General features: G+C 41.8%; 3 protein-coding genes across 7 annotated transcripts in view; 2 read left to right on the top strand and 1 right to left on the bottom strand.

The window, feature by feature from the left end:
• The first annotated feature begins 11269 nt into the window (after positions 1-11269).
• Positions 11270-16335, top strand: UCHL1 (ubiquitin C-terminal hydrolase L1). Its single transcript, XM_086746810.1, has 9 exons — positions 11270-11392; positions 11514-11525; positions 11847-11975; positions 13076-13226; positions 14576-14661; positions 14737-14784; positions 15109-15178; positions 15556-15614; positions 15912-16335. The coding sequence occupies exons 1-9, from the start codon at positions 11360-11362 to the stop codon at positions 15996-15998; spliced, it is 675 nt and encodes a 224-aa protein (XP_086602936.1). The 5' UTR covers positions 11270-11359; the 3' UTR covers positions 15999-16335.
• Positions 16336-42092: 25757 nt separating this feature from the next.
• On the top strand, positions 42093-221632 carry LIMCH1 (LIM and calponin homology domains 1). Of its 5 annotated transcripts, none has more exons than XM_086746345.1 (34): positions 42093-42399; positions 106790-106860; positions 119039-119108; positions 145054-145160; positions 148459-148489; positions 151386-151496; positions 156009-156204; positions 160583-160832; positions 161515-161787; positions 167904-168194; positions 169425-169679; positions 171000-171344; positions 172056-172379; positions 172946-173179; positions 174101-174349; positions 175303-175338; positions 179982-180108; positions 182941-183095; positions 183290-183692; positions 187512-187733; positions 197086-197164; positions 199573-199745; positions 200404-200509; positions 202834-202862; positions 203878-203961; positions 205566-205658; positions 206620-206724; positions 208105-208241; positions 209025-209146; positions 210978-211101; positions 212397-212474; positions 214848-214956; positions 215826-215928; positions 218505-221632. In XM_086746345.1, the coding sequence occupies exons 1-34, from the start codon at positions 42304-42306 to the stop codon at positions 218528-218530; spliced, it is 5214 nt and encodes a 1737-aa protein (XP_086602471.1). In that variant the 5' UTR covers positions 42093-42303; the 3' UTR covers positions 218531-221632. The 5 variants fall into 5 exon arrangements, with proteins under 5 accessions (XP_086602471.1, XP_086602470.1, XP_086602472.1 ...); XM_086746344.1 differs by having other exon boundaries at positions 212397-212483; XM_086746346.1 differs by lacking the exon at positions 172056-172379 and having other exon boundaries at positions 212397-212483.
• Positions 221633-241209: 19577 nt separating this feature from the next.
• PHOX2B (paired like homeobox 2B) overlaps positions 241210-241329 on the bottom strand; it is a 2168-nt gene continuing 2048 nt past the window's right edge. Inside the window, exon 3 of the mRNA XM_086747224.1 lies at positions 241210-241329. This exon is cut by the window's right edge and continues 460 nt beyond it. Within this exon, the coding sequence (XP_086603350.1) occupies positions 241328-241329 (2 nt within the window). The 3' untranslated portion in view covers positions 241210-241327.

Raw genomic sequence — 241329 nt, 5'->3', positions numbered from 1 at the left:
ATTAAACTTGTAGCATATAATTTTTCATTACAGGCCTGAACATGCGCAGAGGGTTTAGTCCCCCAAACGCATTGCTTCCCAGGACCTGTGCGGAAGCGTGGATTGCTCCTGTTACTTTGAGTTCCTGTCTCATTAGTGGTCCCTGGGCAAGCATATAGTGAAAGACTAATTCTGAAATGGAGGAACTTCCCTGTGTTATTTATGGAGAAGCAAAGACCATGAGACATCAGTCTCAGATAAGATTACTCCAGTAGTTTAATCAAGCCAGGAACTAAATCAAGGCCTCCTATTATCCTCATGGAACTCTCTCCCATCCACTGCATTAGCTACCTCGGGCACATTACCACTACATTAACGAAGGCTGTATGGGTACAAGTTCAATCTGGAGCAATTTGCAGGCCAGCAGTTTGCTGATTTCTTGACATGCCAAGCAAGGCGGGATGATAATTTGGAAGTTTCTTTCTGGCTCTTCAGGAATGCAAAGCCTTGCATCCAGGAATAGTTGTAAATTATCTCCAAGACACCTGACTAGATGTAATTCTCTGATCTCTCCTTTCCCTGCCTGTTATACAGCAGTACAGTGGGATTTCCTATGGGTGAGGTGAAGGAAAGGTGGCCTGCCCTGGTCCCCAGGCATATAAACTCCCCGATGACATGACGCGCTTACCGAGCCCACCTACTTATCCAGACAGAGGCAACTCCACTTTTTTATCATAGGCAAGCAGGGTGACTATGTTAACCTGCAAACAATTGCAATATTTGAAATAGGAGAACACACCAAGTGACCACTGCAAGAAAACAGTCCATTTTGGAGTTCCTTCTAGCTGGAAGGGCCAGGCGAGGGAATGCTGCTGCTTGTAAGAAAATGTTGCTATTAATGCAGAGTTTCTAAATCCTACAGCAGCTGCTTAGGCAGTCTGCTAGAAGGCAGTAGGTGCTTTCAGAGCTGGCTTTTCAGCAAACCACGTTTGCTGTTTTATGTGGCTGTGGCAGACGAACATACTGAAAAGTTGCCACAGAGCAAAGCCAGTAATTATAGGTAGTCAAAGAAAGAGAATAGCTCACAATTGCAAAGTTAAGGTGTAGCTAGATCTTCTTGCCTTGGGTGCTTACAAAGGGAAGTATAACCCTGCTTTCTGATGGCTACTGAAACGTGTGATCTCCAATATTTTTCTACCTCTGAGAAATAGGAATATGAAACAGATTTTGGAATGCCACTTGCCTTTTTCCATACTTTGGGAAGGCAGTGGTTAAAACAGCATGAAATAAAGCACTTAGAAGTTTTAAGGCCAACACCTCTCCACTGCTGGCAGTTGCTGTGTTTCAGCCCTGGTGCTCTTGCACCTTGGAGCTTTCCCTGGGAGTGCTGTGCTGCCAGTTCTGCTTCCTGACGGGCAGCCGAGGCGGTGCAGCAGTACAGCTCCTGGTGAGGCAGTCAGGAAACCCATGTCTTGGGCCAGAATGGCTAGCCCACTCATATGCTATATATGCCTATACACGCATTCAAATCCACTAACACACACTAATTAAGAAGTGTTGAAAGCTAAGATAAAGTTGGAAACGCTAGGTTTACTAACCGCAGAAGGCCAGTGCTTTGTCTCTGAAACAAGAGAGACAAAAGTTCAGTGTCTAATGTCCTAAATACAGCTAGAAAAGCCCAGGCTGGAAATGCACTCAATGGGAATTTTGCCCTACGTGTATAAACGTACACTGGAAAGAGCGGCATGTTTTGCTTCTATATTTGCAGCTGCAGAATGTGATACAGTCCCATTGTTTTTCTGATCTACAGTGTAGTTCCCCTTGCCATCTAAATATTTTTCTCCACTGAGACAGGGATTTTTTTCAACATGCACATTCATAAGCTAAACACCTCCACTAAAACAATAGGGCTCAAGGGCCAAACAGTGGTGTTCTTCATACCCACATGTGCTTTGGGTAAACACTTCAAAACAGTCCTTGTTAAACTGATCTTCAGAAAAACAGTTTCTCCATCAGTGACACTGTTGAAATATTTCTCTGAAGGTGGGAGGTCGGAAATACTCTCCTCCTTGAACAGCGTGGAAAAATTCCTGGAGCAAAGAGGGAGGAAAGCCTCCCTTTCTTGCTCCTCCTGATGCTCTGAGACCAGCCTCTGAAGACGCACAGGAGGCACTACAGAGTGGGGCTCTGAGAGTGGCTCAGGGCAAAGGCAAGCCCAGAAGGGACGATATTCACCACTGAGCTTGTTTCACTGTGTTTTTATGTTAATGGCTTGCAGTTGAGCCAAGACTAATAACCTTCCACCAGTGACATCCACAGCAGTGTCAGGGTGGCTGGGCCCCTGCACGGCTGCATACCCCAGCTCCAGCACGTACAACACAACTGCTTTGCATTAGTGAGACACTGGGTGGTCACCATGTGTAAAACGCTTTGTGACAGAATTAAACTTTACTAAGGGTTATGTTCTGCCAGATGTACTTCTGGGAAGTGGTTATTAATGTGAGGTTAAGTCTCTCATTCTTACACATTTTGAAATCAAAGCCTTGTCTTATAAGTACAAGTGAATAGCTACTGTTAATTTGTAATTAACATGGGAATTGGTAAGGCAAGACTTTGGAGATCTCAGGGGCACAGCATGACTAAGGGATCCATTTAATGCTCCTACTCGCTGTTACAGAGTGGAGAAGCAAAAGCAGCTCAGATCTAGGTTTATGAGGCATTCTATCTACTGTGGTCACACTGAGAAAGTGACAGAGCTGTGCTGCTCTGAGTCACTTCTGAATCACCAGCCTGCCAGAGCTGCACACCAAACACACATACATATAGTGGCTAGAAACTCTAAGATACGCCATAGACCTTAGAAGTGATGAAGAGGAGGTAGTTTGGGACTGGCTCAGATGCAGAAAATGTCATTCCCATACAGTCGCTCACAGCCAGCCCACTTCAGGACAGGAGTAGAGAGGGTAGCAGGTCCAGGGCAATCCAGGGACCTCAGGCTCTCAGCCTCCCTTACTGGACTGGCAGCACCTCTGTGCCAAAATCAGTCCTCAGGTGAAGAAGCTCTAACAGAAGAACAATGCTTGAACTTCTCACAAACTGTCTGTGGCTGAGGCTTTACTTCAGGGCACTTCTCTAAATAAAAACAAAATTTTCTCAAGAGTGTGCACCTGTAGGTGAGGAAATAAATTATTTAGCACAAGTTGGTGCAAACATTGTGGTACGCATGTCCCTGTGGATATATAGACGTTCAGAGTAGCTTGTACCACCTAAGACATTTTTGTTAAAGAAGCAGAGTTTTCAGAGAACATATTGAGCTGAGAACACCTTATTTCAGAATGTATATAGGTGGAAATGAATATGTATATAAAAATCAGATGGAAACATTTCACCAGAAGACTATTTATAAGATACTGCAAGAGTACAGGACCACGTTCAGTGTCTGGAACAAAGCAAGCATCCTTCAGGATTCTGTGACTGAGTTAGCTAAACAGTTGGTAGTTTGGTTTTTTGTTTTGGTTTTGGTTTTTTTTTAATGATGTGGTTTTGTTGTTCACTGATTTCAAGTGTCAACTACTTTAAATTTGGCTACAGGTCGCCATTTGCATAAAAAAGACAGGATGAAGAAATGACTTTTACATCTGGGTTAATCCCCATCACCATCCATCCCCTCTTCCCTCCCCCTAAAAGAAGATAAGCTGACCTCCAGGACATCGTGTAAGATGGTTTGTGCTGCTGGAGTGGAGGAGTGAGACACTTCACAATAAACCCCCTTCACACGAGAGTCCTTGTCTACAGTTGCCTCTGTTGTCATGCAAGCAAGAAGAGCTCCTTTTTTTTGCAAAAGACACAAAAGTTCTTGCTACTCCCCCCTGGCAGAGCCCTACCTCTCACTTCTTCATCTAATAGCAGGCAAGCCAACTTCTTCATTTGCTCCTCACATTCCCCTGAGAAACGCCAAAGTCACGCTAGCATGTAAAGAGACCACAGGTGACAACAGACTTGTTCCAGAAATTAGGTCCCTTCTCAGCAGCTCCCTAAGACATCTATTCTGTCCTTTCCCAAAAATGGATTAATTCTCGAGGATGGAGACCACTGATGTAAAGAGGTTTCTGGGAGGTGGCCCATGCCTTTCCCGCAGCACTCCATACACCTGAGGGAGTGCATCTCTACCACCTTAAAAGTACTAGTGAGTCACTCTCTTCATATCCTTTCAACTGACTGAAAACATTCCTCGGCTCACTTCTCTTTTTCCTCTACTCTCCTCTGGCTTAAGAGTGGATGATAGTGCTGAGGAGATGATCTGGAGCAGCCTTTTATTTTGTTTCACAAGAAACCGCCTACCTAAGATAAACTTTTCCAGCAGTCCCAGAGAGGCTATGAATGCTTGCTGGGTGCTATGTATGGCTAAGGACTATTCAAAAGCAAGTCTAAGGATAGGGTTTGCTAATTAAATTGTGACTGAAGCAACTGAAGGGGAGAAGCGGACTGGAGCCACCCCAGGATGGCCTGGCACAGCACAGCACTTGGGAAGAGGCACAGTGTTGTACAAGAGAGTGTATTGCAAGGGTCAAGTGCTGCTATTCAATTCTCTTTTGCAACCATTACTTTAATTTACATGGCTCATCTTGTTTTCTTGTGTGCCTGTTAATCTGAGGAAAGCATAGACTGGATGAAAATGTAAGCAAAGGAGTAAGTTCTTATCACAGATCATCCAAGTGCTACATCAGAATTATAATTCATTATCATAGATAATCATAGAATAGTTTGGGTTGGAAGGGACCTTTAAAGGTCATCTAGTTCAAACTCCCTGCAAGGAGCAGGGACATTTACAACCAGATCAGGTTGCTCAGAGCCTCATCCAGCCTAACCTTGAACGTCGCCAGGGATGGGGCATCCGCCACCTCTCTGGGCAACCTGTGCCAGTGTTTCACCACTCTCACTGGAAAATTTTTTTCCTTATATCAAGTCTGAATCTGCTTCCTTCTATTTTAAAACCATTACCCCTTGTCCTATCACAACAGGCCCTGCTAAAAAGTTTCTCCCCTTCTTTCTTATAAGCCCCCTTTAGGTACTGGAAGGCCACTATAAGGTCTCCCCAGAGCCTTCTCTTCTCCAGGCTCAACAACTCAAACCCTCTCAGCGTTTCTTCATAGGAAAAGTGCTCCAGCTCTCTGATCATCTTCATGGCCCTCCTCTGGACCCGTTCCAACAGGTCCATGTCCTTCTTATGTTGGGGGCTCCAGAGCTGGATGCAGTACTCCAGGTGGGGTCTCATGAGAGCAGAGTAGAGGGGGAGAATCACCTCCTTCGACCTGCTGGCCACGCTTCTTTTGATGCAGCCCAGGATGTGGTTGGTTTTCTGGGCTGCAAGCGCACATTGCCAACTCATGTTAAGCTTCTCATCCACCTGCACTCCCAAGTCCTTCTCCTCAGGATTGCAGCTAATTATGATTAGCTATTACATGTATTGCACTAAAGCATTGCACAAAATGAGGTACTCTTACTTGAGCTGTATATTTCACCTCTCTAGATAAAAGCACTAATCCCAAGAATGTATAAATTAACAAAACAAAGACAGAGGAAGGAAGGAGGGATTGTTCTCCTTTAGTAGACTAGACGGAAAGATTAATTGTTCCTGCCTATAGAGGAAAAAGTGTGGCTTGCAAACATCACCAAAGAAAGCATTTGAGGGAAAGGAGACATGCTGATTGCCCAGGTGCCAATACACTGTCTTCCTTATCCATTGAGGCAAGCCTTGCAAGCTTTCATATCAAGTAAAAGGAGATAGTATATAACTTCCTTGGAAACTAAGACACCCTTGTCAACAATGATGTCCCTCCTGCCTTTCTTTGTGGAAAGAGAAAGGAGTCACTCTCTGTCCTACTTCTGTCATGAAACAAAGCATACTATCTCTGTGCCTCTGATAGATACCATCACCATATGGTGAACACCATTTTGCAGAGGAACAAGGTGAAAAATCTTAAGCATTGTGCCAGACAGATCTGAAGTCAGGAAAGCCATGGCCATGCTCTTCAGAATTGAGAATCTCCAGGCAAGCCTTCAAAGCTACATGTTAGCACTTTAACAGTTCCACCTACAGACTTCCAGGAGAGCTGTTGCATTCAGTAGAGTTTGTTTTTTACATGCTGGAAGACTTGGCTGTAGTTCAGAGCAATTGCAGAGTCATTGCTGGCAGTCAATACAAAAGGCCTGACCTTTTTATCTGAATAGCTTCAGTGTTACCCCTTCTCCAGCTGAGCTTCATCACAGGTCAGGCCCAGAGTTCGCATCCTTCAGCATGTCTCCACCTCAGCAGTCCTTAGTCATTACCTCTCCTAGCCAAAACATCCCCTCCTTGTGGAGAAAGGGATAGGAGAACACAACTTTTCCAACTTCTACATTAAGTAAAGAAAGATTTGGGGGGTTTTCCCCAGTCCCAACTCAGTTCTGAGCTGCTTTGAACTTCTTTCACTTCCCAGTCTTAATCCTGGTCGACATTTGAGACATTTTAGCCCAGAGCTTCTAGCCCAGGAGCTCTCCTAGGACCTGGAGAGCAGCTGCCGACAGCCAGGTGTTGAGCAGTAACTGGACTCGCATTGCCCCATAGCACTGGGCTGCAGTCACCGAGACTCCTCACAGAGGTGTTTAAATTAACCCTTCTGCAATTCAGAAACAAACACACGCTTCTCTTCCTGCTCAAAGCTTTCCTGGACCCGGGCCCTCTATAAAAGCAGTCATTTGTGCTTGCCCTCCCGATCCCTCTGATCTTCTAATTAAAGGCTGGGGCACTCACACGCAGGAATTACTGCTGTGCTCCAGACAATTTACCAGAAGAGAAGGGGGATGTTCCTGACTTACACAGATCCCTGACGCCACTGTCCCTGCAGTGGCCTCAGATATGTTTGTCATATTTTACGTTTGGTGACACTGGTTCTAGCTGGGATGGAGTTAACTTTTTCCGTAGCAGCTGACATGGGGCTGTGTTTTGGATCCCTGACCAAAACGGTGCTGATAACACACCGATGTTTAGCTATTGCTGAGCAGTGCTTGCACAGCATCAAGGCCGCTTCTGTTTCTCACGCTGTCCCTGCAGCCAGAAGGCTGGGGGTGCACAAGAAGTTGGGAGGGGACACAGCCAGGACAGCTGACCCCAACTGACCCAGGGGATATCGCATACCATATGGCATTGTGCTCAGCCATAAAAGTTGGGGTGGGGGGTAGTTTTCCAGGGGGACGTAGCTTGGGAACTGACTGGGCATCAGTTGGCTGGAGGTGAATGACTGCTTTTTGCATCACTTGTTTGGGTTTTTTTATTATTATTTTTTTCCTTCATTGCTCATTAAACTGTCTTTATCTCAACCCACAGGTTTTCTTACTCTTGCCCTTCCGATTCTCTCCCCATCCTGCTGGGGAGGAGTGAGCGAGCAGCTGTGTGGGTCTTAGCTGCCTACTTTGGTTAACTCACAACACGTAAGACTTTCTCCAGCATCTAATCTGGGAGAAAGGCTTTCTTCAGCTAATACTCATTTTTCATTTTAGAAAAGCCATATACATTTGGTGGTATAGCTGGATAGCAGTGACAGTGGTATAGCAGCGATAGAGAGAGTATTACATATACATCTGTATCTCCACTTGGTGGAACCTATGTGCAAATGCAGTTGGGGATAATTCCCTTACATCTGTCCTTTACAGTGACACAGACATAGACATGCATTAACAATGTATCTATGCATTAACATAGATACATTAACATGGAAAATGTTAGTGGTGGAAAATAAGGATGGTGGTTTTTATTAGCTTTCCAGTTACCGACTGCACACTAGCTGCCAAGTGACAGGAACTTGTGGCTCTTTCACATATCTACCAGGCTAAAAGCCTATCATGCAGAAACAAAGTCTGTCCTTGCTATATACCATAATGCATACTCAATCATACATTATCATAACATTAATTATGGTGACCTGCAAGGTAAAAGTATGTATCCTTCTCACATCACCAGGCAGTTAAGGTTGGATTCATCCATCTGAAAGTCGGTCTCACCACTGTAGACCTCTACACCTGAACTGGGTCCCATAGGCTTCCTTTATAGTCAAGGGAGAGAAGCTGGTGTTTCTAATGCAGTTTGCCTCAGCCCAAAGCTAACATCTGTTTTGTCCACTGACTCATGCTCTCAAATTTCTTCTTCTCACTGCTGATTATGAAGGCGTCTTAAATGTCCCTTTAATAGATGGATGGACACCACCTTAGTTACAGTATGACATGTCAGAACTGGCCGTAGGCAAAAGTACTCCTAGCAACTCTTCAAGGATGCTGCATTTCTGTTTAAGTCAACCTCTCTCAAGCACACTACCATGGTATAGCTGAGCTGTCCTAACTGCCCTCAGGCAGGATTTAGCCCCAACCCAGCAGATGTACTTACAGTAATCTCAGATACCTTCAACTCACTGCAGGGTAAGTGCAAACGGGCACCAGGACAATGGTGACATGCAGTAACGGGTTCCTGTAGCTCCAGCACCTGCACCACCATGTACATGCATCCCACTGCCATGGGCATCACCAGCCAGCTATGGACACTCATGGTTTGTCTGGGAAGTAGGGAGTAGAAATTAAGAAGATTTCCAGGAATGGAATGCTTCTTTTAGGAAGCAACTTCTATTATAAGAAAATGAAGACTAACACAGATCTGAGGTGTTTGCTAGGCAGGTGAGGATAGTGCAGCTGAAGATGGAGACTTGGAATGCCTCAGGGCTTAGATTTTGGCAGGAGAATAGGAAAACTATTTTCTAAAGAATAGTTTACAACCTCAGCTTCCATTTCAGGAGCTTTGCATTGTCAAAGGCCAGCTTTGTTTCCTCCACCACTCTGCTTGTCATAGCTACTTTTGTTAGGAGATCTTCTGAACTCAGAAACAGCCCTTCATAATAGGTCTAGTTCTCCCTAATGTAAACCTTCAACTGAAACATGGGGAGATGGGAATGTATTGGGTTAAATGTCCTAGGTACTTCCAGCTGCACTGAAGAAAGATGTCCAGAGACTTCCTCTTTGCAAGAAGGTAGATAGGGGCTGGATATGACACAGCACTACTCACTTTTTACATGACTTTCCAGAGGCAGGCATCTTTATGCAACTACAGCAGATTTTTAGCAGTTTTGTCTTGTTATACTTACTCTTTATTTCAAATTAATATATTGATAGATTTGGCAGATTCTCCCTTAGAAATGATCACTCCTGCTATGGTCCCTGTGTGGGGCTCGTGGCACACAGAGACTAAAACAACGCTTGCACAGCCGTTTGCAGTCTCTCTCGACAGCCTAGACATAGGAGCCATCCCAGGGCTGAATGTAACCTAGGGATCTGAGCACTGCCATTGCTCTCAGGCAGGCTGAAGTTATAACCACCATTCAGAAATAGGATTTTTCTTGCCATTTTAGCCTTCTCTTTTGTAGGCTGCAAGATGTATGCTTTGCCATCTCAGAGGAGCTGCATGCAGTCTCTCCCACACACGTATCAGGGACCATTAGCATCGTACTTGTTCATTCAAGTTGTTTTGCTACACTTGCATCTTACAGTGCATGAAGAATTGATCATAAAAGGAAAGATAGTCAAAGATACTATATAAAGAATAAATATTTTGTGTCATTTTTAGCTTGCTTATAGGTATCAGTAAGGGGAAAAAACAGAGATAAATGATACTGTCATTTACTGTGAACCTTCCCCACCCCCTCCCTGAAAATCTTTGGTTTTGAACAGTATGTACTGCTCTTCCCTTTACTGTGATAGACTGAATCACAGGATCACAGGATACTTCAGGTTGGAAGGGCTCTCAGGATGTCTCTACATCAACCTCCTGCTCAAAGCACAATCAGCTACGAGATCTGCCCAGGTTGCTCAAGGCTTTATCCTGTCTGGAAACATCCCAGCTCAGCACGTAAAATACAAAACTCTCCTTGCTATCCTGTCTTTTCTGCACTAAGTGAAGAATGTGACACCGTATCTTGAACCTTTTGTAGCCCTATTTCACAGATTAAACTGTAAGCTTCTTCCCCTAGGAGTTCATTGTAAACTGAATAAGGTTGATAATTAGGTCTCAATTCAAAAACATATGTATGTGTTCAACCACCTGATGTGGATCATTCCCCACTAACTTACAGCGCAGCAGATCTAAAGATAATGTAAATGTGCTTGACATTGGGCAGGTCCTTAGAAATCTTGCTGCACCGGGGTCTGAAGCATTCTGAAACAGGGTGGAAAACCAAAGGAAGCAAGCCATCAAACCCAAACAGACTGCAGACATTCGGCTATTTTGTACAGTATTTGCATTGTTTGAAAGGTAACTGTGAAGCATCCCTCGGTTATACACAAGGCTTCCATCTGTCTGTTTACCAGGGAAACGTGAAAGGCTGTTTGGACTCCACGTTCATTTCTAGTATTTCAAGTAGGTTGGTTTTGTTTCCTTGTTCAGAGACGTTCTAGTCCAAAGAAATTGCGTGGAAAAACTGCCAGGTCATGAATAAAAGATAAAAAGCCCAATATTTCATAACCAGCTTCATTGGACTGGTTCAGGAATGGGTTCAAGCTGCAGAGATGCCATCAGCAGACAGGTGACTTTTGTCACAGTTTTATAATCGTACTGAAATTTTTTAAATGAGCATCTAGTGCTTATGTTGAGTATCAAAACCACGGTATACTTTATGCAACGCGCATATGCAGCAGGGTCCAACGCTTAGGGCGCGCTGGGGCTCATCAGTGCGGACACACACGGACACACAGACACACACGGACACACAGACACACACGGACACACAGACAGACGCTTTCAGGATAAAAAGAGCTCTGGGGCTGGGCTGACGGTGGCGGAGAAGCGCATTGCCCTCGGTCATGCCCGCCGCTTGCCCCCGCCGGCAGTGCTGCCCGGCCCCCAGGGGCAGGACCGGGCCGGGGGGCCGCTCCCGCCACCCCGGGCGCCGCCGCTTCTAGCACTTTCTCCACACCCACGTAAGGCGGCCGGGGGTCCTACCCGCCGCCGGCCGCGCCCCACTCCCGTGGGGGAAGCGGGACTAGGGGCTGGGCTCTCCCCCGCCCCATCGCTCCCCGATACGGACACCCCACCATCCCGGGGGGGTGCTTTTTGCTAGCGGCGCAACCGCCCGCCCCGACTGGCACCGGCGCGCCCCGCGCCCCTCCCGCTTTGGTCGTGCCCTGCTCCTCCCTCTCCCCTCGCCGCGGCGCGGAGTGGGCCAGCCCGCCCCTATATAAGAGCCGGGTGGGAGGCTCCCCACTGCAGCGTCGACGGTAGCAGGGGGTGTGTGAGGCTTGTGGAGACGTTGTGGTGTTTGGGGCGCATCCTGCTTTCTTCTGGGCTCCCCGCCGCCCTGCAGCCATGGCCTGGCAGCCTATGGAGATCAACCCCGAGGTTTGCGAGGGGCTGCGGGATGGGGATGGGGCTGTGGCTGTGAGGGCGGGCTAGGGCTGGGGGCGGGCGGGCGCCGTCTCTCCCCGTGACTCACCCCTCTTCCCCCCGTATTGTCTTCCAGATGCTGAACAAAGTGAGTCCCCGCCGGAGGAGTGCCACAGACGGGTGCCGTCCCTTTCTCCCTCCATCCATCCCTCGGCATCACGCCCCACCGGGGCAGCGCCGGCTGGAGCGGAGCGGTTACCGCGGCCGCACCTGCGGAGCAGCGGCTGAGGCCGCGCCCTCCCGTCGCCGGCGGCGGGTGGTGCAGGCGGTGGCGCCTGGGCGCGGCCGGCAGGTGGCGCCGCGGTGCCGCGCGTTGTGCTGTGTCACGGAGGGGCGGCCGGGCCTCGCCGGGGTGGGGTTGGGGGGGTGATGTGGCGGCTGTGCCACCCCCTCGCTGTGCCCCGTGCAGGTGCTGTCCCGTCTGGGAGTGGGTCCCGGCTGGCGCTTCGTGGACGTGCTGGGCTTCGAGGAGGAGGCGCTGGGCGCCGTGCCGGCCCCGGCCTGTGCTCTGCTCCTGCTGTTTCCCCTCACCGAACAGGTAGGCGGTGGGTGGCGCCCCCCTGGGCGGGGGGAGGCGGCTGTTGCGTCCCTCCTGGACCGCTCTCCTTCACAGGCCCTCTGGGCTGCAGTGGCTGGATGGGCTGGGTTCAGGCACCGAGCTTCTGGCTGCCCCAGTGACAGCTGGTGCCATAGGGAATTTCTGCTGTCGCCCTGAGTAGGCCAGCTAGACCCAAATGCCCCTGCAGGAAAAAAAGCAGCCTGTTGTCAGCAGCAGTGTCTGTACCAGCTGGCTGCTGTCAGGAGCATGCCTGTGTCATCTCCAAGCATGGGATGGTTGGCAGTGAGATTGGCTTGTCCCTGGGGCTGTAGGTGGGTGGTGGGTAGTATGTGCTGGGTGCTTGGCCTCAGCCTTCAAAAAACCTGAACTAAAATGAACTAAGCAACAAAACAAGGCCTCTTATTTCAGTCCTTCTCTTACACTTCGCTTTATCAGACTGAGGACAAAACATGAGCAGTCTTGAGTGTGAGGAATAGCAATTCTGTTACTGTGCTGAATCATTGCGTCTGGAGAGGCCTGAATTATTTCTGTATGGTTAATACATCTAGTCCAATCGATGCTAAGGAAGTAGATAAGGAGAGACTTTTAAAAAAATATATTTAACAGGTTCTTTAAAGGAAGGATTTTAGTCTTTAGGTAGTGAGGGGTTTTATACTTGTCTATACGTTGTTCTGATAGGGATTTATGAAGGGAAGTAACCTAAGGGTATGAAGGCAAACTATTGTAGAGACATGCTGAGTCTCATTAAATGGCCCAAAACAATTGAGAGAGCATATAAAAGAGCCCATCCATTATATGATTTCCCACCCCAAGCTATTTCCAGTGTACAGAACAGATGGAGAGGCTAAGAACAGTGTCTTTGGTTATGACTGAGTCATGCAGGTAGTCCATTAAGTCTTGGCCTGCATCCAGTATAGACATACGATACTTTCCTGGACCTATGCCACAAAGATGACGTCCTAGGTAAATCTTTGTCCAGTCCTGGTATTGATTCTCCCGCACAACTAATTTGTCTAGTAGTTTGCACAATAAAAAGATGCCACTGTGGTTAAATGCTTAAAATAGTTACATGTTTACAGCATGAGAACTTCAGGAAACAACAGACTGAGAAAATAAAGGACCAAGAAATCAGTTCCAAGGTGTATTTCCTGAAGCAGACAGTCAGTAACTCGTGTGGGACAATTGGTCTGATACATGCAGTTGCAAATAATAAAGACAAACTGAAGCTTGGTGAGTATGAATATTCTGAAGTCTTGAATTTCCTTTTTTTTAATGACAGGAAGATTGAGTGGGTATGGGCTGTAGGAGACACCTGGGGCTTTTCATGAAAGCCAAGTTAAGGCATGCTGTACTGCTTTAGTTGGTAAGTGGGCCTTTCAGCTCTTGGAGAGGGGCATGTGGTCTCATCTACTGCCTGAACTGCAGAAGGGAACGTATTTGGACTCCTCTCTGGTAGCTGCAGAGGTATCATCCTAATGAGCAATGCAAGAGAAAAAGGGCTGGCCGAAGTCTGTAGTTGGGAAGTATAGTGTTCCGAAGTAGTTATTGACATTGGTGTTGATTGTGTCAACTGAAGAGATTACGTCCTTCATGCCACTTACGTCTAATGTAAACAGACTTGCTCAGTGTTAACTGTAAATCAGTCTAAAACATGTTTGTGGTTTTGTTTGGGTTTTTTTTTTTGCTGTGCAAGTACTATAGGATAATGGTCTGTAAGTAGACTTCCTCCAGAGGTCATAGTTTTGACAGTTCTTTTCCTATAGGAAAGGATATAAAACTGGCTTAGGCAACTGGTGGCTAGAAACTCCTAGGAAATAAGATTGCGCGTTCTTGTCAAAAAAGGATTGTCACAGAGTCCAGGAAAACTTTAACACTAGAGATCTGTGGAAGACAACTTCCATTATTCCAGGAGAACTTGAATCCTTTAGTTGGTGTGGGATTCATTATACAAAGGAAAATACATATGGAAGGCTAAATGAGAGTAGCTTTGCTTCTCTGTTCTTGAAAAGGACTCTCTGAAATAACACACTCTGGATGAGTGAAATGAATGATGCGGCACATCTTACATGAAAGACAAGAAGTTGGCACATCTTGGTACACGCTACTAATTTATGTTCTGGGAAACCAAAGTAAGCATAGCATGAGCAAGTGCTGTGTTTATTTGAAGGCAGAGAGACAACTTGATTTCACCTACCCATATTCTGTTAGTTGATATTTAAGTGTCCTTACACGTGGCACCTTTCTTGAATTTTTTCGAAACAGGATTGAATACTTCTGCCAAATCCGCAAGGGGGGAAATCAGAAAAGCTAAATCCCATTTGAAAGTGAGTTCCAAGGCAAACATTCAGAGTACCCTGAAGCACTTGAGCTCTGGCTGTTTGTGTAGATTGTTATTAATAGCTTCTGGATAAATAGCGTACTTCAAGTGGTACTTACAATATGCTTATGCTGGAGATGGTTCCAGGCTGAATGCAATGACTCCTAGTTAGTGCAACAACTATTGATTACTGTGGGCTGTGTCTAAACTGTAACTGATGCTCTACCTATACTGAATAAAGATCTTTGATCATCTTGTGCAGATGAGGGGTCTGCCCTGAAGAAATTTCTTGAAGAAACAGCTGATCTGTCTCCTGAAGAGAGAGCTAAGCATTTCGCAAATAATAAGGTATGTGAAATACACAAACTGCTGACAGCTATCAGCACTTAAGGATGTAGTAACCTGTGTCTGCTTTCTCTTAAGGCTATACAAGAAGTCCACAATTCGGTTGCACAAGAAGGACAATGTCAGGTAAGATATGAATGTGTAAAATCTTGGGAGGTAGTAGAGCAGTACAGTTTCTATCTGGCAGATAGCTGTTACAGCTCATGAGGAAAGATAATTGAGTGACTCATGGGTGAGTGCTTGTGCAGGGTTTCTTCTTCAAACATGGATTGAAAATGTGACTGTACATCAGGATTCCTGGTGCTTGGTCTTGTAGAGACCTCTTCAGCTGAATTTAAGTTTTTAGTCCTTTGCTTTGTCATTGACATCTACTGTCCTGTAGTCACCAGCAGGGTTTGCAGTACTAGGCTTTGTTCAGTCTAACAGATTTATCTAATGGTCTCTCCTAAGGTTGAGGACAACAGTGTGAACTTCCACTTCATCCTGTTTGTCAATGTGGATGGGCATCTGTACGAATTGGGTAAGGTCCTGAAAGCTCTGAAGTTTGACTGGGCCTACTTAACACTGTACAGCAGTGTTGTGAGCTTGGACTGGATACTTGGTGTTAGTGAGGCTGTTCATTGAGGCTCCCAAAGCTAATATATAATTTATATCTTCACTTGAAGATTTTTAACTGAAGGTGGCTTGTGCTGTAGGCCTAGGCCCTACTGTAAAGGACGTTGTCTCCTGTAGAGCTGGGAAACTTAGTCCCCTTCTCACTCAAGCTACGCATTGACAATTTATTCTGACCTCCCAAGTATCTTCATGCGTGTACTTGTTTCTTGAGCCCACTATGCTCTGTTCTGACAATTCAGAACTAACATTAAGTACACTGGGTGATCAGACTTTCTTTCACAGATGGGCGTATGCCATTTCCTGTAAACCATGGCACAAGCTCAGATGACTTGCTATTGAAGGTAAGACCTCTCTCTTGCTGCTTGTTTCCTTGAAAACAAGGCTTATAAAAAGGTCAGGCATGCATTCAGTGTATGGTGGCTGTACCCACACACTGTACAAGTTGGTGCTTCTTATACCATGGTAACAAGATTATGCCACAGAGCTAGATGTCTGTTAAGCATATGTACTGGCTGGTGGTATAAGACCTTGCAACTTAGTGGGTGGGACCCAGAGAGGAGCTGCAAAGACTTGATCTCTACAGCAAATACATTCTGATAGTCTAAACAGCTTTTGTTTTGTTTTGTTTTTCTCCCAAGGATTCTGCTAAGATCTGCAGACAATTTACAGAACGTGAGAAAGGAGAAGTTCGTTTTTCTGCTGTGGCTTTCTGCAAGTCTGCCTGAGACTCTGAAGAGATGCAAGGAAAACAGTCTAATAGCACACCAGTAAATGCAGTTTAAACTCCAGTGCTTCAGTACTTGTTAAACACAGCTGTTCTGGTAACTTAAATTGTTTCCACCTTTTGCTATACACAAGAGCAACATCAGCTGAGCTTATGTTAAAGGATGAGCTCAAGTTTTAATGTGAACAGTTTGGACACATCAGATGTCTTTAGACTCTTTTTTCACATGTTAAGTAGAAAATGCTTAACAGGGCTTGTTTAATCTGTGTTATGTTAACTGAGCTGTTGGTTATTTCCTTGTCCTTAATGAGAATAAAATATTCTGCTGGAAGACTTAAGTGGACTAAAGTGATCACTGTAACTTTCTCCAAAAGCAATTGTGTGGCATCCTCTATAAACCTTTTTTTCAAAGGACCCTCAAACTTTTCCTCTGAGCAAGAAGTTAGAGTCAGCCTCAGGTTAGCAGGACAACTGCTTTTTCTAGTGTCCTGAAGGCTTCTGAGGATGGAGAAGAGAGGCACTGCTGTCTGCGTAACATGTTCCAGTACACTACCCTTCTGGTAAAGCTCTTCATATGTCCAGTCTGAAACTCAAGCTGCAGTTTGCCACCCTGGATACATTTATCTTAGAGGAGTAAGGTGTAATAATGAACACTCACATGTCGACTGGAAGCTGTCTGCTCTCAACCAGAGGCTGTTTGTATTAATGCTGCAGGCAGCAGAATGCCCGCTGAATGTGTTGGTGTCATGTTTCCTTATAGGACTCAGTACTAGAACAGGGTTTTTTTTTCCTACCTATGATTAAAAGAAATCTGCTGGCTAATGGTGAACACAAGCACACACTGGCTAGCCAAGGATTAATAACTTGTGATTGTGTTAGGCAGGCTTTGAAAGAAGCTGTACTACCTCTCCCATCCACAATAACCTAAAAAAGATGAAACCTACACTACAGGAATTCTTAATAGCTAGAGAAAATTTTGAGTTCAAGGGGAAGACAGATATTTGGTCTCAACTCTGACCATCTGTGGAAGCTATTTTTACATGAGGCTAGCTGCTATTTACCTGCAGCTCCTTGGTGGTACCTCAGGTAGCTGTAAGAAGTGAGACAACACCCTTTGACTCAGGCCTTCTAATGCATAGCATCCTGCCAGCCATGTTGTATGGTGCTGGGTAACTTATGTTCTTAGGTGGTCGCTGGTGCTCTGTGTATGCTGCAAACTGTTCCTGGCTTCCAGGCTTTTTGAAGGGCAATTTGAAATACAAGCTCTGATTAAAGTCATGCGTAGTCTGAAGGTAAACACCAAGGTATTAGCCCTTGTTACTGCTCATGTAGTTACCTGGTAGCTGAAGCTAGCAGAGAGGTGCATCACGTTTTAATTCAAATTTTGAAGATCAGTGAAAGCTCAGAATACTTCAGTTCTGAAAATCAATCTCTTTCTGTTAGCAGAGAGGGGAAACCTACTGGCTGAGAAAAGGTCTGTTACGTGTCACTCGCTGTTCTCTACAACAGCATCTTATCCTGCCTATTAGTGGAAGTTGTCGCAGGGTGGAGGGGGCCTCCTGAGGCATCTCTGCTGCAGCCTGCTGCGCCAGCGCAGGCTCGGAGCCATGCCTGCGGCTCAGGCTGCTTAGCAACGAAGCCGGCAGGAGAGGAAATGCATTTGGCGTGAGCATAGAAGGAGCACTGAAAATCAGATACATCAGAGGAGAGAGCAGAGCCCAGTTAGCTGTACGCCATACCTGGGGCAGCGTGCTCTAATTCTGCAGAGGACTGGGTTTTTACCTTTAAGGCCATTGTCAAGGGTGCCTGCCATAACTGTGCCTGTGTACAGTTACACATACAGCTAGTCAATGCTGAAGCAACCTGAAAGGGCATTTGAGGTACCACTTATTCTAGCAATGTGCATGTCTAGTGCTACTGAAGTTATTTTAGTATTTCATAACATTTTTTTCACTCTTTTGCTCAAGATTCTGAGTTAAGAATCTACTGAAAGGCAAGATTTGAATAATTTTGGCCTCATGGTAAAATAGGGAACGGGTTGTGACAGGCCAACCTTATTTTCTCACTTTCTGGTCCCAGGTACAGCTTCAAAGGATGGAAATAAAGAGAACAACTAAGGAATGAATGTTACCCGTCCACTCACATATAACCTCACTCGCAAGGCTGTTTTGCCCCACTAAAATTATCACAGGGGGCTGGCAAACAGCTGGGCTATACTCTGAAACAGCCTGGGTAGAAAGAGGAAGATGAGTTGCTGGGCATTGTGAAGGTCTCAGGAGTTGGGATAGAGTTGCCTTGGATGAAGGAGATGTCAAAAAATGAGTGAGGATCTGTAAGCTGAATAGTGGAAGCTTTTACAGTACTAACAGTGCAGCTGTTCCAGATGTGTTACTGCATTCAAAAGAAAAGTCAAAATACATGAAAGCCTGTATGTGCCAAGTCAAAACCATATAGAATAAGCTATAAACAGAAAAGATGGAAGATGTTTTAAAGTCGTATCAGATGCGTATAATCTCAAAGTAAATGCTTTTTATTCATATTTTCCAGCTAGTTTTACCTACTTGCAAATTTTTGAATTTTAATCTTTGCCCTTTGTTTCACACTTCAGCAGAAGTGTTTGGACCAAAAGGTGTAGATGTATGCAGGCTTTTTTTTAGAGTGCTGTGAATCAAACTCCATTGTTTTCATGAGAAGATGCTCTCTGATAATTTAATATTTTCTGTTGCTCACATCCTATCTGAAGTGAGGCTCATTTTGTTTCTTCTCTCTGCTTGTTTTCTCCTCTTTATGTTTTTATCTTAATTCTGTAGTTTCATATGGAACTATTGCCTACGTGTTTTTCCTGAATTTTCACTGTGACAATTACTGAGAAGGAAAGCTTGTGAAGCCTGTTTTGTGTTTTATGCCTGCTCTGAGAGAAACCTTTGACTGGCTATTGCTACTGCTGCCCTTCCAGATATGTGAGGAGTCTATTGAGCAAATTATTTAATTTGAATTAACAAGTTCCTGCCATTTTTTTGCAGCCTCCCAGAGGTAGACTTTTAACAGTTAATATATAGAACTATCCTTGGAAATATTTGAGAAATATTTAAGAACCTATTTGTTTAGACCTGCACGTTGCTAACTTAGAACAATATCCAGGGTTGATTGTGCCCAATCTATCATTTTCTTTGCTGAGCTTTTTTTTCCTCTGCTGTTTTGAAAGCTGTAGTTAAACTATTCTGTAGGTGGCAGCATTGGGAAACTTTCAGCAACAAGTCTGATTTTAGGCACTACCAATGGCAGAACAGATCCAGGTGTAATTATATTAAACCGCATATGTAATATTAAATCCACAGGTAGACCTACCACTTTCAGCGGGACCACTCACGCTGAAGCACACTTCTGATTTCAGAGCCAAATACCCAGTCCTTACTTCAGTCAAATGTTAACTTAGGCGTGATGTAACACCCAAAGCCTCTTACACATTTACAATAGCCTTTGGCTTAGGTCCAGAGCTTATTTGCAGCTGATTCAGCACCACGCCACCTCTTTGTCCGGTACATACCGCTATACAATATCTGCAGTACTATTTCCATGCTAAACAGGATTCTTTGGGGGAGGATTAAGGAAAGAAAGAGTGGGGATAACTCCAGCAGCATCCAGCTTTTAATGCCCAGACCTATTTATCAATCTATAAAATATTTAAGAAGGAGAAGCAGTTACCTGAAAAAGGGAACTAGACATACTAGTTTGCTCTGCCTTTGATGCAAAGGCGCCGGGGAGCTCTAGGGGCCAGTCCCACCAGCCTGTGTGCTGGGCATAGGGAGAAAACGAGGCTGGCAATAAACCTCAGGATGCGTTTCCCAGTGCTGCCGACAGCCAGGAAGAGACTGATGACAGGACTGCAGCTCAGTGAGACTGTGGACCAAATGGGAGCAAACAAGAACTAGGAAAACTGCAGCCAGAAGCTGCAGTTTTAATAGCATTAAAATTCCTTTGTGACCAAAGGAATTAAAATATCACTCTCGTTTTGTCATTTTTCAATTCTTGCACTGGCTGATACTAAGTCACAGGGAGTGGCTGACGTTCCAAATGCTTCAAACCCGAGGGACCTCAATAGATGAGAGGATGGGGTGAGAGGAAACCTCACAGAGTTGAACACCGTGAGGTGCAGAGCTCGGCACCTGTCTGGAGCCACTGCATGTCTCCGTACAGGCTGGGAGGCAATGGGCTGAGTTGCAGCCCCCTGCTCGGCAGGCCGTGGGGGGTTACAGCAGGTGCCAAACTAAATACAAGCCTGTGTCCTGTGTGCTCTCCTCACAAGACAAATGGCATAGTGTGTTGGGAGCTGTACTGGGAGGAATGAGGCTAGCAGGTGGAGGGAAATTATTATCCATCTCTACTAGGCACTGGTGAGGCTGCACCTGGACTAGCGTGTCCAGTTCTGGGTCCTCCTGCAAATCCAAGACGGACATGGAGGAATCTGGAGAGGGTCCAGCAGAAGCCTACTGAGGCAGCCAGAGGCATGGAGCATATGGCCTGCAAGGAGAAGCTGGTGGAGTTAGGCATGTATGGTCTGGCACAAAGGAGATGAAAGGAGGATCTAATTGTAGCCTACAACTACTTCAAGGGCAGTTGCAAAGATGACAAAGACAATTTTGTTTCTTGGCCATGGGAGATGGTATATCAAAGGGCAGTAACCGCAAATTACAGCTTAGAGGGTTCAGTTTGGGACATTCGGAAACTGGAAGAGAACTTTTTCACTGGGAAGGTAGTACAGTACTGGAACAAGTTATTGGAGAAATGGAGGCATCTCCATCCTTGGAAGTTTGCAAGGGACCAGGATTTAACAACCAGCTTTTGTTAAACTGCCTCAGGCTACCTGGTACAGAGTGAGAAACTGGAAGAGCGATCAGTGTGCTCCAGCCTTGGGAATGAAGTGCTGTCTCCTCGACAAGGAGCTAATTGTGAGCCTCCTCTCTGTGCCATGCGTGGGGGAGCCAGTCCCTGCAGGAAGAGCTGGAGGCTGATGCTGCTGCTGACTGCTGCTTTTCTGCCCTGGCTGGGGTGGAAGGACAAGAACGGCTGCAGGAACAGCACCTGATGCATCTAGGAGGGTGCGCGGGTTTTGTCACTGATGGGAGGATTGTCTTTTCACAAATTGTTGGGGAAAACAGAGGCCAGGGGCAGATCTGAGGGAGCTCTTCCATGGCTGATGAATCAGAAACAGGAGTATGGGGAATCCTCCCTGAGGATGTGTGTGACATTCCTAGGCATGACAGGGAACCCCACTGGGAATGAGGTGCAGGCAAAACAGCAGGGAATGCCTAATAGGGAAAATGGGAAAAGGAGATAATTCCTGCTTGTTTTTCAAAGGGCATCTTTCCAGCAGTACCATAAACAACATGAGACAGTTTAACAAAGTTTCCCATAAAGAATTGCTGTGCATCAGAAATGTGGCTCTAGGTTAAGCCCAATGCACAAGTAACAAGTTATGTAGAACTGATCTGAAAATTTCTTACGTACTTTTTGCTTAGATGAGTTTCAGATGTGGTTAGCTGATATTGGAAGGCCTGCAGTGAGATGTAAAAGGTGAGGGGATCTGCATGACATCGGAGGAACAAGACTGGGCAAAGCTATGCCAGTGGGTGTAGCATCTCAAGCAGAGTACCATAAAAAACAAGAGTCAATTCCGTTGCTTAAGAACACTCACTACCATCCTGAGAGGTATTACTACTTACAGCACCGTAGCCAGACAGAATTGCATTTTCTTTTCAAGTCTTTATACATGTGCATGTTAACATCTTACCAGAACAGCTTCCCCTCTTAAAGTATGGAGAGTGGGATAAATGCAGTTTTACTATCCCCACTTTACAAGCAAGGAACTGAGACACAGATTCAGTGATTTGCCTAAGTGATTCTGCCATCTGAAATTGATGGCAGAGCTGGAATTAAAACTAACTTTATAACTACATGTGGGGTGGTTTTTTTTGCAGGCAAGTTTTATAGTTACACTCGTTTGGCTTTGGGCCTGAGTTAACACACCCTGCCTCTTAGCACGGGTCATTAGCTAAAGCTCAGTATTAGGCTAACCACAACTTGATTGACTTGGAGAACAGTCAGGTGAACTCATGTCTGTCTGCAGAAGAGGTCTGTATTGACATATCGTCCCTTCAGTCTCCTTCTAACGCCTGAAGATATTTCTCCAGTAAAATTTTATTGCATGATGATTCAATAAATATTACTTTCTCCCTCCTTTTCCTGCTCCCATTCCACAAAAATGTTTACCAACACTGGGAAGTTGAGTATGCATAAACCTAAATTGCAGATAATTACAGAAAAGAGGCTGGTTGCAGTGTTCAGGCTTTCTGACACACAGAAGAGACAGGTGGCAAAGTTGTGGCCACATTGCCGGTGGTTTTATGGAATGGTTTGAAGAATTGTTGAAGAAGGAACAAGGTTATTCAGAAAAAAAACATCATCATTTGGCTGCCTTGATACTTTCTCCTGCTTTACCAACCATTCTTTCTCCTTTTACCGAGCAATGGACCTGAAGTTCCAAGTCGTGCCAATAAACAACGTTTTTGACAGGATCAATTCTTACTGAACAATGCAAGAGAAGGGGTTAGGTACTGGCTGGTTATTTTGTCCCTATTTCCGAAAGCAGCTATTAGAGGAGTCTGATGCAGCCAAATGCTCTATGTGGAGGCAGATGTGAACTCCCTGAAATGTAAGACACAGTTTGGGACTTGGCTTTCAATTTTCTGTATCCCAGTAAGATCCTCTGGCAACAAGTCGTAAAGTAACCCCTGCTGCATTTTGAGAAATGATTGGCACAGGCAGCAGTGACAACAAACTTTCCTGTAAAACATCATGCAAATCTTTTCTAAGCGGTGGCAAAAGGTGGCAAAATCTAAATCAGCCTGATGCATGTTCATCACCCTGGATCAGGCTGTGAGGGTTTAGGAAAGCGTTTCTGCAGGCACACGGTTGCTCTTTGGGTAAGTGCAGTGTTTCAGGGCAAGGAGAAACTGCTGGTTAAGCAGCTGGGGATCTTGCACAACATGTTTTGCAAAAGTTGCTTCATCTCTGCCACCCCGTATGCCACGGCTGCTGCAGGGATACATGTCACTCAGCTCCCTGACTTTAATCCTTTGCTTAGCTGCAGTCTGGATGTAGATAACTCACGACTGCCACTCCTGAGGTTTGTAACAGGAGAGAGACCCAGGAGAGCCTGAGACCGCTGCCCGGGTTTCCTGCAGGGAATATCCTTGCTGTATCATGAGCAGAGAAGCACACACTCATCGACAGACTGAAAAAACATGGGAAGAAAATAGCTTAAAATCTCTTTGGCTTTCAAAGCTTGAGATATTTCTTCCACTAGCAGCTAACAATATGCACGTCTTGGGGTTTGGGGTTTTTTTATCCTTTAGGTTTGGCTGGCACATTTGAAAGGAGAATCCACAAGCACACATGGGCCCTTGTGAGGTGCAATCAAGAGAAGACAAATAATGCTTCTCAAGAACCTGAAATCTTAGCTCCACTGTAGCATTAGTGTTGTTACTGACATTCATTTGATACATGCATGTCAGGAAACATCATTTCATCACTTTGGCAGTAGACTCCATTAGATGTGGTGGGGCAGGAAAAAGTTCTGTGTTTAAACACACTAGCTAAATTCAGCTCTTGGGCTGCAACTTATTTTTAATTACTGTGTAGCACTTGGGCTCTGATTTTACAAAGCACCTCAGCTCACATTTAGCCCATGATTTCAAGTGAAATCAAGCTTTCAGTTAGGCTCGAGCATATGGCTGAATTTATGTATAGGCTGAGGTGATTTCCTTGGTCAGACACTTGATGATATTTCCACATCTGCTTAGATTCAGAGCCTGATCCCATCATCTTAAGAGGGCAAAAATCCATTTGCTTTCAAGCGGAAGTCCCTCACTTGGTACTTTTCACTCTGGATTGGACAGGGAATTAGCAAACTGCCAATCCTTCTTACTAAATTATCCCATTTCTACTACAGCAAGCGGGACAGCGGGACAGCTTTCCTATAATGATTAAACTTTTCCAAGATTTCATATCCTCACTCATCAGACTCCATTTACCGCAGGAAATTACAGTTAAGCTGTATGAAGACTTTCCCTGACTAAATCCAATGTTTATAAATTACAACCAGGCAGAAAATTTAAATCTCAACAATGTCACCATAGTCTGAAGTGTAAGCGTTCACAAGTTCAACTGCTCTCCCAAATATTTTTTACCACAGCAGTAACATGAGTTTGTATAAATAAAGTATACATTTTTAGCATATTTGCACACTGCAATATAATAGATGACGTTTGTGTCTGTGTAGAAGAGTGCAGACCTGTGTGGGCTATCTCTGCCTTCATTCTCAGACAGGAGATTTTTGGACTTTTCACCAGCGGTGACCACCAACAGAGCAACTTCCCTCTGTTTGGGTTTTTTTTTTTTTCCCTAAGAATGCTACTGGAAAGCTTCTTAAGAAATAAGCTCTATAAAGCTTCTTAAGAAATAAAACAATAACAAGTTGGATATAGTTTATCCAGTCCCACATAATCCTTCATGCTTATGGCAAGACCTCAATATTCTCCCTTCCAGTACTTCAGCAGTCAGGCCAAGGTATGCTTCTTGTTACAGCCGTGCAATAACCTCATACCTACAATATGTGCCAACAGGTGAAGAAAGGGCTCTCTCCAGAGAAAAAGAGCAGAACCAGCGACAATGAGGGACAGAACTGGTCACACAGTTTATCTTTAGGATTTCTTGCACTGTCCTGAACTGGACCCGTCTTTGTTATTTTCTTTCCTGTATGTAACAGATTTAATACCTTACCCACATTGTGTAAAATATGCGGCATACATATAGATCATCATCAGATAGAGAATAATTTAAAAACTTTATGTCTGAACAAGAAATCATAACGCCTAAACACAGTCAATACATCCTGCATGGTTCTTTAAAATGCTTGAGATAGAGCTACTGCTCATGAGCATATTCACATGTAAAAGGAAAAGGATTAGGAACAAAAAGAAGATCGGTTACTGCATTGAATTTAGGGAAAGTTTTTCATACACTGACTACTGGAATAGGCTAGGGTTTAAATTTTAGGTTTTCAATTTCTAGGCTTTAAATTAGGTTCTTTGTACCGAAACGTAGGTGCAGAGACTGGGCTCAACCGTATTTTGTTGAGCTACTGTTCCTTATGGACGATTGCAAGCGACCCCTTCAGATATCCCCCAGAACACTGCCAAAATCACTTAATAAAATCAACAACAGTGAATACCTGGGATGGGGAGCGTAAATTAGGGAACTTCAACGCTGGGTTAATGCTTGGCTACGCCAGACTGAGCGGCCAGCCCCTGGGCGAGAGGACTTCACCCCTTGACTCTACACAAAACCAAAAACAGTTAAACCAGGCGTGACACTCAGCATTCCCATTTAGGACCAGCTTTAAAAAAGAAAATAGTTCCACTGTGCACCGACAAATTCAGCTTAATTGAAAATGTGAGCACCCAGGAGAATTCTGGCCCGTGACCTAGATAATACAGAGGCAAACTATTGTGTGGCTGCATCTCTTTAGTAAATGTAGTACCGCAGTCAGCAGTCTGCAAAAATGCTCATTTTCAAAGCAAGCTTTCAGAATGACTTCTGTTTCAGGAGGGAAAAACAGACGCAGGAACTAGAAAGGGCTTTCAATGCCTGCTTGTTTATTTATTTATATTCATCTTAGCCGCAAAATAATCGCTTGTGTCTATTTGCAAATAAAGCATGAAGAGTTAAATCCATAGCAAAGCAGAAGGGTACACAGTGATGCCCTTAAAAATGTGTCCCATATATGTAAGATAACTAGCTGGAGGAATATGCTATTTTTATTTATGCTATAAAACGTGCATATACTTTGTAAGCTGTAAAAAGAAAGAAATCACTCACAACGTAGGAAAGCGCTCTGAAACTCATGTCATTTCTTGTAGGGGTTGCAAAAGGAAAGGACACCAGAAATTATTGGAAGGGACTACTGGAAAAGCTTCCCAAACTACAGCCAGTGCATGCTTATAGATTCAGATGCACAACTGCTGCCCGCTGTACAGATGGACAGGTCTCTCATTTCATGGTTCATTTAAAAGTATAGCTGATCTGAAAAATGTTCACATTCTGGAATGGTCTTTTTCTGTAGAAATGTACGGTATTCTGAAAAACTGATTTTGTTCTTGAATTGGTAGTGAGTTTCACTGATGTCTTGTGGCCCAGATGTGCTCGCTTTAGTACATCTCCAAGCCTGCCAGTCCGGGAAGCCTTCAGGATGAGACACAACAGAAGGACAGAAGCAACCCAAGTCTGCATTCCTTCACAGCAGCCACACAACATGGGCTATGCTGGAGTTTGGCTGGTGTGCAATGATGCAGAGACTGTTTTCCAGAACAGTCTTTGTCTTAAGATATCCCTTCAATTCCCACCATATCCTGAAGCTTCCCTCAATCATGCAAAGGACACCTCTGCCCAAGCGACTCCATGGAGATCTCATCTCAGTGAGAGCTAATGGTTCTCCTTGTCATGCCCTTATTCTTGTGGCGTATCATCTTACCCTGTGCTACTTTCTACAGGCTAGCAGGCACTTAGAAAAAAAGAAGTATTCACTTAGATGGCAGGCAAAGGAAGGTGTCAGTGGTGAAAGAACTACAGGCCTGTATTTCTGGAATGGCAGCATCTAGCCTCTCATCTCAGCTAGTCAGACTTCTGTGATTTAACAATAATTTAGTTACCTCTCTGGAACGAAGATCATAAGCATTAGTCCTGCTGGAAGGCAAATTCTAATTCTCCCTGCTCATTCAAAATATTTTCCCCAAATCTAAGCTATATAAGGCTTTTGAAGAGATAACATAGTATTGTCTGTGTATACCAAATACATTTAAAGAGTAGTTCTTAGTAGTGAAAGACTTTAAACTGTTTGTTTTAAAAACATCTGTGCATTTTTTTTTCTTTTTTCATGAGTCGTTTTGCAAGTAGGAATTTTCCAGTGTTGAAAATCGAAGCACATTGTTGTAAGTGGACACAAGAAATTCAGCTCCACAGTGAAGCTGGTTTTTTCAATCTTATGTCCTCCAGAATCAGGGTCTAAAATGAAGCAAGTTCAGGCAAGAAGACATAAAAGTGACTGGAGTTAATAATTCCTTTCATTTAGCTTGAGAACAGTTAATCCAGTTTCTTCAGGGTCATAAAGCCAACTCCTAAGCCAGCTGAAGTTGGTGGCAAAACGCCCAGGGGTGGTAAATGGTACCACATTAGATCCTGCATCCTCTTTCACTCACCTGCCCAAAATCTATAGACTTAGAAAAGGCAAAGAGAGGGAGTTTTCAAACCAAAGCCATTATTGCCCAAAGCAATGAGGATGCTTAGTGATAAGACAGTATGCTGCGGCCAACTGGTAGAAAAAAAGCAGGAAGGCTGAGTGGTCAGGCTGCGTCACCAGAGCCTTACATTAAACGCCCTCCTCTGCCACCAGCTTTCTCAAGCAAACTAGATGGGGGAAAGCCGCACTCCCACAGAATGTCACTCAGGGAAAACTCAGCCTTCAGTTAGGCAGTGTGATCCCCTACAAAACCAATGGGAGGAACAAGGGGCTGATGGCTGAGGGGCACAGAAACCAACAAGCTAAGTGGGGCCTTGCTTAAACTAGCTGGTAGGAAATACCGAGTCTGGGCACAAGTTTACTCCAAAGGGAGTTAAAGACGTTGTGATGGCAAGAGGGAGGTGTTTAGCTCTGCTTAATACTCTCCTTATTTTAGGTGCCCTTTTGGATGAGAGAAAAAGAGACATGACAGACAGCCCTAGGCTGTGCCCCTTCTCAGGCTAGGCTTTTTCTCCTGCTCTGCAGCCAAAACACATGCTGAAGCACCCTGTGTTTAACTAAGTTTACCTACTAAGTTATTTGGTACTTCATGGTGAGTGGTTCTCTCTTTTTCTTCCTGCAGTGGTCCTCCACTTTGTAAGCCACAAAATAGTCACCAGAATAGGGGCTTGAATCTGACTCTTCCACACCAGTTTCTAACTGCTCATTGAGAAGCCAATATCTCACCACCTCTCCTTGGCTTAATCTATATTAAGTTTCTTTACGCAAACTGCAATTCAGAGAGCTGTACATCTCACTGTACACTGTTACAGCCTGCTGGTGGTCGCTGGCTCTGAAAATACAGAAGCACCCTCTGCAGGTACAATAGGGAGCTGAAGGTAGACCCCTGACATCACAGCCTTTGCCACCGGATGATAACTAAATGTGCACATTAACAATTCTAAGACTTTGCTCAATTCTGCCTTGTGCAAAGTACCTCTGCTAGCCCACCCCCTTGGCAAGGGGAAGGCCAAGCTTAAGGGTCCCCTGGCCCTTAACTGAGACCACCAAGCAGCTCTGTGTTACCAGGAGATGGAGGCTTACTAGAAAAAAAAACCCAAAAATTATGGTCAGACGGCTGGAGCACCTCTCATATGAGGACAGGCTGAGAGAGTTGGGGCTGTTCAGCCTGGAGAAGAGAAGGCTCCGGGGAGACCTTATAGTGGCCTTCCAGTACCTAAAGGGGACTTACAGGAAAGATAGGGAGAAACTTTTTTTAGCAGAGCCTGTTGTGATAGGACAAGAAGTAATGGTTTTAAAACAGAAGGAGGTAGATTCAGACCAGACACTAGGAAAAAAATTTTAACAATGAGGGTGGTGGAACACTGGAACAGGTTGCCCAGAGAAGTGGTGGATGCCCCATCCCTGGAAACATTCAAGGCCAGGTTGGATGGGACTCTGAGCAACTTGATCTGGTTAAAGGTGTCCCTGCTCCTTGCAGGGGGGTTGGACTAGATGACCTTCTAAGGGTCCCTTCCAACCCTAACGATTCTATGATTCTATGAAATTCAAGACTGGACAACACTGGCAGAAAAAAATACACTCTGAGCGAACTAGGGGGTAAAGCTGAACAAGTTTTCTGAGAATTTTGGTAATGCCTAAAGATTCAGTGCAGTGCTCAGAATTTTCTATTGGATGTAATGTTTAGTTCCAGCTGATGGTTAAAACAGTGACCAGGTAGTTGAAGGTACAAAATAAGGTTTTTGAAGGCAATGAGACCTCGGTTTGCAGGCTGGTGCTGTGTTGCTTCTATAGATGGCACTGTAACTTACCAAATGCTTTGCTTCCCTGCCCATTATTTTTTTTCTGATGCTATCAGCATTATGCCAGCTCAAAAAAGCACATTAAAGGTGAAAAAAACCTCAAAACCATCAGTAACAAGATGCACCTCAAATCACAAATGTGATTTCTGGTCTCAAGAACATTATAGCATTATACAGCATCTGCTAAAAAAGCACCCCAGTTCAATATCCGGCCTCTGCGAATAGCCAGTAGCATGACCTCAGGGCAGAATATAAGAGGAGACTAGGCATATAGTGGTGTGCCCTTAAATGTTGTACCAGTTAAAGGAGCTGGAGGCACACCATACAGGCAGATGCGGTATCTTTACATTTAATATCCCTTGACAGATCTTTATTTGGTGAACGTCTTCAATTGCTTTTGCACCCATATAACCTTTAAACACCCACAGCAAACCAGATGGTCCTGGTTGAAACATAACTTCTGACTTTCTTCCCTACATGAACATAAATTCAAATGCACTGTAAGACATTTGAAGCAATTAATGTGCAAATGATTATCATTACGAGCAGGAGTTAACGAAAAACAACTGCTTACACATGACAAATCATACATGGTTTCCTCCATTATCTTCCTGTTTGCACATAACTTCTTTACGATAAGGACTCTTGCATCTTAACAGTGCCATGTACAAATGGCACTGTCAGCATCCTTAGCGCTCATCGCTAGTTTCGCAAACATCATTCTCAGTAAGACCAGGGCCAATACACTGGTGCACTCAACTCTGTAATCACAAAAAGACTTGTTAGTTCATCAAATTTACAGGAGTACCAGCAAATTACCTTGATTGACAAAGTCAAAACCTTTTGTGAAATCCACAGGGACAGCCCAACGGCCTGGCTTCTCCTACAGGCGCAGTGCTCACGTTACAGCAAAGTGGGCTTTGTAAGTATTACAGCTGGAGAGCTACCACACCACCACCAACCACCACGTGCCTGAAAGCCAAGTAACAAGTAGTTGCACACATCCTAGATCCTACACATCCAACACACCAAGAAAAACAGACCGTTCCTTTTTATACTTTAATGAAAGGCATATTGCTATTTATCACAACTGTTTCAATCGTGCTCCCCTCAATTTATGTTCTTTCTTCAATAATTTCAAAATATCTACATTAAAAAGTTTTAAAAGAAATACCAATATTCTGTTTTCAATCCCAGATGCAACTTCAGTTGCACATATAATTTCAAGATAAATTGTCATTATATTCCTTCCCATCTGACAATACTCCTGCTGCTATCACCCAGAACTAGTAACTTGTAAATATCTATGAAAAAACTTAATCCCTTTATCTTTCATAAATTTACAGCAGTATTCTTCAAAAGTAAATACACAGACAGTAGAATGTATACAATAACTGAGCAAGATTTATGATTACGATTATGAAGAAACAGGCCACCGTTTATACCTGATAAGCACAGTGTATTTATTCTGTGGACAGTGAAAGATTTATGATGTGTTTAAGCATTCATTTCCTTATTTTCGTGCATGTTTTATGTAAAGGATATGTTAACTGTATTATGTTCACTTGAGAACTTTAACGGGTTTGGAAAGTCAGTCCTAAGTTTTGCAATCACTCACCATGTTATAAACTAGGGATATCTGCTGGTGTAAACATCTCCCTCTGTAGTTCTGAGTGGTGTTTCTGTAAGAAGAAATCAGTCAGAGGATGGCTTTTGTATTATCACAGGCTTTCAAATGCAGAATGTTCCAAGAAAATAATTTCCATTCAGGCATCGGGGGCCAGAAGTTTGAGAGATAGGAAATGGATCCTGGAAGTGAGGATGTGTTCTCCGCAGTGTGGAGCCTCCTCTCTGGGACATGCTGCAGAAACCCTGTCTCTCTCTCTCCTCCGTGGGTTTCACAGTCTTGAGCACTGAAAAATACAAATGTATTCAGAAAGTCTGTGTGCTTTTGCCCAGTTCACGAGGGGGATGCAGCAGAATTACTAAAAAACCAACAAAGGTCTATAGGTATTGAAAAGCAGACTCTCTCCCTCCCTCACCTGCCTGAGAGCTGAGCGGTTTCTTGACATCTTACTCTTTCCCCAGCATTGCTCCTGGAGGCCCCAGCACTTTCAAGCCCTCAGAAAGCAATAGCCATACAGTCTTTCCAGTGAAGCAGCCCTAAGAACTGGCACGCTTAATGGAGCACACGTGCAGCTCTTGCACTTCTCCAGAGCACAGCACCTCCAGCATGTGCATACATGCACCAGGATGGTTTCCAGCTGGGCTGTCCTACGCTGTGAGTGCTTTCTGCTGCTGTTGGTGTTCCGTACTCAACTCTTCCACAGTGTTTCAGCAGCTCGAGAAATTAACTGCTATAGAAAGTGAAAGGGAAGACTGTAGCAAGCTGGTGATGCTGGGACATGCCCACAGATTGCCATAGCACCTGCCTTGAAGAGCCACTGCTTCTCTAGAAGGAGATGTCACGCTCTCCACACATGAGCCTCCATTTTCCTAGAGGTGCCCCCCTCCTCTAGCTTTAGACCGTGAACACCTGAGCACTGTGTTGACATCAGCTACCCCAAAGTACAAAGACAGCACTAGCTCCTAGCAAGACAGCAGAGAAGGACAGAGTTTCATGTTACAAGAGCTCCCGCAGATGATAGCCTAGTCACCCTGCACTGCTGGAAAATCTTCCACTCAGTAGAACCACTTGCATGTCTTTCCACACTCACTGGGATGAAGATCCCACAGGTCTTGATAGCAAAAAAGGTTTAAGAGTCTTTATTCCCAGTGGGCTTATGATTTCCCAGTTTCACTGAGGCATGTAACGTGCTGAGCAATCTCCCGAGGTGCTCCAGAGCTTGATCATCTCTTCCTTCACAATAATCTTTGCTACATTCTGGTTGCAAAGTGGTCTATAAAGAGAAGGATTTGCAATGAAGCTTGATTGAAAAGTCTGGAAGTAGTGCACAGACACAAATTTGGCATATACACTGGTCTAATTCAGCACAGAAAACTGATTAGAATACTCATTTTCAGAGAAACATAATTCCACAAACTGTCTGAACTTAACTAAGGGCCTCTTGTCTTTTAGAAAAGGTTGACGCTGAACTGAAGTTGGCACCCTAGCGTTCCTTTTGCTGTCTGACTTGAACTTAGAGCTATAACTGCTACAAGGTTTCCTTCATGCTAGCGCTGCAATCTCTTAGAGACATGCCATCATTTCGATCTTTTGCTGCCCTACTAGCATGCTAAGCAAACATGGTGTCACTGATGTCTTAGGACTGGAATTTTTTAAGGCCTGAATGGGACTTAGGTGCTTGATCCCATTTATTTTGATGAGATTTGAGCATGTAACTCCTTTAAAGTCTTATGAAAATCCCTATCCAGTTTCCTGGGCATGGGTCACCAATAGACTGAGGGACACATTCAGTGACTACTATATTTCAAGAAGAAAAAACACTCAGTAAATATGGTCCTTTTGAAAAACAATGACTAATGAAGAAAGGTGGATACACTCCAAACTGCTATTTTGGGTCTGCTACAGTTCTGCAACCTCTGGACTGCCTGTCCTTTCCTCCAGCTAGATCAGGAGATCTTGTGATATGTAGTCCCACTAGCAACCAAAAAGTGCCAGAGAACAAGAATCAACAGGTATTGGCAATCATTTCAGTAACATGGATTATCAACTCCCAGAAAGTATCTTCCATTCTCTTGAATGATCAGCTTAATTTTTCTTGACCTTTGAGCTTCTTTTGGAGCCTCACAGATGAGCACTGGGGCGTCTAAACTGGGAAAAACTCCAGACACTTCTGCTGGCCAGACTGAAAGACATAATTAAAAAAGTAATAATAGGAGAAACTTATGAAAATAACTTTAAAGGTTTTTTTTTTTTCCTCCAATTTTGCTATTTTAAGGGTAGCCCTCCTGAACTTTTTTGGCAGTGATCAGAAATCACAGCAGTGATTTCTTGGCAATCTCATTAGCTCCACTTTCGTATGGGTGGGCAGCTCTCATATAGTAAATCATTTAGCAGTTTAGACAGTGATTCAACAAAGTGTAATACCCTTCTCTTCCCTGACAGTTTGTCAACATGGACTACAGTCCAACAGACACACCTACGTCACCACATCCACTCCTAAAGCAGTCTGGAAGAGAGGCAGCTCTGCTCCAAAACATGCTCCATGGTATTTGGGCTTAACCAAATAAGACCAGCTAGTTAGGCCAGGGTCAGTGGTACAGTAACGGCATTATTGGTTTGGAGTTGGCTCACATCTGACCAGTTGGGAGCAGAATGAATTTATGTCTGGGTTTGAAAGAGCAATGTGGAAAGCTTACATGAAATCTTCCAACACCGAGAGGCGTGCAAGACCCTGCTGGCCCCACACTCTCGCAGGACAGGGCCTTCTGCCTTCAGAAAAGTTCCTGGGGATTTCTGTGAAGTGAGGTTTGATGTCCAAGAGGTCCAGAAGAGAGAAGAGGAAGTAATTCTCTAGGAGTGCTGAAAGGCTATAGGAAGGTCCAACAAATATTCGTAGTACTGCTTGTTTCTTTAACACCTAAATGCCACACATATATTAAGAAGTATTCTGTATCTGTGGTCACACTTAGACTTAGACTTGATTTATATGAATGAGTTTTCAGCTGGTATGTTTGTGTGTAAGTGGTGAAATAACATTGTGAAGACATATCATCCTGTTGGTACTTGCAGTTTAGGGAATTACAAGAAAGGTTGCCATCTGGAGAGATGTCCATAGCTCCTTCTAACTTGCAGCAGTAATTTAGGCAGGGTTGCAAATAATACTCTATCCTTTGAAATGGTGGGTGGAACAAAATAAAGAAAACATAAGAGACTTCATTCTGAGTTTGGACTGATGGCTGATTTTGACACCCTGACTCTTATGAATATGTGACCATCCCTGTCTGTGATGGCACGATGGATGCTGTCTGTCCCAGAAATAGCACCTGCTGCACGAAAGCACCTCCACAGCCTTTGATGAGTGTCCTCTTCTGCAGGGACTGTCAGGCCACAGGAGATCACTGAGCAAGAGAGCCTGCCTTCAGGGAATAAACTCACCTAGGTCTTACACTACACTGCTCTCTCTTGCTCCCAGTTGAACACAATCCTCTGCTAAACACTGTCCTTCAGAAACTCAATACATAGGAGAAAAAAACCAACAACCCTAATAGTCCTGTGTCATGGAACTAAATTACAATGTTGGTAAATAAGATCTACTGTTTTCCTACTGTATGAAGTCAGCCTTTTTTCTTCTTCTTTTTCTTGTTTTCTGCCCCCGCTTCTCTTTTCTTTTCCATTTTCCACTTTTGGCTGCCTATTTCCTTATCTTGAGTAAATGAACATTCCAGTTCATTTACCCCAGACGAATTTGGATAAAGCCCAGTGTTAATTCCAGATCCAGGTTTGGCCTTTTGATCTGCTCCACAGGGAAAGTTACTAAGAAAGGAAAAGGGAAGATATCATTCACCAGTTCTTTCTGGATGATGCAAGTCGCTGCTAAAATTAAAGGCTGAATGTGATGTGGCTTTTCCCAGATTTCTCAAACTTTCATGAGCAGCTACCCAGCAAATAGCTGTTCTAACATCAGTGAGAGAGTTTTTTGCTATTCCTTTTGCATGTTTAATAAAAACAACATTGTTTGGTGAATTGCGTGGTTATGCCACTACACAAAATCTGTTTTACACCAAGAAAATTAATATCAGAACCCACATTTTGAAAGCTAGGACTTGGTTTCCAAATCACCTTTTTTTACACATATAGATTTTGATTTTCATCCCATTTGACACCAGTTTGGCAAAAGTTTCTAACTGCCTTCATTGCATGATGCCTCATACACGACAGCCACTCTCTTCCTGCAAACACCACAACCCTGTAGCACTCGTTTGAAGCTACGGCTTGCTGCAAAGGTTTGCAGACCCCTGCACAACCTGCTCTGGCTACTTACCTTTTCACGTACCGAACCCAGACAGGCTCAGCTGCACTTACTGAACTTGCAGTTGGTATGGGCTCTCTGAGCATGTTAGCTGGCTTAAAAGAGCCCCTTCCTAGGTGATGGCACTATGAAAGAGGTGTTGAGGAACATCTCCCTGAGGGTACTAAATTCCCTCTACTATTGCTTCTCATTGAGAAAGATTTGAGTAACTGCTCGAAAATTTACTCAGGATGGTGAAACAGGGTAAGATGTATACTGGGTGGGTGGCAGCAAGGCAAGATGCTGCACTTAAATGAGCAGATGAGTGCAAAATCAGCTAGAAGATTATTGCAGATGCATACTAGAAGTGGAGATTCCTGCTTCGGATCAGACTATGTTTGGAAGAACATCTTGCTTCCACTTCCAGTCTTTAATTAAGTAGATTGTAAAAAAGTAGCTGAAAAGTAGTCAAACTCTGAAGAAAACTGGAAGGGAAATACTCTTTCACCCTTCTGTGCCGCATCCAGCTCAGCAGAGAAGCAAAGGCTGTTTGTTGTTTTTGCATTAAAGAAACCAGATGTCATATTGGCAGGTATGCAAACTTACGAGCATCAGCTCCCCACCGATGTGCTTTCTTTTTAATGGGCTAAAAAGATCCTTGCTAACAGCTGGTGAAAGGCCCATGGTCCTGCAACATCTTTTTCTTGACTTGACATGTCAAGAGAGCAGAACTAGGCAGCTCTGGGCGTACAGAGCAGGGTGGGAGAGTCACGCTTTCCTTCAGAGTCATCTTTCAGTTGCTGTTTTGCACATGTGGCCATTTTCCTTTTGTAACATGTTACGTATTTTATGGCAGGCCCTAGAAAGAACATGTACAGACCAGCACCTTGCTGCGCTTGGTAGCTACAAACACAGAACGAAAGGATGCTCCCTGGCCTGACAGGTTCACTGGTCTTGTGCTCAGGTTTATTCTTTCTTTTACCTGGGTACCTCTATTCTGGGTTGCTTCACATCCCTTTCACCACTCCTCCACTTCTTTTTTAAGTAATTGCTCTTCAGTCAACCCAATTTATGTATTTTTAGCCTTGTGTAATTTGGTATCACTTACTTGTGATATTTCTCCTTTCCCTATCCTTCTTTCTGCTCTTCTTTCCCAGTGTTTTTCATGGTTTATATTTGTTGTGCTGTCCCTCGGCCTACTACATGCAAACAAGAGGAAGGGAGAAGTACCTGGAACCGGAGAGACAGAAAATTGGGTTGAAAGTAGTTACAGAACTGATAGACAGGAGACCATGGCAGGCTGGGACGAAGAAAAACAGGCTGGTGGAGAAAAAAGGATGCTTGTTAAAAAGGAAGCTGGCTATAGGAATTTCCTATACCAGAGGAAAGGCAGGTCTTGATGAGAACAATATAAAGAAGGAAGGAAGCGGTTGTCTGAGTGAGTGGGACAATTGGCTGTGGCTGCGGATGAAAGGAGAAGCTGAGGCAGGCTCTGTGCAATCAGCAGAGCTATCAGCCTGGAGGCCTCTGGGAGAGGCAGAACCAAGCGTCAAAGCCAGAAAGGAGGGCTAGGCAGGGAAAAATCCACACCTAAAAGCACAGCAGCACTCAAAACACGGAGGTACTGACCAGGGATTTGTTACACAGGGAAGAGAGAATGGTGAAGACCCTCAAAATTATGCTTTGTAAATGACGTTGAATATTTACAGGCATTTATGCACATGATCTCTCATTTTGAATCGCCTGCATTCTGATTAATTGAGCTGATAGCTAGCTAAACAGTAACATGTGTAGTAGTATATCAGATCCTGGATAGTCAACAGCTTTTAAAATCTAAAAATTTAATTAAATGCAAAGACAGGCAAATAGGAAAATGTTAAATGGTGTTCGGCTAGCAGGTGACAATTGGATTTCAAAAACCAGTATAAAATTCCAAAATAGAGAAAACCTGCTCCAAAAAAGGGCTTCACACTCTCCCAGAAAATGGATGGGAAGGGATAATAGAACCATAGAATGGTTTGAGTTAGAAGGGACCCAAACCTTGAAGATCATCTAGTTTCAACCCCCATGCCATGGGCAGGGACACCTTCCACTAGACCAGGTCGCTCAGAGCCCCATCCAACCTGGCCTTGAACATTTCCAGGGATGGGGCATCCACAACTTCACTGGGCAGCCTATTCCAGTGCCTCACCACGCTCATAGTAAATAATTTCTTCCTTAGATTTAATCTAAACCCACTGTCTTTCAGTTTAAAGCCATTACCCCTTGTCTACCACAACAGGCCCTGCTAAAGAGTTTCTCTCTATCTTTCTTGTAGGCCCCCTTCAGGTACTGGAAGGCCTCTATTAGGTCTCCCCGAAGCCTTCTCTTCTCCAGGCTGAACAGCCCCAGCTCTCTCAGCCTGTCCTCATAGGAGAGGTGCTCCAGCCCTCTGATCATCTTTGTGGCCTCCTCTGGACTCCCTCCAACATGTCCTTCTCATGGTGGGGGCTCCAGAGCTGGATGCAATACTCTAGGTAGGGTCTCATGTTTTTCTCTAAGGAAAGAGAAAACTAGGATGATCCATCCACTCCTGTAATTCCCAGAACAACACAGAACATCGATGCCAAGCCTGACAATATGTTGCTGAGTGAGTGGTAGCAGAGAGAAAGTGACTGTGATAGAAGACAGCATGGCAGGGATAAACAAACAGGTGCTGTCAGCCAAATGCTGAATACTGCAAATAAAGCACAGCAGATGCCCTGATTAAATAAAATGTGAAGTCACAACATTTGTTAGAGTGATTGAAAAAAACCAACATGCTCTCATGATCTCAGACTGATTGATTTTCATTAGAATGAAAAACAACTAAAGCTCTGGTGTTACTTTTCTTTTAGCTTGTAAGTTAAAAACCAAAAAATTAAAAAACCTCTTGAATGGGAACACCCTTTGAGTAATTTGTCAAAATTAGGGGTTTTTTTCTATCATCTCTTGCTTCTGAGTAGATATCTTTACCAGCCTGCTCTCAAAGATAGGCTGCATGTCATGGAGATTTGAACTGTCTTTGAATCTAGTTTTATCAGGGAAGAAAATGCTAAACTTCTGGTAAAGATCTCTTCCGCCATCCTCCTCTGCCTTGATAGATGCTGCTGTAAGGACTCCTCTCATCTGCTCATTCAGCTTACCTCTCAGTTCACCCTTTCACACATGGCAAGCTGTGAAAGTGCACAACCTGCCTTCAGTAGTCAGTAAAAAAATCTCCAATAGCATTAATATCTGTTGACAGGTATTAATACCAAGGATGCTTTCTGCCAGGGCTGTCCAACTCCTGCACCATCACCAGGCAGCCACATCGCTCTTTGCAACCCTGGGAGTCCCGTGACAGCTCAACGGCTGCACCTCTGAGCAGCTCTGAAATAATCTGGAGGTTATACACAGCTGGATGTGCCTACCCCTGGTTTATACTCTAGAGAACAAAGGAATTCCAAGCAGAATTTTTACAATAAATACCATACGGCCTCAAGTTCTCTGCACGACATTCAATGGTTTGGTAAAGGGATGAAAACGACAAGTAAATCAATGAAATGTATAGAAGACCTCAAGCAAACAACCAAGAAGATATTTAGCCAGAGCAGTTTGCTTACAGCTCAGCTCAGATTTTTCTGAAATATGGCCCAGGGTTCTGCAACATCCCCAACCACGACCATTATGGTCTGGGGGGGAAAGCAGCTCTGCTCAGGGAATATCGGCCAGGACCGACAGATTGCGGAGGATAAGGAGGCAGAAAAGCACTGGTGCCAGGAGGATAACTTCCCTTCTTAACCAGCCCAGCCTTGCTGGTTTAAGATGCATTTGTAAAAGCTCACAGAAAAAAGATCAATAACCCAGGTAAAATAGAATAGAAATAGAGGATATTTTGATGTTTCACCCAGTTGCTCTTTGTGCAATGTTCTTTGGGTAAAAGTATTTTTTTTCCAAATGGAGTGCACCCGTGTTACTGGAAGCATGTTGTGTCAAATCTGCTTTGAAGAAAAAGGTTTATTTTCAGGTTAATACAACCAGAAAAAGGAGTGAGAGCACAAGATGTCAGCTAGGAGTAGTTTTGGACAGAGTTTGGTCTTGAATACCAGACCTTTCTGCTTCAGGGAGACACATTATGGCAGGAGAAGCTGTCGAGGGCACGGCTTCCTCCAGGCAAGCTGTTCATTGCTGCCATGGGATAAGATCAGGCCTCCCATGACACCAGTCAGGCCTTATTAACTCCCTGCTTCTGCTGTCCAAGAGGCTTAAAGATTTTAGATGTCCTGTTGAAGACAAAAAGGATTGGGAGAATTTCTCTTTGCAGTGGAGAAAACTAAATTGGGCAGAAGACCAAACGGGGTAATAGAACACAAGCTGAACCCTCCCTCTACCTGAAACGGTCTCTTCCTAAAAGCCTCTATTTCTCCCCCTGTGCACAGCAGAGAGATCCCTGATAATCACAGAAGACCCCCTTCCTCTGCTTATATCTTCTATAACCACCATAATATACATTTTTCCACAATTACTTTTCTTGCGCATAGGCACAGTCTCCTTTTGGGAAGGGTGAACGCACCTGGACAAAGATGCGCAGCTCAGCCCTGATGTCTGCTCCACCACAGCTCTTCCCCTGGCAATGAACACAGCTGCAAGCTTGTTGCAGGTGATAAGGACTGCTAAGACACCAGCTTGAGTTTTACTGGACAGAAAAACAGAGAAGCTAAACCAAAGCAGAGAGTTTTGCAAACAGCTACAAGAAAAATTCTCCTGTTTTCTCGCTGTTACAAATTCTGTCGCTATGTTTCTGGTCAGGAGCAGCAGAGCGACCTCAGGAAAACCTTGCTGGAGTTTCTAAGGTGCTTGTTTTCATATTTTGCCTCCTGTACCAGTTGCAGGGCAGCTGTAACAGGGAAAGGAAATCGTTGAAAAACCTGTGACTGGTATTCAAGGGGCTTAGAGCAAGCCCTGCAACTCTCCAGACAGATGGTGGTTTTAAAAAAAAAAAAAAAAAAAAAAAGCAAGCCGGGCTGATGCTTGAAGTGTGTTTCCATGGGAATAGCGAGGTGGGGATGCTGCCTTGTACTTGACCAAACGGGAAGCAAGTTCAGGATTAGGATTAGGAAAGAAGTGGCCAGATTCCTGCTGCCATTCAGTGTCTTTTAAACTCCTAAATACAAGACAGGGGTCTTTAAAGGACTGCACTAGCTCTATGTCCACACGTCTTCATGTGGATTTAATCAATTTCAAAAGATGTGTATGCTTGAATGTAAGCGTGTGTACAAGAGTGTGTATAAAAGTATGTATAAAAGCACATCATTGTTAGTGATCCATGAAAACTGAGTGTATAAATGAGAAATGAATGTTCCTCTCAGTTTAAGACAAGGTATGTGCTGGTGGTCTCCGTATCAAATGGTTGCTCTGTGTAGTATGATGCGTACCCCAGCCCATTACAGCTCTTCTGGTTCTCTGAGAGGTGATGTTGAGATTATTAGACAGCAAAATCATATGTTTGATGTCACATGATAATAAAAAAAAAAGAGGTACGATAATTATTTTCAATTGATAGCCTTCCACTGCCCCAGGAGAATAAATCTAATTGATGTCTATTGATATACACCGGTGTTATTTAAATATTAAAAGAATCAGAAAATAGTTTGTGTTAGCGTATTTCAAAATGCACTTATTATTTCTCTTTAAATGTTTGAGATTAGACTGCCATTCATCTAGTTCTCATCTAGTTGCAGCCCTCAGGAAAATCCCTACAAACTCAACTCCTGTTTTTAGGCCCTTTGTTATTCCAGCAAATTTCAAACAACAAACAAAGACCAAAACAAAAGGTAGAGAACAATAAAGACAAAATCCCAGGATGGAAATAGAGTTAAACATATGCATTTACGTGATATATTTATATTTGAAGAGTTAGTGGAGGGTTTTTTTCTTTCATTAACTTGTAACAATAAACAAGATTCAAAATTCAAAGTTTTGAAATGAGGCTAATTCATACGCAAAATAAGGGCATATTGAAAAGTAGATCCCACAGTTTGCTTCTTGACAAAATTTGTTGAAAAGTATCACAAGCTGAAAATATGACCTGTTACGACCCCTCTCAAAAAGCCCCCTCAGTAGTAGGGGTTCATGTCCCCATATGTGTGTTTCCAGCATGCAGATATCTTCCTATGCTTGAATAAAGAAGTAATTTTGGCTCATCTGTCAAAAACTTAGGAGCAGGGATTTTTAGGATTTAGCTTTAAAAAGGGCTTGGGAAAATTTTTTCTTCCCTGTTTCTAGAAACTTCTATGCCTAACCTTAGGCTAAAGAGCATCTGTTTGAGCTAGGACTACTCTCACATGACACAAGTTAGGTGTGCAAGTCTCTGCAGGACGGTTTGTTTTCCTCCCCTGTGTAAAGAGGAAAAAAAAAAACAACCCAGAACCAGCATTCACGCACGGTGTTTTTCAAGCACACCCTGGTGCCTGCTTGGCTTTTGGAAGGAGAGGATGCTGTCAGGTTCGGCGCTGTCCTCCACACCTTTCCTCTCTGCCCCTCGCACCCCTCAGCCGCAGGAGGCACCTGCCGGGGCTCCGCTCCGGGGCCGGGACCCCCACGGTCCCCAGGCCAGCGGGCGAGGGTCCGGGCGGGGGAGCAGAGCCTTCCCCCGCCGCGGGGGCTGGCGGCTCAGGGGTGCTCCCTACGAGAACGTTAATTAATCAGGTGTTCGCTCGACGCCACAGCAGCTCGCCGGGCGGCTCGGTGCCCTCCAGGAGCCGCGGGGCCGGGGGTACTGGCTTCTCCCCCGCCAAAGCCGGGGGCGCCCGCCCCCACACCCCCGGCCGCAGCGCCGCCCGCCATGCGATGCTGGCGGGGGGGAGGCGGCGGCGCGGGCATTTGCATGGGCTGAAAGCAAAGCGGCTTCGCCCGTCTGCTTTTATTTTTAGCTGGCAGCTCAGGGCAGCGCTGCTCCGCCGGCGGGGCGGGCGGGGCGGCAGGCGAGGGAGGGAGGGAGGAGAGGGGAGGGCCGGGCGGACGGGGCAGCCGCGGAGAGCGGTTACCGCAGCCGGGCTGCAGCCAGGCGGGCTGCGGAGCGCCGCCACCGCCGCCACCGGCTCCTGCCCCTGCCCCTGCCCCGGCGGCTGCCAGGCAGGGAGAAGACAGGAGCGGAGAGGCCCCCGTCGCAGCCGCGGCTCGCCCCGGGCTGGCGGCTCGGTGGCCGGCGGCTCCTCCGCCGCAGCCCTGCAGATGGCCAGCCCCGGGCTGGAGCTGGGAGAGGTTCAGGCTCCCCCCGAGCCCCCCCAGCCTGAGCTGGCCTTCACCGAGGCTCAGAAGTGGATCGAGGTAAGACCGCCTGACCCCCACGGGGGACACCCTGCCGCACGGCCCCGTGTCCTTCCCCCGCCCGCGTCGCGGTGACTGCGGGTGTTTTATTCCACGCTGAGCTTCGTCCCGAGCCCTCCCGCTTCGCTCGCTGCGGGGAAAGAGGCCGCGGCTCAGTCCCCCGCGCAACCTGCGCGCCTTTGGATGCCCCCCCACCCCGCGCATCTTTTCCAAACTTAATCTCTTAATCGCATTTCCCCTCCCCGCCCCCGGGGCTGGGATGAAGGAGGCGGCTGTCAAAGGAGCCGCGCAGGTAGCGCTCCGCAGTGCGCGGGGTGGGGGGGTGAACAGCCAGGGACACCCGGTCTCGCTCTTCAGGCAGGGCAGAAAAATAGATCTGCTGGCTGCTCGCTCGTGCGGTAAAATGCGAAGACAGGCAGGTGGCTGGTGAAATTTAATAGTTAAATATTTTGGCATGTCACAATAGAGACGCTTTAAATAGCTCTTCGCCGGTACAGAAGACGGGTGAAGGTGGTATAAACTCAGATGCCGGGGTAGCAGCTCCCTGCAGCTGCGGGCTTTGAATTTAATCTGCAGCTTTTAGTAAGCCTGAGTGGATTCTGTTTTCCGACAGTGATTAGACAAATCATTGTTAAAATTGTTGTGACTTTTAAGATTCCCTGAAGGCCTGGGAATTTCTGACTGTCATGGTTCACTCTAGTATCAGCTGGAAAGGTAATGCTGTGTCAGACTTCAGGGAATTGGCACTGCCACAGTAAACTGGCTGTTGTAGGATCAGACGCAGAAGAACAATGAGGAATGTGAAAAGAAGGGGTTTTGTGCCAAGGAAAGGTGAGTATGCAGCCTGGAAGAGGAAAAGTGGATGCGTATAAACACTGTTTGTCTTGGGAAGATGAATACAGAGGTTTCTATAGAGCCTTCTTTATAATACAGGACCAAGAGAGAGGCACATGACTCCGTCATACATACGGTACATGAAATACCTTGTGACCGTGGGTGCTGCTGACTGCTAACCAAGCCAAGAACTCCATGGCAAAGCAATTCTCTGTAGGTAATGAAGCTGCCAGCAATCACTCCAGGTGTCATAATTATTAAGGGAGTGTAAGTCTTCCTGTGTAAGAGCAGAAACTTGTGGGTCAGGAGGAAACTTCCCTCTTGGGCAGTTTATTCCGCGCTTTGCCGTGACAGGAGGTCTCGCACCTGTACTTGTGTGACCCAGGACCTGATGAGCAGAGCAGAAGGGCGCTTAACTCCTTCTGCCCTCCCTGCAGGCCCGAGAGGTCCGTGTGTAAGAAGGAATCTGTCTATAACTTCTTGTGCTTCCTCCTTCATGCTGAAAATCTCCTTGATGCATGGGTAATGAAGCTGTAATGTGCACCACGACACTTACTGTCGCCACTGTTCTCCTGCCTTAGGGAGAGTGTGAGGAGCCTGGAGCATCGCCATAGCTGTGGTGCGAGAGGGAAGCATCTGCCTTTCCAGCAATTCCCCGAATGGCTGCCTCTTCTAAGAGAAAGGAGGAAGAAGCTGTCAATGAAGCAAATGTGGCTTAATTTGCCTAACATGTTATATTTCCTTTTAATCCCAGTTTGGCTTAAGCTCTGGAGCATGAGGGTTGTTATCTCTTCCAAAAATCTGCTCAGCATTCACCATTTTAAGTCTGGGTGATTTGGACTGAATGAATTATGTGGAACTTGACGCATTAGTCCAAAGTTACTGAAAAGCAATGTCAGTCTTAAAATAAAAAATCAAGGAATGTTATAGATATCAACATTCAGTGTGCCAAGCCCTATTGATTTGGGTGAAAACCAGAAATAGGGGTCATGCTGTGTCTGGTTGCTAGTCCCATCTGCTTCAGCTGGCTCTGTAATTGTCTCTCACCAATTTATTCTTTGGCCTAGAGACTTCAGCAAATGTCCAGTGTCTTGTGTCTTCCAGCTCGCTTCTGACTGCTCAAAATGACATCTCTCTCAAGCGAGGATGAAAGAAACCATTATGGTTGCAGGCAGGGCTGGTGGACCTCCCTACTATGGAGAAGACAGGCTAGTGAGGATGTTAGCGGTGTGAGACAACTTAAAACCTGTCTTAGGCTGTAAAATAGTGCCACACAAGGAAATTAAAGCAGAAATGGACAGATCTAAAAATCTGAGCTTGCTGTGCATTTTTATTTCTAATGATTAAGTTGTGTGACTCGCTAGTTGGATTCTCATCTGGTTTAAATCCTTGTGTGAGTGCTATCACCATCGTGTGGCACTGACAGGAATCCACCCTGTGGTCTGCCCTGCATTTCTCCTATGGTGGGGCTGGAAAGGAAGGCTATCCTCTTTTTACAGATGAGAAGCTAAGACCTGAAGTGCTGAATGTCTAGATCTGCAAGACACCTCCCCCTCCGGTCCAGAGGGCTTAGGGGTCTTTTTTTCACTCCTTGGGTCTGTGACCTTTCACCAGAGCAGTTCTTCTGAGTGCCAAAAGTCTTCTTTTTCCTCAGCTGGCGTTACTCTCATCTGGACACTGCAGGATGGGGGAGTCTAAGTGGCACTGAAATTTGGATGGATCCTCATAATAATCCTCCTGTCTCTCCCTGGAGCTTTGAATCAGTAGCCCTAAGGTGTTCCCCCTGAGTAGGGAAAAGGACCAGAGCTCTGACTCTTACTGACAAGGCTGCTTATACATTTAACAGTTTGTGTTTTGTCAGAGAGTATTTCGAGTAGTGATAGATTTGGTGTCATCTGTATGTTGCAAAAGGGGAGATTTTGGAATTCTGTGGGCTTTCTGTTTTGATTGCAAGTCACTTTGGGTAGGAAACCTGAGATCACTCTTGCTTAATTTTGCATAAATATCAAGCGTGCCATCCCTCTGTGTAACAGTAAACCACTCCTATTATTTTAGTTTAGCTTGTCATGTGCTACTCAAGTGAAGAGTGCCCTCTTAATGATAAAATGAACCATATTAGTAGCACTCAGAGGAATTAAGATAAAGGTTCCAAATGAAAAACCCTGTGAGAGAGCTACATCAATCTGCATTATTAAAGGTGTAGTATCTCGTTTCAATTAAGGCATCTTAGTTTCACTGAAAGAGTATATCAGCCTTGTAAAGCCTAGTGGGTTACTACAGCAAAATAACAAATCTAATTTAATCTAATGGCCTGTTATTTTAAAATGTCAAGGTTCCCCGCATGTGTGTTTGAACTAGAGTAACTGATGATGGAAAGAACATGAGTATAAACAGAGTTATTCTTGCTGTAAAGATTCATAAGAGAGTAATAGAGTAATAAAGTCGCATTTAATACCAGTGTAACTCCTAAGGGTATTGTTATCTCCTCATCGCACCTCCTAGCCTTGCCTCATTAATATGCACTCTCCTCGTTGTTGAGACTTGGTTCAATTAGGGATGGCTTTTCCGTAGACTTATATTCCTTAGAAACTTTGCCAGCTGATAAGAAAGCTTCCTGTATAGTAGTATGGTAGTAATAAACAAGGGCTGCTTTTCTGTCCCCTGTGGTCAGTGCTTGACTCTGCCATTCCCTCTAGATATGTACAGGCTAAAACCCATCAGTTTCTAGTAAGTCTGCTACCTTTCTCCTATATACATTCTCTTTGAGGAGAAATTTGCCAGGCAGAGGGGCTTGTTGGGTGTGGGTGGGTTATTTTATTTTTCCATTCTAGCAAAGCGCTTACTTGTGTTAGATTTCCGCATTGAAGGTGGCAGTTTGAAGTTGGTAGCAGTGGCGCTGCTTCCAGAAGTGGTGGGATCATATGTATTCCGTAGTGCTTCTGGCTTTGCTGTGTCATACAGCAGAAGAGACATACCAGTTCTGCACCACCATCTCTATGAAAGAGTATGAGAGGCATAAAACCAGAGATGTGACTTGGACAAAAAAACTTCACATGATTGTCTTGAGCCAGGAGTCTGGAAACAAGGTTTCTTCAGGGTGTCTCTCTCTCATGCAGATGAAATGCAAGAGAGCTGAGGCTTATGGCTCCCATTGCAAAAACATAACAAAGGAGACGAAGGTAGTTCATTGACAAAATCTTTTCTAATTGGTGAAGGGACTTGATTGGAATATCTGCTGTAGGGGGCTGGAACTTGAGGAATACTCCAGTTTGTTTCTATGACCTTGAAAATGTGGTATGACATTTGAGGAACATCAGAGATAAAGCTCTTTTGATGAAAAGTATTGGTTAAGCTAAGTCATTCATTCAATATACATGTAACCTATGTTCTGCAGGAGTGTTTCTGTTTCCAAATACGTGTAGACGTCTACCTTCCTTTGCTGTGAAGTTGATTTTAAGGTCCTTGAATAGGACTCTAGTTCCTCCAAACATTGATATAGTTCCTACAATGGTGGTGTCTCTCGCCAGACTGGGACCTTCAGGTGCCACTGTAGACTTGCTCTTATTTGGGTAGGAATGGATCAAATTGAACAAAGGTTTTCTGCACGTGCAGTTCCAGAGAAGTCAGTCTGACTTATTTGAGTACAACCATTTAAGTGTAAAATTATGTACTAAGCTTTAAGATTGCATGGTTTTATTAATCAAACATTGTAGGAAAGTTGTTGAATTGGCCTCCTAGCAGTGCCTTCACTTCAAATTTCTTAGCGCTTAGCCTTTCTTTCTTTTTTTTTTCTCTTTTTCTTCTGCTGGGAGAGTGTCTTACCTATATACTGTAAATAATGTATTGAGAATGAATTTATTAAAGTGAGCAAGTGTATTCTCAGACTAGAAGAAACCTGTGCAAATGGATTAGACATGTTGCCTGATTGGTGGACTAGAGTTAGGCCAGATGAATCCTTCCCACAGTGTCTATAAGGCAACTATGAAGAGTCAAAAGATGTGTGGCTGGCTGCTTGTCCTGGATGGATGCAAATGCAGAATGATTTTACTGTGGTTGTGGTGACTGAACCTGAAGAGGAATTCTTCCCTGCTGCCTCTACATCTCCTCCAGGGCAGCGTTTAGGGACTGCAGGTAGGGCAGATCGGATGCTCTTCATTCTGGTTGAGTTAGTCATTCAGTGGAATGGAAACTAAATTGATTTAAAGGCGGTAGAAGAACCCGCCCAAACTCTCTGACCTTGTCAGACTACCACCTTGTAGAAATTTTTTCCTCTCCCAGTTGCCTGGCAGCTGACCTCCTGTCCTGTATGCATGGACCCGGTCCCCTTGTCATGAGATCCATTTAAGCCATGTTACAAGTAGAGCTTGGCACGAGGGTGAGAAGAATCAGAACAACAATACTGTTGATAAAGGAATAACATCAGGAAATGCAGGACTGAGCTGTTAATTGTCTTAAAACTGAATTAATTTCTCCTTTCAGTACTAAAATTTTAAAATAGGTGAAAGATCTGCCCTTAACACCAGAGTCTGGAATGCCATTATGCAATGGGTGGTGAAGGTCAGTTAACACAGCTGTGTAACTTCATTGCACTTGTTCTGCTAGTGTTAACTACGTTTTAAAATATTTTTTAAAGGAAAACATTAGTCCTCTAGAAAGGAAGGTGGAATATTTCCCAAGTATGGAGAATAAATAGCAGATTGATACAGCAGAATTGTTTTCTAGCTTCTAAAATGTGTTGGCCAATTTGGAAAGTGTTGTTTCCCTACAGGTTATAAAAACTACGTTGTATTTGTTTGAAAAATCTACCAGTCTAGAAGCTTTTTATCCACGGATGAATACTTCTGTGCATTGGTTCTCTACATGCATCCTAACAAGAGCAGTTTTGGAACAATGTTATAGAAAAAGCAAGATTTATAGGGGTGAAAGTGTCATTTAAAAGGGCAGCTCCATGGGGGGAAGGTATGAACGTTTTGGCATGCAGATCCTGAAGATCTAAGCTTTCCCTCCTCCTCCTTCCAATATGTAATTTAAAGAGGAAAGTCCTGTCTTTCCTTGCCCCACTTAGTCCCTTAGATCACAATGCCTACAACAGCTACTATGGCATCAATAACATAACACCAAAATTGATACCTGAAGCTTCTCCTAGCTGTGTTAATCGCTGTCTCAGGTGAAAGGGCTGTGTGTCCTCCAGACAGCCTTGTAAGAATGCGAAGAACTGTAATTTGCCCCAGCTTAAGATGAAAAAAAAAAAAACAACCTCTGCCTATTACTGCCTCTTATTTTATAAACAAAGTAAATGTACTCCCTGTGCCTGGGACAGGGCAGCGAGTGGCTGCTGGGGTAGCAGCTCTGCTGGAAGGGACCTGGGGGGGCCTGCGGGACACCAGGCTCAGCACGGGTCTGCCATGTCTTGGCAGCAGGAGAGGTTTAGCCCTTCGTGGTTATTCTGGGGTTGGTAGATTGATGGCAGTGGTTGTTTGCTTCTGCTTGGCACTTGCTAGGTCACTCCTGAAATACTGCACCCAGTTTTGGGGCCCAGAGTATGGGAAGGACATTGACAAGATGGAGGAAGCTGAGCAGAGAGCGCCCAGGCCGGTTGGGGCTGGAGGACTTGCTGTGAGTTGGACTTGTTCAGCCTGTAGCAGTTTTGGGGGGACATAGTGGTAGTCCCCCAGTACCTATGGGAAGTTTTTTGAGAAGACAGAGCCAGGCACTTCACAGAGATACGTGGCAGGAGGGCAAGACGCTTGTCGTAAACTAAAATAGGGAAGGTTATGACTTGGTATAAGGCCACCACAAGGCCAGTTGAGCATTGATGTATGTTGCCTTGAGAGGCTGGGAGACGGCTGTCCCTGGAAGGTTTCGTGCCTGACTTTGTTTGGACAGAGTTTGGAACAGCCTGGTTGGGCCTGGGAGCTGCGCTTGCATGGGGCAGGAGGTTCGACGTTAGGCCCCCTGAGGTCCCCACCGTCCTGAATTGTTCTGTGCACCTGTGACTTCCTGATGGGGGAAGTGAACAGGGGATGAGTGAACATCGCTTAGTTTTATTTTTAATGCTATTTTATCGGTTGCTTGCATTATTGTCGTGCTTAAGAGCCTGTTTACATGAACAGGATCCTTCTCTATACAAAAGCAAAACTCCTGTGGCTTATGGCAGACATTTTCAGGGTATGCTACTGAGTTTCCTTTGCAGAAACTCCTCAAGGCAGTGTAAAATGTGTTTGGATTCCAATATAATTATTTTTGCTAAACCTTTTTTTATTTTAAATGACTGTAAATAAAACTGATTTCCTTGGCTTGGTGGGATTTTTTTTTTTGTTGTTATTTAATTCATTGTGTGCTGCTATAATTGACCAATAAGGAACTGAAATTATTTTCCTTGCTTCTCAGATCTTGAGAAGATGATGTGCAGGCTTAATTTTTGAGAATTTAGATTTTAAATCCTTAACAAGTTTTTTTTTGTTTGTGGTATTAGTTGGTTATATGTATCCTCTACCTTGATAGCCACTCTGCTCCGTTCTAGTATAACTTGCTACTGTTAACTAGTTTCTTTATTGTATGTTTGTATATATAATGATTATTGGTAGTAATCCTTACTTTAGCAGAATGGCTAGCTTAACAATAGAGTGAACAATAGAACTTGCATCTTATGTTAAAATTGACTTGAAATAATCTAGTGGCTTCTTGGTTGGTGAGGAAAGGAGAAAATCCACTTGATTTGCCCATTTGAAGAGAAGCCCTATTTTTTTGGTTTCTGCTATTTTGAGGTCTCATGCCTAGTATTAAAGACAGCTTGATTTTTAAATCAACTTTGACAAGCCAAGATTTTGAAAAATAATATTGCTGGGGCTTGTTGGCTCTAGCATCATTGTCAGTGATTCACAGAGCACTTCACAGGCTAAGGAGCAGCGTGGTGGAGGCAGGGGAAGCAATTCTTTAACACTGCTTTGCACGGCTGAATGAGTAAGGTAAGAGGGAAATGCTCTCCATTAATCTCTCCTCCACAGACTTTTCTCCATGATCCTGGTTAGTACTGGAAATAAGACAGGGATTTTTGCACTGTGTGATCCCACAGTGAGTTTTAGGAACAGCACAAAAGGAAAAAATTCTCTGTGCTGTCTTTTCCCTATACTATTCTAGCCTCCAAAATCTCCCTACCTCCATCTGACCTCTCCATGGGTTTCAGGAGAATCCCAGCCCTCTAGTTATCTACAAGCTGTAGGGAAAGTGGCTGCACATACTCAACATAGTGCAAAAACAAGAAGTCCTCATCCTGAGACTGGAAATAACTTCCCTATTGGCTCCCTTCCTGTAGGTGTTGGTAGATCTCAGTGCAGTATTGCAATGGTGAGCAATCAAGTCTTTGGCTGGATTAAGGAATAATTTAGAAGATAAATTAGGCTGTTACCTGCCTTCTGTTCCTCAGGTCATACATTGCTGGGATTCAGGTTTTTCTCACCAACAGTGAGGAGCTGAAATCTGTAGAAAGATTAATGCACAATAGTTCCCAAAATTTCGTTTAGATCTGATAAATCCAGCAAAAGTGCAGGGCAAGGACTTTGACATACAGTATTGATAATGATTGGTAACACTGCATCATGTGAAATCCCTTACACAGGATAGGACTCTTGGAAGGAGAAGCTGTGAACTGAAGATGAAGAAAAGTGTATCTTCCAGGATTGGAACTTTCCACTTCCAAAGTGACAGAAAAAAAGCTCCAACTGACCTTTCCACTAAAACCAGAAGGCCAAGAAACTCAGATGAATTTGTACTTCAGTGGCAGGCCACAGGCTGGCACAAGTAGTTGTAACCTTTGCTCCGACTTGAGAAGCACAGTCTTGCTGTTGCGTAAGCGGAGGCTGATGCCCATAAATAACTGATTTCAAGTGAGAGCAGAATGGTTGCATGGCTACAGAGGGCAGGAGTCTGAGGTTAAAACCTCTTTGTGGTGCTTTGATTTGCAAGCATTGTTTTCCATGAAATGCAGAGGGCTACGTTATGCTGTTGTATCACAGCAGAAGATTGTGGCTCTGGTGGAATTCAGAAGTCTTTCTGCAAGGTCTTAAAACAAATGTAACCCCCGAATCCAAACCTATCACATCAGTCTTCAATAGCATATAAATATTCTAGGAAATTGTGGAACTCATAATGATTGAACATCAGTGATGCATGTTTTATACCTGACATGGGTGTATTGGGTAGTCGCCTCCATCTCCCCCCAAACAAACTCTGGAAACTCTTCATGCAAATGCCTACTTTATTAATCTAGAAAATTATTGAATAAGAGATTTTTCTTCAGCCTGCTGTCAGAGAAAGGAAGCCTCAGTGTCTGAGGAAAAGCACAGAAGTCTCTCTCCCTCCCCCTCCTTTTTTTTTGCATAATTCTTTGTTTTAATTATTATTGTCTGCTTGCCTTTGTTAACAATTTTTCTTGTGTATTTTCCACTCTTTTTTTTCCAATTTAAAAAGGAGCCATGATGTGTTAGCTAAAGTCTGCTATTTAGCAGTGGGCATTTTCTGACTGGGTTTGGGGAAGGGGAGGAAGGAATGAGGAGAGGCAGAAGTGACCGCCTTGCCTCTGTCAGACCGGCGTGGGCAGGGATGCCCAGTGTGCCAGGGCGTTCAGCACTGAATCCCTTGGCTCTGTGTGTATGCGACTGTTGTGACTCATTTCAGTGGGCTAACTCGCATGTATTGTTGCAACAAAAAACTCTGGAAATTTTCTTTCAGTCCAGCAGCATAACTGTAAATATGTAATCTGAACAGGAAAAAAAAAAACAGCAACTGTTTAAGTGTTTTTTCTGTTTATAATTTTCCTGATTCTGATGAGTTGCTTTTTAAAGTTGTGGTCTGGGAAAAGGAAAGTCCTGATTTGGGAGTATGCATGTGCAGTGTCTGTCTTCTGCCAGTGTTTGAATCAATTAAAGATAGCCAAGAAAATAAACTGTTTTCCACACAAAATTATGCTGGCAAGCAAAAGGAGGTGTCAGAGTCGGTGAGTCATAAAGGTGACTGTCTCCTGAGTTGAAAGAAATTGTATAAAAGCTTAACCTAACATCCTACCCCTCCCAAAACCAATTTTTGTTTTGACAAGGAGGCCTTCAGTTTTGGAATAACATGAAAAAACTCATAAATCAACAAAGTTCAAGCGACTCAAATGATCCTTTATTAGAAACAGCTTGCCTTTTCTAAAGAGAAGCAAAAATACCCTCAAAATATTTTAATTATGAACATGCAGATCTTCAGTCTTGCTGGGGCCTTATTTTTCTCCTTCCTTCAGATCTGTGTTGCTGCTCTGCTGAGGGTGCTGGGCTGATGGGTGCTTTCTGACGAGGTGGGTGCTTCTGCCCGCCAGAGATACGGGCTGTACTGAACGTTGCCCTGTTCTCTCAGGATGGCCTATGCACATGGCCACTTCTGAAAGCTGAGGTGGTGGCAGTTTTGTGGTGGTTCCAGCATAGGCAGCTGTTGCGTTGCAGTTCCTGGCATCCAGAGCCTCTTAGATTGGCACAGCACAGCTGAGGGTTAAGTTATTCCCTGTGAGGAGATGAGTGTAAAGGGAGCAGGGTGTTAAAAATAAAGCTGGTGAAGCTGCAGAGTAATTTCACCTCCCTCACTTATCTTTCAATGATTATTTTCTCCTGGGAAGCAGTCCCCAGTTAGATTTGCAGAGGTTGCCTTGGTATGGGTGCTTTTCAAAGACAGACATGAAATTGGATTTGTTCCAGCCTCACATATGAAGGATGCACTGCCGTCGGTACTAGAACCTTCTCCGAGTGTCTTAAACAAAAAGATCCGTATTTTCATTTAAAATGCATCTCAGTAATAAATGCTTTGCTACTTCATTCCTTTCCCTCATTTTGGTCTTGTGAGTAGCTTCAGGGGAGAAAGTAAGCAAAGCTGTTGTAGATAGCTGTGGGATAACTTAATGAAAATTCACAGGGGTATCTCCGAGGTGACATTCCAGTGAGATTTAATAGAAAACTTGTCTATCACTGCTTGTGGGATTTTACCCATTAATTTCCATTCACTGTAGTTTGCTAGTGTCTCTGGTGTAGCACTGCTGAATAATAGTTTTAGTTCTTTACTTTTTATTTTCGGATTTCAACCAAGACTCTTGAGAGCATATTCTGGTTATAGGCAGAGCTGGTATTTGTGGTTTTTCTGCCCCCCTCAATATTTGTTAGTTTTTCTGTGCAGTACTTAATTCTCCCAGTGCCATACTGGGTTTTCTTTTTCATTTTAGAATTATGTGGAGAAAACTTCAATTTCAGCTTCCCACATTAAAGGCGATCGATAGATCAAAGCCCAAGTGGGCTTCTTGGAAGTGGTGCAATCTCAAACTGTGTTAAAAGCTTTTGTTTTCTGCCTTTCCCTGTCTTTTGGTATCTCCCAAGAGAAGGAAAAGCGTAAGAGGGATCTCTGTGTAGGGAAAGGGGAACATCCCATCACTGTGTGCTTGGGGTACAGGGCTACGTGACTAGGAAGAGCTGACTTTAAGAAGTAGCAGTGGTGGCAGCCTTTGCACAGGATGGGAAGCTCCAACAGGAAGCATCGAAGTGACGTTTTCCCACAGCTTGATCTGGGCTCCAGTACTCCCAGGAAACAGGTACTGGGGGGGAAGGGGCTGTCAGTGATAGCTGTGGGCAGTGAACATTTTCTAGTGTGCACAACCTCAACCAGGCTGAGGTTTTCTTTTAGGACAGAGAGGGAGAAGGTAGGCATCTCATACACCAAAATGTACGGAAAGAGCAAAACATATGCTCCTATTTTTGTATGTGATGGGGAGGGAGAGGGCTTTTGAATTAGAAATGCAGTTGCATGCAAGACGTAAGTGGTTGGTGAAGAAAACATGATAGAGCCAAGAAAGTTGAGATGCCTATGCATGTCAAAAACTCTTGCTGGTACTCTGTGTTTGAGTATGAGGAAAAGCTTTAATTTCTTCAACAAAAAGCATGTAAAAAAAAATAGCTCTTCTACGACATAGAAAGCATCTGGTAAGGGGAGAAGGTCACCCCAACTGTGTACACTCGTGTCCTGTGTTGTCCAGTGGTATATCATAGCAGTTTTCCTTAGGACAGTGGCATGAGGCAAAAGGAGCTGCTGTTTGACAATTTATCCGCAGCCAGTTGCATTTATGGATTGCCATGGAAGTGTCTTATAAATGACTGAGCTCGAAGCAGTGTGTGCTGGCCTGTGCACTTGTCCTGCTCCTCTCTCCCTGCCAGAAGTCTAATGAGGCTCTTGGAGGGAAAGAGCACACTTGGGAATTTCTAGAGTGTGGTAACTATAGCTTTTTTCACTGCCAGTGCAGTGACAGATTATTTGGACTAATACAATTAGGAAAATTACAACTTTGTTCTTGCTAATAAAGCAGAACGCCTCTTTCTTGCTCATCAACAGCCCATCTGACTTCAGATCTGAGCTTTAGCTGGTGAAGTCTGGACCATTTTACTTGCTCTTTGTGTGGGCAAGGTTGGGGGATTTTGTTGTCTGTAAATGACTGCCCAGCAAACTGTCTTAATGTGGAGCAGTAGAGGTAGCAAAAGGCACTGGCTTGATGTAGCTGTCACATGGATGCTGCCAGCTATCTGCATCCTATGTGCCCTAAGTGCTTTAAATATCTTTATGTAGGAGAATGGTTATCACAAGCTCACTTGAATAATTTGTGTGTAGTTGGTCCTCCATCCTCCTTGTATCTTCATATTCCTCTGGTGCGTATAGCTTCAAGGTTTTTCTTCCAAACTTGTTCCTGGGTTTCTGAATGGACCCTTCTTTTTAGTTATATTTTGAAGGACTGATAAAGCTGCATTGCCACTTCAAGCACCATGGTAGGAACTAGAGTATATTTCACAGGTAAGAAATGCAGTATCTCTTATTTCCTGTGCTGTAAGTTGGAACTTAACCAAGTAGGTGAGATCTTGGCTCAGAGCAACTGCTATGCCCTGAGCTTCTGGTGAATGATCTTATCCCAGCTCACTGTTTGGACAAGCCAGTCCAAATATAGTGCAGAAAAAAATATTAAGAAATTTAGTTGAGAGAAGGGAAGATACGAGGAGGAGCGGAGTCTGGACAAAGAGCATCAAGGGAACACAACCTGTAACAGGTAGGCACTTCAGAGGATATAAGATGGATCAGGCATTTCTAATCCTCTGTAAAATCCCTTTATTTTTCTTGGGAGGTCTGGTTGGGGTCAGGATCATGATGCAGGGGAGGTGTGACTCTTTCTGCTGAAAGTATAGAATAGCAATTCTGCCTTCAGTAAGCTACTCAGCAGAGCCTCATAAAGTTTCTCTGGTACAGAATTTCTGTGAAGTTGTTTCTTTTCTTAACAGTTACTCTGTGCCAGCAGTTAGTATCCCTTTCCACCTTGGTGGAAAGTGGGAAGCATTGAGTACAGATAGGTACTGACTTGCCTCATCTACTCTTTAGAAGAGACTTGGATAACTCTCAAATTCATTCCAGAGTTACACTGCTGTGTTTCTGCAGAGAACAGTTGCTTCTTTCCTTTGTTGCTTCTGTCTTCCTACTTCATACTCCCATTTTTAAGGTAGAAGGTCATGGTGGTAGCAGATGTTAGTTAAACTGTGGTGTCTGCTCCTGCTGTTTGCTTTGAGGTTGGGCTGAACATATCGCTTTCCAGCTCTAGGCAGTTGTTCCTCTAGTCAACTTGAACAGCATTTCACCCTGACAGCTGTTTTGCTGACATTATTCCCAGTTAGTTATTCATTGGGATTAAGGGCTTTCTGCAGCCAGAACTCTTTGCCGGGAGTGTGCCGTCATTTGTCAGACCCATTAAACCAGTAATTCTATAGTGCTTAAAATTTTTAATTTGCCCTGCATCCTTCATATTTAGAGTTCCAGCTTAATTGCCCCGTGAGCAAAGAGTGAAGACTTACCATAAATACTCTCCTTTTTCTACCTTTTCCCCTCTCCTGCAATATTTTTCAAGCAAAAACTTTAAAAGCCAGACTTTGTTCAGCTTTGCTTGTTCTTGGGGCACCACAGGTACTATGTGTGTGCTTGGGACTCTGTATACAGCTGTTCCCTGAACACATATGTGAAGTCTGTAAGCAACAGGAAGGTCTCTCAGCATGTGTTTCTGTTGTTCACTCCCTGAAGATGGCTATAGCAGTTTCCACATTTGGTCACATGGGTAGCACAGTCCTGGGAAGATAGTTCTTGTCATGATGGCACCACTGCCAGTGCCATCTGCCAGTGCTGAAGGTGCAGATGGTGTCCCTCCAACCTGGCATCCTCCTCTCTCATGGAGGTGGCAGCTGGGGTTCTTGTTGGCACAGCTGTAGTTAGAGGACAGTACTTTCTGTTTAGGTGTTTGAATGGCCGTTCTTCTTGCTTCTCTGCTGCTTGGCAGTCACCTGGAAATAACTTGTGTCTTATGGTTTGGTAGCTCCAGTTTTAAGCTAATCTGTGAGCATTCCTCCTGTAAATCTCTTTTGGATCCGTAGCTTAGTTTATCCCAGCATCTGTCCAGGCTGGATGGCGAAGCTTTGTTTCCTTTTGCTGGTTGTTTTGCTGCTGATAAGCAGGTAAAGGAAAAACTCTGGGGTGCGTGCTCTCTCCACATCTGTTTCTTTTTGAATACGTTTTTTGCTGGCCTTGGGTCTCATGTATGATGAAGAGAATGTTAACCATATGTATTGATCTCTCATGGTCTGCATCTGATGACACCTATTCACACATTGTGTCTATAATGTTCGGAGCAATTCTAGAAAGAATTGTGATAACCCCTTAATTTTTATCATACTCATGCCCTTTCCCTAGGCTCATCAATTTGTCCTAATTTATCCTGCTGACAGAGTGCACTGAATGAATTTGATATGCTTCTGGTGAGCAGTTCTCCTGTGGGCTAACCATGGAGGTGAAAGGAGAAAAACAAAGGTGTTTTTCATTATTGCAAAGAACAAAGCTGTGAATAGAAGAGCAAAAGAGCTGATGTCCCTTTCAACAGGAGATGAATTTCTAATACTCTGTTCAGCTGGTGTGTGTTTTATTTTTAGACTTAACTGACTTAGGTTTAAGACATTACCGATTTCAGATACCAGCCCATTTTATATTTGGAAAATATTTGGAAATGCAGGTATGTGTTTGTGAGCATGATCTGACACAATAGAATTCTGCCTCTAGAATGAGAGAATAATATTAAATCCTATTGAAAAAAACCAACAAACCAAAACTCCTGTTACTGTGTCTGTAATCAGAAGGTTCATCTTCTTGAAGACTATAAAAACTGACTTGCTTTCTTAAATTTCAGCAGCAGAAAGATTTACTAGTAAGTACTGAGAATTGATTATTTTTTTTCTTAAATGAGAGACTCAATTTACATGTCCAGCTTTCTCTCAAAGACAAAGGAATTAAAATTCCATGCCTTTTGTTTGTGCTGTCTTGTACTTGGCTATCCCAAGGATAGGTTTAGGGCCACATTGCAGACCAAGCAGATGATCCAGCTAAGCTTGGTGGAACTGGGAGTGGAACATAGCTTTCTAGGCCTTTGGTTTTTGCAATTAAAGTTAAAACTGCCAGCCCTGCTCTACAAACCCAAAGCCTATCAGTGCCCCAAAGCCCACCAGCTTGCTTCTGTTTCCATTTTCATAAAGTAGCCCATAGAGATTCCTATGTAATATGCCTGTTACCAATATTGCCTGATAGTGATCCGGGCTGGAGTAAAGATTCTAGCTCGAGTTGACCTCTTTAATTATTTAGTCCCTGATTGGGAGATTTCATGGGTGTGTGTCCTGAAAGACTACATTTTTTACATTTCCACCATTGGTAATGGCTGCTTATTTCCTTACTGAGTCCAGACGTTCACTAGCTTTGTTCTCTAGCATTCTGTTTTTAGGGTAAACTTTGTAACTTGATAGAGTGACTCCTGTTTTCTTGGTGGTTGTTGTTGTTACCATAAGATTATATACTTAAATTTTTACAGGAGACTTATAATTTTGCAGTAGAAATTTAGCATGATAAATTGGCCGTAGTAACTTGGCCTTAGTCAGTTTGCTCTCTTTTGTTGTGGCTTTAAATTAAACTAACAGAAGTAAATTCCATAACTCAAATGGGAAAAGAAATTATTTGCATTTTTTAAGTACATTGATGATTTTTTTAATCTGTTGTGGTGGCTTCTCTGCTATAATATTGCAAAGAGCTGAGGAAGGCTCAGTGTATTCCTCTGAGAATTCCTGACTTTCTACACCAGTAGAGCTTTCATGTATACAGCACCAGAAAATCCAGCTTCATGCCCTCGTGAGCAGCAGAGCTTGTGAGGAGACGAGTGAATACTAATGCAGATGATAGTTTCCTGTATACACAGAATATCTCTGCTATGCATGGGCTGCTGCCGGAGTGTTAGCCTCCAGTGAAGCCCGACCAAGCTATTTGACTTCAGAACGGCATGAGAAAGCTTCTTCCATCAGACTTCTTAATTTCTTTTCTTACTGTTTTTCATTTGAGCGTATACTTTGACCATTTGCTCTTTTGATACTTCATCTCCTGTCCTGTGCTTACAGCATTTGTTAGACTGAATTGCATGTACAAACTTAAAAACATTAAATTACCAAGAGGTGTGCTGTATTCTTTCTGGGAAAATACATAGGTTTTACTTTACTCATCCACTACCCAGCATCTTAGAACCTGATCTCTCTGAAGACTGTTAAATGCAAGTGAAATAAGAATTATCTGAATAATTACATGTGTTAGTTTCTATCTTCTGTCGTGGGGAACGTGATGAAATTTGCAAGGTCAGGCCTGCTAAAACAATACAATAGCGTTGTCTCTGCAAGCTCAGTTCTCCTCCTTGGCATGCATATTAAATACGTGGTCACTGCTGTGTTTCTTCTGAGTATCTCTTTAGTGCACAGAATGAATAGCATGGCTCTTAATGAACAGCTATTCAGTGTTTCACTTTCTCCTTACTGTTCAGCACGCAGTCCTATGCCATGGTTATTATGTGCTGTTCTAACCAAATCCTGAGGACAGAATTACTTTCTCAGCCTTCTGTGGTGCTCATCACTAAAGTATCTTTGCAAAAAAACAATCTTATTTCATGCCATCACTGTAAGTACCAGGACTGTGGTACGGAGAAAATACATTCAAGACTGTATGCTAATGTGAGACTCTTAAGACCTTGTATTCTTTGCTGTGTACTTAGCATTCTGTAGCATTATAGAGGCACAGCTATGGCTCTCTTCCATGCGCTGGGATGCCAGGCACTCATAGCAAATGAGCAATGTGTGACTAGTAATCAGCTATCAAAAGCTTGGTATAAATGACTTGCCTAGTAACACAACAGAGCACAGTGGCACAAGCCAGGAGAGTCTTGAAATCTCAGAGCAAGCCATGTAGCTAGCTGAAATATAAGATCATCTCTTCAACTCTGCAATTCTTTCCTGCTTTTGCTGCCTACATGCAAATTGTACAGGCAAAGAAATATCATTGTCCTTGCCTGAACTGTTTCTCTCTAAGGCTTTCAGTCTCAGTCTCCTGTGATATGAGTGACCTAATGAATTTTTCTTGTTTTAATACCAGTTCTTTGCTCTTTAGCATCCTCAGGCAGTTTCCTTTTCTCCTGTCTCCTGATTTCCGTCGCTCTCATACCTCACTGGACTGTGGGCTTTAAAGTTGGCACCAGTCTAAATGAGAGAGCAGTGTGGGTGCTGTTGAGTCACAAGATTTGGGACTGTGTGCCACCCGTACCTGTTCTAACAGGAAAGAAGCAGGGCTGAAATGCCCTTAGCTGGGGAACATTTTTTTTTAATCCTACCAGGATACAGTCCTAGTGATTTATTTCCCTTGCTAACCGATAATAAGTTGCTGTAATTATTAGTACTCTTCTGACTAGCATTGCAGACCTTCTATCTTCACCTCCCTGGATAAAGTCGATCAAAGACCTTGTCCAGCATGAATTTTCTGGCTTACTATACATTTTTCCTGCTTATGATCATTTTTTAGAAATAAGAAGTCATGATGAATTAGAAGTCTGTACATTAGGAGTTTTGAAATGACCTGTGGTGGGAGAGAGGGCTGGGCAGGCTAGTCAGTAACATCTGTCCTGTTGTGTGGAGTCGTCTTTTCCTTGGTATTCAGGTCGCCTGAATTCTTTGCCTGAAATTCAGCATGTGAAGGTTAACAGATCAAAATTTATCTGTCATAAAGGCTGTGGAAGCTTACTCTGTCAGTTTGTGTTGGTAGAGGATCTGCTTGCTATCAGTATGCTGTTCTAAATCTGCTTTATCTCAGTAACATCTTCACTAACTTCAGTAATTAGAATGAAAAGTCTAACTGAAATGATTCATTTAATACCCACTATGGTCTCTTCTTTTTTTTTTTTTTTGTATACTGTATAATAGTATTCATTTGGAACTCTCTAAAATGTCTTGTGCCGGATTTGAAGTAGGGATCAATTTTTTAATTTAAAAACTCCAATTTTCACTTTCCTTTTTTGACCAAACTACAAGGTGTAAAACCTGCCTAAAGCTGTTAGGTACATTTAACAAGAATAGATGCGTGTAATTTTTTTGTAATGGTGGAAGAAGAAATTATTTAATTTTCTGTAATAAAGGATCCATAATAAATTTTACTGGCAACCATAATAAATTTGACTTAATCTTGATAATCAATAAATCAATTCAGTATTATGGTAGGAGGATGACTTGGAGTCCAAGTGGTATGTCTGGTGTGACCCATGATACGACAACGTTTTGAACTTAGTGTGCTAAATGTTCATGGATAGTGGACATTCAACAAAATAAAGGATTCATAAGGGAATATTGTGCAGGACCTGGGGTCAACCTAAACCAGTACAGTTGGCTTTTTTTACTCTTTTGTCCCCATAGTCCCTCTTTGGGCATGTACAAGTCAGTGTGGTTGTAGGGACAGCGCTGTCTCAATATATAACATTCAGTTGTAAAATATGCCAAGTATTTCTGAGGCAACATGTTGATAAACTGAGGTCCTACTAGCTGGTCATTTTTGCTGGTACCAGGAGGTCTAAAGAGAAGGTGCCTGTCAAGTGTGCGCACAAACACACCAACCATGAGTTTAAAGTGATGTCACATTTCCCTGCAGCTAATTCTTGGAAGGCTGTGGGGACAGCAAAGCGATACTATCATGTTCAGGTAGGAGGTAAATTACTGTCTCATCTCAGAGAATCACTCTTGCCTTGGACACCCTTCAATTTTTAAAAAATTTTGGCTATTTCCAAAGTACAGGATGACCCACCCTTTAAATGTTACAATAGAAGCTTGGGTTTTGTATCTGCTTTTGTGCTGCGACTGTAACATGAGCTGGCTTATCTCAAATAAAAGCTTCAGGGAATTGGAAAACTATATATTTAAGTTGAGTTAAGTTTTAGAATGCCATTGTAAGACTTCTATTACCGTTTTTGTAAGATAAGTGTTGATCAGAAAGGAAACCTTATCTGTCTGGCTTTGAAGCGCAGGGTCTATATCATACGAGTCTCCTTTGGTGCGTTGGCATGAAATCATCTCTCGGAACAATAGTTGCACTATGACAGTGGGCAGAAGTAGAGGACAGCCTCCCAAATGGGTACACAGGTGAGCAGAATAAAAGTTTTGGCTGGAACCCTGGGAAAATGCTTGCAGCTACTGTCTCTTGTGGAAATGAGGAGAAACTTGAGACTTTAGCACAAGGTAGCTTTGTGCAGGTTTCTGCTGATGGCAAAGAGAATGTGGAAAGTTGCGTGGCAGACACTTGATAACCAGGCACCAAGAAAAATGCCTTTTTGATCTTAAATCCTGTAGGTCCAGGTGATTTCTGAAAAACTGAGAATAGATCTTTTTTTTCCCAAAGTAGCTGACCTTGAAGTAAAGGGAGGAGCTGTCAGAATGAAGCTACTTGAAAGAGGATTTTGGAAGCTGGAGTGTGCCTGCTGGACTAACTTGATCCAGCTATTATCTTCTGCGGGGTCTAGAAAAAACCCCAGATACAGTAAAGAAGGTAGTTGTATCCTGCTGGCAAGAGTGTGGTCATCGTATCTGGGGCTTGTTTATTTTCCCTGTTCCTTCATATGTGTGAGCACCATCAGTATCTGTTCTCTGAAAATCAGACTTTCTGTTCTGCAAAGGGTGGAAGAAGGCAGCTGGCTGACTCCCTCTGTGCTTTCTTGGGTGCTCTTGCAGAAGGCCTTACAGAAGCCAGGCATAATTGATCAATCTTTATCTAGTTACCTTAAAATTTGAGGGTTGAAGTTATGGACAGTAGGATATGTTTTTGGGGGATCATTAGTAGCTTTTTTCCTGCGATTTCTCTGACTAGAGTCTCACAGTATTTGCCTGAAAGCGTTACGACTCTGGTAAGTCCTCTTGTGGTTTTGTTTAATGTTGTGTTAGAACAACATCAAGCATTCTAAGTAAAAGTCTGTGCTTTGTTGGTATCTTATAGTGTATGGCCATTCAGTTCACCCCTTCGATGTTACTGAGGACCCAATTTCTAAATATAAATATAAATTGGGGGGGAAATAAACAAGTAGACAAATACACAGGAAGAAAAGATTTGCAAAGTAACTCTTGGTCACAAATTTGAATAAACAAAGTTGATTCAAGACTTAGTCACGTCTCACCACCTCTTAAAGAGCTTGATGGTTTTTCTTCCAGTGCTTAAGTAAATGTGGTGAATAAAAATTCTAAAGCTAGGTTTTTTCTTAATTGGTTTTGTCAAAAAGTAGATTATTGGCTCATATGAACTAAGTATCTGAGCTTTCTGTAAACTATTTGCTTGGCATATTAATTTTGACTGAGGAAAGATGGTATTGAAGCTTAAATTTATGCTGCAAATTCAGTTCCTATGGAGATTTTTGTGACTGCCAGCATGAGGAGCATCACCATTTTTATTTCAGGGGAAAATGAGTTTCAGCGTAACAATGTTATGACATATTCAGTTGAAGTTCCTTTTACAAATGTTCACGTGTGTTTATAAGCCAAAGCAGGATGGCACACAGAGAGTGAAGCAGGATTTTGATTGTCAGTCTTCAGCTGGCTTTTATTCCATCTAGCCATATATATAATGTTGGATATATGTAGGTAGAGGACACCTGACCTTTTCATCCCTCCCTCTTAGATTCAGTTAAGGGATCGAGGTCAGAGGAATGAAAACAGTGACCAGCTTCACACACCTGGAGGCAGCTCGTGCCGCCTGCTCTAGGCTGGCCCTTAGCTCTAGCCAAAAGACCACCCGTCTCTGAGGGCTGACCTCCGAGATGGACTTTGCTGCGAGGCGAGGCTGTCTGAGCACAGCATCCTTTTCCATCGTGCTTGGCTGGCATGCTGGGAAACAGCTTGTTTGTGGATTTTCTTTTTCTAATTGTGAGGGTTTTACTCACTGTAGCAGTGAGCAGATCTCATCATTGCTGAACCTGAGAATATGCTTAGCTATTGATGTGGGCATCTGCCAGATTTCTGACCTAACTTTTAGCTTTCAAAACGGCTTTTCATGCTGTTAGTTTCTTGGCCTTGCTGCTGTGACCCCTAAGAATGCTATTAGGCAGGTTCCCCTGGGAGGTAATTCTCCCTGGTGTGAGAGTCACCCCTCTTTTCCCCCGTTTCCTTATTTCTTGCTTTGTAAATTTTATCTCATATTAGAGGAAAAACAAGACCTAGTGCACAGCAAAGTAGATGAATCATTTGAATACTTGATAACTATTATCCCATGGTATATATACACAGGATCTTAACAGCTAATCAGTACGAAACACTTGTACCTAATTGACATTCTCCAATCAGCACTAATAACATTAGATATGGGAACAACCATACTCCTCCAACATTCAGGTGCAAAATCTGCCTCTGGTTGGGCAGCTGTGCAGGTGAATGGGCATTATCTCCAGCTGGACCTAGGGATGGCCCTTTTGAACTTGGAGGTCTGGAACGAGACAGAGTATCGTTAGCCAGCTCTGCTGCCCAAAAAGTGTTCTGTAATAAATGGTGACATATGAGTGCCTTCTCTGAAGTGCCCTGCCTGTCAGTTTGGTGCGCCGTAGCATGTTCCTCATGTAAGATGGTCTGCCAGCCTGTCAGCGGACTCAGCCAGCTCTATCACTGAAGCAGCTCAACAGGAAATACTCCAGAAGGGGAAGGCTGTATCAAGAGCACAGTTTGACTGACGCCTGTGGCCATCTTTAAGCATGCCATTCCTTTTCTAAAACATACACTGAAATCGAATATCCCTGACATGTCCAGCTGCTCCTGGAATTCTCTCCTCCTCCCTCTCCCCTCAGATCTTGATGCCCTCCCTCTTCTTCTATCTCACCCTAGTGGTTTGCTGGCCTCAAGAAAGGCTGCTTCTAACCTGCTGTCAGCCACCCTTCCCAGCTGTGAGACTTGCAGTGTTTCCCCTCTGTTTTTAAGTGCTGTTCCTGCTCTGCCAGCAGAAGGGATGCCATGGAGATGGCTTGCTGTCTTGGGTACCTTTTTAGCCCAACCAAGACCTATTCTAGTGATAGGCTGACCCACTCAAATGCTGAGCAGTCACTGCAACAGCCTTTAGGCAGGGCTTTATCAGGGGAAAAAAGTGTCAACTGGAAATGTAATAGATCAAAATACACCAGAATGTGGATTTAATGTCTGGTGTCATTGCAGGTGATATAGGGGTAGATTGTTACCACTGCCATAACTCCATCCGTCAAGGAGGGAATATGATGGACATGATGATTGACCAAGCCTCTGGCTTTCTCAGGGGCAATGGCCTCAAAGAAAGGGACGCTATTTTTTAAGTGTCATTGTATTTAAGTTAAGCCAGAACAATGGCATGTCCTTGCTGTTCTCAGAGCTAGGAGGGGAAGGCCGTGCTGCGATGGCTGTCTGATTAAAAGCAGGGTGGCTCCTCTTAAACGTGCTGTCAGGCGATGCTTCACCCCGGCTTCCCAGCGCCTGAGGTTAACCTCAGACCGCAGCTGTGGTGCTCAGCTCCAGTACAGGACTGCCCAGCTGCTCCCGGGACCAGAACTGGGCTCTCATGGATTTTCTGTTTAGTTCAAAGATGAGAAAAAATTAGCTAGCTGGGGAAAAAAAAAGAGCCACACTCAGAACTGAAAGGACTGCAGGATGATGATTGATATACACAGATTTTAAGGAAAATTGGGTTTGTAAACTACAGCTTGTCTTCATAAATACGTTCTTTCAGAGAAGCTAAAGACAGCTCCATCCTTTTCTTCTGTACATCAAGCACTTAGAGGTCATGTATGTTCAGAGAATGAAATTTTGCAACAAAGTGAGCTGCTGTAATGGGCTCGACAGATGCTCTGCAGGGTCGGAGCATTTTGGAATTCTTGGATTTGGAGGCTTTTTTCCCATTTTCTTAATTTTTCCCCCTTTCTAGAAGTTGTGTTTGCGTGTGGTTTTTTCAAGTTGTCTTTGCATGTTGCTTTTTCTTTCTTTCTTTTTTTTCCATTCCTGTCTTTCATTTTTCCCACTTTGAGGCACAGTGGTTCATTTTCATCACTGAATGGGAAAGAAGAGGGATAAGTTAAGACTTCTGTAGCAGTCTGCCTAAACTTATTGCAGAAAAAAACCCCAGCTTTGCTTGTCTTTGAATCTGTAAGGGCAAAATAAAAGTATCTCAGGTTTCTTTTGATTGCCCATTGCTTGCTGGCCTGTATATATATTCATTAAACTATCTCAGCAGTCCCGGGGAGGGCAGCTGAGGTAGTTCTGCCTTGTGCCAAGTTCAGCGGCATGCTCTTCTTGTGACATTGCTTACAGCTGTTGGGCTGAACTGTCTCAATTAGTTGTGGAATTAATCTGGTAGCAAAGGGCATTGTTTGTTTTTTGCAGGGAGGTCTTCAAAATAGTTCAGGTCTGGAGCTTCTGACTGTTGGGTTTTTTCTGTTCTCTATCTTTTGTAGCTTTTGCAACAAGTCCAAATGGCTTCTTCCTTTTGGACAAATTTAGGAACTGCTATCATGTTGCTTGTAGCTTGTGGCATGCAGTAGAACTGGGAACAAATGCCTGTACAATGATATATTTGATACCATTTGATCTATGGAATGCCACACTCCACCCCCATCACCCAATTTTTTTCTCCATTTCCCAGCCCCCTCACTCCGGTGGAGCTGCCTAGTGGCTTAAAATTCTGCCAGCTCTTAAGAACAACAAAATTGTGCACATGTACCAAAAGACTGAGATAATGAAAGTTTTCTGTTTGCGGAACGTGACACTAAAGCCTTTACTGCAAAGAAATCAACTCCTTCAAAAAATCAAAAAGTCTGGTTATAAATCAGGCTTTTGAAGCAAAGTGGCATGTGTCTTGAGTCTGTGATGCAAAAAACCACGATGAAACTGCAGTTACTTAAACCTTCCTGCACTATGCTGGCTTGCTTTCTTGTGGCATGTTGAAAGCTTTCATTGCTATGCAGTTTCTCCCTCCGTGGCTGATGCTGTGATCTTTCTGCTTTCTAACTCTTGTAACTTAAGCAAGGGGGAAATGAAAGCTCTTGTTCACAGATTTACTGTCCCCAAAAAAATGTATTTTAGCAAGAGGTCTCTCTGGTTTTTTGTTTTGTTTGTTCCTTCCCCTTTTTCCCGGCAGTTCAGTATTAGCAATGTATTGGAATAGTGTTTCTAACTTATGCCGTAGGAAATAGAGATGTCAGCTGTCTCACACAAGAGTTGTCACTGACAATTTAGTAATTAGTAGCAGACTGATTTCAAAAGTGTGGTTTTCCCACTCAGCTTCACATGACTTATCAATAAAGGGGTATCCCTAGCATCCAAATAGTACTGTATTTTTTCAAACTGTGACGTTAATGCATTTGCATTAAAAATGAAAGTTGGATGGGCTTTGGGACAGCCTTGTTGCTGCTGAATTTTCTCTTTTTCTAAAGCTGAAGGTTGTTGGATTTATTAAACAGATTCTACCTGGCAACCTTGCTCTTGCCATTGACTCCTGTTGCGCGGGTCAGCATTGCTGCAGCATTCGCAGCAGTGAGGAGGTGATACAGCTCACGCATGGCATCTGTAGGCAGTGCCGAGTCCCTGTCACTGCCAGTTCCCTCATGCCAATCATGATGCCTTCTGCTCTGTATTACGATGACTGAAAACGTAGCCATAAGCCAGCAGCAGGTAGAGGGTGGTTGTACTTGAAAAGCAGGTGTGTGCTAACTCAAAGGAAGGTTTGACTCAGAGCAAAGACTGCTCACTAGTCTCCAAGGAAGGAGACCCCGGAAACTCAGTGGACAGTAACCATTACTCCTCAGAGACATCTGCTCTGTGAAGTGCGGCCGGAGGACATGATTTGAGAATGGATGTTCTGCAAGTGGTTCCTGCGAATCCTTCTGGATTATTTATTTTTTTAATACTTAGCTGCTCTTCATGTTTCAGTCTGGTCCTACCATGGTCACTTGCAGTGCACTGTGCAATCCCTTACTGGGGAAAGGGCAGCCAAACAATAAACAGTAGATTTATGATTGGTCTCTGACTGTAAATTAAAACAATTCTTTTAAGCTGGAGTAGTGCTGGGATTTGATTTCCCATAAGTCAAATCTCATCAGAATTTTGCCAGCATTTCTGGCCAGATGTAATACAATGGTTTAATTCCTCTGGAACAGAATTTGGAGGCCTTATGTGCTTGGACACTTCATTTATAAGTGGCTGCTATGAGATGCCGTCATCAAATGTGTGCTGGTGTATTAGCTTCGCTCAGCCCTACAGGTCAGAGCACACATTGGCAGGAAGGGTCCCAGGTTTAGGGGACAGGAAATTACACCAGCAGGAAAAATGGCACTGCTGATAAAGGCGTGATTTCAGTGTAGGTCATGGTTGTCAAGCGTCAGGACTGGAAAGGTAGCTTTTGGTTTGTGTTAAATGATGTTACGATAAAGAACTTGGACAAGGATATCCCATTTAGACCAGTCAAGTGAAATGGCTTCTGTGCAGAGCTGATTGGAGTGTTTTGTGTGAGAGCTTTTCAAGTGGTAGGTTAAAATTGCGCACTTCTTTTTCTTACTATAAAATCACCCTTATTTACACACTTCAGAAATATATGTGATACGGTAGGTACATACAAATGTATAGATTCTTTGCTCCTGTTCCCTGTTTGTAATATCAATTAGCATCTTCAAAGAATAAATGGAAAGAAAGGTCAAAGAATTTTTTTTTTATTGTGCTAAAGAAAACACCATTATATGGAAAAAAGTAACAGCTGCTTATCAGCAAGATAACATTTCTGTCTTAGATGATGTTACCATCTCTGTCTGAAGATAAACTACTGACAGTGTGTAAAGAGTTCAATATTAGGAATTATTATTCTGTTTTCAGCAGCTTTACAATGTTTCTCCTTCAGTGTTTTAAGTGTTCTGTATGAAATTGTATCTGTGTATGACATTGCAAAATGTTTGGGAAAATACAAAAGAAAACAACAGTGGCAAATAACTGGAATAATCACTTGAGTCTCAGAATTTCATATACACTGATGATTTGTGGTTGTTGTAGTTATTGTCCTAAAAGACTTATATGGGACATGAAAAGATCTAAAGGAGGAGTGTTGTTCTGCCAGGAAAATTTTAATAATTAAAGCTATTTCACAAGAGCAAATGACTGAGGAAATGTTTGTATGAAGATTGTTTTGTGCCTGTAGAATTCTAGTAGCTTTGAAAATGTCTACTATTCTTTCCTTGGTTTCATTTATAAATTCCCTCCCAAGTAGTTTATGGTGTTCATTAAAATTAATATTGGGTTTGACCTAGCATAGAGGAACTGCAAATGTGGAAATATTTGGCTATGCTAAATACACAGTTAATGTAAGTAACAACTAGCTAAGATATGCATAGATACCCATGGATACAGGGTACTAGTTTTGTAGAATCTCATTATTTGTCTTTTAAAACTTCTTTTCCAACAAAATTATTTAAAACACCACTTTGATAGATTGTTTAAACCCTCCTTCAGACCCATAGGTGCTGCTTCAAAACCAGAACTGGGGCAGAAATGCAAAAGTCTGTTAAGTGTTTATAAAGCTAGGAGAGCTTTCTGACCCTTTACTTACTAAAAAATTACATTGTGTAGAGACTCATAATTAATAAGTCATCCTCCCTTTTATATGGCTTATAAAGGAATGAAACTGTCTATGTCTTCCAGTTAGTTTACCCAAATTCTTGTCACAATTGTAGATAGGGTGCTCTCACCACCAGAGTTCTTATGGGACAGAAGTTAAAGGCAGTCTCCAACTTGCAAGTTGCTTGTGATCAAAATAGTTATTTCTTTTGCAGTCTGGTTTTAAAGGTAACATTTATAGGCACTGTTTTGGCCTTGTTTGACTTAATAACTCCTTGAATCATCATGACTTAGTGTCTCGGGTTGAGCTTCGTGCAGAGCACAGAGTCCTGCCTGGTGGACTGGAGCTGGGAACTGCTGTCTTTATTAGGTCCTTGGGGTACCTAGCACTTGAACTTGAATTGGCCCGATACATGACGCAGGATTCAGTGAATAGGGAATGCAGAGAGTACTTTGGAGCTTTTCTTGGGGCTTTGCTAGGCCTTAACATTTCAAGTTACATAGTTGGCTTCCCTCATTCCCCACATCTTCCGTGTGCGTATTACAGTCACACCTGTATGTACATAGAAAATAAAATCTTGCTTATTGGAGCTCTGCAACATCAAATCCAACATAGTGTCACACTTGTCTTCGCTGGAGACTTGGATAATAGGCCTGAGCTTCCTTTGAGTTGTTTCTCAAGAAGCTGGTATGATACCAGTCAGTAATTCCTACTAAAGCCACCTGTCTTTTGTGTACTTCATACTAACTCACCAGTTTCAGTCCCTAAACCAACCTTTTACCGACACTTTAGTGCAAGTGCAAAACAATCTTGGTATGTAGTGACTCATTTTTGCAGCTCAGTCCCCCTTTTGAGAGGAAAAAAATCTCCCTCTCTTAAATTCTTTCTGTCTCTTTCACACTTTGGTACAGGTTGTAGTTAAAGACATTTCATGTGTCTACTGTGTAGGATTTCCTCAGTGATTGTAAGCAGATGTGTGAATACGCACACGCACACTCTCCCATGCTTGCGTACAGGCATATGGAGCTAATGAATTTTGACTGAGCCACAGATGATGGCAGTAAATTTATATGGCAGGTTTGGGAGTGTTGCCACTTGTAGATATAGGCATATGGTACGTCCACTTTGCTTTCTGCTCTATCCTTCTCCAGTATTACTTGTATCTAAACAAAAGGCATGTCAGAATGACCATTGGGAATGCTAGTATGAACATATTTTTAAATTTTTGTGACTTTTAAAAGTTTAGAGCAATTCTGGATGGATTTTTAAAAATTTTTTTTTTCTCCAAAATTATGAAAGATGCCAGCTGATTTTCTTCCCATGAACACTGCCTTTCCATAGCATTTTGTTACAATATAGAATAAGACCAATTTATAAGTTTTGGTGTTTGGCATTGTTTTGTTTCTGACATGGAGGATTTCAGGAGAGAAATACTTGGAATTAATGCTGTGATTAGAGTTCTCTATGGAAACAAAATCAGCCTCTCTAGCAGTAAAGCTTAAAAATGACATAATCTTCTGTATCATTAATTTCCATCAGGTTCACCCTTTATGTAATGCTTTTGCTATGGACAAAATAATTGGTGGCTCTGCCAGGATACCAAATTAGGCTCTCCTGTTGAGCAAGGAGAGGAAAACTAAGCTTCTTTCTTTACTTTTAAGGCATTTGCTTTCTAAGTTGTTTCTACAGTTCTTTCCGAGTTTTATAGTGAAGGCTCCATTACAAACACACACCCACATCTCCTAAGGGACCTTTATCCTTTAGAAAGCGAGTCGGTTTTACCCTTCATTCCCGCCCCAGGGCCCCTGCCATGTTTAAGTAGCATGATATCTGTGCTACTCCCACGCTGTGCAGGTTGTGCGCTTCTTCACCATTAGCACTGCCTCTGTGAAGCGGAGGAAGGAAACAGCAAGCCAAGAAAATTCTGATTGAAAATTGATTTGGGACTTCGTTGTGGGTGATGACCATGATTAATGCTTTGGCTATTTGGATATCTTTTAAATTAATTATTCATACCATGTAGGATCCCCTCTCTGGCTCCCACCCACAAGCTGACAGGAGAAACCCACTCAATTATGTATGACAGATTTGGCAATATTCATCGCAAAGCTGCTGTCCATTGCCAGTCAGCGCTGACTGGGGGATAGCAAGGGACAAATGTATCAGTAAATGCATTTACTGATGCTGCTGCTGTAGCAATCCATGAACCCCGAGATTTTGCTTTAATACATTAGCTCTAGAGAGTTTAGGACTTGGTTTCTTTTGACTTTTAGTCATTCTGAGTACAGTTTGGTATGCAGTTCAACTTGCACCTTAAGGGAGACAAAATGCAATTAAAAAAAGCTTTTCATAGGTTTTACTTGAGTTTTTGTTGATCCTTAGGAAAGTTGTCTCCTTGGAGGTTACTGAAGTCCTGTAACAGGTAAAGAATAGGTGAGGAATTTAAAGTAGGTGTTTGAGCATCAGAGACCACTTTAAGTTCTGCACCTGCACCTTACAAGCTGCAAAACTCTAGCAATTGCTTCTCCTACTGTGAAGACTGCCCTGATGTAATACCGGCGTTTGGTGCTACCTGGAAGTTCAAAACAATTTGCATGTAGGAATGAATGATCTGTAGCTGTTGGAATATGAGTTAGAGAGTATTTTTAATGACTTTGCTGATCGATTAGAGTTTTTTCATCCTGTACCCCAAATCTGAGTCTACATTAAGATTTGAATAAACAGTTTTTCAGAGGGTGTTTTTTTATGTTGATTTCAAACTAAGACTTTGTGTTACTTATGGTTTATTGGACTTGAGTCATATTGCATGAAATAGAGTGTCTTTTTAGCCTCTGATAAAATACAGTTGGTGATGTTTTGTGTAATGGAGGTGGTTGAAAGGCTATACAGGCAATATAATAAGACTGTATAGATCACCCTCTATTGCAAATTTGATCTTGAGCAAAACCTGTTAAATGAATGATTTAGCCACAAAGCAGATAATTTCAGAATGTGAACTTTTGTATTTAAAATTGTTTCACCTTTCCCACTTCCTGGATCATGACTGTTGATGTACATTTGTGATGACTTCTGGAGGAAGTGTTTGTAGCAGAGGATTCAAATAAGTAGCTAAATCTGTGGTTTTGAGTCTCCCAATAAATCAGGAAGGTAATATGAACAAATTAATATACTTTTCGTGAAATTAATATGAGCAAATTAAGAAGGATTTCCAGAACTCCATCCAGATTTGCTCTCAGTGGTAGATGGCAGGAAGAAAATGTCTGACTTGTTGAAAGGTTGACTAACAGCAAACTTTCTGTTGGAGAAGATGGAAGACAGGTATGCTGGAAAATGGTACAGAAAATGCTATGACTGTAGGTGAGAATGTATTTTTTTTTTTAAGCTAGGTTTTTTAACTGAGAAAACTAAGTAGATCTTAGAGATTTTCTTACTGTTAGTGTAGTGTCTGCATCACATCTAGTGCTAACTGGTAAAGCTTACAAAGAACAAAAACTTCAGCAGGAATTACTCTCGGGGCTGTTACAGCCAGTGTTTGCTGATTATAGTATGTGTAATACTGTAATCATGCTTTGAACAAATACCTTTTCTAGTGATATAGCAAGGTAGCCCTCTGCCCCCCCGACAACTCTGCCCACACACTGCATGGTGTAGTTTTTCTGGTTTCCCTACTGACCTACAATACTAAAACAAAGACATTCTAAGCTTAAGACAACAGGGCTAGTCAGTAGTGGGAACAGTGAAAAAAGTCTTGCTAAACTGTCTCAACCTTAAATCTCATTAATAGCGTTGGCTGCAATGTGAGCCGCAAATACATGTCCATTGCTGAAGCTTCATTATTGATCACTGTGCCTTCTGTGGTAGTTCTGTGGTTAGAGAAAGGAGGAAACCTGAATCCCATTGAATTTCAGGAAGACTTACATATGGATCCCTGGCTTGGAGCCTGCACCTGTGGTTTTGGAGCCTATCTGGACATTCAGATATGGCCAAGTTTTCTCCAGAACAGCTGTTCTTATAAGATTTAGAACAAGAAGAGGAAATCTCCCAAGAACTGCTGATTGTTCTGAAACTCCTTGCCATTTTGGCAGAAAACTTGCTTTAAAAATTAAGGACAGATCCTAAAGTGTTTAAGCACATAAGTAACTTTACACTCCCGAGTAGTTCTACTGCACTCAGAGGACTTCCATCCCTATGCGGAAAACTGCTGCTACACTTGAGTGCTTGCAGGTTCAGGCTTGAGCAGTATTTTGTTGATGAGCCTCATGTTCTTGAAACTTGAATTCACAGATGGAAGACATGTAGGCAGAACTTTTGAAGTCATGGGAAAGGCAGAGGCCAAAATACAAACAACATAAAATGAGATCTTGAGTGTACTCATGCATATAGGAATGTGGGCATCAGTAGTGTTCAGGCCTTAAAACTGGGAGGGAAGAATTAAAATTAATGTTAGATGCCTTAAATTATATAGGGCACCAAGAAAGGGAAGGGATTAGTTTTCTTAGGCACCTGTAAATCAATGGAGCTGGGCCCTCTAAGTTGAGCTCCTGGTGGAAAAACCTTTAAAATTAGGTGACAAAGTTGGTTCGTGGGAATAACTTTCCTTGCCAAATGTCAAAACACAGCCTGTGTAGTCAATGCTAACAGGATGCAACTCCTAGGGATGGCAAAACCCAAGTTCAGTCATTATTTTAAATGGCCATACTATAAAGTAACCAGCAATTGTCCATAAAAATGAGCAGAAGTGGGGAAGTGACTTCTTAGGCCAGATGGTCAGAGGGCTGGAGCACCTCTCCTATGAAGACGGGAGAGTTGGGATTGTTCAGCCTGGCGAAGAGAAGACTCTGGGGGACATTATAGTGGCCTTTCAGCACTTAAAGGGGGCTTGTAAGAAAGATAGGGAGAAACTTTTTAGCAGGGCCTGTTGTGATAGGACAAGAGGTAGTGGTTTTAAACCAAAAGATAGTAGGTTTAGATTAGATCTGAGAAAGAAATTCTTCACTGTGAGGGTGGTGAGGCACTGGAAGAGGTTACCCAGAGAAGTTGTCAATGCCCCTGGAAGTGTTCAAGGCCAGGTTGGATGGGGCTTTGAGCAACCTGGTCCAGTGGAAGGTTTCCATGTGCATGGCAGAGGGGTTGGAACTAGATGACCTTTAGGGTACCTTCCAACCCAAACCATTCGATGATTCTATGATCGTACTCAAAATTAAGTGTAAAAAGTAAACGTTTTTGAGGGGAGCTGAAGTGCAATGGGACAGGCAATTAGGATGAGGTATCTATGGTGGTGCTGAGAAAGGGCTTTCTTCTGTTTCTTCTGAAATTGGAAAAGCTAGCTTTTGTCTTTGTGATGTATGCATAACTGCATGCAGGGAGAGCTGTTGATACATGTGTCAGGCTAAATACAGATCCCAAGGGAAACCAAATCAAGTCAATGCTATGGTGAATGCATATAATATGTATTATTTGTTCAGGAGATGCACCACATATTATCAAGTTGTAATTACACTACTAGTTACTCCAATGCTTGAGGTCATCTATTGTGTGTAAAAGCTCGTAGGGGGAAGTTCTATGATAATTTTTACTGGTGCTGAGATACTAGGGTAGACCAGCTTGGGGGAATTCTTTTTTTTTTTTTTTCTCTCTTTTAAAAAAAAAAAAAAGAAAGATCCTTCTTCCTCTCCACACAATATATAGGCACATTTCCAAAACACTGTACTAATGAATGCACTAATTTAACAGCATGCCGTCTGTAGCGTCGGATTTGGGAACTTTCTATGCACAGATGGAATCTTTTTCCCCCTACAATGAACAGATGAAGTGAGAGACAAGACACGCTTCTTGGATTTCCCGAGGGTTTTCATTGGTAAGATGCTGAAGCCCTTCTTTTGTAGGGGTAGACTGTGCTTTTCTGTCAAACTTCCATGTTTCAGTTCAGAGTAGTCTCTGGTCAAGTCAAGTCTGTGACTTGCTTTCAGAGTTCACTTTCTGAATATGTGTGGCTTCCTAGTGCAGGCTTGCGTTAAAAAAACCCAACACTTCTTAAAATGCGGAATGCTTGCAGCTAAAGCCAGCTTGTGGAATTGCTTTGAAATGAGACAGCTTAAGTGCTCAGAGCTGGGAGGTGGAGTCAGTACTTTCGTGCAACTCCTTGAAGTCATTGCAGGACTACTTTAGTCCAAGATATTCAACTTTCCAAGCCAGTGAAATTTACTGCAGGAGTTACAGGTTATTGCTTCGTTTGGCTGCCCCAGTCACATCTGAGTTACTAAATTTTGTAGAGGTGTCAGCAGAGAGTCTCATGGGATGAGGACACTCCATTGATGGATGGAGTGGGAATGCTCAATCAGTTTTAATAGGGTGGGGGCTAACATAATTAGATGGTAGCCAACACAGGAAGAGCCTTTTTCAGAGACAGTGCTGTGTGAAAACAAAGGGATAAACTTTTACATTAGTCACAGGAACTAGGAACCGGTGGGAATCACTTTATATCATTGCTGCAGTTACTCTGCAGATGTGGTTCATTGGGATTTTGCAAGCTTCTTTCCAAAATGAATCTGGCTGCTTTGGCTTTTAAAGAATTTTTTTTCTTTTGTCTGTGAAAACATGTGGTATCAACTCATAAGAAAAAAAAAAAGAAGAAGAAAAACCCAACAAAAAACCCTTTACTGCATATTGCCTTTAGCAGTAAATGGTTACCAACTGTATAAACAATGAAAGACTTTATGAAAGTCTCGGTTTGCCTGTGTCTTGGTGTGTAGCATGTCAAGTCTCTGAACTCTGAGTTAGCCTGAGACTGTTACATGGGTATCAGACAGTCTTGGTCAAATTGAAACGTTTTCATTTTGTTACCCAAGTTAATTTTATAAAGGTTACAACATAACTAATGCAAACCTGTTTTCTCTGACACTTGTTCAGTGCTTTTGCACTGTGGTGGAGGGAAAACTTTGTCCACACTTGTATACTGTGTTTTGGTCTCAGATGTTTTTTGAAAGGCATGATTTGTTATTCCTAAATAAAGTTTTAAGGTTGACATGGCAGATGTGCAGTGTACTGATTTTGAATTCAGTAGGACATCCCAGTTTTTGGGTTATTTGGAAGTTCATTAGAACCCCTCTCTTGAGCTTTTTTTGTCAGCAATGCACACTTGCTGATTCTTGGGTATGTTTTACCTGCAACAAAGTGGAAGAAAACAAAGTCTGGGTGCAGCTTGGGTTGCTCGGCCAGTGAGACTGATTGTAGTGTTGGGTCTGCTGGATGGAGCAAAGAGAACAGGTATTCTCTGGAGTTGTGGGCCAAACAAGTTTTTGTTGGATACAGAGAGCTCATCACTAGCCTGCCAAAACCCCTTTCTGGAAAAACTTTATGAAGAGGTTAGTTTTTTGGGTTCTACTATATTGCATGCATGTTTTTGGGAAATATTTGTGTCTTGACCATAGCAGGAGCACAAAGGACACAGGAACAAAGACTTCATTGACAGCATTCTTGGTTTGGGTTTTTTTTTTTTGACTCACCTTACGTAGAATCATAGAATGCTTAGGGTTGGAAAGGACCTTCAAAGGTCATCTAGTCCAACCCCCCTGCAAGGAGCAGGGACATCCCTGCCATTTCACAGGGAGCGAAAATAAAGAACTGTGTTTTACTGTAAAGCGGATGTTTTAGTCTTGTCCTGTTAAGTCCAAATTAATGTGTTCTATTTTGACTTTCCATTGATTTGAGCTTAGGCTGTTTGAAGTTGGGCAGATGTTGGCATGACTTGTTTCTGCCATTTTATAGAAGCCATTGTGCCTATGAGACAGATATGTTGTTTGCATTGCTAGCTAGCCATAAAAATATTTTAAACATTTTCTTTAAACATTTTTTTAATTTCATGAGTAGAGCTCAGATGGTCCTTAAGTGCTGTATTCAGTGACTTAATGTATTTGAGCTTCAGTGTTTTATTTTTGTCCTTTAAACTGATGCCGTAGTGACTAGGAGATTATTAATCTTGTTTTCTTCTGAGACTGATTTAGATTTGTCATTTCTGAATGGTATTGTATGAATTTCTTTATTATTAATTATGTTAATTTTCTTGCAGTCTTAATGCATGCACATGAAGCCTTGTCTTGTGCCATATGTGCATTTTGGTAATGTAACAAAATCAAGACTTTTTCGTTAGTTTTCACTAAATGAAAATAAACAGGCAGCTGGCTATGTAATGACTTCAGAAAGCCCACATAAGCCAGGAAAATGTTATGGTTGTAGCTAAATTGAAAAGATGCTCTCAGAAAATTCTGCTCTGATGGAAGAAGCAATCCTTCCACTCAGGAAAGGAAACTGCAAAATACCTGTTTACTTTTTTTATCTCAAGTACTAGTAGACTTAAACAATAGTGGAAAGAGTTTTCAATATCATATAGCTTAAACAGAAGTGGTTCTCTTTCTCTGAGTTGTGAACACTTACTTTGGTTCAAAGGTACAACTGGTTTAATACTATAGACTAAATGCAGATGAAGTTGAGTAGATAAAATATCATTCGTAAGATGAAATATAATTAAATGTTATTTATCGGTCAGCAATTATTGATAATAGCTGTTGATTATCTGTTGCAAAAATCCTCCTTGTGTTTGCACAAGGGAAAACTTTATTCTTGAGGTTTTTTTTTTTGGTAGCTGTTCTACCCCTTTTGATGTCTTTGCATCAATCCCTTCATACCATATTCTGTGGGAGTTTTATGATTGCACATTTATGACTCTTTATTATAACTATTTGTGCTTGTAAATGACTCTGGAAAGTTCCACAAACTGTTTGCTAATGCTACATGCTAGATATAGATGAAGAACCATCACTAGGGAAAAGTAAGCCATGTCTTTCTATCCCTCTTTGTGCAGAGATGCTATTGAGGAAAAATGTGTGTGAGGGGTCTTACATGTCTTTTGAATAGAATCTTGTCCTCATCAATATATATGGACCTTCACAGATGTACAGAACAATCTCTTATAATCTATGACCTTAATGTCCAACTGTTCCCACACTTGCAGTATTGGAACAGGAAAGGGAGTATAAATTGCAAACTTACTCTGTCCTTAAGTATTATTTGTTTCACAAAACAAAGAGTAAGGGCATGTGGATCTGTTTATCATGTGCTGAGGGGCGTGTAAGATATCTGTATTAAAAATATTGCCAGCTCTGCACAATAATTACGTTGATGCAGGGCTCTGCTGGAATCTAGCTGAATTACTGGGCATCTTACTGATGAGGAGCTTTCCAATCTTTCCTTCTGTTCTTTCAGAGTTGTTTTTTCCCTGTTACACTTCTTTTCCTGAGCTGCACCCAACCTGTAGCGATTCTGTGGGCCTGGTACAACTCTTACAATGCCATAGTATGCATTGTGGGGATAGAAAACAGGGACAATCATGTTATTCTCACAGCAATTTTGCAAATGCACATCAGGTGACTGAAGTTCCTTATTTATTTATTTTTAAGCCTCTTTGGCAAGGATTTAGAGGTCTTAGCACTAACGACTACTTTGCCAGGTGTCAGTAAAGATTATGCGTTCTTTAAATTCTCAGTATTTTTCACTGCTATCTGTGCATTCTGCTTTGAACTTCCAATTGGACCTCAAGTGTGAAGTACCTTCTAGTAGCAGGAAGGTTGTTTAGGAAATAGTGAAACATTGCTTGCTACTAAAGAGTATTCCTATGCATAGCTGCTCCCGAAGTCCTCTTGGAGGAGTGCATGTGTGTACCGAGTCTACTTCTTCAAGTTGGAGGATTCAGTGTTTTCATACTGTGTTCCATATTGAGTATGGTATGAAGTTTCATTTCTCACCTTTGACTCTCAATACAGCTCTCTTGCTTGGGGAGTTGGCTGTGGGTACAGCAAGGGTTGGCAGCATGTAGCTGGGAAAGGTACTGATTGAAAAATAATGTTGGCCAACGTCTCTCTTCAGCTGAATGGTCTGTACTGTAGACTAGTGGAAGGGCAGACATGAAGCCACTTTGGAAAAGGGTGTAGTGTGCACGTCTTCTGAGAGTCTGCTCCTAGCTCAGAATAAGATGGCTTTGCAGGGAGCAGAAGCCTAAGAAGCTGAAAGGTGTTGTCCACAAAGGCCAAAACCAAAGCAAATCTACAGTTAACTACCTAAAATGCTGCAGCCTTCTGTGGGCTCTTTGAACCATGAATGTGTGACCCATGGCAGTATGAGTGTCCAGGCAGAGGCAGTGGCCTACTATGTGATTTCAAAACTCTGCCACCTGAAAAGCCTGAGGCAAGGATTCTTGATAAAAATCTTCTCACAGAAGATGACCTCCATACTTTATGCTTCCTTGACCCATGCTTGACCTTAAAAAAAAAAAAAGTAAAAAAAAAAAGTACTTGAACATTAGTCTAGGCCTAGTGCAGTTTATTAGCAGTCTCCAGTTTTTCAGAGACCTTCTTTCTGTTGTCAGAATCCAAACATTCATTGAACTTTCTCATCAGACAATCATATTTTAATACTCAAACAGAACATAAATATACCAGACTTCTTTCACTCTGGCTCCCCAACAACTGTACACAGGCTCTGTTATTTGAGTATTGGACATCTGGACTCTGTTTCTCTTCGTGACAGTCAAATCCTTCTGAAAATTCCATGTATGCCGGAGATAGAGATCCTCAAAATGATAAACAAAGACTATGTTGTCAAATTCCATGACTGCCTCTTTTATTTCTTCCTTTTCCATTTTCTTAAGAGTACTGAAAAGCTAGACTGACATCAGTGCATATTCCTGATGCACTTAAATTAAGCTCTGCAGCCTCCAAAGAGTTCAAATGGTCACTAAAAGTATGTTGGACCTCTGTGGAAGTCATGCCTGAGGTTGTGCCTGGGAAACACCCTATGTTAGATCCTCTGTATTCCAAACCACCAATTCTTCAGTGCATCATAAGAAAAGAGTAAAGCCAGAACACTGCTATTTGGCCGTTAGCTTTTTGACTGTTATCTCACCAAAGATTATGTAAAACAAATGTAATCATATGGTTTCCCATATGATGAAACTCTGCATTGCCTGGAAGCTGCAGCCCATACCCCTGGTAGTTGTTTCTGAGTCTTTTGACACAGGTGCTGAACAAGCTGACTAGCAGAGCAGTTCTGTCTTCTACTGCTCGTGAATAAGGAAGAATGGATTTGGGGTTGATGACAGATTTGGGAGCAGCAGCTATGAAATGGTGACATTTAAAATTGTCAGGGAAGAAAAAGCTGATAATGGAACCACCACCTTGGGCTTCAGGAGAGCAGTCTTCAGTTTGCTCAGGGAACTGGTAGGAGAGATCCTATAGAAGGCTGATCTGAAGGAGAGCAACCCAAGGGAGCTGGCTGGTCTTCAAGGACAATCTCCTCAACTCCATTCCTCAGTCTCTTCCACTATGGTGTGCAGGAAGTCAGGCAGATGCCAGTGAGCAGGGAATGCAAACATTGTGTGGAAGGTGAAAACGAGAACGAGCAGACTGTCTGGGAGGAATACAGAAACTTGACCTGAGCATGCAGGGAGTGAATTAGGGAGGCCAGAATTAATCTGGAGTTGAGATGTATGGGGGATGTAAATAGCAACAAAAGGGTCTTCCACAGTATGTTGGCAGTGAAAGAAGACTAAGGAAAATGTGGACCTTCTGCTGAATGGAGCAGCAGATGTCGTGATCAAGGACATGGAAACACTGAGGTGTTCGTTGCCTTCTTTGCTTCAGAAAAGGTCTTCTCTCAGGCCTGGACTCACAGTTCCCTGTGCATAGTGACAGTATTTGAGGCAGTGAAATACTGTCCATGATAGGAGAAGATCAAGTAAAGGATCACTTAAATAGAAGTGCACATGCACAAAGCCAAGGCATGTGGTGGGGTGCATCTGAGGTCCGAGAGAAATGGCTGATGTCACTGCAGTGCTGTTGTCTGTTACTGAAAGGTCATGGTGATTGGGAGAGTTCCACCGTGGCTGGAACTGGGCGAACATCAGGCTCATCTCCACAAAGGGCCCACAGGAGCCCTGGGAGGTCAGCCTTGCCTTAGTCCCCAGGAAGATTATGACACAAATAGATTCTCCTTGGAAGCCATTTGCAGGTATGTGAAGACCAAGGAGGTGATTTGGAATAATCAGCTTGCATTTTCTAAGGGCAAATTATGGCTGACCAACTTGATTGCCTTCTGTGGTGAGATAACTGTTTCAGTGGCTGAGAGGAGTGCAGTGGATGTCCTTTGCCTTTATTTTTGACATTGTCTCCCGTAGTATTCTTCAAGACAAATTGGAAAGCAGACAGGTGGAAAACAGGCTGCAGACAAGGACCGGTGATTAGTAGTTGTTAAGTCCAGCTGGTGGCCATTTACTACTGGTGTTCCCCTGGAGATCCATACTGTGACCAAGTCTGGTCCTTCCATTCTTTGTATCTTTCTATAGGCATCTGTGTAAGAAAACTCTGGCTATGTAGCTTTCTGTCAGAAAGCTTGCGGACTTTCAGGCTGATTCATCATTATCCACCTAGCCATATACAAGTGCACTTACACTGTTTCTGGGATCTCATGCCCGTTCTTCTTTCATTACTACTGTTAGCAGTCATCCAGCTTCCTCTACACGAGCCATGGAAGTGCTTTGGATTTTGCTTTCTACCATACCGTACATCATGCAAGTTGTCCCTTTGCTTAGTAGTGTCCTTACGTTGCATGTTAGTTCTTACACACAGCAAAAGGACCTCCTGTGTTTTGCTGAGCTCACTTTGGTTGGGTGGTATGATTTGATTGGGGTTTTTTTGGAGGGCGGGGTGGGTGGGTTTGGCTTTTTTAAATGCAGGAGTAGATATGCATATTGCATCTAGCAGATTGTGCATGCTATACAGAAAGCCAAAGGGAATTGCATCCTGACTCGCTTAAGTCATTGGCTTTATGCTCCGAGTATTGTTATTGTTAGCTCAGTTTCTATAGCTTCCCAGCTACTTTGCACATCTTGGTTCTGTTAGGGACACCTGTTTTCTGAGGCAGAAGGGAAAGATAGGAATGACCATAGAGACCAGAATATGGTTTCTCTGGCTTCTGTCCACAAGCAGCCTTTATGGGGAATTGAGAGTGAGCTGGCTGAAGATGTCAAGCGCCCATAATTGTTGGTTGGGTATTTAATACAACTCCAGAAAAAGGAAATGGGAAGAGAACACTTTCCTTTTAAGGAGGGTTATTGCTTCCTCATGAAAAAAAAAAAAAACCCTCTCCATTTAGGGCTAATATTATTTTTGGATCATGTTTTAGTCAGGTCTGCAACACAGGTATGAGAAGTCTTACATGTGGAAAAGTGTGAATTATTTCTGTGTTCAATATGTGTCTTAAGAGGCATAAATGCCAGAGCTCAGGCTGGGCTCTATGCTTAGACTCCTTTGATGCCTGACATTTAAAACTATTATTGGTTCCCTGACAGGTGAGCTATGATGGCCAGTGATGGTTTCCATTACAAATCAAAATAAATCTTTGTTTGGTGCAAACCTCTGTTTATCCAGGTGCGGCATGTGTTGGATGATGACTAGTGCATAAGCACGAACTAGCGAGAGATGTAAGATCTTCTTAGCAGTCTTCAAACACCAGAGCAAGGCATTTGGTCTGACAGCTCCAGCACCCAAGAGGTGAAGCCAAGAGTCCTTGTGTGAGCTGGATTGTGGAGCTTTGCAACAGAGACTTTGGATCGTCCAACTACATTGGCGTTTTTGCTCGGGAGCTTTTGGTCTATCTAATCACCTTCACGTAAAAGTTTTCTGGAGGCTGTGATACTCCGCTCTCCTCGGGTCTCTCTTGTGAATAAGGACCAATGCATATAAAAGCAGAGAGGGACTGTGGTGCCTAGTGTAACCTGATTCTGTAAAGCCTAAAAGTGATTTCGTGTGCCAAGTGGTCCACAAATTGGTTTATTTGTTACAAAATGGGACATAAAGTGTGTTGAAGATATGTACTTCCTCAGTTGTTCTTTCTTCTGCCACTTCCCTGAAGCACAGCTTTGTTCTTTCCAACTTGTAAAGCTGTGTCTTGAGGTTCATTGTTTGTGCACACCATTTCTGGTCCTTTTACATAAAGCCTAAAACCAACTTTTTAGAGTTGCCTGGAGCAGGATTTTTTTTTAACAACCTGTTCTATAAAACTTAGTTATCTAAGATCTGGCAATCTAGACTGTGTTTGCACATCCCCTTCCAAATAATACTTTTGTCCTTCATGGAGCAAAATAAATGTAAAATTGATGACTTCTCTGGTAGCTCATATACACTTGTCTAAATATCTAATCTGTCTGTTCTAGGCAAGGGCATTTCAGAGCAACCTTGGAAATGTGTGCTTATCTCTGAAGGTATTTCTTAGAATTAGGAGCACTTCATACTGAAATAATTTGGGTGGCTATGAGTTTAGGAGCTCAAAGGCACTGCAGAGAAAGAATAATTTTCTTAATTTAGCTTGCATTTTTTTAAGGCTTATCAAATTTCTTGCAGTTATTAAGGCTTATTGAATACTTTAGGTTTCTGTGGGCAAATTCTGCCATGGTTCAAACAAGATCTAGCAATATTCACTTGTGGACATTCTAATGAGATGTCACAGCTATTACATTCCTCAGAGGGTAATACATTCATATTCAGTATTTGTACCTGAATTGCACTACAGTAGTAAAAAAAGTAGAGTGAATTTGAAGGTAAGCACTCAAAAGTTGGCGTTAGTATTTAGGTTGCCTCTCTAGTCTTACTTCTAAGATGCAGCATAGGTTGTGATCTTTACTTACATGATCGTAGGTTCTCTTTGTCCAGTAGTCTTTGTTTCTTTCAGTGTATAAGATGCATAGAGCTAGGGCAGCTGTTCAGCATTGATCTTTTAAAACTACCTGAAATTAGGTTGTAGTGAGGTGGGTGTTGGTCTCTTCTCCCAAGTAACTAGGGATAGAATGAAAGGAAATGGCCTCAAGTTGCATCAGGGGGAGGTTTAGATTGGATATTAGGAAAAATTTCTTTACTGAAAGAGTGATGAAGCATTGGAACAGGCTGCCCAGGGAAGTGATGGAGTCACCATCTCTGGAGGCGTTCAGAAAATGTGTAGGTGTGGCACTTCGGGACATGGTTTAGTAGGCATGGTGATGTTGGGCTGATGGTTGGACTTTATGATCTTAGAGGTCTTTTCCAACCTTAATGATCTTCTCTTCTCTCTCTTCTCTTCTCTCTCTTCTCTCTCTCTTCTCTCTTCTCTCTCTTCTCTCTTCTCTCTTCTCTCTTCTCTCTTCTCTCTCTTCTCTCTTCTCTCTCTTCTCTCTTCTCTCTTCTCTCTTCTCTCTTCTCTCTTCTCTCTTCTCTCTTCTCTCTTCTCTCTTCTCTCTTCTCTCTTCTCTCTTCTCTCTTCTCTCTTCTCTCTTCTCTCTTCTCTCTTCTCTCTTCTCTCTTCTCTCTTCTCTCTTCTCTCTTCTCTCTTCTCTCTTCTCTTCTCTTCTTTTATTTGGTGTGTGGCATCACTCCAGGCTTACTGCACAGTATCTAAACACAGTGCTGAAAACAACTTTGTTAATTCATTGTTTTGAGTTTTCATCCTTGTCTTTTTAATGGTATTTCAGTGCCCCTAGGCAGTTATGTGAGTTCACAGATAAGAGAATAACTACTTGCTTGTCCTATTGGTCCCATTCTTAGCTTATCTAACCTGTTTGGCCTTCCTCTACGGTGGGGTTCACAACTTAATGCTGTTGCAGTTCAGAGATTGTTTGCATGTTTGTAGCAGAAAGAAGGTATTAAAAAACCTGAATTCAGCAGAAATAGGTGGACAGAAGAGTGCTTTACAAAGTTATGGGTCTACAGTAGTTGTGAGAGGAAACTTGGTACATATGAATGTGGCCAAAGTCTTTATTGCTGCCAGCACCAGGCTAGTTTTGGAAAGAGATCTCAGAATGCAGGACTAGAGAGGATGGCGTTGAGTGGAAATCTTTGCTATTGCAGGCAACTGAGACATATAATTCCATAAAGCTATAAGATGGTCAACTTCATGTTAAAAGTAGTAAGAAACAGCAAATGATGCACCTATGTAATTCTGGCTGACTAGCCCTTGAGTCTTTCCATGGCTAGAACCCTCTAATTTTCAACTTAGATAACAGTTGTGAGTGATGTATACCTGCTTATTCCTGTGCTAGTATTGTCCTTTGACTTAAAATAACTCTCCTGGTTCCAAATGTTCCTCACTCTTTATTATATGGCTCAGCAGTCTTAACAACAGGAATTTGAATGAGTGAAGAGTGGAAATAATTTCTCCGAGTGAGGTGGTAGTTTGAAAGCTAGCAATGCCTTGGGAATCTTTTGATAAGGAATGAAAAACAACTTGAACGCAAAACAGAACTCATGTATATATAGGTTATTACCGTGCAATGTATTCCGCGTAGGAAGGGGTGATGTCTCAGCCCCAGGCTCACTGGAGCATTATTAACAGAAGTTGTAATGGGAAACCAGAAATAGGCCAGCTCTGAAATGTAATTGAAAATAGACTGCTCTTATAAAGATTTTGTATGTATGTAAAAAATTTATTACACACCATTCCAATTCCAAATATACTTTTCCTTTCTAGTGAAACTACATTTCAAGAGAGTTTGCTTTTCAGTTGATTTTGCTTGTAGATAACAGTGCCAGCAAGACTTTTCAACAGACAGTGAACTGGCTTTTGAATTGTTGAGGGGTGAAATTATCTTTGCCTGTATTTTTACTTGTAACCAATGTAAATTATAAAAAAAAAACAACAAACCAAACCCCAAAAGACCCCACCGACAAAACCCAGCAGTATTTATTGCCTTGCGACTGTGCTTTTGTCTCTTAAGAGAGTGCGATGCTCGTGTGTGTGGTAGGCAACAGAGAACTTTCTTCCCTTGTGTTTCCGCAGTAGGCAGGCTGCTTCGTTGGATGATGAGCCAGTTTGCTTAGTGTGGATAAGACGGACCTGTCTGAAGCTACGTCTGAGGGAGCTGCGTGGAAGGCTTGCTTCTTAAGGGGTTAACGATCTGGAATTTCACATATAATGCAAAATGATTATGCTGTAGGCATTCGCTGCAAATTTTCTCACTGATCACAAAAGACTTTTGTTTAGTGTGCTAGAATGGTCCATAGACTAAACATACCCTGTTCTTTTAATTGGATGGAAAATAACTCTGCTAATTGGAGAAAACTGAATAAAGCAGTTGGTGCTACATACCAAATGACAAATCTTTTACAGGAAATATACCTTGTCCTTTGCATGCATCAACAGAGTTCTGGTATAAACATGTAATACAAAATGAAGGTGACTTACTCAGAATCAATCCTATCATTTTACAGAGTCTTTCAAGTTTTAGATGGCATCCTTACCTGAGATGTGTTAGTGTTTATTTCGCAAGCTAATACAGGTGTAGAAAATTGACTTTGCCTGAGAGAAGGATGTGACTGAGCACTTGACGAGAACGATGGTGCTTCTTTGGCATTCATCCAGCAGAACAGCCTCCAAGGCAGAAGAAAAGAGCAACACATTCCCCTCCACCCCCAGTCTGTGTGGCAAAGGGGAGAGCTAGATGCCCTTTTAATACTGACTGAGTACTTGGTGTGGAGGACCACAGATTTTTAAGATTGTGACCCTAGCTTGTCCCATGTTGACAAGATGCATTCACTAGTAACTTACTCTTAGGGAGGATTAATCTCATTAATAAATGAGGCTCAGAAGGATGAAAATGCCCCTTTAGCATTTTCCTTTTATACCTTTTGTGAGGTATTCCTTTTATCCTTCTGGTGAGGAAATAAGTATCACTGGTGATAGGTAAACACCTCAGCATCCTGGTAAAAATCCCCTAATCCTTTTAGCATTGCTCTCTGGTGTGAAAAGCATGTTGATGGTGACAATACATCTTGCAGTGCTGCATTGTAAATAAAAGAGCTTTGAGAAGACAGGGCGTGCCTAGCCAGGCTGAGACCGTTCAGGAGATCTGAAGTTCTAAAATCTTTTGTACTGCGTCCATCAAGTAACAGAACAAAAGGTGACATACAAATTGTGTGAAATTGTTAGCAAAATGTGCAATCTACTAGCTTTGTAATTTGAGAAGAGGATGCAAAGATATTTCTTTTTTGCTTGGCATGGTAAATTACTCCAACTTCCATGTTCTGCAGCTGAATGCTTGGTTTGTCTCTCTAAAGGAGCGCTGTCTGTCAGGCAGCCACCTTCATGAACTTAGGACAGCTAATGTTAAATGAGTGAGTGGAGTAAATGCTGGTTTATCTTCCAGCAATATTTATGGTGTTGTAACTAACTGAAATTATATTGGTGAGAAAAACTAAAATAAAAATTAAAAATACATTTTAAGATAGGGAGGCGAGGACTAGGAACACTTGAATGCATATTAATTACTTGATATTAAGGTAGTGGCATTAGTTCTTTTTTCAGGATTAACAAAATGAGCTTTCATTAATATAGGCCATAAAATTGTAGATATTTGCCTTTATGTGGTTGGATTTTGTCTGATACAGAATAAATAGAATGCGTTGGTATACATTTTGTGAAGGTTAAGTAAAGGGAAAGGCACGTAGGCTTGTTTGGGGTTTTTTATAAACTACTTTGGACCAAGGTTGTCACGTGAAAGACATTGATCTCTGATTAATTTGACTGTTGAACAGATATGCCGTCATTCTGGTTTGTACTGCATGGAGCACTTCCTGATACATTGCTTTTTTTTTTCCCCGGGACAAATAGTGAGTCATTCAAATATACATGCCCCCCGCCCCCCCAAAAAGCTTGTACCCATATTTTGAGCCCTTTGCTGTTATTCCATGCATATACTCCACGGTGTAACAAGCAACACCGGTAGCCAAGCATCAGCTCATCCAGCAAGTTCCCCTGATGTGTTGGTAACGAGCCCAGCAGGCCAGGACCGGGGAACTGCAAAGTCAGCGTGAGGCACAGTTAGCGTAAGGCATGTGGCCTCCTACAAGCAACGGCAATATTGATTTTTATGGGGCCACTGGGCAATTCAAGGATGCACTGATCTTCTAGACATTTAAAATGCTGTTGTATGTGTGTGTTTTTGTTTCCCTGCTAAGTTTCCATCACATAGTGTGTTTTTTTGGAAACCTGTGAAGTCCTGCAAGAGGATGGCCGTAGGTGGTGGATTCTGTTATGCGATCTATTAATTTGTGGAGTTTCAGAGCTCAAGGAATTTATCTTTTCTTAGAGCTGTAGTTGAAATGCATGGGTTTTGACGCTGTGTCTTAGTGGCGTTAGTGTTTTGCTGATAGCTGTCTTTGCATGTAATGTATTATTTTATAAAGGTTTTGGTGAAATGTGAATTACGGAATGGAGGCTTGCTACTCGTTTTTCATTCATACGTGTAGCAGACTAAATTCTTCATTGCATAATAGCACATTCTTATGAAAGAAACGCAGTTAATTAAGTCTGAGATTTTCAAAAGGAATAGAAGCCAGTTCTTAACAGAGTCAATAATAAACCCATATCTAATGTTCTTTCAGAAGGAGGCTGTTCATTGACTTCCATGTCACTAGACATGCAGGGAATCGTGGTGTTCAGTGGTCTGTGCTTGCTACACATCCTCCCTGTGATCTCTGTCAGAGACAGTGTAAAAAGCAATTTCAGACTGTTCTACATCAGTATAATAGCTTATGTGGGGCTTTTTTAGATTGATAAAACAATGCATCAATATGTTGTCAGAGCTAGTTCCCCGAGAGTACTGGAGCTTAAAGCAGAATTACAGAAAAATTTGCGTAACTAAAAATAATAATTTAAAAAATAAAGAAATAAGAGTACTTTCCTTTGGTTTTACTAAGGGAGGAAGAGTTGCTGCTGTAGAGGGGTTTTCTTGGTAGTCATTAATGTCAAAATATTTCTTCTTTATTGAGTTTGATTTAAACTAAACTTCAAATATTTTGAGTTTGAAATATTTGATTCAACTTTGAGACAGAGATGATTTGGCCTCTAAGGGCCTTTTTTTCCAAGCAGACCCTCTAAAAGAAGCAATTGGCCACTTGGGAATAATGCAAGATAAAGCAATATTCCTGTCATAGTGGAGGAGAAAATGCTTATATTTATGTTCTTACTTACTCCTTGGGAGGGCATTTACTTCAAAAGGTAACGTGCAGACTGCCATTACGTCTTTTTGCTCCGGCTTACTGCATTTTGAGTCGCAAGTTAACCACAATATTCTCTGTGTTCAGAGGCACTAGGAGAAGTAAGATGCTGTAGTCAGCTCTGACTTGGCCTAAGTATCTACTGAATTTAATTCTGTGTAGCTCCACGAGGGACCAAAAAGTGCTATGGCAGAAGGTGAGAACTGATCTGAGAAGGGAGAGGAAGAAGAATGTGAGAACATGAAGCTCATCGTTGGTGTCTCTTTGATTTGAGAAGTGGAGAAAAGCTCATCTCCAGAGAGAGTAGCTGCAATGGCAAATGCAAATTGGTACATAAAATGTATTTCATGCTGTTTACACGCCTTTTTTTTTAAGATGCATGACTAGTGGGAGCCTTAGGAGCTGAGAGTAGCTTGGCTTGAATCGTAGATTATTTCCTTACAACAGAATTATCGTAGTATTCTATATAGGGAAAGAAATATTGGCTGTTAACTGTGGAGAAAGCTTTTTATTTCTTTGTATATTTGTAGAGAGCTTATGGATAAATACTCAGTTTTCAGAAGTTACTTATTTTCAATGAAGAGTGCATTTGAGAAGGTTTTGCATCTGTTTTTACAGAACTATTAGTCCAAGATTCTTGCATTCCTTTCTCTGTGTGTCCTACTTAATCTAACAGTTGAGAGCAGTTTTTTATTGTAGAGAGTGCCTCCATCTCGAATATGAAAGTGTTTATACCTGCAAATTGGGTGGCCTGATTTGTGCAAAGTAACTGTACGATGTGAAAGACTGGTCCAGAAAAATACTTAGATTTTAAAGGCTACTGAGAAGTGTATTGTTTTGTAAACCAAGATATACTGTTTAAGTAGCTAAACTCAAAGATAACAGTTTAAAAAATGTCCCCATGCAAAGAGACTGAAAAACCTGGCTGAGCAGCTGGGTTTGTATAATGCAATTGATATGCTGTATTTTTTTCTTTGTCTAAGTCAAGCAGCTTGTGGCTGAGCTGCAAACTGGACCCAGATACCTGCGTCTGGGTAATGTTTGTCCTTCTCCTGCTGAGTTCCGGATTTCTCTAGGATTCACTGGTGACCCTCACAGTCAGCCTGGGAGTGGCTGCAAAGTTTTTTTCCAGCATCTGGTGGAAGGGGAGTACCAGCAGGAGCTGACAGTGGGAGGTGGCGTGACAGGACCCTGGGAGGTCTCTGACAAGGCTCGGGGCAGCAGTGGGCTGCTCCAGCCAAGGGAGCTGCTGGGATGCAGGTGCAGGCATCTGGTTTGGGCTTAAAGCATAACAGGGAATTCCCTGTTTCCCAACACTTGGATCAGATAGCTGCTTTTATCTCATGCCTTGGTCATATGAGTGATTAGGGTATGGGAGGGGGATAACCTCTCCAAAGCACGCATGTATTTGGTGTGGCTCTGTGTAGTTCAGAAGTTGGACAGCTGGATGTTTCTAAACTTTTAGTTTTAGAAGACAGTTCATTTTTGCCCTCTGTCCCAATAGCAAAAAGACTGAATTTTGAGCCCAGTGGGAAATGTAGAAAATGTTTTAATTGCAGGAAGCACTGTTTTAATCTGAATTTCATAGATACATGTGTTTGACAAGTCTGACCTTTGGCTGGGTTTTGTTTCTGGGCTTTTTCCTGAAGAAGAGCTAGATACTTAAAACCTATTAGCTCCTTTTCAAAAATAAATTAAACTCTTAAACAGAATTTTGAGATGAAGCTTTGGCATCTGTTCATTGAATCAAATGTATATTAAAAAATTCCTAGCTAAACCACAAATAGTTACATGAGAAATACTAAAAAGAAAAGCAGCTGAAATGTTTCCAAACACATTTTTTAAAATATAAATTTATTTTTGTTTTGTAGTTTCCTTCAAAAGTCTTCAGTACAGGTTATGCTCAATGTTCAAAACCAATTAAGTTATTCAGATTTTTTTTTTTTGTTTACTACTTGGTTTTTAGAGATTCAATGAATATAAAAATAGTATTGAGCATTTGTAAACTGTTACTTAACACAGCTTAGATGTGGCAGCCATTCATACTGATGAGACCAAAGTTTCTGATTCGAGTCAGCTGCCTGCCGTTGTGTGTCAGGACCCATTTAGTCACACACACTTCGCAGACATGGATGCAAGCTGCAAACAGTTTGCTAGCAGCGTAACCTCATGGTTTCACTTATGTGTACAGATACTTTGCAGACGACAGTTTTGGAAGGGGCTAGGGAGCCATCGCCCTTTCGCTCTCCGCTTCCTCTCCTCTCTCACACCCTCAGCCTTTACACGGGGAGGCTCTGCCAATATTTCTCAGCTCCCTCCTACTCTCTGGGGTTGCAGTCAGCCTCAGAGCTGGCAGGTTTATTGCTGATGTTTCTTTTTTCTGAGCTAATTACAAACAGCCTCATTAGTATCTTGCTCTGTGACTATGTCAAATTATTATTTTTTTTATTCGAAAAGGTACTGTTTCAGAGTCCTCTTTTAGGCAATGATCTCCCAGCATGAAGTTGACCTTGAGCAGAGACTCAGGTTGTGCTCTGTTCCTGAGAATCTGGAAATAGTTCTGACTTCTAAAGTATGGGAAGAAATTATTTTAGTGGTATTTGTGTATGCTAATACTGCAGTCAGCACACACCTTGTTTGTTTACTAAATATCCTCTGAGGACTGCAGATTTTGTTTGTTTTCATTGTGAGACATGTAAGTGTTGGTCCCTGGGAGGCTGCTCTGTGAATTTGCAAACTGATAAAACCTGTAAAATGTGTTAGCTGGAGAGATCATCTCATCTGGTAACTTGTTGGTTGCATTTAGCTGCTGAATGAATGCAAATCAACAATATGAAGATTTAAAAGCCTTCTAAGTAGATAGATATAAAAATGATAGATTGTAGATAGATCTAACAATGATTTTTGTGCAATAAGGCCATCAAGAAGTTGTGCAAGATCTAGGAATGACTTGGAGAAATCCAGCTGTTTGTAATAAAATGGATATAATCAGGAAAACCTTTGTTTGATTTTTCCCATCTGGTCACTCCTGTTACTACAAGGGGAAGGAACAAAGGGGTTTGTTTATTTTAGGGCACTTGAAAGCAGCAAATCTCAACCTTCTTGTCCTGTGTGGGAATCACTACCTGCAGACAGTAGCACCTTCTTTAATTCTCTTACAGAAGTGGTCTGCAAATAGCTGAACTGGTTAAGGCACAGTTAGCTCCCTGTTGAGAACTGAACGGCTTCGTTTTCACTAATCCTAATAGAAGTTGGGATGGTTGTTATTACCTTGGGATCCAACACCACACGCCTAACTGAAAATGAATGAGAAACCAAACTGGAAGTGCAAGGGATATTTAACTAGATATTAGTTTCCTCTCCTGAGTGGAAGTACTTATTTTCTATTCTGGATAAATTAGAGGAAATGTGCTACTGTGACTATAATAGCAAGAGTGAGACGATCGAAAATGAGAAGACAGGTCCTACATGGGCATTAATAGCAAACGAGAGGTTTGAAGAAGGTCACAGCAGTGTCAGTGAAGATAAAGGGATCATGAGCTAGTGTTAGGAACAGACTGAAATAAACTTCGCATTTTCACTTTTAGATTTATCTCCTCCACACAGTATTGTGACAGCTCATCTAAATGCATCAGCTTGGATTTCTATTGTTTCTATTTGTTGAGTTTTTCCTCATTATCCACATGTGGTTTATTTCATAAGGATAAATCACAACATTATGGATGCTGTGTGATTGTGTGTGTCACTGGCTCTCCCTGGACAAGTCTTCTTAAAGACCTTGCCTTTCATCTTAGTAAGCACCTCTGCTCAGCTTGCTCAGCTTTGCAAGGGTTGTCTTGCAAATTGTTGTAGAAGAAACAGGTGACAGATTTGGGCATCTAGATGTAGTGGCCTGCTTCTACTCACGAGGTCTGCAAAAGACATCACCGTCTGTTGGGCATGTAGCAAGGGACAGCATATTTGTTATTTAATTTGCCTGTTCGATACTACGTTTTAATTTTGGCTTTAGACAAGGCCATTCCATCTTCCCTTGCTGTCTGAAGCCAAAAAAATGCCACTAAAATGTGAAAATATGAGGTCATTTAATCTGCAGCTTTTCTCTACAGAATCCTGCTTCAGTTCCTCTAACAAGTGGCCAAAATCAGCCTCTCGTACAGAGTTGAGCCGGAGAGGAGAAGGGAGAAAACGGCACGACTGAATCCTGGAGAGGATGTGGTTTTGAGGAGCAGCTCAAGAGGCAGTTCAGACCTAGGTGGAGGGGATGCTAAACAGGATTCAAAACCCGGCTTCAGTTGTCTAAATGTTCATTTGCATTTGCTGTCTGGTTTAAATTGTAAACTCTGCTATGTAAAAACAAAGTTTTAAAGCAATGTATCTGGTTTTAACCTAGTAACCAAAGACCGCAAAGTAACTTAACTTTTATTAGTCTTGGAGAAAATTCTAGTGCTTGCTGGCTTGTGGTTTGGATGTTAAACATACAAAAATAGTATTTTTTTTTTCTGAAGTTGAATCTGTTTTTTTCATATTAATAGACATCCAGTTTTATTCCATTATATAATGATTCTTCAGACGGGCAGTAAGAAGATGCAATTAACTCTTGAGACATAGTTTATTTAACTTGATAGTTTAGTACTAATGCAAATGCCTTTGCATTACAGGGTGTCAGCTCATCAAGATAAAAATGAAATAACTAGAATGAGTGTTGTGAGGCCCCTTCTTGTGTTCCTAGAATTTAGACGAACAGGGGTTTTGTAATTTTTGGAGATAGCAGCTGTGCTTTTCTGTAGGAGTTAACCTGCATCAAAAGAACTTAACATGTAGCTCCTAATGGAGAAAGTACTTTCTGTCTGCAGCTTCTGTTTTATCCTCATGTGTCTTCTCTTATTTTTACCCAAGTCAGACTTTGAGAAAGCAGAATGAATTCATGCAGACTTCATCTGGAAAGTGATACGCACAAAATTTATGGGATGCAATGCTATGCAATCAAGGCACCTAGCACTGCTTGCCCTTCTCTTCCTCCTGCCCCCTTGCCTCCACCATCCACCACGTGTTGAGGCAGGAGGAAGATTAATTTTCTGTCTTTTAACATCCCTTTATTAAATTCCTTTGTTCCCACTGAAGTGTTTGTCCTACTAAACATTTGTACCTGCTGGTGGTGTGTGATTGAGGAAAAATATCTCCTTTTATTGCTGAGGGGTAAAAATCATTGATGTTTTGAAAGGTGGAGAGTGATGAGCATAAGCAAGTAACACTTCAAGCTAATTGGGAGAAAACTTTTAGCAGGTTTTTTTTTTTTTTTAATGTGGAGTCAGATTCCAGAGTATGCAAAACACTACAAAAGCAATGGACGTAAAACTATTTGGCCAACCTTTGCAGTGTATGGTAAAAACAGATGGTTGGAGAGTGTGCTGGTATTCCTGTTTGGGCTGAAAGGAGCCAGCTCATACTCAGATACCTGATGCCTCTCGTCATGTACAAAAACAGCAATGGTGGGATTGATACCAGAAGAAAAATTAGCTTTAAGACAGATTAACTGGCGTAACTAAATCAGGTGGTGGTTGCAAATGTACCAGCAGATCAGACTTGGCAAAATAACACTGGTTTTCCAGCAGCCTCTCCAGCTCCATATAAACCTTTTCATATTCTGCTGAGCCTTTTCATATTCTGCCCCAGTCATGGAGTGAAAAGTTAGGAAGTGTATTCAGAAACAGGATTGATGTTTAAGATGAAGCCGTCCAAATTTCAGTGAGGTGTCAAGTGATGCTTTTGTAGCAAATAAACCTATGTCGATTGCTTTTTTGATTTTTTTTTTTTTTTTCTTTTTCCCCTCTCATGGAAAGTCTTAAACACTTGCCTTAATTCCAGACGACAGGTTGTTATCAGACAGCTGTTCCTGGTAGCTTGCCGTAAGTGACTGCTTCTTCCAGCCTAAGCTGGGCAATATTTAGCACGAGAGGTTTAGAGTTTGCACCTATTAGAGTCAGCTGATTGCAAGAGACACTTTTAATTTTAGCCAGGGAGAAAGGAGCTTTGGGTTCTTTCTGAGCTTTCCCTTTTAAAACATCACAGAGCTTATCACCTTAGCTTTTAATACGGTTTTGGTGCACTTGCAGACAGTCAGGATTGAAAAACTATATGAACATGTGAACTCAGCCACAAAGCTTCTGCTGTCACACAGACACCTTCCACATTTAAAAAAAAAAGGGGAGAGAAATACAGTTTCCTATAAGTGAATGCCTTCTTAAAAGAACGTTATGCGGTGTTGCCCAAAAAATGTTGGCTGATATGCAGAATATATGTATTATTTAAATACATTGCAGTGGGATTTTGGTGTGGGAAGAGGTTGTTGTGGGGTATTTTTCCCTTACGGCCCTCCCCCACCATGTCGTCTACAATTATCCTTGTAGATTAGGCAGATATTCCTGTTCTGGCAGTTCTGGTTCTTCTAGAAAAGATCAGTGTTTGTTATTGTTGTAACATCATCAATCCTCCTCCCTTTCTCCCTCTGTTCTCAGTGTCCTCCAAACAAAGGCTCCCTGTATCTGCAGCAGCAGGGGAGAAAATAGCAACAACTCACCCCGTGTAACATTGCTGTTTTCTGTCTCAGGGGCAACCTTGTAAATAGGTCTTGATTTGATGCTCTGGATCTGTAAGCAGCGTATTTATCATTGCAGGGGACAAAAATACTGATTTATAAGTTCCATTTAGCAGAAAACTCCATCGATACCTATGTGCAACTGCCCTATTCCCGCTAAATCAGATGAATGAAAAATGGCTTTCAGTTCTAGTACTCATTATGCACTGCAAGATTGCTAGCTCCTATGGGAGCAATCTGCTGAAAAATAGGTCTAAACATTCTTTAGTTGGGGAAAAATGTGATTTTGGGAGGTTGGGAGGAGGAGACAAGTGAAGTAAATAGTGCAGAAAGTGTAAAAAGGAATAGTTCATCTTCTTAGTTTTGTTTAAGCTGGTGGCTGCTCTTGGAAATGCCTTTTCAAAAGCAGACTGTGATTTGAAAACTTAGAGGTGTACTCTCTGTTCTATTTAAAGACAGTCAAATTGACCACCACATGATGTCCACTTGCTGTAAACCATCAGTTGATTCTAGCTATTCTTAAGTGTTTCTCTTGTCTGGAGCATTAATGGCAGCCACTGTTTCCTTCCACAGGGCTATTGCCTCTCCTTCAGGATTTGGGACATGGGAGGCATGGAGCAGAGTAGAGGAGAACAGAAAACTAGTTTACCCCAGCAGAGGCTGCAGTTTGCTTTCTGTCTGCTAGTAATGTCATCATAATTTGGAGAGAAATAGTTGTTCTGTTTCACCATATCTTCCTATTTTTTTCTGGGTTTGTTTCTTCCCTTACGGCAGCATTTCTCTTTGTGGATGTGTTATCCTCTCCAGTCTTCATGCAAGATGCGAGGGAAGGGGAAAGGGTTTTTATCATTGCCATAAGATGGGTAAAGTGAATCAGTGTTGTTGAGAACCAGTCATGGTCGTGCATTGCAGGGGTGTTACCATTTCTGTTGGTATCTGGACGTCTGCAGTATCTGACAGCAGAGATGGCATTGGCAGAGCGAGCCTTCTGCTTGCTTGTTCTGTTTCTTCCTCCTTGGTCTGGTTTTTCATGGCTTCAGAGCCGGTGCTTCTGGAGCCGCTGCTGTTGGCATGCAGCATAATGCTGCAGGTACCTCATGTCCTGGATGGAACCCTTGTGCTTACGTTGTAGGTTGTGTCCATTCCTTGTCTTTAGTCTTGGCTCCTGGATGAACTTTGGATCCACACTGTAGCCTTGTTTCCAGTCCTGTCTCTGGCCCCGTCTCCTTTTGCTCCTGACTGAAATCTCTGGACAGACCCCAGTTCATCGTTTCGCCCTGTCTGATGCTGTGGATGGACCTTGTTACCAACACCTGGCTTTACCTGTCAGTTCATGCCCTGTGTGACTGTGTCCCATCAGTGAGGACACAGCCTGTGCTGGGGCCACCCTCATCTCCTGGCTCACCTGTCCTTAGGGAGCAGATGGCCCTTGCTGCTGCTCCCTGACAGCACTATGAATATAACTCCACCCTTGCTTGGTGGCCAAGTAGTGTTTAAAAACTGACTTAGCTGGAAAAGCATTCAGAGTGTGAATGCTTTTCCTTAACTCTGTCTCTATAGAGGCGGGAACAAAATAGATCAACTTTCAAGGAGTTATTAATGAAGGCCTCAAAAGCATGTGACTGAATTAAGGTTAGCCTTCTTTCTGCAGGAAAGTGGATTGTTTTTCTTTATTCTGTGATTTTTGAAATGCATATTTTTTTCCTGTTTAGAAGCTGGTAGTTCTGCGGTTTGTTTGCAAGTGACTGCAAAGCTGTGGCACGCAGCTCTGTTCCTGCTGGAGAACATGCCAAGTGACAATCCAGAGTTCAGAGAAAACATCCAAGGAGCTCAGATACCGCTCTCAGAAGTGTTGAGTTTTTTCCTTTTTCCCTTTTATTTGAAAGGAGCAAAGTTTTGCGGAGTTATATTGACAGTAGATAGAATTATGCTTTTCAGTGGTGTCTGTATGAGGTGACTTACTCCCCATAGACAGTTTCCTGCTTTGCTGGCTGCGGACTTCCAGGCTTTTTGTCTGGAGAACGAGGTCTTAAAATGCCTTGCTGAGCTATACTTTTATATATATATATATATATTTAAATTGTACAGACTGTAAGTGGGACATTTTACATATGGACTTGTCTTGATAGGACTTGATGACATTAAATTTAAAAGCTTCAAGGTAGACTGGTGCCTAGTGATGCTCATCATCAGCATTTCAGAGGCTTTTCTGAGACCTACAGACATTGTGTCACCTTTAAATGGCTGGTTAAATTCAGTAATGATTTGCTCGAGTGAACACCTGATTTCTTCACAAAGGGGAGCTGGTGTCTCCTAGCAGATGTTTTTCATCGCAAAAGCTCAGTAATAGTACTGAGCTTTGGTAGTCTCTCTGTTGACAGTGGTTAATGACAAGCTGAAGTGCTTCTAGTGTTGGGTGTCTCTAACTTGGACCTTCTCCTGTGTTTGTATTCCAGTCTTTGTCCAGCTTTAAATGTGTGCAGTTTTAAAGTTGTCTGCCAAGATGCATGTTCCTGGCAAAAAGCAACGCGCCGGTGTGAAAAATTTGCGCGTCCAAGAAGTAGTGGTGCAGTGATCTTGTAAAACAGAAATGCAGCGATAATGTAAAATAGGTTGGAACAGTGTAAAGTGGGGATTAACAAATCTAGATGCTGCAGTGATCCCGTCATCTCCTGTGGAGCTGTTGATCTCTTCATTGCTTTGAGGGTGAGACAAGACGTTGGGCTGAATGAGGAGTCAGCTGCCTGTGTTTTGCTCTGCCTCTGCAGCTGTAATTAGTTGATGGAGCTTTAAACACTTCTGTTCAGGACTGTCTAAACTTCCTAAAGCTGGAAGAGAAAAAATGGTAGGTTTCATTAGCAGATGCTTCAGTTTCAACATGTAGATGATGCAATGTAGCATATATTTAGGAGGAGCAGTTTTTCAAGACTGCGTGATGCTGCAGCTAGAAAAAAGGAGGTAAAGGATAAAACAATGTCTATTCTAATTCTTTGCTCTTTTAGAGATGGCCAGAAACCCAATTTCCTGTTTGGCTGGGTAGTTGCTAGTGTAATCAACCCGAGGCAAAGGAAAAAATTTCTCCTGGCCTTTGCTAAAAAATCTTTGGTTTGGTGGTAAAATGTGAGGCTGCTATGTGTTGGTCTGACAGCTGCTCAGAGTTCAGTAGACAGAGCCTGAGTTATCTCCCTCCATCAGCACTGGTTCCAGCTTCAAGAAGCGTCATGTTAGGGAAATAATAAGGGCTACCTCAGTAGTTACTGCTTTTGAGAGTAGTTCCCTGTATACACTTTTTGTCCCTGCATGCAACTGAAGAGGGACAGTAGAAGGCAGTGCAGGTGCTTGTCTGTCCATGGCAAGCTCTAGGGAATCACACTGAAGAGGTTGGAAAATTCATAACAACTTTAATCAGCCTTTCATTTTTCAGTAAGCAGACTGCTTGTTTAGCCTGGTTGGGCAAGAAAATAAGCTTGGGAAAAGGTGTTCATGATAGCTTGTAATTATTAGTCGTCTGCTCCTCTTCCCTTCAAAGGTGCAGGAACTGCCATTAAGTGCTGGTTCACCCAGAGCTGGGATAGGTTGTGCAGCAGTAAAAGGGGCAGCGAAACAGGGAGCTTTCTCCAGACGGTGTAGAGGAGCGAGGCCAGGCTCTCCAGAAGGCCAGGACTAGGTTCAACAAGGGCCTCGAGTTGAGGAGGTGCCTTCTGTGCTCTTGCCTTCTGGTGTGTTGTACCTGTTGGCTTCACATCGTACATGCTAGTCCTGATCTCTGCTCCTCTGACTGTCTGCATGGGCTCCTGTTTTTACAGAAAAGAGTACAGAGCTAAAGAACATATCATTGCGTTCAGCAAATACAAGGTATTTTCCTAAAATAATGCTTCATTCCTCCTTCTCCTTAGTCAAGAAGAAGGATGAACACTTAACTGATAAATCTATGGCAGGAGCCTACAATACCCCCCCTTTTTAATTCGCATTAAGACTGACAAAGAGATGATGCATCCCACAGTACAGGAAATAAGTTTTTCTCATAGAGACCATATCTTTTATTTTCTTTTTTTGTTTGTTTGTTTAGCAATAAAAAGAACCCTAAATTGAACCACTGATTAAAACCAGGTATCTTAGGCTGTTCTGTCATGTCTGTCATCTGGTATCTAATTTTGATAATACCACTTGAAGTAGAGATAAGAATCTAGTTACCCATAAAACAACGATGCAGTACCAATTTACTGACTGTCAAATAAAAATTTGATCTAACAGATGACCTGCTGCTAGGTGAAGCTTTCAGGGCTTGCACTGCAGCCAAGAGAAGTCTGATGGAAGTTGCTTTTAAGTTCTCTCTGCTCTCTTTCTCCACAAAGTGTTCAATCTTGAATGAAACGTTTTCTGCCCCACCCCACCCCAAAGGGAAGGCTGCAACATTTGGCGATGCACCTGGGAATGTATACAAACAGCATGAGGGAGGGGAGATGAAAAGGGAGGCTGATTTTACTCTATCATGAAATTTTAACACTCCTTAGCAGCTTGCCAGCCAAGCGGGATTATACTACCAGATGTCCTGGCAGAAGTGTGCGCGGCTCTGCGAGATCATAAATCCAAACAACGTATGGCAACCCTGCGTATGTAATACTACTGTTAGCAGTGCAGAATTTCAGTGCGGAAAGCTCTGGTGACGGGCAGCATTAGTGAGGACCAAACCTTCCCAGGCTTAGGTTTAAAGCCGTAGGTAGGTAATAGCTGCTGATGGCGATGGTATGTTAATGGGCAAAGGAGGAATATAGCGATGTCTGTGCTTCATCAGCAGCAATAAGCCTCATTTGCTTGCAGTTGTCTTCTCCCATCATGTCTTGGCCTTTCAGCAGGCAGAATTGTAGTGCAGCTGCTCAGAGGCTGATCTCTTATCTCCCTCGGTATATACGAAAACATTGAGGGGGTGTTGTCAAAGACCTGCTAAACTCAAAACCTAGTCAACGGAATAGTGTTGCTCTATAGCAGTTCATAGTTGGCTTGGGGTTTGTCTTGAGTATAAGAGCTCTGTTGCCTTCATCTTGGTAAATTCTTGTTTAATAGGAAGAACAGGGATGGTGGAGGCCTGGAGTGGAAATTTCTGTCTGGCAATGTATTTGTTTTACTCTTCTTTCTTTCTTTTGTCATGTTACCTAAATGGAGTACTAACTGAACCTGTTCTGTTAGTCTACACATTAAATATAAATGCATGTGACCTTTGATAGGGTCACATCCTCACTAAACTATGCAAAGAATCAGAAAAAAACCAAACAAACAGCTGTTTCATGGAAAAGAAAAAGCACTAACTAGCATCCTGTAGTAAAGAAATCATTCTTTTAGTGGGGACTTAGAATTAGGTCCACCAAAGGGGTTGGGAGTGTGTTTGTATCAGTGAGTATTGTTCTCCCATGCTGTATGTTGACACCAAACCATCAGCTAACCCAACTGACAGTGTGGCAGAAGGGAACTGAAAGCAAATGGAGAAGAATTTGCTGTCTCCTATTTTGTTCTGTTGTTGCTTGAAAAAATGGAGTTCCTATGAAGTGTGAGAAAGAGTGAGTCAGCTCCCTGGCTCTAGTAGGAAGGTGAATAGCCAAAGGAAAAGAACAAAGGGGACTTCAGCACAGCTAGTAAACTTTGTAAATTGCAGTTAAACTTAAGTGACCAGAAAGTGGAACATCTAAAAATAATGTTAAGTGCTTTCTTTGCCGATTAATCTTGCTACCAAAGTGTGAAATCTCTCCCCTTCCTCCTATGCATTCTTTAAGTTTTCAAGTTCCATACCACAGAATTTCAGGTGGTTCATTGATGGCCACGTTAGTCATTCTGAGCTCACACTGGTTTTGTCCTTGAGAGTAGAAATACACACTAAAGATATTGAAGTCTTTCACCCTTGTATTGATTTCACTATACACACTAAAGATATTGACGTCTATTCACCCTTTTATTGATTTCAATAGTAAAGTGTCTCAATACTGTAATTCATTGGAAAGCTTTGTGCAGAGTGTTTGTCATCATTCAGCTTCCCTGGAAGATAGGTACGCCTAGACCGGTGTTTGTTGCTCTTGGGAAGCTCCATTCCTGCAGTCTTTTAAGTTTGTCTGTACTAAATCAACTGCTTCCTAATATTGGTAATAAGGCTGTTCAGGACTGGCTTTTATTGCCATAATTTTAGCAATTTAAGTCCCTCTGCTGTGGAGTAGGAGAGAGGGAGCTCGTGTTGTGCCCATTTTTGCAGACAGAGCAAAGCATCACAGCAGAACCAGGAGCTGCTGAAGGGTCTCCAGGTACCGTTGTGCTGCCACAGCAATGTGGTACAATTCTGGTCTGCAAATGTAAAGCTGTCTTTAAGTTTGTCAGTGATGTTTAGTTCAGAAATCTCTTGTTTATGCTACACACACAAAAAAAAAAGGAATTTAATTTGCGTATTCACGTTACTAGCTCAAATGATATGTCAGAAATAGGGAAGTAGGAATTCTTTACTCTAGAGACATCAAATCCTGACGCCCTAAAAACTGTCATACTTCTTTTGGTGTTTTGTGTTCCCTGCTGCTTAAATGAGCCAATGCTTTCTATTTATATACCTGTGATTATTACAGGTTTAAGTTTAAGCCTTACTTTTACATTTCCCTGAAGTAAAAGCAGTATGTTTTCTAGTTAAGTAGCAGGGTGGGCTTTTTTCACATAAGTAAAAAAATTGCACAGAGGAAAGTAGGGGTTGCACAAAATAGAAATGCAGCGTACCCATGTACAACGAAATGAACAGCCTACCAAACTTTTTGAAACTCTTTCGTTCCTTGCTGTCATGCTTCACAAGCTCGCCAAAATGCATCATGAGTAACAAAGACCTCTCCCTGCTGCGTCTGTGTTTTTGTTCACTGCTTTACATGCTATCTGCAGATGTGCACACGGAAAATTAAGCTAACTATTTTGAAAGTGTTTGTCCCTGATGACCTACTGTTTATTCAACTACTTATATCTCGTTGGCCGAGATAAATTTCACCTGAGACCAGCAGCAGCTCACTAATTTGTCACCTTTTCTATTTCATGCCCTTGAGCTGTTTTGACACCAGGGGCTTTGCAAGCTCCATCTCAGGAAGCATCAGCAGCAATACAAAATGCAAGGAAAACAATGTGAACTGAAGCTTAGTGAAAATAGAGTTGTGTAATATGGCACTGGTTCGTGGCTGGATGACAGCCATCCTTGATGACATAAATTTAGTGGCATGCGTAACTGCAAAGAACAAAGGAGTTAATCAGCAGTAATGCCGTATATAAGAAGTGTTGCTGTGTGTAAATACATATTAAAATTGTTGCTATAAGCTTGTGATAGAGAGTCAGTGTGCTGTGGTTTAGTCCCCTAATATTCATTTTGGAAAAACTTTTATTATTCATTTTAGGTTTATTTTCTGGGATATGAAGTGCCAGTGAAATCGAGAAATGCATCCGACAGTCAAATAATTACCTTGGTTGAAGATGCTTTCAAGTTTTCACAGAGAAGAAAATATCATCCAGATGATGAATAAAAACAACTCTTCATATAAATGAAGCACAATAATAAATCATACTGTTTTGCTTCTGTTCTCTATTTTTAATTTACAGTATGATACGGAAAGGCAACTCTTTTTCTCTCAGCTTTATAGAACTTACTAAAGAAGTGGCAGGCATTTTTAGTAGTCATTAGCAGGATACAGCCTCTGTTTTGCCTTTGAGGTGCTTTGTTCTAACTTTGGTACCGCTCTACTGCAGAGAATTACAGTGTGCTGGCATTACAGAAGTGAGTAGAGAACTCTTCCATGTATCCTGCTTCCTCCTGTACTCCCTGAGTGTGCTGGTCTGTGCTGGTGACGTGGGAGGTGACGCTAGGTAGCAGATGGAGTTGTGTCTTGAAAGCATGTAAGATGTGGTGGTCTAGAGAGGGCCTTGCGAAGAAAGGCTAGGTCTCAATGTTCTCTCAGTTAACATCTTCATTGGTTTTTGGTATTTTGGTGTTGCCTCCCCCCCACCCCCGCCTGAAGGCAGTAGTCCAGGATACACACTACCTTGCATTTGTCTGTGACTGGTTTTGTGCAGGTTCAATTCCAAACACCAGTTCTCTGTAGTACGAAAGCTGATGGGCTAAAGATCTGTGTCCTCCATTTTCCAGTTTTCTGTACCTGGCTGCAGATGTACAGTTTTCTGTTGTCCAGTAAAGCTCAGCAGAAGCACTGTAAACACTAGTCCTTGTGTGTCAGTGTTTTCAGAGTTTCATCCAGCAGTCAAACTGAAGGCTTTTTTTCCAGAGATGGAAGAAGATAACCTAGTAGGGACAGACCAGTGCCTAGATTAACAACATGAACCTGTTTCAGTGATGCATGCAACAGTTTTGTGATACCGTGGCTAATGCATGGACTTTCGTTTTGACACGAATTTGGGCAAACTCTAGTGTGCACTTAGCTATCCGGGACTCAATTTGCAAGTATGAGAGTGCCAATCCTTTTGTTTGAATTCACTTTAAATCCTCATTCCTCACGCTCTCAGGGTGCTGAGCAAAGCTTCGCTCAGCAACATGCGCGGGGCTGGCCTGTGGGTATGGCCCAAAGTGGCCTCCGCAGAGAGGGAGGTGTATGTGTGTGCATACTCCGAGAAACTGAGCTCTAATTTCCTCTGGAAAGGTGGACCCAACTTCTTGCTCCTCTCAGTCCCCTTTTGAGTTTATCTTTGTCATTTATAATGTCATCTTCGTGCTTATTTTTATCTTCTAGCCTTTCACTGTTGAACTATTCTTACATTTTAATTGGCTACATCAAGAGACTTGTAGGTGATTAATGTTTCCCCTCTGCAGCTGGATCATCAGGAATAGGCACAAACCTTTCCATGCCCCATTTACTTCCAGTTCCTTTTCAAACAGACATGCGCTGTTCCTAGATCTTTCTGTCTTTCCTCACCTGCTGTCAGGTTCTGTTGTACCTCTCACTGGATGAGTTGTTGTTCCAGCTGTGCATTTGCATTTCATGATTTTATTTGTGTGGCCAGAAATTATGTATGAAGCCTTCCTACATCAGCAGCAATGACGGCAATACTCAGGTGACAGCTTTTGGAAGGTAGATTCTTGCCTGAATTGTGTTAACAGTTTCAGTACTGGTCCCTGGTGAATGTCAGTGTTCAACGACAATAAAAAATTTACTTCCATAGCTGGAACATTTGATATTGGGCAGTGAAATAAGGTTACTGTCTTTGTTTGTTTGTTTGTTTTGGTTTATTGTCATGATTTCCCTCTGTCCCAGTAAATCAAGATTAGAGAAGATTTACTATGATTAGAGATAGTTTCAATGATTTGAGGTCATTTACTATTGGCAAATTGCATCTGCTTTCTTCTGAGGTATGAGGGCAACACAGTGCCTTGTTCTGCTTTATGTATTTGCATAAAATATGATTGCCAACTGATGTCTTTATGATACACTTTTCAGAGTATAGGGGGTTAAAATTTGCACACTGTCATACCAGTTTGCTGGGAGAAGTTCCTTCACATTGAAAAAAACCCAATGTTTTTATGATTAAGTGGAGGATTAGGTTTTAGGCTTTGCATTTGCACTTCAATTCAGAAAAAGTGGTGTTCTCTTTCTAAGACTGTGTGTAGCTATAACCGGCATTTGTGAAGCTGGTGCATTCGCTAATCCCGTGGGAAAATGCCAAACTTGTCAGTTTTTATAAATTGTTGCCTTCATGACAGGAAACTGAGAGGGGAAGAGTCTTATATCTGAATGGAACGGCAAGGAGAAAATGGGGATGTAAGGACAGATATGTCCCCAGGTCACTGTTCTCTGTGCTGGAAGCAACGCCCAGAGCAAGGGTCTTGCTGAAAGACTGGATGAAAGCCATTAGAACTCTATAAGCATCCGGTAAATGTTTTGGCTGGATGAGGAGAAGACCTCCTGGAGGATGATCAAAAAGTAGCCAGGCATTTTTTGCTTTGTTTTGTTTCTGTTCAGTGCTGTCTAAACATAACAACTATTTTTATATATTTGTTGGTGGTAATAAAAGGTATTATTTACTTTTAACTGAACACGTCATCTGTTGAGAATGATTTGAAGATGAATGGCAAGCCATTGTCAACATGGTAGTGAGTCATAAAAGAGGGTTCGGTTATGCTTGCAGCATCCAACACCCTCAGGCAAGACTGGGATTCCTAGATGGTTCCTAGACAGTCCATCCCTAAACAGCACAGACTAGCTAAAGAGCTCATCATGCAGAATGTACCTCCTGGTCCAAGCATCCCTGACAGGGTGGTGAATAGGTGCCTAAACCTTCGCTTCCACTGAGTTTATATTCACGCTCACAGTTGACTTTGTGATGTGAAGTATCATGTAATATGACCAGTAGTATTGTGGCGTGTGTCTGAAGGGCTACAACTCATGCGAGTGCTTCCAGTTGCCTTTGGTTCTTCTATAAAGGTAATAGGTTGAAGGCCAAAAGTTCAAGACCGGTACAAAATTTTTAACATGGTGCAACAAAAGCAGTAAAAATACGTAGTTTGTCTAAATACAACAGTTTTAAAAATCAAAACTTTGTAGAATAAAATTTTAAAATATTCTGAAGATTTCATTGTAGGTTTTGGCTTGTTATTTTTGTTTTTTACTTCTAGAAAACAGCTCTGTTATAATCTGTAATTGCACTGGCTGGAGCAAATACTTTGTCCTATGTGTTAAATAGCTCAATGAAATGGGAAGGAGGAAACTGGTTGATGGACATGACTTAGTCTTTTGACAAGGCCTGCAAAGCTCAGGTGTTTCCTATGCAGCAGATGCTTTAACTGAATGTTATGAATTGCTCTTGTAAAACACACCTTCTAATAAATGTCACTCTTTTCTTTCCCCCTACTCTTTTGCAGCAAGTGACAGGCAGAAGTTTTGGTGAGAAGGATTTTCGTTCTGGATTAGAAAACGGCATTCTTCTGTGTGAGTAAGTAACGCTTATAGTTTTGAGCCTTGAATACAATCTTGACTAAAGCTGAAATGAACTTTAGCTAGTGTGTCCAATTGTTGGTTTCCTTTTGTGAGTTTTGACATTGTGCGCACTGGTATTTCACTGCAGCATCGTTTTGGTGCCAAAGCTATTGTTATGCTGAGGACTGAAATGTGGCTTAAAGAAAACAGGTTTTGCAAAGTGCTTCCCTCGCTCCACCCCAGCTCCTTCGTTGAGTTATGTAAAGTAAAAATGATGTTTGCTTTTTGGTTTCCTTTTATTTAAAGATGTTAACCACAGATTGGCAAATGGTCTTCCACACCTGCCTGTGGACGTTTCTGCTGCAGTGAGGCGTTTTGGACCAGCTCCAGGTCCGAACGCTGTCAAGAGTTAGCCATCTGAATACCATCAATACTCAGCTGCTTTTATAGTTTCTGGAAAGGTTAGGCATCCTCTAAATTTTACCTAAAGGTGTATTTGAATGATGTGTTTTGTAATTTTTGGACAAGAGATGCAAGTTAGCTTTTGCATGTTTCTCTGTGATTTTAGTAGCTGTTTTTTAGGCAGAGTCTTCCAAAAGCATGTTGTGGGCTTAGATGCCAAAGCTGGTGACTTTTAAGAGCAATTTGGAAGTGCGCCCTAATGCCCATGGTGCTTTGAAAATCCTGTGCAGGTTCTCAGGAGTTTGGGAGAATCCACTGATCTTAATCACCTGTGCAGACCAGTTTCTTTCCCTGGGTGTGCAGGGTTTTCACTGGAGTTAGTAAAAGCTGCCTTTGCACACCAGAAGGACAACGCTTGTGCAGGACTTGAATGCATATTGGAATTTGTAAATCGGATGTCCTGAGATGTTTAGCTGGACAGTTGCAGCTATTGGTTAAGTTTTATAATATGAAAGGTACTGGAACTTGGAAACTGTTTTCAGCAGTAGAGTTGAGCTCATACCCTGCAACTCAACTCAAGGTAGCTTACGATAGTTTTGGAACCTGCTTGTGTGCATACTGTTGTATGACACACTGGCGTCATTAATCAGACAGCTTGAACTTTAGCTGTTAAAGGGGAAAGAAATTTAAAGGAAATGATATGATCTAGTTTGATTGTAGTTGCATGTCTTTGCTGAGGAGTGGCTTTGGGAGGAGGGAAGTAGTTGTTATTGTTGATCAAAAGTTGTGTAACTCGGAAGGAGCATGTAGTTTACCTCTTTGTAGTTAAGGGTTGCCTCTTGCACAAGATCTCTCCCCTCTGTGTGTTCGAGGGAAGTGCTGTGTGCTGAATCACTTCACAGTGCTCTTTAAATGTTAAGGTTGAATTGTGTTGCATGAAAATTAAGGGATGTGTATTTCAAGATTAGATTGTAATCTTATCTGCAATTAAGCAGAGGTAGTCCGATTTAAATGCTGTAAATCTTTAAGATGGAAAACTTAACTACCTAATGTTTTGCTAATGAAACAAATAAATATGTATTTCTTAGGAGGCTGTAAGCTCCAGCACTCAGCAGATCAAGGGACAATACTACAAAATTGTTCTGTGACGTTGGGCAAATTGCTTGTTCTCATTTACCACCTGTGAATCAGTGCAAATCAGTCCAAAGGGATCTGTCTCCTCAACTTCAAATCTGAGAGGCCAGGATGTTTGTATTGCATCCTGATCCTGGAAGCAGTGGTTAAGGCTACAGAGCATTAACCAGAGAGCTACCAGTTTGGCCTTCAAGTTTAGCTTTCTGAAGGTGAGCAAATTATGAGGCCAACAACAAAAGTGTGCTCCTCGCTGGTTCCAAGTCCACTGTAAAATAAAGAACTCAACAGAAATTTGAGGTGTAACACTGAGAAACTTAATGTAACTTCAGAAAGTACAGGCTTTGGCAATTGAAGCACTGAGTTAATTTCTTATCTGTTGCTCAGAGAAGTGCCAGTAAAGCTGCCACAGGCAATATTGTCTTTCTAGATAGGAGGTTTCTGGTTTATAAGGGACATACCTGGGTGCCTAATGAACAAAATCTGGTGGTATTCAAGCTTTCTCTTAAACTCCTTCCAATCTGCTGTGCTTTCATCACAGCTGACCTTAACAAGTAGATGAAAACTTGATCTCAAAGTCTCTAATAAGCTTCAGAGGTCCAAAAGGAAATTACAGCTGTCTTAGGTTTCTGAAGATGGAAGAATTCACTGCCTTTGGTCTGCTTTATCTGATTAGATTGAAAATTTAGGGAAAAGCTAAATTTATCTTAGTTTTTCTCCACAGGACAGTACTCACTGCTAGTGTGATTAACTGGCAACTCATAGCCAGACACTTGTGTGGATGATGTCCATGTGAGTGTGGAGTGGTGGTTACTTCCAAGTGCCTGTTTCAGTGTTTTCCTTGCCTGTTTTATTTTGTGATGAGGACTGAAAGCAAGCTGAGGTTCTGAGAGATCCCAGCAGCTAGAGGACTGGAAACTGATGTTAGGAGTGGGGACAGAGTCACTATGCCTTGAATGGCCCAAACATGTCTCAAGCTACCTTCTGACTTTGCAGGTGTTTTGCAGAAGGGAAGGGGGTTAGCCACCATTCCCCAAACAGTCAGACTAGCCACGTGCAAAATGGCAGAGGGGGGATCTTTGTCTATGTTTAGGGCAGGATAGTTGGAGCCATATGCACAGCAGAGTCAGGCCCCCCTCCAGTTGATCTGATGTCTGTGATCTACACAGCCTGTAAATTCAGACAGACATCACTACACTGGTTATAAACAATTAATTCGCATCTAGCAACTATCCACATATTTTAATGAATGAAAACTAACACAACTGTGTGATGCCAAAAGCTTGGACCCTTGGGATGGTCATGCTATAGACCAGCAGCCTGACTTACTGGAGCAGCCTGCACGTGTGTGCTAGGCACGGGCACCCTCGTACCTACCTCTCTGGTAGCGTTTATGCTGCAGCTGGCATCTCGATCTGGCCTCCTTACGGCACTTGTGTAGCTTGACGCACTCGACTCAGGAGCTGAGGAGTGTATTTAAACAACACAGGATGCCATAAATCGCCAAGCTGACGGATGAGAGTAACACAAGCCCTTCCTTCTTTCTGGGTATTTGAAAGCCCACTTGTGCGGTTGCCCTGACAGTGCCGGCTCTAATTATTCACCCAGCTGTGCTGAGAAGCCGGTGACTACAACTTCTGTTTGTCTGAAATGAGTTCATGGCTTTTTAGCATAGCTGTCTGACATCAGTGCAGATGGTGATTTCAGCAGAGGACATCACAGCTAGGCACGGGCAATTCTTGCTCTGTTCTTGCTTTGTGTGTTGAATTCTCATATGCAAAGTCTGAGGAGTTTCCTGGCTATGCTTCTCCATGGATGGGCAAATGTGGCCTCCTGGGGACACGGTGGAAAGCTATATGAGGCAGGAATACAACACCACTCGCAGGAAACATCACTAGAAATCCTCAATTCCTGCTCCAGCACAGGTTCGTGGGGTTTTTTTTCTTTCCCCTTGTTACATAGCTTTCACATTTAGATTTGACCCACATATCATAAGCAGCTAGAGGATTAATCAGGAATAAATTAGATCTGGTTGTTGCAATGCTTAGGTGTTCCAATTCTACGGATTCAGGCATCTGAATGAAGGCTGATTGCAAAAGGAAAAGTATAAGCTGTCTCCATCTGCCTGCCTCACTGATTTGGGTAGTTCTGTTGCCTTTCTGAAACAACAGATAAGGAAGTTGAAGTTGCTTTAATTTCTAAGCATGCAACAATTGCTATTAGTAAGTTTTAAAATTTCTACACAAAGACAAAAATATATACATCTTCCTGCAACCTTGCCCAGTTGTTACTGCTCTAATATTCTTGGAAGTGTGTATTTAAAGTGAGCAGTTCCTTTCCATTCTCCTTGCCGTCCACCTCCCCTTGCCCAGCTGTGCTACTGCAGTATTCCTTCTTTCACATTGGGCATTCAGCAGTTAGAGAGGTCTCTGTGGGATGTGAGACTTGGAAAATCCAAGTTATTTACTTGCTTTGATATGACTATCCAAGGGTGATGTGTATCCAATATATCTGTAAGCATTTCTGACATGCAGTTGGGATCATATTTTCTCTCAAGCTTGCTCTGGAATCAGGCAGTACGAGGAGTCCAGCCACCCTGAAAACTTATATTAGTGGTAATGAGATACTAGGAATAGGACCAAACCATACGAAGAGTAGCAACAACAATTGAGACACCGATCCTGGGCAAAGGACCTTAAACAAAACAAATCCAGATTTAGATATTAGGAGAAATTATTTGGCTTTGCAGTGGAGTCCTACAGCATTATGGCTATGTGTAATACCTTAGATTTTCTATGTAGAACCGTTCAGTTGCATGTCTGCTTTATGTATGTTTGTAGATCAATTTACAGCAGTACATGCAGGCATAATAAATCTTTGATTTTCCTCAAGCATGAAATTTCTAACAGATATTAATGCATACCTTGAGAAATCGTGGCATAAATGTATAGTTTTTAGGTTTTACTTTTAAATTTTCGAAGTGAGAAGTTAGTTATGCATAAATTATTTTAATAGTTTTTAAGAAGAAGTGAAGTGTGACTATAAATCTGAACTGAAAGTGATTGTGATCAAGAGTTACATAATGGAATTTATAATTTCCTCTCTCATGAGAATAATTTTCTTCTATAAATAAGAAGTCTCCTTAACTTGTGTTCTTCGTGTCACTGGTGATGAATGAGCTGCTTTTTCTCAGAGACCAGAGTTTCTGTGGGCTTACATCATGGTTCTAGTGCATCTGACCAAGCTTTGGGCTGACATGAATGCTGTTTTCAGCAAGGGCTAGATATCTGCCAGATCAGTGCAAATGCAGTGGTACGGAATAGTGAAACCTTGTCTTCTGAGTCAGTGGTACTGTTAGGTGTGGAGAACAGCCTTCACTGCATACCTGGTGTTTCAGTTGTTTGGCTGTTTAAAAATCAAGTTCTTGCGAGTTAATGTCACTTATGTAAAACTGCCATGCTACTTATGGAGACCTGGTAGGGGGAAAGCAAATACTTTATCATCTTTCTAGATTGTAGGATTTTACGGATATATTATTCTGTCAGTGGTATAGGCCTGGCATCAGTTCAGCACTTGGCTGTGTAGTGTACAGTGCAGAGACTCTTGTCTTGCCAGATACCTCACTGGAGAAGTTACTGGCTGCCTCACCCTTACGCTTAATTAGGCTTTTGCTTGAATTTCCTATTCCTGGAAACTAAGAAGGCATTTGAGTTTCATAGGCATACTTGAAGTTTTGAATGTGACCCATGCCTTGAGGTGAGAAGGGGTTGGTGTTCTCCTGCGGTTTTCAGGCTCTGCGTTGTAAAGCCAAAACATTATCAGCATCATGGATTTGGCACGTCTCCAGTTTAGAGAGACGGGCCCCAAGGCTCATTAAGCATTAAGATTTAGGTTCATGTGAGGACATTGGAAACAGTTTTATATGAATCCAGAATTTTTAATCTTTAAATTTCATTGCCGTGTTATAATGAAGAGCTATTTATTAGTACGGTTTAGGTGAGGGGGCAAAGGTAGCGTAAACCATAATGCTCAACTGTGTGCATCAGAAGAGAATTGCCATTGAGGGGCATGCTTGAGTGCAGCCAGAATGGTCTGTCTTTGTATTTATGTTAAAAAAAAAATTCATCTCAATGGACTAAAGAGTAGAATTTTTTCAGTGGAGCTTGGTAATTGACAGGGCAAGAGGCTTTAGAACACTGACCCATTCAAACAAAGTGTTGCTTAAGTGCAAAGCAAGGTAATCCTGGAAGAGGTTTCAGCTTTCCAAGAGTGTATGTTTAAGAAATTGTGTTGGCTGTGTACTTTGGGCAATTATCTATGGCCATTGCTACTCAGTGTAATGTGTGAGTTGTAAATCCATAGGTGCATGAGACGCTCTTAATGTCATTTACCGAGGTGGTAGGTTCTGTATAAATAGCTTGTGAAGTTATTTATACACAATCTTCCCTGCTGCCTTTCCTGAGCTGTTTTGTAATCTTGTTCATATTTTTAGTCTGTGGCAGAGCAAGACCCATGCTATCCGGTGTTTGGCATACTTGTTTTCTAAATCCTACATATTTGCATAGTTCTTTATCCACCTTTTACTCATCAGACTGGACTGTCAGCCCTTTATAGGACAAAATCAGTTCTGTTATGCTTGTTAAAAAAGCACCTTGTTAATCTGATCCTAAATAAATAACGTCAGGGGCATCATTAGCAATCACTCAAGAATGTTTTCCCCAAAATATTTTTGTGACCTCAAGAACATCTCTATATTTTGAAACTTCTTTACCACTTCCTTTGCAGCAAAATATTTTGACTTTTCATTGTCTTCTATTTCAATATGATTTGCTGATCTTTAAGACTAATAGTGTTTTTTTTCTCTCTTTTTCAACTGTTTGGCGGCATTTTGGAGCTGCTACTAGAGCATGAGTTTAAAATTTGTGGATACTGAAGCTGTCTAGGCTAATAATTGTCAAGTGCTGAAAGGCTGCTTGTTAGAATGTAAAACTTAATTTAAAAAGATCAATGTCTCCGTGAAGGTTTCCTGAACTCTCAAATATGAAATGCCCTTTTACTTTAGGATCAGGTCATTAGTCAGCTTTTCTTTTGAGGAATATGATCTGTTATTTGAGCGAAGAGCTCTGTTGGATACCTGTCCCTCCAGCCTGGACTGATACATGAACACACATCACTTCAACCTTTCTTTTCTTCCATTTCTGAAGCTTATTCTCTGAAACTGCTTCTCTTCCATTTCCTTTCAGAAACAAAGTCTTTTTGGAGGCTGGGTTTTGGCAGCCATCCTCTGAATATTTTCTTAACTGACGCTTTCTTGCAAGAATTTCATGGGCAGTTGTCTTGGTGCTTTTCATTAGATCTTTTATCAGCTGTTGCCTGAAACGCCTTCTCTTCCTGGCAGAAGTTTTTCAAATTCTTAACTGGTGATAAACAACCCCAGGAAGGTCTAATAGGTTAGTCACACAGTGGCTAGTACTGATTTCAGCCTGTCTGTCCTGCTCTGGAGATACCTTATCTCCTGGAATGCCAAGCCTTGGGGACAGCACCAAATAGAGCAATTGATTCTTCCCATACCTATCAGAGCTGGTTTTTATCGGGGGAAGGAAATGACCTAGCTTCTCCCTATAAGAGTGGGGATGGAGCAGCTTTCCTCTTCCATCGTGCCTTGTCATTTCTGTAAGGTAAGGCAGCTCTAAGGTTTTAGATTCTCTGCACTGTCTTACTGTGCTTCATCTAACAGCTAGCTATGGAAGAGTCCAAGCCAGCACGTGGAAAGGGAGGCTGGGTGTGTGGATGTTGGACTGAAAGTGGCAGGAGGACTTTGAGAAGTGAAGAACAGAGGATTGTCTGGACTCAGGACAGGTGCATAAATGCCAGGAGTGGTGCTGAGAGCCTGAAGGGTCTGGAGGGTCAGGTGTGCTTGTAGAGACTCAGGTTTTGTGGATGGAGCCTGAGGAGGCTTGGTTTTATCCTGTTTGGGGTTATTGTCTTTTGGGTGTTTGGTGGCATTGTTGGATTTTTTATCCCTCATATTTTGTTTGATTTTTTTTAAGAACTATTTTGTCTGTATTTCTTTTTGTCAGGTCTTTGTTCCTTTTACTGTAAAAATGTTCATTGTGATTTTATTATATCTTCCTTCTGGTCATGTCAGAGAAACACTGGTCATACCAGGTACCAGAAAGACTGAATAGAAGTATTACAGTCTTTATATTTTTGTTCTTTCCTTTTTCCTCCTCGTGTCATTTAACTTCTTGCATAAATAGCTGTTAATACTCTAGAATTATTTCTGTGAGAGGCAAGTTGGCTGAAAGCTAAAGTTTTAAGAAGTCCTCCTTAAACTTGTTTTGCCAGTCATCTCCAAAATGTCTGCTGGTCACCAAACCCCAGCTACCAAAATTGTCAATGGTGGGGAATGCAACTGCATTCTCCTTTTGAAAACAGTATGGAAGGAGGACATTGGTTTATGGTTTGTTTCAACCAGTATTCCCTCACCTTATGGTGTCAGACCTTAAATTAGCAGTATCTTACTGGAGGGGAAGGAAAAATGAGGAAATAATGGAAGATTTAAAATCATCCTGTTTTTTTTATCTCTCGGGACTGCTTAGTTGGATGTGTCCCATTTACATCAGTTTTCCTAGATGCAAGACTATGAAAAATAGTACCAATACCTTAAAAACAACCTTAATGTGCCATCAGCTAGGTGTGTGTTTTGAGCAAGTGCCTTCAGGTGCCTTCCTACTGCAGGAACGGGTGATGGAAGTACCTTGTCTAACAAGATCTAGGGACAGGGCCTTAAATGTATGTTGCAGCAAGGCTTACATTGATTGCCTGCCCTTTGCGACTTGTTTAACTTTTGTAATGGAAGTTAATGCTGTGAAAATAAAGCACTGAACAATGTGTGCGTGTGTTTCAGCTGTTGTAGAAGCTGGGGGGTTCGACACTTGTCCTGCCACTATGTTTTCCACACCTTTCTCAGGGATTGCTGCAATACAAATATATTTTTAAAGATTTAATTTCATGTCCTAGAATGATCCATTCAGCAGGATTTCTGATGCTTTTTTGAGTTATCAAATCTGTGGTTCCAGAAGAATGTGAAATTGTTTTGTCTTTTTTGGGGAGGCTGTACAAAACTTTCGGAGATAACTGTGAGGTTAGATGCTGGAATTGTTCCCCTGTCCATAGATGCCTCCAGTGCAGGTATCTAGGCTTGCTGTGCGGCTAAGTGCAGAAAAATAGCTGCTTCTGGTTACGGTCCTGTTAATGACTGCCTGATGCTGGACTTCTCTACTGTCTGCAGTGCAGTAGGCGGGACAGTACTCTGCCAGGGACTGGTTGCCAGTGTTTCTGAGTGGTAACCAGTGGGGTTATTTTACAAAATCTTTTTTTTTTTTTTGAGTTGCACAGAAAAATAACAACAAAAGTTTATTAACAGGTCAACACGCACTCGTATGGTCAGGTTTAGGTCTGGGAGAGTGACAAAGCAGAGAGCTACAGCTGTAGTGGGACTGGAGGAAGATTTAGGTTGCAAATGTTTTCTCCTCTGTGATCTTGGTCGCTGGGGTCACGTCTGAGTGTCTTCCCCTCAGAATGAGCCAAGGGTGAGGATTAGGGTTAGAGTTAGGACGAGGATTGGGGGAAGGACAAAGGCTAGAGCTGCAGATGCAGCAGGGCTGCTGGAGGAAGGTGTGCACTGCAAGTATTTTCCCCTGCAAACTCTGAGACACTGAGGCACGGCTGGGGATGGGAGGCCTAGGGCAGCCAAGTCCTTTGGTTCGGGTTGGCAGGGCAAGAAAGCATGGGACTGCTGATGCAGGGGGCTGCCAGGGGAGGGTATGGGTTGGTGCTTTCTCCCCTGCAGACCCTTTCCCCTGGGCTGTGGCCGAGGGCCTTGCGCCGGGTCCCTGGTGCAAAATGGCTACGGTTATTGTTTGCCCTGTATTTCAACAGAAACCTACCAGAGCTGATAAAACTTTACATTATCAAGACAGATGCTCTGTATGAGTCTTAATTGGCACAGAAAATTTAGTCCGTGTGTATTGACCTCTGTGGGAAGAAGTGTACTTAGTGGCTTTTTCGAGAAGCAGGGACAGACAGTACCTGTGTGATGAAGGCGACCATTGAGACATTCTGCATGAACAGTACGGCTTTTCAGCCAGGTTGGTGGCAAAGCAAGCTTAAGCCACTCGATATTTTGGCATCTGGACTGTTGCTCTAGATGAGGCAATAATTCAGAAGCAGCCAGTCTGCTCTGGAAGAAATCTCCCTTTGGCGCGTTCTGCAGTGAGCAAGTCCTGGGGGTTTTGGTGCCAGACTGTTTAGAGATGCTTCCAACAGGAGGTAAACATTTTAATAATAGAGATCTTTCTTCCTCAGGCTTTTCCATCTTGCCCCATTCCATTTCCTCCCTCTTCAGACTCTAAACAGTGATCTAAAATGTTGTTTATTCCCTGCTCCTTTCCTTCCTCTCATTTTATCCTTCTCCCATACTTTACAGGGAAGCCTGTACAAGCCATTTTGAAGACTTATTTAGAATGGGCTTTGGCATTTGAAGTTTCCATTAAGACTTCTTTATTTTACTTTCTATTATTGTCTGTGGCTTTTGATCTGCACCTGCAATATTGGTTATGGTTCCTGATGTATTCACGTTGGAGTAATAAAAAAAAAATAGGATGCTTTAGCTAATGTTTCTTTTTTTCTTTTTTTCCTGAGACAGAATAGGCAGATTGACGATTGAAATCACAACAGAGCTACAGTTTTTGGAAAGAAGCTCTCTGACCAAAAAAAAAAAAAAATATATATATATATTAAATTGCCTGTTGCAGCAGCTAAATGGAAAATAAATTTTATAAGGTTGCTGCTGGACAAGACTGAAAGATAGGTTAGTGCCTTTTGGGGGTAAAAAAAAGTAATGTTTGTGTTTCATCTGTGAAATAAAATTATGCTTATAGGAAGGGAGATGTGCAGTTCTTTTCTTCCCATTCTGTTCATCTAGGGAGAATAAGTTAATTGTTTGTATATAAAAGTATATTCTTTCATAATGTGTTTTTAGGACATAATAATGTTAGATCCTACCTTAAGCAGAAGGCAGGAATAGAACAGTAGTCTGTACGAGCTTGGGTTACAGAGATTTTAACTGCAAGAAGATCCAGAAAATATCTTTGACTCCCAAAAATGTCATTCGTGTTGGATTTGTTGCCACTTCTGGCAACAAATGGTGGTGCTGGAGGTGTGGGGACTCCAAGTGTGTAATAACACAAGTACAATTTAGGATAGCTTGGACAGAAGCTTTATTAACTATGATCATAGAGAACGTTTAGAACAGCATCTGCCCCTCTGCTCTCCTGTTCTCTCCAAGTGATTGCAGACACCCAGCCTATGTACTGTTTCAGGGAAAAAAAGAAAGAGATGAGGAAAAACAGTCATTTCAATGGACTCCTTAATGAGCTTGCTAACTGCCACAGTCCTAAGAAGAAATCAAACAGTAAGAGATGGCTTTTGATGGAGCCTATGGGAGTGACACAACTCATCTTACCTTAGTTCAGAAATAGAGAGGTGGGAACAATCACAGACTGCTAGCTTTTATTTGAAAGGAATATTCTTTTAGTTAGGATAAACTTCTTAGCCAGACCTCTCAAATACTAAATATTAATAATTTTGCCACCACAGTAGGCTGCCAGAAGAGTCAGTTCTTGAACAGAGACAGTGTCAGCACAAAGTGAGGTTCCTCTCTTCCGTAGTGGCTATTCTCATTTTCAGAGAGTTTTACATTATCATAGACATCTTTTGTTTCTCTTCAAAGACCTTGATTTTGAAGAGAGTGTGTCTTGGCCTGATTATTTTCTTCCCAGTGGATGGGACTGGTTGAATTTTCCTTTGGATAAAAGGCATAAGAGTTTTCTCTTGAGGAAGGGGTGGTAAAGAAACAGTGTTTGTTGCAACAGCATTTTGTAATTAAAATTCCCCACTTTTCGAGGCTTGGTCATTTTTTAAAATATTCTAACAATGAGCCATGTCAGCACTTCTCATAACATGTTCATGGGTGGTGGGGAACTTTGGTGGGGTTGTTCATCTTTGGACACTGACCAGTGTTCAACTGTGGTATCACTGACCTAATGATGTTTTCATTATGAGATGGGGGCTTTTTGGACGCCCTTTTTATTTGTCTTCTCACATTTATGTTTCATGGGGACCTTCATTCTCCACAACATATGCAAGAATGGCATTTAGTTTCAAGTACAGATGCACAGAAATAGCCAGGTAACCCATTAAGCCCTTGCTCACTTCCCTGCAGTGCAGAAACTGCCAGACTGTTCTTCCCAAGCTGTGGTGATACCTGGATGCCTTCTGAGTTTCTAGCCTCCAGCCCTTCCAGGCATGACCTGTCTCTGATGTGACAAAATTCACCCAGAGCCTGTCAAGGCCAACGTGACCTAAATCAATTTAAGATATAAAATAAATATTGTTGAGATACTGTGGTGTGGATATTTTTCCTCCTAGTCTTTCTTCATTTCAGTGTTGGAACTTTGGGTACACGTGTGTTTTCAGGAGGGGAGAAAAGGGAGACTTCTTTCCAGCCATACTGAAATCCTTATGTGCTGGGGACAAGTGTTTGATAATTTGGATTTTGTGACTTACCACTCATAAATACTCTCTTCTCATAACAGGTTGCTGAATGCAATAAAACCAGGATTGGTAAAAAAGATCAATAGACTACCAACCCCCATTGCAGGTTTGGTGAGTATATCAAATGGAGAAAAATCTTTCAGTGCTGCTTTGATTTTGTGACTGTGTGATTCAGATAGCAATTATTTTTTGTAATTTGAACTCTCCTAACCTGCTAAACTCAGACAGTCCCTCTGAAATCTGACCTCTCTGTGTAATCACCTTAAGACCTTCCAGTCTTTTTTTTTTGGAAGTGGGCAGTATTCAAGAGGCAGAGTATATTTTTAGAGGAAGAATATCTTCTTGCTTATACATCATTTTCCAGTTGTGGTGCTAGCTTTAGAAAGACCGGACCATATGTCTTAGAAGCCGTCACCACAAAAAGATAGTTTTTTGGAAAGAAATAAAACTGTACTTGTATATTTTGTCTCGTTTTTCTCTTTTCCAAAAAGACCACAGTCTGCAGATAACAGTCATTGTGGGACTACCTAGGGAACTGTTTCATGTTGACTCTAAGGGCAGAGTAAAAGTTGTCCGTAATCTGTTATAAGTGAGAAAGACCACAGAGGATGTGCTGACAGCCCATGGGCTCTCAGGAGCACCGGGGGCTCAGGAGGTCACCTCCACGGGTGGCACAGTCCTGTGCCTGCTGTTGGGGAAGAAGCTGGGGGTATGAACGGGTGTTGGGTCTAACAGGAAAAGCCACTTAGAAATATGACTGTATTAATTTTTATCTCGTGATGTGGGCTGAACATATGGAAGGTGGCCATCCTTGATGTAGACTAATGGTATACTTATATATGTGGTTCCTTTCTCTTCTGGCACTACTCATATGGTAATTTCATTGTGCAAGATTTCATATTACTTGTTGATAGCTGAGGTTAACATTCCTTTATATGAACCGTATTTAAGAGTTTCAGCATATTAGAAACCATGTTACATTCATTTTTAAATTGGTCCTGTAATGTTATTACATAGCCTTTGAGGCTGGGTCTTTCAGCCTGCAGATTGACAGGCATATTTCTGCATGAATACTGCCTAGTTTTAGGATTTAATTTGTGATCCCTACCACTCTTTCTCTAAAGTTTCCTTGTATGCGCCTCTTTTGCTTCTGAAACTCATCTAGTTTTATTCCTATGCAGTCCTATTTGAAAGGAATATTTGATATAAACAGCTGCAAAAGATACTAGTAGTGCAGTTTTCCTTGGCTCCCTTTCAGGAAAGACTCAATTTTTGTTATGACTGTTTTAAGAGGATGATATTGAATTACATTGGTTTTTTTTTTAATTCATATGTAAAATCCCAAAGGTAAGGTGGTTGTAGTAGGAGGGAGATAGAAAAAGTCATTATGTGTGTGTATTTTTCTCATTCCTTGAGATAAATCTCCCTTGCAAGATGTGTATCTTCAAAGCATTACCAAAAAAGCGATTTTCAGGCTATTAATGATACAGCAGATCTTTTTTTTCTGTTGAAAAGAGACTTTTTTACCTTTGTACCTGTGTCCTCTACTTACCTTTAGTAATTACTTTTCTAAATATTTTTGCTGATAAATAATGAGGCTATTAAAATGTTCACTGGTGCGTCTGGCTTCTTGAACATTAGTGATGGGTGTTTTTATCGACTGTTCTGTGGATAAATTACTCCAAACAAAGCAAACGATCCAAATGCCGTCTTGCTTTTGAAGGTGTCTGGTTCCATAGCTGCCGACTTTTGTTGCCATTTTTGCCTACAGTGATGAGTAAGTGGCTGTTTTAAGGATTGCATGTGAATGTAAATTATCTGTTATGCGTATTTATGGTGTATTATTTTAAAGTACAGACATCAGGAATATGTTTGAGCATAGGATGTATCTTTTCCTTTTCTTTCACCTGTACCATGTCCGTGTGTCTGGAAAAAAAATTCAAAATACTGACACTATAGTCCAGAAGCCGTTACACCTCCTAGTTAGCTGACCACATATGAGGGACATTCCTTATTTATTGCCAATTTTTCTTTATTATCTTAGCTTTGGTTGGCTTAACATAGTATATATTTGCTTCTTTCCAGTTATTTCACGCCAGTGAGTGTGGTTTCCTCCAGTACATGCAGAAATACTGTGAAAGCTTCAGTACCTTTTCTGCCTGATGTGAGATCCATGCTTTTGAACTCCTAGATAGTGCTTCTGCCTAAAAAGTGTAACATAATAATTCTAACAGAATTAATTAATTTATTTATTCCTGATAGCTGATAGAATATGTATTTAGTTCACTAGTGGAGACAATAGATAGGTTTTCTTTTTACAGAGTTGGAGCTAAAGCTTATGAGTAATTGTGAAGTACTCAAAGTGCCTTTTGTTTCATTTTTAACCTCCAGAGACACAAACAGTCATATATTATGTAGCTCTACAAAATGTCTACTTGAGTTTAATTCTCCAGATGATACTCAATTTTTCTCCTTTGTTATTGTAAGGACAAATGAAGAAGTATGCTTTAATGAAGGAAAGTAACAGTAAACTGGAAGCCTGTATCGGAGACAGGCTGAGATGTTCATCTGGGAGTACTATCAGGTGTAAAAAGGTTGCCTGTGTTTCATGTTTGAGTGATTTGTCATAACACTGCTGTGAAGTATTATGTACAACTGATTTAGTGTTGACAGACTGAATTCTTCAAACTTTTCCTGGTGTTTAAAGCTAGATGAATCTGCAGTTACTCTGAAATTCTTACCTGTGACTTTCTTGTGTGGTTTAAGAGGGAATGGCTTGTTTGCAGACCTTTTGTATATCTGAACACCAATCATGTAAGCAAAATTTATTAGTTATAGTGTTGTATTTTTAAAGTAAGGAGTTGAGGATCTGCACACCACCGTATTAAGCACAGGCCATATCAATACACAAAGATGATCTTTGTCTAGTTGCACGTCTAAGTCAGGATGTGGATTGTATGCAGCATTACATATAGAATTACATATGTTCAGCTTGGCAGGCTTGTTTGTAATTTGCTTTGATCTGCAGAAGTGCCGACTGCTTCTGTTATCACAGCAGAAATGATACATTGCTTTAATGAAATAAAATGGTTTGGTATTCAGATTTACAGTGAGTATTAAATTTGATGAAATGCTTTCTCATTCCTCTTCAGTATTCATTAATCCAGAAGGCTAATGTTCCCACCAGCAAGTGAATTCACAAAACATCCGAAGAACATATTAAGCCTAGGTAGGAGTAACAGGCTTTGCTGAAAGAGCCATGTTGCCAGAAAAAATTTTCTCATGTGAGAAATTGATACTGAACATCTTTGTTTTAAGACTGTCAACTTTCCAGAAGCATAATTTAATGTATTTAATTGTGCAAGACTGAAAAAGTATTTTGGCTGAGTTATTAATTAAAAGACCATCTGAAGCTGCAGAAGTCTTACAATGATGGATTATTAGAGTACTACGCATATAGTTAATGTAGAAGTGGTTTTTACAAACCCAGCAGTTTTCTCAGTGAGTTGCTCTAGGTTTCTTTCATTTTGTGTGACCTTCATAGTGGACACAAATAATTTTAAAAGTTTCTATTAATTGCAATTTTGTAAAACTATGCCTTATTATATATTTAATTCTATAGAAATAAAAACTTTCCAACATCATTGTAGATAAGCTTTCCTCTATAATGCTAACCACTGTATGTTGACTATCTTTTTCCCTTTAAAAAATGTCTAGTTCTTGCTTCCTGTCCCTGAATAATGTCACTCTGTGAGAAAAGAAAAGGTTTCTGCCTTATCTTTTGTTTGACAGGGTTTAGGAGAGTTTATAGCATTACTTCAGTTCCTTGAACAATCCCCACAGGAGCTCAGACACTTACTTCAGAGGCTGTGTGAAAGAGCCTCACATATAATAGTAGGAAGTAGTCAGGACAAAGTTGGAGTGCTGAACTTTAGCTTGTATCTTGGCTCATGTTTCAACACTACTGAACAAAATCTGTTTACTGTGACATGCATTTTTCAGCTTGTGTACGGTCCTCAACTTTGTGACATTTGTATGATTTAGGAATGGAAAAATTAGCTGTGCAAAAGTGACCTTGTTTGCATGGTTATTGCATCAAGATGAGCAAAACTGTAACATATTGTTTAAAAAAGCTTGTTCCTTTGAAAACAAGGTATTTTTTTTCTGTGATTATTTTCCTAGGAAGTTTCTCTTGGCAAAGTGTTCTCTGGGAACATGCTATGAACCTTATTAAGAATAGCTACCTGTCTGCTGGTGCTTGTAATTTGCTCTTATGTTGTACTGTTGCATAAATTACAGTATTTTTTGATGTCATATCATGTCCCAAAGAAATCTCAGCATTGTATTAGCTTTCAGGAGTTTGTGCTTCTAATTAAGTTCAGCAAATGAGATCTTTTTTCTTCATGCAGGTGTGAACCTGAGAATAAAATTACAAGACCCAAATATAGTGCAGTGTGTTTCACAGAATTAATTAGAGAAGATAGAGAAATACACGGAACTTTAACTGATGTGCATTATTTTTATCACTCTTTCCACTTTTACTTCAGTGTTACTATTTTTTTTCCTTACAAATTCTCTTCTCATTCTTCCTTTTAATTTCTCAGTCTCCCTTTAATTCTTCGTAGTACTTTCTGAAAGGACCCTGCTCCTATTGTAATATCTAGATTCATAATACATTATAATTTCTGTTTCCTTATTCTGTACTACTTCTTACTGCTGAACAAATTCATTTGGCAGCACAATTGTATCCATTAAAAAGTCTTGCTGTGTAAGTTGTAGTACATGGGAGGTAAACAGAAGCAAAATTTCCTGACTGTCTAAAACCAGTAAGTTCTTGGCACTCGCATCCCAAAAGCATTTTTGTGAATGTTGATGGAAAGCAAAGTGTCAGCATTGTAGCCAAATGCTGTGCAAACCATTCTGCCGTGGTTTCTGTGGATCTTCCTTGCTAAATGGTAATTGGCTTCTCTACACCTCCTGTGCCTCCCTGCAGTTCTCATACCTGAATGTTTGACTAAAACAACACTTAGAGTCTGGCCAGTGGTTCAGAGCAGCACTGCGTGCTTTGGCTCGTCACATACTGTCATATATATTGAAGCCCTTCACTAGAACAATAGTATCCTTAAAAAGAAAAAAAAAGTTTTTGTTGTGTCCTTGTATGCTTGTGTTGTTTGAGTTCCCCTCCCCTCAGCTTTCTGGACTCTGCCTTCAAATTCATTTTTCATTTAGAGTTTCCTGCCGCTTTGTTTTGGTGTCATCTGAGCCAGACAGAGCTACCTTATAAAATATCTGTTTCATTAATTTAGCTGTATGCTGTACTCAAAAACATTTCTAAGTTTCATGAAGAACACACAAGTGAACTAACAGGTGTTTCTTAACTACACTGTTTGTAAACAAAGTCTGTGTGGAACAATCTACAGTGGTGCTGTAGTTAATTCATCGCAGAAGAGGAAAACAGCCATCAGTTCAAATTTGGCAGGAAGCATAGAGGAAGCAGCTTTGATGGGGAAAAAATGAGATGCATACCAATAAAAACTAAAACTTTACATTAAAATTCAGATTTTTTTTTTTTTAGACTGGATGGAAAAGTTTTATTTCTTTCAATTAACCATACAAATGGTGTCCAGAAAGCATTGCTCTCATTCCCATTCAGAGAAAAACTAGTGGGTCAAATGCAAAACACAGTGCTGGCATCTCATTTAGTATTTTATTGGTTTAAACGGATGTGCTTGCTCTGGTGTTGGGTTTGGCTCCAAAGCTCTCATACTTTTGATGCTGGAAACTAATAATCAATCTGACAGTAGCATATGTGCTGGAGACATATTCCACTGCTGCATTGGGTTCAGTCTGTGTTGTCCAGGCTTCCAAGTTTGAACTTTAACCTGATGTATGGATCTAAGAGAGGCTGCAATAATAGGAAATGCATAAAAGACCTGACCTATCAAAAAAAAAACCAACCCAAGGGGAGGTAAATGACCCCACCTTATTTATTTGCTTTTGATGGTCTGAGCTGTATTTAGCTATAAAGCACACCCTCAGAGAAGTGACTTCAGCCAGCTCTAGTAGTCCTCATGTTCATCATCCCACTCTGGCTAATGAGCTGTCCTTAACATCCATGAGCAGTCCCTTCTGTCCTCAGCTGCCAGCTGGAGTATTGCATTTATGATGGCTGAAGGTGAAACTTGGAAGTGTGCAGCACCTTCTTTGCTTCTGCGTTGGCCATTATTGATCTCTCCCAGGTTTCTGTGTGCTTCCTGCACCTCTGACCCCAGCCAGCCCTCAGCCAGGGCTTTTGCAGACCAACCTCACTGCTGGCCTTAAAGTCCCTTCTTTTTCTGGATACTCCCTTGGCTGCAGTGCTTACAGTGCACTCCATGAGCTAAGCTGTTTGTTGGCTGGGACCACTACTTGTCATGCTAAGGTTACTGTTCCTTTCTGCCAGCATCCAGGAATTTGTCCCTTTTTATAAGCTGAAGTTTCTCATTTAGCACCCAGAGTGCCCTGAACAGTTTCCTTGTTAGGTCAGGATGGCATCAGCCAAGATGGGTAGGACACATATGAAGGACAGCTGTGAACCGTAGCTGCTGTGGACAGGTGCAAACTTTGTCACGTTGTTGAGGCCTCTTCCCAAACTACACTGGTTAGGATTCAAAGGTGTAGGAGTTTCACAATCAGCTTAAGCCATGCCCTGAACCTGCTGAGCTCTGCCACTGAGAATGTCAGGACTTGATTTGGCCAAGTGCTAATAATATGTGTAAGCTCTTTGTGGGAAGGATCATCTGCTAAGTCTGTTTTTGTCTAACACCTCACCCCGTGAGTCCTGCTCCCTGGCCAGGACTCCTAGATAATATGTTAATAGAAATAATAAATAACACTTACAAAAATATCACGGGCATTCCTGTGTCATTCACAGTCTGTTTTTAGACTGCTCTCCCAACTTGAGTTTTCAACCGTGACTTTCATCAATAGGTTTATTACTAGTTTTTTTCACATTGAATAATTTAAAATGTTAATATGCAAATTCAGATGTAAGGAGAACTTTTTCTATGTTAAAACCAAGAGAGAATGGTCATTGCAGAGGATCTCCTTTTGGAATTTTTTTTTTGTTTATTTTACACAGAAACAGTTTTATTGTCCAGCCTTGAGAAGGGAAAGACAACTACATGCTTTAGAAAAAAGTGCTTGATTAAAAGCAAAGAGTCTACTTGTTTTGGGGGAGTTTGACTTTACAAAGATGTTATTTATAAAACTATATAAATAAAGGCTTAGTGTAATGCTTGTTTACTTTTTTTTTTTTGACATAGGCAGTTTAATAAAGTGAAGAGTTCCAGGGACAAAATTTGAAAATGGCAAAAAGAAAAAAATTGCTGCTGCTGAAGCCCTAATGCTAGGCAGCTGAAATGTGAACTTGCCCTTATCATGACATTAACCTTTACTATAAATGACAGTCTTTCCTCGTGTTGGGGAGGGCAGGTGGCTTCCAGGAGGAGCTCATTTTGTAGCCGTGGAAAATGCAGGTTGCCCAGTGGATTAATTTTTTTATTTGCTTTCAGATCCTAAAATGCCCTTCTGAAAGTTCAGCCATGACTTGCATTTGTTAGTTTGCTGACTCTGGTCAAGTATTTCAGAAACGGCAAATTTTTAAGGACAATATCTAAGTATCTGTAAGTATCAGAAAAATTATAGTTAACAAACAAAATGCCATTCACTATGTAGCTTAGAACTGCACTAAATGAAGAATCCAATGCCTTCGTCAAGCTGTTGTCTTAGAAATGAAAGGCCTCCTGAGCAGAATGACTTAAACTCTTCAGGACAAATCCCACTGTTGAAGCTTATGACTTCTTTTAATAGTTGGGCAAATGCCCCGTGCTCTGGAGGTGTGTACCACTTTCAGGAGTTTTCAGTGGAGGAGTTGAATGCCCTTAGTCTGCGAATGTGTAGCCCGTGACCTCTGATGAATGCGGCACTGTTGGAGTTATATCTGGGCACTTGCAATCTTTCGGTGACTTCTGTTGTAGAATTATTTAGTTTGCCAAGCAGGATATAAAAAGAAGCACTGAGCTGTTGTGCTGCATGTGAGCATGTATGGTGAGCTACAAACCCCTTAAACCAGGACAGCAAGGGGCAATGGTTTTAACGTAGAAGGGGTTAGATTTAGATCAGACATAAGGAAGAAATTTTTAACAATGAGAGTGGTACAACACTGGAACATGTTGCCCAGAGAGGTGATGAATGCTCCATCCTTGGAAACATTCAAGGCCGGGTTGGATGAGGCTTTGAGCAATCTCATCTAGTCAAAGATGTCCCTGCTCCTTGCAGGGGGGTTGGACTAGATGACCTTTGAAGGTCCCTTCCAACCCTAACTATTCTATGATTCTATGAATATCTATGTGTTGAGGCTGAAGAACTATCAGCTGTATTTTCTGCTTTTGTCCTTAACGAGAAAAACTAGACCTGAGGCTATGGTTGCTTTAGCTGTTCTGAATTTTATTTTCCTACACGTTCTACCATGCCAGCACTAGCCCACCTGCTGGAATGGGCAACTATTCCAACTTAACAATACCCTTCTCCTTTATCTTACAGCTTGTAACTGCATGAGCAGGAGGGAAGGAAGAGACTCACCATGCTAGAGAAGAAGATGTCATTCAGTCATTTTAAAGTAGTTGTGAAGCTGCAGCTAGGGAGTTTAAACTTAGATGCAATCGTTAAGTTATTGGCCGAAGTCGAAGGACACAGGCAGCTGGGAGTCTCATCCTGAAATCCCCGATTTAAAGGTTGTTTGTGTTTAAAACTATACTTAGTAGTACTCTCACTCCCTAATTCTGGAAAGCCTATCACAGATTGGAGTCTGTAGGTCTGCGCTATAAATACCGTCTCTGATCCTCAACTGTCTTTTTCAGTGACATGTAACTTGTGCTGCAGGGAACAGCAAGATGCCAGTATTTATTTTACAGCGAGAACCAACGTGAGTGTAAATGGGGTTGACCGCAGTACAAATATTTCCTGTATTTGCTGCTACCCTGCATTCTCACAGCATCCAAGAGGCAGGTGCTGCTGCCCATAAAATCTACATGATACGGTCTGGAGAATGTTGACAACAGGGTAACAGTAGCACTGGAGATGTGAAAGGGGATGGTACCTTCCGAAGGCCTCTAACTCTGACCGGTCCCTGGGAGGCGAGTGGGAACACAAGTCTCCACAGTGCAGTCAGACCGATAGATCTGTCACCTCAAAATGGGCCAGGGAGGCTCAAGCTTCCTATTACCTCCTCCTCTTGTGAAAAGCGGGCAAGCGTGAGTTAGCAACAGCCTGTTGTGACCCTAGCCCATAGGCTGAAGATGGTGACAGAAGAATGCTGGCTCTAATCCCCTTCCTGGCTGCAAATCAACTCAGTGAAGTCTGTTGCAGTTTGCGTCTGGTAGCAACTGTTCGTACTGTTTCTATGCCGAAAACCTTTCCGGGCACTGTAAGTGGATTTCTGTCAGATGATGTGCCTGTCGCTAGCAGGAGCGTACGTGCTGAATGCAGATGATGGAACGTGTCCTGCTCCAAAGATCACATTGCACTTGTTTCCCTGGCTTAAGGCAAGCAAGCAAAAAGGCAAACTAGTGGAAAACTGGTACCTTAAAGATCCATGTGCAGTGATTTCTTTGGTTTAGGAGCCCAGTAAAATTCTGCAGGCCAGTTCTGTGGTCAAGAATTCATAGCGGCTGAAATATCTGACACTGAAGTCTCCTTGCCTTCTGCATTCCTCAGTGCTCCTGGATTAAAGCCACTTGCTTCCTACTTGGCACGGTACTTCCCAATTGTAATGTGCTTCCTCTTAAATGTCCAGAGGTCTAATGATACTATTGTAAACCTGTTAAAATTAATGCTGCAGAGGAAGCAGCTTAGTTAATTGCTTGTGCAAAAATACGGTGGTAGGCTGAACTATCTGACTAAGGGACATCAAAGCCATTAACTATTAACCTTTTGAAAACTGAATAGCTTGTGGAAACCTGTCCCACAGATTAATAGAAGAATTACACACTCATTTCTGGACAAGCAATATAACTGTCTAGAAAATTAATATTGCAGTACAGAGGCAATGCTTAGCTATTTGAAGTGGTGTCCTTCTGTTAAAGTCCTCACTATTGCCATGTCTTTCTTTGCTTCTGCCTCCTCATCTTCATGCGGGAAGCACTGTTACTTGGACAGCGAATGTCTGTTTCTGCTTGGGGCAGTAGTGTGCACTGATTTATTGCTGTGCCATGTGTGAAAGGGAGTTCTCTTTTCAGGCTTTTCAATAAGGGAAGAGTATTGAACTTGCTAAATGCGTGCATGCATCCAAGTGCGTACTGAGTTCAACTCAGCTTTTTTCAGTCTGTTCTGTATGCTCCTTCATCACCTCAGTTTTTCTCTTTGAATTGCACAAGTTCTATTGCACAATTTAGAATCAAGCTTGTGTTTCCCCATAAGGCTGATGGTAAACATTACGCTTTTCCTCCCTTCCCTTTTCTTTTCCTTTTTAGTGGTAATGTTGGTATCGTTTGCTCTCCTTTTACTGCAGCAGCTGGAGAGATGTTAGTCAACGTGGTGTGTTGCGAAGTCATGCTCATGTGTCGGAAGGCGTGTTGGAGTGAGTGCCAGATGTGAATCTCACCCTTGCACCTGTTGTGGGGCAGCAAATTTCAGACCTTAAACTGATAGCCCGGGCGCTGGTGCTCTGCTAGCTTCTCACCTTTTATAACTTTTGGGTTGGTTGGATGCTGTGTAGCTTGGTTGCACAGCCAACAAATCCCATGGGTGTTTCCAAGCATTCCTGGGTGTTTCTCATACCTTCTCTTAATGAAAGCTGCCTCATAGCTGTTGTCCTTTGAATACCATTTCTAGTTTGGTTGGAAGGAGGCTTGCTGTTTTTTCCAAAACCGATTCTAACTTTTCCACTCCTGCATAGCAACAGCATTAGGGATCTTAGAGCTAATGCCTGGCATTGGCTGAATGCATGAGTTGCCAGTAGGTCTTTGCATCCTCATCTTCACATTCAAGCTCCGGTAATGCAGTCGTAGAGGTTCCTGTGAAGCTGCTTGGTAAGTGCTTTCAGGGAGAGGCTGCAGGCCTGATTGCCTGGTAATGGGCACAAGGAGATGGAGCCCAGTAGCCACAACTGTAAAAGCTTAAGTGTCAGTGGGGTGTATACTTAATGGTTCAGGCAGCAGCGAGTCTTTGGCTGACTACAGAGGGGATCCAAGGTCATTTTGTCAAGTAGGGAGGGCTGAACTGTGAAGCAGCTCTGTTTCCTTGGCCAGCAGTGCATGAATCAGGAGTGCTAGTCGGTGGTTTTTGTTTTTAACCTTCCTATCCTTCCTACCTCCTATCTCCTTCTACCCCGCAGCCCATGGCAGTGAGTAGTACCATGCTATAAATGCTCTCTGCCTCTTGAGCCTGGTTTTCAGTCCAAAGCTGACAGGCTTGCTAGATAAGAAGTATGACATTTAAGTATTAATTTCTGGAGTTACGAGAATCAGCCGCAAAGAATTAACACCACTATACAGTATGTCCCCTGTTATTTAAAAGGGAGGACAGTGAATAGGTTCAGTTATTTGAGGTTTCAAGTAATCTAGGGCAATTTTCAGTGTAATTAATACATGTCAGGAATTTGACCCTTGTTGGGATAACAAGAAGTTCTGGATAACTGAGGTGATACTGTAAACAAGTCCTGACAATTGTGCCAGAAACCTGTCTACACAGGTCAGTAGCACAAGCTAATAAAATCTCTTAACTTCTGATCTAGAAAAATAATTTATACAGCTTTTACTTGACATAGGCAGAAGTAGGAAAAAAACCCTTTCTTTTTGTACAATTCTCGGATGTTTTCTTTCATTAAGTTTCTCCTGTTAGCCCTAAAGAGGCCAGACAGTAGCTGCTTCTTAAACCATAACAAGTGCTTGAAAAACATAGCTTGAAATGTCCTGGGAGTGCCACATGCATCAGACAGAGACATGCTGTTTTGCTGTGCTGTTTATTTTCAAAGAAAATACAAGCAAATTTTTGAAAAAAAAAACAAAAACAAAAAAAACCCCTACTACTACAGATTTGATACTATGTATTGGAAACAATGTTTATTCTGACTTCCCATAAAACAAATTGTGAACAAGTGCAGGGATTGCATCGATCATTGGCAAAACTAGTTGCAAACTGGAAAATCAAATGGGATGGTTCCAAGAGAGCGCTGTCAGAGCTTCTATAAAAGCCTACAGAGAGGCAAAGAGAGGTAAGTAAATAAATAAATGTCATGTACCAAAAGAACATATAAAATTTGTTACTGAAGTCAGTGTTTAGTAACAGACTTACGTAAAAAAGGAACATGACATAAAGTTTGTCATAGGAGGCTGGGTTTTGTTTTATTCTGGATTTTTTGAGAAACAGAGCCGGGCCAGCTTGATCTTCCTTCTTAGTGTGTACACCTGTATTTTATTTTTACAGTGCTGAATAGTCGTTGACTGGAATCTGATGTGTCAGTGGACTAGAATTTTAGATAAGGAAGAAGCAAGATACTTGCATCCTCTCAACGAAGTGTGGTAGTCAAACAAAAATTTGAGTAAGCCAGTTATTAGCAGAATCCTATTAGAGTGGGCGATACTTTATCTGCAGCGATATCACACCAGTTGTTACTTGTTCTTTCATTCTGTCTAAAATAACCAAAAGAGCAAAAGCCAATCCAATATTATGATTAGTTTAAAGGGAATTTAGAAGCTATCTCTTCAGCTATGCCTGGCCTCAATTTCTGAGCGTCTCAGATTTTTGAATTATTCAGTCAGCAATGATCAAAATCTGTTTTTGTGCAGAGTAAGTATCAAGCTTACTGGTATGAGTCTCTGCCTTCAGAAGTTGTTGGCTCTTCGTAGGCATAACTGTAATGCAGAATTTTAAGGAGGATAATAGAGTAGTTCTAGGGAACTTCAGAGGAGGCTACTTATAAGCATAAGGACCATGCGTGAGAAAATACAAAATCCAAAATCTGCCTAGAGTCAGCACCTGCAGTATTAGACTAAGTTGGCTACTTCCCAGGGGTGTTTGAGACCTTAAATGCTCTTTAGTCCTTACCCTCTGGTTGATCAGAGATTAATCACTTGCTTTTTTAAATACTATTACCCAATCTCTTGAGCCACCCAATCCTGATTAAAATTTACTTTCTAAAATATGATCTTAGAGAACTGAAACTCCTTGAATTCCAGACTTTTACATATTTTTTAAAGAACAGTGAGCTCTTGCTGTTCTCTTAGTACTTGCATCAAAAATTCTTGCAGATAGTTTATCTTCCTGAGAGTAGTTCACCTTGCTTATTCTGGGGTTTTTTTTGGCTGAAATTTGATGAGCGATATTAGAAATCCAGCACTTAAGGCCTGTGTACAAACTCTTATGGAAGCAAACTGCAGACCAAGAACTTCAAAGATTGTGGTCAATATTCTCCGTCACAGATTCCAGTATGATTTATTCTCTTTGTATAACAGTGTACAAATATTCTTGTCCTTCATAACTTTACAAGTTAGAGGAATAAAAGTGCCAGACTGAGGTTAGGAAGCAGATGGGAAGTAAATAAGAGGAAAAACAGTCAACTGCTCTATTCAGGATAATGGAAGGTGGAGTTTGGGATATGGTAGAGAATGGAAAACTCTGGATAACCTTCGTGGTGTGGGTGTGGGCAACTTACTGAAAAGCCTGCTTGGGTTTGGTGGCAGTGTCTATCACCCTGGCTCAGCACAGCCACCAGATGCTCTTGCAGGAGAGCTGCTTGATGCCAGCACTTTTCCCGTTCGGGGGCAAGTTACCCGAAGGCATGAGATCAGCTTAGCAGTGCAGCATAGCACTTTCAGGGATTTCCAGGTAGCCAACAAGCCCTAGAAAGTGGATGCTGCTTATGTGCTAGCTGTCTCTCTAGGCTCTCTGCAGTCATACACAGAACCGGGGGCATGCTGAAGCCTCTGTGCAGCTCTGGGCTGGCTGGCATGTACACTCGTGGGTACAAAGAACATGTGTGCCCAGGGTTTGGTACCTCCCGGGTGGGTAGGCTCCCTGTGCTGCAGTTTGGGCAGTGTTCCAGCATCACCTGCGGTGGTTGCATAGCTCTGCAGCCCTGTATTTGGATGGGACTACATCTACTGACCTTGTAAACCCCAGGTAACACTTAGTAGGGTCTCCAGATTTAAGGACTGATCAGCTTCAGCACAGTGCTGAGCCTCAGCTGGATCCGTGCATTCAAGCAAGGCAGTACTGTGTCTGATGAACGCTCCCCGGTCCCTAGGAAGGGCAGTGTAGAGTTGCTTGCCAAAGCTAATAAGTCCTGCTGGCCTTGAGCTGATTTTGGGTAGCCATGTGTAATATTTGCATTCTCCAGAAATCTGCATCTGCAGGAGTGGTTTTGAGACATGTGAGCTGGCTGAGGACTGGGGCTCTGCAGTGCTTTAAATCAGCTAAATTGCTGGCAGCTTCTTGTTGGCTCTGGAGCTAGTACAGCTGCTTTCATGGCCCGTGAAGCCTGTCCTAATAATCTTGCTGGACTCTACTGGTTCTTCTGTCTAGATACACCTCCCTCTGATCAACCAGCTGAACTCTCTGTTGAGGAAATGAAAAAAATCATATTTGCCTTAAATTTACCCTTTTCCTTTATACACTCTCGTCGGCTAAGTTTTACCTGAGTCTCCATAATGTGGCTTTAAATTGCAAAGGTTTTCAGAAGTGGCAGGTGAGGATTTGGAAGCTTGTTTTTTAAGGGTGCAGAGTAAAGCTCTGCTGGCTTTACTTTTGACTGTTCTGAGCAGGAGCCACTGAATTATAAGCTCAATTGGCTGTTTTCCTCTGACATTTTGAAAAGAGCTGGGAGAAAGCCTTGCAATGGGAATATCCTGTATTAAAGAAGAGTTCCTTTCTTTCATTCTTGTTTTAATTGTTGATTTTATGCCCATAAACTTGAGGGAATTCTGCTTCTTAAATACATAGATTATTGTGCTACTTTTTACTCCTGAAAATTTAGTCCTCGCAACTATAAATTATTATGGCATCCAGACATAATCCATGAGTCGTGCTTTCCAAATAGACCTTCAAAGACATATTTGTGCGACCTCTATAGACTTAATCAACAGTAGTAATTTAAGCTGGCTATTCTGCAGACTCTGTCTAAGTTGGCAGCTACCACAGCTTCATGAATAATTGTGCCAGTTCTTTAATTATATCTGGGGTATGCTTTACCGATGGTTGAAAAGGGATGCAAAAGAAATCACTGCCAAGCTATTGTGTATCGCGTCTTGAATATTTACCATTTAAAAAATCCCAAACTGGATGTATTCAAGATGACTGACAGTTATGGCCATGCTACCTAGACACCAAATATATGTTTTCAAATCTAAAAAAGAAACAACAGATACACACATTGAGTAATCTGGTATTTAGTAATTCAGGCAGCTACACTGTATACGGTCAAAGGTAAGAATGGGCATTGATTTGCGTAACATCTTTTTGCACTGATATTTTGGTTGTCCATAAAATGCACTTGCAGCAAATTGAATATTATTTATTTTCTTCCCCTTCCTTTTCCTCACTGAAACCATTCTAGACATGTAAATGTGAAAGCTTCCTATTTATTTTTTTACTGGAAGTAAAAACAATAATGTGGGTTTTCCAACTCGAATGTGCTGGAACTTCATTCAGTACCAAAAGCAAATTTAAAAAAAAAATAGTGCTTTTTGGAGCAGAACAGCTTCTTTTAGAAGTATGTGCAAGGAAACCTCAACCTGTACATTAAAGAAGTCCAGTAATTTTTATGTAACATTGGCATGAAAATGCAAAGCTATGAGTGGGGGGAAAATGTATGTCAGGTATCATGTAAAAGCAGCAAAGAGATTTCTGATGTTTATCAAGCCTTGAACACCACAGATTATTAAAACATATTCCTTGGCAATAAAGAGTAGATGTTTAATTTGAAAGGAGAAATGGAATTTGTTGCCTTTTTTTCCAGAGGTCACGAACTGAGTAGGAATGAGGAGTCCTTGGCGGTTTCACTATTTTGCTGTTTGCCTTGGGGACTAGAGATTTGGTCTGATTTTAACAGCTACTGCCAGGCCACCGGCCCCCACAGGCAGCTTTCTTGCATCTTTTGAGGCCCACCTACAGCAGTTGTACTTGGACATTGAGACGCGGAGGCCCTCCAACAGCTCTGGCTGTGCAGTATCCTGATCCTTGCATAATGGATTGCCATCTTTGCTGAGAGAAGTCCGAGTGTTGGCTTGGCTGTTCCTGTGTGTTGGCTTTAAAAGGAAGATGGTTTTGCTTAATAGACCAGGCAAAAGAGAGCATACCACATAAAAGAAAGGGACAAGAAAGTAAAGTCATGTTAATAGTGGCTGCTGCAATTAAAAGAAGTGTAGTGAATCTTCCAGGCAGTGCTCATCCACTCACTTTCAAAGACTTCATGTGAATTTACTTTAATTCTGGGTACCAGTTTCTTTTGTACCTTTAGAGTTTGAAATGTTAAAAATACATTATACAGAATTTCAACTGTTTTCTGGCCTTGGATGTTCAAAGTTCTGTGCTTAGCTAGTCCAATACAGGGAGGATGCAGCAAAACTTATTAAATAAGATTAATCATGCACATATTTTCTTAAAAATCCTGTATTTTCTGGGATCGTACACCTTTAATGAAATCAAGTGCCTGAGTAGGAAGACTGCTGATAAATGACATGGGGAAAGTAAGATTTGAGGCTATAACTCCAAAACACCTTTGTGTCTATGATTAATTAGGTTCTTGTGTATCAGAAAAGCATCGAGGGTAAATCTCTCTATTGCTCTTTTCCAGTTACTTTTTTGGTCCTTGCCATCTGCTTTGGATGTAGCGAGAGAGGAAAACTAGAAACAGTCAGCGATCACTGCAGTATTTTTTCACATATTCATCTCTGAATGTGCATGCAGGTGCACTGATTATGCTTTAAGTTACCTGTATTAGTTCATAATAGATGATGCTGGTCAGGTAATTAATTACCCTCAGACACACCTTTTCAGGTGGAGAGGCTCATGATACACAGGTTTTTCTTAATCTTCCTTCCCCACTAGCCCCACTCCATCCCAAAGGTCCTGGGGCAAGTTGCATCTGATGGTTCCCTGCAGCTGGTTTCTTGGCATAGTCAACACTGCTCATCCTGGAAAAGAAGGTTATTTGCACAACAGTCAAGTCAAAATATAGAAAGCGGGCATTGGGTAACAGTGCCCTAAGATATCAGGTGTGATCAAAGGGATCCCATGAAGCTTGGAATCTGTAGGCAAAGAAAGGAAGGTAGGGTATGTGAAAAAAGGTAGTATCTTTTATTAGACCTGCTAATACAATTAAGGAAAGCATGGAAAAAAAAATTAGCACATAGATTTGCTTTGCATAAGCTTCATTACCACTATAGTACAATATCTTAGCAGGAACACCTATAAATAACTTCTGAGAAGCATCTGTTGTGCCATGACCTAACACACAATGTCTCTACAGCAGTCAGGAAAGGCAGAGGTTTGTTCAGCAGTGTTTGGCTGCAGTTGATGGCCGTACATAAGGTGTAAAAGGCTTGTTTGTGTTGGAGCTTAAGCTATTTGCAGTGTTCCTTTTGATTACCCCAGGGGTGTACTTTTTGGGTATATCATTCAGGAGGTAACTCAACTTTATTCAACTATGAATTTCTTCTTTCTTTTTCTCTTTTTTTTTTTTTCTTTGGATGTAGGGTGATAATCTTTAAGTAAAAGCTGTACTCTCCCATATTTAATGCTCAAGTTAGTTTCTTCGGTGGTCCCATTGCTTGGACCCCCATGACTTACAGACTGGTTTTGTTTTCACAGAATCTAGTGTAGTGGTTCTTATGACTTATAACTCTATATTTAAAGTTTATGTATTTTTTTTTGTTTGCTTGGAGCACTTTGAGATGGCTGCCTTTGAGATCTCCTAAATCTGTAGTCAGACTGTGTACTTTTCTTAACGCTTTATCGTGTCCTGGTAACCACACACAAATAAACTAAACTTAGAAAACAACATGTTCTCCTTGTTTGTGAATTCGTTGCCCATTTTTGTATTTTGCTGTAGAGTTCGGTTGTGAGGGCAGCAGCCATAGGGATGTGCTGAAAATGGAGGATGTCCAGTTTCCCTAAGAGGATGTCCTGAAGGAAGCGTTGTGGCACTAGCCATGGTTTCAGGGTTCCTTGAAATCTGCGTTTAGGTTAGTCTTACTCCCAGCACTCATAATGTGAGTGCAAATAACGGTCAAATTTGTCTTCTTGACCTTTTTTTCCCCTCCTTCAGATAGACAGCATAACTATTGCCAGGAATATGGGCAAGAAGGGGTAGATGCCACAGATCTGAGCTCCGATTGCGCTGAGAATGTCGCTGTTGTGATATTTATTAACTTCTTGTCTTTTTTGTAGCTCTTTCCCCAACCCGCTCTGCAGTAAGTTTTGTATTGACCCACTTTATAGTCCAGCCAACAAGGCAGAGCGAGGTAAATAGCAGTCCTTTCTATCAGAGCAGAAGGAACCACGCTTTGCTTTTTTTGGTGGTGTCTCTCTTGTCCTTGTGTTTTTACCCATCTGACTGCAGATTTGCAAGGTGAATTCCCAGTAGCTTCTAGGAGTGCTTAGCTGCGCTTCACTGTAGATGAGCTTGTTTTTAACCCTGCTCTTCGTGAGCTTTGTTGATCAAGAATGTGAAACATGGGTAGCAGAAGTCATTAAGCTGATGCCCGAACCCTCACAAGCCAAGCACCATCATCTGATACTAAAAAGCTGTGGAGAGGGGATGGAAAGGAAATGTCCTCTTCCTTGGCCATAGCATGGCTGTTACCATAGAATATGGCATCAGATAGGCACCCCCTCTTTAAGCCTGGGTGAAATCTGACATCTGGCTGACACGTGGCTGTGATTTCATCAGCATCGGAGCCAGTGAATTGCCTGGAAGTACTTTGGGTTTTTTCCCCTGCATGCCTAGATTCTGTCTTCATTGCTATAAAAAACCATTTTACTCAGGGTGTATCTTGGGTTTGGCAAATCTGAGGGAGTGCACATTATCTGATTGCTCTCTTCCCCAAAGACAAGGATGTTGACTGAGTCCCCATTTGCTGAAATGTTTTATTTGTCCCTTCAGGGATAATGACCTGATGCAGCAAGGAGAAATATCAGGACCTACTTAACTAGTGAAGTCATAGGGTCAGTCTTGTCCTTGTGCTGTGTGCACCCCTCCCACCCCCCTGTGGTTTGCTTTTGCCTGTTGAGCTGAACACTGCTCTTGCTCATGTTCTGCCATATGGTTCCCTCCCATTAATTTCTTCTCTCTTTCGCTGCTACCCCTCTCCTTTCCTTTCCACAGTGTCTCTTCCCTCCTTTTACATCATACCGTGCTGCAGGGATTTTAAGCTCATTTTAGAAATGTGCAGAAATAAGATACATCATCCATTCTGTACCCAGCATGAAATTTTCACTACCTGCCCAGGACCTGCAGTGCCATTTTGTATTCTGAGCTCCTTGCATTTGCCTTTCATTATACACAATATGGCCATTCCTCTTTGGAGATTTTAGTTGTAACCATCATACCAGTGATAGTAATACACTGCATTGTGTAAGAAGCTTGTAAATGTGATTGAAATTTGTTACAGGGCAAAGATCTTAAAAAGCAAATGTCAGAGACAATTTCTTGAGTAGTGCTGCTGTATTTCTGGTTTTCTCAAAGAATTGCAAGCTTTTAATTTTAAACATTGTGCTTTTTGATATCTAGAGGACAAGTATACTCACAATTTGATTTGCTTAACACATTTCATTTATGCTGGGCTTGTTTTTAGAGCCCCCTCATCAATTCTCATGGTGTGATTTTTGAGGTTTTTTGTTGTTGCTTATTTTCAGTTTATTAATGTACATTGAATGTGCTTGTATTTTATGGGAGACTATTGACTGGAACTGTTAGCAAAAGATGCCAAAAATGCTAAGAGCAGCTCTCTGAAGAGCTTTCCCGTCACACTATCAAAGGAGGATAAGTTTTATACTACCAAAGTAGTGTGAAGTAGTGGTATCAAAATTCTGCAGTATCCTCTTTCTCTAGGTGCGTGCAGTTTTCTGACCTAGTAAGCCTGGTTGGAAACAGCAAGAATCTAAGCACCTTGGCAGGAATTTGGTACTTCCAGCTGGATCTTCAGGATTCAGTACTGAATATCTTCTGGCAGTCTTAGATATTACCTTAAGATGGCTTAGAGCCACGTTTGGGCTTTCTGGTATGTTTTGTGTAATTGCAATATGCTCCCAACAGACCCATGTTCTTCACAGTTTTTAAGGTGATTTTTTGCCTTGTTAAGGAAGCAGGGCAGTTGTTTGAGGAGACAAATCTTTTCCTTGCCCAAAAAGAAGCAGAAAAAGGCTTGGCTTTCTCTGCAAAGACAGTCTTTGCCATCTTCTCTGCCAAGTTCTAAAAGCACTGCTTGTCAGGCCTTCTGGCCTGCTGGTGCTCCCGGCAAACCTGGCCCTTCTCCCTGCGGCCCAGCCTTCGGGGTGGTACAGTTTCATCTCCTGCCAGTGTGCGTTATTCCTGCCATTTTAATCTAATCGTCTCTGTATTGATTCTCTGGACCTATTTTGTGCCTTCAGGGCTCGCATGGTTCTGCACGGGGTGATGGCTTCCCTCCTTTGCCAGGAAGCACTGCTTGGGCACGGCAGCCCCGACCCTGGCTTAGGGTTTTGGGGTGCTCTCTGAGGCCACACTTCCCGCTTTGCAGCTCCAGGGGTGGCGGTGGGTGGGGTTTGGGGTTTGGAGTCCCCGCCACCAGCAGCTGCGTGGCTCCTGGCCGGCCGGCTGTCATTACTGCCGCTCTGCGTGCTTGCTGTGCTTTGGGAGGCAAGGATCGGGTCAGACGGACGAGTTGGTAAGTCCTGCTTTCCCTCTGTGGTCCCCCGTGTAGCATTTAATTTTCATGAGGTGGGGCTGTTGTATGCCAGAATCCTTTTGGGGTGTATGCAGCCTTGTCTGCCCTTACTGCTCTGGTGGGGCTTCCCTTCCATTACAGTGTGCTGTCATCCTTCATCTTCCAGAGATTAAGCATTTTAAGTTTCTAAGTGGATGTGTCCTGACTATGGTCGAGTTGCTTCCAAATCTATTGATTTGGGATCTGTCACAGAAAACAATGTTTTGTGAAAGTGTACTTTTACTGTATATTCAGTAAAGCATACTGTATAAACAGTGAACATATATATAGTCAAACATATACAGCAAAGATTATTGGATCAATAGTAAAACATATATACACGTGTGTGTGTATATATATATATGAAAATATGAAAAGTTCCCAGCCTCTCTCGTAAAAGTTCTTTTCCTTGAACTGAATATTTCAGTGTTTCCTTTCCGTCTGCTTGTGAATCAGTCAAGATCCATTGCTTTTATATAACTAAATCATTGCCGCTAATTATTTATATAAAACGGAAAAATGAGGGAAGTAGGAAGAAATGTTGAGAGTAAACAAAAGGCTTTTAAGAGTCTGTATTGGAAATTGCTCAGAAAAGCAGTTTGGAAATATATATGTATATTTTTTAGAAATCTTCCAATTTATTCTGGAACAGGGAAAATTTAAGCATTCCAGAAATGAAAAAGGCCACCTGTTTGTCTGCAGCTGTCCTGCAAAACAGCGTGATGCTACTGGCAACTAATAATATCTCCCAACTTGCAGAAGTGGCATGCACTTGGCACTTTATTCAGTGCTTCTGTGCAGACATACAGCTTGGCTTGCTTTTGTTTTCCCTGAGTTTATCTGTATATCTCATCCAGGCCATGCAGTAGCACGTCTGACAAATGATGGTTCCACAGTGATAAGCCGCAGGTCTGATTTGCGGCGTGGATACAGTGAGAATATTTTTTATACTATTGTGGCAGATGAAAGGAATGGAAGTGGGCCAAATTCAAGCTGTTTGCCATTGCATCTGATCAGCAGATCCTATGGAGGGAATTTGCCTGCTGTGAATATTTGATTCTCGCTAGCTTGAACTATCTAGTGTGTTGGCAGTGCTACTGTGTGAATTTGCAGTGGCTTTCCAGGGTGTCTGTCCTGCACAACTGCCAATTTCTGTGGAGTTTTTTTACAGGATTCAAGATTTTATGTTCCAGTTCGTGTGTGGGGAAAATTACTTCATGCTATACAGTGAACATTTTTTTCATACTTATAACACAGGGGCTATCAGTCCTTTAAAAACCACACAAAAAAAAACCCCAAAACATTACAAGTGAGCAGCATATTATTTCTTCTTCCCTCCTTCCACCTTCAAGAAGGTGTAACCCCTCTGCCTCCCATTCTCTCTGCATTACCTGCATGCAGGTGGTTATCCTAGCAAAGTAGAGGTGAGTCCATCAGGTTACACACCAGAAAGGATGAAGAGGTGACAGTGTTGAAATGCGGTTGCGAGAGCAGAAGCAGCTTTATGGTCCCGTCCTTCCCATGCATCCTTCTGACTCAGGACTCAGGGAGTCAATGCCCCTGTTTGTCCGTCCCTGCTCCTTCCCGGCCCTTCTTGCTGGTTTGTGGCTGGCTTTGCCCAAGATCTTGTAATGTTCTGTATGTTGGTTAATTTTTCAATTAAAATGTTTACATTAATAACTTTCGCATCTCTAATACTTACAAGTAAATAACGTTGCTTATAGTGCTGATCTAATAGTAACAGTCAGGACTCTGCTTAGGCAAGCAGAAAAGGGCTGGAGTTTAACCTGTCAGTGTATCCTGTGCTTGTGTCCTCTGTCTGTCATCTCACTGAAGCATTTGTCTTCTGTAAGCAGCCTGTTTAGAGTTTATGTCATTTTATAGAGAAAACATAGATAAAATTTTATATGTATTTGTAGCTGTCTATAGATTATAGATTTATAGTTATAAAATTTTACAGACAAAAATCAGATACCATTTGTGAAAGAAATTCAGACTGTAATCTGTAAGCTCGCTCTTTCTCTGGGTGTACAAGGACAAAAACCGGAAGATTTTTAATTGAATAGTGATATGGACTGAAACCAGGAGGAGCCAGCAAGAGACAGTTGCAGGTCCTCTGGGGCCGTAGGGAACGGCATGCTGACCAAGTGGCCCATCCTCCAACTACTCCAATTCTGCAACTGCAGCAAGTAACCTTTTAGAGAAAGGCAATATCAGCTCCATTTAATGTATTGAGGAAATTGTGGTTTAGGGGCTTGTAGGGGCTACCAGAGAGACTGCATTCTGGTCGGGTGTCTTCTGAGACCTCTGTAAAAGATACCACCCAGCTAACTGAGGCATGGCAGCTAGCCACACTGCGATCCTTGCCATTGCAGTGTGACCCGTTTGCATGACCTGTTTAACTTTGCCAAGATGTAAGGAGCTGGACACGCACATTAGGTCTGTGTTTTCAGTCCTTTATTTAAGGTGAAGATGTTTTGTATATGCTACTGCTTGTAAATGTTTTTTTCGTTGTTTTTTCTCTTTTTTAGTTCCTTCAACAGCAGCAAAGAAGTGGCATTTTAGAATAGGCGACTAAAAAAAACCTGTGTGGTTACAGCTAACAGATATGAAACTATAATTTCTCTCAAAAAAATTAAGCAAAATTTTCCAAGAACTGAAGAAACCAGGACTTGGCCAATGCAAGGTGTAGGAATCCAGAGAGAAAGCTTTCCTCGGAGCTGAGTCTTCGTGATAAGACTCCTTTCTCCTTTTAGTGGCTTAGGAGTGTTGTTCTCCAGTGTCTTTATAGAAGCAACAAATATAAGTTTCAACTGTACTGAAACAAACTAAGAGAAGTTTAGTTTTGCAGTAGTATGAGATACATTTTGGCCTGGGGATACACAGCCTAGGCAGCTTTACCTGAATATCTGTCACTTGAAAACAATTTCTTTGTTGGCTTTTTTTCTTTTAATCCTTTTTAAAAAAATTGCCATTTTTAGGACCATTGGGAAATAAAACTATGAGATTCTTAACAGAAGCAAAAACTTTCAGTGTTGGCTGATTGTATCTTGTTGACTTGTGTAGTTATTTATCTCCATATAAGATACCAGCTTTCTGAGGAATTGTTTGGGTGATGGTGTTAGTGGCTGTTGGCAAACCGTTATTCTTATGATGACCATTAAAATAACAGCATGTACAAAACCAGCCATAGGGTGATGAGACTGTTGGTTTGATTTTTTTTTTTTTTTTTTGAGAAGTGGTTATTTGTTCATCAACAGAAGAACCAAGTTTCCAGACTACATATCTGCCAAATGGCTTGTATTTTTGTTACTGGTTGTCATAACTTGGATGTGAACTTTTGGCATAAAAATGGGTGCAATTAGTTATTCCTGGAGCTCCCTCTCCTTTGATTGTTTGCTAAACCTATTAGATTACTGTGTCCTGTATATTTTTGTTTGGAAATATTGTTAGGAATTTTTTTTTAGTGCTTTTGCATTTTTATTGGATTTACATATCACTCCACCCACCATTTGGAAGTGACCGGAACTGTCCTTCATCAAAGGCTAAACACAAGAGTTATTCACATTGCAGTTGGAAAAATTATAATGCAAACAGTTAGCCAGATGGGGAATTTTACAAGCATCTTTTCATGTCATGAGTGATGCTGTCTCTCCGGGTTATGGGCTCTCTGCTCTCTTGACTGCTGTTCCTTTCCCCCTGGCTCCCCTCCAGAGCTGTTAAGTTTCAGCCAGGAAAGAAAGGGGGATTTGGACTCCTCTAAATTTCCAAGTCCATATTTTTTTGCGGTGTCGCTGGTGACAGAGAGCTTTGTGTGTGAGAGCATTGGCATGCAGAGAGCTGCAGCGATTAGCATGCTGATCGCTGCACCCCGACAGAATAAACAGGGATGCTCTTGCAGAGCTGTGGCCGTGCCACCCAAACAAAAGCCTGGGAACAGATGTGGGGAGAGCCCTGCTCGGGATTCCCGCTCTGTCGCACAGGGTGGGCAAGAGCTGAATGCTGCCCAGGGTCCTGTGGTTCCCAGTTTTTACAAAAATTGAGGTCTCTGTCCCATGCTGTGGTTCTGCTTGTCTCTAACTCTTTACGTGGCAGCTTGCCAGGTCTGAAATGAGAGGCCTTAGAGAATATCAAGCTATACATTATATCCTTATGTGTCCCCACATCTACCTTTGCAGTTGCTGATCTAGCAACATATATATCTGAAAACTTGTTCTCTTCTGACCTTCAAGATTTATCTGCATAAGAAAGATTCACTGGTTCTATAAAAGGGTGGCAATGTACATGCGTATGTGTAAGTTAAGTATAAATCATGTATTAAATGTATATACACACATACAGATTTCATCTCCTTGGTGCAAACCCATGTGTCATCGCTCATATTTGGTTTGAAAGAGGCTTATATCAGTTTGTGCTTAATCTCTCTTAGTTATTACTTTTTATTTTTTACACTCTGAAAAGCGTAAATCCTCCATAAAAAGTGTTACAAACTTGGTGTTGTTTCTTCTTACAGACAGTGGACACATAAAGTGTAGCTTCAAGCATTTTATTTGGGTGGGAAGCACCTACCTCTTTTCCTGGTGACTTGTGGCTGGTTCAGGTTGGAAAGGCAAGAGACTGGTTGTGTTAACTAGGAGTAACTGACTTGTTCGTATTGACATGCAGAATGTTTTCTGAACAAAATACTTGCTTAAATGGTGGTGGGATGTTTCACATTTACCCTTCCTGCTCCCTTCAGAAATCTAGCCTTTTCTGCCCGTAACGTGCTGAAGATGCGTTGACAGCCTACAGCTGTAGGTGGGGAAATTAGCAGGGCTTTTTCAGTTAAAGAAGTTGCCAATATCTGGGTTTGGAAAGAGAAAAGTCAACAAGCTTGTTGCAGTTACCTATTTAAAATAATTTTTAAAATGTTTTGTTTCATACTTAGCTGGTTTTCAAACAAAACACGTACTGACTTCTTAAATTATGTGACTACAAATGTCTTTGGTTCTTCATTTAACTGACGAAGCAACTGTTTGTGAGCTGTTACTGAGTCAGGGAGAGGTTGGTTCAGCAGGATTACTTTTTTCAGTGAAGAAGAATTGAAAGTATTTTATTTTTTTGCCTCATTTCAGGATAATATCATCTTATTCTTGAGAGGCTGCAAAGAGCTGGGACTTAAAGAATCTCAGCTTTTTGATCCTGGTGATCTGCAGGACACATCAAACCGAGTAACCATCAAGTAAGTACAAAAGCAGTTTGCAGTTAGCATGTTAGAACCTCAGATGTGTGTGATGCAACAGTAAATATTTAAGGATGAGCCAAAAGGCTATAGAACTGTCATTTGTATAATGCGAATAGGAAACTGAGGTTTGGGAAAGCTTCAGCGCTGGGAAGAATACATTGTTCCCTTCAACTGACTTTCTCTAAGGGTTGTTATTTTTCCCAGAGAGATCAACCACAATTCTTTTAAAATACTGTTTTAGTTAAGCAATGAGATTCTGCGGGATTTAGGGATTTTCCTAAGTCTAAATTGATGGCATTCTTTTTTGTCTGTCCAACTAATGAACTATGTAGACTGGGAAAAAAAAAAGTCACAACTCTGTTATTTCAGATTAAATTCTGAAGATGCATTGTAGGATACTCATAGGCCTCTCAGAGTCTACAAGGTGCAGACATGAGCATGATCCCTTTATTTTCTGACAAGAACTCTAGGCTGGGATGTGATATTTGAGCTGAGAATGTTTATATGAACTGTGGACTGTAAATGCTACAGTTTAGATAAAGTTTCATCAAGGCCACACACCTACTACCGCACAAATTACCGCACGCATATTAAGAAGTTCTCCTTACTAATACTTAATTTGTGGTTTTGGTTTTTTAAAAAAATCTCCTTTTAATCAACAGCTTTTTAGCCATGGTATGTGCACATCCCTCACAGAGTACTAAGTGCTTAGACTCTAGAGCTTGTATTTTCAGCATTTCGCACCACAGAGTGATTTGAAATATAGATATGAAACTGGCACTGAAAGAATTACTGACTTGCCTAAGATCACATGGAGCAGACTTGAATCAAAGTCCATATAACCATGGATTTAGGTTTTAAATAGGAACTGTTGTCCCTTTCAGGGAAGACTTTGTCATCATGGACTAGAGGAACAGAAGCAGTCAAACTGTGTTTTTCTCTTGTTTATGTTAATAGCAATCAAGCTCCCCACCCTCCAAAAGCAAAAGCACCCCACACTTTAATAAAATTAACAACATTTGTGATTGGTGTTATTTAGGAGTTTTCCTAAAATTTTCAGGTCTGTCATGTGTAACATTAAAAAGTTACTGCTCTACAGACAAGCAAATACTGCTGAGTTGATTGAATGACCTTGTTTCATTTGGCCAAAAAGATCACTAATGAAATCCTGGTCAGACATATCCATTTTAGAAAAGTATATGGAAACAATTTACTAAATTTCAGCGGCATTCAATTTTTTTTTCCCCTTCTGGCAGTAAAAGCTAGGCAAGCTTTTATGGTGTTCAAGCACTGTCTGGGAAAATTCAAAGGTTCTGAAAATTGAAGTGGCCACTTCCTTTGTTTTAAGGAATAGTCTCCCTCTTTTTGCTCATTTCCAAGTTTGTGGCTCTAGTATGAGGTTCTCGCCTGTACATACCAGTGAGAGAGGGCTGTGTAACTTATTTCTTCTAAATCTGGTAATACTGCAATGAAAGAGATTCTTCACGACGTCCTGTAAAATCATGGGAATGGGTGGATGGAGAAAGCCTCAAAACAATTCCTAATCTCCATGTAAAACCCTAATCTCCATATAAAACCAGAGAGAAAGGGTCTTTCTGATAAGAGGCTTGATCTTTCAGGGTTAAGGATAGTGGAGTACCTCGGAGGAGGCAGGTTGAGAGGCAGGTTGAGCGTGGAGCTCCAAGGAGAGCTGTCCAGCACGTAAGCAAATTAAACCAGGAGTAATAAACTCGGCAGAGCTGGCTTGGCCCTCCTCTGAATATGATGCTAGTTAGATGTGAAGTGTCTCACTGGCATGGATTTTTTTCCCCTGTCAACTCTTCAGAGAAAGCAACTGTGGAAATGAGCCAAATGTTTTCCTAGCACTGTCCAAGTTCACACTGAGTAACTGAGTTGAGGTGTACAAGCCAAGTCAATGACTGTTGTAGAGAAATATGTTCAAGACTGTCTTCTGCTAGCTAGTTCCCAACGCATGAAGGTGATTTTTTTCCCTATCTTTGGACACTCTTGGGTTATTTTTAAAACATGGTAAAAATGATATTTTTTCTGTGGTAAAGGATGAATATGACATTATTGCACATGATTAAGATAATGACATTTTTAACCAGCTTTTTTTCATATAGATGTTAATTGAATAATGCATTAGGTCTATTATTTTTGGAACATTCAGCTTATAAAAGTTATGAGCTAATGCTGTAAAGAATTTATTCTTGACTTGTTAAACAAGACTCTTTTCCACTGTTTTATTAAGAAAAAAAATAGGACTGTGTTATTTTTCTTAGTATGTGGGTGTTGGTGGATAAAATTTTGGCTTTAAAAAAAGATGTTATCAGTTTAATATTGCCTATATTTAGGCTTTTGTTGTTCTCATAGATTTAAGTACATTTATTTTGGTTTTTATCAGGTAACCTTTAATGCTGGTGTGGACTTACTGTCATAATAGAAGGCAATTCCATTATACATATTCAGGAGACAATCTGTACTAAATCTGAAATGCTCTTACTTATTTTTCAGTGCCTAAATGTGATACATGTTTCCTCCGTTCTTATTTTAATTTCTTTGCCAAATTTTGAAATGTTGTTTATGTTTGTGCAAACTTTGTGCTTTGTTGTTTCTAACATAAAACTTCCACCCTTTGGACGTTGGTGAGCAAGTAAATAGAGAAGGATGCCGATGTACAGTCTAAGTACTCAAGTATACATTCGAAAAATAAATATTTTTTTCACAGCAAGTTCTGTTGCAAGTGGCAGGATCTTTGTTTCTTCACCCATCTACTTTGTTCTTTGTGACGCTTGTTTCCACAGAAGCAGTTGCTCCGTTTCCTTAATGTTTGGTGATGATTTCCTCAGTTTCATATGCATGTTCAGTTGCTTCCAGAACCTGTATGGGTTGCATGATTTAGCACAGAGCAGAATCTACTGTTGGATTACTGCAGATTACATTTTAGTAGTGAGGCCTTTGGTCTTTTTTTAAGAAATCAGCAACACTGTTAAAAGGAAATATTTTTGGCACTGTCCTGCTTAACTGTGGGACCATTATAAACACATTTTCTTTTTGTACTTCCAGAATTCTAATTTAATGATTGAAGAAATGGTGACAAAATACTCCCACGTTATGAATAAATGAATGTGTGAACTACATCTTCTTAGCTTTCATGTGTTTCCAGCCAGCAGAAGCATTCTGCAGGCTTTTGTTAGGGAAAACGTGATCTGCTACATACACACTCTTGGAAAGTGTGTCTGCTTTCTGATTTTTTTTTCCCTCTTTTTTTGTGTATGTGCCTGTGTGCAACCAGGAACATTGACTATAGTCGGAAGCTGAAAAATGTAAGTACATGACTTGGAGTATTTTTTTTTTTGTCTCATTAGTCCTATATTTGGCCTGAGCAAGAATTATGCCAGTAAAAACTTGGTACAGATGAGTATCACTAGAGTTCTGAACACAAACCTAACCATGTTCTACTGAAAACTTCAGTAGAGTATCTATGGCAAAGCAGATAGAAATACGATAGAAATATAATGGAGAATGTTTGTCTCTGCTTAATTCAGGGATAAAGAACTTGATCTCGGTGCTGTCCCATCACAGTTTTCAGTGGGAATGGTCTGACTCACCTATGAAGGCTTTTGTGGCCTTTCATTAATATATAGGCATAAAGTAAATTTGCACAAAGTATTTAAAATGAAGAAAAATTATCATTAGATCTGGATGTAAGTCTTTACTGTTAGATTTGCTAGCTTGCTCGTTGTTCTTCCAAATAAATTAGTGTTTTCCCAGAAAGGCTGATTCCATTTAACTTTACTGTCTTGTAGTTTTAAACTAATAGCAGTGATAATGGATCCTAGAATTGTTAAGTAGAAAAGAAAATGGCTAAACTTTGCTGGTCTCAAAGTTAGATGTTATCCTAAAGCCTAGCAAGCTGTCTGTCCTTAGTCAGCTGTAAACTGCTGTAAATTCATTTTATATTCAGCTCGCATTCCTAAAAAATGCTAGGAAATGCCAAGACCTTTTCCTAATAACTTTGCAAGCCAGTAGTAATGACTGCAGGTAAAAAAAACAAATAAAAACCCCCAAAACATAAAACCTCCCCGAATTATTTCATCCTGTTTTTCCCATCGTCATTAGAGTAATATCTTCTGCCTGCAGCACACAAAGTTGCAGGGCAGAGAGTTCAGGTTTGGTATTTTAGCACCGTTGTGGTCACTGGCTAAATATCTTTGTACCGATGTATTGTTTTAAAGGTAAAGTTTCAAGCGTATCCTGCACGATGTGCTGGTAGGCAATATGTGCTTTCCAGGTGCATGATCCTGCAACCGCGGCTGGCAGCCAGTCGGAATTGCTTGCAAATGTGACTTTATTTGAAAAAAAAAAAAATGGATAAAGAAAGCAAAGGAGAGAGAAAGTGATCAAATGCTAGCAGAAATAAATGAAAATATCACAATCTTCATCAGAGAACTAAATGGCAAAATGAATTGGACAATTTCCTGGTTGCTAGGAATACTATATTTGCAAGTGTTTTCACTTAACTTGAGAACATGTACTGTAAGAACTTTTTACATAAATTTGTTGAGTAGTGCTCGTTGAAGAAAAACAGCTCAGATAAAGGTTGTTTCAAGACAAAAAAAAAACCCCCTAGTATTGGTGAAAGCACCTCCTTTCCCTCTGCACAGTAATATCAATTTGGATGTAATTTAAAAAACAAGGGGAAAATTTCTGAACTTTATTAAAAATGTTCCGTTATTTCATGGCATGTGCATTATTTATAAACTAAAGGGAAATATAAACTATATGTATATATTAAAATATGTATTTTACATTATGCAGCACAATTGTTTTTAAACAGGGGACCTGTATCACACATGCTGTATCCTTTGCTGGCAGGGCCTCAGCTGGAGTGCTCTGTGTGATTTTTAGACATCACACTTAGATGAAAAGTGAGGATTTTAGAGAAAGTTGATGAGAAAAGGCTAATCAGAAGTCTAGCATTTGTGGAAGGAGAGGAAGCACTGAAGGAATGTGGGTGCATGTTTTAGGGAGAAAGAGTCTGACAGAGATGTCTGACCCCAACGTCCCCTTGGGATTTCTCCTAGTCCTGTTTTTTTTTAGTTCACTATGTAGTATGAATTAGAGGGCCCTGTCCCATCAAAACATAACATTTCAGTTTATTTAACTTTTTTTTTGAGACAGTTAATAGCAAGTATTATTTATTATTCGTTGCACATCTTTTCCACATCAAAATATTTCCTGTTTGCTCTGAGGTTAAGTACTTTGCAATGTTACAGAATATGCAGAAATAACGAGCATTAAATGAGAAAAAGCCCTACGTTCTGAGGTGATGGTTTGGCATTTTTAACCAGTGCAAAACACTGAACTGAATTGCCTTTGATGATCAGTTTCCAGTCCAAATTACTGCTGCACAGGTAGCATTACAGACATTGCTTTAAGTGGAGACATATGTGGGCGCAGAGAAGGACTGTTTGCTTTCCCTGCATGGTATAAATATCGGCATTTTTTGAGGTGTTGGATTTGACCACGCTGAGTATCTTAATTTCTTCTTTCCTAAAACAAGTGCAGCACTAGCAGTGTCAGATCAGCTTTCTTTGCTACCTAAAGGAGTGAGAGGGTATATAAACATTTGCAAGAGCAATTATTGGCTTTTTTTCCATGCTAGTTTTGAAGTGACTTTTGAGTTATGGAGAGACGTCAAGTCAGAACTTGAATCAAACCACTAACAACTTCTGCTCTAGTCTGATGGAAACAACCAGATGCTCATGGTTTTTGATTAATCATGGGCTAAGCATTTCTTAAGCTAGCAGAAGCCTGAAAGTAAATGTTCCCTTGTCATCTGGTTAATTACATTAAGATGATTAAAAATGGAACTACCTTTTTTGTCCTTGAAGTAGATGGGCACACGTTTCAGATGTTTTATTTATTCCATTAGTCTAATGTTTTTAATTAATGACCACTAGTATTAGTACTCTTCAGGGATTTTTTTCCTATTTGAGTTAGAAACAGATATATTTATAAGTGTGTCTTCTAGATAGTTTCAAATATGCCTGATGTATTTATGTTTAACTACTGACAGACGCTTCCCTTTCAATTCTGATTTATAACAAAATCTTGTGGTGCTGTGCAGTTTAGAATAAATGAGAGATGCTGAAGGGAAGTAAATTTAGCTAAGTGACTGTATAGATGGATTCAATTAATTCTTATTAACTTCTGCAGGTATTAGTCACCATTTATTGGCTAGGGAAAGCGGCAAACAGCTGCACGTCATACAGTGGATCAACCCTGAACCTGAAGGAGTTCGAAGGTTTGCTGGCACAAATGAGAAAGGTATCTATTTGTTGCTAAATATGAGCAAGGTGTGGGGCTGGAGTACAAATTACGTAGTAAACCCCTACTTTCTTCAAAAATATTTCAGACTTTACCAAGCCATGAACACAATTTTCTTTGGCAGCCAGCTTCGCAGTGATATCAGTGATGCAGCACATGATGTCAAACTGAGCTTTACAATTGTCACATGGTTCTGTTGTCTTCATTTCCATAGGTTTTGGTTTGAATTGTTTTCCTTCATGACACAGAGTTTCAGCTGGAACAGCTGACACTCAAGGTGGAAGTTAGAGGCAGAGAACTCACAGAGGCAAAGATTTTTCTTCTTTAAAACGTTCAGTCTCATAGGCAGTTCTTTTGTTTTTAAGTTGCAACATAAAGCATCAAACCAAAGTATCTAAATAAAGCTGAAGGGTAGAAGGAGGAGATTATGTTTCACCAAGGGCATAGTTAGGATGAATCTGTGTTTTGCCAAGCTTTAAATTCTGGCTTAAGTCATATTTGGTGGTTTATGGTGAGCTGAGCTCTGTTGGAAAGGAAAAGTTGTGATTGCTGTAGGGTGGTTTTGGGACTTTTGTCTGAGTGCTCCAGCATGCCCTGAACCTCAACAAGAGACACTTAACCTCAGTAATGGTTACCATTGATATCCAAACATGCAGTTACTGGGGATGGAAGGGGCAAGGAGCAGGCATGTAAGCAGATGGCAGCCCTTGGTACTAGCATTGCATGTGTTGGACATACTGCTCATGAAGGGACATGCAGATTTCTTCTCCAGCTCACAGGGAGCTTTGTGCCTGCTACTCCCTCCCCATCTCATATAACGACCAAGTCACTACAGGCAGTAGGATTTGGGGACCATGGAAGACTCTTTGCTCTTTACTCTCCTTGAGCTCAGCGCTGCTGCATCTGCACCAGCTGCAGCTCTTCATTCTGGGATCTCGGAGGGCCAGCACCAGATTGCCACTGGAAAGCAAGAAATATTTGGCTGACTGACAGCAGCTCCTACACCTTAGTGTGACCAGAGAGCCTTAACTAGATGGGTAAAATCCCTGTTTGTGAGCCCAGTTCCTGTGAACAAGCATGTGGAAGTGGAGAGGAAAAGAGAATGTCCTGTTTCTCTGTAGAGGTTTATTTTGGTCTTCATTTGAAATGACCTGTGCTAATCACTTGGGACTTCACCACTCATGAGTGATATGACTGAGACCAAGCAGTAAAGAAATGAAGTTAATGCTTGAGCTGTTTCCAAATAGAAGATGCAGGAAAGGGGCAATCCCCATTCCAAAGAGTCTGAAAGGTGAAACAAAGACAGACAGGGGAGCTAGCGCAGAAAAATTGCCAAAGTTCAGGCTGTTACAATGTTAGTGCCGCATGGTATCATGGTTTATTTTTTAATGTTTAATCTCGCAGCATGAGGCTCCTCTTTTTTCCAGGCAATGTTTACCCTTCAAAGTTATCATCAGAGCATTTTAGGGGTCCCATCTTGAGCCATTTTGTGGGGTAAAATAGGCTGAGACCAAAAGGCTATGTTCTCTGGGGAGCTGATGATCGTGGAGCACCTGGCTGGGCTGCGCAGAGCACTGCAGGTCAAAAACAAGAGGCTGGGACTTGATTCATTGCAGATGTTGGAGGTGGGAGCAGAGTAGAGATCTCAAAAAAGCTGAAAGTTATATATTCCTTTAATGTAAAAACAGAGCACTTTGCAGTCCTGAAAAGTCTTGTTTAGGTGGTACTGTTACAAGGACATCTTATGTTGAGGTCACCTCCCTACTCCAGTACTCCTGCAGTATTTCCCACTGGTGATTGTGGGCTTGTCTGTTACTGAATTTGAAAAGGACTTGGTTGTAAAATAGAACATGTTAATCATGCTGTGCAACACTCTGATGTTCTTTATAGCTGAGCTCAAGTGATGAAAAGACACTTTATCACATTCTCTACTGGCATTTTGTTCCTCTGAATTTAATAATTAAATCGACCATAAATTCAGTCTGGTTTAGTTTTTATGTTATAAATCCTCTCTGCCCTCCTTTTTTAATAAGCAAATCAAAAGACAGCTCAGATGTAAGTTGTCTCAAACTCATCTTTTTGTATTTCTAATACTGAAAAGGCTATTCATTTCTAATTTTATTCATGCTGCTCTGTTTTTAATTTCATTAACTATTTGGATATGCATTCTTCTTTACTTTTAAACTAGGAATTCCCAATGACAAAATGTCCATGGCTTTTTGATTATATTTAGTGGGTGGAACTTTCTGGAGAAATGCATCTTATATTTGGCAGTTACACTTCTACTACCACTCAGTGACATACTGTGTTTTTAATTAGATAATATGAAAGAATAATATGCTGTTGTGTGTCGTGTTGTGGTGTTATCAGTCCCACAGATAACCACTTTCTTTTTCCCATTGATAACACTTGGGAGATGACGTTTGCTCAGAGCAGGACAAGTACCCGTCTGTGAGACAGCGCTGGGCTGGGAGAGTAGCTTTGCCAAGGGGAAGGTTGTTAAGAACATGTTTACAGAAGTCTAGGATCCCATCCTGGTGCCTGCCTCCTAATTCCTGGTGAGCGGCGTGCAAAATTAACATCAATAGGCCTTTGAAAATAGGGTCTGCAGCACTCATTAGTTCACAATTTGACTGTTTTCAAACTCTACGAGATAGTGAAGGCAGGATGGGGCTTTTTGCCCAAGTTTAAGTCCCTGTAGCTACTGAGTAGTTCTATGTCATTCAAACACAGTAATTTAGGAAAATGGAAATGTGCCTGAGAATTGAGAACAGCTGATTGGTATGAAGGGATGAGGGGATTTAGGGAATTTGGATTTTAAGAAAGATTTTTGGATTGTGTCACAAACGGGATTTTGATAGGATTTTTAGATTTGTTCTTGGATGTGTGTAACTCATGCAGATTTCAGGGAGACAGATCTTTGCAGTCTAATGTTTCTATCAATATTTTAGTTCACTAAGCAGGACTGGGGAAGAAAATTACGTAGGATTCAATTATGACTTTGTTAGATGTATTTTATTTCTTTTTAGAAAATACTTTCACTTCAATTTGCAGTGAGGTTACTTATTGACATTACCACAGTTCAACTTGGCCTTAGGGGACCTTTGCCGCTGCCCTTAATGTGGTATTTTGGCAGCGTAATAGTGAGCAGCACTAATTAAGCCTTCTTCCTGAAAAGTCTGCAGGACGTTGGATCTGATCTCTCAGTCTCGCTCTGAGCCTCCCTCTTTTCCAGTGCAGAAGTTTTGGTGTGTTACTGCAGAGCTCTCCTCCCTCCGTCAGTTCTACAGCAAACCCACTTTCTTGTGGAGGTGCCCCGCCGTAGCATATCGTGGTGTTCTTGACTGATCTTCTCGTTGACAATAGTAGTAACGGGTAAAACCTTAGCAGTCAAGGACAGTGGGAGCTGTGTTCAGCATTGCCATTGTGCTCTAGCTAATGGTAAGCGGAGGGTGCTTCTTAATTAGGAATTAATATTCAAATGCTTCTGGGGAAAAAAAAAAAGAAAGGAAAAAAAAAATCACGTTCCAGCCGCTTTGGGTCACAAAATGTCAGTCTGATAATGGCACCCACATCTCTGACTTTACTTAGTGTCGAGGGAGAAAAAAACAGATTTATCTTTGAATAAAAGTAGTTATTTTTGTTTTTTCTCAGCCTGTGCAATTGTAATTAATGTTAAGACACTCTCTAAAACAGGGGTTTTATTATAATGCAAGGGTGAGGATGGCTTCTATTGACCTTTTCCTCTGCTGGAGTTTCAGTGTTTTAGTATGTGCTGCTTGCACTGGAAAGAATTTATAATCACAGGGCTGTCAAAGACAACCATTGTTCTCCCTGCTCTGAACATGTGGGTCAGCTACAAGTGCTTTCATATCCCCCAGAGCCAGGAGCTGGCAAAGAGTAAAGAGCACAACTGAATTCTTCTGAGGCATCAGGAAAAGCATTTTGCATATTTTTCATTGCTGATTGCTTCAGAAAGACATCCCTCTTTCATAACAGGAATTTCTCTTCAAGGTAGAGGGAGGCTGGGGCACACTGCTTCATTATTTTGCCGAGCTGAAGCAGCAACAACAAATGCTGTCTGCTGGTGTCCCGGCCAGATACAATAGATGGGCAAGGGGAGGCGGGGAAAAGCAGGCAGACTTAAACCTCCCGCAGGCAAGATGATAAAATTGTAGTGCCTTTGCCTGTGCTATGGACTATGGACGACAAGTCAAGTTCCAGGTTACTTTCAGTTTTGATCGGTTTATTAACTTGCTTGTTGCAACTTTTTCTCAGTTCATCGTACTAATCTTATGAGCAGGGTTTCCTCTTAATCAGCATGAAATTGGGGTTTACTGCAAGCTTGCACTTTTGTTTTGAAGGGGAGAAGGGGTAGAAAACAAGGATACCTTATTTTGGGGAGGAGATTTTTAGTCTTTGGGAAGATGCTTTATTGTCAGATGTGTAATGGATCTCATGAGTGTCTCAGTGCCTTCTTTATGATGCGGTACCTGCTGTACTTCCATCTAGGAAACAGAGGATATTGAGAGCCCAAAGCGCAGCATTCGTGACAGTGGCTATATAGACTGCTGGGACTCTGAACGCAGCGATTCCCTCTCCCCGCCTCGCCACGGCAGAGATGATTCCTTTGACAGTCTGGACTCCTTTGGCTCCCGCTCGCAGCAGACACCGTCTCCAGATGTAGTGCTCAGAGGGAGCAGCGATGGTAAGTACTGGTCACGGCGCGGCACACACGTAATGTTGTGTCATATGTATAAATAACGTTTCTGGAGCAAATGTGCCATTTGGGAGCTGGGCACAGCCTCTGAATTGTGTTAATCTGGGGGGAAAACTTCTCTGTGAATGCTGATTTTTGCTTCCTGAGGTTTAAATGACTTTGCCAACAACTTACTTGAAGTCTGTCTCAGGATAGTGTAGCGTTGGAAAATGAGTTACATCATTCCAGTGTAATTTTATGATGGGGAGAGTGCTTTTCTGGATTACGGTGTAAGAGGATGTTATGCAGACTCATTTTAACTTATAAACGAGGCTGGAGCAAGAAATAAAAGTGCAGGAACAAGGGAAATGTTGAAGTGAGTAAAATGCTGCCTAAGTAAACCCTGGGCAGATAAATGACATAGAAATATCTTGGAAATGTCTGATACTTGATAGAGTTTTGAAGTCTGATGTACAACATCTTACCAAACGTCATATTTGTTTTCATGGTATTTAGAAAAATTGGGTAAATTAATAGCTCCCAGCATCAGAGCTGTGGCCATCTTTATACACCTTTGAGTGAGGACATGCGGCTGTTGGCTTACGGAAGGGATGCTGCTTCTCTGCCTCTCTGATTCCCAGAGGCTTCCAGAGGCTTGTAAACACAGTGTGCTGGATGGGGAAGGATTTGCTAGGGGTAGGTGCGGAACATTCACTTAGGTTACCTGTCACGAGCAGGATTCTGGTTCAGAACAAAAGGATGCTTGACTGAGGCTCTCTCTGCACAGTTACGGATGAACGGATGAATCAGTCGAACTTCATCATCGTATGAAGTTATGTTCCACACATGAATAGCTTCTCCTTAGTAATGTTTTTTACTTAATAAAAAAAAGGAAGGGCAGAAAGGCTTTTTGGTAGGAACCAGATGTTCATACTGCATTTGGCAGTGTGAAAGAAACTGGTGCTAATCATAACCGGACACATAAGAGATTTCCTGAGGTGATGGGGAACTCCTTAGAACTGAAAAGCTGGCAGGGAGAGCTGGTATTACAGCTGGATTATGAAAGAGTTGTGGGGAAAGCAGGGCTAAGACCTACTCTGCTCTTTTGAGTGGCCTGTGGTATTGGGGTTGCTGCTGATTGACCATCCAGAACCAGCTGCTGGGGCTGATTCCCTGAAATAGCTTCATGCCCCCTCAGACACTGGACAGAGCATAGTCTCCACATTACAAAATATTTTCTGGCCTTCCCAAATGAGACAAAATTGTGATATTGGCAAATAGGAACACTTCACATGTCCTAATCAAGAAGTGTTGCTCCGTCATGGGTGCCTGAGGGGTGCCCAGTATCCTTGCTTACTTGGAGCTCCTGGGCAGCCAGTTACATATGTCTTGTAGCTGCTTCCTATCAATTTCTGCTGTACTAGCAGATTTTAGTAAGGTTTTGTGGCTGGTTTTTTTTTTTTTGCCACAGCTAAGACATACTAGCTTGTCACATTCTTGAGTCCATAACGAACACAAAATAAGATGCAAGAATACAAAGCTTGTTCTTAAAAATTAGTCTTTAACCATATCCAGACCCAGATGCTGTGTGCATACATATAACTTGTCCAGCTGGCCCTTTCTAATATGTCCCATTTTCCCAGTTTGCTGCTGCCATAACTTCACAGCTGTCTCCTCCAAGAGTTGCAGGTGAGGTGTAGCTTGGCTGACCTCTTTTCTGTCAAACCTCTTCCTAAGGCCCCAGCAGGCCAGTGTTGCACTCAGCTGCACGTAGTTTTTGGTAGAAATAATGGAGCTGGATGGAGGAAAAGGTTCTGCTTGCATTACTTCTCTCTCCATTCAGATAGAAGCTTTATAAACCGAATAATGTGACAGTGAAATAAAACTGTGATTCCTTCCACTCCTAGAAAAAAAAAAAAAAAATAATCAATGGAGATCATTTGAGTGGTCCTAAGGTGATGATTTGTTTAGGTGGAAGCAGTAGGTAACACTACCTTCATGAATGCCATCTGTAATCAGCCCTGCTGTTTCGGAGCTGCTCTGGTGTCCTGTGCAGACCCTGTCCCTTGGCAGAAAGCAAAGAGAACCAGTGGTAGAGCAGAACAGTTTGTTTAAAACACAGTATAACAGCAGAGTGACCTGCCCATAGAGTTGCTAATGTACTCAGGAATGAATAAATCCTCTGCTTGGCCAGCAGTTGTGCATGAATCCTTGTACGAAGGGTCTGTGCGTGTCTGTGCTGTATAACTGCTTATTATGGGTTGTGGAAACTGGCTGCTGCTTCTCCTACTTGGAAATGCAGAACAACAAAGTTAAGGTTATAAATGTAGAGCACGGCTGCATCTTCCATTCGGTGCTTTGGCTTCAAGTATGTTTTTTGCAAATTTGAGCTGAAAATAATTTCACAAGTAAAATATGAATAATTAAAGAAGCTGTTTGGCTTTGAAGTACTCAGCTGGGGAATGCTGGTAGGCACATCAGTAATGAGGGAGAGGAATCTGTTCTAATTCCTCTGCTACTGTGGTTATCTATTCCAGCATTTCTGTCTGCTGGTTCAAGACTGGTTTTCATGTGATACAAAAATAAACACCAGAAGAAAGTCAAGAGCAAACAGAATAGCAAATAACAGTAAGGGATCTTTTCATTTTCTTTTAACTGCTCTGTGGCCCTGAGCAGTCTAATGATATTACAGCTCTTCAAACCTCAGCTGTCCTCAGACACTTGTGATTCTGCAGCCGTGTCTCTGCTTTTTGTTTAGACATAGAGTGAGGTTAGCAATCATGGTGCTAGTTGTTATACACCCTTAACCAAAATTGTCAAAGCAAAAGATACCTGGCAAAGAGTGCATTGTGATTTTTTGTCTAACTAGCTCATTTCCATTGTGTCTTGTCTTTTCTTACTGTTCCCTTTCACTCTTCTTCATCTCTCTCCAAGCAAACACTGAGTAACTCAATCTGCTGCAAAAGCTCTTTGCAAATAACATTCCTAGCATAGTTAGACCTCTTTCCCCCCACCCTACTCTGAATTATACACAAGCTACTTGTGATTTTTATGACTTCATTGTTTTCAGTTATTCATTAGGTAGCTCAGTGAATTAGCTAGTAATTTACTAGCATGGTGAATTAGCAAGAGGACACAACCTGGGTGGCTTTCCCTTACCCCAAAGAGAGGGACAGCTACTGCATATGCAAGTGTTGCAAAGGGGCCAAGGGCCAGACACATCCAGCACTCCAAAGCTGGGAGAAGATTTCAGTGCTGATGGGAGAAGTGGCTGAATATACTCCATTTCACTCATCAGACCAGGGCCTGTGGTGATGTTACACTGCTGGGAGATAAATATTTAGATAGCTTCTTTGTGAATTACTTAAAAAGGCTCATGAATGGCCCAGGGAATCTAATGAACATCTATGAAGTGGCTTCCGAAATGGCTATGAGGCAGTTCCACTGCAAATGCTCTTTAAGGTATTTGTCCTACCATTTGGGAGTTTTGTTTGCACGTTGGAAAAGTCTTGCCTAAATTTCTGTGAATATTTTTAAATGGGTTGTAAATATCAGCAAGCTTAGTTCATTTGAACAAAAAAAAAAAAGTAGTCATTCAGCTCTCTTTACCTCCCAACTTATTCTCTGTAACTTCTGATTTTTCTCTCTCACCTTATTTCTTTTCTGTCCCAACAAGTACTCTTCAGTCTTTGCTCTACTGATCTAACTTCTAAATCCTGAGATCCCAAGTGTCTCTGTCTGTTTTGCAGTGTGCTAGACTGATTGACCAGGCAACCGGTGAGTCTGGAGAGAGGCCGTCTGAGTCTTCTGGTTTATAGCAGCTGACGCTTATTCTTAGATTTTGATCAAAACTGAAGCTGTGTGCATTCAAAGTGCCATTAGTATGTGTCTGTAGAAACATCTACAGGTTCTGCAAACACACAGTATACAGCCCTTTTTTGCTTAAGCTTGTGCTATGCATGTGTAAGTCTAGGTTCAGGAGTGTGAATCAGGTCAAACATACCTGTATGTACAACTAGGAGTTGTTTGGGCATAAGTCAGGTAAGCTTCTGTAGCTGTCCTGTGTGATTGACAAGTCTGGTATAATCTGACCCTGAGTTTTTTGATGTGACCTGTGGCTGAAGACGATTTTTCAGGGGTAGAAAATAAGGGTTGATGGAAAAAACTGTTTACTGTCTGTATAGATATTGTGGCTGCTACCTTCAGGGACTGCTTTTAAAATAAAAATACAGGTAAAAGTGGCTTCAATTTTCTAGTGCTCACATGCGAAATGTAATTTTTTGGTGGTGTATGCTCTGATTTATAATTTGAAAAAAAAAACAAAAAAAAAACCCCAAACCTGGATGGAAGTGAAAAGAAGAGGAATTTTTTTCTTCTTCATTACTAGGGAGAGGAAGTGACTCAGAAACTGACCTGCCACACAGAAAGATGCCAGATGTGAAAAAAGATGATATGTTGGCGAGGCGGACCTCACATGGTGAACCTAAATCAGCTGTGCCTTTTAACCAGTACCTCCCGAACAAGAGTAATCAGACTTTCTATGTACCCGCTCCACTTCGGAAAAAGAAAGCTGAACGAGAAGAGTACCGAAAGAGCTGGAGCACGGCGACTTCACCGCTAGGAGACAGACCTTTCAGGTAAAACTAGCCTAGAAAACTTCTCCCTTCCTCAGTGATGATGTTTTAACACTTGGCTGATTTTTCTTCTTTTCATAAGATGTATGAAGCACCTTCTCCTGTAGTAAATCTCCTACTGAGATGGTACTGATAAATTGTTTGTAGCAATTGGCAAAGGTGGTAGTAGGAAAGCAATGAGTGGAAAATCATTGTCCTGATGTCATTATTGTTTACCATACAATGCAATGTATAGCTTGTGTTTGACAAGATGGTGGTTAATATAAGCATCAGGGGTGTTGACTCAAACCCAAGGCTTGGACAAGAACGCTTCAGATGATCTTTCTCAGTTCTCAAGGCAGTTACTCACTGACAAATGATACTTATAAGTAAAGTTTGATGTATTCAATCAAATTAGATAATATTTTTGCTGTGTTTTTAGAAATAAATTTATTTGTATGTTGTATTCTATACACCAGTACTGTTTATATAGCTGTGACTATGTGTTTCTCTGTGCTGGTTTGTCAACTGATATTTCACTTCTGAGTTGGCCTAGGAAGCAACTTCCATTAAAGAGCATAATTATTTTCCTGGATCATTCATCAGAATATCCTTTGGCGTCTTGATATCAACAAAATGTGCTTATAATAAATGTGTATATGTTTCAGGCACAGCATACATTAAACTACCTTGTATAATTCAATAGCAAACCCCACCCTGAAACCATAGAAGAAGAGCAGAATGAAACATCAGGACTGTGTGAAAAGGAGAAAGTGGGCTCCGTGGCTCCTGAGGCAAACTCCCTTAAAAATCAAGTAGATTTGAATCAAAATGAAGGAAACTCCATAGACCAGTCTCCTTCACATAGTGAAAAAGAAACATCAGCACCCAAGGGGAAAGATGCAGACGAGATCAGAAAGTTAAGAAGACTTGAACAAGCTGGCATTAAGGTCATGTCAGCAGCGCAGCGCTATGGCAGGTTAGCCCAACGGTGTGGGAAATTGTGCACGCTTCACATTTTTAGGATTGACTGAAGTGTGAGTTTCTCAATCCGCTGTGATCTCACTTCTCCTAACAAAAATCCAGTCTGCTAAGCACTCACAATTGCTAGTGAAGGTCTTGCTCTGAAAAGGCTTGTGATGTGGCAGCTGTGGATTGCAGAGTTGTATGACGCTAACTGCATTTGTTTTGATAAATTTTATCATCTTACAGCATAATGTAAACAAACTCCAAGAAAACTACTACACAGACTACTTGTCCCCTTCTACCTAAAGCTTTCTTGCATTTAATAATATATACACATAAATGTACATTTAAAATACCTTGTTTAGGCAGAAGTTTCAGAAACTTACTTTGCTTGTTGGTGATGGGATGGTTTCGTTTACTGAACCTCACTTTTTATGTGGTTAATATTTTTAGCTGTGTTAATAAATGATGCATTTATTTTTAATGGCAGGAACTATAAAAGTATAGTGCTTGTTAACACATGTACCAGTTAAAGCATGGAGACATAGTTCAGCTGTCATAATTTGACTGACTTTGGCATGGAGTATCAGCAGTTACTCACTTATTACCTGTGTCATTTATTTTCGGATGTTGTTCAATTTGATTATTTCTTGTTCTTTAACTCAAGAGCTGAGTGATGGCTAGTCTCACTGGCCTCACCTTTCCTTCATCTGATATTGGATCCTCATGAAAAATTTCTCTTTTTCATGGGGATGGCACATGAAGCAGAGTTTTAACCAACATGTCAGAAGACTAGGCTCTTATAAATTATCAAAATGTTTTTGCTAAAGGGTAAGTGTGCAAATGTTTTCTGGTCTAAAACGTTTTATTTTTTATTGTGGGGTAAAATCCTGACAGTGTGTAGTTTAGCAGGTGCTGGTCTGCAGTCTGGGCTTCAAAATGTAGTAGTAAAAAGTACAGCTTTGATGTGATGCAGCCTGTTTATAGGTACAGTGAAGCTTGTCTGCAGCCATATACAGATGTGCCATGTGCAGTTAAAACAGTCACAGTATATACGCTGTCATACGTCCTCTTCTCAGGTTTGCTTCTGTCTTGTCAAGCTGTAATGAACCAGTGTTTGTGTGCAGTCTTGGATACTACTTTAACAAAGCCAAATACTGATGAAGAGGAACTATCAGTCATAAATTAGTCCTTCAGGCTGAGTTGGTGGGCTAGTTGATGAGGAATCCATAAAGCAGTAGGATACTAGTGTAATCTGAGTCCAAGGCTGTAGCATTAATGTTAGTCATGTAGTAATATGCAGTAAAGTATGTATGTAAAATATAGTAATAGCTGAGCAGTGTTGAGCACAACAGATAGCACTGTTGGCATTTGTGTTTGGAGGATGCTCACCATGGAGTCCCTATTCCAATCCTGTATTTGATCTACTGGCTTGATCTCCATGCAAGAAGCACACGTGGATCAAATGAGTGGTTCTTTGGCATGAAATCAAGTTTCTTCTCCTTGGACAGTCTGTTGTCCTGACAGGGGTGAAGGAGAAGGGAACAGAAATAACAAGCTATTTCCCCTCCTTGCTTTCAGCAGAAGCAACTTCTGGAATTTGGCAGTTGGAAGAAGGCTGCTGGTTATCTGCCCCAGCTGAGGGTCAAAGAGCAGAGCTTTGTAGCCCAAGCTTCACCATACAGAAATAGGAACCTGCTCCTGGAGACTGTAGGAGGACACAGCAGAAAAGGCACTGGGGTCAGAGGTCTGTAAGGAAAATTGTTTGTGTAAGTAGAAGAATAGTGCAAGAGGAGAAGGGAAGAATTCAGCAGTGACACTAGGATACAGGGGAACATGTGATCATCTCTCTTAATGTCTCATTCTCATTTCATGTTCTTTGAACTTCTCAAATTTCTCTCTCTTCTTGGCATCAAATTCAAATTTCTGTGCACTAGTGGCACTGACAATTCTCAGTCCCTCTTGTTTCTGTACTCTGATCTTTTTTTTATTCTTTTGCCTCTCTTACTCCCCATCTTTATATTATGCCAGCCACTCTTTTTTTCACGTGAGGTTGTCAGTCATCTTCCTCCTTCTCTGAGTTGTTTACAGGCCGTTTCCTCTCAACATGTTGACCTCTGGAGGACACCTATTATGACTTTGAGTTCTACAAGGCCTCTAATTGTTCCTAAAGCTGAAACTCAGCTGGAGGCCTTTCTGGGTCCGGTACAGGAAGGATTTGAACTTGTATGCAAAGGCATTTTTTACTTGGAATCTAAGTACTTATCTCCACTGCTGTAACATGTTCTAGGAAAGGACTCCATTGAACTAGATGCTATACAAATTCATGCCAAAAGGCATTCCCTCTTCCCAAACTAGCATATTGTCTCTTTATAGCACAGTCTTTTATTGATATGTGATACTCCTTGCTTTCTTGCTGTGTGCATCTGTCTCTTATTTACAGAATTGTATCTGAAAGATAAGGATCAGACTCATGGAGACTCCCTAAAAAGAGAAGGAGAATTAAGTCTGTTCTAATAAATTACGGAGTCAGGGAGGACAAGAGATAAATGTGAGCAAATGAAGAATTCTTGGCATGTTTGTTGCAAAAGGGACATAGATCCTTATCTTGACAGTGCATAGGTATACAAAACCCTTTTGTTGTTCTGAAATGCAATAGAAAGATCCATAAAGCTGTATGAGTGGCAATCCCAGGCACAAATACAGACTGGGCGGAGAATGGATTGAGAGCAGCCCTGAGGAGAAGGACTTGGGAGTGCTGCTCGACGAGAAGCTCAACATGAGCCGGCAATGCGCCCTTGCAGCCCAGAAGGCCAACCGCATCCTGGGCTGCATCAAGAGGAGCGTGGCCAGCAGGTCGAGGGAGGTGATCCTCCCCCTCTACTCTGCCCTGGTGAGACCCCACCTGGAGTACTGTGTCCAGTTCTGGAGCCCCCAACACAAGAAGGACAAGGACCAGAGGAGAAGGTCCAGAGGAGGGCCACAAAGATGATAAGAGGGCTGGAGCACCTCTCCTATGAGGACAGGCTGAGAGAGTTGGGGCTGTTCAGCCTGGAGAAGAGGAGGCTCCGGGGAGACCTTATAGTGGTCTTCCAGTACCTCAAGGGGGCCTACAAGAAAGATGGGGAAAGGCTGTTCAGTAGGGCCTGTTGTGATAGGACAAGGGGTAATGGTTTTAAAATAGAGGGGGGTAGATTTAGATTGGATATTAGGAAAATTTTTTTTACAATGTGAGTTGTAGAACACTGGAACAGGTTGCCGAGAGAGGTGGTGGATGCCCCATCCCTGGAAACGTTCAAGGCCAGGCTGGGTGAGGCTCTGAGCAACCTGATCTAGTCGGGGATGTCCCTGCTCCTTGCAAGGGGGGTTGGACTAGATGACCTTTGAAGGTCTCTTCCAACTCTAACCATTCTATGATTCTATAAGACTCTGCTTCAGTGAATGCAAACACCCGTGGTCTGACACTTTGGAAGCACCTGCTGTACCAACATGGATCCATGTGTTGTTTCTGCAAGGGCTGGGGCTGAGTATGCAAGAGCAGTTTGCAGATCTGCAGGGAATTCTGGTCCGTTGCAAGCTTCAAATTGCAGTCTTTGCTATCTCTATGGTGAAGTGGCCTTAAAAGGTACTTTTGGGAACATCACAGACTGATTTGTGAGACCCCAAAATGTCACAGTTAATCTCTGATTCCATTAAAAACAAAATGTAAATGAATGGAAAATATTCTTAACCTAGAAACTGATGGCTGAAGTCTAGTTACATACTAAAAACTGTAAGTTCTTCGGTTATTCATTACAATGACTCATAACGTATTCTTTTGAATACTGTAACTCCCTATTTTTGTTGACAAAAAACAGCCTTCTCAGAAATGCTATGTTTGATGCTCTCAAGCTTCAGTAGCATTGATGGACATGAGATTGAAATATCCGGTAGTTTTTGCTGAATAATCACTTTGTTATACATACCTCTTAAAAACTAAAAGCATAAAGCAGTACCTAACCAGCTGAATAAGTATTCCTCTTACAGATTTTCATTTAAGAAGTAATATAAGGAAGATTTAATGGAGTATTATGTGATTTGATACATGCCCTTTATGAATGGGGTTCTGAAAATTATTTCCAAGTTATTAGATTTCAAAGAAGCATAATGGTACCAGTAGTAAAGTCTGATTGAAAAATGAAGTTAGTCATGTGTACCCTGGCTTATTTTGGAGAAAAAGTTCTAGCGTGTGTGACTTTAGATAACTGTTTTCTTTTGTGCCTAAAATATTAGGCACAGTGTATCTACTTTAGATCAGTATGTTTTCTCTAAAGTTTTCCAGTTCTTGTACTGGGGAAGCAAAAGATGCCTTAGCAAACCATTAATGGAAAATCTGACTTTTTCCTTGGTTATCATCTTGAACTTACTGTATTGCAGATTTAAAAAGCAAATTGGATTTGGGCAAATTACACTAGTGTATTGACAACCTGTGATTTAGAATTGAGAGAAATTTGAACCTGAAGATTACCTTGTAGGTCTCTTGATTTTGGTGTCTGTAAGAGTCATCATCCTTAGTAAACTTCTTACTGTATTGTTTTAGGGATGAAAGAGCAGGAATTGTTGTTATGAGTGGAAGCTAAGGAATAGGATGATAGTTGCTGATGGAGAGTTAGAAACGTGGAACACTGCAAAGCATACAGCAGCTCAGAGCCATCTGTTCCAGCTTCTGAAGCTATTGTGAACAGAGATGCTTATGAGGGAGAGGGACAGCAGTTCCCTTTGGAGCGCCATGTGCCAGTGATGTCTGTTGCCTTAAATGAAATCTTGTTCGTTCAGAGGGATTAAGGAAAATATTGCATTTGGCTAATCTGAGAGCATGCTCTTGACATCGCTAACGGGGGGTCCTATGCGTTGCAGCATAACAAGGCAGAAGCAGACAGTGCTCGTCTGTCCTCCAAGCCTGAGCCAGGCTGACTTCTCAGGGATGGTGTATGGCTTCTCTGTAACTTTCTCCAGCAACTTTGTTGAGCAGTACTTTGAAAGGGCATCTGGAATCATAAAATAAGTGGCAGGGCTTGCAGGGCTTTAAAATATTTTAGAAAAGCAGATAATTATAGCACTACTGTTTTCTTAAATAGAAGAGAAAATCAAAGCAACTCTTGAGCTGTTTAGATTTGCTTTCTTAATGTCACTCTGTTTAATCTTTTGTGATACCCTCTTTTTCCCGTTGTGTAGCAAGGTGTACTATATGTAAGAGGAAATGCAAGATATTTACAGCCTACAACAGTACTGCATGGAACAGTCTACTGCTTGATAATCCAACTTTCTAAAATATGAGTAAATACAATTTGGTTTTAAATGGGAGAGTCGCACAGCTCTTGCCATCTGTCTTTTCAGTTTGCTTAAGAGTATTGACCATTACAAGTTAAAATAAGCTTAATCTTCCTGGGTACCAGCTGTCAAGGGTCTTTATTGTCGTAATCTTCAGTAACAACAAGGTTGTGTTGGTATCAGTCTCTGACCAAGGCAGATGGCAGTGTGTTCCAGCATGCCAGTATCATACTGGTGCTATCGTTGTAGCTACTGTATGACAGCATTGGCGTAGAGGGCTTATTCTGGAGGAAAGGGAAGGTTAGTTGGGGAAAGAATCAAGCATGGATATGTGTGAGAAGAAAAGCAATTAAGAATATTAGGACAAGAACCCTCAGTGATTACTCAGGTCTTAAAAAAAAATAGAGCCATTAAGAAGGAAAAGTGCCAAATGTTTGGTATTTCAGGATTCAGCAATGTTGGCCAGGGATCAGGTATTTGCATCAAATCTCTTTCTTTGTTTGAAGTGTTGAAGAAGTTTAATACTGCCATTTACAGTACTACATTCACTGCATCTAGTGTATTAAACTAGTCCTTACTGATTCTTCTAGTTATAGCTAAAATAAGTAAAGATCCAACATGCTCATTTTCTGTGTGAAGTCCTTGCGGATCTGTTACTTGTATATAAGTTTTATTTATAACAAGGGTTTGCCCAATCTAATAGCAGCCTGGAGCGTATTTGATTAACTGTGCTTGTTTTATGACCTGGAGATGAGTGCTGCCACTGCCCTCTCCCTTCCTGGTGCATCAAGAGCTTTTTTTAATTTTGCTCTGTGTCAGTAAAAAGCCAACATGTGAAGACAACGCAAGCACTCCAGACATCATCCTTCGCAAGGACAACCCCTTCATGACATATTATCAAGGGAAGGATTCTGGTTCAGAAGATGAAGCAGCCAGCAGAGTTCCTGATTTAGAAAAGGATGACTTTGCCACCCGGAGAGCCAGAATGAATCAACCCAAACACATAGTTCCATTTAACTCCTTTGTAATTGGACCCTATACAAGTAAAGATAAAGGTAAACTGGAAGACGTTAAGAAGCCATTGCAGATGGAAAAGCAGGAACATGCAAGGTGTGCATTAATGGTCTTTTTCTGTCTATTATAATGCTTAATTTCACATGGCTTGATGCTAAATCTATCTTGGCATCAAAAAACTTACAGGCTAAAGTAGATGCAAATGTTTTATCATAAAGTGAACAAAGAAAAGAGATGTAGATTACCAGCTGTAATTTTTTTGTTAGAGTATCAGGACCAGGAGCTTAAACTGGCTGTGAGTGTAAGTAACATAAAAAACAGACACCTTTTTTATCTAAGCTCATGAGCATGAGTAGTGGAGAATAAACTTAGAAGAAACATTTTGCATCTCAGTTCTTTTGCTGAGCATTTTCAGTGCACGTTTTTGGATGCATTTGTTTCATCTAATGCCCTTTTAGTACTCTACATCAAACATGGACTCACTTATGTCTTTAGTTAAGGCACTGAATATATACGCCTGCTATACTGCACCAAATTGTGTTGCATGTAGTCCTAATGTCTCTTATACAGCAGTGGTTTTGGAAATGAGGCATGAGTTACAAGGTTTCAGCCTAGAAAATCTCTTCTTTCTTCAGTCCAGTGATAGAGACCTTTAAGAAACTGCTAAACATAAGTATCTGATAGGTGCAGCTCTTCTTCAGGAAACAAGTATATTTGTTTTATTTGTGCAAAGAGAAGTGATCCTAGGTAATCCGCAACAGTTGACTGTGATAACTGATACATTCAGAAAACTTACTATCTAGTAGCTCTTTTCAGTAATGCAAAATGTGCCTTTCAGCTGCTGGTAATTTGATTATATTAACATTTTCTAATTACTAGTTTGGCAGGGCATCTGAAGAGTACATAACCAAATTTTAATATTCTAATTCTATTGACATGACTCTAAAATCAAAGAAATTCTGGAGTCTGTTTGCAAGCAAAACTTGAATTCACTTCGCTAATAATACGGAAATTAGATATTTGTAACTATTTAAGAGAGAGCTTATTGCAGAAATGCTCAATACAGTAATAACTTTTTTCTTGCTGGAGCTGGGAATAGAAGTCATGCGATGAAGTGGTCTCAGTAGTCTCTGAGTGGGACAGCATAGATTAGAGGTTTCAACTTCAAATTATTCATTCCATGCTTGCTTCCTAACATTAATGTAGAACTAAACTTATAAAATCAATTTTATCTTCTGGTGCTCTGAATCTCTTCTGTTGAAACTGATTTATCATTGCTCCCTTGAAATATCTTTTCTTGCTGAACTGGAATGTGCATTAAATTAGAAGAAGACGGGTGCACATGGCATCAGCAAGGCAAATAGTGACAAGCAAAGAGAACCCACTTCTGCAAACTGAGAAGACTGAGCCAGAGGAGGAACAGCAGGTGAAAGATCCTGATACTGAGAGAGATGATTTGGCTAAACGGAAATCTCAAAGTACCCTTCCTCAGCTGCAAGAAGGTGTGATTTTTGGGAACACCTCTGTAACAAAAGCAGATCTGGAGACCTGGAAAAGACTGAAGCTGTCAGGGGAGCCCAGGTACAGTTTCTGCCTGTAGACCAGATTGCAACCCTAAGGAAGCATGTTTAGTGTGTCACAATCCACTGTGTGTGCTTGTAGTTTTAAACTTGAAGAATGCCGTGATGACAACCAATCTGCATCTATTTAAAATTTCGAAGTCCAAAATCTGTACAGGGATGCTATCTATCATTAAATGAAAGTGTGTTCAGCATTTACAGCACTGTAGTAGTTTCACAGTCACTGCCCCAGTGGACACTCTTCATGTCATATCACAAAGGACTCTTGTCTCCTGGATCAATCTGCTTTGAAGCTGCTCTGAGTTGAACAGCAGAAAGGTCCATGTGGCATCACTAACTCAGTGGTGGTCACTCAACTGTGCTGCTGCTAACCAAGCTGTCTTCAGGGCCTGAGGCATTACACCTTGGGGATGTTAAGTGAGGATCAGCATCTCACTGCATTCATGTAGCTATACTGTTTTTGAGACCTGAGCTAATACATCTGCCTGGCATTGTACTCCAGTGCGAGTAAATACACCAGCACTTTGTCACTGCAGCAGGGGTTTCGGGAGCCATGTTGTATGCAGTAGACTTGCTCTTATTGTAAACTAGACCTCCACAAAGGGAGCTGGTATAAAGCAGTTATTCTAAGCTATTTCCTTATGGAGATGGGCTATAACGTAGGCAGGTGATTTGTGACTCCAGGAGGAAAGGATAATAACTCCTAGCCTTCCTGTTTAGGCATGTACCATTTTCCAATTAAAGGTGGCCATCTGTTCAGGCATTCTTCTAACAATGTGGTGACTGTGTGTAATTTCAGCTCTAATACAAACCATCAAAACTCAGTCATTCTCTCCTCTCAAAGATATTAGTACTCTCTCCATTACTTTTGAGGTGATTTATTAAAATAAAGATTCAGTCCCCTTGGTTTAGGATAAGTGAATTGCTCTTACTGGTGCTCTAGTGCCACTGGAACTCCACTGTGACAAAGGTGGGTGTACTGGTGCCATGGAGTCCCACATAGTGCCTGGCCCAGCTCTACGTGAGCAGATAAGGGAACAATGGCTTTGTTAGGGTGAAGAACTGCGTCTGGAATGGGCTGTATGCTACATTCCTTCCCCTAAGGAAGGGCTTCCATGGATGTGCTCCCAGCATTTCTCCAACAGGTCTGCTATATCTTCAGATTTTATCTGTCATTGGGCCTCAGTATACCACAGCTGTTTGTACTTGTGTCCTTGAATTTTAAAATAAAAACCCTTCAAAATTGTAGGAGCATTGAATTTGCTTTATTCTGAGGTCTCATTTTGGGGGGGGGTGTTCTTTTACTCTTCATTCTGACTAGTGAAGAAGATTTCAAATGTCCCAGAGGCACTCTGCCACCAGCTGAAATCACAGTGAAAGCAGCAGCCGATGATGATTTTGCTGTCCGCAAAGCCAGAGCAAACAAAAAGGCTGGCAGCCCCAAGCAGAAGTTTGTGCATTTTGGGCCAGTAACTGAGATTGATCAACAGAAATGGGACAAGCTCGTTGTTGGCAGAGTTTCATCCAAGAGTGGAACAGAAAAGGAAAGCAAGAAAGATGGTGTGGAGAGTCACTCTGATGTTGAAAGCTCTCCTTCAACCCCTGTTGGCAGTCTCGGGTTTGCTGAACACAGCGATGAAGTATCTAAGCCACAGAATGAATCCAGGTATTTGGTGTGGCTTAGGAGGCACCGCTGAGCTGGAAATGAGACCTGTTCTTGCCAGATGCTTATCTGCATGGGGGTGGACTGCAGCATAGACCTAAGAGTTGTTTACATGCACGGCTTTGTTCAGAAGTCGTCTGACGCCTTCACAGTATCTTAACGTGTTTAGGGTTATGCAAAACACTGTGCAAAGGTCTTCTGAGAGCTTGCCTCAAAATTTCTGATGAGCAGTGAAATCACTGGTATCTCAGAGTCTGAGCTGTCGTTCAAGCTTTTTCTGCTTCTTGGATCCCAGCGGCTTTGCTCTGCCTGCTTTCAGCACATTAGGAATTTGTTGTTCTTCTTGCTGGCCTTACTGATGTTCAAAAAAAAGATTTCTTTAAACCTAATGGATTTACTTTCTTTTTGAAGATGTAATGCTAAAACCAAGGTGTATTGGTGCTCTGGTGTTTCTGGCATTTATCTGAAAGAGAATTACAACTCCAGGAAGTTAACATATTAACAGAGCTTACATTTATTTGGCTTTTCTTTAATCGCTTAGTCTGTGGCTGTAGCAAGAATTTTTAATGATTGCTTTTAGCAAACAACTCATTCAGTTAAGTTTGTGTGTTTGTAAAACATTTGCAAACTGAGTTGAAGGAGTCGTCTTCATGCCTTTCCTTTGACCTGAGAATGTTTTGTTTATCTCACCCCTCCTCTCAATCTCATCGCTAGTAAGGTAGCCAAGTCAGGTGCAGATGACTCTTGCAGGAGAATGCCATCACCTGTCCCGACTTTTGGCATCATCTCTGAGAAACAAACCCTGTGCGGTTTGAACAAATGGCAAGAAAGCAGCGAGGAAGACCGTGTTGGGCATTTACCGGACATTGAGAGAGATGATATGTTGGTTAGAAGGATGGGAACTTTTCAGAGGCGTACCACTAGCCCCGTTCCTGTACATTGTCCTCCCCTGTCAGTAGCTTCTCATCTGCTGCGGCAACAGCAAGGAGAGGCAATAGCTCGTGAGAAGGATTTGAAGGCTTCACGGGAAGCAGAAAGGTCAGAGAACAGAAGCAGATCCCTCTGAGCTTCACGCCTGGTTTGTGTGTAGTGTTAGCTTGGATCAGTCAGCAATGTTGTTCCGTTCTTCACAAGACCTTTAAAGATGTGTTTTACTCATTCATCATGGCATGTGTTCTGTTTTATGAAATTACTTACAAGAATGTATCCTATGAACATAAAACAGTCTGTTTTCTTTCATAATATTTAAGTATTTCAGTTGTTAATTGCTATTCAGCATGAAAACAGTCTTTCATCTTTTGGGGGGATTTCTTTTGCAATCCGTGGTGCTTTGTCCAAACTTTTATGCCAGCTTCCAAGTGAATGATTCCTCGCATACATTTTTGTGCAACATCTAACTTCTAATGCATTACCTACATAAGTGCAGTGTTCAACATAGTTTCCTCTTGCTCTCACTCCCTGCACTGTAGCTAAAGATGCCTAGTTGCCCATCACTCTGCAACTGTGTTTTGAGTAACAGTACCCCACGTTGCCTGAGCAGCCGCTTGCCTTGGCTGTACAAATGAGCATTATCATGGAACAGTGTCACTTGTCTCTCTGAGCAGTACTGTCACACAAGAAGAAAGCCAAGAACAGCTTGAAATCCCTCAGCAGCAGAGCAGTGGAACAGAAGACAAAGTGAAATTTCCAGACCCACAAAGAGATGACATGTTGGCCAGAAGAACTGGAGCTTTCCTAAAACAGCCTGGGCCCAGCGTTAAGCAGTTCCTTCCCATGCCATTTTCAAAGCAGCAAAATAAGCAGGGCACAGCTAGAGAACTCGAGGAGAAAACTATGAGGTAAGAAAGTTCTGATTCTCCTTCCCTCGTTTAGCTGCCCTGTGGGTTGTTTGCCAAGATCTCTTGATCTGGAGGAGTTGCTGTTGGCCCAGCAGTGCTTTCTTCCATACTTGTTCTCGATTCTGTGACGACTCTTTCTGCTCAAAAGAAGGCAATGCAGAGTTTCTGGCACTTTTGGTAGAGCCTTGTAAAGACTTAGAGCAGAGCTCTACCAGATGCAAAATTCTAACTGTGTGCAAATAGATAGGCATAGCAAGATTGTGTTACATTTGCAGAGGCTTCTGGTTAAATATGAGCTGATATGGTAGGCTAGATGCTTGTCTATGGCTTAGCTGGTGCCAGTGTCTTCCAAACAGGAAATCTAGGGATCCCAAGATCCCTCCTGATAAGGCTCGGTGTCTTTCTAAGCACCTTTGTTCAGATGAGTAAGGCCAAGTGGGGAAGTTGGTGGTTTAAGCCTTTGCGCAGAGTTATGTGTTGGCTGGTTGAGCCTCATACAAGCAAGAGTGGAAAGGTTCTTATTCATCAACCTCTTCAAAGTACATGAGAAGGGAAGGATGTGCGTGGCCTGTGCATACACAGATGAAAAACTGTACAGCTCAGCCAGGAGAAGAAAAACCTCTGTCACCTACCATAGAATTGAACAGTGGTTTGAGAAGAACTTAAGTTGAATAGCCTAGTTAAAATATGTACTTAATACTTTAGTCTTTGACAATGACTTAGAGGAATGGAAGTACAAGCTCTCTATTAAAATTACGTTTTGTGCACCTGCCACACTTAGCTTGTCACTTATCAGCTATTTGGGTTTTGGGTTGTTTTTTTTTTTTTGTTAGCTTACAGTTATGCTTTTCATTATGTATGTGTGATTTTTCAAATGTTGTTTAATACATCTCTTTGCACTGCTGCCTTTGGCTCACTCAGGCCTGAAAAAAGTCCACAAGTCTGCATCAATAGCTCTGGAAAACCTGTAATAAAACCATTGCAAGAAGAGCAGCAAGGACACGAAAAATGCCATCTCCCTCCTGCAGGACAAGATGAAACTATTTGTACTGCCCAGCTGGGTGAAGATAGCCTTAATGAAGTCCACCTTGGTCAAACATCTAAGCTTCAGGAGATTCCTGAGGAAAACAAATTGGAAACATTGCCATCCAAGGATGAGCATCTGCAAACGTGAGCTCTGAATGGTGTGAATCACGCAGCTTGTACGCCCCTGTGTGCACACTTCAGAATTCAGATTGTGCATTGCCTGGTGTGTTTTCAGTCCAGACTAAAATACTCTATGTCAGTAATATGCATTTTAGAAACAAACAGAATAGTTGTGTAATGTATTTTCTTTTGAAATACTTGAAATATTGAAATGAAAGCTAATTGAAAGGAAATACTTGTTTACAGTATATATGTTGAATTGCAAAAAAGGTTTATGAATAGCAGAGGTTCAACTGGACTCTGCTCTTTTAGAGATCTGTAACTTGCTTCTCCATGATCAGAAAATGTTGCAATGTTGACTTTTGTACTTGATATTCTTTTAAGATAAATCCCAGATACAAATCAGTTTGCATGGCTCTAAACAAGACTGTCACTTTAGTGAATGACACTGACTTGTGTATTACTGGTACCTTTTTTCAGCTACACACCCCCCTCCCCAAAAAAAAAAAAAACAACAACAACAAAAAGGAAATCCTGTGGCTCACTTTCTGCCTATGATATTTGTCTCTTCCATACTTCAGTAATGGTGATTCTGAGCACTACTGTGGAATGTAGCTGTGAAGTTTTGTCTCCATTCGTCGCATGCGTGGCACTTAATGTAGATGTTAATATATTGTCTATTTTCAGTAACTATTTTCTACACCCATTTTAGGTATACTTCAGCAGATTTTTATAATGGGGGCATTAGTATGGAGTCAGGGAGGGATGGGTGGTGTTCTTACGTAGTTTGACCTCCAGATGATTAGGTAAGTCTTGTCTGCTGGATATGTAATCCCTGAACAGTATCATTCTTCTTTGGTCAACTTTACTAGTACAGGTTGGATGTCCAAGTGGCAATTATCCAAATTGTATGGGTCCAGTTGCAATTACTACTTAATGTGTTTATCAGCACTCTAATTTTATATTTGGTCTTGTAGATTCGGCCCCAGAACGACTGTGTCTGATGATGCAGAGTAAGTTGTCTTGTGTTCACAAGATTCTGTTTTAAACAACTTACACTGCATGCTTTCCTGTCTTTCTACTAATTTAAAATGCAATTGATGCCTCATTATTCTTTTGCAGTGTTCCAGCAAATAAATTTTTCAGAAAAGCACTGAAAAATGGAATGCAATATGGCTTACATTGCAGCTAAAAATAATTTTAATATAAAAGCCCATAAAAACTGAGCATAACACTAATGTGCAGCTGTTGCTTAAAGTATTGTTTCCTTTTTTTTTCTTTTCTTTTATTTTGTTTGTCTTCTGAATTTCCATTGCTTCTAATCAGCTACAGGTAAAGAGAATTGGGTTGAATCTGGGCTGGGTGTTGAAGAAACAAATTAAGTATGAACTATATAGGACAAAAAAGGAAATCCCAAAGTAAAATAAAATCCATTGTGATCTTCAGAATAAATGCCAGGAAAATACAACCTTTATTGTCTTTTTCGTTTAATCCCTTCTAGGTTGGGTTTAATCTGATAATGTACTAAACTTCATTTTTTTAAGCTCTTCACCTCGATGCTTTACTTTTGACAAAAGGGACTGTGACATTTATTGCACTCAAACAGATTTTAATTGTATGTGTCTATGTATGTAAACTGTAGTTCCGAATAGTATGCAATGTCATTTAGAAAGCTTTGTGAAAGTATTAGCTATTCTTACAAAGTGCAGGCATTTAGAAGCAAAGAAGTAGCTGGGAAATACCCGCATAATAATGTCCTTAGTATCCTGCTTCTGTTCACAGAAATGCACATGACCTTCTCTGTCTCCCAGATTAAATCACAAAATGGAAACAGCATGGTGGGTTTTTTTAATAACAAGTATATGTCATTGTTCACCCTTTCCTCCAATGATAAGGGCTAGAATCATGGACTGAATATTCTTTACAAGATCTGTAATATCTTTATGCTGAGAAAAGCCTATGTCCTCTGACCACAAAGTAAACGTGATCATTTTCAAGCAGCAGAAATCTGTTCAATCAAATGAAGAGATGAGCTAAAAAGAGCACAGCAACACAGAAGTGTTATACGTAACAATGGAGACTTCCCTGCCATTTCAGAAGGCCTGCCTGTCTGATTATTTGTTCATTTGTTTTCCCATGGTATGTCTGTATTAAGTGCAAAGATGAGAGAAGGTACATGGAGATGCCTTCAAAGAGGCATTGCAGTGCATTTGGCTGGATAATGTGAGAGTAGCAAAGATGGATAAATCATACTGTTTACTTCGCATTGATTCTGATGATGTTTTAAAAGGCAAAACAGTAAATGTTCAAGCCTCATTGTCATCCTTTCCAGATGTGCCACAGTTTACAGAGCAACTATTTTCCTAAACTGTATTTTAATTTCTTATAAACAGTAAGATTGTGCTCTTCCTTCTGAAGATGAAGTACTTAAAAAGAATCTAGTAAAATTTGGCTCTCAAGGAGGAAAAATAAATTGAACTGACATTTAAAATGCTTCCAAAATGTTTGTCAAGTCTCCTTTGAAAACTCTGTAACTTGAATTCAGTCTTAGACTAGATGCTGTTTATTCCAGCAGTAAAACTAGAAAATCCCTTGTTAGACTGACAAAGTTCTCTTCGCTGGTTAGTGAGTGCTAGATATTGTCATCACCCCTGGTCTGTCTCAAGGTCCAGAAGAGGCAATACTTGGTGTGTTGCTGCTGATGAGCCCCTTTCCTGTCTCCCGCAGAGATGTGGCTGGATTTTGGGGACAGTGTGACAGTGTGAGTTTAGGCTTGTGCTTTATACTTTAAGCCTAACAAGCGAATTATAGTGAGCTGAGATTTTTGAGTATTTGTTTACTAGAGTCTGCTTCTTTAGCCAGCCTGTCATTTTTTATGTTTTATTGATGTTTCTGAAGTCTTATTATGCCTGTAAAATGGTAATGCGGTTACATAATAAATGCCTTCTCATAAAAAGAAGGTTTTTACCAATTTTAAATTAAATAGTCTGAATGCTTAAGTCCTTGGGGACTTTTTTTTTATCCAACACTTCTTCATATTTGTTTAAAAAAAATTGCTGCATTATATCACTGACAAGAACAACTGTAATTTGCAATAATAAAGTAGCATAACTTAAAAATCACATCATCCCAAGGACCGAACTGTCCAAAATACACTATTGGTCTGTGCAGTGTTTTTTCACAGATCTTTCTTAGAACAGCAGGTCTGGTACACTGCTCAGCAGAAAGGCCTGTTGCTGCCAGAGTTTGGATACAATCCCCAGAACTTTGCTAATGGCAGAAAATTCATGAACATTGCTTTGGTACCATTACATCTCTCCAGTCTACTTGCACACTCTGTGCCTGCTGGCCCAGCACGTAGTTGGAGGAAGGAGCAAATCTAGCTCAATTCATGCAGGTGTTAGTGATGGACTGGAGTCACTTGTAGTTTATCTGTGAAAGAAGTAGGGAGAAATGATGTGGGACTCAGTGTCTTTCGCAGAAGCTCAGAGATTTGGCTTCTGATTCTTTTCTAAGAGTGAACTTGTCAGGCAGAGAAGTCAATGTAGAACTTTCAGTTGTCCTCCATGTATTCAGGGAAGTAGACGGCTCTGGTTAATGCCTGTTCCATGTTGATCAGAGTAGAGCACGGTGCTTTGAGATGTGACTCCTTCAGATCGCTCTCCTGGGGAAAAACATTTGCGCAATGACACGTTGCTGCAGAGTTAATGTTTGAACCTGGCTGGTTGCTTATCCATAGCAATGAAGGTCCAGCAGCAGGAGGTGACAACTAGAGTAGAAGGTGCATGCGGGGTTGTACTGTATAGCTTGATTCCTGGCCTAGGCTGAAGCCTTTTCCAGAGTACCTTTTTATCACATTGTTAATAGCCATAAAACCTTTGGGTTTGCTGCCTCTGTGCACCCTGCGAGACCCTGAGTGAACGCAGGGAATAATTACTAGCCTTTCATTAGCACATCAGGGGACTCTTGGTAGAAAGTATTTTTATTTTCCCATCGCAAATGGCAGAGGGCAAGTATTTGTGCACTCTGCTAGAACCAGTTACCACCATTTCACATCTTCTATTTTCTTCTCCTCTATGTGAATGAAAAATTCTCTGACATGAGGGAAGGGTACAAGAAAGGACCCACACAACCAGTTTGACCCAGTAAGCACAAGGTGGCAAATACTTAACACTAAGGGCTTTTCTTAATGTTGAGTTTCAAAAGCTCTTAAACTGAAATAAACCCTTTAAAGGTGACTTTATTATAAGTTATGCATCTCCCAACCTACCTCATCAGTCTACAAAATGTGGCTGATACTTAAATGTTCCTTAGTAGGTGACATGCCTTTGTTTTAAAAACAACAAAACTCGAAATCTGTTTCGGTTCTGTTGTTTTGGAGTGCTCCAATCCAATCCAGAGCAATGCAATCCTTAAACTACCCACAGAGAAACCCAGACTAGTGTGCCCCTCAGCCCTGTGCTTAAGGAATGAAGCACGGTAATGTGCTGACCTCTCTGTTCAGGTTTAAAGGCAATAGGATGTGTATTCTGTCCTTCATTTTTGAATAAAAAACCTACCAAGAGGATAGGATCTGTGCATGTTCTTTTCCACCCACTGTCCAGACCTTCCAGTTTTCCCTTAAGAGTGGTTTGTTCCCATCTTTGCTTGCCTAAATATGTATACGCACAGCTTTACGTGTCTGTTTACTTTGGTTACTGTGTACACAGTCGCCTACAATTTTATCTTCTTTCGGTGCTTCTCCTGCTAGTTGGCTTGTTGGCTCACCTAAAGCTACAGCTGATCATTTGAAGACTGCTGTGAAATCACTTCATGTGGAACTGCATGGCTTTTTTTTTTTTTTTTTGGCTTTTTGCTTTTAATGGCACAACTGAGGTCATGTTTTACTAATAATAGTGGGGGGGGAGTAGTTAAGTATGTTATCTTCGTTTGAAGATCTTTATATAATATGAATGGATGTATAATATCAAACCATGACCTTTTTTTTTCTCTTTATTCTGCAAAGGTCAGGGACAGAAATAGAATGTGTAGAAAGAAACTGTTTTGTCCTGAACGTCAGCTTTTCCTTGTTAGGTTAGCTGTATTAATAAGCTGGTGCTGATAGCATTGAGTTTCTTTGAGGCAGGGAGGGAGAGGAGGAAGTACCACGCTGTTCGTGCTGCCTGTGCTTCTTTGGGCGTCTCTCACTGATTTTGTAGCAATAGCATGTAGCCAGCCATGCTGCCCCTAAGGTACTTCTCAAGCCTCTCTTGTTTTAGACTAAAATGGAAACTTCTGTCTATGATCTTAATTGGAGGGGTCTTGAAAACTGACTGGGAAATAAATCTTCAGAAAGGAATATGTTCTGAGCTCTGCTCTAAATATAATTATTTTAATAAGAGCTATTGGTGTAATCTTAGTAGTGCTTCTTAGACAGAGGCAAAGTTACAGTCAACTAACAAGAGCAAGAGAAAGTTGAGGAGTATAACACTTCAAGAACTATGTGGGAGCCATAGGGGTGCTAACTGGTCCTTCTGGGGACTGCTGCTTTTGGGAGCTTCCGAACGGTGCAGGTGTCTGATTCTGCTGTAGCACCCTCCTGTGGCTTTAGCTCTAACAAGCTGAAGGAATATAAGCCCCTAAATAATGCTGCACGTCTTATTCCCCCCTTGTTTAGGAGTGTGAGCATGTTTGATATGAGATCCGAAGAAGAAGCTGTGACTCAGCCACATAGCAAAGCTCGCCATGAGAAACTGCAGAACATACACAACCAGCTGAAAGAGGATGAGACCAGATGGCAAGATGTGAGTATACAGCAGTGCTGGCGCTGAGGCCAACTAGCTAGGCAAAAAAAGTACAACCAGTTAAATCTACAGTTGCCCTCCAGCGCTAAAATAATCAGGAACACCTTTTTTTCTTCCCCCACAATGGGTTGTTGCTAAAAGCATAGAAGTTCATAATTTGATGTAAATTACAGAATACTAAGTCTTCTGGTGCCTCTGCAAGTGCAACAGGTATTGTGCAACAGGTACTTTGTTTTTTTAAAAAATGTGATTGAACTGTGATTAGATAAAAATGAAGACAGAACAGCTTCTAACTGCTGACTTCTCCAACTTTTCTAGTTAGTAGATGCCCAAAGTGACAAAATACAAGACTAGGCAGGATAGTGAATAAATAGGTTAGACTTAGCTTTAATGAATTTGCTTAGATACAGAAAATGCTAACATTTTTCATCTGGACCAAGCAAGCAAATTACCCTTCAAGTTAGATATACCTTGCTTGGGTTACAAGGCCTTTCCAAATCCTCTTTCCTCAATGTGTTTTTTTAAGCTGTCCTGGCATTTGGCATTGTCTTCGGCATTGTCTTCAGCAAATTAGCAGGGACAGAAAAGCATGATTTGCAGTTAAGTTAGTATAAGGAGTTTTAGTATCAATCCTGTTTATTCCTAAGGACTGATTTTAAATGAGGAATTTGGGGCATATTTTTTAATTAAAACAAAACAAAACACATCTCTTCAAACAGCTAGTACAGTAATTTCCCATTATAAGGACAGCTACTATGAAACATCTCAGGGAGGTTTTTGGTAGAAAATTCAGGGAAGAGTCCAAAAAAGAACAGTATATGCAGCTGAGAAGTAACTGTTTGTAGTAGAACAATGAAGGACTTCAGCTGAGAGGTCTGTATGTGGGAAGCCATAATTTCCCAGCAGAGATAAGAATGAGTCCAAAGGCGTTCAAGAGGTTTGAGAACTCTTTGCTGTTGAATGGAAAATCCTCTGAGCTAAAGTGTGTAATTTTTCCAGGCCCTCAGCACCTTCTACACTGAACTAAAAGTTGTGAAGAGGTACTAAAAATGCCCTTACGAAATGTGCTTGGCATTCAGAGGGCTTTATGAAGATGAAACTGCATTCATGGTCTGATATTTTTTATATGCCTATACTGTAAATTTGCTAACAATTAACAGTTTCATGGCTTTTTTTTATTATTGTTATTCTAAAGCATCAGAGCTGGAAAAGATAAACATGTCTGGTTTTTAATTACAAAAAGTGGAGAAGAGCTTATGTTTTGAAATTTGCTAATGAAAAACTGATTTCCAAACAATAGGTAATAGCGGGAGCAGCTGAATAAAGAAATGCTTTGGTACTCCAATGAGAATAATTAGTAACTGAGGAAAATGAAAGGCCTATGTTTCGAGAAGGGGATTATAGACTGATATATGTAGGTCATGTGAAGAAATACTTTAATGAGCGATCCTTTGAGTGTAACATCAATAATTTGTGGTTTTAAGCTAAATTAAAAGTGACAAGGTTTGTTCCTGGTTTTAATAAAATACGTTATGCTTGCAGTACCTTCTGCTGTTTACCAATAAAAATGGAATTAAATATTTGGAAAACTATGTAATTAATGAAATAGCCTTTGAATTGAGTATGCATACAGAATCTCTGGTTTTTATTAAAACCAGAATTTGTTAGAGTGCATGAAATATAATCTGTATACTAATCTCCTGCTGTCGTAAAGCTAATGACAAATGTGCCCCTACACTTCCCTAGGAAGTTATTTCTCATTGCAGAAGTTTTGCAGAGGTTATTTTCTACATAAAAAGTTTTGTTCCATTACTGATTGATTACAGAGAAATTTTACAGCATAGAAAGCTTCTTTACTGTAATACTTTTATTGTGAAAAATATCTTGTCTCTGTATTCTCCCAAACCTGTAAATTCATAACCCAAGCAGGATGCAAGACATAGGTGCCCATAACAGGTATCTCCTGTAGCTCTCTGGTTTAGCATCAGGCTGGTTTTGCAGGAGAGGTAAAGAGCCAGAATCAGTGGATCTTGTGGACAATTTCGGACAGGCAACTTCCAAAAAGAGTAAGGTTATTGCTTCAACAAGGACATATCTACGTAGCTGGACACAAACTGTAGACTTTTTCCTCTGCCATGTCTCACGTCAGCCAGCTGTGAGCCACTTCAGTCCCTAACCTCTGTTGCTCAGATCTGTGCCCAAAATATTGGAGGGTACCTATGAGGAAGAGTTTAAGTTTGAATGCTGCACTGGATTTTTCTATCTAAAAAAAAAAGCATGGGTCAACCATGCTTGCATGTAGTTGGCTGATAGCATCGGCAAAGCATGGCACTGTCAGCTCTCCAAGGCAGACTATCAGTGCAGCCATAGTTCATGGTGAAATTACATCCCTTCCTCTAACAAACTCCTGTCTCCCACACATCTGGTTATTAAAATTCTTCACCTACCATAATTTTTCTTCTTCATCTTTCTGGGGAATCAGGTTTTGTCCCTGATGTTGACCCAAGTGAAAATGAGCGCCCTGACTGGTAATTTTAGGCCAGATTTCCTGGTGTCACTACCTAGCGTGCTTCTGCAAGCTACAAAGCCAAAAAGAAAATACACCAGTGGAGCTATGAAATCCTTACTGGATCCTGCTGTTAGGAGAAAAATCAGTCAGGCAATATCTTCATTTTATGGTATAACCTCCGTTTCTCTTTAAAATAAACATCACTGCCTGCAGGTGATAGGAACCTGGTCCACAGGCAGGAACAAGTGTTGCAAAGCTTGATTTCTGTGGCCAGTTTTTAGCTATTTACAACTGTACATTCAGGTGCCTTCCTTCTCTTGCAGGACCTTGCTCGATGGAAGAGTCGTCGAAGGAGCGCTTCACAGGATTTAATAAAAAAAGAAGCTGAGAGAAAGAAAATGGAAAGGTTATTGTCTGGAGACGGAACAAATGAGCGCAGAAAAAGCATCAAAACCTACCGAGAAATTGTGGAAGAGAAGTACGTTGTTTTACTGAAGTGCAGAGGCACATCTGAAAATGCTGTGTGTTCCATAGGTGATAGGTAACTGTGGGCAGCCATGCCTGCAGACATGGAGAGGGAGAGGGAAGGATGTTGATGGAGCAGAGAAAATAGGAGTGATTCCCAGTGTTAATTTTAATGCAATGGTCTTTCTTGTGTTGTCTCCCATGCAGAGAGAGAAGAGAGCGGGAACTTCATGAGGCATACAAGAATGCAAAGTCACAGGAGGAGGCTGAGAGCATCCTCCAGCAGTACATCGAAAGATTCACTATCAGTGAAGCTGTCCTTGAGCGTTTGCAGATGCCAAAAATTCTGGAAAGAAGCCATTCAGTGGAGCCAAATTCCCCACTGAAAGACCCAAATCCTCTGAGATACTTAAGGCAACAGTCGCTGCCTGCTCCAAAATTCACTGCCACCATTGAAGCAACCATTGTTCCCACCGCTGAACTAGAGCCCAGCGGTTCGACAGGACGTACATCTCCCAGCAAAAGTGTTGTCTCCAAGGCTGTGCCTATGCTGACGCCCAAGCCTTACTCCCAGCCCAAAAATACACAGGAAGTTTTAAAGAACTTTAAGGTAGGATATGTTGCGCTCCTCAAAGTCAATTAGGAGGCAAAGAGATCCTAACTAAATCATCTGAACATATAAATGTTTAATACAATTAAATAGAAAATGGTTGCAGTATTCAGATGTTATAAAACTCAGCTTCATGCTCTGTGCTGCCCAGTCTAGTCATCTCTTCTTGATTACCAGCCTTTTTAGAAACTTGACCTGTTCAGACTGAAATATTTGTGCTGGTCATTTTTCCTCAGGCTAAATTTGTTTGGGGAAAGACAGGGAAAGGGGGGCCTCTAAGAAAAAGAAAAGCATTTTGTGAGAAAGAGGTTAGGAAAGATTATGTTGTCACAGTTTTTTGTTTTTGAACAAAAGGATAGTGACAGAGAGTGTGGAGGCCCTGATGTTTGGAGCAAGACCTGAACTGGCTTTTGTGGCAGGGACCTGATTTTTGCCGTACTCAAACAAGTCTGTCCCGTTCAGCCAAGTCATAAGCCTTTGAAACATTGCAATGTGCATCTATTTGGTGTGGAGAGTCCCTGCTCCTTCAGAGTCAAGAGCCAGCTTGCCCAAAGATACTTTCTCTCTTAAAAATGTTTCTCACCAGGGGTGAATGGAAAAAGCTGCTTCACTGGTGTAAAGAAGGAATATAGGCTCTCCATCCAGGTTTGAGGAAAACAAATTGATACTGGGGCAGCAGTGCAATTGGGGATTGCTGGCAAGAGAGGTGGAGTGACTGCGTTGGATTACAAGTACTGAGCAAAGATTATGGGAATAAAAGCATTACAAGAGCTTGGATGAAGGCAGGGCTGCCTGGAATAAGGACCCAGCTACAAGATTTGCAGGGGAGGGGAGAGGAGAAGAGATTAAAACTGGGATATGAAACCTGAGGAGTATAGGAGTGTATCTTTGGAGTGGGTGGATGTGGAGAGTCAGAGTAAAATACTGAACCAGTGATGGAGAAAGCAAAGAACTGGGATGTGTTAGAGAGGCCAGACCGGAATACATCATTTGAAATCTGCTTCTCACAGTGCCTGTACCAAAACTGGAGCTTCCCCAAGTCTCATTGTAGCCTTGTAGGCAGTGCAAAGCCTACTGATATGGATGCCCCCAGCCCATAGAGTTTGGGTCCCCTTGTGTCTGCCATTGCTATCAACTACTCTGCTGGTGGCCTGCAGGGGACGTTGCAGCCCTGCTGATGTCCCAGTAGCATTGCTACCATGTATATTCAGGTTGTTTACTTTTTAAAAAGTAAGTTAATTTTGTATAGATAGTGAAAAAGTGTGCTGTGATGTCTGTAATTTCTTGAAGTCTGTCCCAGCTCTTGTGGAAACTTCCCAACCATGTTTCCTAGTTGAAATGTGAAACTGGTAGTTCCTATTTCTCCTGTACCTCAGTTGGTATTCCCCTAGAGTTGACATTGTTGACATCAGTAAAACATGGATCTTTGATTTTTTTTCTGATCCATGCCACTTTTTTTCCTCAGAAGACCAAGATATATGTGTGTATCACCTTCACATTAATGCATGTATACATCACATCTGTGGGGAGAAATTAACCCATGGATGCTTCCCCCCACCGCTAACCACCACTAAAAGTCTGTCTAGATCTTGTTCACTTGATGTGGAAGAATGTGATTTGTCTCAGTAGGAATCATTCTCTAGCACATGTAGCTGTAGCATTATTTTTCCCTGAAACCCCAGTCTGTCAGTGATTCTTGGCTCTGGTGACAATGTGTTGACTTGCTCCAGATCAGAAGGAAAGGAGTATGTTTGTTTAACTCCACAGCCAGGGCATCTGTCCTGATCATTCAAACATTTGGTTTTCCTCCTTAATATAAATAGAGAAATGTCTTAGTCTAAACAGAGACACTAAAATGGATGGTGCGGCCTGCCAGTGTTTTCCTGGCTTTTTTATTTCTGAGATCTTTCATGACCTGCCTCTCTACTAGATAATCCAGCACACAGTCCCAGAAGACTTGGGGCTCAGTGTCTGCCCACACTTGCGTTTGGAAATAAACCCTAAGAGTAGTGCTGTGTTGAGCGGATGATGACAGTGACGAAAGGGAGGGAACTTTTTCGTCTGAAAAGCAGTCAGAAGGGGTGAAACTGCTTGCAAAGCCAGGCTGTTTCTCCTCTGCCTGGGAGCTGATTGTGCAAGGTGTTAACTGCCTTCACCTCCTCACACTCCTGTCAGAGCTGAGGATGCCCAGCGCCTCGGGGATGACCCCTTAATTAATCACCCTCAGATGGAGAACACACCTCTGGATGCACGTGTACAAGAAGTCAGTGGAAGGAGTTTGCTCTCAGCTTAGCATTGGTGGCATATACTAAGTTGGAGTGCCGCTCTTGAGGTATCCAAGCTGTTTACTGAAGAAGTACCGAAGATAAGCAAATGATGAAGTAAGGAGTGGAGCAGGATGGATGAGATGAGAACTACTTTGTTTTCTTAAACTATGTTTCAGTTTGATAAAGCAGTTTTGACACTTGTTGGATCAGTTTTCAATAGCAGTGAAATAAGTGAAAAGTTCCCATGGAATGGCTGACATCTGAGCTTGGTTTTACATGTGTTTTTTGTTTATGCAGTACCTGCGGAGAAATCTGAAATGACTAATCGACGTATAGATCCCAGATAGCTTCTCTAAGAAATCACTGATCTATGCTATTGTTTCCCCAAAGTCCAATGATTACCAGAGAAGTGTCTGTCATATTTACTCCCTCACCTTTGCATTGTCTCCTGTGATGATCGTTTTTCAAGGAAGGATCTGTGCAGAGAGTAGCAAAGCCCTCCTCCAGATCTATTTAAATCTCACGCCAGCTGACAAGCCTGTAAATCTCTGTGCTATAGCCAGGCAAGAGCAGTATGGTGTTACTGATATTTGGTCTTCTCCTGGTCTCTCTCCAGCTGGGCCCTCTTATAGTGAATGGCTTGTGAGTTCTTTGTAGCAAGATTTTTTTCATGCATAGGATGGCTTCCACAAACAGCCCTCCAAACTGAAGGAAGTGTTTACATGCCACCTCCATTCAGAACATAATTATGAAGTATTAAAGTCCCAAGAGGAGGCTCTATCAGTGCAGAGGAAGAAGCTAGAGCTTATTTTGTATTTTCTTCCTTGCCTAGGGGTTCCTTTGCAGGAATATAGGCCCACCAAGGAGCTAGCTTGGCCCGGAGAACAAAGTAGTGAAACAGTTTCTGCTTTCTACTTTTTGTGGAGACAGCATAAAATCATTTTCTGGGAAATCAGCTATTTATTTTATCGCTTCACGGAGAAGGTGGAATGCTCGGGGTTTTTTTCCGGTTCCTTGCTTCGATGTTATGAATAGGATGAACTCTGTTGCTCCTGACCCTTCAAAGTTCACATGACAGTGCTTCAGAAAGCACGGTCTGCCAATACTGTAGTGAGGTCATCAGGTTACACAGCAGTTCATCAGCGTAATTAGTTCTGGAGAACCTGCTTGCCTTTTGGATGAGGCAATGCAAAATCTAGCAGTTTGGGTCTAAATTTAACATAAAGCTTTGTTGTTCTTTTAAAATCCACTGATCTGTGATGGACACAAAGGGTGTCTGTTTGTTACTTGGAGAACAAAATGTGAGAAACCAAGGAATCCAGAAAAATTAGCCTTCTGTCTGTATTTTGTTTATGATCCCCCCTGGAATAGAGTTCTCTTCTATCCTGACCCATTGAATAAAATATGTGCTTGGCTCTGTCCTTCACTAATGGCACAAACTGTTAACAATTATAATATCATGTTGAATTATAATATCATCTTGAAGTCCTAATTTCCTAAATTCCTTTGAATGCTAATTGCCTCAGCATTTTTATTTAACTGTATTCTGCAGGTAGATGGAAAAGTCAGCATGAATGGAGAGAATTTCAACGGCGTGGAAGAGAAGGATAAAGAGTGTACAACAGTAATATTTACTCCTTCGCCGAGCAGATCTCTGAAATTTGACGGAGTAGCCAGAGGGGACAGGCCCCCAGTAGAGTTGAAGAAGGACCCCACAAGTGTTGAGCTCAGTTTACAGAGGCCTGCCACTCAGAGTGTGCACAAAGAGCCAACAGTAAGACCAACACGAACAAATCAGCCTTACTTTCTCTGCCAATTTTCTGTCTCATAACATATTTAATCACTAACAAATGAAAATCGAGTGCTTATGTTTGCTTTGTAACATGAGGGTGTGCCCGGATCAGGAAAAAAAGAAATTAAAATTCTTTGTAAATTAAAGGCTTCTTCCTTTGGGATGCAGGTAGAGAAATGGGAGGAGAAGGTTCAAAAAACATTTTGCAGTGTCTCTTTTTTTTTTAGATGTCATGTAGCTGATAAGCATGTTTTAAATGTGCTGGGCCAGGGAGAAATCGACTCTGTGTCCCAGCTATTGTGCAGATTTATTCAGCACTTCTCCTGATGTTAGCTGATTAGATCAGCAACATAATTGGACTGTGTGAGCCATTATAATTAGTCTCAGTTTTCAATGTTCAAAGAAGAGGATGTGGATGTGCTGGCTGTTTTGAGCATTCAGCTTTCATTCCCCTCTCAGAAATATTAGAAAAGGGGATAAGCTATTGAAATGCTCGGAGGGCCCAATGTGCTTAACTGCCTTATCAAAGAAACAAATTAATTTTACCTTTTCATCTTTCTCTACCCCTCTTCCCCAGAGAAAAGGGCAGGAATAAATCTAGAGCATATCACAGCAGGAATCTAGATGGTACAAAACTGTAATAAAAGTAGATGGTAAAAACAAAACAAGAAATAAGGACTGGGCTGCAAATAAAGCACGTTAAAGGGTTGCAAACAGTTGGCAAGAGGGGGAATTCTTGCCGTTCTTTTCTGTATAACAAAAAAGAGAATCAGAGATGTGGTGAGAGTTGGAGTATGATAATTTTTGCTTTCATCTCAGATGTCTTCCAAGCATTGGCCAGATAGATAACAGGGAGCAAGCAGGGATCTGTCCCGGGGAGTGACGGTTCATTCATGCCAAAGGGTTTGTGTTCTATCATAGAGTAGTTTGGGTCTTATCTTACTCCCCTGCTTCAAGCCAGTCTGTGGCCATGGACAACCAAGCCATGGAGCCTGCAGCAAGCATGGGAGCTGGAAGATGCTGTGAGCATGGACTTGATCCTGTCAGGGAGAACTGGTGTACAGTCAAGAGTGAATGATTTGCAGGAAAGCAGACAGGGATGGCAGAGCAGAGGCTGCTCCTGTCAGAATGAATTGGCTGTAAGGGAAAAGCCAGGTAAGCCTTGATATGGGAGAGCTGGTAATGGGAATGTTTGGAGGACAGAGAAGAGCCTCAGCTGGCTGCAGATTAGAAGCACAATGGCCATCACAAAAGGAGACAAATGAAAGTGCTAATGTCTCCGTTTTTAGGATTTCCGGAGCAGTATAGCTGTGGAAAAGCTGAAGGGAAATTCAGCAGCAGAACCCAGTGTTAGGGCTTGGATGTATTTGTACCTGTTTGATGCCCTCTCATCCTTCTCTTTCTACAGTTTTGAGGATGGTGTGGCTGGCTGGCTGCATATTTTTCTGTGTCCAGTTTCTGCTTCTGATGTCTCAGCTCTTGTAGTGATGTTGGCAAAGGAGGCAGAAGAGTTTGAATTCTCAGATTGCTTGTGACTCTAACATTTGCGGAATAACCTCCTGGTTTCTGAGCTTGAGTGCACTTAATGATTGAGCCTTCTAGAGAATGAGTCTGCACCCAGATGGTGCTATTGACTGAGTTTCTCTGCTCTCACTAAGGATTTTATATCGCTAGCGTCACGATTTCATCAATAATGTGACTGAGTAGTGCAAACCATTATAAATTGTTCATGGCACTTCAGCTTCAAGCGAAAGTATGTGTGTCAAGCACGTCAAGGGCAGAGCAAGGAGAAGAGACTGCTTGGAGAGGGATCCTGTGTGGGGATACAAGTGGAATGCACTGAGCATGATGAGGAAGAAGAGAAGGAGACCTGTTTGTGACTGGAAGGGAATTTGCCAGCCTAAGATAAGATTTACAGGCTCTGTTCCTTCTAGAGATTTACTTCTCTTTACCCAGCTGCATTGTTTTAATTTTCCAGGCCCCTATGCCGTAGAATAAGGCATAGGCAGTAATTTAGCTATCAGGCATACTGGAGTGCCCTGGTTCATCGATGGGAAGGGTTAGAGATGGGGCATGGTCCTGACGTTTGGCTTCTTCACTGTGTGCATTGGGGTGCAGGCCAGCACTGCTATAGGCAGCTTGATATGGATACAATTGGTTTGGGCCCCTACCTGCAACAACTGGGCAGCTACACTGGACTCACTGCATTCAGCCTTCTCCCTGTACCTATTTTACTTCAGTTTTTGGACAACTGACACAACAATGTCAGCCTGCATCTGCAGAGTCTGAAAGGCTGAACTCCTCTCTGAAGGTATAACCTCTCCTAGGAAGGTTGGGAATCCAAATTAGGAAAGAAAATAGCCTCCTGGGCTTGTCCCACTCATGAAACATGGCCTGTTGGTGGGTAGGATGCTGAATAACTCGGTAGCTGTCATGGTGAGCCCTCCAGAGCAGAAGACGGGGTTTGTTTTTTGCCCCAGCACGGTGGGGCTGCCAAGCTACACATTCTTGGAAGTAAGCTGCTGCTGTGTCACCTCCCACAAGGAGAAACCAGGGCTGTAGTTTTTATCTGATGCTTAACCCCACTGAATTTTTAGGAGAGGAACAGAAGACAACAGAAACAGGGGTTTGAAAAGCAGCTGAGATGAGGAAGCAGAGCTGTCTGGAGTGGAAGCAACAACTACATTTCTTTTGCCTTGAGAAAACTTTTACAAATTGAGCGTGTTTTAAAAGCATTTTCTAAACTTGCTTTCACTGGCTTTATTTGTATACTTGCCTTTATTGATACAGTTCTTGTTAGCTCTGTCCTTCCCAGGCTTTGAATAACATTCACAGGCATTAGTTCCTCTGCCTGTTAAGAGATGCTGTTTCTAGTGGGATTTTTTTTTCCCTCTAGTTGCTCTGAGATTTGTTTTGGTTTTGTATTTTATTCATTCATCTTATGCCCTGAGTCTCTTCTGTGAAGTGTATATTCCTTTTCATATATATATGTTACCTTTGGCCCTCCTGTCTTCCCCTTCTGATTCTCTTCCTGTTCTTTGCGTGCCCCTTCCTCCTCCTCCATCCGTCTTAGGGCTGCTCCCCTGCTGTTTCAGTTCAGTTGTCAAATGGACTACTCCTGTCTTCTCTCCGCCTGGCAGGCTTCCCTTTGAAGCTCTGTAGCCCTGCTCTAAAACAGTCCGGCTGGCTTCAGGCGTTGTCTGCAATACGGGAAGATGCTGTGCAGCTGTACTTCAACAGCTCCTTTGGCCTGAAGTTTGGAAAACGGTTTAGTCAAGTTGCACCACTTAAAATGCGAATATGATCGAGGTTTTGGGGGAGATGATAGAGAGGTGTAGGGATCGTTTCATATGGGTAAGACCTCAGTGTTGGTTGTCTTCTTGACAGAGAAGAACCCCATCTGTATGTGAATCAAATAATGGTTGGCAATCAGAGACTGATTGGGAAACATATGTAACTGCTGCCTAAATCAACTGTGAAATGCAGCGCAGAAAGCTGCAGCAGGTGGGAAGGATGGTAAAGAAAAATATTTTCAAGAAACCATACTTGTGTCTGTAGTGTATCAGTAGAGTACTTAGATGGTGGGGGGGGGTGTTTTAGAAGAGATTTACCTTTACTCAACGTAGCTATCAAATTTTGCCTATGATTTAAGGCTAGGAAGGATAAATTTGTCCTATAAGCACGATGAAAATATCCCACTGGTGTTTATGGAGCAATATGCTGCTAAGAGAAGGAGTAAGTAAAGCACACTTATTGCAGCTGGAAAAACAGGGGCAAAGGCCCAAAGACTGACTGATCAGTCAGTGGCAATGCCAGCAATAACGTGAGAATCATCTCCTTACCTCAGTCCTACCTGTCAGCCATTAGTTCGTGTTTTCTTTCCATTATACAGAACAGTTACGCACATTACGAATGCTGAGAAGTTGTATCCTCTAGCACGTTGAATCAGAAGTTGGCAAAGTAAATGTTTTGTTTTAAAACAAGATTTGTGCAGATTTTAGTGTAGGGGAATTAATTTGTCAGTGAGTAACATCGCTTTATTTTAATTAATCTTTGCATGAGCATTTAGAAATTATGGCTTGTTATAGCCCTAATTATAGCCTTGCTCTGATCAACCAAAAAAAAAAAAAATATAGACAGCAACTTTAAAAAGATCAGGGCAGGGTGGTGATGGTGGGGAGAGATTTTGACTTTCTTTTAATTTTTCACTAGCTAGCTTAAACTTGTCCATTTCTACTCACTGCATGCTTGGCACAAAATAAACTTTTTATATATATCCAAGTAACACTCTCCTTCATCTTCAAAAATCCACTGATTGAACTGAGATTAAAGCTTTCTTGTGGTTGGGGATTGCTGGCCCAGCTACAGGCGAGCAGGGTTGAAATCCTGATTTGTACATATCTGGTAAGACAAGTCTTTGTTCTTTGATTCATTACCAGAAACACTTGCAGAGTAAGTACATCTGTTCCACATTGACAGTTTTGCCTTGAACCGCACATGGGAAGATGTGAGGAGGGCTGGACTACCTGAAAGGAGAAAGATTCAGGATGAGAAGTGAGAGTAGCAAAGCTTCAAAGCAGCTAGAAGGGAGCTCTGCTCAGGATTTGGTTACGAATCTAGTGTTCGTCTCTCCCATCTTCCAGGCACCCATGCACTTTTCAGTGTCTATGAGTGACAGGAGCTTATTTTACATCCCAATTGAGCAGTAATAACTCTAGAAAAATGACTATTCCTTGCAACCCTTTCAAGGAGGCTTCTCTGTCTATTACTAATCCACCCTGATCTTTGGTTGTAATAGCTGGCCTGAGTATGGCATTATATAGCTGCCAGAGGAGGCAGATGACTTAATGCGTCAGAGCAGTGTTCTCGCAGTGGTACTGCATGCAAGGGAGCCCGAGGTCGTGCCACCGTTACCGCTCACAACAACAGAAAACACTAGCTTTGATGAGGAAATCGTTGTGTGAGAATTTTAAAGTCAACGATATGTGTACAATATCAATTACAGAAGTTTGAAAGATGTGTTGAGGCAATTTCTTCATGTGGCTGTTGATACTGTAACCAATTTCATTCCTGAGTGATTTTACAGAATTTAAACTGTAGCTCTAACCTGATTCTTCCCAATATCTCTGCATTCTCGCTAGTTCCAGAGAGCTTGCTTTGTCATGTTTCCATAGAAAATACAGTAATGATATTTCACATGGTTTTGTGTACAAGTAGTGTTAACTGACCTACGTTTTGATTTAATTTACAATAAGGATTAATAAAGTTCTACTGTAACTTCCTTTGGAGTTTGAATTCTTGTAGTAGTTGTGATGTTTGGTGTTTTAGGAGATCCTTGTTACTGTATTTTTACGATTTTCTAAGTGTGTAAGGTCCTGCTGCAACAATGTGGCTATTTCTGGCTTGTATGGTCTTAATTAAAGAAGTACTTGGACTGATATCCTAGTTTATGGGGTAAAAATCTTGTCTGCCACAAACTGAACTAATTTATTTTTATGCCTAGTAGATGTTTGATAACACTCCATAGTCAGCTGTGCTAAATGGATACCTTGGTTAGCAGAACGGAGACGTTGCTTTGTCCTCTGTTACTGATGTGCTCATAACTGCAAATGCAATCACAATATTTAACTTTCCATCGTGGACTAAGGCTTCTAGATCCTAAATGGGTAAGCTCATTTACTCCCGGGTAACTAGATGCATGGGGTAATGAAAACACCAATCCAAGTAGACAGCATTCTTCAGTTTTCAGGCGTTACTGGGACAGAGTCTTCACATCAGCGTGGATCTAGGGGCAGAGATAACCACAGTCCCTACACAGCAAGGTTTTTCCTGCTTCCCTTGAAAGCTTCATTGCCTGTGGCAGTGGATGAGCCGATGTTCGGTGACCTTCCCTCATAGGCACCTGCAGCAGAGCCAGCAGATGGAGTGGCTCTGTGGTCCTGCAGAATGACGCCTCTGCCCACACGAATGCATGTGGCTGCTGCAGGGTGGTGCCGAGAGGCCACGTGGGTCTTCCATCCCAAAGCACGAGAGCTGCTCTGAAACACCTCAGAAACTTTGCTTGCCAAGTTGTTCAATTTTTCAGCATCCGTGTCAAAATATGATCCTCTTAGGTACAATGAAATGTTTGTATGCCTTTTTTTCATGCTCAGTGATAACATGATCATTTTATTACAAATTATATATGAAAAGCAAGTGATGGTAGTCTGTGGTAGAAAAGACCTTTTATCAACTCTATCAGTAGAAGAATTTTCTTAAGTGTATCATATACCTGTGGATAAAATACTGGATAATATTTTGTATTACTTAGTATTATAAATAGAACTAGATATAGTGGGAATGAGAGAGTTCCCCAGTGAAGTTGACTTAATTTTTTTATAAATTACTTACTAATCAGTTTTATATTTTTAGCTTTATATCACTAGCATTTAATTGTTCAGCAGAGGGAGGAGGAAGAGTCAAGTCTCGTGAGCAAGAGCAGAACTTCTGCAGCATGCTATTGCAAAACTCAGTTTTCCTGCAGCAAGTGATAGCTCTTTCTCTTTTTTTACTCCTCTTTCAAAGAATTTCTATAAATAACATCTATGTCTATACCTGATTCAGCCTCCTGGATGTAGGTTATGGGTAGATTTAGTTACTGCACTTGGGCAAGATGGCTACATGACACAGCACCGTGTTTAGGTTCCTGAAGGAACTCTAGACCCAGAGGTGATAGAAGTGTGTCATATCTGTGCATTCGCTGAGCTTTTTAAGCCCTCTGAGAGGCCAGTATGGCTGTGCTCTTTCCCCAGCTCCAGCTGCCATTGGCACTTGACTTCCCTGGGTGTGGGTAATACTGTTCAAGGGTTTTTTTGTATTGGCCCCAGTTTATAGCTTTAAAGCCTCTAAGGTTGAAATTAAAGCTGAGTTCCTTTTTTTAATTATTTTTTTCACTTTGGACAGTTGCTTTCTGAGAGTGGACTGTGAATTCCGTTGCTTTACCAAAAATAATAAAGATATAAACATTAGTAATTGAAATTTACAACAATTTCTTTGGAAGGGCTTATGCTTTGGAGCAGTGGGTAGGGTTGTCAGGAGGATGTCTCTTGCTTTTCCAGTTTTAATCTACCTTGTTTAGAGCAAACCCTGAGCTCTCGATAATAGCCTGTTGTTTAGGTTTAACAGAGGTTTGTAGGTTGTAGAATGAGAGAATAACTAAGGTTGTAAGTTTCTAGTTGAGTCTTTTGCTCAAAGCAGGATCAGACATGAGATCAGACTGGGTTGCTAAGGGCTTCATCATTCCAGTCCTGATGACCTCTGAGGACAGAGATGGCACAACCTATCTAGGCAGCCTGTTATGCTGGCCTAACTGTCTTCATGGAGAAAATAAATACTTATTTCTGCATTGAGCAAGGTTGGGAAGGGTTTCCAGTAGCTTCTCCCCTGGCTGTTCTTGTGTCAGGAGCCAGAACTGAGGCTGAAGAAGAAATTTTCTTTAGTTGCAGTGTTCTTCTGCTGGGACTTTCCATGAGAAAGCTCTCACTGAAACACAGGCTGGCATCAAGATGGCCCAGGGAAGGGAGAGATGGGTTATATGGGAGAAAAGAGCAACAGAATGGCAAGGGGCAAATCTCTGGGACACAGGACTTGCGGTCTTTGGAGCATTTCTCTGGGGCCTGTTTTTTAGCCTGTGCGTCATCTCCAGTGACTGTCCACCCTTGGAGTGTGTGACACACAGAGGGATGGTCCATGCCTTGTTTGCTCTTGGTATGGGCATGATCACAGATGGACATGGTGGAGAGGAGGTCCTCAAACTTTCCATGCTGCATTTTTGCAGTGTGTATTTCATACTCTGCCTTGTCCAGTTTGAGAACCCTGTTTAGGCAGGAAGGGGACATGTCCCCATGCCTTGTGGAGGATTCTGGTGGGCGGAGGTGAGGGTGCAGTGGAAAGCACTGAGCGGTGGGGAAGACGGCAAGCAGCTGTCCAGCAGGCACTGAAGGAAACGTGCTGCCACTTCTACAAGCTCATGGCTGTAATGTGGCGCCTGTCCTTCTGCGAGGTGGTGGCACAGCCCTTGGCAGCTGTAGGCTACTTCTGTTTCCAGCACTGCTTGGGAAGTGGGCTTGTCTGAGTCACTGGCCCTGGCCACGGCCCCATGCCAGTCATTTCCTGCCCCTCTCTAGCACAAGCCTCCCTCCAGAGAGGAGAGGCAGAGATTCCCAAGTGCTGCCCACAGCAAAGCTCTCTGGAGCCAAAGGATGTCCATGGGTGTTGGCGTCCTGTGGGTACTGCCAGCAGCTGTCCCTGATGGCCAAGCTGTGAGAGCCCAGGTGTGCTCTCCGTGAGGCACGGATGGATGAGGGGCTGTAGGCTCCTGTGGGTCTGTGGGGGTGGGAAACAGAATCCATGCAGAAATGGAGGTCTGAATCCTGCCCCTAGAAAAGAGGAAATTTCATCAGATTTCCTCCCTTGCAGCTGTTAATAAGATGGAGGGGTGAGAGAGGGACAGGAAAGCGAATCTACAATAGATTGCTGAAATACATTACTTTTATTTCTAAAAGTAGTCTGTTGGGTTTTTTTTTCTTCTGTTGAGTGTGCCGTTTTCTAGATCTTCTGTGCATCAGAAGCATTGTGCAGTGGCCGATCAGTTCGCTGCAGATTTTTCTTGATTGGTCTCCTGGGAAAGCGGATGTATGGTGGAAGCTGCTAAATAGATCAGCTGAAGTGCTACCCTTGTTTTGACAGTGTGGTTTTAGCTCTGCAACAGCCTTGTCCAGGGTCAGGAAGCTGGCTTTTCAAAGGGATTTGGATTATTGGCTCGATACGGTCTCGCCATATTTTTTCAGTCCTCTCTTAATAGTGTTTAAAGTATTTCATTACCTTTAATACTGACTCTGGCTTTTCCCTTCAGATAACAGATTGCTTAGACAACCGTGAAATAAAGGAAGTATTTAATTACTTTGCCACTTTTCAAGCCCTAGTATGTGCTATGTGTTCACCAACACATACGTTTTTATGTTATTCTGGAAGAGGAAGCTAGGGGTGAAATGTATGCTTATCTCCAGCTAACACAATCCAAGATATCCTACAATTTTAAAAGCCTGTAGGGGCTATTCCAAACCAACTGCATGATGGTTGCTGATGAACGATTCAAAAAGGAGATTAAAGCCCAGTGATTCAATACCCGAGCGGCACGTACTGCTCCAAAACCTACTCCCCAGCTCCCTGCTGAGCTCTAAACCAGGCTGCTTCAAACACATTACAAAGAAGCAGCACGTACTGCCTTGAGGAATTAACACATGCTTTTATTCCCGCTATCCTCACTGTGTTTCTGCTGCGCTATTCTCTGCAGGCCTGCCCGGTGGAAGCAGATTCAGCTGCCAGAAGCCCTGGAAGCATGGGACCTGTGAGCCCAGCGTGCCTGTCCCCAGGTGGGTTGTTGCTGCTGCCCTCGCCCCTTGACCTTGCCTGCTCTTGAGCAAGGGGTTTAGGCCCACCCTGCACAGGAGTCTGATAAGTACATCTGCAGCGGCACCAAGAGGGTTTGCTAGAAAATGCAGAAAATGTCAGAAATCTGGACATAAGAAAGAAATTTTTTACAGTGAGAATGATAATTCACTGTAATAACCTCCTGAGGGACATAGTAGACCCCCCCCACAGCTGGAGGTTTTCAAGGTGCGACTGAACAGGGTGCTAGATGATCTCCTCTAGGCTCTCTTTCCCACAAAAGGTGGGATCGGGTGATCTTTTGGGGTCTCTTCCAACCTGGGCTGTTCTCTCATTCTGTGGTTGAAATGACACTCCTGACTGCACGTTCCTCGGGATGCCAGTTGTCTGCTTTGTCGTTTGTGTGCATGAAACGCTGGTGCCACAGTGTGCTGTAACCAGAACGCAATCAGGGCAGAAACTATCAGTCAGTAGTAGCTTCTGTTTAACATCTCCCCCGCCTCCCCGCCCAAGACATTAAGAAATAGGGAAGGAGAATAAGAAGGGGCACTTCAGTCCTCATGGGGGCTTTAAATGGACAGTATTGTGCACACTCCTGATTTTCTGCTTTAAAGCCTTTATGCATGATTCCTAATCTAGTGAAAGGAATTTGCTGGTAAAATTTGAAGCTATTTTTCTCAGAAGAGTGTGCCTGCAACATTACCTTTGAGTAGCATTTTATCTACTGCCTGCTGTCACACTAAGTTAATGGTCTTTTTTTGTTGTTCATTTCTTAAAATTAGTCTATCAAAGTTCAGCTTGGTATGGGTAAGTAAAAAGTACTGTTTAAGTGAGATCTGTGGCTGTACTTGGTATATAAGCATAATACTCCTCTTTGTTGAGGCTAAATGTGACTTAAACAATTGAGCTTTGCCCTCAAACATCAGTGGGGTGCCATTCCCCCAGGATTAGAAGTATATCCAGCTTTTTCTTCATGTGCTGCAAGACTGTGAAGCATATGGGCTGTTAGCAAGGGCTCACTAATTGACCTGATTATTTTGGCTCATAGATGCCAAAGCACTGAAGTTAACAATCTTGAATTGCATCTGGCAGGTAATGTAGAAGCTGCAGTCTTGTGGTGAACCAACAAAATTCTCCTCTCAAGAGTCAACTGGTGATATTTGTCTACAAATCACAAAGCCACCTTGTGTCGGGCTCCACACCTCTGAGAAATGCTAAGCATTAAGTGTTGGTAGCAAAGTTCAATATTGGCTGGCAAGGAAAACTGAGATAACATTGCAAAAATTGAAGTGGTAAAGGAAGGAGTTTTTGTTACATCTGCTTTGGAGGGATAGATGTGACCCAAGCTGTGTGACCTTCTTGTAGAGTAAGCACCCTCCTCTTTTGTTCAGTACAAGCCAGATACTTCCATGCTGTGATCCCTCTGCCACTAATGGTGTGGGAACGGCTCCAAAGTTGTGTGCATATGCCTGGCAGCAGGAGCAGCTCTTGTCTCTGCTTCTGTGCAGGTCCTTGGTGGAGCCTTGGGCTGCATCGCTTTCTTAGCTCACTCTCCTAGCGTGTCAATGAGGTACATTTGGAAGCTGCCACTGCTGCTGTGTTTGGGGAGGGGACAGAATCTGAAACTGAGATTCTGCTTTAGGAGGTTAGAGAGGTGTCTGTGTGCTCGTGCACTGCCTGGGAGATGCTGGAAACAGCTCTGCTTCCTTTGGTGGTACCAGCTGACAGTAGTTTAGCTGTCACAGTTCTCAGCTGTAGGCCTGTGCACTCTTGGTCCCTTGTCCTGTAAAGCAGCATCAACTTGTTGGATTTTTTTAAGAGCTGAATGACAACTAGGTTATTCCAGTCCAAGGCTTCCTGTTAGCACTATTGTTTGCTCTCTGATGCTTGACTGACGTGGTTTAGTGGAAACAGGCAAGCTGGAATATCCTCCAGTGCTGATGGTGAGACCATGTTAATTGTGGTATAGCTGTTTTTCTGGGTAGCATCTTAGGACAGGATTCATCACATGACTTCAGTAAGTCGATCTATATACCTCAGTAGGTATGTTGTAGGTTACAGCTCATCTCAGCCAGAGAGGAGTGGCTGAAATAGTTTACTTGACTCCTCCTCTAGAACTGCCTCTCTCTTAGTTGACCATGAGGGGTGTCCCATGATGCCCAAGTCAAGTGTAAGCACCTACATGCTGTCAGGTGAATTTCACCCTTGAAGCCTTATCTACTCTGAGAGATTACTTTTGCCTGTGTGGAAGAAAGAGGATTATTTTTTCAAAACATCCAGTAAACGGGCTCACTTCTATCCAGTAAGAAATTGGATTGTAAGAAATAGATCTACATTTTAATTGAAAAAATATCTTAACCTTGCAACATTATCTCCTATATGTGTGGATTAGGTTCTGATCAAAAGCAATTCAAGTCAGCTGCAGCTTGTGCCAGCCCTGTTGTGAAGAGATTAGAATTTCTTCCCAGTCCTGTCACTTCAGAGGAAGCTGCTTCAAGTGAGAAAGATGTGAAGAAACCTGAAAAGGAGCAGCAGAAGGAAGCAGAGCTCCCTGCTACACCAGAGGTACATACGGGCAAGAAAGAGAGTGGAAAACAAAGAAAAAAAAAAAGGAAGGAAGATCTCACATGGAAATGCAAATTGGTATTTTTCTCTGTATCATGTCACTTCAGGGCTTCATTCAAAACAATCTGCCCGGGAATGACCCTGGAGGATGGTTTCTGTGCCAAATCCTATGGTCATCAGAGAGTTCCCCTTCCAAAGGAACTTGCCAGTGTCTGCTTGTACCATTTGAATTTGTAAACTGTCTGGAGCAGGAAAACTTAACCTGCAAACCCCAGACTCACCGCATGTTGTGAGAGCAGAGTACCCAGAAGGTGTAGATGGTGGAGCTTACTCTCTTAGTCCTCTTGAAGCACTGAACAAGTGCAGGTGGTGGCAGAGGTAACAAATGACCATGAACATACTGCTCTGTCAGGTACATTAGATATTGGTCCTGAGTTAGGATCGACTTTGGTGTGCAGGCCAGTGTCAATGTCAACAGCAAAGAGCTACTGGTTATTTCCAGGACTTCGGTACTGCAACTCCATGTTGTAATTCTGGAGATAGAGGCTTCATCTTTCATAATGTTGATTCAGAAAAAAAGTAGAAAGGATTTAAATTAACCTTTGATTGAACCTGCTGATTTTTGAATGCTGTTTTCTACTCCCAAATGTCTGAACAGGTGATGAAACCAAAAGCCCTGGAACAAGAAGGGAGTGTGGTATTGCCATTTTTAAAGAAACTACCCGAGACCAGCCAGGTTACTCTGCACAATTCTGGTCCGCAAGGTGAGCAAACAGCATCCAGACAACTCAGCTAGACAGTAACTGGATATGTGTGTGTGATATTCAGGGAGGAGTGCCTAATTAATGACCTGGAGGGTTTTGGAGCTAAAATGGTTACTTTCTAGTTGCATCTCACTGATATTGGTAGTGTGGCTTCTGTGTTGCAAAGGACTTTTCTGGCTGTTCCCCTTAAACATGACAGCAGAACTGTGACACAAGGGAGGGGGGCAGGGAGAGCCCTATCTTACCTGGCCTAGCACTAAAAGCTGTATTATGTCAATGAGTATTACATTTTATTACTGCAGCTTACAGATGAAAATGGCTTAGTGATTGGTTTTATTGCACAATAAAAACTTCTGGAGTTAAATTCTGCATTCAACTACTCATGTGCAGCTCCTTTTCATAGGTGAACAGTACACATATCTGGCCACATCCCTCAATTTTACCTGTACCCATCATGAGTTCTTGCAAAGCAGAACTTTTTTTTTTTTCCTTCCTGACAAAGTCTTGCTTGAAGTTGATAATGTTTAGTAGTTTGATTTTATATTTATTTTAGAGATGTATATATGCAGGTATCGTGAAAGAAAGTGAGAAATCGTCTGAAGGTTTTTTTCCTCCTGAGAACTGATCAGGTTGTTAATTTATGTATAGGTAATACAATGATTATCCTAGTGTTTTCAGGACTGAAGCTACAGAAGGTGATCCACTGTGGAAAACAGGATTGTCTGAAAAGAAACAGAAGTCTGACTTGTTTTAAGTGGGGAGGTGCTTTCCAAACAGGCTTTGCAAACAATATCGTTTTATGTTAAGCACAAATCAGTCCAAACATCTAGCAACAGATTGTAGATGTCTCTCCTTTTTTCTGAGTGATGCTGAAACATCCGGAAAGATGGGGAGAGACTCTTCAGTAGGGCCTGTTGTGACAGGACAAGGGGTAAGGGTTTCAAAATAGAGGGAGATAGATTTCAATTAGATATTAAGAAAAAATTTTTTACAATGAGGGTGGTAGAACACTGGCACAGGTTGCCCAGAGAAGTTGTGGATGCCCCATCCCCGGAAACATTCAATGCCAGGTTGGACGAGGTTCTGAGCAACCTGATCTGGTTGGAGATATCCTTGCTCCTTGCAGGGGGGTTGGACTAGATGACCTTTGAAAGTCCCTTCCAACCCTGACCATTCTATGATTCTATGAAACACTTGGCTGCTCTCTAGTGTTCACAGCATGTAAAGCGCTGAAAGGATCACCTCAATCTGCAACAGGAATGAATGAAAGCACCATGCAGAGACTTGAAGGGGTGGCAGTCCCTGACTAGCATTAGTGTGCTGGAGCTCTCATGTAAGGTTAGGTGCCATGTTACAAAAGCAGCCTTTAAATATGGGCAGTCCGTGTGATCTGCAGGTCCGTTGTAAACTAGATGCCATGGGCCAAAGCGAGTGTAGTCAAAATCCCTCTCGTGGCTGAGGTGGCTCAGGTCTGAGAGTCCATCATCGCCTTTTGACCACGCTGTGTTTCTTGTTTTGTCTCTGTGCCGTTGCCTGCAGAGCCGCCCCGCGGGGCCAAGGTTCCGCTTAGGGTTCGCAACAACTGGCGGCGCTCACAGTTTTTCTCCCAGTCAGGTAAACGCGGCGCTAAGACCAGCTTCAGCCCTTCTGCTGCCTCCAGTCATAGGTGTCTTCCGACGTGGGGCTGGGGTGAAAGCTGATGATCACGGGGACTTGTTCTACCTCTCGCTTTTGTAGAAAGTATCTATTCCTGCTGCACAGTTGACAAAGAGCTGTTGGGATGCACCTTGTTGTGATGCTCTGGTTTCAGGCACCCAAATGAAATCACTTGCCTATAAATACCTTTTCCTTAATTTCTTCAAATCAGCTCAATTTTCAAAGACATTTGGATAGAAAATGGCAATGGTTCTCTTCGTAACTGTGGCTCTTGAATAGTGTAGTCCAATCCTTTTAGCTTTGCTGTGCTTTTTCCTTCCTTGCACTGAATCACAAAGGGAAAAGTAGATCAAAGCAGGTGACACTCCATGTCTGAACACTGGTAGTGTCTGTGGCCAGAAGTAGATGGCATTAGCTAGTGGTAGAGTAGAACCTGATGTTAGTTAGTATTGCGCTCCTCTGTAGCCAGATAAAAAAGTAGTTTTGTTGGTGATGGGTGTGATCTGTTTTTCTGGTTTACTTGCTTGCGATTCATCCTTGCATTTGGTTGCGGGAGCAGATAGGAAACTAACATGGAGCTTTTTTTATACAGATACAATGTAGCTCTAATTGCAGGCTGAGTACATTTTACTGTATTAAATTTAATTTTTCCTTTTTTTTTTTAATAGCTGATTCTGATAGTGGTGACAAATCAAATGTGAGTATCTTTTTTGCATTTTTCTTTGGTTTAGAGATGTGTTTAGCAAAAGTTAATTTTTTATGCAAACTGTCTTGTAACATCCCCAAATCAGAGTGAGATTTTTTTTTTCCTCAGGGAAATAAGAGAGAAATAATACAACCCAAATCAAGACATGGTCTGAATCTGGAATTTATGCATTCTCCTCTTATTCAGAGGGAATGGTAGCTATACAGTACTCAGTTGCCAGAGTCACTAAAGCTTCACAATCTCAAACAATATGTAACTCTAAATTATCCATTCTATTGTACATGCATAGAAATTAGAGGAGACTATAATTCTACTGTCTCCTCAATGAAAAAAAAAAAAACCACCACAAATGTTACTCTGAAACACACAGTATTTCATATTCTGTTTGTCACAAAAAAAAAAAGTAGATACAATCTATTCCAATCAGATTCAAGTAAAACTCTTAGTGCAAAGGAATATGACATCAAGTGTCTAAAATTGCCCTTGATTACAAGGATTTTAAACATCTAAATGTATCATGTAATTGGATCCTTAGTGAAGCCTGAGGTTTTATTTCATTATTGATATTTTTTTTTAAAAAGGCTGTTGTACTGGCAGCCATATGAAGTGAAAGAATATTTTTTTATCGTCACAAATTACTTTGCTGTTGCATAGAAGATTACAGAGAAACAAAATAGATATTTTCTTTAAATTTTAATACCTACAGATATCTCTGTTCAGTGCTGCTTACAGCTTTCTTTCAGGTCTTTTTCTTTTTTTCTCTCCGTTGAAGCTTCTCAAGCCTTTCTTTACAAGCCAAACAATTATTTTATCATTTGGATACCTATGGGCAATCCCAAGTGTCAATGAAACTAAGAATATTATCTGCTCAGAGAACCATTATCTAGTTCTCAATTTCCCATTTTAACATCATTGCCAGGGGTAGGCCAGGCGAAGTGCAGCTTTCTCTGGTAGCCTGGTGAAGCATAGTGTCAAAGTCTAATAGCTTGGTTTTCCTTCACACAAGCGTTTCAACTTCTGGTCCTGGGATCCAGAAGAAGAACGAAAGCGCCAGGAAAGGTGGCAGCATGAGCAAGAACGCTTGCTTCAGGTAGGGAAGAAGCTATGTGTCTTCCATCATGTGGTTCAGCTGTGAATTGTCCCTTTGGACAAAAGTTGGGCATTTTGTGTCTTGTTTTCCACATCCTCTGTGAATGCTTGAGGGAATTCTGTGGCAGATGAGTGATAAAATGAGCATACACACATATTCTCTGTGATTTGGGCACTTTTACATGTCCCCTCCCTGCTCCATGGAAAGACCAAAAGGACTTAGTCCTGCATGCCAGTGCAGAGTTAAACCAAATGTTGATCCTCAACTGTATTTGAAGTATGCTGAGCATAGATGGCGAGACTTTTAATGGAGCCTCTTTCTCGAGACTGACAGTTTGCTGATTCTGATGCCTGTGGAACTTTTCTTTAAAATGATGGTCTTAATAGATTTTTTTAGGCTTCTACTTTGTTCATAGGTTCTTCCTTTAGCTTTATCAAGCTAAATTTAGACACAAAGGATTTGGGGTTTTTTTTTGTGATGGAGGGAAACCCCCTCAAAACAACCACTGGTTTTGCCTAGTGGTAGAGTAAGCTGTAAAAGGTCTGGGTTTGTGTCCTAGTTGGAAGAAGCGTAGTGGCCCTGAGAACTTGAATTTTCCCGTTGGCTAGTAGTGTCTTTTGAAACTGTGATTAGGTTTGGTCTCAAAGAAATCATATGTTTCCTCCATGTAGTAGAAAAGCAAACAACTGTCAAAGGATGCAGAATAATAAAATGGAGTCTTTTCATCTTTTAAGAATGACTTGTGTGTTTCTCCTGCTTTCTTGAGATTATTTATTTTCAGTTAATATGGTTGCTTCCTCTTAAAATAGTGTAAAATTCTCATCATAATTTTTCTGGCATATGAGTGTTCTCTCAGTAGTGAATCCTTCTTTTCTAGATTAGGCAGATGTGATTTCTAATTTGAACAGAATTTGTAACTGGTGTAAAGGGGACATTGAAGTCACCATTCTTCTCCATTTTCAAACTAGTTCTGTCAGACAATTTTAAAGATCTCTTTGAGATAATTTTTCATGCAAAAGTGTGTGAAAACAATTCTCAAGAAATAATTCCATCAAGGAGGAAAATAAGCTACTTAGTTAATTATAAGCTTACCCTCTTCAAACCTTTACAGACTCTTCATTTATCTTTTAAACTTGCACAGGTATTCATTGTTGATTAAATTGTACTGGCATCTCTCTTAAATTAGTCTGGTATATGCAAAACATGCTTGTTCATATGCTACTTTGCTGAAGTTTTTAATGTCAAATCCATGCCTAAGTGTTTTGGGGTGTGTTATAGCTTTTTGGAACCCTTAATACTGCAAAATAAACAAGGAATTATTGAAATTGTTGAGCATAAATTTCATTTCTGACCAAAGATTTTAAAACTTCTAGCAAATTAAACTTCTAGTATGTTAAAAGTACCTCATGGTTAAATCTAAGTGCTAGAAAGAAGTGGGAAAATGAGCTTTTTTTGACACCTGTAGATGTTTCAAATTTTTATCTTCCTATTTCATCCTATTTCTGATTGAACCACTCTTAGTAGGTTCATTTTCACTATGGAGATACTACAGAATTTACTCCTAATACATAATGCTCTGATTTACCTGTATTTGTATCCGCCAGGAGAAGTATCAGAAAGAGCAGAACAAGCTGAAAGAGGAATGGGAAAAGGCCCAGAGAGAAGTTGAAGAGGAGGAGCGTAGATACTATGAAGAGGTATAAGGCTCAAAAGAGGAGGTTGTTTATTGACTTTTCTTGTATTTACATGCACCCACTTACCTAACTAAAAAAATCCCATACCTAGATTATTTAATAAAAAGCCTTCTCAAGGATGAATTCTCAGGAGAATTGTTTCTCTTAAACACTACTGTAGGTACTGAGGAAAAACATTTAAATATTTAGACCAATATCCTCTGAACCTCTGCTTAGGTGGAGGTGTCTAATTGCTGTGCAGGTTGGGGTGAGTCAGTATGATTGTGTCTGGGTACACTCAGACTTCGCTCCAGAGGCAGAGCCTTGTGCATTTTGGTGTATACTTGGTGTCTGGACTTGGTGGAACTGCAGATGAAACTGTTGTCTGCCTTGGGCTTGATCATGTAGCTGTTTTCTAAACTGGACTTGTTTTTTTTAAAAAAAAAAAAAAATCACAGGAAATGTTCAAAGCTTGCCATTGTAGAATATTAACAATATAAAAGATAATGTTCTTCTTCTGCTGTATATGGGTCATTATTGCAGGAAATTGTGAAATATTCACGTGTTCAGTTTGACTAGCTGCACATTATGCAAATTGGTGTCTTATCATCTCTGCTTGAAGGCCATACTTGTGATCTGAACAATATTTTTTTTTTTTCAACTTTCAGAAGAGGTTTCTTGTGTACTATATTTTTATATGAAATTTAATAGACTGTGTGAGAAACAGTGGTGCCATCCCAAGTGGAATATTCTTTCCAGTTTTGGACATCCCATTAAAGAGATAGTAATGGCAAAAAGAAAGGGAGTGCAAAACATTGAAAAAAAATTAAAAATTGAGGTGTTACCATTATTCTTGGTACCACAGGTCCTTACCTAGCCATCTAAATAGCACGTAGCCAAACTTTATTATTCTATTTTTTAAGCTTATAGTTGACATTCTGTATTTTTAACCCATGCTCTCTCCTGATCCTCTTTTTGTTTTTAGGAGCGTAAGATAATTGAGGATACTGTAGTTCCATTCATTATTTCTTCAAACTCTGCTGAGCTTCTCTCCTCCACTTCCTCTACCACTGAAGGAAACAAGACAGTGGTGAGTTTCTCATGGATTAGTAAGGCAATAAAGACTAAGCTATCTTAAGTGTTTAATTCTTCACTAAAGGCTAAGGAAGTCCAGGAACAGTAAGAGTAAGAGTATTTCCTGGATCCTTTCCATAGCTGGTGATACCTCAGAGTGCTGTAGCTTGTACTTTTTACAACTGAAGAGCCATACTCCCAAGCAAACTGCTACCATCCTATTTTGGGCTAGAGCTGAGGGTGATACTTGCTCTCTTTGCAGCTGCTTCTCTTCTTTAACTGATGCTTTGAAAACAGAGTCATCTGTTTCTGTCTAACTACCTTCTCAAAGCCAACAAAATCTGAAGTGGTTTCCCTGTATCTGAAATCTTAGATGTAAGACAGCACTGTAAGCATATCTGAGATGAGACTGAATCCTGCCTGCCCACTTTTCCTCCTTTTCTCTCCCACCATCCCTCCTAGAAAGCAGCAAAACAAACAGAGGAATATTCACTCTCTACTCTCTTTTGGCTTATGCAGCACAAAATATTTAACTCAATGCATCTAGCATCTAATTAAGTAAGTAAGTATTTCCCAGAGATCAGAGAATGACACCCCAAGTGAGATCACTAGAATAAATGTGGGATTCCCAGCCTTAATTTTCTCCTGCCTAAGGCACTCACACCAAAGAAGACATCTAGCTTTTTCCATTCAGCTCCAGGATTAGGCGTACTGTATCATCTGGTTCTCCTCTCACCCTTCCTGCCTCCTCTCATCACTCATCCCTGTGCAGAGTCATCAGTCATAGCCCTTTTTACGCATGGCTGTGTAGCAGTAACTTCCTGGATGGAGTTGCTTATGCCACATTCAGGGCAATGCCTGCACCCAGAAGTGAAGGATTTCATGCCATGGCTTAGTGAAGCTCCACTAGTCAGGTATAACCTACTCCAGTATCATTTTGCAAGTAGTATTGGTGTTGCCATTTGAGAATACCCAGAGCATGTGAGTAATGTTCTGCTCCCTTGACTGAGTCAAGAAGCTGAGGTCCCTCGCAAAGTCCTCCCACCTCCCATGGGAGACTGTCTAGACTCTCAAAGTCGTTCAGGGATTTCTACCAAAAACTATGTAGTGGCAAGTTTTATTTCGTCATCCTGAACATCATCTCATAATTGGTCAGTCCTGCACTTTTTTGTTTTGCGCTCAATTTAATACAATTAGTTAATTGTTTTAGCTGAAGTCTTTGTTAAATCCAAAGTTAGCCTTACCAAGGTCAAATTATTCCACTGTATAATATGAGCTGTTCTTTATGATAATAAGATGTGTCAACAATATCTGGGGGCAGCCTGTGCTTTCCTCATGCATGTGCTGGTGCCGAATTCAAGGTGAGCTCCTTGTTCTCTCCCCCACTGTCTTCTAGAACACAACTGATTCAAACAGCTCTCCAGAGGAAGGCAAACAAAAAGAAGTAACAAGGCAGAAAAAGCTGCTCTGGGAGCAGGATAGTACACCATCTCCGAAAAGCAAGGACAATGAGCTCTGGCAAGAAAAGAGGAGGTATGGATCAAGCCTGAGTATTTCTTAGCCATGTGGAGCTTTGTGTTCTGTAGAGTTCTGGGATGTCACATCTGCCCATGATTAATGCTGGCGCATCAGCATCTGGTGACCTGGTGATAGGTATAATATATCCCAATCAATATTTACTTGCCACAGGCTTACACATATATGGCAACGTGCACTGCTAGTTTTGCATATCAGAAGGCTTGCCTTTTCAGTATATGGCTTGGCTGAAAGGCTGTCATATCAACCAGATCAGAGCTTAGAAAGCTCAGACATCTCTGTGTGGCACTGCTCTGTGTCTTATGCACAAGTTTCACAAGCCTTTGGAGGAATAAAGGAGCAATAGCTATTTTTGCTCAGAATCTGTGAGATTGCCTGGCTATCTCAGAAGTGCCGTACCTGAACTTGCCAGATGGATATTCAAAGCCCTGATCTTTGCCCAACAGCTTTCACTAAGACGAGAAGCATCTGATGATGCTGGACACTGGATAGAGAACACTGAGAAAAGGTGTTTCTCTGGCAAAGAAGCCATTTTCCACAAACCCAGAATGATCTTTAGTGTGTGTAAGTGACAGTCTGCGAGGGCAGTAGGAAGACTTGGCATGTTTGGAGACGTTAATTCATGACAGTTTATCCTCACTGCTTTGTCATTGCTGACACAATAAGAAAAATCGTCCTGCAAAAAGTAGACTGATATTCAGAAGTCTGATTTTGCCACTATATTCTAGGTGGCATTTTTCCTGGCATTATTTATACAATGTGACTTCTTTTTATTGGCAGTGGAAATAAAGTGCTCTCAGGACACCCAGAGACAGGTATCTTGAAAGGAGGTGAACAGGAGCACCAGATGCCAGTGATGGAGCGCAGCTCACCTGCCAGGCTGAATCTGCCGTTGACTCAGGGTGAGAATCAAGACTCTTCGTATGAATGTATTCTTTTCCAAATAGAAATCTCACAGGTATATACAGTGGCTTGAAATCTAACTCAAATAATTTTTGAAATTAACAGTACACATGTATCTTCAAAATTTAAATGTCTCAGATTCAGAGGTTATTTTCTGTTAACAAAGATAAATATGTGAAGGTGAAATTTAAAATCTTCTTGTTTACATCAGAGATTATTGTTTCAGCTGCAGGTAGGAATCTCATTCATAGGCCTGCATATTCACAGTAGTAATTAAACACAGTTATCTTCCATCTTTTACATAATCTTACATACATATAGGTTTTATCTTCATACAGACAGCGCATTTCCAATACTACTTTTGTGTTTTGATAGCTAATTAGATTCTTTATGTCCATTTCAGTCCAGTAAAAATGACTACCTGTGTTGTGTAACCATTTCGAGCCTAGTCTAAAGTGACACCTGTCTCAATTTTGTCATTAGAAGTGTCTGATTACATTTAAAATTAATAGATTTTTTAACCTCCCATAAGTATTGATGGGTTTTGAATGAAGGAATTTCCCCAGAGCATTACTGTCAACAGGGTCACCCTAAAAAAGGCAAATTCACTAATTCAACAACATTATGTAATGCAAGTGAACAGCAGAGAGTAAATAAGCAGGACTAAAGATTTAGAAATTGAGTTTAAGATTTTCATTTTCAATCTAGCATCAAAATTGATGATTCTAAAAAATGAAACGTCTGTGTATAGAAAAGGTTTCAGTGTTATTACTTGTTCCAAATGCAAATTCGATTTGTTAAACTTGGCAGGTTTGCTTTCTCTGTCTAAAATTTTATTTTATTCTTAGTGCTTTGATAAAGCTTTCTCAAATAAAGAAAAGAGAAGATATTGCCCAGCAATCCACCCTTGTGGATTTGTCATAGTGATTAAACAAACTTCAAAGATTTGACAATTTCTAACAACTTCCGTTAACCAGCCTTTTTTCTTCTAGGTTCTCTTCAACAACTTGGTCCTCTACAAATGTTCTGACAGCTTCTTTCTTGCCCCTTAGCACATCACGTCCTTGCTCTCTCCTTAAGTCCCTAAATAGTCAGGACTAGGATTTATTTTTGTCTTGATATCAAAAATAGGTTACAAGCCTTTTCTAGGCCTCAGTCAAGTTTTTCTTCTCTAAACCACCTGGTTGGTGCACAACAGGGTGAGGCCCTCCTCAACTTACGAGCCACAAAATTCATCTGGAAGCATCTAGGTAGTGTGCTCTGTCTCAGAGATGGGATGGTCAGCTGCCTGGGCATCATGGATCGTTGCGTATTGCTAGGAGGCTGTTACAGTCACTGAGCCTTGTGTGACCATCTGAAACGCAGAAGGAAATTACAAGGGAAGAAATCTGTTTATCAGTAGGCTTATGGAGAGCAGTAACTACACCACCTTCCTCTTAACTCTTAGTATTGAGAATGTTGGATCCCCAGGCACAGTGGGTAGTTTCTGTCTCTCTTGTGCTTCCTTCTGTAGGACAGACATACTTTACTTTCCCAGGTGCTATTCTGGACAGTTGTTTGATCTCTCCCTTTCCCCCTTCAGAAACTGAGATTCAGTAGCAAGGTAGGTCATGTGTATGTGAAGTTAATGCAAAGGGGTGTTGTCCCACAGAGGTCTCCTAGTATAGCAAAACCTGTGTCTGACTTTGTGTGGGGTTTCTGAGAACTTATTTTTAGGTAGCAGTACGTCTCGCATCTCCGTTATACTGTACCCACAAGCTGTGCTGGTCTGTAAGTATTGACAAAAGCGTTTTACCACAACTATTGAGATTTCCTCACCTCCTGTTGTAGATGTCTCCTGGAATCAGCAGTTGCTGACAAAGCAGTCCCCACATCGCGCAGAGGACATTCGACAGAGACCATTCCTGGGCCAGAATGCGGGACAACAGCCAAGCTCTGCAGGGGAAACAAGGAGGTGAGAATGTAAAATAAAGATTATTGCAGCGGTTGAGAAGTCCTGCTCACTCTATTCTCCCTTACATTCCTACTCAGCATTCTTTATTGGTTAAGTTTCATGAGTAGTCCTGCAGTCCACAGACACCTTTGATTCCTTGTTTTCCTACCAAGATTGCTCACATTTATCCACTTTGTTTCTCATTATGAATACCCCAGTAATTAGTTTCACAAGGGAGGACACCCCCTGCTTGCCACTCTGTCTTCTGTCTCCTTAGGTCTTTAAACACTCATCTGCCTTAACTGTTCATGTGCTTCATTTGTTTTAAGTCCCTAAGACAAACACTTATAGCTAGTAAGTGGCTAAATACCAGGGTGGGAATGTCAGGAGTCGTCTGCCCCTTTGAAGTTGGTATCTGAGAGCTTCATTGCCCAGCTTCTAAACACACGGTTGCTATTTTCTAGTTCTTTAAGGCTTATAGCTTTTAAAAGAGGATACACAGAGATTAGTATTTTCTTTCTGCTATAAATTTGGTGAGGTTTTTTTCTTTGTCTGATGCTTTGACTTGTGTTTTTGAGTGAGCATTACTAAAAAGTTCTTACCTTCTTTACCTAACATTTGCAAAAAGTGTATCTCTGTAATGAGAAAGGAACATCTAGTTTCATTAGCATATATATGAACACAGTCTCCTGCAAGATGTATGTTACCTCTATGAAGCTTGTATCCAAGCTGCTAATATAGACTGGGGTTTGATTACCTATTCCTCATAACAAACTGCTCGTGTGTGTTTGAGAAAATTATTATTTAATCTGTAAATAGCTTTAAGCAGTGAGAGGTTTAATCGATCCTATGATTTCTGAGAACAAAAAGCATCCATGGTTTTTCTGACCAAATTCTTGCAGAGTAGAATGGACACAAATAAGAATAAACCACTTTTCAGTGTTGGTAGCTGCCTTTTTACTGAATAAAGGGCACAGACCCTCCATCAACAACCCCACATCTGCTCTGCCAGCGTGCTTCTGTGCACATCCCCTGGGGAGCAGAGAGTACAATGTGGTGTGCCTTGGCTTAACCCTCCTTCGTCATGGTGTAAGCTACATTGGGCTGGTAGGTGGATCGGACAGAACCAAAAAATGTGTGCTTTTTTCATTTTATCAAAATGGCAGTGGACAGCAAATTTATACTTTGTTTACCTTAGAAAAGAATCTTTAGAGCTGAGAATGCTGAAATCCATCAGCTGGAATTTCTCAGAACAAAACCTCTGGTTTGAATTTTTCTTCAGCTGTAGTAATGCATTTTTCTCTCCTGTGTTGTAGGGCAGGCTATCATGAGAACTTCCGATCTGGGCCATCATCTCCCTGTTCTCCTGCTGCTCCAAGTCAGTCACCCAACAGGTACAAAAGGTCAATAAGGAATTTTGCAGACCAAATACATCTTGTAGTTGCTGGTGAACTGCCACAGTGTAAATCGCATTAGTATTATGTAGATGCGCTATTAATTCTTCTAAATGTTGCAATTCATAACCATCCATGGAGTAAACATGTGGCTCCACTTCCCATACTTCTTGCCTACTTCAGCAGCATTGTTATGTTTTCAAATAACACAGTTCAGAGAGCAGCTGCAGGACTCTGCTTGATCATTGAAATTTCAATGAAATTGAAATAGCATAATATAAGCCCCAGTCAAACTAAGCAGTAAACCATGCATTCAGAGCACTTAAGCCAAAGGACGTTGTCTTCACTGTGAATAGTCACATGCTCAGGAGCAAGGTATGCTCTAGATTTTGTCACCGACTGACATTTCAACACTTACTGATTTAAAAATAAATCCTTCCCTTAATTTCCAAACTTGAAACACATTTTGCTTTTTTGTTGTTTTATTTTTAAATTTTTCTACGGTCATACTAATCTCCTGGAGGTTTGATTCTCTCAGGAAATGAGCTGTGCAGCTTTCAGTGAGATATGTCTACTCTAAACTCTAAACAAATGTTAGCTGTAGCCTGTTAGAATCACTCATAATTTAGAGTGTATTAAAATCAGTTGGCTTATTAAATAGGGTGATGTAATACAACACAGAAAACATAAGTTTTTCTTCTATTTAAATAACATTTTTCTTCACATTTGGTAGCAAAGCTCTCCTTCCAATGCCATTTGCATTGATGTGAAACTATTAGGAATTTTTAATGTGAACAATTTCTTCTGCTTTTTCTAATTTTATCTGCAGTTTTGGTGGGATTGCAGATCATTTCTTGCTACATGTAGCTAGTCATGATAGTTACTTCATATTATTTAGCAGCTATATCCTGATCTGATACTATTTTCCAAGATCTTTTCCTGAAAAAAAATCTTAGTTTTGGAAACAGCAGATGGGATGTAATTCATTGTTCCACTAAAAGGTTAGAAAACTTATCTTAAAAAAATTCTCTGGTAGTGGAGAAGAAGTGAAAATAAAGGTGGACTCAAGAGTAATGCAGAGGGATGTGTGCAGAAGGCTTAAGATTAAGGAGGAGAAGAAACTGGGGGAGTTATTCTAAAAGGCGTAATGAGAATGAAGCAACAAGACAGTGATGTACCTGTGCTGTCAGTGTGCATGGTGGGATAAAGAATGATGGGCTCCGTAGTGACAGAAATTAGATGGAAGCAAAGACAGTTTTCTGGTTGTGACGAGTCTTTCTGCTGCTTCTTTCTCTCTTTTTTTTTTTTTTAATGGCTTTTTTATCATGATGCAGTCCAGATCTGTCTCTGTTGGTGGCTTATTATGTTGTTGCACCAAAACCATAAAGTAAGATATTGTAAACTCGTTTATCTGTGTACAATTTCATCAAACCATCTTTTCAAAACTCATGAAGTATCCCAAAGTTTCTCTCCTGATTTCAACCCTGGCTAGAAAAAGCATGCGTGACACATAATGACAAGGGATCCCTTTTGGTCTCAGGTTCATCTCACTAGACAAACATCAGTCTGGCAGGCTGGAAGACAGGTGAGAAGGGAAGAGCATGAAACACATAGAAGTGTGCACCTGCACTGTCATTTAAAACCATTACGAAAAAGGGTCCCAGCTATTCCTGGGGCTACAATCCCTCACCCAGCTGTCATCAAACAGCTGATTTACTAGACAGGTCTAGACAGGACTGAAGCTTAAGGAAAGAGTTGAAGTATTTTTGCATTGCACATGGAGATCTGATTTCAACTTTAACTAAGACGCATGTAGCTGCAACAGCATAGACTAAAATTAGTTAGCAAGTGCCTGATGCCTGGTCTGTGCTACTGCAGTTACGCTGATGCTGTTGACTTTGCCAGCTTATTTGAGTGTAAGAGCGGCATCCCTGCCTTCTGATTTGCAGTAAGCAAACCCTTTTACAGAAAAAAAAAAAAGAAAAATCTCCAGACTGAGTCTGACTTGGGTAATTTCTGTGAGTATCTGCTTTGACCCATTGACTGGATCTCAGAAATCCACAGGCATGGTTCCCTGCCGTTTGGGTCTCTGTTAAGAGGCTTGCATCTCCCTTGATCCAGCACAGCAAACTGGCAGGGAAATGGGTCTGAGCTGCTGTACATTCAAGCATTTCAAGTCCTCTACTTGGTTGTCTGCAAGGCAGACATGCAGGTTGATCAGCAATATGGTTGAAGGGTTAATTAGAATCTATGTAACATCTCCCAGTGCTCCTTCCTCCCATCCTGTCCCTCTCCATAAACCTGTGTAGACATGTGGGTATGTTTTAGCATCAGTTGCTGTTCTGTTTTCTTCAAGTCATGTTTGTCTTCTAGGTCTGTCAGCGGAAAGAAGCTTTGTTCTACCTGTGGGCTTCCTCTTGGAAAAGGAGCTGCCATGATTATTGAGACACTTGGTCTTTATTTCCATATTCAGTGCTTCAGGGTATGTCTCTCGCTTTATTAAGGAAAATCTCAAGTTGAGGAGAGAGTATATTGAGGGTTGTAGATGTGAAATTGAAAGACACATGAGAGAGGACATGGGGATTTGCATGTTTGTTGTGTATGTTTGTGTGTTTGTTTGTAGAGAAGTGGAAGTAAGGCAAGTAATGTGTTATTTTGTTGTCAGACATGTTAACTGGACTAAACCCTGTGATTTAGCAAGCAAACTTCCTCCCTGTACAGAGGGAAGCATCATATAATTTTTAAAAATATAAAATCAGTTACCTTGTGATTTTTTTTTTTTCCAAAAACGTGGCCAGTCCCTGGCCATCTTTGATCTGACCCATGGTTGGAAAGCTTTGACTATGGAATGGACGATGTCTTCAACCTTTCACCAGAGCTCTCAGTAGAAATACTTCATGACTGTTCTTGAGTGTCTGAAAATAATGTTTTCCAGAGAACTCAGGAAGTGTCCATTTCCATTATCTCTGGCCCAGTTGGTTTTAGGCAATCATGAAGCCTTTTTTTGTTGTTTTACATCTTTACCCAAACTAAACCTCTGGCCTCTCTAAGCTTTGTCCAGCAAAAATGGGCCGGCTCCAGAATGCAACATCAAAATCAAATGTCCCTTAAAATCACTAGAGTTCACTTTGTGTAAGTGGAGACTGCTGAAATCCAGTCCTAAATACTGCTGGCTCTAAAATAAACCTGTCACTGATTTGCAGTGCTCCCGAGGAGTATGGGCTGGGATCTGGGGGTTATTTCTTTTCTCAGTGTTCCAAGAACTATTGAAACAAAAGCAAAAATTTGAGGAGATTTGTGGCAGATAGTAGGGCATGGTCTCTCTTACTTTCTCTTTTCTTCAATTGACAGTGTGGTATTTGCAAGGGACAGCTGGGAGACGCAGCAAGTGGGACAGATGTCAGGATTAGAAATGGTCTTCTTAACTGCAACGATTGTTATATCCGATCCAGAAGTAAGTACCAAACCCTGTCCAAAGGACAGTGAACTCTAATAATACTGTTGCCATGATTTCAACTGATGAGTTTTTCTCCTCCTGGAAGAAACATGCTCTCCCTTATGCCCAAATGGCTTTACCACTCAGGCACAGCTTCAAGGTGGGAAGGGGAGCCTTCCCATGCTGTTTTAATCATCCTTTTATATCAACAAAGGTTTTCAAGCCCATTAAACCATACCTAGAGGATCTCTGCTTATCAATACTAGACTTAAAGGCTGTTTCTGTGTACGACCTCCTACACTGTATGCACACGTTGTGTGTCCTGAAGGCTTGGATCTATCATGTCACATGAGACAAGGTAGATACTTGTACTAGGTCTAGGACTCTGGGCCTTGTTTGGAGACGTTCCCATTTTTTATGTCTCCAGGCTGAAATGGTCAAGGAAAATACTAGGAATATTCTGTAACTCAAAATAAATCCTTGTGGTGGTATCCCCAGACATTGTCTAAAGTGTTGCTTGCTACAAGTTTTGAAGAATGAGCCCAACAATTGCATGTCAGAAAAAAACTCTGATGCATTTTTCTGCCTTCAAAAAGTTATTTGAATGTCCTTCCTAGTCCTGGATTTCTGTGGCTGATACCAAATTGTTAGAGCGTTTCAGCTTCACCCTGATGTCACCAGTGATATGAGATGGGCAGTGCTCATGCTGGCTTTCTACTTTGTAGAAAAGAGTAAGACACAGGGAAAAAAAAAACAAACCAGGGGCGTATTTGTTGCCTTCCTGATACATGTTACTGTTCAGTATATTTATTGCCTACAGTCCTAACTGATAAGTGGAGATACAGACCTCTTTTCACTTACTATTTTGCTTCATCTCTCTCAAAAGCAGTGGCTGTAGAAATCCAGGAGTAGGGAAAGTACCTACCTACCTTTGCTAGCAGAAGAATAGATTATTTCTTTTCTTCTGGTGTTTCATGAGAGAGATATTTCTCCATCAACAGAGCTAGAGGGTGCTATTGTATAACCATTTGGTGGGGTTTTTTTGTTTTTTTTTTTAAGTCTGCTAAGAAATGTTAGCCACTTATTATTATTATTTATTTCACATATGACACATACAGAAATACCTTTTCCTCTTCACGCTTGATACTATAAACCTTCCTCATGTGAATGAGGTCCTGACCCTTAAAATGCACGGTTGCACATCCATCTTTACACAAAAAAAAAGAGGAAGGTGATAAAAGCAATATTTTCCTTTTCTTCATAATCCTGTTTGCTTAAATAAAAATTGAGGTCCCTTAAGGGTAGATGAAAGCTCAAAGAAATTATTTATCAGCTTATATGCTGTAGAAATCACCCCCTCCATCATCACTCCTACAGCAGCGGTGCTATAAAATGCAGTGCAGAGCTGTGCAGTGTTCGTGCAGTAAGATTTTGCATTCGTACATACCTAGCACAACGGTAACCAGGTCCATGACAGAGAAATAGGTTTTGAGGAAATATATGGTTCCTGAAGAATAATAGTGACAAGGGTTTGTCTTTTTTTTCCCACAAATTACCTCTTCCTGCAGTGTCCACTCCTCATGCAAAATCTAAAAATGTGATTTAGTTGAATTTCTTACACTGGCTCTTGTTGACAGTTTTGACAAAACTGGAAATATGGTTAGTTGCTCATTTTTAACTAGAATTTGACAGAAATGACTAGAATTCTCTGAAATGAAGAACAAACTGGTGCCACGTTAGTGTTTTGCCTTTCAGTTCTGGGAAGTCTGCTGCTAAATATAAAATCAGTTGCCTGATTGCACAGCTCGTACCTTCCTGCCCCTGCGGCTATATCTGAAAACCTGTGCAGCAGTGCGCACAACTGACGGTCTCTGACCAACCCAGAATTTATCAGTATTGTTTTGAGATGCTTATGGATGTTTTGGCTGCCAGAAGCTTATTTGAAACTGTGGATGATTCTGTTTCAAAATAAATTATCAAAAACCTTAAGAGAGAAAAGCATTAAATGTTATGCAGTGGTCCAGTGTCCAGAATATCTCTGTTTTTCAAATAAAAGTGAATGGGCTTTTATTGGTAGGTTACTTCTCTACAGTGAAACCTCACAAAGAAGGGAACTTGGTATTCAGTGTCAAACATGGAGAAAAGTTACAGATTTGAGCGTGCTGAAGTCAAAGGCAAGAAGTAAATTCATGAGATTCCCTCTATGGTGAACTAACACAAGGGCTCTGTATTACCACGTAACACAAACCAGGCATGGCTAAAGATGACTCATCAGTCCTTTGCTTTACTATTTTGCCACTGCAGAGCCTAAAAGCAAATACACTCACAAGCACTTTGGGAGTAAAATGAAGTAAAAGTGCATGCAGAATGCATTTGTCCATATGGAAAACATATTTCTACTGGAGTTGTGCTGAGTCCTTCCTTGCAGTTGGTGCCCCAGCTTTGCAGGAAGAAAGAGAAGCAGGGCACAAATGATGTCTATTTCCAGAGGTGGTTTTTTGAATTGCAGAGATCACATGAGGAAAAGCCTATGGCTTATGTATTTTTGTTAGAATTTGTGGACTAATGAGTTGGTTTTGTTTTGTTTTACCCAGCTGCTGGACAGCCCACTACATTGTGACATGACTTTCAGTCCTAATAACTTTCAAGAAGGAGCTCTCTTCTCATATGTATCGGCTGCCTCCAGACAATCACTTGTAAGAGCTTGAATCCATGGACATCACGGCTCTCATCCCATTTTAAAAAACTCATAAAAACGCTGTACCTGCTCCTTTAAAATGCAATATGTTGTTTTTCCCCTTAAGAAATGTGCAAAATATGTATGACCATATTTGGGAAGGTAAAGCCTTCCCAAAGTACTATAAAAAAAAAATCCCACTTTTCAGGTATGCTTATGATTTCCAGTCTGTTACCTTGTTCTTTGGAAAGTAATAAGAAAATAAACATGCAATAAAGCAGTTTTGTTTTAATATTTCTAGCAATTAAAAAGTTTAAGTTTACAGAACCTTTATAGAATATGCCAACTTGAGCTGAGAAGTAATTTTAAGATAGTATCTAATCAGTGCATTTGAAAAACTAAACATCACAGCACCACTTCTCTGTTACAACTGAAGCTATAACTTTTTTTATACAGAGACTAGTTTGATAATACATCCTGTAATTCTGAAGCATTTTGTGTTTATATTACCTTCAGTGGAGGGTAGGAGTTATACAAAGAAATTATTGCACCTTTAGCGATAGGATTTTTTTGTTTGTGTACCTCAAGTAATGTTCATGACTATAGCTTAATATTCTCTCAAATAAAAATTTCTTCATTAAACCTAAAGACTGTATACCGTTAACGACGGCAAGATTCCCATTAGGAGCAATCCTTCTTACTGAGTTCGGCAGCCCATGTTGTTATTAAACTCGATGAAGGGTGATGTGGGGGAGAGGCGGCCGAGTGGGCAGACGCGGCTGAATTGTGAGTCTCCGAGCTGTGGTTTGATGCTATGGTGAAGCTTTTCTCTTTGGTGTGTAATTTGCCCACGGATCGTCTGAGTTGGTTTGAGATCTGTTCGTCCCCTTGCCAACATTACGGTTGATTGAAATCTCATGCAGAGAAACACCTGTGGTTTGGGTGCCCTCCAGAGCAGGGAATTAAGCAGCCTTGAGATCATGTTCTCCATGCACTTCCCTAAGAAAGTCAGCAAAACCTGAGAGTGTGAACGGTGAGCAGGGAGGAGGCTGACAGCGGTAGACAAAAAAAACTTTAACTTGCCTGTGTTTGGGCCAGTTTTCCTTTGTGCTTTTTGATTAAGCGTGTGCTCCTTACTAAAGGGATCCAGCAGCTCGTTGAAACAGCAGTCAGAGCTGCGTCACTTTATCTACAATACACAGGCAAGGTTAGGGGATGTGTTGTAATTGTAAAACATCCTGGCACTTTTTGGTGAAGTTATTGGAAATGTCCCAATTTAGCAGTTCATGACGCAACTTAAAATGGAGGAAGAAATCTACTTATTCTGCCTTAAAACCATGATAAAACTAAATTAATAGAGATGTATTTTATGTATGTGCATATCCGTTGTCTTTCGATGTGTCGGGAAACAGAAATGAAGTGGTTATTAGGGAAGCAATAATTTTGAGTTGTTCTATAGCTAGCAACTATTTATTTAAACACTAGCCAGTTACTTGCCTGTGAGGTGCATACCCATGCAAAACTGCATGTCATTGAAAACCCATGTACAATGTTGTCGTTGGAGGACACTGTGACTGTCTGCTGGAAAGTTACACGTTACTTCCTCCAAATTGTGCCTTAGAAACTGCAAAGCTGTTGCACACAGTCAACAATGACTTATGGATGCAATAAATCCAAAAAGCTGAAGTTCTTCATGGGCTTCACCTGGGGAGTATTTTTAAAGAAAAAAATGAAAAAATCAGAAAAATGTTTTGGAAATAAAACAGTGATGTCCAATATTTTGATTAACCACCTGCATGATTTACCGTTAAAGGGTTTTTGATAACTAGGATGTTTACACTTTGCATGTGGTCATCATAACATTTTCCCCATGAATAATGCATTAACGTGGAAATTCAAGAAGCAGATTTTATAACCGACTTTGTACATATGTGTAATTCCATGTGCTGCATTAAGGAGATGTGAATACATGATGTCGGGCCTAATTTTTAAACGACACCATGCATGCTTGTGCATCTGTGTGGTATGAGTCATTAACTCCGCTTCACCCATGTGGTAGAGTTTAGCTGTGTAAATCAGTCCCCAGTGTACAAAAGGGTCGGTTTGTCACAGAGGGTAGGTCTGCTTCTCATTCATGTAGGGGTAAGTGCCAAAAGGCCTTAGGAGCATGGTTGGGACTAAAATGCATGGGCGAGGGGTGGGGCGGGGGCATGCGTCGCACTGCAGACACACCACTGGATCTCTGAAGCTGCTTAGAAGTTGATCCCAGTGTCTATCAATTAATAGTTTCACATATGCATGTTGTAGCGAAGTTGATTGTATGTAAAGCGAAGTGAAGCGGCGTTCTCAGACAACGATTTTTCCCCCTCATGAACATCTATTCACCAGCACAGAATAATTTTCAACAGTTATCCTAATTGTACTTTCCAACTGCTTATGTTTGATCTTGTACTTCCTTTGGATTCTTCATACAGGCTTAGATCTTTTTTTCTTTTTTCCTTTTTTTTTCAGTACAAACACATAAATATGATACATTTCTTATCAGGAACTTTAAGCACAGAAAAATAAAACGCTTTACTACAATTGAACTACAATGTAAATGTATCTTGCAAAAAAAAAATGATTTATTATTGCTAAGCAAGTAAAATGTATGTAATGGATTTTAGATGTTTCAGAATTTATTTAGCCTCCTGCTACTTCAGAGAACCTGAACAGGTGTCATAACCCATCTGTATTTCACAGCCCCATTTTCCATGGTGTATTTTTTCCTTACTCTTGCTATGTAGTGTTGTTGATGCAGTCCATCTGTAGTTTTCCATGAATGTTCTAAAGGTTGGTGAACCAGAAGGGGACCATCCTTACTTGCATGTCCACTCAAGGACAAGGATTGCTGTCCTAGCTGGGGCTAATGTTGAATAGCAATTATGCTAATCTTTCCTTTATTTTATTTATTCTAAAATGCCTCTGAAAATTAGGAAAACTTGTCTAAAATGCAACAGCTTTTATAGTAAATGTGTGTTTATAAATAAAATATTGATTACCTTTGGTGGTGTTGATTTTACTTATTATAACTAACTTCTCCTATCGCATGTGATGTGTCTGTGAAACTGGCTTGCAGAGTGCGTAATCCCTTTGGTAAAAGCTTCTACTTGACTGCGGTAGGCTCAGCTGAGCTATATTCCACAAAACTTAGTATATGAGATAAGACAGCTAAAAAGACATACTTGAGATGGGACAATACCCTGTGGATTGCTGCCGTAAGCTGTATTTCCAAGAGCATGTGTGGCTGTTGTGGTAAAAGACGAGCAGTGATGGCTTTCTATGAGTCGAACCCAAAGTCCTGAGAAGATCTTTCACTGATGTCAGTGGACTGTGGTTCAGACTTTGACTCAATAAAGCACTTTATGTACTGTGAAGCTAAATATGCGCTTGGTTAATTCCATTTCTGCATAGCAAAGATCCTTGAGTTTGTGCTTAATTACGCATGTACTGCAGTGTCACTGATTCTGGAATCTCGGCGAGTATGTGGCTTCACCAGTAACCAGCAGAAAGTTCACACAAAATTTTAAACTAATAACTGCCCCTTTTTTTTTCTTTTTAATTGGGTCTCCAGTGGATGACGAGTTTGGTTTTGTGCCAGAAGTGCATCTTGGCTGTTAGATGAGTCATGGGGAAGTACTGACAATTTAATTTTTCGAAAGCAGATTTTTATCCCGGTGTCTAATGGAAACGGTGGTGGTCTGACATTATTTCTACGTGTACATCTCTGGACAGCGGGCCAGCACTGCTCTGTGGTGGAAGGGGTACACTGGGCTTCCCAGAGGCAACGGTGTTGGCGATTGTGACCCTTATGAGCCAAGTAAAATGGTGGAAATCCTGGTATGATTTTTTATTATTTTTTTTATTATTATTATTTTCTGGTGAATGTGACCTGGCAGCTCTGACCTGCCCAGAGTCGTTTATGATCCTAAAGGGGCACCGGTGGGGGTGTATTCCACCAGCACTGATTTAATACCAAAATAATTCCACAAACCTTATAAAGGGGGAACTGTGTCACCTGCTCACCTCACCAGCACCTTCATCTGCAGGTGGCAAAGGCTGCCAGGAGGTCTCCTCCGCACCCCATCTGGGTGCCATGCCTCCATCCCTTCCCTTTCCCCCATCGCAGCCGGCTGGGACGAGGGCTCAGTTTCCCCCTCCATGCCCTTGCTCTGGGGTCCAGCTGATTCCCTTTATTTTGCTCTTTGTTTTCTCTCTTAGCAAGTGTTTTGGTGCAGAGATCATCAGCGAACACAGCCAGGCGCTGGTAGCTGTTGGAGGCTCTAGGCACCAGTGATAAATATCAGTAGCCTGCTCATCTCATCGATATTGATCCTTATCCAGACAACTCTTCCAGGGGATAGCTAAAAGCAGGCAGCTACCACTTTGTTCAGAAAATTAGTTTTAGGTACAGTTCTTGCTGCCCAGTTTCACAAAGATTTGTTCTCAGATGGATCCCCTTCCCGATAATGGGAACCTGGTTAAGCATTTACTCAATAAGCTTTCCGGAGAGGGGGCTTACCCTGCTTCCCCCGTCCCCCGCCCCGCCTTGTGTCTTCTCTCCTGAGAAGAGGCTGAGTGACTGGGGAACAAGACAACAAAATGCTTAGAGCCACGTCTGCAGTGACAATCAGAAGGGGCTGTGGACACTGGGACTGAGCAGATAACCACCACTTGGCTGGGAAAAAAAAGAAAAGATGCCAGAGAAATACATCTCCTATAAAGGCAAACAGGACTCCTATATACCTCTAAAAGCCTCCGGTAGGAATGTAATTTCATCTGGATTTCCTGATCAGGGGAAATGACTGAACTGGAAGCCGCTCAAGTTTTGCAAGCAATAAGAGCCCAAAACAGAGATAGAAAGTAACAAGGTGGGCCGTGACTCTTCTCATGGTACAGCGTGGGGTTGGTATTTTGGGGGAGATTCTGTTTTCTTGTTCATCTTTTTTATAAATAAAAATGTAGCATGAGTTTAACATGCAAGAGGGATGCTTACCCCTCTGCAAGGCGATAGCTGCTCTGTAGACCTTCCCGAATGCACCACGCTCTCTCATTATTGGAGCTCTCCTCCCCATAGCATATGGGATTTTAAGCCATTTAGGGAAAAAAAAAATCCATTATTTAAAGCAATCTTATGAGTCACTGTTAACTCATCCATAGAGTCCATCTGCTTCGCTGCACGTGATGCACTGCAAATTCTCTTAGCCAGTGCCACATCCATAGTCCACAGATGCTTTTTTTCCTAAGCAGGTAACCTGCTGCTTGAAACATGCTGAAGCCAGTTGTATGGGTCTACAAACTAAACCAAAATAAACAGAAATGCAAATCTTTCTGTGAAATAGTAGAACCTATCAAACAGAAAGAAGAAAACAAGATTTTAAAAGTTCCTTTTGCTTGTCACCTCTGAGTATAGACAAGAAACTAATGACAAGCACAGAAACAGAGATGTGCCATCCACGTACCTGGTATCTTCCCATGTTGAGTGTCAGAATAGAGCATTAAGAGCTGGGATGGAAAATGTCTCAGATGGTTGGGTCAAACCTTTTCTTCCGAAAAGGTAAGCACCGATACTGGCTGGCAAATGATGCTCATTCTGTAACACATCACCTAGATCTTTAAGCTTTTGCCTAGTCTCCGGTTTGCAGGAACCCATTCAAACATACTTTCCGTTCAATGCGCCTGGTACCTGACACGTTTCTGGTGGCAGGATGAAGAGGATCTCTGGCAATATTACACCTCCAGTGTGTGACACCCTGTGGGAAGCCCTGTTGCTCACCACAGTGTACTCAGACTTTGAGACTCTGCTAGAGAATTTTGCATGACCCTAAATACAGAACCATAGAATCATAGAACAGCTTGGGTTAGAAGGGACCTTTAAAGGTCATCTAGTCCAACCCCCCTGCGAGGAGCAGGGACATCTCGAAATAGGTCAGGTTGATCATACAGTTGCCTACTTCTGATGTTTTTATGTCTCTTGCAAGGATTGGTTCCATTAGTCTTTCAGCAGTTTCAAGAGCTGGCAAAAAAAAAAAAAAAGCATCATAAAAATAACCAAACTGTGTTTTCAGGACGTTCACAAATACACATTAGTGGAAAACAGCATGATCGTTAAATCTGTATTCCCAGCACAAAAATCACAAATGCGGCAGGAATAGCCAGGCTATTCCTATACAGGTTCAGCAGCGTAAACTATGAAGATCAACATTTTCTACAAATGAGAAAATTTCCTGTATTCAGTCCTAGCTGAGAGAGTACTGAACTATGTCTTGGGAGCAGACTTTCACAACAGAATAAAATCTCATGCCTGTATCTGGCACCTGAGGATGGGATGTCATGCACTAGCATGGCATGACACTTACAATTGCTGTGTCTCGAAGCATCCTCAGTCACTTAAAAGACGTATATTGGTATGAATATGAACCTTTATGGAATATATACTTGTAAGGACCCCTTTTAGATGCTAGTGGGGATAAAAAAGATTACAAACATATCAGGAAGGTTTCAGAAACAAAGTCAAATCTCTTCCAGCTCAGAAAATGAATGAGATGTAACAGACAAATGAGCTTTCAGCATGGACTTTCTATGTTGGACTTTGTGCTACTGTTTAAGTCTTAATTTAACGCTTTTCCTGACTGACACATGATGGTAACACTCAAACCATCACCAACCTGAGGGTGAAACTGAGCTCTATGAACTGTTCCATGGACTGACATATTGGAGGCTTTTTTTAAAAAAAATATATATATATTTGAATTTTTTCATATTTGGTGGAGTTTTTGGTGCCCTGCTTGGATCCTTGGGTTTGTGTTGGAACTGTTCTTGGTCAGAGGGCTGTGTTTGTGGTCTGCCCATTCCCCAGAGAGCAGGAGGCACCGCTTACAAAGTCTGGTGGGGGGGACCCTCACGTCCTGCAAGACCTGTTTGCCCAGCCACATGCCAGTTTGGCTTTAGATAAGTTAAGTGTGAAGAGAGAAATGTTAGGTGGAGCTGCGTAATGCATTCTGCCTTCTTGTTCTAACTATTCACAGGTCTTAGGCTGAGTTTAAAACCTAAGGATAAAAGGACCACACTCTACATGAAGAGGCCAGTTAACACCTGTCTTACCAGTAGTCCTAAATGTATTTTGTATCTTGTTGCTAGTTTGGAAAAGGTTGGACGACATTGAAAAGGGAACTATGACAAAGTGTGCTCCTAACTGATATAAGTGCAAGTCTGTTTCAATGGACCAAAGCTGAATTTTAAAATTAATTTGTGCCTCATAACACCGCTTTCGAACACACGTGTTTAGTGTGCATGTGCATGCTGACGGCAAAGCTGGGAGGCAGTGGCAGGGGCAAATCAGCCGGCTCCCCTCTCTGATCCATTTGCCTCAGCCAAACCTGTTTATCTCTCAGAGCATTTGTTACAGCTACACGAGGGCACACAGCAGTTGAAAAGCCATTATCTGTTTTGAAGGTAGTGACTAATGTGCTTTTGCCCACAGCAATGTGAAAATACATGGGAAGGTTTTGCTGCCAAATCTGTTTTAGTCACCTTGCAGAAAAGCAGCTGCATTTTTCACATCTTTTTCTTGGAATAGAAGTCTTTATTTCTTGCAAATCTTTCCTGGTAGCTTTCTTATATTTCTCCTGGAAATGCTGATTGGTATTTTTATATACCTCTGTGCTTAACAAATAGTCAATTTTAAGTGTTTTTTCTCTGAGCAGTATAAGAGAATATTTCACTTGACTGGATGATACAGTCCAGTATAAGTGCATGTGGTTTGAAAATGAAAACTAGAAGTAACTTTCAACAAAAATTGTGACAGCTGACTTTTTTGCCTGCGGTGGCAAAGCTCATCATCCACAATGTTCTGCAATACTGGGGCCAGGCGTGTCCCCAACCAGTAACAGCACACAGAGGCTTCCCCTAAGTGAATCAAAATTGTCACAGCTAACCGATGCCTTTGCTGTGCTGTGTTTTATACAGAAAAGGACAGTGCTTGTAGTTTCATTTGCGAGGCTTGCCTCATTACGTCACCTTTGCCAATGACGGACTTCTGAGAAACCTTTGGGTAAACTGAAGACCGAGGAGCTCAGGTAGCTGCGCTGCCTTCATAGTGATTCGCTTCAGTGGAGAAGGTGAAGGGGAAGGAGAGAGCTTTGGACTTCCACAAGCTGCAAGTCTTCTGTGAAGCTGGGTTTGCATCTGGGCAAAAAGCCTGGTGACTCTGTACAGTGACATTTATAGCTATTGTATTTCTTTATATACTGATCAAATTTATGCAGGTGGTACGTTAATGTCCAAGTTGTTTTCATATGGGGTTGTGTTTTAAGTAAACACAATAATTGAGCAAGGCACAGATGCACATAAAACAGTTTTTGATAGAATATTATCACTCAGTACTTGGCTTTCCCAATTATCTCTATTCACCTTGAATGGTTAAAATCTGCTTACAGCATGAATGCAATTTAACACATGAATACATTTCCCTTTGCTGCTTCAAGGCTTTCCAAGCATCCTCTACACCTGAAGCAGCACGTGGCTGTTTTCACACACTTCCAGCTGACAACAGCCCTCACGCGCTGTTAACCTGGGAGCTGGCAGCTTACACTGTACTGAACAAGCTGTGCTGGAAAAACTAATAAACTTCAGCTCCTACCAGCTATAGGCAAGGTAAAATGAAGAACGTGAACAAAGCCTCACATGCAGAAGAGTTGTGATAAATAACATCCAGGAACTGCGTGCCTACGAGGGAAAAATGACTTCAGCAAGGAGCAAGGTCCCGGGGGGTAAATGGAGGTGTTGCAGCACTTTTCTTGTGTTCTCCACCTAGGAAACATTCCAGGTCAGGTTGAACGGGGCTCTGGGCAACCTGATCTGGTTGGAGATGTGCCTGCTCCTTGCAAGGGGTTTGGACTAGGTGACCTTTAAAGGTCCCTTCCAACCCAAACCATTCTATGATTCTATGACATAGCTTGTTTCTCAGCCTTGTCCTGCACAGAAAAAATAAAATCCAGCCATGCTCCCATGGCACATCCCAGCTCACCAGGAGCCGCGGTTGGCCAGTGCCCGCTCTGCCCAGTGCGGCTCAGCCTAGTCCATCTCAGGGACCCTGCTCCCCTCTCTGCTGTGGTTTGCTATCACTGTCTGCTGCAGAAAATCTCTTTTTTTTTCTCTTAGATGGCAGAGATTCTGCTTTTTAGCCAGAAATTCTTCTCAATTGATCAATATAGCCTTTTGCAGCTGCTGGCTGTCTGTTTGTGGTTAGAAAGAAGGGCTGTAAATAAACATCACTGGTGCCCAATAGGCTTTGGAAAGGTGGGTGCAAACAGGGCGGACACCACCTGCTGCAGGGACTCTTGCAGAAATAGGTAAATAATAAGACGCTTGAAGCAGCCCAAGTGTGGCAAAGCTGCGTGCATGCTGCACTGAGAATCTTTATTAAATCCTGGTGGCGAGCAAGGGAAATGTAAGAAGACATATTTCTCCACAGGCTGCCATAATGCTTTTCATCATGGAAAGGAAATAAATTCTACCATATCCTTTTATTTGTTTACAGTTTTAAGGCAAGATGTGTCTCTTTTGACAGTACTGAGCTACAGCTTGAATACGAAGATCAATTACTTCCTTCATATTGCAGTAATGTAAAATAATTTGGACAAGATTTTGAATCATTTTGAATACCACAATACCTGAGCACAGAACATCAGGGACTTAGGAACAGCTGGATTTTCAAGAATATCCGATTGCACATCCCCAGATAATCAGGCATCTTTAGCACGTCTCAAGTCAGGTACCCAGAGCCACTGGCCTTGTGTAAAAGCATAGACACCTAGACTTGGTTTTTCGGGTTTTCAACTATTTTGGGGTTTTCAATGATCTTTCAGGTAGCTGAAACAGAAAAGGGGGACTGGAGTCAGTGGAGTGCCTCCCAGCCCACCCACTTAATGACTGGCGCTTGCAGAGCCAATCTTCACCAGAAGACAGTAAAGCCCTTTGCAATCGTTAGCTGAATACAATTTAAAACACTGTTGTGAGGCAGAAAAATATTATTATATATCTGTTTCCAAATGGATACACAGGACATGGCTCTGAGCAACCTGATCTAGCCGGGCATGTCCCTGCTCCTTGCAGGGGGGTTGGACTAGATGACCTTTGAAGGTCCCTTCCAACCCTAACCATTCTATGATTCTATGGAAACTAATCTGTCCAGAGAAAGAATGTCTTCACTAGTGAATTTAATTTAGTCTACAACCTGGCAGTAAAGATGCTAGAAACTCAGTATAGATAACAAAAAGAAAAACAAAAACAAAAACAAAATCAACCAGGGGGGGAAAAAAAAATCATGCATTTAACATTTACTGTGACGATAGCATAGTGACTGCAGAGTTCAGAAAGATGTGACCATGCGGGTGCTGCAGGACAAGTCAGCAGAGCAAGAAGCCCATCAGGAGTGGAGTCAGCCTGTCTAGAAAGGCAGCGCGTGCAGCAGCAGCGCCCTTTGCGCCGCCTCAGCCAGGCTGCCAGGAGTGGCCAGCTGGGCTGAAGCCAGCTCCAGCATCTCCGTGCAGACCGCGGTTATTGAGCGTATAGATCCCGTTAGTGGATCATTGCCCACACTCAGAGCTGAGCAAGGCAAGATGAATTCTTCTGGTTAAACGCCCCTTTGAGAGGAAAACACGGCAAAATCTTCTTTCTGGAAGAAAGTAGATTTAAAAACTGTAAGCAAAATTTTTTCATGAGTGATGCCTGCTGCAGTGAGGCAGGCACGTGGGTTTATTTCGCTGATCTTCTCTAGGGCTGGGCTTCTGAGCAAGGTGATGTCGTATTGGCTTCCTCTGCCTCACCTGTGGAGACAGAAAGCTGGAAACACCTGCACTGCTCTTCCCACAGCAGCAGTTGTATCTTCTGCCTGGAGAACAGCAGACCTTTTATTTTAGTAAAATATATGTAAAACGTCTAAAAATATAATTACTGGGAGAGAGGTGAATAAAGGATTTTTCACTAAGTCTTGATGCCACATCATCTTCTCCAGTTAATTATACAATTGCACGAACAAATGGTCCATGCAGTGCTTGTCCTTTGGAGCTGGTTATGCTACTTAAGATACCTGTTGGAATGCTGGGACATGCCAGGCTGTGCTCATTCAGGAGAAGCCTCATGCATGGATGCAGAGAAGATACCTACTCCTGCCAAGAGCAAGCAGCAGCCGGGAGAGCTACCTCTGAGAGCAGGTACTGGTGGTCATCTCAATTTTTAACACCTGTTCTGCAGGGCTTCATGATATGAAGTGCCACCTCGTGCACTTCTCACATGACAAAAACCTGATTTCCTGGGAAAATGATGACCCACACAAGGTTGGGGTGGTCGATAGCTGGAACAAATGGTCCTGTTGGCTCACCAGTGACCTCAAGTGCCCAGAAAGCCACTGACCCAGCTGCTGGTGAGGTGAAGCCCAAAGCCAGGTTGGGCTGGAAGGAAAACTTGGAGTCCAAAAGCTTTCAGCATTAACTACAAGACCAACTCATCCAAAACAAATATCATAAAAATAAACTCTGTAGATGTGACCTATATTCTGCAGCAAAAGTTTAATGTATGTTACAAAAAAAAAAAAAAAATCAGTTTCCTTTGGAGTGTGGCAGACATTGCACGACAGTATTTTCTGGACTGAGCTTACGGACAGAGGAGGACATGAAATGGTTAAAAGGGTTATTTTATCTCAGTGAATCCTCCACTAGAAGAAAATAAACAAACAAGGAAAAACTGCCCAGATTGTGCTCCCACTTCACGACAAGTGTTGTGCCGGTGACTGCTGCCGCCCAGCTAAAGGACTGAGGCACTTTGTAAATCAAATCTCAAGTAAAGAGATTGGTTTGCGAAGCCTCCTCGGCGCGGAGTCACAAGCTGTCAGAGTGTATTAGCATTATGTTACTGGAGAAAAAAGCAAAACAAATTAAGATGTTTAACAGCTGAAATCTGAAACAAAATTGTGTTTAATGCTGAAAATCTTGTTAACATATTTTCAGGCTTCCCTTTCCCCAGATATTAAATCTGAGTGTGTGTTTGCAAGCATCTTTTTATCACACATAGAAACCTACTGCGGGAGAATAAGAGCTCTGCACAACATATGGCAGGGAAGGGTGTTTCACCCTGAATGCAAAAGCCTGTTAGGCACGGCCGCAGTGCACAGCGGCACACGGGAAGATTTTAAAGAGCAGGGGACAAGCGCCACTGGAGTTCCCCCTGTGCCCGTGGTGACAGAAAGCACTGCATCAACAGCAACGGGCCCAAGCTGCAGATTACACATGTTCTAGCATTTAATGTGAGGGGTAATTTGAACTCCCAAACTGGTTTTTCTTTCATATTGGTTCCCACAATGAAAGAACCATTAAGGGTTTTAGCGATCTTCCAAGACTCTGCTTCCAGCAGAAAATTGGCTCCTTCTCCTTGGACACAAGACCAATTTTTAATTGAATTTCAAGAGATGATGGATGTTGTGCTTTATTCCAAGTCTATATGCTAAATTAACAAGGCTGTCTGCTTAGTTTCCTCTTTTGAAACCGCATTGAGATGAGTTTCTGCTAATTCTCTTACACAGGACATTAGACATGTGAACTGAGTCCTTATTCAAGAGTTGAAATAAAAGACATTTTTGCCAAGGTTATTACTTTGGATAATAAATTGGAGCTGTGAGGCAGCAACAATGATTTGCTTCCTGAAAAAGACTTACCAGCTAAATTATTTCAAATGGAATAAAACTAAATGTATCATATATTTTCATCAAAGTATTTAAAAATTATTAGTTAACACTTAAAAAGTCTATCTCAGAGCAGGATTGTTCCATCAGTTCTGCACATTTAGCATTTCTTTTTCCCGCATGCTCCCTCCAGTCACTTCACAGATAACAGAAAATCCCTCAGGAATAGAATACAGAATATATTTATCCTGAATTAGCTTTATTTATCCAGCTTTTTACAGGTTAACAGATGCCATTGACAATCTAAATATTCACTATTGTGAAACAGAAAAAAAATGCTGTAAAAGTAAATGTTTTTCTTAAGTCTGTTCACTGCAGTAATATTTACATAGTACTGTATGTGAAGAAGATTCCTTATGGAGGTAAAGTCATTGGGAAGACAATTTAGAGTGAAATTTGGGGCTGAACGTAGAAAACAGGAAAGCAAAATTTGAAAGCAAAATTCTGACCAACTTGGGCAAAACCAGTAACCAGATCTATTAAGTGTATCTGTAGCTGTTTACCAGAAGAAGCTGGGTTGTTTCTTGAAAATATTGGGGCAGGTGAAAAGAAGGCCACCTCCTTCCAGGACAAGGGCAGCATTGCTTGAAGAGGAATGAGCCTGCAGCTAGGAACATCTTTGCATGTACGCGTATTCTTTCCAAATGAGAACATTTAAAGGCAATTGTGTGTGTAATTTTAAGGAGGCTCAGGATAGCAATAAACAGTCTTAATGGTTTCCTTTTGGCAGTGCAGGTGTAGCTGACTTTCATACCTCAAGGAGTTTTTTGGATGGATAGAACAAACTGGCCATGTGGATTGGGGTTTGCACTTGATTTATCACAAAATTGAGGGTTTCCACTGGAAAACAAAGAACAATGTGCAAATACAGCTGCCAGTGTCTTCATCAAGAGGAGGCCAAAAGCAGAGGCGTTGTTTATCAACTAATAAAAGCAACAGGCTGAAAGGGTGTGATTTAAATAGCTGAATAATTTAAACATGGGATTAATAGAATAACATAACACATTCAGCATAACTGAATAATAGCTTTCCCACAGGTGGCACAGTGCGGAAAAGCTTGGTCAGGTCTTTATCCAGATGTGATTATGCTTCCAAACGGTAGCCTATTAAATAAAACAGTAATAAAATGCCAATTCTTTCTTATAGCCCTGTATTTCAAATATATTTCAGTCCTAACCTGTGTCAGACACCAGCCTCATCCTAGTCATCCCTTGCACAGGAGCCTCTGAAGATTTTCTTTTCCCTGTTGTTAATGTTTCGTGCTACAACAGAATGGCTCAGGACCAGCTTTAATTACGGCTGTAGCCCGAATGATCCTGCAGAGTGTGTCATTAGATGCCGGGAGAAGCTAATGGCTTATCTGGTTTGTATAATTGTTCAAATCTTCTTTTCCATCAGTTTTCCATCAGTGACATCTCATTTGTTTGAGTTGCATGCTGGTGAGACAACTAGCCAAGCCAGGACTCCTATTACCGAAAAAAAAAAAGTATGCTATGGCACCAAATTAGGAATTTTTGGAAGCCATGTCTTTAGAACAACAAATTGCTGTGGATTTTTAAATACCATATCCTCACAGAACTGCGCTGATTAGCAGCAGCTGATACTTTTTCACAGCTATTTTTTGTCTAACTCAGTGACACAAGTCTGTAAGCAATTTGTGCCTCCTGACATAATAACAGAGAAAAATAATTTCTCAGCTCTCTTGCAGGTAGGGACTGAAATAAGCAATAATTTTAGTATCTTTGTTCAACAGCCAGCAGTGTGGTTAATACCAAGTTTGTTAAACTCCCAAATCCCAGTTTAATGATGCTAAACAGACAAATAGAAGTGCCTCCACTAAAAGCAAAGTTTTACTTTCACCGCCCCTTGCAGTACGAGGCCGTGGCTTTGTCAGCAGCGCAGAGTCATCAGCATCGCCGGGGATGCCGAGCGCTTTGAGACCTGTCATGGCAGCCCTTTAAACTGTGTGGCAGTTTGGTGGCAGGGTGGAAAGGGGGAGTCCAGGCACTCATAGTTTAGAGACCTGAGCGGCTTTTGGGAGAAAAAAATTGTTTGGGGACAATTCATAACCTCAGCAAGCAAACAAGTGATAGATAAAAGTGGATTTAGTGCACTGGGTTGGGCATCCCCTGGAGCCTCATGGCCATTTTTGGGTGGATGGAATGTGTGGTTGCTGTGATTGCAGTAGTTATTATGGAGGTGAATGAATTGTATTTCCAGTGCACCTCTCCCTGAGAAAAGCTGAATGCGCTTCAAAAGGCACACGTCCCAGCTTTCACCTCAGTGTAGAAAAATGTGGGAGGCATATCAGTATGAGGTGGGAACAGTGGCAAGGTCAACACAGAGCTCCTCTTGTCCTTCTGTAACTCTGGTCAGGAAGATTCTTCCACTGCACCAACAGTTTTCATGTAAACAAGCCTGAGAGCGAAAGAGCAGGGACCTCAGCACTGGCAGGGAATTAACTCTCTAATCTAATAGGATTTCTTTTTCCATTTCTAAATAATGGGATTCTATTAGACCAAACTGTAGTCTCGTCTTAATGATAATTTATTGTGTAGCATATCTGAATTTTGCCTTTAATAAATCACGGAAAATTACAACACACAGTTATATAATTGAATCTTCTCTTGTATCATTAATATTTTTCATTGTTTAGAGAAATCCCTTTTTGTTCTGAACTCACATGTAACTAGGTTTAGAAATTATAGGGGTTTTAATATGCCTATTTTTTAAGTGATTAAATATTTTCTTTTTTAAAACTTTCAAATGTTTTGTAAAAATTATTTAAAAGTAAAATACTTCAAAAGTATTTTGCTTCTCAGGTTCTGTACAAATGACTCCAGACAATTTTAAAGACAAATTTGGTCATAAGTTTGTGTATATATCCCAAAATCACAACAACAAGAACAACAACAAAATTAATGATCTTTGAAAGGAAATAATTAAGGATAATTAATTCTCACATTGACATTTAAATATATTAGTGGCATGCACCAGTGAAAGTATTGATTTGATTACTGAAATTAATCAGTAATAATAGGAAAAATTAATCACTTCCGCAGATGTATTTAACTTCAGCTGTGGAATGCACTTTGGCCAGTACGGAAGCTGACGCTGTGAATATAGCAGGGACTGCTACCCACCAAAAAAGACAATGGAGAAATGTAAATGAACCTAATCCAGGACAGCATGCTTTCATTTGCTATTAGAATATAGAAACACAGTGAGTGATGCACAGCGTAAGACTTGTGATCTACAGTTTATTAACCCATTTCTGGAATTGACCAGCGGTGGGTGATTTAGAAGAACACACAAGAAATCTTTCAGGGGGTAAATAGTTGTTAAAGGTCTCATCTTCAATAAGGACAGATTGGCTGACACCCTGAAATGTGTGGATTTGTATCTGAAATCTTTCAGAATCTTACATTAACCCAGACTGTACTGCCTGGATATTCTTACTTAAGAGCTCTTTTTTTTTTTCAGAATTCAGTTAAAACCTTGACCTCAACAAAATCTTGTGGCAATGAGTCTCAGTTTAATTACCTAGTGACCGGAAATATCTCACGTCACTTCCTGCTGAGCCAGGAATCAAATGATCACACTGTGGCATGTTATCCTACTTTTTTTTTTTTTCTTCTCTCCTAACCAACATTAGGAGAGAGCTTGAGTAATGCGGTCACTGAAAGATGAGATTAAATGGGTAAAATCCAAAAGTGCCTAATTTAACTTCTCCAGTCTCCTCGGTGTTTTAGTATTCATATATACGTAATATTACACAGTACAGCACACCCCTTTGGTAATAAAAATAATTTTTCCACCTCTGTTGAATGGTATGTGCCCTCGTTCACTCTTGCCACCTTTCTGTGAATGCCACCAGATTTGATAGTGAATCAGCCCAGAAGTATTTTAGGAGTGCCACACTTCCAGTGGGAATCGAATAGGTCATGAGTGAAGGTCTGAGCTGTCCATCTAGTGCATCCTCTTTTTCTGCAGCAGAACAAAACCGTCCACACCATGTTTATCTAACTTTTTGTCTCCATAGAAATATTCCCAGCGATAATTAGATCTGTGTGTTTAAAGCATCACCGGTCTAAAACAGGCCATCACATAATGCATTATGAGTGCACGCAGTAGCAGTAGATACAGTTTTAACTACCCCTCTTTCTTCCAGATGTAAGAAGACTTTGTTATTAAAACTGAAGGGACACTCGATTTGTAAAAAGAGCATGTAATTTCAGAGTTAAAGTCAGAGTGGGTTCCTTAGATGTTTGCATTCAAGATGTGGTGGTATTTTGTTTGCAGTATTACCTATGGAGATTGCTGAACTGGCTGTTTTCAGAGCTCATCCCTTTTGGTAACATCTTTAAGGGTAATACAGCAGGAGTATTATGGTAGCTGTTTCCAGAAACAGTATGATACTGTGAAATCAATGACAGCACTGCTTTGAGGAGATTATTTTGAGCTACAATATCAGACTCTTTAGATTAGGAAAAAAATAAGAATAACCTGTAGCTTCTGACAGCCTGTGGAGTGTATCTGTGTAACTGTGCATTTCCTTCAACTCCGCTAACACCATGATGACAAACTTCAATGGGAATTAAACCTTCCACTTGTAGCAACTCTGCCATCTCTTCCCCTGCTGCTCTGTACTGCCTGCAAAGCTGAGGTGAAACAAACAAGGACTGACTGAAGCTGAATTAATTTTCTTCTGCTCGCCTTGGTTCTCTGGAAGAGAGTCCTACAGGCCCAAGGAGGCCACAGCGGTGGGAAGCTGCACAGAGCATCCCAGTTAGAAAGAAGAGAAGGCAGGCCAACGCTCAGCCCGATCCAGCAACTTCATGGTAGCCCACGAAGAAGCAGGCAGAGGGAAAAGGTTATTCCTGGCTCTCCTTGGAAATGAGGGCCCGAAGGTAAGTGAAGTGCTAGGTGCTGCTGCTGGCTGTCGGTGGCTCAGCTGCCTGTCATCAGGGGAAGGGAGTGGGCTGGGAAAGCGTCAGCAGCTGTATTGACTCCCTGCTTCCCGGGATGACTCGGGACAGGTGAGCCACCTCCCCTTCTCTTCCAAGCACAAGTGGGTTTTTAACAGTCCCGAAAGCACGAACGTTTGTGGCTGTATCTTGGGGCAGGGACCCATGCCTCCGAACCAAGCTAACCCAAGCTTTCCCAAACACCATGTCCTTGCAAGATAACTAGTTATCTTAACTGGTTTCACAGTCTCCGGTCACATTTCTTCACTAACCACATAACCACAGCTACTCATGAACTTTGCGCTTTTTTTTCCGGATAGATTTTCTCCTTAGCAGAAATTAATATATTGACTCGTTTTCCAAAAACATCCTCTTGTGAAACGATACTGAAGTTAATGCTTCTGAGGACTCCATACATACATTAAACCTGTTGGTAGAGGCCTTAGCGCCGATGCTGGATTTCCGACTCCTAGAAAGGCACAGCTCCTCTCATTTATGCTTCCTGAGACTGCTCTAAACTCTTATCTAATACTGTTGATAGACTTTGTACATCATTTCTCTGAGCTGTTTGAAACAGCAAGAGATGTTATCAGCATTCCTTTACTGCCTCTCTTTCAGAAAGGAATGGGAAAAAGTTTGGCCTCAGCCTGCAACAACAGCAAGAAATAATACTCCCTTTCAAGTGCAAATATTTTCATTTCCTGTTGATATGATAATCATGACAAGGAACAGCCCAAAAGGTGATTTCCTTTCTCCAAAGTAAATTTCCCACCTAGGAAATGGCAGCCTGAGCTTCATTTTCACAGCTGCAGTTTCTTGAGCTGTTTCTGGATGAATTCCCCACAAACTGAGAAGATGGATTTCCTCTCAAATCACTCCTTGGCCTACTTGATGACCTCTTGTGCCAAGTAAGGTGCAAAGTTGTTTTTCTAAGATGAAGCCATATTTTAGTAGCACCCTGGATGAAGCCACCAGTTTATTTCATAACACCTGTCGTCAGGTGACAGCTAGAAAAGGACCAAATTAAACCAGTGACAGAAGCAGAAGGCTTATCTCCCATTGCAGTGTGGCCTTCAGAGTGCTGCTCTGCTTCATGGTTGATGACGGTAGTCTGCAGATTAATGTTTGACTCTTAAAGATTCCTGCTAAATTGCAGCAAAAGTTACGGACAGGTACTGGTTTAGTAGGTGTCTAAGAGTTAATGGGGATGTTGGTGTGAAGAGACCCCAGATTTTGTCTTCAGAAAGAGCTCACGCTTCAGATCGCAGCAGTAAGCTGTGGGCCTCAACTGGAATCAGGCTGGTTCAGAAGACTCCTGCTAGGTACATCTACTTGTACATTCAAGGGTATCAAAAAATGGTGAGAGGAAAAACATATTTAAAAAAAAAACCCCAAACATTCTGACAAATTACAGGCACTTTTCATGACACCTCCTTTTCCCATTGGTTGATAGCAGTTTGATAGCCTTATTAAGTGCAGATATGTAAAGATTTAACTATTTAAACATACTTGCTTCTCGATGAAAAGGATTGTTTTAATTATTGTAGTTTTCCTATTTGCTAGCTACATATCCTTTAGTAGCAAAATTAATGTTTGCATTGTCATGTATGCATCCCTCCAGAAGATTCATACTGCAATCAGGAATTACTTTTCCTGCTCATGTATTGGAAGGAAGAAAGTGAGAGTGTGTGCAAGAGATGCTCCAGAGCCAAATTCAGCATTAAACCTGAATTCCAAGGCTTGGCCTTTAAAAGAGCGGACAATGAAGCACTCAAGTTGCTTCAAACACAAAATGTGACTTTATATTTGAACTGTTCAAGACACAACATCTGTTCATATTGAATTTGAGTTGGATAAGAAACCAAATTATTCTTTATTTGAACAATGTGAGGGAGTAGAACCAACAAAAAATAACAAACCTTATCCTGATTTATTTACTGGAGCATTCTTTGATTTGTTAGGCCCTTCCGCCCAGATCTCCTTGCCTTGAGATCCCAAGAGCATCTCCCGCTGTTACAGGTCGGCTGGCCCATTCGGCTTTCCCTGGTACCACTGGTAAGCAGCCATTTGGCACCCTCTTCCTGCCTGCGCTCCCGCTAGGCGCCTCACAGTCCTCCTCTGCTTGGAAGCTGAAGCAATCATATTAGAAATAAACCTCAAGTTTTAGGAGGTAAAGCAGTGAACTCGGGGGGAAAAACAAACAAACAAAACCCACAAAGTAGCGTGTTGTCATCTCTTAACATTTTCAAATCACGACCGTATGCCATAAAGTGGAAGCTGATCATCTTCACACAGCAGGGCCTGACCAGGAGAGATATTTTTACATCACCGTTGCCTGGCTGTTTGGTTTACTGGTAACACAGGTTTCACCTTCTCTGAGAGCTGGGGGATGAATTCAGCTCTGGTAAAGCAGACGGACCAAGCACTGCAGCTTCTCCAGTGGGAAACCCTGTCCATGCAGATCACCGTCAGCAGAGCTGCGCTGCAGCCCACAGCTGGCTAACTCCTGGAGACAAGCCCTTTACTTTGAACAAAGACATTCTTAGATCATTAAATTACTTTTGGAAGAAAAAGTAAGAGGCAAAAACTACACACATTATGACAAAACATATATTCAATGATTGCATACAGGGTTTTTTTCCTCCAGAGAATAGACTGCATACTTTATTGCAGTATTTTAAAACTGGTGATTGAAGTATTTTTATTAGTGAACCAGCACTTGTCCCATTTTTCCTGACTCTTTTAATTGTGTTCGGGGGGGTGGCACCCTCTCCCCAGCACCCCAGCCATAGCAGAGGAACGCTTTTGCTGTATTTGCTTCTCGTCCAACTCCCCAAACGGGGGAGTCTTGGGTTGGGTTTTTTTTGTTGTTGTTGTTTTCGGTTTTAGGTTTTTTTTTCTTTTTTTTTTCACTGACTCTGCCTGAGTCAGACCGAGTTCCTCTCAAACCCGCAAGCGTCCCGGCCGCGGGGGCAGCCCCGGGAGGCGGCACCGGGGTGCGTGGCACTCACCCTGCTCCGGCCCTCCGTGAGGGCGGGGGCCCGCCCCCCCGTCCGACGGGTTTTGGTGGGGGAGGCTCGCCTTGGCGAGGCCGGGCTTCTGCAGCTACCCCGTGCCCTACAGGGGCCTGGCAGGGCGGCCCCGCTGCCCGCTTCCCCCGGGACAGGGTCTGGCCAGGTACGTGGGAGCCGTCGGGGCCGCGGGCGGTAAAGGCAAAGCAGGTCCCCGGGGATGGCCCCTCTCCCTGCGCTCGGGTTAAAGTAGAAGATGTATTTCCGAAAAGCCGCCGACTCGGAAAGCCAATTTTACCTTCGGCGTGTTGGCACAACGTCTGGCGACAGGTCTCAGTGCGCCGCAGGATGCTTTATCCGCTGGCATAAACCTGTAGTTTATGCCCCCCCCCTTTTTTTTTTTTTTTGTCTTTTAACGGATATCGCTTAATATTGGTCATCACCAATTTTCGAGGTAGTGACAAAAGGTCAGCTCTGACGCATCTTCCGCCCCCCCTTCCCCTTGCCTTCAATCAGCCTGTTTGCCAATAATTAATAATGGCACAATTACGCAGTAATGATGGGACCCGCAGTTCTGGTCTTCCTGATGGTAACGGAGATTAAAAAATAATGCTGCTGAGCCCATCTCCTTCGGATGACTCAGTCCAGATTCTGCGATGTGCGCCTTCAGTCTTGGCCAGAAAGAAAAAATAATAATAATTAAAAAAAACCCAAACGAACAAATAGAAAAAGAATCATACACAGACACACACACACAAAAAAAAACCAAAACAGCTTCCCCCCCCCCAAATAAAGCCCTAACAAGGAGTCAGAAGAGCTACAGTGCTATGTTTGCTTTTGATTTTTATTATCAACAATCAATTAATGGTACACTCTTGGAAAACTATATGCACATGTAGAAATATTTCCCCTTTTAAATAGAAGCATCCATTTTAACCACATATAAATAAATCTGAAAACCCTGAACATAATTATGACGATTATGCTCACAAACATATTCCAACAGGTAGGGAAAGAAAAAAAAATAATTAAAAAAAAAAAAAAGAGACGACATGCAACCGATAACAAAAATATATATCGTTGCCTGAACCTGGTCTCTCTAAACGCAAAGGGAACCGAACCCGTGAGAACCTTATTTTTCCATAAAGACACGCCATAGAGACTACGAGAAGGGAAAACATTATTTTTACGGTCAACTAGACAAGTCTGTACTGGTATTAACACTATACAGCTGCGCCACAGAACACGGTTGTGGAAAGACACGGAAAAAGAGAAAGCATATACCTGCCAACATTCAACTAAGAGCTATAGTTTGTGCCTTTCAAAACAAAATTAGAAAACCCTAACGGAGATGCCTAAAAACTGCGTGAACGGCGTAATAATAATAATTAATATTAATTAATAATTAATAATAAATACAAGCCGCCCGCCGTGAGGGGCGCGGGCGCTGGCGGTGCCGGATCCGCGGGGCGGAGGCGGCGGAAGGCGCCGGGCCACGGCCGAGCCCGGTGGGGGGGCGGTGGCAACGGAGAGACCCAGGACCCGGCCGAGCGACAGTGACACCGGACGGCGGAGCCAGGAACGGCCCCGGGCAGGGGGGGGCGGCGGGGGCCGGCGGAGGGCAGCGGGGGCGGGAGATGGAGAAGACACTTTGTCGCTTGGGCTGAGAGAGAAAAGGAGCTTTAAAAAAAAAAAACCAAAAACAAACCAGCCCCCGCGGCGGGCAGGGCGCTGTCCCCGCCGCCCGCCGGCGCAGCTCCCGCGCCCCCGCAGCTCCCCCCGCCCCGCCCCCCTCGCGGAGGCTCCGCGGGGCCGGCCCCGCCGCCGGGCCCGGGGAAAGGGGAGCCGGGCGCGGCCCCCCGCCTGTTGCGGGCGGGGGGTTCCTGCCCCGCGGAGTCCGGCGCAGCCCGGGCCCCTGGTCGTCGCTACGGGCGGGCGGCGGGCACTACCGGGCGGGAGGGGCCCCCGCCGCCCCCGCCGCCGCTC

The sequence above is a fragment of the Chlamydotis macqueenii genome, chromosome 4, assembly GCF_036417535.1.
Source record: "Chlamydotis macqueenii isolate bChlMac1 chromosome 4, bChlMac1.mat, whole genome shotgun sequence".
Lineage (NCBI taxonomy): Eukaryota > Metazoa > Chordata > Aves > Otidiformes > Otididae > Chlamydotis > Chlamydotis macqueenii.
The sequence above is the reverse complement of the archived record's forward strand: the minus strand, read 5'-3'. Positions and strand labels throughout refer to the sequence as shown.

What these genes read in the sequence shown, in the direction of transcription:
- LIMCH1 (XM_086746344.1), top strand. Translation starts at nt 42,304, where the DNA reads ATGGCCAGCCCCGGGCTGGAGCTGGGAGAGGTTCAGGCTCCCCCCGAG. An exon ending in ACTGTGTCTGATGATGCAGA is followed by an intron (nt 175,339 to 179,981) that starts GTAAGTTGTCTT and finishes CCCCTTGTTTAG; the next exon opens with GAGTGTGAGCATGTTTGATA. An exon ending in ATGAGACCAGATGGCAAGAT is followed by an intron (nt 180,109 to 182,940) that starts GTGAGTATACAG and finishes CTTCTCTTGCAG; the next exon opens with GACCTTGCTCGATGGAAGAG.
- UCHL1 (XM_086746810.1), top strand. Translation starts at nt 11,360, where the DNA reads ATGGCCTGGCAGCCTATGGAGATCAACCCCGAG. An exon ending in CACAAGAAGGACAATGTCAG is followed by an intron (nt 14,785 to 15,108) that starts GTAAGATATGAA and finishes GTCTCTCCTAAG; the next exon opens with GTTGAGGACAACAGTGTGAA. An exon ending in CAGATGACTTGCTATTGAAG is followed by an intron (nt 15,615 to 15,911) that starts GTAAGACCTCTC and finishes TTTTCTCCCAAG; the next exon opens with GATTCTGCTAAGATCTGCAG.